Source organism: Hypanus sabinus, chromosome 3, assembly GCF_030144855.1.
Source record: "Hypanus sabinus isolate sHypSab1 chromosome 3, sHypSab1.hap1, whole genome shotgun sequence".
Classification (NCBI taxonomy): domain Eukaryota; kingdom Metazoa; phylum Chordata; class Chondrichthyes; order Myliobatiformes; family Dasyatidae; genus Hypanus; species Hypanus sabinus.
The window spans coordinates 79,197,947-79,486,304 of NC_082708.1; the positions used below are offsets into that span (position 1 = coordinate 79,197,947).

At 40.0% G+C, this 288,358-nt stretch overlaps 2 protein-coding genes across 2 annotated transcripts; both read right to left on the reverse strand.

Moving 5' to 3' along the window:
• Positions 1-48,209: 48,209 nt before the first annotated feature.
• On the reverse strand, positions 48,210-204,940 carry LOC132391479 (protocadherin-17-like). Its single transcript, XM_059964737.1, is given in 5 exon segments — positions 48,210-51,864; positions 181,405-181,577; positions 181,696-181,754; positions 201,444-203,950; positions 203,953-204,940. Coding segments are annotated over 5 exon segments (3,501 nt in total). The 5' UTR covers positions 204,023-204,940; the 3' UTR covers positions 48,210-51,172.
• A 57,853-nt stretch (positions 204,941-262,793) lies between these two features.
• On the reverse strand, positions 262,794-269,110 carry LOC132390782 (intermembrane lipid transfer protein VPS13A-like). The gene is made up of 3 exons (XM_059963331.1): positions 269,067-269,110; positions 268,205-268,341; positions 262,794-262,988 (listed from the first exon to the last, which is right to left on the reverse strand). Exons 1-3 carry the CDS (start codon positions 269,101-269,103, stop codon positions 262,827-262,829), a joined length of 336 nt encoding a protein of 111 aa, XP_059819314.1. The 5' UTR covers positions 269,104-269,110; the 3' UTR covers positions 262,794-262,826.
• Between the last annotated feature and the right edge of the window lie 19,248 nt (positions 269,111-288,358).

Below are 288,358 nucleotides of genomic sequence, written 5' to 3' on the forward strand. Positions count from 1 at the left end.
AGACACCCCACACTGTTCCCCACAGACATCACACACTGTTCCCCACAGTGGTAGGATCTGCAGAGGGAAGCTGTCTCAAGCGACTCTCACATGACATCATCTGCAAAGACAGGTGAAGAATTCTCTGCTGGCCAGGAAACAGGCACAGAGAGGATATAACATTAAAACCTTCATTTTAGGCAATAAAACAAGAATGGCACAGGCTGAGTAATTTTGCTGAAAAATGTTAGGTTATGTCTTTTTATACTTGTAAATGGCTTTTCTGTTACAAAGTACTGTGAACAAGGTAAAGTGGTTCAAATGTTTCCCAGTTACGGGCAACCACTATCTTTCCAAGTGGAGTATAGTCACTGGGGTGCTGTCTGCAGGCTCTGTCCTGTCTCACTTTGAAACTTTGCTGTCTCTGTTGCCAATGCAATCACTAATCAAGCACTCTCTGTTATTTGTCAGCAATTGAACACTGATAAAATGCAGTTGCTTTTACTTTAATCACACTTGGTCAACTTTCAAAGGTGTCTGAGTAGCTTGCAAACAATTCTGTAGTTGTCTTTTCCGAATGTTTTTTTAAAATTTGGCACACAGGCATGAAATCAGTACGATTGAAGCAAAAAATGATAAATACTGGAAAACTGAAACAAAAACATAAAATGACAGATACTGTACATGAATCAGGTCAGGCAACATCCATGAAGAGTGAAACAGATAATGGATTGGATCTATCTGAACTGAGGAGGACTACACTTGCAGATATTAACTTCTGTATAATGTCCAGTGTATGTTACTCAAAATGGCTTTTTTGGTTTGTTAAGAGTAAGAATGCTTCTTTGTTTGATAAGTGTTTCTCTCGCAGTTGGTTAGCTTTAGACTTGCTGATATGGGGATTTTATTCATTTGTTAACCAATGGGGAATGTTATTTTGTCTTGTGAGGCTGGGAACTTGGGGGCGGGGGGGGGTTTCAGGAGAGTCTGGAAGAAGATGCCGAGGAAGGTGGACGTGCGCTGCACTGCTTGGTTGACCACCTGGGTGGTCCCAGGTGTGAAGATGTGGTGGTCGGAGGAGAGGGGTTGAATGGTTCGATGTTTGAGCTCCAATGATGTGCACTAAACTGACTGAACTTTGATAAGTTGGAGCCTTTTGCTTTTTCTTTTCTTCCATATGTATTGTATTGCCTAGTACGCTTTTAGTTTTATTAAACTCTTTAAAGTGTATTTCATAACGGTATCTGGCGTGAATTAGATACTGTGTGCGTGTGCAAGGCATAAACTTGATTTCCACAGCACCTGCGTGTACGGGAGGTGGGGTTGGTGAGTGGCTGGATCTCATTTTCCCCTAGACATATACCAGCCTGTGGGGTGAGTGTTACACTTCCAAGAAGGGTGAAGAGTGATGAAGAGAAGAAAGGGGCAGTCTGAAGTAAGGTGCAGACCAAGGTTGTTAAGTTAATCATTACTTTCAATTCTGGAGGTAGAAACTATAGAGAAAAGATACAAAGGAAAAAAGTTGAAAATGGAATATCCAGCAACATCTTCAGAAATGAACAATACTTGTTAAAATCAATATTGAGTCACAAACTCTGTAACAAAACAAGATGGAGACTCTTCCTGAAGAAGAGTCTTGGCCCGAAACATCAACCCTTTTTTTCATTTTCAGAGATGCTGCCTAACTGCCTAAATGTTCATCCAACATTTTGCCTGTGTTGCTTTGGAAGAAAAGTTATTGTTCCTTGCATTTAAAGTGTCATTGGATGAGTGTAGGAGACAAAGACAGAGGCCAGAGTGGGATTGTCATGGAGAATGAAAGCGACAAGAAGCTCAGGGTCATCGTAGCAGCTGCAAAGCAGTTACCAGTTGGTATGGGCTATCTGCATTAACAAGGGCACCATATTGTGCTAATTGAAAACAAGGCACTAAACTAGAAGTGCAAGTGAAGGGTAGGAAGAGATGAGCTAAGAAGACAGGTGTTCCTGGTGGTTGGATCCTATGGGAGGTGGCAGAAATTATAGTGCATTATTTGTTAAATGTGAAGGCTGGTTGGGATGAGGGAAACCCTATAATGGTGGCTGAGAGGAGAGGCAATGACAGCAGAAATAGAGTGAGTAGTCACGTGACTGAGATCACTGCCATCAGTGGTGGAGGAGCAGTCATGAGACATCTGAAAAGTGTTTAAAATTCTTTTTGATAGACTCAGAGAAACTGGGAGTATGAAATAGACTCCTTATTGGAAACAGGTTTGGAGGAAATGTAGGTGAGATAGCTGTGGGAATTAAAGACCATAAGATATAGGAGCAGAACTGGGCCATTTGGCCCATCGAGTCTGCTCCATCATTCAGTCATGAGCTGATCCAATTCCTCCAGTCATCCCCACTCCCCTGCTTTCACCCCATACCCCTTGATGCCCTAGCTAATCAAGAACCTATCTATCGCTGCCTTAAATACACCCAATGACTTGGCCTCCACAGCTGCTCATGGCAACAAATTCCACAGATTTACCATCCTCTGACTAAAGTAATTTCTCCGCAACTCTGTTCTAAATGGACGGCCTTCAATACTGAAGTCATGCCCTCTTGTCCTAGACTCCCCTACCATGGGAAATAATTTTGCCATATCTAATCTGTTCAGTCTTTTTAACATTCGAAATGTTTCTATGAGATCCCCATTCTCCTGAACTCCAGGGAATACAGCCCAAGAGTTGCCAAACATTCCTCGTACGGTAACCCTTTCATTTCTGGAATCATTCTCATGAATCTTCTCTGAATCCTCTACAACGTCAGTATATCCTTTCAATAAGGAGCCCAGAGCTGCACACAATATTCCAAGTGTGGTCTCATGAGTGCCTTATAGAATCTCAACATCACATCCCTGCTCTTATATTCTATACCTTTAGAAATGAATCCCACCATTGCATTCACCTTCTTCACAATTGACTCAACCTGGAGGTTAGCTTTTAGGGTATCTTGCACAAGGACTCCCAAGTCCTTTTGCATGTCTGTATTTTGAATTCTCTCCCCATCTAAATAATAATCTGACCATTTATTTCTTCCACCAAAGTATGAGGGGTGATTGATAAATTTGTGGCCTAAGGAAGAAGGACTCAATTTTAGAAAGCCTAGCACATTTATTTTTCAACATAGTCCCCTCCTACGTTTATACACTTAGTCCAGCAGTCGTGGCGCATATGGATCTTGGACCGTGTCCACAGATGAGTGATGATAAGTTTGTGGCCTAAGGTATAGTGAGATGAGTTATACAGCTCTCGTTACATGCACATGCGGTTCAAATCTTTGAATGATTATGCAGAAAGTTTGAAGTTAATAACTCATCTTCCAACTTATCAATCACCTCTGATGAGTTATTAACTTCAAACTTTCTGCATTATCACTCAAAGAGTGAACTGCATATGCACATAATTGTTACAGTCCGGTCTGAAGTCCACGTTCCGATTCTTGATCCGGTCCGCGGACTCTGGACTCTGGGTCCTTCGACCGCCTCTCGTTTCATCTTGAACTCAAATAGAAACACCTGAGGATCATCTTAGCTTGGTTGGGCTCAAGGAGGCGCTCCTGATACCTATCGGTTGGCTGTGAATATAAGGGGCTCTGGGAGTGAGCATAGTTGGGGGGGGGGTCGGGTCGGGTCGGGTCGGGTCGGGTCGGGTCAGGTCAGGTCAGGTCAGGTCAGGTCAGGTCATCCTATCCTATCCTGGCTTGGAGTAACACTGTTAATGGTGAGCTCTGTGAGTGAGTTATGCACTGGGCTGCTCTGTAGCCCACTCAAGTTTTCTGGCTGCAGTGAGTCTTGAAGTCACCCTGGACCGAGCTCCATTCTTACCCGCTGCCTCTGTTGGGTAAGCCAGACCAGATTGTTGTTACCTGGTGGAGGGCTCTGCCCCTCCCTATCCCTTGCCTCTGTCAGGTAAGCCAGGCTGGATTGATGTTGCCCGGTGGGGGGCTCTGCCCCTTCATATCCCTCATCTCTGATGGGTTGTGCCCTGTGACCTGCCCAGGAGCCCCTCGACCTGCCCAGGCCCCTGTGTCCTGCCTGGGAGGTCCAGACCCTGCTCAGGAGTTCTGTGGCCTGCCCAAAGGACTCTGCCCCTTCATATCCCTCATCTCTGATGGGTTGTGCCCTGTGACCTGCCCAGGAGCCCCTCGACCTGCCCAGGCCCCTGTGTCCTGCCTGGGAGGTCCAGACCCTGCTCAGGAGTTCTGTGGCTCGCTAGAGGACTCTGCCCCTTCCTATCCCTCATCTCTGATAGGTTGTGTCCTGTGACCTGCCCAGGCCCCTGTGTCCTGCCTGGGAGGTCCGGGCCCCATCCAGGAGTTCTGCAGCCTGCCCAGGGGGCTGTACTCCCAGCAATCCTAGTCCCAAGAACCCTTCCTCAAGTCAAGACTCAAGACCCCCAAGATCTTCTCTGACCTCTGAGATCTCCACGAACACCATGGTCTCCACACCTTTTCCTATCCTTTAGCTTGTCCTGTCCTGCCCCCAAGTACTTAGGTGCCTGCGTCCTGCATTTGGGTCCAGTCTCACGTCCCCTTCCGACAATTAAGAGAGCTATATAACTCATCTCCTTCTACCTTGGGCCACAGACTTATCAATCACCCCTGCAGTGGACACTTTCTGGAGATCCAAGATCCGTATGCTCTATGACCGCTGGACTAAGTGTGTAAGCGTAGGAGGGGACTATATTGAAAAATAAATGTGCTAGGTTTTCTGAAATTGACTCCTTCTACCTTAGGCCACAAACTTGTCAATCACCTTTTGTACATGACCACACACTTTTCAACATTGTATTTCATTTCCCACTTCTTTGCCCATTCCCCTAAACTATCTGAGTCTCTGTTTCCTCAACGCTACCTGCTTCTCCACCCATCTTTGTATCATCTGCAAATTTAGCCACAAATCCATTAATACTGTAGTCTAAATCATTGATGTACTTTGTAAAAAGCAGCGGTCCCAACATCGACCTCTGTGGAACTCCACTGGTAACTGGCAGCCAGCTGGAATAGGATCCCTTTATTCCCACTCTCTGTTTTCTGCCAGTCAGCCAATGTTCCACCCACGCTAGTAACTTCTCCATAATTCTATGGCCTCTTATCTTGTTAAGCAGCCTTGAGTGCAGCACCTTGTCAAAGGCCTTGGGAAAATCCAAGTACACCATGTCTACTGCATCTCCTTTGTCTACCCTGCTTGTAATTTCCTCTAAGAATTGCAATAGGTTTGTCAGGCAGGGTTTTCCTTTCAGGAGACCGTGCTGGCTTTGGCCTATCTTGTCATGTGCCTCCAGGTGCTCCATAATCTCATCCCTAACAATCGATTCCAACAGCTTCCTAACCACTGATGTCAGGCTAATGGGTCTATGGTTTCCTTTCTGCTACCTTCCACCCTTCTTAAATACTGGAGTAACATTTGTTGGATTTATAATGAGTAACGATTACTAGCCTATCCTCCGTGATGGATGTAGACGTGTCAAGAAAATGCAGGGAAAAGTTTATTGATCACATGAGATTGAGAACAGTGTGGAAACTGGCAGCAACTGCGACAGTTAATGTCATGTCAGAAGCTGAGAGAGGCTAAGAAAGCGGAGGGCAAATGTTATGAAACTGGAAAAGGAGTCTGTAGCCTGTGGTGGGGACTTACAGTGAAATAAATAGGCATGGAAATAAAGATAGCAGAAGAGGAGTTCAGTTTGAGAATTAATTAAGATGGGGCTGTAGGGGTTGAAGCTGAGACCTCTGAGAGGTAGTCAGAACGGCAAAGAAGGGATCAACAAGTTCATTAGAAAACACGAAGGGGAGTGGTTGGAGAAAATTAAAGTGGTGGAAGTGATGGTGTCACATAAGAAGAAGATCCCAAGGAGCGTTGGAATTCAAGTGTAATTGAAGTTTGCAATTTTTGTATCTGAGAGATAGGAAGGAAGTTTTTTGTTGAAATGCTAAACGCAGTGAAAGGTAAAATGCAAAGGCAGACTGTTCCAGGGAGAGGTCTGGATTTTGATCTGAAATGTTGACTCTGTTTTTTTCTCTGCGGTTACTGCCCGACCTGCTGAGTGCCACCGGTGTTCTCCATTTTTGATAACATTATGTATCCCAGTTCTACAGTGCATGATCAATGAAGTTTGTTAATTGTATGTGAAACGTACAATTTACATCCTTTAGTGAGGAAAGGTCTCATCTGCATCGAATAATGCCTTAAAGTGTTCAGATGCTGATGTCCTTAGCAACGGTGAGGTGAATTTCAAAAAGGACAATTTCATCAGAAATACCTTTTATTTCCCTGTGTGAAATAACCTTTATATATAATTTGCTCATGGAATACAACAGCTAATGCATCAAGCTTTGAGGCTGCATTTGCTATAAACATCATCCCCGTTGCCCTCTCTCACTACTCCTATTGTTTTATCTTCCCTCATTCTCTCACCTGCTTTGATTCTCTGGCTCTGCTCCATTTTGGTTAACTACATTTAAAACACAGTCAGTGCTCCTACACACATTACACAATGCCATTTGTCTTCTATACATCTTCTGATATTCAGTTCCATTGACATTCCCAAGACTCGTGGGAAGTCGGCCAGATCCACAAGTCCAGGTGCTCACTCATTCTGATTTATTGCTGGTGGTAGGGTTTGCAAGGTGGTAGGCAGCCCAGCAGGAATTTGCGTCACCTCCTGGGAAGTTCAGCATATATCTCCAATGCAGCCATTAAAGGTTATGGAGGCAAAAATGTTGAGGTAATGATCAATTCATCAGTCACTAGCATTACCTGACAGCTTGCAGGTCTTCTTCTGGGAGGCTGCTAATGTCTAATTTAAGACAGCATAATTAATGAATTTGATTTAATGTGATACCATAAAGCATTAAAGTGCAGAATATTTTTTCTAAATTATACAGAGAACCATCTCAATAAAAGGCATTGTGAACAAATGCACTCCCTATTAACAGGCAAGGAAACAGTACTAAATACTGACCACTGTATTGCCGTTTTGGCCTGAGTTTGCTTCAGCCACTAAAATTGCCTTTGTGTAATTTCTTGTTTCCACTAGTGATTTCATGAAGGCTGAAAAATGTATAGATCTGGTATTGATGTTCATGTTAATATCATCCTAACTGAGCCATTAGCAACAAATAAGAGAAAATCTGCAGATGCTGGAAATGTTGAGCCATTAGTACATCTTCCTTGGGAAAATTCAAACCATTGCAGTTGGACTGGGTTGATTAACCAACAATTGCTGCTGAGTGTTTTTGTTAACTAAATTTTGGGAAGAATAAAGGCCTGAATTTCAGAGTAAATAAGTGTGAGAGTTTAGGTGTGGGAGAAGGGTTAAAAAAAAGTTGCTTTGAGACTTTCACGACATCACATCATCCGTTTAGCCTTTATTTGGCCTTTGTCAGGTTCTTTCACATATTATGGGCTGCCTCAGGCAACGGTCAGATATTCTGGCTGTTTCCATTCTTGAAACATGTCCAAGCCGTGTTTTTCTTGTTCCCCGACACAAGTTCTGTTCTTAATAAAACATTCACATTTCTGTAATTGTCCCAGGATTCCTCCTATCCCTTTTTTCAACATCTTATAACTTCAAGTGAACTTACCTGGGTTGGCCTTAGTGTATTTCTTATGAAGAGGATGACTGTCACTAATGAGAGCTTTGAGTGAAGTCACGATGAGCAAACATGACTTCTTTCATGCTGCTTTAAGCTGCCTATATGATTAAAGCAGCTTGCCAAGTGTAACAGTGATTAAGATTGTTCCAAATAGTAGATGTCTTGGGTAAGAGGTAGATTCTCAATTTAGATTCACTTTAGTAATATAATAGCAGGTCATACAATTTGCTGTTTACTTTAAAAAAAGATAGCCGAGAGAAGAGTGTTTGTGATGTAAAGAATGATTATATTGGTGAAAATCTATCTTCCAGTACCTGCCCAATTTGTATTGCATGCTGTTTGTAACAACAGTGGAAGAGTAAGTTGAAATTTTACATTCTATCTGTCGCTGTATAGTCCAATCAGTTAATCTCTTAAATAAATTGTGATACTGTGGTGACCCACTTCCCAGTGCACTCGAACCGGGTCACAAAGTGGCACGCGCCGGCATTGAGGCCAGTCCCAAAAAGGGCGCCAAGTCTGCTTCCCCAGCAAGGGGAAAAGCCCGCGTGCGGGACGGGACTGTGAATACGGGACAGTATTCCCGCCCGAGGAGGGCGGGATCAGAAAGGCTTGAAAGCGAGGCCATGAGGTTTGAATAAATCTCTTTTGTAACTGCAGCTCATCGACTACGTGTCGTTATTTCAGCGCTGCTTGTAGCACACCGCTACAATTGGTGACCCCGATGGCCCAAACGATATTTGGGCTGAAGATGAACGACGCCGCATCTGTTCATGCGGTTTCGTTGAAACTGCCAAACTTCTGGATGCTGCGACCTCACCTATGGTTCCAGCAAGCCGAAGCCCAATTCCACGCTCGGCAGATAACCTCGGAGGACACACGTTACTACTACGTGGTGAGCTCCCTCAACCAGGAGACAGCCGCCCAGGTTGAGGAGTTCATACAGTCTCCCCCAGCGGACGGCAAATACACGGAATTCAAAGCCTTGCTCATAAGGACTATCAGGCTCTCAAGGCACGAGCGAGCTGCCCGCTTACTGCACCTGGACAGGCCACCATCGGCTTTGATGAACGAGATGCTCTCCCTGGCCGGAGGTCACAAGCCCTGCCTCATGTTTGAGCAGGCATTCCTGGAGCAGCTGCCCGAGGACATACACCTGCTGCTGTTCGATGTGGATTTCAGTGACCCCCGGAAGGTGGTAGCCCAGGCGGACTTGCTGTGGAACGCCAAGAAGGAGAGTGGGGCGTCCGTCGCACAAATCACCCAGCCACGCTCCCAGCAGCAGACCAGACCAGGCCCGGCCACAGAGCCCGTTAACCCCAGAGGCAGGGGTGAGGAGACCAATGAACCATGGTGCTTCTAACACCAGCGGTGGGGCGCAGAAGCCCGCCACTGTAGCCCGCCCTGCAAGTTCCCGGGAAACGCCAGGGCCAGCTGCCGCTGATGGCTATGGCGGCTGGCCATCGGGATAGCCTCCTGTATGTGTGGGACAAGCGGTCGGGACACCGCTTTTTGGTCGACACCAGAGCCGAGATCAGTGTCTTACCTCCGACGAGTTACGACACCCGCAACAGGGCACCGGGTCCCACCCTGAGGGCCATGAACAACAGCACAGTAAGGACCTATGGCCGTCATACGGTGCGGCTTCAGTTTGGCTCCAGCCAGTTCACGTGGGACTTCACACTGGCCGCCGTAGCCCAACCGCTCCTGGGCGCGGATTTTTTGCGAGCTCACAGCCTACTGGTTGACCTGCCCAGGAAGAGACTGGTCCACGCCGAGACCTTTCAGATGTTCTCCCTGGGTGAAGCCCAGTTGCCGGCCCCACACCTAGACTCCATCACGCTGTCCGACAAGAACTTCACCAGGGTCCTGGCGGATTTCCCATCGGTTCTGGCACTGCAGTTCACGGCAGCCATGCCCAGATACGGCGTACAGCACCACATCCCGCCACAGGGACCACCCCTCCATGCCCGTGCTCGAAGGCTTCCCCCGAACAAGCTCCAACTGGCAAAGGAGGAGTTCAAGAGGATGGAGGAATTGGGGATCATCCGGCGGTCCGACAGCCCATGGGCCTCCCCCCTGCACGGTGCCCAAAGCAACAAGGGGCTGGAGACCGTGCGGCGACTACCGCAGGCTGAACGAGGCTACGACACCGGACTGCTACCCTGTGCTGCACATTCAGGACTTTGCAACAAACCTGCACGGTGCACGGATCTTCTCCAAGGTGGACCTCATCCAGGGATACCATCAAATCCCGATGCATCCGGACGACGTCCCCAAAACAGCTCTCATCACCCCATTCGGCCTTTTCGAGTTCCTCTGCATGCCGTTCGGCCTGATGTTTCAGCGATTAATGGACACGATGGGACGCGACCTGGACTTCGCTTTCATCTATTTGGACGACATCCTCATAGCCAGCAGCAGTTGTCAGGAGCATCTGTCCCACCTCCGTCAACTCTACACCCGACTGAGTGAATAGGGCCTGACAATCAACCCGGCCAAATGCCAGTTCGGGCTCAATACCATCGACTTCCTGGGCCACAGGATTACTAAAGACCGGGCAACCTCTCTGCCCGCCAAGGTAGATGCGGTCCGCCACTTCCCCCGACCCAACCCAATCAAAGGCCTTCAGGAATTTGTGGGTATGGTAAATTTCTACCACTGCTTCCTTCCATCAGCTGCCCGAATCACGCGCCCCCTGTTCGCCCTGATGTCGGGTAAGGGCAAGGACATTACCTGGGACGAGGAGTCCGCCGCCGCTTTCATTAAATAGAAAGAAGCCTTGGCAAACGCCACGATGCTAGTGCACCCCAGAATGGACGTCCCTACCGCCCTCACAGTGGACGCATCTAACACGGCAGTCGGTGGGGTGCTGGAACAACTCATCGAGGGTCGCTAGCAACTCCTGGCGTTTTTCAGCAAACGCCTGCGACCACCCAAGCTCAAGTACAGTGCTTTCAACCGGGAACTGTTGGCGCTCTACCTGGCAATCCGGCATTTCAGGTACTTCTTTGAAGGCAGATCCTTCACCACGTTCATGGACCACAAACCGCTTACCTTTGCGTTCACGAAGGCATCCAACCCCTGGTCGTCCCGCCAGCAGTGACAACTGTCCTACATCTCCAAATACACGACGGATGTCCGGCATGTCTCGGGAAAGGACAATGTCGTGGCGGACGCCCTCTCCCGCCCTAACATCCTAGCCCTGTCTGGTTTGCAGCTCCAGAACCTCCCTTAGGCCCAGGTGAGAGGACCCTACTCTGTGATGTCGCCACTGGCCAACCCTGGCCCATCATGCCAGCAGCCTGGCGGCGACGTGTTTTCAACTCCATTCACAACTTAGCGCACCCCTCCATCAGGACAACCGTCCGGATGGTCTCCAGCAGGTTCGTTTGGCACGGACTCCGCAAGCAGGTCAGTGAATGGGCCAAAACGTGCATGCCTGCCAAACTGCCAAGGTGCAGCGGCACACCAAAGCCCCACCGCAGCAGTTCCATCCCACCCACCGGCGTTTCAACCACATTCATGTGGATATCGTGGGCCCCCTGCCAGTGTCATGCGGAGCGCGGCACCTCCGACTATCGTGGACCAGTTCACCAGATGGCCAGAGATTATCTCGCTCACCGACACCACCTCCGAATCTTGCGCCTGGGTACTGATTGCAACCTGGGTATCTCGCTTTGGTGTACCAGCCCACATTACCTCCGACAGAGGTGCCCATTTCACCTCCAGCCTGTGGTCAGCTATGGCCAGCCTTTTGGGGACACAGCTACACCACACAACTGCCTACCACCCACAGTCGAACGGACTGGTAGAGTTTTTCCACCGTCACCTGAAGTCGGCTCTCATGGCCCACCTCAAAGGGCCTAACTGGGTGGACGAGCTTCCCTGGGTTCTGCTCGGAATCCGCACGGCGCCCAAAGAAGATCTGCTCACCTCATCGGCCGAGTTGGTGTACGGCGCACCCCTGGTCGTCCCCGGGGAGTTCATACCAGCCCCAAGGGGGGAAGAGGAAGAACCCACAGCAGTCCTGGGCAGACTACGCGAGAGGCTCGGTAACCTGGCCCCCATACACACTTCACAGCATGGGCAGAACCCGACCTGCGTACCCAAAGACCAGCTAAACTGTAAGTTTGTTTTTGTATGACGGGGTGGACAGGCACCGCTACAGCGGCCCTACGAGGGTCCGTTTACGGTGATTGGAAACAACGGGTCCACATTCGTACTGAACATTGGAGGGAAAGAGGAGGTTTTCATGTTGGACCGACTCAAACTGGCCCATGTGGTCATGGCGCTGCCAGTCGAGATTCCGGCACCGCAGCGCAGAGGCAGACCTCCCAAACAGAGTCCGGCCCAGACTGTGGACATTGGGGGGTGTATCACTGATTCTGGGGGGTGTGTTATGTAGTGACCCACTTCCCAGCGCACTCGAACCTGCTCACAAATCGGTGTACGCCGGCATTGAGGCCAGTCCCAAAGAGGGCACCAAGCCTGCTTCACCAGCAGGACGGGACTGTGAATACACGCCCCCTACAGCATCCCCGCCCGGGGTGGGCGGGATCAGGAAGGCTTTAAAGTGAGGCCGCGAAGTTCGAATAAATCTCCTTTGCAACTGCAGCTCATCAATTACGTGTCATTATTTCAGCACTGTGTGTAGCACACCGCAACAATATATTAATTACATTTATACTTTGTGTCATTGTCACATTTGAATATGTGGCTCTTTTCATCACCTAAGCAATATATGAATCTGTGTAATTAGGAACAAAATGTAAATACTTTTGGATCATCACCTGTTACATCCTCTCAGTTTGTTTATTTTATCACTTTCCGCTGATTACTGGCACTTAGCCTATTTGTCTCAAATGCAAATGAGCTTCAAGATTAAGCAACAGTCTCCTCTGAGGGGCATTATCAAACATTTTCTGCAAGTTCACATAAATAAAATCCATGGACCCTGTCCATCTGCACAAAAAGTTCAATCTGGTTCACTGGGCACGACCCAGCATTTATAAATCAATGCTTGCTCTCCCTGACAAATTAACATTTTCATGGGTCTTCTGTCACTCTCTGCTTTATTACACACTCCAGTAATTTCTTGGCAGTAGCTGTTGTTCTAATTGGTCTACAAAACCCTGATTTCTGTTCTTTACCCAGGAAAGTACCGTGAAAGAATGGCTCCACAATCAAGAGATGTTTGTAATTGTAGGGATAGGGCAATAATCGTCCTTTCAAAATCATGGGATTTCAGCTGACTGGTCCTTAGGGTTAATCTCTCCTCTGCCTTTATGCTCTTTACTAAAACAAATTTGCTTATGCTTATTTGCTGAGTCCTGTTCATAATTCAATATTAACTGTGATATACCTGATACCTTATTTGCTTCCTCCTCCATAAGTATTAATGGGAAATAATTATTGAATTGTTGAAAAAGGGCAATGTTATAATGGTCATGGGACTTTTCAATATGCAGGTAGATGAGAAAATCAGGATGGATCCCAAGGAACTTGTAGAATGCCTATGAGATGTTTTTTTAGAGGAGGTTGTGGTTGCTGGGAAAAAAAACAATTCTGGGTTGAGCAACACGTACAACATGCTGGAGGAACTCAGCAGGTCGGGCAGCATCCGTAGAAACGAGCAGTCAACGTTTCGGGCTGAGACCCTTTGTCAGGATATTCTGGATTGGGTTTTGTGTAATGATCCAAATTTGATTAGGGAGCTTTACATTAAGGAAGCCTTAGGAGAGGGTGTTCAAAATATGATAAAATTCATATTCAACAACAGGGAGAAGCTAAAATCTGAATTATCAGTATTACAGTGGAGTAAAAAGAACAACAGAGGCATGAGAGAGATGCTGGTCTAAGTTGTTTGGGAGGGGACACTAGAAGGGATAATGGCAGAATAGCAATGGCTGGAGTTTCTGGGAGCAATTTGGAAGGCACAGGATAGATCTATCCCCAAGAAAAGGAAATGTTCTAAAGGGAGAATAAAGTAACTGTGGCTGACAAGGGATATCAAAGACAGCATAAAAGCAAAAGAGAGAGCAAAAATTAGTGGGAGGTTAGAGGATTGGGAAGCTTTTTAACACTAACAGAAGGCAACTGAAAAGCCATAAGGAGAGAAAAGGTGAAATATAAAGGTAAGTTAGCCAATAATACAAAAGGTGATACTAAAAGCTTTTTTTTAAGATTTAAAAAGAGCAAAAGAAAGGTGAGAGTAGATATTAGACCTCTGGAAAATGATGCTGGAGTGGTAGTAATGGGGAGCGAAGAAATGGCAGATGAACTTAATAAGTATTTTGTGCCAGTTTTTATTGTGGAAGACACTAGCATTATGCTAAAAATTCATGAGTATTGGGGGCAGAAATGAATGAAGTTGTTATTTCTAAGGAGAATGTGCTTGGGAAGCTGAAAAGTCTGAAGGTAGATAGGTCACATGGACCAGAAGGACTACACCCAAAGGTTCTGAATGAGGTAACTGAAGAGATCATGGAGGCATTAGTAATGATTTTTCAAGGATTTCTAGATTCTGGAACAGTTCAACTCTTTAAGAAGGCAAAAGGCAGGAAATTATAGACCAATTAGCCTGATTTCAGTGGTTGGGAAGATGTCGGAGTCCATTATTAAGGATGAGTTTTCAGAGTACTTCAAAGCACATGATAAAGTAGCCCGAAGTCAGCCTGGTTTCCTTAAGCCAAATTCTTGCCTAACAAGTCCTTTGGAATTCTTTGAGGAAATAAGAGGCACGATGGACAAGGGACAGTCAGAGAATGTTGTTTACATGGATTTTTGGAGCTTGTCTTGAGGCTGCTTAACAAAATAAGAGGCCTTGGTATTGAAGGAAAGATCTAGCATGGACAGAAGATAAGCTATCTGGCAGAAGGCAAAGAGTAGGAATAAAGGGAGCCTTTTCTGGTTGGCTGTCAGTGACTAGTGGTGTTCCACAGGGGTCTGTGTTGGGACCACTTCTTTTCACATTATATATCAATCATTTGAAAGATGCACTTGATGGCTTTGTAATCAAGCTTGCGAACGATACAAAGATAGGTGGAGGGGAAGGTAGTGTTGAGGAAGCAGGGACTCTGCAGATGGACTTAGATTAGGAGAATAAGCAAAAAAATGGCAGATAGAATACAGGGCAGGGAAGTAAATGGTCATGCATTTCGGTAGAAGGAATAACGCAAGGAAGATCATTTGTATAGCACTTTTCAAGCACAAGGCAGTTCAAACTGCTTTACATAGATCAAGATATAAAAATCAAACATCAAATTTCAGACAATATATAGGAGAATAAAATCACACAAACAATGATATGATAAATAAGAGTTACCATGCAGGAGATTCTAATTAAAAGCTACAGCGAAAAGAAAAGTTTTAAGACTCAATATAAAAGAGCTTAAAGTTGGCTTAGACTTCAGATCCTCTAGCAAGTTATTCCAGCCCTGTGGAGCATAGTAACTAAACGCAGCTTCACCATGTTTAGTTTTAACCCTGGGGACGGTAAGCAGACCTGCCCTTAGATGACCTGAGAGCTCCGGAAGGTTCATAATACAGCAAGAGATCGGAGATGTATTTTGCCCCTAGAACATTCAGTGCTTTATAAAACAGCAGTAATATTTTAAAGTCAATCCTCTGGAAGCCAGTGTAGCAACCTAAGAACTGGAGTGATATGTTCCACTTTCTTGGACCTAGTGAGGACTCTAGGCATAGACTATTTTCTAAACCGGGAGCAAATTCAGAAATCAGAGGTTCAAAGGGACTTGGGAGTCCTCGTACAGGATTCCTTAAATTTCCTAACTTGCAGGTTGAGTTGGAGGTATGTAAGAAGGCAAATGCAATATTAGCATTCATTTCAATATAAGGTATTGTGAGCAGTTTTGGGCCCCTTATCTAAGAACGGATGTGTCATCGCTGAGGAGTCCAGATGAGGTTCAAGAGAATTATCCTGGAAATGAAAGGGTTAACGTGTGAGGAGCACTTGAAGTCTGTGGACCTGTACTTGCTGGAATTTAGAAGAATGAGGGGGAATCTAATTGAAACCTGTCAAACATGTGAAGGCTCAGAGAGAGTGAATGTGGAGAGGATAGCCTTGGACTAGAAGGGAGTCCCTTTAGAACAGAGACGAGGAGGAATTTCTACCCTTTGAGTGGCCAGTTGGTGGTTAATCTTTGGAACTCATTGTCATAGATGGTGGCGGGGGGGGGTGGTTGATGGTCAAGTTATTGGGTATATTTAAAGCAGAAGTTGATCGGTTCTTGACAGAGGATAAGGGGCAGAGGGAGGAGAATGGGGTTGAGAGTGTTAATAAAGCAGCCATGTTGGAACAGTGGAGTGGACTTGATGGGCTGAATGGCCTAATTCTTCTCCTGTGTCTCATGGGCTACATCTGACATGTGTTTTTATTTTTGTTTTTTAATTCCTGACCACTCACTGATTTCGAATGTAACTGTTTTTTATCATTTCCCATGTTGTGATTTAGAAAGAGAAGAACAGTGTAGCTAAGGGATAAGATTAAGGGTGAGAGAGAAAGATGTCAAAGGAAAGTGCTTTAAAAATTCTCAAGCAATAAAGCTCTCTAGAGCAGGACTCTCCTTTAGCAATTAGAAATTTTCAGTATTGTGAGATTATCTGATGACAGAGAAGTCCTGCTGCATTATTAAAAGGTTGCTCACATTTCAGTGAGTCCTAATATTTTTATCATCTAATCAGCAAATACAATAATGTCACAATCTAGAATTAGTTAATGAGAGGTTGCACAGTGAAATACAGGTGCAGCAGAGTAGAGCAACTTAGAGAGCAGCTTCCCGATGTTTCTCCGTGATAACCTCACCATTATTAATACCACAAACTCTGGGAGAGAACTTTTTGTTGTAGCTGCATCTTATAAAGGTACTTGCACTTTTATTTAAGATTTTTAGGACACACAGCAATTTTGGTTTAGTTGTAGTAATTCAAAAGTACAAACTGACAATTTAGAGAATTAATACTAAAAACATTCAGGAGAAATATTTGTGGAGGCCATCGATTGCAAAAATATTGTTGGAAGGAAAACGTAAAAGTCTCTGCAAACCCATGATTTACGACAATAGCAAAGGAACAAGATCACAATTCAATATAGATGAAGTGAATTTGGAATGCCAGCAGCTGATTTATTTTATGGAATGAAGCAGTTTTGCAGTATAAATGCGATACAAGGCTCTAAACATTCACCCTTGCCTGCAATGTCAAGACTGAAATAGCAGACCATTGTTTATTCCAAATTGCAGCATTTTTTATTTGAGTTGGAGAAAAATATTGCTCTTCCCATACAAAAGAAAAATAAATAGTGTTCCTTTTGTATTATACCTGGCTGCTTGATGGCAGCTGGCTTGCCACATTGTCTCTGCGCTCTGCCATACCAGCTGTTGGTTGAGAGCAGAACTGACTTGAATCCTTAATTATGATTTTCAGCAATATTTCTGTGGTACATTTAAAGTAAGGTGCTATGCTGGAAACAATCAGCATAAAATCTATCCTACTTTAATGCCGTTCCATTTATCACTGAGTATTTTCTTAATGTTGAATACCTTTAGTAGGTGATGTTTATCTTAACTCCTGCACTGCTAGTGAAGGTTAATTTATATGAAATACAACAATGATAGAAATACAACATTTATATTCCAAAGAAAAGAACCCTACAATATGAGAAGTTAATTGATTCAAATACCCAGGGGCGCAATTAACTGCAATGATGAGTTTCCTTTAACGACATAGAAATTTGGCTAAAGGAAGATGACTTTTTTTGCCTTAAGGTAAAGCAGGAAAATGCTGGAAGTGCTTCATTCTGATAAAAGATCATGGACCTAAAATATCTATTTCCTGCTCCATAAATGCTGTCTGTCCAGCTGAGTATTTTCAATATTGTCTGTTCTTATTTCAGATTTCCAATTGTTCTGCTTTTCAACTGATTTTTCATCTTTTTTTGTTATTCATTCCCATGATATACATGTCACAAAGCAAGGCCAATATTTATTGCCTCTTCCCAGTTGCCCTGGAGATGGTGCTGAGAGGGTACCTGCTTAAACTGCAGCAGTCGATGTGCCAAAGACTGTTCTGCCATGTTCTTAGTGGGTATTCCAGGATTTTGATGCACTGGCAATGAAGCAATGGCAGTATATCTTCATGTCAGAGCCATGCATGATATGGTATGGAGGGGAACATTGGAGGCATCACTACCCTTATCATTTTAAGTGATGAAGTCATGGGTTTAAGAAGCGTAGATGATGCACACTGCAGCTATAGTTGCCTGATGGTAGAAAGGCTGGATATTTAAACTGATAGCTGGGGTTTTGATCATATTAGAAGAGCCTGTCATTTCACTTACCACATTTACTTAGAGTTGAGATGTGTTCTAATAACCAAAAATAATAGTGTAGTTGTGATTAACACTGCTCAGTTTTGTGTGAGTTTATCAAATCATCATAAAATGGTGTAAAAACTCGACAATAGAATTCTGATAATCTGAACTTGAAACTAATGGCTCTTTACCAGCAGATTTTCCAGAGTATAGGTTGACCTATTACCCAACACACTTTTAATTAACTATATTCTGATGCTGTTCATTAGTATAATAAACCTTCCAGTGAACCTGAAGGGCTTACAGGAATGTAAGAATCAGAAAATTGATGAAAGCCTAGCTGGAGCTCACAATATAAATACCCCTGAAATGTTCTTTCAAGTTCACCTGTTTGAAATGTGATTTTATAATGCAGCATGTAAAACACCCTCCAACTTTATCATCTCATATAATACATTCTGTACTTTGCTAGATTAAGGAGACCTTATATGACGACTGGTGATGAGATTTCATAAATTAAACCCTTCATCTCAAGGTGAAGGTTATATTGAAAATGTTAGTCAAAGAGATTATACAGTGATGCTTGTGACTTGAATGAAATTCGAGAACATGTGTGGATTGCAAAGCTCATGATTTTCATTCGTTCCTCTGTTTGGCTAATGCACTACTGCACTGTGAAGTCTGACAATCATGTTGTGCCCAACGAGCAAAGGCAAAACAACGGTTTTATTTATATTTCCCAATTGCCCTTTGCAGAGAGCTATAATTTAGCACATTTCATTTTGAAATCCAGTAGAATGCTCTAACTGTGAGTATGTTATACATTTGATGGTGTGTTGACAGTCACATGTCTAGGTAGCTGAGTGATCACAAGAATTCAGAAAATAATGATACCTTAGAATTGGCAGAAACTTAACCTTTTCATTGACCATTACGCTACAATATTGATGGCAAAGTCCAGAATTACACCTGTATTAAGCATAAGTGAATGGTTGGAGAAGTTGGTGAATATTTTTGAATATTTCAATAAAAGATTAAGCTTCCCTTACTCAATTCAAGGTAAGTTATTGAATCAGAACATGAAGGCTCCTGCAGAGATACATTTAAAGTAGATGACAATCAGAGAAGGAAGATCAAAAGTAAGTGACTGTACAAGCAACTTGAAAAGAGGTTGCTTGAAAGATTCTAAGAAGGGGAACAAGAAGCGAAAATAATTTGGTAATGAAATGAACAAAGCTAAGTATTGAAAATGAACAGAAAAAGGGCTAAGAACATGGTTTTAAAGCTAGCTACACCTACAACCATTCAAGAAAGGGTTTTTGCATTTAATGAACCAAGGAGAGGAGGGAGAGAGAGTAATTGTGGGGCCACTGAATTTCTAATAGTGAAATGGGAAATCGGTAAGTTGAGCTGATGGGTCCTTCGCAAGGGTTCCCAACCTTTTCCATGCCATGGACCCTCACCATTAACTGAACAGTCCATGGAGCCCAGGTTGGTTTACAGAAAAACTGATCACATGTGGATTACATGTCATTTATGACCTGGAATATCTTTTGCAAAATCCATCGCATGCTTCCTGTACTGTGTGATTACTAATATATATTTGGCCCCTTTAGCCATGGTACCTCTACCCAGCATCCACACCAACCTTTTGCCAAAGGGCCTGCACTACCTCCATCAATAACATCCTTTCTTAACCTCTCTGTCAAACTTCAGCCCTGTCCACTACGTGGACCAGCTGTCCAAATCTCTCCAGTAATGATCCATCCCAACTATTCTTCCAGCCAGCCGCTGCAAATCCTCTTCCTTGCTTTTACCTCAATTCCTCTATAAACCCGAGAATCTGAGGGAGTTCTGCTTCACTGAGAAGGTGGGGCCATGAGTGCAGTGAGGAATGAGCCGCCAATGGATTAAACTGTAACATTTAAGAGAAGGTCCATGGATGAGAGGGGTCAGGGGGCTTTGGCCCTGGTGCATGCTCAAAGTTCAAGGTATACATTATACAACTTTGAGATTCATCACCCTACGGGCAGCCATGAAACAAAGAGACCTTGAAAGAACCCATTTAAAAAAGATTGTCAAATGCCCAGTGTGCAAGGAGAGAAAAGTAAACGAATCATGCAAACAATAGAAGTAAGCAAATTGCTTCAGAACTGGATTTACAAAGGACACGAAGCCAGGTGTAACTTCAGTCAGAGCAGGCCACAGTCTCAGTTCTTCCAAACCCAGTAAGCATTACGAGACCACAGACATGAAACCAGGTGTCACTGCAGCTGGAGCAGGCCACAGCCTCAGTTCAGCACAGAGCTGAGTAAATGCCACAGATCGGCGAGAACTAGCCCTCAACTCTCCTCTGGCCCTGACATCCTGATCTTTTCATTCTGGCCCAGTGTTTCAGTTGTCCAAGCATTGGGCTGTTCCCCATTCTCTGCCAGCTCTGAGGCCTGAGCCCTGCAGCCACGATTCGGCCTGTACTCGGCCTTTCCAATTTGGCTGGGCACGTTAATCAATCAGACATTGGGACTTCCCTCGCTCTTGGGGATGCCTTGACTCTGCTTCGACCCCACCTCCAGCTTTTCTTGTCTTGACCAGTCCCTCCCTGCGCCTCTGCCCCTGCCTCCACTCATCTCCTCTTCCTTCAGCCATTTCTGACCTGCGCCCCTGCTTGTCTCTCCATTGCTAGCATTGATCGTTATTAATAAAATGTTATTAATAAGGTATTTAGTTTTGTTTTGCTTTATGCTGGCAGTAAGTAGTCACTGGGTATCACCAGCATCATCTCAAATTGGATAGCTTTAAAGTTGATGGGACGAGGCAGAAGATTAGGCTAGCATGGACTGGATGGACCAAAGGGCCTGATTCTGTTCTGTAGTGTAGTGAGACTCTATGACTCATCTGAGACACCTAGATACAAACACATTCTCCCAAATCTACCTTCCTGATCATTAATGCCTCTTCCTGAACTCACATATCTATCCTCTTCCTTCCAAAATCTTTCCTGTCGTCAAACCTTCCACACACTCCATCCTCAAGATGAACCTTCCAACCAATCTCACACTTTCCCTCAGCTCTTCTGGCCATATGAATGCCTTCGTTTCTACTCCTACCTAAAAATAAATGTACGAATGTAGAGACCAAGACAGGGGTAGGGAAATAAACTTTTCTGCTTTCTGGCTGCAACCTAGGAGCATAAACTGTCCCATCTAATAGCCTCCCAGTCTGGAAGCTGAGACACAAACACAAAGTTATAAACACAAAATGAACTGATGAGAACTTGTTTTTTCTCATATACAAATTGTAGCCATCTCCCATGCTCACAAGCTTCTGATGATATTAGGGCCAGCAAGAGTGAATGCAGATGTCCTCAGTATTTTTAGGTAGAGCAAACTCTTAATTCTTTCACTAAACTCTATATTATTTCTCTAGACATTGTACTAAGTGTTTTTCACAACGGTGCTCAACTGCAAAAAAGTAAAAAAAATGTTACATTTACAGAATGTAACAAAAAGCTGGTTTCCAGTTTTGCTTTAGTGGTAACAATCTCACATTTAACTTTGAAGACTGGGATTTCAACCCAGGTCCATTTCCTACCGCTGCCTGTAAGGAGTTTGTATGTTCTCCCCATGACCGTATAGATTTCCTCTGGGTGCTCCGGTTTCCTCTTTCAGTCCAAAGGGCTGCTGACTGGGAGGTTAATTGGTCATTGTAAATTGTCCCGTGATTACGATTAAATCCAGGGATTGCTGGGCTTAGAGGCCTCGAAGGGTCAGAAGGGCTAAATTGGTGCTGATTCTCAATCAATCAATAAATAAATAATCCTGTTTCATAGATTTGAGTGCATAATCTAGGTAGCCATCTGGTGCAGTGCTTAGTAACACTAGTAATGTCAATGTGTCATTTCTCAAATAGCATACTAAAGCCAAGTGCTGTGTGGTCTTTCATCTCAAAGTAAAGGATCACAAAACACCCTTTCAAAAAAGAGCAGCAGAACTCTCCAGTCAAAAGGCATCTAAGGTGAAAACTGCTGAACTGTTGCGTGTTTACATAATTCTTGTACCGGAAAAATGAATGGCGTTCTTCTACTAGTTGGTGATGAGGATCAAAGATGACCAATGGTGACAATCACAGGAGTTAACGTTGCTTACCCTTTGTGAGGTTTGTGGTATTTTCTCTGCTGGAGCTGTGGAGTCACATGGTTTGCTGATTTTTGAGTTGGGTTTCACCAACTCTATCTTCTGCACCAGAATTGTACAAGTCCAGATAACCACAGATTCTTTCAGTTGTACATTGGGATCACAAATTGAGAGTTGCCGATATGTCAATGGATTTTGCAGGTCCAGCCGAAGGGAAAAAAGATAATGAAAACAGTAAACATACACTTAATGTGGATAGAGGTAGTTCCCACTGACACATGTACACTGCAAGTGATAATTTTAAAGTTGAAAAATACTTACACACTATATTATCTTCAGAGAATTTCTTATGATAGATAATGGAAGCAATCTGTCACTGAATGGCCAAGTCCCTTGGAAAGAACATAGTCCAACACATGTGCTTGGCTCCATCCCTCCCAGCCACAAGTAGATCAGGTCAGATAGAAAGAAAAAAACGATTACAAGAAGTGAAATTGGGATCAGTATTCAAGCAAAACACACAAAATGCTGGTGGAACACAGCAGGCCAGGCAGCATCTATAGGCAGAAGCACTGTCAACGTTTTGGGCTGAGACCCTTCGTCCGGGCTAATTGAAAGAAAAGATAGAGATTTGAAAGTAGGAGGGGGAAATGTGAAATGATAGGAGAAGACTGGAGGGGGAGGGTGAAGCTAAGAGCTGGAAAGGTGATTGGCAAAAGAGATACAGAGCTGGAGAAGAGAAAGGATCATGGGATGGGAGGCCTAGGAAGAAAGAAAGGGGGAGGGAGGAAAAATAAATAAATCAGAGATGGGGTAAGGAGAGGAGGATGGGCATTAACGGAAGTTAGAGAAGTCAATACTCATGCCAACAGGTTGGAGGCTACCCAGCCGGTATATAAGGTGTTGTTCCTCCAAGCTGAGTTTGGAGGACCAATATTCCACAGTTTTTATTTCACTGTTAGAAGAGACCACATACAACTAAGGGGTGTTACTGACAGACGGACATATTGCAGTGCACTTGGATTTGGATTTGGTGAAGTCGGAGCTCAGCATCACAATTCCAAGCAAGCGATGTAGAAGAGCAACATGAACAGGGTTAGTGACCACCATTTGGAAGCAGGCCAGCGTGTGTTTGGATGAGATAACACAGAAGGAAACTGGTCATTGGAATGCACTGCTGATTGCACAGGACGTGTTTCATTCAGGTGACAGTCACATGATGAAGCTTCGACAAGATTATAGCAACTATTGCAAGTGCAGTTGTGTGAACTAGATGAGGATTTTCTGGGGCCTGGGGGTTTCTCACTTCCTATTAATGGAGGGAAAACCGCAGAACAAAATAGATGTTATTACCCACCAGTAATAAGTTGCATTGTTCACAAGCTTCCAGACAGAAGTATGGAAATATAATTATGTGTGTTTTTTGTAGTATCATGCTTTTTACTAAATTTCACATCTGCCTTCAGCCACATTTCGGGGGAAGTGATGCGGCAGGGCTTATTGAGAGATTTTCTTTAACTGGTGTTGCGATATTATTGTTATCAACTCCCTCTAGTGGCTGGATGCTGAATAAGAACAAATATCAAACTGCTGGAGAAACTCAGGGGTCACGTGGAATCTGTGAAGGCAAAGAGATAGTCGATGTTTTGGGTTGAAACCCTGCATCAGGACTCAGTCATCCAGACCTGCCATCGTTCGCCAGCTATGGGTGGTTTGCTTCTAATTCCAGCATCTGCAGTCTCTCGTATCTCCATGAAACAAAATGGTTTCTTACAAATGAAGCTCATGCTAAAACTCCTTAATTACGAATGTAATTTTTACTCAATTTCTGCATACATTGCATAATGTCACTTGGATAAAGAAACAGAAAATGTTTCTACTTGTAGATGAGTCTAAAACTAGCAAGCAGATTACATAGGAAAATCACCAAAAAATTCAAAAGGAATTTAAAGGAAGCATTGTATTTAGAGAGTTTGTCCGTTTGTCCATTATGGAGCTTATAAGCATAGCTGAGGAAAACGGCATAAATCCCCTTGTAGAAAAACTTGATAACTGGGCAGGAGAGAAAGAACATTGTACATAATGTTCAGTACTAAGGAAGGCAAATGCAATATTAACATTCATTTTAAGCAAGTATTTAATGCTGAAACTTTATAAGGCATTGGTCAGACTGCATTTGGTGTACTATGAGCAGTTTTGGGCCCCACACTTAAGAAAGCATGTGCTAGCATGATCCAGAGGATATTTACAAGAATAATCCTAGGAAGGAAAGGGTTAATGTATGAGGAGGGCTTGATGGTTCGGGAGTTTAGGCGAGCAACAGGGCATCCCATTGAAACCTACTGAACTGTAAAAGGCCTCGATAGAGTGGACACAGAGAGAATGCTTCAAAGGGTAGGGAAGTCTAGGACCAGAGGACACAGCTTCAGAATAGAGGGATGCCCTTTTAGTAAAAAAGATCTAGTGGAATTTCTTTATCCAGGGTATGGTGAATTGATGGAATACCTACATAGCAGTAAAAATTTTAACCAGGGTGTTACACTCTTCTCCCACCAAAAATAGTCATGTCTTCAAGGCTTTGAAATTTATCAACCCAACATTAATAACAGTTTTCAAAGGAAATTTGTGATGTCAGGACTTCCAATCCATTTGTAAATGGTAGTGACATATCTCACTAGGAAGACAGCTGCAACATCCTGTTCCCCTGTTGCATCATAGGCCAGCCTATCTGGGGGTTTCCTGACTCTTATTTAAGACCTCCTTACCCCATTTTTGGCTCCTCCAATTTCAACCACCCCTTCTGACCCTTCCTGTCTACTGGAGGGTTCCTCCCCGTCTATCACCTGTGTCTTCTGGCAGCTCAGGCCCCCTACTCCATGACTGAACTTAACTTCCTTCAGGTTAAACAAGTACTATCAGACATCTTCAGTCTGCGCTGCTGCTAACTGGCAAGACCTCTCTCAGAAAGGGGTGTCCTTGGTTGCTCTAATAGTGTGGAAAGTACTCCTAGAATAACCAAGATCAGATTCATCAGTAGAAAATGCATCTTCACATCCCAACATCTTCTCAGTTAATCTCCTTTTCCATTCCTCAGACATTCCAGAAAATTTGGGGTTTCCTGTCACTTGAGCTACTTTTCCAGGACATAACCTGACAGGTTTAGACTTTGTGGGTGTACGATACAGTTCCTTGACATCATCCTGAGGACCTCGTACCTTCTCAAAAGCAGCTCTGAACACAGGGCAAATGGACAAAGTTTTCAAAAAGTTCTCTCCATATCTCTCCTTGCATGCTCCCACAAGCCTTCTCACAACAGCAGTATTTGTTCCCACAAGAATGGAAGCTCCAACCTTTGAAACTGGATCCAGACAGAGCAATGCTGGTGTGTCAATAGTCTCAGTTACGCCAACATCTGCTTCATCAAACTCCAACTTTAATGGCAAGTAACCATCATAGGGGTACTCATCAGTACTAAGCCCCCAAATCTCAAGAACACTGAATGGAGTTAATGGTAAGTGTGTCAGTTGTAAAAGGATCTACAAAGCAAAGTATGTGTCAAGTATGGTTCTGGCACAAACACCTTCAATCCATATGGATACATGGGAGCTTGGTCCCACTAAACCTTCAGGAAGGGTGTTTTGTACGTCAGTATTTCCCTTGATACACTGATAGGAACATATTCTCTCCGAAACACCAGCCCGTTCCTTTACCAGGTCCCTCCATTGTTTCACCTTTTGTCTTCGCTGGTTGATTAACCACTGATTTACTTTCCGAAGACTTTCCTGTCCTTCTCACTCCTGCTTGGAATGTCCATCTTCTCTACAGTTGAAAGAGAAAATTTCGGTCAAGGGACCTCATTCAGTAGCAGCCTTCACTTGATACGTCCCACCAGTGGGTCCAGCTTCCTATCGGCCTTGTCATGCTTGGTGGCAATACCAACCCATATCATCCAAAATACCTCAGTTCCTCAGATCTTTCACAACACCCTGCAAAACCCCTGTTGTGTGGCATAAGGAGTTGCTTTAGTAACAGAGGCTACTACCAAGGACTGTGCCCTGCTGATGGAGGCCTCCCACTCCTCTGTCACGTTTTCCACCTCTCTAATTTCTCTGAGTAACTTGGTAAAAGATGGAGGAGGGGCACATCTTGTGGGTTTCTAATACATAGAACAATCACGCCATGTCACAGCACCTCCTTGACAACTTGCTCCATCTTCAAACGATTTCTCTCAGGCAGTCAATGCCCCCTTCATGGCCCAAACAGTGTGGCAGCTTCTCCAACCTGAAAATGTAGGCAGACAACTCCTCGCTCTCCTCCTGAAAATGTAGGCAGACAACTCCTCGCTCTCCTCCTGAAAATGTAGGCAGACATCTCCTCGCTTTCCTCCTGAAAATGTAGGCAGACATCTCCTCGCTTTCCTCCTGAAAATGTAGGCAGACAACTCCTTGCTTTCCTCCTGAAAATGTAGGCAGACAACTCCTTGCTTTCCTCCTGAAATATGCAACTAAACCTTATCCTCAGGTCGGCTGTACTGCCAGTAGTACCAAAAGCATCTTCCAGAGCTTGCAAGTTATTAGCTAATGTGGCTAATTGGTTTTGTGCCTTGAAGAACCTCACTATATCAGCTGCCGGGCCCATTAAGCTCTCTACCAGTCTCTGTTTTTTCATATTATCGGAGCACTGCCATTCATCCAGTAACTGAGATGTCTGCTCAGCCCAAGCCCCATGTTCTTCTACCCCATCGGTTGTGGGCTTGAACCCCAGAGAACACTCCCAGCCTACGATAGCTTTGGTTCTTCACAGATGTACCTCTGCATTTATCAACCAGTGATGTAATAACCAAAAAGAGATCAGAATTTAAATTAACCACTGAAGGACTCACCAGACTTTCCACATCAGATATCTCCTTGCCCTCACCTCGCAGAAATGAGAGCAAATTGTCTTTTAAATCTCCACCCTCAGCTAAGCGAAACTTGTCTCCCAATTCTTCACCCTCGCCTACACTCCCCTTTTCTCTGGAAGTATGGACAGTCCATGGCCCTGCCTCTCCAGGTACACAATTGTACAGGCAGATCCACTCCCGTCATATCCTTGCTGATCTGGACTAACACAACATCCTAACACACTCTTCAAAGACAGTAACTTTCACTAATACTTTAATGGGACTTCAACCCCAAACAACAATTTGCCTGAGCTGCAGATATTCACCCCACCCAGAACACAAACATTAGTTGTGGATAATTTATTTGCATCACACCAAAGCCTAGTCTCTGCAGTGTACAAAATCAAGTATCTTAATCTCTTTCCCGGACGCTAGTTTAAACAGAGGCTTAAACAAACCAACTAGTTAATCAATTCTTACTGCAAATACACAGTATTTAGGGAATCAAATCCCAGACGAGCCCCAACAATGGAACCCTTTGTATTGAGCATCTCTAGAGATGCAGCTCGTTAGCTCCTCACTAACAGCAACTGCACTCAGCGATGAGAAAACCACCTTTCTCGAACGCCCTATGTCTAGGGTTGATATGACTTGGGTCCCACCAAACCCGGGAATTTGGGCAGTCTCAACTACCTGAACCCTGATCCATGTGAATAACGTGTAAATGCTGCTATTTCCAAATGTCAGCTTTATCGAACAGTTAATAGGAAAAAAGAGGAAAAATGTAAAGAGTCATTACAGTTAACATAGCCCAAACGTGCACGTAAGTTGAAGCTCATCTTGAAGCTGCCTTTAACTCCCGTGCTGAACTCACGGTCTACATGAAAGCACACACCACATTCCGAATGTCACTCAAAATCCCTCTCGAACAAATGGGCACCCCCACAGGGAGTATTGGCCTTTCCTCCTTGAAGCCGTTCATCTGCACAAAGCACCTTGTGCAACCAGGACGGCATCCTTCCCCATCTTCCCTCCTGTCTTCTCCCAGCTTCTGCCAAAAAGACCTCAACTCACACGTGTCCATCACAAAAACCTCTCCACCCAGCATTCTCCCAATTCCACCATCCCGACTGGGTGACACAACATTCCCAAGTTGAACAACATAGCTCCTTAACTTTAGCTCACACCCAAACATGCTGATAGCAGAACAGGCTGCTCGTACAGTACAGGTAAAGTGAAATACCTACAGCATAACAGTGAAAATCTTAAACAGGGCGTTATATTTAAACCAGAGATTGATAGATCTTTGTTTAGTAAGGGTGCCTTAAGTTACTGGGAAAAGGCAGGAGAATGAGGATAAGAGGCAAAAATAAATCATCTATAAATGAATAGCAGAACAAAATCGATGTGCTGAAAGGCCCATATCTTACGTTCTTATGGTTTTATAACGAGATGGTAGGAGGAAGAACTTATAGATTGCATACAACAGCAAAGAGCATATGGGCAGAGTAGCCTATATTGCAATGTAAAGTCCACTCAATAATTGCACCTACATCCATTTCTATCTCTCTGCAGTAAGCATTTGACAATATGACAAGAACTGCCAAATGTTCCTCTGTGTCACCAGACAATATTGAGAATATTCCAGCTTCTCTGAAAACAAGGACAACAGGTTTAGCTATTAATGTGAAAATGATGAACACTTTCTGGCTCAATATATTAACATGGCTAAGTAGTCATTTTAGAGCTGGAGAAATAAATGATTATCAGACCACAGGATAACTTAATACAACTCACTTAGGATTGTGTAGGTCGGTGATATTAAATAATTTATTTTCTGTAAACTACCAGGTCCTGATAACTACCAGCTCTATTTTTTCATATAATTGTTTCTGACTGGCATTGTTTATAACTAGTTGTTGTTAGAGGAGTGTCCAGAGTGAACAGTTAAAACCTCAAGAGCCGTTCACCACCATTAGTGCCGAGAGATTTATAAGATGTGGTTTTAATAGTTAAGCTGACTGAGATTATAACCCATTTGTTCATGATATTGGTATTCAATGAGACTCCAGTGTTATATTAATTTAACAGGGTATAAGCAACTCCATGGTATGACCTTAAAAGTTAATAGGCACAACACCACAGAATCTTCTTAAAGCCAAATAGTTATACAGTAGTGTTATCCGAACTCTTCTAAAGCAGTTTCCATTGGAACCTGTCAGCTGCTTTTTCCACATTGGCCCATAAATTATATCCTTTCAAGTACACAAACAAACCCCTCTCAGCCTGGTTCCATCAGCTTTTCTGACAATACAGTCTAGAACTTTGGTGACAGCTTCAGACTCCATGGCAGCAGAGGAGGTGAATTTGATTCCCTCTGCTAAAGCAACCCTCAGCTCCTTGGAGAAAGCCTGGTTAGGTCTGTACCACTTGAGAACTTCTAACTGTTCCAGAGAATTTGATCCAAGAAGTATGAAATCAAAATGCATGAAATGTTGCACTCTGTTTAAATTCATTGTGCCTGCTCAGCTTTGAGCACATCTAAATGGAACTTTGCCATAGGAAAGCAGCAACAATCACCAAAGACCTTCACTACCCAGTCCATGCTCTTTCCTTGCTGCAACCATCAGGTAAAAGATACAGGTGCCTCAGGACTCACACCACCAGGTTTAAGAACAGTTACTTTCCTTCAACCATCAGGCTCTTGAACAAAAGGGGATAACTACACTCATTCTATTTCTGCAGTCCCACAACCGTAAGTCTCACTTTAAGGACACTTTATCTTATTATTTCATGCTTTCGTTATTTATTGCTATTTATTTATATTTGAATTTGCATAGTTTGTTGTTCATTGATCCTGTCTACAGTTACTGTTCAATAGATTTGCTAAGTATGCTGTCAGGAAAAGAATCGTAGGGTTGTATGTGGTGACATGTATGTAGACTGATAACAAATTTTACTTTGAACTCTGTACAAGTGCATTATAAGCAGAGAGGATCCAGGTCAAATACCTGGAAACTACTGTTGCTACATGTAGTGTTTTTAATATTTCAGTAATATATTGTTTCAGTAAATATATTGTTTGATTAAGTGTTTTGGTTTACATTATTAATTACAGGTTACATGTAAAAGTATGTAAATTGCATACACCATTACTCCACTATGTCATATTTGAGTACCCCTCAAAATAAAAATTAAGTTATTCCAGATTCCCATATATTTCTTTTGATTAATTTCTGGAGTTACAAAGCATAGCAGTGGTGACAAAGAAGTTTTAAAATGAAACGGAGTTAACTACCTATCTGTTGAAACACAGCACATTTTCTTCAGAAGGGTAGAGATACATCCAAGTTTTTAAAAAAGGCAGAAAATGGACAAAATTCACTAGTTCATAAACAGTGAGTACTGGGTGATATAATACATTTTAAAAAAGCAAAAATGGTTAAGTACATCAAAAAGATAGACATGTTTGATTGCGCAACAGATAACTGGATGTTGCATACTGAACAAATTGATCAGTATTTTAAAGCAAATGGAATAGTCAATAAGAAATGAGTGCCAGTGTGGCTGAGTGTAATAAGTGTAAAAGCATTCAGTTTGCTTAGGTGTTTAATTGCTCCAACCAAACAAGCAGAAACAAGTTTTGCTGATATCGTGAACACAATGCAGGAATATTTAGAACTACAACCTTTGCTTGTTGAGGAATGCTTTAGGTTTCACAGTGAACTGAAAAGGAAGGGGAGTCCATCTCAGCTTACATGGCTGAATTGAAGAAATTGTCTGAACGTTGTCAGTTCAGTGATGGGCTTAATGAGGCACTGAGAGATCATTTAGTTTGTGGAATCTTAGAAGAAAACATGCAAAAATAGCTTATAACTAGAGCACTACTCACATTTAAGAGAGCTGATGAAATTGCTGTATCAATGGAAACAGCAGCCATTTCCACAATTGAGTTGTGGTCAGCAATAAAAGCAAGCATGAACAAAACTGCAACATCTACACAGAAACCTGCCTGGACAAACAAATCATGTTACCATCATGGCAGGGGCTCACATACACCAGGCCAATGTAAGCTTAAAGGTGAAACTTGCAGAAAATGCAACAAAGTAGAGCACGTTCAAAGAGCATGTCGGTCAGACAAAAAAAATGTGGAATGCACGGGGAAGAGATAAAAATAAAAAGTCAGGTTGCAGTTTCGAAACGAGCACCAAATTAACCAAGACACCAGGATCAGATGGGTATACAGCAGAGTGGTACAAAGAATTTAAAAATGAGTTAATTCTCTTTTACTCCCCACACTGAACTGGACTCTAAAGAAGGCACAAATGCAACCCAGTTGGAAGGAAACAATAATCTCAGCTATACAGAAAGAAGGCAAGGATTAAATGGAATGCGGGTCATTTAGACCAATATCCGTTCTTAATGTAGATTATAGATTATTTACCTCCATCATGGCCAAATGATTAAAGGAGTTTCTACCCATATGTAATGATCATACAGGTTTTATATGACAATGCCAAACACAAGACAATATATGAAGGGCACTTCACATTATGGATCATATACAAAAAAAATCGAAACAATAGTGACGTGTGGGCACTGAAAAGGCATTTGATTCAGTTAATTGGAATTTTCTTTACAGAGTTTTACATAGATTTGATTTCCAAAACACAATTATTAAAACTATACAGACACTATATGACAACCCTACTGCTAGGATTAAAATCAATGGATATTTATCAAATATTCTTACCCTAGAAAGGGGCATGAGACAGGGTTGCACATGGTCACCGCTACTCTTCGCATTATATCTGGAACCATTAGCTCAATACATCAGACAAAATGAAGATATTAGGGGAATTACTATTAAAGGGACAGAGTATAAATTGGCTTGCTACGCGGATGACATCTTGATCTATCTAGGGCAACCAACATACTCTTTACCTAAATTGATGCAATCCTTTGAACAATATGGTCAATTATCAGGATACAAGATCGACATAGATAAAACCCAATTACTTTCATGTAACTATAGCCCACCAAGAGAAATTGAAAGTAGATATCCCTGGGCATGGCAAACAGTCTTTCAAATATTTGGGCATCATTATGCCAAAAGATTTGGCAAAATTATCAGAATGTAATTATCAACCTTTATATAAAAAAATTAAGGAAGATATGGCAAGATAGAACCTGATTCCTTTTTTCAGTCTCAGTTCAGGGATTGAGTCTACTGAAATGAATATACTGCCCAGACTGTTATATCTCTTTCAGACCCTACCAATAGAGATTAACCAAAATCAATTCAATGAATGGAACAAGATGCTATCAAGGTATATTTGGCCTAGAGTTCACCTCAAAACTTTGCAATTAGCAAAGGAAAAGAGGGGATGGGGCCTACCTTCTCTAAGAGATTATTATTTTGCAGCACAGTTGAGAGCTGTGATATGTTGGTGTAACCCATCATATGTCGCTCAATGGAAAAACATTGAGGAGCGGGTACATCCCATCCCCATACAAGCAATGTCAGCTGATAACAAACTGCAAAGGTACTTAAATACTATTGATAACCCAAGGGTGAAATTGACTCTTAAAATATGGAAAACTACTATAAAAGAATATAAGCTAGAGGGAGATATTGCAATTCTTAAATGGTGTGCATATGACTCAGATTTTACACCAAGTAAACTGGATGCTAGATTTAAGGACTGGACAGCTAAAGGAATAACAGTTCTTTGCAACATAATGAATGAAGGAACACTGTTCAGTTTTGAAATGCTTAAAGAGAAACACTTATTAGAAAAACAAGATTTTTATCGGTACTTACAGATGTGACAATATGTTAATAGGACACTTAAAATGTAACGAAGGCAAGTACATGCTTGATAGAGCTATTTAGAAAAGTATATAATTCAGTTAACGGTAGTAGAATCATTTCAAGCACGTATAAGGGTTTTTAAAATCTTAAAACGCACTCAATTTCATACATTAAAACAAAATGGGAGAAGGAAGGAGGGATAATTATATCTGAGGAAGAATGGACAGTAATATGGAGGTGTCAATGGAAGTGTACCAGTTCACAGAAATGGAGGGAATTTGGATGGAAAAACTTGATAAAATATTTTATTAAACACCCTCTCAGAAATCCCATTATGATTTGTTTGCTGTTTGCTGGAGAAAATGTGAAAATAAAAATGCAAATCATTATCATATTTTCTGGGAATGCCCTGTTATCAAAGACCATTGGAGTGGGATACACAATGCGCTACAGGAAATCTTTAAATGTGAAATACCCTCGGAGAGTAAGACCATATATTTTGCATATATACCTCAAGAATGGTTGAAAAGAGATAAATATTTAATGAATATACTGTTGGTGGCTGGTAAAAAGACTCTTACTAGGAAATGGTTATCACAGGAGAGCCCAACTTTAAATACATGGATGTATTACAATGGACATTTACAAAATGGAGAAGATAACAGCATCTGTTAATCATAAGCTGCAACAACTTGATTCATACTGGGAAAAATGGCTTAACTACATAATGCCTCACAGGCCTGATTTTATTCTCACAAATCAATGAATCTGTTGTTAAAAAAAAGATCACTCTCTACTTCTACATCGTTTTTTCCTTTTGCTTGTTTTTTCTTTCCACTCTTTTCTATAAGTGTATACCTCAGATAAATACTTTGTGGAGATTTGAGACATATATGATTATATGATATATATGTACAATGTCTGAAATACATCTTATGTAAATGTTTATTTGATGATGAACTTCAATTAAAAAAATTACAAAAAAAATCTGATGATGATGAGAGTGACACAGGACTGCGTAGGCTTGAGAATTATAATGTAAAAACTAACAAGAGATGAGCAATATAGCTTACCCCAAAAGTGAACAGTAAATTAATTAAAATGGAATTGGACACTTGTTCCAATCATTCCACAAAATGAGTTTGAATGGCATTTGAAAGATACTGAACTGAAGCCTGCATATATCCAACTAGGAATTTATACTGGAGAGAAGCTAAATTCTGTGGGAATGACATTCGCAACAGTGAAATACAACAGCCAACAAACCACATCGGGCTTGTATGTGGTAAAAACAGGAGGGCCAGCATTATGGGGCAGTGATTAGTTTAGACAATATAAATTGACTGGAGATCCATCCACTATTTGCATGCCACAGAGTCAACTGAAAGCAAATTAAGACAGGTACTGGATGATTCCACGGCAGTGTTCAAGCATGGCATTGGAAAACTAAAACACATCAAGGATAAAATAGTGTTAATTGAAAATTCCACTAGGTTTTACAAAGCCCATGCTATTCCTTATGCCGTCTGTGACAAAGTAGCCAGTGTGCTAGATTGCATGGAAGCTGAAGGAGTTCCTTCCAAGGTTGAGTGGAGCCCATGGGCAAAGCCAGTGGACCCAGAGGCCAAGAAGGATCTGTGGTAATTTTAAGGTCACCATCAAACCAATGGTCTGCCCAGCATAGAGGAAATCTTTGTTAAGCTTCCTGGAGGGAAACACTTCAGCAAAGTGGACTTAGCTGAGGCCTACCTACAGATGGAGATGGAAGAAAAGTCCAAAGTGTTTCTCACCACAAACACTCGCAAAGGGCTTTATTGCTATAATAATCTTATTTTTGGAGAGGCATCTGCACCTGCACTCTGTCAGAAAGCGATGGACCAGGTGATGCAAGGCTGCCCAGGCACTCAGTGTTACCTGGATGACATTATTGTTACCGATGAGGATGACCAGGAACATCAAAATCTCAAGACAATGTTAAAAAGATTAGAAGATTATGGACTCAGAGCACAACACAACAAATTCTTTAACCCAAGCATCACTCAGTGTGGTCACACCATGGACACACAAGATTTACACAAGTGTGCTGAGAAAATTCAAGTTGTGGTGGATGCCCCAAGGCCAAAGGACTGTCACAGTTGTGGTTCCTTTTTGGAGTTGTCAATTACTATAACAGGTTCCTGCCAAAACTGGCTACTGTGCTTCACCCTTTGAACTCATATAAAGTGGCAGAGTTTGTTCCTGAGCTTTCTCCTGCAGCTGACATGCTGTAAAAATCATGTTAGATGTTCCTCTGGCTGGATGGAAGCCACACTGAGACTCACCCAGATCTTCTGTGAAAGCCGGTCACATAAAATTTGGGTGAGTACTTTTCGTGTTGTTCAGAGGGAGATGCCTCTATAGATTTTGCAGCCTTTGTCCATCATTGGAGTGAAGGAAGTTTACACCACGATGGTTTGGGCCATATACTGCCTTGGTAGCAAAAAAGAAATCTCTGATATCATCAGAGTCAGCTGTATTTCCATGGCCCTCACAGTCCACCACTGATTCCTTATTTCCCTTATTCTATGCTGGACTACGGCCTGAGCTTTGGAGTGGGCCTCTCTTTTTGCCTTGCAGTTGATGTCCTGCCAGGCTCAGAAAGTTTTCCTTTTGTTATTGATCAGCTCTTCAATTTCATTGTCATTTTTGCCAAATCAGTCTTTGCTTTTCCTGGTCTTGTATCCAATGATGTTTTTACAAGTATCAAGAATGGTGATCTTCAGGATGGTCCAGTGTGTTTCAATGTCCTCTGGATATAGCTTTGGGAGTCTTTCAGAAAAGGCAGCCTAGAGATGCTGTACTTCCGCTGTGTCTTTTTGGCTTTTGATGTTGAACCTGAGACAGCTCAGCTTCTTTTGCACTCTATTCTTCTGTATGATTTTGATGGTCATTTGTCAATGAATAAGCCGATGGTCTGTCCAGCCATCATCAGCACTGATAATTGCTCTTGTATTCTTTACATCTCTGCGATCCCTCCTCTGAACAATGGCATAAGGTGTCCAGTCTTTGAACAGGGATGCATCCATGAAGATTTCACCTTACTTCTCTGGCAGAACAGGGGTGCTGGTGATGGTCAGGTCATGTTCAGCACACTTGGAGAGTAAGTGTACTCCCCTGGAGCTGATGTTGTCAACACCTTCCTTCCCAATTGTGCCTTTCCAGGAGTTGATGTTGCTGCCATCTCTAGCATTGGAGTCTCCAATAAGAATGGCCCTTTCTTCCTTAGAATATCTGATAGTATGTGGTGCAGGTTGGTGTAGAAGATCTCCTTACCATTGTCTGGTGAATATAGCATTGGAGCATAGGCACTCATAGCTGTAGCCATTTGGTTATTAGTGAGCTTATGGTCGTGAGGTGTTCATTGATGCCAACTGGCAATTCAGAGAGGTGACATGATGCCATTCTTTATGGCGAATCCAACTCCATGATTTTGGATTTATTTGCTGAAATACCCTTCTAGGAAAAGGTGTATCTACTCTTGTCCTCATTCAATTGTCCCTCTTTGGCCAATTCCATTTCAGAGAAGGTAGCAAGGTCAATTTGGAATCTTCTCAGCTTTCTTATCAGTACGTCTTTCAGGACGATTGCTGGTTTCGCTGTCCATACGTGTCTGCACATCTCAGGCTCCAAAATTCATATGCTTTTGTTTCAGTTTGGTAATCTCATTGGAGGTGGTAACCCAGACAGGAGTGAGGAGCCAGGCTGTTGTGGCTGGGAGCTCCCAGAATTCACTGTCCTGCTCCTGATCACCACAGGGCTTTGTCCAAGTTGGTTGATCAGATTACCAAACCAGGAGAAGTGCTTGTGCCTGAGGTCTTTTAATGAGGGGAGACTGATGCACAAGCAGCCACCACATGGTCTTTGACAGAGAAGGAACGAGAATCTCATGGCATTGAGACCCTCTACAGCTGTAGCCTTCTTCCTCCTTTGCAGCTGGTCCTCATAGTTCCCACATTCTGGAGACTCTGATTTACCACCGTCTTCCAGCTGCTCCTCTGTTGAGGTGTTGGTTAGACTGCAATTTGTCTGGTTCTTCCCCCTTCACCTCATTGTCATGGGTGATCCTACCAGGCACTAAGCCCCAGATGGCATCACTGTCCAGGTGTCTAGGTGTCCTTGTGCATCAGTCACTGAAAGTAAGCATGCAGGTACAGCAGACAGTGAAGAAAGCTAATGGCATGTTGGCCTTCATAACAAGGGGAGTTGAGTATAGGAGTGAAGAGTTCCTTCTGCAGTTGCACAGGGCCCTGGTGAGACCACACTTGGAATATTGTGTGCAGTTTAAGTCTTCAAATTTGAGGAAGGGCATTCTTACTATTGAGGGAGTGCAGCATAAGTTCACGAGGTTAATTCCCGGGATGGCAGGACTGTCATATGTTGAAAGATTGGAGCGACTGGGCTTGTACACACTGGAATTTAGAAGGATAAGAGGGGATCTGATTGAAATATATAAGATTATTAAGGGATTGGACACACTAGAGGCAGGAAACATGTTCCCGATATTGGGGGAGTCCAGAACCACAGGCCACAGTTTAAGAATAAGGGGTAGGCCATTTAGAACGGAGTTGAGGAAAAACATCTTCACCCAGAGAGTTGTGAATCTGTGGAATGCTCTGCCTCAGAAGGCAGTGGAGGCCAGTTCTCTGGATGCTTTCAAGAGAGAGATAGATAGAGCTCTTAAAGATAGTGGAGTCAAGGGATATGGGGAGAAGGCAGGAACTGGGTACTGATTGTGGATGACCAGCCATAATCACAGTAAATGGCGGTGCTGGCTTGAAGGGCTGAATGGCCTACTCTTGCGCCTATTGTCTATTGTCTCTCAGGTTCTCAGGATCACACAAGCCTCTGCACCACAGCAGATCAAATAGCTTGTCATACACTGTTCAGGATGCCAACATGTCCAGGAAATGCCAAGAGTAGCACCTCTCCATCCCTGGGAATGGCCTGCATTGTCCCAGAAGGCGATCCCTGTGGATTTTGCCAGACCATTGACGAGCACAGATTTCTTGGTAGTAGTGGATGCAGTTACAAGTTTTCCCAATAGCTCCCACTACAACCCCGCACACTGCTGATGTGTTGAGAAGCTTCTTCGTAAGGACTGGTGTTTCAGAACACTTTGTCAGTGACAATGGACCACAGTTTGTTGCAGAACAGTTTAAATCATTCCTAAAAATGAATGGAGTAAGAAGTACAGCTGCAAATGGCTTGGTGGAAAGGTTTGTCCACAGTCTTAAGAACGCACAGCAAGCAGTTTCTGCAGAACACACTGATACTGAATCAGAAGCTCATCAATCTCCTCCTTGGATATCGCAATGCAGTGCACTCAACGACCACAGCTCACCAGCAATCCTGTTCCTGGGCCGTCCCTTACGCTCATGGTTGGATCTCTTCAAATCTGCTCTCGGAAGAAGTATGTGAGGATAAGCCGCTGTGACAAATGGAGTGCTCCTGAACTCAAACAAGGTGCTTTAATGTTTCACTCCTGATGAGGGGCTACAGGGGAGATCATTAGAGGTTACTTGGAAGGTTTAAAGACAGAACTGGATCACTCTCCTTCACAGTGGAAATAGCGTATGATGCCATGTGGAAACAACACGTCGATCAGTAGAGGAGAGCAGAGGCAATTGTTAGAGGGAGGAAAAGGTGCCTGAGCCATCTGGACTACTTCCTGCAGTCCCAGGACCCCCAGAACCTGAGCGACCACCTTGTCAGGAAAGCAGTGATGCACCATCAATAACTCTCGGAGACAGGAAGTGAACGATAGGCTTTTATTAGCAGCAAAAAGGGAGCACAACATCTCGGAGACTGAGGGAGGAGCAGTGCCCCAATTGCTTTTGTGGGTCTGTGGGAGGAGCCACAGGAGCAGTCAGCAGAGGGGCATGTTCAGGCAGGTATACATAGTTTACCACAAGCAGTTATCCCACAAGAGTAAGAAATACTCCCCAACAATTAAACGTTTAGGCCTGAAGGGGACAATTTAAAATTTACCATGCTGTGAATGTCTATGTAGTAGTTATATTATATAAAAGATGACTAGAGGTCAACAAGTTGCATATTTGAGTTGAGATGCATTCTATATTGTTGGAGTTTATAGCTAAGCAGCAAGTACAGTGTATTTAATATTCAGTAATATTTGAGTAATGTTATAATATTGTTTATTTAAGCATTCTTTGTTTACATAATTCATTAGGGGTTATATGTTGAAGTACACGAATGACAGATGTCATTACACAATCTCATGATATTTGAGGACCTCACTAAAGGAAATCTAAGTAGACAAGTTACCTGAGCTCTTGTATTTTTCTTTCGATTAATTTCTGGAGTTACAAAACATAACACACACTACAGTCTTAACTGTCTACCAATTGGGTTTTAGGTAAAATCCTCTTGTGTGATACTTCAATTTATGGAATTGATTTTTGACATTTTATTTTTATGGTCTTGTCCTGTCACTTTCAAAGATTTGTTCAAGTTTATGTTTATTGTCATGGGCATACATTAGTATATGCCGTATAAACCTTAGGGACTCCTTAAAAATTGCACTAGAAGTTTATATTGGCTTGAGAAAATAAGCAGAGATTACTTTGTAAGGAAGGATACATAAAAGAAAAAAAAATCTATTCTCTTAACTGTCATGAGAATCTGGTTATCAGGAAAGCTTAGAAATCCTGATTCAAATGAACATCCTGGTTACCACCCAACTCCTCCTTCCACTCCTGTGACTGTTGTCAATAATGCTGGGAATCTGCTGACTGAGCCAATACCAACACCGAGCACATCTCCAAGTCCATTCAGGAATGGTTACAATAGAAAGAGGTAAGTTAAGGTGTTTTTAAATGAATGGAATTAAATTAATTCTTATATTTGTTTTATAATTATTCCAGTTTTTCTTCAGTTGAGTCATTACAATTTAATCAAATAGTTAATTTTAAATAGTATTTTAATATTTGTAAATGTCAGAGATATTCATACATATTCAAACTTTTTGACAGTATTGACAGCTCCTCATCCGTTAATCCTTTCATTCCCATGATCTTTCTCCTGAAACTTCTACAGTAAATCTGAGCCTTGTGGAAGTGTTTATGAACTCACTTCTTGAGGCCTGCAGTCCATCTGATGGTGTTACTCCCATGTTTACTGGGGAGGAAATTCTCACATTTAGGGACTGACTATGATAGGCTTTGTGACTTATCTCTAGGTGAGGACAGTGGCTGACTTGGGAATGGAGTAACAGAGAATATTCCTGCAATCAGTGGTGTACCTGCTCTCTTTGTCTTTCTTGGTGGTAGTGGTTTCAAATTTGGGAGATGCTCTCAGAGTAACCAAGACAAATAATTGAGGTGCATTTTGCAGAAGCTACACTCTGCAACCATGGTGTGTTGATAGTGAAAGGAGCAGTTTGTAGAGTGAATAGGGTCTCAATTAAACAGGTTGTATTGTCTTGAAAGGCAGTGAGTTTCTACAGTGTTGTTTAAAGTGCTCTCATCCAGACAAGTGAAAAGTCTTCTACAGCAATCTTGACTCATGCATTGAGGACCTCTGGGGTGTCAGAAAGTAAGTCATTTGCTTCAGATATCAGCCTCTGATATTTTCATGTAGCCAAGGCATTTATGAGGCTGGTCTAGTTAAGTTTCTGTTTGAGCAGGACCACCAGGACTTTGATGATGGGCTGTTTGCAATAATAATGTCATTAAACTTCAAAGGGAATGTAAACTGGACATTTTCTTGCGTCATTACCTGACATTTTTGTGTTGTGAATGTCACTCTCCACCTACTAGCTCATTCCTGAGTCAGATAAAGGGTCTAGGTCACAAATACCGACTGTCCATTTCCTTCTACAAAAACTACCAGTCCTGCTGAGTTTCTCTAGAACTATGCTGCTTGTTCCAGATTCCAGCATCTGCACTCATTTCTGTTTAGGTTTGTGACATGTAGGCATGGATTGAATCATTCGCTGAGGAGTTGCAAACTCAGGTAAGCATTGAACAATTTTCATTGACCCATGAATAAAGCATTAACAGTGTTTGGACCTCGGACATTGCCCTGAGCAACTCCTGTATGTCCTGAAGCTATGATGATTGACCTCCAGCAACCATCACCATTGTGGAGAGTAAGCACCAAGTGAGAGGGCCCAGATGACCTACAGATCATTCGGGAGAATGAGGGGTTCATAGATAACAGCTATAGGGAGGTAGTCGTGGCTAAGTTGCAGGAGGCATGTAGCTGGATGACTGTTAGGAGAGGGAAAGGGAAAAGGCATATGCTGTATATTATTGGGGTGGATGACCTACCAGGGGAAAGCCATAGCAACCGGGTCTCTGGCACTGAGTCTGGCTCTGTACCTTAGAAGGGAAGAGGGGTAAAGAGGAGACCAGTGATGGTAGGGGATTTGATAGATAGGGGCTGGATGGGACATACCTAGATTAGTCCTCACTGACTGGAGGGTAACATGCTCTTCCTTTCTTCAAGAAAGGTAATAGGGATAATCCTGGGAATTATAGACCAGTGAGTCTTTTGTTAGTAGTGGGCAAACTTTTGGAGAGGATTCTTAGAGACAGGACTTATGAGCACTTGGAGAAGCATAGACTGATTAGGGATGATCAGTGAGGGCTTAGTGAGGGTCAGGTCATGCCTCATGAACTTGATTGATTTATTGAGGCAGTAACAAAACAAATTGATGAAATCAGAGCAGTGAATGTGATGAATATGTATTTTGGTAAGTCATTTGACTGACTTTCCTGTGGTAGGGTTATTCAGAAAGTCAGGAGTCAAGGGATCCAAGGGAACATGGCTGAAGCTTGTATTCAGAATTGGCTTACCCATAGAAGGCAAGAGGTGGTAGCAGGTGGAAGGTATTCTGCCTGGACACTGGTGATCAATGGAGTTCCACAGGGATCTGCTCAGGGTCGCTTGCTCTTTTGTGATTCTGATAAATGATTTGGATGAAGAATTAGGTGGATTCGTAAGGCCGCAGATGACTTGAAGGTTGGTGTTATTGTGGATAGTGTAGAACATTGTTGTAGGTTACAAAGGAACATTGATAGAATGTAGAGCTGGGCTGAGAAGTGGCAAATGCAGTTCAGTCGTAAAAGTGATAAGCTTTTGAAGGTTGAATGTGAAGGTAGAGTACAGGGCTAAATAGCAGGATTCTTAGCAATGTGGAGGAACAAAAGGATATTGGGATGTGTATCTATAGATCCCTGAAGCTTGCCGTGCAAGATGATAGAGTGGTTAAGAAAGTGTATGCATGTTGGCCTTCATTTGTCAGCGGATTGAGCTCAAGGGCCATGACATAATGTTGTAGCACCATAAAAGTCTTGTTAGACCACACTTGGAAAATTGTGATCAGCTCATTATAGGAAAGATGTACAAATTCAAGTTCAGTTTATTGCCATTCAATTGTACACATGTATACTGCCAAACAAAACAATGTTCCTCTAGGCTAGTTACAAACAAGAAGAGATCTGCAGATGCTGGAAGTCTGAGCAACACGCACAAAATGTTGGAGGAACTCAGCAGGCCAGGCGGCATTATGGAAAAGAGTAAACAGTCGATGTTTTGGGCTGAGACCAATTAGTGCCATTCCTGATGAAGGGTCTCAGCCTGAAAGGTTGACTGCTTACTCTTTTCCACAGATGTTGCCTGGCCTGCTGAGTTCCTCCAGCATTTTGTGTGTCCCTTGAGACAAAGTGCACAACACAGTATTTTCAATTGACACATACAATGTTCAAAGGACAACAAACTTCAAATACAAAAGAAAAAAGAAATAATAATGAATGAATGAATGAATGAATGAGCAATAAATATTGAGAATATGAAATGAAGAGTCCATGAAAATGAGTCCACAGGTTGTGAGAACAGTTCAGTGATTAGCTTAGTGAAGCAATTCCCACTGATTCAGCAGCCCGATGGTTGAGGGGGAATGGCTGCTCCTGAACCTAATGGTGTAGCTCCTGAGGCTCCTGTACCCACTTCCTGACGGCAGCAGCAAGAGGAATGCATGGCCTGAGTGGTGGGGTCCCTGACAATGGATGCTGCTTTCCTGCGACTGTACCCTGTGTAGATGTGCTCAGTGTTGGGGAGGCTTTACCCGTGATGGACTTATGGAGTTGTTGTGCTCAAACGATCCTACCTGCTGCTCTACCTGGCCTCTGTACGCCATCTTGTCATCGTGGCTGATGAGACCAACCACTGTAGTTTCATCAGCAAACTTGATGATTTGGTTTGAAATGGTTCTAGCAGTGCAGTCATACGTCAGTGTGCTGAGCACTTAGCTTTGGGGAGTGCTGATGGAGCTACAGATGCTTTGGCTGACATGTTCTGAACATGGCCTTTCTGTCAAGAAGTCCAAGGTACAGTTACAGAGAGTGGTGTCGTGACCCATTGAGGACACTTTACCCACCAGTTTCCAAGGGATGATTATATCAAATGCCAAGCTGGCTAATAAACAGTGTTCTGGAATATGAGGAACCATTTTCCAGGTGGGACAGGACAGAGTGGAATGCAGACTTTATAGCATCGTCAGTGGACCAATTTGAGCGTTACATGAACTGGAAAGGTTTCGATGTAGCAGGAAGATGGGACTTAATGCAATCCATAACCAGCTGCTCAAAGCACTTCATTATTGTTGAAGTCAGTACCACTGGATAGTTATCATTAAGGCATGTTACCACACCCTTTTTGGACACTGGGATGATGATGGCTGCCTTGAAGCCTGATGGGATGATGGACAATTCCAGAGCTAATGAAAATGTCTATTAGAACCTGTTAACTGAGCTGCTACGCAACCGACCTGATACATTATCAGGCCCCAAAGCTTTACCTAACTAGGGCCTTCCTCACATCAGCTGCGCCCAGACAGAGATCCTGCTCCTCGGGAGGAAGAGGGGCAAGTACATCATTCCATGCAAACAACCAAGCATAAAAGACCTGCATCCTATCAGGTGGAGGAGCATGACTGTTGTTGATGCTCAGATGGGACTTGTAGTCTATTATGGTCTGAAGGCCTGTCACACGCACCTCATATCTCTCGTGTCACAGAAATGGCCGTATACTCCCTGTGAATAATCTTGTTTTGCCTTCCTGATGGTGCGGGAAGGTGCAGCTCTTGCTGACCTGACAACGGACTTATCCCTCGATCTGCAGGCAGCATCCAGCTCTCTCAGCCGTACCCTGACCTCTGCTGTCAACCATGGCTTCTCATATATAATGCCTATAAAAAGTATTCACCCCCCCTTTGAGGTTTTCATATTTTATTGCTTTACAACATTGAATAGATTTAGTTTGGCTTTTTTTGATACTGATCAACAGAAAAAGACCCGTTCATGTCAAAGTGAAAACAGATTTCTACAAAGTGAACTAACTTAATTACAAATATAAAAGTAGATTACTGAAGTATTCACCCCCTTCAAGTCAGTATTTACAAATGCACCTTTGGCAGAAATTACAGCCTTGAGTCTGTGTGGATAAGTCTCTATCAGTTTTGCACGTCTGGTCACTGCAATTTTTGCTCATTCCTTTTCACAATACTGCTCAAGCTCTGTCAGATTGCATGGGTATAATGAGTGAACAGCCCTTTTCAAGTCCAGCCACAAATTCTCAATTGGATTGAGGTCTGGACTTTGACTTGGGCACTTCAGGACATTCACTTTGTTGCTTTTAAGCCATTCCTGTGTAGCTTTGGCTTTATGCTTGGGGTCATTGTCTTGCTGGAAAACAAATCTCCCAAGTCACAGTTCTCTTGCAGATGCATCAGGTTTTCCTCCAGGATTCCCCTGTATTTTGCTGCATTCATTTTACCCTCTATCTTCACAAGCCTTTCCGGGTCTGCTGTAGTGAAGCATCCCCACAGCATGATGCAGCCACCATCATGCCTCATGGTAGGGATGGTGTGTTTTTGATGATGTGCAGTGTTTGGCTTATGCCAAGCATAATGCTTAGTTTGATGGCCAAAAAGCTCAATTTTGGTTTTGCCAGACCATAGAACCTTCTTCCAGCTGACTTCAGAATCTCCTACATGCCTTCTGGCAAACTCGAGCTGATATTTCATGTGAGTTTTTTTCAACAGTGGCTTGCTCTTTGCCATTCCACCATAAATCTGCAACTGGTGAATCAGCAACACAACAGCTGTTGTATGTCCAGTCTCTCCCATCTCAGCCTCTGGAGCTTGTAACTCCTCCAGACTTGTCATAGGTCTCTCGGTGGCCTCCCTCACAAGTCCCCTTCTTGCACGGCCACTCAGTTTTTGAGGCCAACCTGCTCTAGGCAGATTTAGAGTTGTTCCATATTCTTTCCATTTCTTGATGATTGGCTTAAACATACTCCAAGGGATATTCAGTGACATGGAAATTTTCTTTTATCCATCTCTTGACTTGTGCTTTTCAATAACCTTTTTGTGGTGCTGCTTTGAGTGTTCTTTTGTCTTCATGGTATAGCTTTTGCCAGGATACTGACTCACCAGCAGTCAGATAGAGGTGTATTTTTACTGCAATCAATTGAAACACCTTGTCTGCACACAGATCTCCAAAAACAGATCTCCATTTAACTAAAGTAAATTGGCTGCACCAGTGATGATATGGTGTCATTTTAAAGGGGGGGGGGGTGAATACTTTGCAATCAATTATTTTCTATTATATATATAACTAATTTAGATCACGTTGTAGAGTTGTTTTCACTTTGACACAAAATAGCTTTTTTTCTGTTGATCAGTGTCAAAAAAGCCAAATTAAATCCACTGTGATACAATGCCGTGAAACAATAAAACACAAAAACTTTCAAGCTGAGTGAATACATCTTATAGGCTCTGTAGGTGTGCTTAATAACAATGATGTCCTCACTGCATTTATCTAAACAGCCAGTCACAGATCTGTTTATTCATCAATGTTAATGTTATGGTCATAGGTAGCCACCTTCCTGAACATTGTTTTCAAAACTGTCCTGCAATGTTGAGGTCACTCCTTCTGGTCAGGTCTTGATCTCCCTTTGAACTGGTTTGAGTTGTTTAATCAGAGGTTGATATGCAGTAGTTTGTAGTTTGTAGTGGTCAGAGAATCTGAGGTGAGTGTGGGGTGCAGCTATGTATGTACCAGAGATGTTTGGAAAACCAGGTCTAATGTGCTCTCACCTCTGATAGCAAAGTCAATGTGCTGATCAAATTTAGACAGGACTGATTTTAAGTTAGCAATGGTTGAAGTCATTCACAAAAATAAAGAAACCATCGAGGTGTGCAGGTTGCAGGTCACTGATGGTACCGCAGAACTCACACAGTACTTCCCCAGCATTAGCATTGGTTGAAGAGGGGTGGGGGGGGGGGCATATATACAGTCATCATCATAACAGTGAACTCTCTTGGTAAATAGAAGGGACTGCACTTCACCATTAAGAACTCTACCAGGGGTAAACAGTGGGTTCTCATTGCCAAAGTGTTCACACACCAGTTCTTATTAACGTAGATATGTATATATATATATATATATACACCTTTCCAATCATGAAAACAAAGCATGCTGCATGGAAATGCAATCTTATGTCATGAGATGTGTCCCTGCTTTAATTGACTTTGAGCTGATCTGAGAGAAATTTTGCCTTAGAAGTGGATGGGCTATTGTACAGCTGAAGTATTTTAATAATGATACTAATCCTGGTGAGACCATCATTTGGATGAAATGTTCACAGTACTTTAAGAATCTTTTGGATGAGGATATTTAATAAATATAGGAATCTGCTTAGAAGTAGAAGTTTATAGCAAGTGTTTAAGTGCCAGTCATTATTATGCAGCTTTAGCAAATTTCTTTGCATTTTATTTGGTAATATAATGAACATCAGTTTCCTATTGTCACTAATAAATATTTCTGTTTTCTTAATCCATACATTGCATGTATTGTACCTCAAGTTGGTTAATGGCACTTCACAATCTTTCTTTCATTGCATATCCAATGCCAGACTCTTAAGCTGAAGGTACTAATTCCTGTTCAATTTAGGGAATTCATATTTGTAAACTATATTTGTGAGACCTTTCTCCATGAACCTTATTGTTTCTCCAGGTGTTTTGGTCAAATCACTTGACCCCATGTACCTGTGTCCTAATAAGGCCATTGCAACTCTTACTGTAAGGGCCACTTTATCCAGGTGGTGGCCAATATTTTTCTCCTAAAGTTTGTGGACTTTGGTACTTGTTTAAAGTGCAATACTCTGATGTTTTACTATTTTTTTATTCAGGGAAGGACTGGTTCTTGCCAGAATGGCATTAGTATGCACCACAATGTACAAAACATCAAGATGCATGCTATCTTCTACACAGCTTATTTTGGCATTCTGAAGGTTTCTGACACTTTAGAAGAAATATTTATAGTTTTATTGATAATTGCTGAAGGCCAGTTTATATGAGCATTCTCTTTAGGGACCAATGACTAACCAAGGTTGAATACAGAGAAGCAAGCACTTATTGCTTAAGTATTCCACTTCAGACTGATTGTACCACCATTTATTGGGGATGGCCTGAATTTAAATGCATTGTGTACCTCATAGCATGTTACTGCCACTCCACATATTGTTCAGGATGAGTTCGTAGTGGCTAAAAAACCATAAAATAAGGTTTCAAATTTTAATGCTGGTTTATTGATGGAAACTATCCCTTTTTCAAACTCTGCTTCCAGTCCTCCAAACCAGTACAAAAACAGGCTCCCCAGCCACGTTTGACATATTAAAGGTATTGTATATCTTTCAGTGTTGTATGTTAGTAAACAAGTTTAAACAGGCAGGACTCCATCCAGACAACGCCAAAGAAGTTTGCATATACCTCATGTCAGCCAAGCAGAAATATGCTAATTTCTGTTTTGCTTGGAGAATATAGTGAAGCAAATGTTTTGATAACCAACAGAATTTAGTTCTATGAAGTCAGCTATAAATGATTTGTTTTACAGAGACAGATATATTGTGTCTCTGGGAGCCTTTTGATCTTTACAGCACTTAAAATCATACAACTTTAGGGTAAATGTTCTGTGTACTGGTGGGTCTGTTTATACCCACATTTTAGTTGCAGTGTACTTTAACCCTTTAACCTCTTATTTCACACCTTCACCATTTCTGAGCTCTAGATTCTGTAGCTTCAGTTAAAATTGATATATATTGTACATCAGTTATCATGTTTGCTTCTCCCTGGGCATTCCCAAATAGAAAATTATGGATTTTTCTCTTTCTGAAGCAATTCTTTGTATTTTTCTTTGCTGTTAACCTCTAATTTAGTTTAGGCAATAAACACTTCGAAATTCCATTAGAATCAGATTACAGAACTATTTCTTTGGCCCTATTTCATTATTTGTTAGCCATCTGACCATTGAAAGCTTTTAGGAAAAAAAATCATCTTTGAAAGTTCCTTCATTCCTTGATTTTTTTTAGGCCTTGCGAATTTTTGAACATTACTGTACAATAAATTGTAACTTGTTTTGTAGTATTCAGATTCAGATATGTCAACTTGGAAGCTCTATTTCATGAGAATGTGTGCGTAGTTCCAAGAATTATTTTCTGGTCCACCATAAAGTAACCATGTCTTTGAAAAGTAGTTTGCTGTTGGATGCTTTTGAGTGATATCAATTGGCATGGAGCACACAGTTGACACCATTTTCTGTCATTTCCAAGCTTTGAATAAAGGAACAGTAAACAATAGTGGAGACCTGAGTTAATGAGAGTTGTTGAAGAGCCAAGCTGTAAAGATATCCCTTCATTCAAGAACTTTCTGAGACAATTTTCTGTTTTATTTCAGGGTTAAGGGAAAGGAGTTGGGAGGGGAATTGAGAACTATTGGCTGTTTTGTAATCATGTGACATCAGTGAATGCAATTTTTTGATCTTAATATTCTGTAATATAATCAATTGCATGACTGACATTACAAAGTTTTTCATTTTTTATGAGATGTGGGTTTATTCACTGATTTAGATCATACACAGGACTCCAAGATAACATCTAGTTATTAGCAATATACACAGTCTGCTCAGCAAGTGTAGAATTTAATCATTTTTGGAACATATATTTTAAGCTTTTTTTCATCAAAAACAGGGACACCAGTTTAATATTTAATCATGATTCCAGCATTTTTTTTCAGTTGAGATACTTTCAGTAAGAATATATTTTTATCTGATCTGCTAAACAAGGGCTGCAATTTGTTGGCAACCAGATAACCGATTTTGACAGTTGTAATACCTCACACTTCTCACTGGAGCCACTTGTGTAATTACAACGAGGTGTCCCGTGATACAGACAGCTCACTATATTTCTGTGGCTTTAATGAGTGCAAAAGCTAGTAGCATTGATGTTAGTAATTGGTTTAATTCTTTGTCCTTGTTTTCCAGATAGATCACATTAAAACACATCCATTTAACAATAGCAGTTGAGTTATTCCATACAACATATGCTTTTCTCACCAATTGCCCAGTGTAGCTCAGAGCCCTATGGGATGACAAGGACTTATAAACGGAGAGCATCAGCTCAAGGACCGGGAGGGGGGGGGGGGGGGTTGCTGCTGGGGAAGTCAGGACCTCTTTCAGGCTTCATTCAATTACATTCCAAGTCAACAAACCTTGATAGCAAACTCCCTCTCGACTACTTCTCTGATTAATGTTGCTTGATGCCAAAATAATGTAATTAGGTAATAATGAGTGGGTGTATGTTATGTTGACTATCAGGACTAGCTGTCGACCTTAGCGACTTCTACTCAAATTAGAAAAGAAATAGCTTGAAAGTATGTCTTAATGATGCGGTGAAAATACATAACTTTTAAAAAAAAAATTGTTTTTAATTATAAAATGTTTTATTAAGCTGATATAGGTTTAATGGGAAGCTCTTCAGAGAAAATAGATGTTCAAATAATTAAGTAATGAATAAGCAGCAAAGTGACTAAACAGTGTCACCGATGAGCTTTTAGCTCCAGTTGGTTCTCTTAAGTCATATCTAACGCGAGTGTTAATAAGCAGGGTTATTGTTCTTTTTAGCTATCAAGTTGGGTTAACTTCACATTGTTCAATCTTAAAGAAAACTGCAGCGCACACAAAAAAACTCAACAATGTAGAAACATTTCAAGATATGGAGACAATTTAAAAATAAAACTGATAAGTACACATTTGTTCTTTAGTCACCATAATTTGAACAGTTGATATACTTGAAGGGTTACTTTGATGTATACATTACAGGCTTGTTAAACAGAATCTGCTTGTGTACACTGCTTCCCACATTCCAAAGGGAAAAAGGGGAAAATAGTGAAATTAAACTCATAGAGTTCGACAGCTACTAAGGCAACATTTGCCAAATACAGTATAAGCCCAAATATTTTGCAACACAACTATATATTAATTTAATAAAATACACAATATAGCTCTTAGTACAATGAACAAATTTGGCTCATATGCACTGATATTGCAATAAATCAATTGAAAAGCTAGATTCGGTGTAAACACTCCATGATTTTTACATTTGCACACTGATGTTTTGTTTTATTAGTATTTTACTGGTATTCCCTTTAACGAGTCATTTTAGTGTCCATTTTGAATGCAACATAAATATCTACAAACATGGAATAGTGTTTCTTCTTACACAACATATTTATTGTCGGACAATAATATGTCAACATTATGACAGCTAAAATGCAGAGGAGGAATTCAAATAGCTGGACACTAAAATGTCACTCTTTGGTAGTACTGCTTGGGGAATACCCTTCTGTACTTGTTTTATATTAGGTTTGAGAGTATGGGGCAAACTTTTTCCCTCTGCAGGACCCATTTTTGAGAAATGTTTCAAAGTGGGTTTGTACAAATGACTTGTATGTGCATTGAGGATAATGATCCATAATGTAATGCTGAATGAGGTGACAATCAATGACGCACTGTTCACTGCAGATAAATCTAGTTCATAAGGACACCTACATCAGCCAACAATAACTGTACACGCTGAATTAGACTCAATGTTTTCTGCAAAGCTGATACCTGCTTTTTATCAATGCTGCCCTTGATTATTTTCTGTTGAACAATGATATTTCCTTATGTAGAGCTGTACTGACTGGTTAGCTCACCAGCACGTCCATTCTCCACTTTAGTCTAAGGAAGGGCACATTTTGAGATTGTCAAAATTCAATTCAGTGAATGAAACACATCAATTATCATAATTATCCTGGTGAAAACACAAGTAGTCTGCTTCCTAAGACACACAAAAATAACAATGGTAAGTGCACAATGGGCACTTTGAATGCTAGCTCACAGAATTAACAGCATATTTCCTTGTATTCTGCCAATTAATTCTTCATTTGAAAAAAACATTGCTGCCTTAAAACTTGTGTTTGTCCTGTAGAAGAAAGGTAATCAACTGTCATTGAATAAGCTGAATTTATTTCCTCACAGTTGAAGGGTCACTTCCTCGACAATCTTGTAAAAGCTTGTCGATTTCTCGAACTACTTGCTCAGCATCCACTCCGTCCCGTCCTTGGTCCCGTGTTGAGGGTTCGTACTGATCCAATACAGTGTCCACCTCATTGAATTCCCGGCCAACTCTGGAATGCACATCTGCAAAGACTGTAGCCACTGCTTCAGGTGTAATAAAATGGCTGTCACGTCGTTTATCAGGTGATGGGTAGTGGCTGTCAGATGTTAAGTATTGGCTGCTTGACTCTGCTGATGTGTCGGCCATTTTTGGCTTCACCTCAAATCCACCCAGGGATTGTTTACTTGATCTGTTACTGCCTGCAACTGAAGTCTTGTCTGGACTGCTTGCAGCCGATGAGACCTCTTGCAAGAGAGGACTAAGAGCACGTTTAGCTTTTAAATAGGGTTTTACATTTGCAACAAGAATAGTGTGCTCTCGCTTGTCTTTCCCAAAAGTACAAAAAGTTTTTTTCCCCGCAGGAATTGTGTTTTCTTGAGATTCAGATTCAACTGCAGTCTCTACTGCTGGTACAAAAAGATTCCGGCGATAATCTGAACATTCACCTTGATTTGGAGCAGGGAACTGAGGCATCCAACACTTATCTGAATGACCCAAGACACGGCATTCATCTGTACAATTGACACAGTCCTCCTTCTCTGTAATAAAAACAAAACTGTTTACACCTTAAGAACAAATTACTTTAGCCAGCAGAACACTCACATTAACAATCAAAGCCTATAATTAGAGTCCAATTAGCTGTTCTAGGTAGCAGCAATCAGGAACAGTGAGGATAGAGAAAGTGTCTCTTCCAAACAATCAGAAGGCAAAGGCTATAATAACTCAGATGTAAATTATATTAATTATAAGGGGTGAATGTTTCTTTCATGTGCACATACTTAATACCTGTTGTTCAATATCTCCTTTGGCTGAGTAAAGATCAATTTAAGCATCAAATATAAACATATCTACTACAATACACTATATTAAAATCATTTCCAACATATGCAAATTTATTAGAAAATAACTTTCAAATTAACATTCATTTGCAGTACTTTTTCTATTTTGTTTTAAAATCATTTTCATTTTCATTATTCTCCCCAGTTTTTATAAGTTCATTGCTTTATTGTTTAATGACTTATTCTTTAATGAATTATAAAAGCTATATTGAGGGACAAATACCTAAATCTTTATATATTATTCAATAGAGTTGTTAATATTCTACTATGATGTCAAACTTTATTACTACTGCATTAGAGAGAATTAACTTGCATTTATATAAGATCTTACATGAGATCAGGATATTCCAAAGGGATTCATGGATATTCTTCAAAGGGATATTAACTGTGCCATGCAGTAAATTGTAACATAAGAAATGCAGCAAACAATGTGGACACAGAATGATTCCGTAAAGATGGATAAATAACCAAACAATATTTAACTGTACATTAATGCAAATAAATTTGATCTGCTAGACTTGAGCTACATTCAGTCCAAATACCAGTTAGATCACCTAATAAAACGTGGCCAAAAAAATTAAGCAAGTACAATTATATGCTAATATGATTTTTGTTGGGATTACACATCAAATGCATAGTTGTTGCTTCAGCACAGCACTGAACAGTGGCTAGTGGGTCCCCATTTAAACACTTCAACACTGTAACAGTCAGGATAGCTGCCATGGAAGTGAAGGCAAATACAGAGGAGGTTATTTGTTTCTGGACATCACTACATGACTGACTAGTTCAAACAACTTCCATGCTGTAAATGAACCAAAGCGATAATGAGATGTGGACTGAGCAAATGGCCGGTGATTACCTTATACAAAAGACTCATACAGAGGCTGTAATCAGTGAACTCATTCATTTTTCACAATGCTGACCAGAAAACTAGGCTACATCCACACTAGATCGGATAATTTTGAAAACGCCGGTTTCGCGTAAAAATGATAGGCATCCACACTATGTGTTTTTAAAAATATCTCTGTCCACATTGAAATGGATATTTCAGCAAATCTCCTCCTACTGTGCATATGCAGGACACATCTACCGAAAACAAATGACATGTTTGATGTTGAATCTCGTCGTGAAAGACTGGGTGTGCATTTGTCCAGTTACAGACTAGAAAAACTTAAACGATGGACAGCTGTTGGCTCTTGTGCAGGAGGACTTAAAAGTAAAAGAACAAATACTGAAGCATATGGAGGCAAGCGACAGGGAGTTCATAGACAGTATGACCTGGCTGATGATGATCATTGAAAAACTGACTCATTCTGTTGCATTAATAAAGCACCTTGTTAAATGTGTAAACCAAGTCTGCATCGGTATTATCTTGTATTTCCATACAACGTTACATTAGACTGTTACACATCTATTGTCAGAGATGTACCTGCATAAACAGGTAAACCACCTTCATACAAGCAAGGACAGAAAACAGGGCAAAGTGAGTATACTTATTTGTTCAGTAAGTTATGGGTCAAAGTATTTGGTGAGTACATTTCTAACTTTTCTGGCTTCAGTCTTGTTGCTGTCTGTTCTGAAATTGTTGGGCTGCGTACAAGAAAACAATGAAATGGCGCGCTGCCGTCTGACAGTGTTTTCAGATTTCTCCAGTTACCCCGTCCACACTGATCTGCCCGAGCAGCGTTTTCAAAATTACACACCCTCGAAAGCATTTCTGAAAAGCTCGTTTCAGGGGATCAAAAAGCCATTTTAGTGTGGACTGAGGGTAAAAATGAAGAGAAAAAGCTTCGGTTACGGATTTATCCGGTGTAGTGTGGACGTAGCCTTGAGGCTGTCAGCTGAGGTCAGCAGGAGACGCTCATGGAGTGAGCACTGTTTCAGATTCGCTCCATAACCTTTGCTTTTTTTAACCTATGATCACCCTTATTTAACTTATTTTTACCTACACCAAAAGATTCTTGCTACTTTTTTGGACTTATCTTTAAAAGTTTATTGTGAATTTTTGAAGAAATGGCTCTTAGATCTAAAGGGCGAGAACCTGGGAAGAATCCTAACGGGAACGAGAAGAAGCAGACTGATCCTCAGCGCACTGAATTGACTTATGAAATGTTATTGGAGGTTTTAAATGAAAAATTTGAAGAACAACAACAAATTTTTAAACAAGATATAAAGGCTTTTCAAGATTATATGGATAAGACGGATTAAGTAGTTAACCAGCAGCGAGTTCTAATCGCAACTGTATTCCCAGACAGTCCTCCGTTACTCGATCACACTCACAGAATTATGCGTGGATCACCAAGTGCTTCAGCTAAACCACCGGTTTTAATTGTCCGATTTCACTATGTGCATGTTAAAGAGGAACTTATTTGTGTGGCTCGGTGTGTAGGGATGGTCAAATTTCAAGATCACAATTTTCGTTTAGTAGAAGATTTTAGTCCAGAAGTAATGAAGGAAAGGCTTCTTTTTAAACCTCTGAATGTTATGAGAAAAATCTAAAACCTGCGCTCTTATACCCTGCGAAGCTCAGAATATCGCCTCCGAATGCACCACGGTGGGGTTTTTTTTCACATCTGAAGCGAGAAGCTTTCTGAATGAGAATTTCCCTACTGCTACAGATTCTCATCTCTAATAAATGAGTGATTTTGATCGTGCAAGATGGTTTTTATTTCCAAAACCAGATTTTGTTTCCAAAACCAGATTGGTGTAGGTTTACTCTATATTTTATACTCTAGCTAAAGTTTTATTTGACATACTAATCTTGTTATTTTACTTATTTCAACCACTGTACTTTAGCTTTGGTTATTATTATTAATCCTTCGAAGATGAATTTTTTTTACTAAGATGGTGGTTTCTTCTCTAAAATATTTCTGTTTTTTTTGATTTCGCCATTTTTTTCTCTCGTCTTCTTCCTATAATGCATCTCTAATCACAGTTTAAATTTTTTTTGGTTTGTTTGGGTTTTTAACCCGATTTATAAGTTACTACTGATTATATTCTTTTTGTTTTTTTTACGACTAATTATATTAATAAGTTTTGTTTTAGTATAGTGATTATTATTTCTTTAGAGTTTGGGTGTATCTTTTTTTTTATCCTTTATATACGGAGTTGCCTTCTGCTGATATGGGGGTAGATTTAGTTTCATCTTTCCCTTTTCTCAGCCTATCCCTGGCTGGGGTGCTCTTTTTTTTTCCTCTTGGGTGGGGGGGGGGCGGTGGGAGGTCTTTTTCTAAATCTTATGTTTCTTATACCAGTTTTTTTTAGTTTTTTCATTTGGGCTGATTTTAAACTACAAAAATGTCCACTATTTTGTCACTTCCGGGCCCGCCCCTTATTTCTGTTCTTCTTCCGGGTGCATGAGTTCATAATTTGGTTAACTCTTTATATACCGAAGGGTTGATTTCAGAAATATGGCTCAGACCATTAATCTTGTCTCTTGGATTAAACGGAAAAAGATTTTCAAAGTATTCCAAAGACTTAATGCTCATATTATTTTTGTACAAGAAACTCATGTGAGGAAAGAGGATAATGATCGCTTTTTAGGTTTTGGAAGGGTCAACAGTACCATTCGAATTCGAATGCCAAGGTAAAGGGAGTTTCAATTTTTATTGACTCCTCTATTGCATTTGTCCAACACGATATCTTTTCGGATCCGAATGGTAGATTTTTGTTAATTACGGGTTTACTTTGTAATAAAAAGGTTGCTATGGTTAATGTTTATGCTCCAAATGTGGATTGTCCTGATTTTTTTAAGTCCTTATTTACTCCTCTATTGCATTTGTCCAATATGATATTTTTTCGGATCTGAATGGTATATTTTTGTTAATTACTGGCTTACTTTTTAACAAAAAGGTTGCTATGGTTAATGTTTATGTTCCAAATGTGGATTGTCCCGATTTTTTTAAGTCCTTATTTACTTTTCTACCTAATCTAAATGAATATAAGTTAATAATGGGTGTTGACTTTAATTGTTGTTTAAGTCCTTTGATGGACAAATCCATATCTACTCAGACTTTACCTAATAAGTCGGCCACTTGTATTAACTCTTTTTTGACTGATAATGGAATTTTTGATATTTGGAGATTTCGACATTCTGACAGAGTTTTCATTTTTCTCACATGTTTATCATTCCTACTCAAGAATTGATTATTTTTTTTATCGACCCTTGTTTTATTCCATCGGTATTTGGTTGTAATTATGATATTATAGCCATTACTGACCATGCTCCATTAAAACTTTCTATTAAATTTACGGATACAGCTTCTAGTGCTAGACAATGGCGATTTGATTCTACCTTACTGCAAGATTCGGACTTTATTAAATTTATGAAGGAACAGATCAATTTCTTCTTTTCAACTAATTCCACGGATGATATTTCTCGCGGAACACTTTGGGACACTTTTAAAGCATATATACGTGGACAGATTATCTCCTACTCTGTTGGTCTGAGAAAATGCATTAAGAAGGAAACTCTTTTATTGGTTGATAAAATTAAAGAGATTGACAAGAAATATTCGATTACTCCTAGCAAGAAGCTTTACAAACAAAGGGTTGAACTTCAAACGGAACATAGTTTATTACTTACATCTTCGATTGAAAATCAATTAATGAAAACCAGATCTGATTTTTATATACATAGTGATAAATCAGGTAAACTGTTAGCTAGTCAATTGAAGAATGCTTTGGTTAAACGTCAAATTACTAAGATCCGTCAGCGGAATGGGGATCTGACAGTTAACCATGATGAGATAAATAAATCATTTCAAGATTTTTATACCTCCCTGTATCATTCCGAATTCCCTCATGATCGTAATACCATGTGTGATTTTCTTGGGAAATTGAATTTTCCAAAATTATCATCAGATGATCTTTCAATATTAGAAACTCCTATTATGGATGCAGAAATTAAAGGGGTTATTTCCTCAATGAATTCTGGGAAAGCACCAGGTCCAGATGGGTATAACCATATAACCATATAACAATCACAGCACGGAAACAGGCCATCTTGGCCCTCCTAGTCCGTGCCGAACTCTTAATCTCACCTAGTCCCACCTACCCGCACTCAGCCCATAACCCTCCACTCCTTTCCTGTCCATATACCTATCCAATTTTACCTTAAATGACACAACTGAACTGACTACTACTTCTACAGGAAGCTCATTCCACACAGCTATCACTCTCTGAGTAAAGAAATACCCCCTCGTGTTTCCCTTAAACTTCTGCCCCCTAACTCTCAAATCATGTCCTCTCGTTTGAATCTCCCCTACTCTCAATGGAAACAGCCTATTCACGTCAACTCTATCTATCCCTCTCAAAATTTTAAATACCTCGATCAAATCCCCCCTCAACCTTCTACGCTCCAATGAATAGAGACCTAACTTGTTCAACCTTTCTCTGTAACTTAAGTGCTGAAACCCAGGTAACATCCTAGTAAATCATCTCTGCACTCTCTCTAATTTATTGATATCTTTCCTATAATTCGGTGACCAGAACTGCACACAATATTCCAAATTTGGCCTTACCAATGCCTTGTACAATTTTAACATTACATCCCAACTTCTGTACTCAATGCTTTGATTTATAAAGGCCAGCGTTCCAAAAGCCTTCTTCACCACCCTATCTACATGAGACTCCACCTTCAGGGAACTATGCACTGTTATTCCTAGATCTCTCTGTTCCACTGCATTCCTCAATGCCCTACCATTTACCCTGTATGTTCTATTTGGATTATTCCTGCCAAAATGTAGAACCTCACACTTCTCAGCATTAAACTCCATCTGCTAACGTTCAGCCCATTCTTCTAACCGGCATAAATCTCCCTGCAAGCTTTGAAAACCCACCTCATTATCCACAACACCTCCTACCTTAGTATCATCAGCATACTTACTAATCCAATTTACCACCCCATCATCCAGATCATTTATGTATATAACAAACAACATTGGGCCCAAAACAGATCCCTGAGGCACCCCGCTAGTTACCAGACTCCATCCCGATAAACAATTATCCACCACTACTCTCTGGCGTCTCCCATCTAGCCACTGTTGAATCCATTTTATTACTCCAGCATTAATACCTAACGACTGAACCTTCTTAACTAACCTTCCATGTGGAACTTTGTCAAAGGCCTTGCTGAAGTCCATATAGACTACATCCACTGCCTTACCCTCATCAACATACCTCGTAACTTCTTCGAAAAATTCAATAAGGTTTGTCAAACATGACCTTCCATGCACAAATCCATGCTGGCTACTCCTAATCAGATCCTGTCTATCCAGATAATTATAAATACTATCTCTAAGAATACTTTCCATTAATTTACCCACCACTGATGTCAAACTGACAGGTCTATAATTGCTAGGCTTACTTCTAGAACCCTTTTTAAACAATGGAACCACATGAGCAATACGTCAATCCTCCGGCACAATCCCTGTTTCTAATGACATCTGAAAGATCTCCATCAGAGCTCCTGCTATCTCTACACAAACTTCCCTCAAGGTCCTGGGGAATATCCTGTCAGGACCCGGAGATTTATCCACTTTTAAATTTCTTAAAAGTGCCAGTACTTCCACCTCTTTAATTGTCATAGGTTCCATAACTTCCTTACTTGTTTCCCACACCTTACACAATTCAATATCCTTCTCCTTAGTGAATACCGAAGAGAAGAAATCGTTCAAAATCTCTCCCATCTCCTTCGGCTCCACACATAGCTGACCACCCTGATTCTCTAAGGGCCCAATTTTATCACTCACCATCCTCTTGCTTTTAATATAACTGTAGAAACCTTTCGGATTTACTTTCACCTTATTTGCCAAACCAACCTTGTATCTTCTTTTAGCTTTTCTAATCTCTTTCTTAAGATTCCTTTTACATTCTTTATATTCCTCGAGCAATTCCTTTACTCCAAGCTGCCTATATCTATTGTAGACATCCCTCTTTTTCCAAACCAAGTTTCTAATATCCCTTGAAAACCATGGTGCTTTCAAACCTTTAACCTTTCCTTTCAATCTAACAGGAACATAAAGATTCTGTACCCTCATAATTTCACCCTTAAATGACCTCCATTTCTCTATTACATCCTTCCCATAAAACAACTTGACCCAATCCACTCTCTCTAAATCCCTTCGCATCTCCTCAAAGTTAGCCTTTCTCCAATCAAAAATCTCAACTCTAGGTCCAGTCCTGTCCTTCTCCATAATTATATTGAAGCTAATGCTATTGTGATCACTGGACCCGAAGTGCTCCCCAACACATACTTCTGTCAGCTGACCTATCGCATTCCCTAACAGGAGATCCAACACTGCCCCATCTCTAGTCGGTACTTCTACGTATTGTTGCAAAAAACTATCCTGCACACATTTCACAAACTCTAAACCATCCAGCCCTTTTACAGATTGAGCTTCCCAATCTACGTGTGGAAAATTAAAATCTCCCACAATCACCACCTTGTGTTTACTACAAATATCTGCTATCTCCTTACACATTTGCCCTTCCAACTCACGCGCCCCATTAGGTGGCCTATAATATACTCCTATCGGTGTTACTACACCTTTCCCATTCCTCAATTCCATTCAAATAGCCTCCCTAGAGGAGCTCCCTAATCTATCCTTCCAAAGCACCGCCATAAGATTTTCTCGGACAAGCAATGCAACACCTCCTCCTCTGGCCCCTCCTACTCTATCACACCTGAAGCAACTAAATCCAGGAATATTTAGTTGCCAATCATACCCTTCCTGAAACCATGTTTCACTAATAGCTACAACATCATAATTCCAGGTATCAATCCACGCTTTAAACTCATTCACCTTTCTTACAATGCTCCTAGCATTAAAATAGATACATTTAAGATACTCTCCACCTCCTCCTCTCTTTTCATCCCTAACAATGCATTCAGATTTATTATCCTTTTCTTTCTTCTCCCCTACATCTTTGGGCTGAGCGCATCCCTTCTCCATCACCTGCCTTTCCTCCCTCACACACTGTCTACTTACTTGCTCTACTGGTGAACTAACCTCCTCTCCCATAGTTTCCTCAAATTGATTCCCACCCCCCCATCTTACTAGTTTAAAGTCTGCCCTGTAGCACTAGCAAACCTCCCCGCTAGGATATTGGTCCCCCCAGGATTCAAGTGTAACCCATCCTTCTTGAACAGGTCACGCCTGCCCCAGAAGAGGTCCCAATGATCCAGAAACTTGAATCCCTGCCCCCTGCTCCAATCCCACAGCCACGCATTCATCCTCCACCTAATTCCATTCCTACTCTCACTGTCACGTGGCACAGGCAATAATCCCGAGATTACTACCTTTGCTGTCCTTCTTCTTAACTGCCTTCCTAACTCCCTATACTCTCATTTCAGGACCTCTTCCCCTTTCCTACCTATGTCATTGGTACCTACATGTACCACGACCTCTGGCTCCTCACCCTCCTACTTCAGGATATCTTGGACGCGATCAGAAACGTCCCGAACCCTGGCACCAGGGAGGCAAACTACCAGCTGTGTCTCCCGATCACCTCCACAGAACCGCCTGTCTGAACCCCTGACTATCGAGTCCCCTATTACTATGGTCCTCTTTCTTCTATCCCTACCCTTCTGAGCTACAGGGCCGTCCTCTGTGCCGGAGGCCTGGCCACTGTCACTTCCTCCAGGTAGGCTGTCCCCCCCAACAGTACTCAAACATGAGAACTTATTGTCAAGGGGTACAGCCACTGGGGTACTCTCTAGTACCTGCCTCTTCCCCTTCCTGACCATGACCCACCTATCTGCCTCCCATGGCCCCGGAGTGACCACCTGCCTGTAACTCCTCTCTATCACCTCCTCACTCTCCCTGACCAGGCGAAGGTCATCGAGCTGCAGTTCGGCGCACCTGGCGCAGATGTGGACGTCCGGGAGGCTCGGAGACTCCAGGATCTCCCACATCCGACACCGAGAACAACAAGCTGCCCTCACACTCATACCTCCCAAATAACTGAAAATACAAGAACTAAAAGATAAGCCTACTGTGCCCTCTTCCACCTAAGCCCTCTGAGCCCAAGCCCTACACTCTGCTCCCGGCGCACTCTGCTGCCCGCAAACGAATCTGCCCGCTTCTTAAGGCTGCGTTCTTTTTATACCTTCCCTCCTTCCCAGGCCTCCTTCACGCACCTGCGCAGTCCCGCCTCTCAGAACTCCGATCTGAGAAGCAATTTGAAAATGGCTGCCGTCGCACTTCCTCTCAATGCCTCGCTGTCTTCTTCCAAAAGAGAACTACCTCACTCTTTCTCTCTTTTTTATACCTTCCCTCCTTCCCAGGCCTCCTTCACGTGCCTGCGCAGTCCCGCCTCTCAGAACTCCGATCTGAGATGCAATTTGAAAATGGCCGCTGCCGCACTTCTTCTCAATGCCTCGCTGTCTTCTTCCAAAAGAGAACTACCTCACTCTTTCTCTCCAGTACTCTATACAGTAGAATTTTTTAAATGTTTTTCCACTACTCTTTCTCCTTGGTTATGCAGGGTTTTTGAAGAAGCAATTAGATTGGGCAATCTGTCACAATCTTTTTATTGAGCTTCCATTTCTTTAATACTGAAGAAAGATAAAGACCCTACTGACTGTGCATCCTATAGACCAATATCTTTATTGAATGTAGATTCCAAGATCTTTTCCAAGTTACTGGCATCGAGGCTGGAGAAGGTATTACCCCAAATTATTTCGGAAGATCAAACCGGTTTTATTAAAAATCATTATTCTTTTTTCAATGTTAGGAGATTATTGAATATTGTTTATACTCCTTCGCACAGCACTTCAGAATGTGTTATTTCATTAGATGCGGAGAAAGCATTTGATAGAGTTGAATGGCCATACTTATTTTATGTGCTTGAGAAGTTTAATTTTAGTCCGACATTAATTTCCTGGATTAAACTGATATATCATACTCCAGTAGCCTCGGTGCTTACTAACAATCTAAGATCTCCCTTTTTTCGTTTATTTCAGGGTACTAGACAAGGCGGTCCACTTAGTCCATTATTGTTTGATATTGCTTTAGAACCCTTGGCAATTGCTATCAGAGAATCACAGAACATTTTTGGCATTAACCGTGGGACAGATATACATAAGTTATCATTATATGCAGATGATTTATTATTATTTATTTCTGATCCTGAGAAATCCAACCCTGCAGTTTTATCATTGTTGGTTCAATTTAGTGATTTTTCTGGGTATAAATTAAATCTTAATAAGAGTGAATTGTTTCCTTTAAATAGACAGGTTCAAATTTATGGAAATTTACCTTTTAAATTAGTTTATGACTCTTTTATTTACTTAGGGATTAAAATCACAAAAAAACTATAAAGACATTTAAGGTTAATTTTTTTACCCTTAATTGATCAAACTAAATGTTTGTTTACTAAATTTTCACCACTATCTTTATCTCTGATAGGTCTGATTAATGCTATTAAGATGGTTATTTTACCCAAGTTTTTATATATATTTTAAGCGGTACCAATTTTTATTCCGAAATCTTTTTTTGCTAATGTTGATTCATAAATTTCCTCATATATATGGCAGAATAAAAATCCTAGGTTAGGTAAAATATATTTACAGAAGGCAAAGAAGGAAGGTGGATTGGCATTGCCTAATTTTAGATTTTATTATTGGGCAGTTAATATCCCGATATTTGATATGTTGGTTAAAGGATTGGGATATATCTTTTAGCCCTCATTGGGTGAACCTGGAAATTAAATCTGTACAAGGATTTGCATTGGGTTCTATTTTAGGGACTTCTCTTCCCTTTGCTCTTTCTAAATTGCCGAAACGAATTGACAACCCGATAGTTAAACATACTTTACGTATATGGTTTCAATTTCGGAAATTTTTTGGGTTGACTCAGTTTCTTTTAAATATTCCTATTGTATCCAATCGCTTTTGTTATCCTTCTATTATAGACCAAGCTTATTCAGCTTGGAAGATTAAAGGATTATTACGATTTTACGATTTATTTTTGGATAATTGTTTTATGTCTTTTGAACAATTATCTAATAAATATAGTTTGCCTAGATTTCATTTTTTTAGATATTTACAGATTAGGAATTTCTTAAATACTGTACTTCCTACTTTTCCAAATTTTGTGTCTTCAGGTATTTTGGAGAATTTGTTTGAACTATAACCATATAGCCATATAACAATCACAGCACGGAAACAGGCCATCTCGGCCCTCCTAGTCCGTGCCGAGCTCTTAATCTCATCTAGTCCCACCTACCCGCAACTCAGCCCATAACCCTCCACTCCTTTCCTGTCCATATACCTATCCAATTTTACCTTAAATAACACAACTGAACTGGCCTCTACTACTTCTACAGGAAGCTCATTCTACACAGCTATCACTCTCTGACTAAAGAAATACCCCCTTGTGTTTCCCTTAAACTTCTGCCCCCAACTCTCAAATCATGTCCTCTCGTTTGAATCTCCCCTACTCTCAATGGAAACAGCCTATTCACGTCAACTCTATCTATCCCTCTCAAAATTTTAAATACCTCGATCAAATCCCCCCTCAACCTTCTACGCTCCAATGAATAGAGACTTAACTTGTTCAACCTTTCTCTGTAACTTAAGTGCTGAAACCCAGGTAACATCCTAGTAAATCGTCTCTGCACTCTCTCTAATTTATTGATATCTTTCCTATAATTCAGTGACCAGAACTGCACACAATATTCCAAATTTGGCCTTGTACAATTTTAACATTACATCACTAGATCCTTTTCAGAAAGGGCTAATATCAAAACTTTACAATATAATTATGAAGATACGTTCAGAGCCCTTTTATAAGACTAAAAATGATTGGGAAAGAGAACTTAACCTTACTATCCCTATTGAGAATTGGGATAAAATTCTTCAATTAGTTAATACATCATCTATATGTGCTAAACATTCATTAATACAGTTTAAAGTTGTGCACAGGGCTCATATGTCAAAGGATAAATTGGCTCATTTTTATTCCTATATAAATCCTATTTGTGACAGATGTCATTCTGAGATAGCGTCTTTAACTCATATGTTTTGGTCGTGTCCTATTTTGAAAAAATATTGGAAAGATATTTTTGACATTATTTCTGAGGTATTGAATATTGATTTACAACCTCATCCTATTACTGCAATTTTTGGTTTACCAATGATGGACTCACTTCATTTATCTTCTTCCGCCTGTTGATTGATTGCATTTCTTACACTAATGGCTAGAAGATCCATTTTGTTGAATTGGAAAGAAATTAATCCTCCTACCATATTTCATTGTTTTTCTCAAACTATGTTATGTTTAAATTTAGAGAAAATTAGAAGTGTTGTATTTGATACTTCTATTAAATTTGAAAAGATATGGAGACCATTCATTCAATATTTTCATATGATGTAATATGACCCTGTTCCAAGCCTATTTGTTTTTCCAGTTTCGATTTTATATATGTTGAGAGGATCGGAGTTGACGACACTGATGATTTTGTATATTTGTGAGATATTATAAACAGCCCTTTTTTTCCATTTTTTCTTTTTCTCTTTTTTTCTTTATTAGTTATTAGATTCATTTTTTAATTTTTTTTTCTTTTCTTTTTTCTGTTTTTTTAATATATATTATGATATACCTAGGTTTGCCTTGTTTATTTGTATATTGTATCATTCATGATTTGGGAATACTCATTTATACTGTAATCATTGCTTATGTATTCTTTTATGTTCAGTTGAAATGTGTATGTTTGTAATCCCATTATCTATGTATCAATTTTATTTTATTAATAACAATAATAAAAAGATTGAAAAAGAAAGAAAGAGGCTGTCAGATGTCGCAAGTAGTGATGAGACAATAGAGATTCTTTATTAATTGTTATCTCATTTTCAACTCCTGCACATGCTCCTAGTATTATTTTCTCTGTGAGTTCTTGGTGTTAAGAGCGCAATTTGGGGTTAGTGCATATAGCAAATCACTTCAGCAACTGACTTCAGCCAGCTGTCTTTAGATCTAACATAAACTGTGGATTAAATCTAAAATGTAGCACTGAACAATGGGATCCTAAGAACTCTACACCATGGTTAATTGCAAGACCAGACAATGCTGATATAAATTAATTTAGATGTCTGGTGGTGCAAAGCAGGAGGTGTGAAGGTTGTGTGTAGATCAAAGGAAGCATTGTGGATGCATTGTAAATATGGAATTATCCTTTGATCTTTAGCACATACAATGTCATGTACTGTTGGGTCAGGCAGACTTTCTTCCTCTGAAAGGGCCTCCATATGACACCTGCTCTATCTCATTTTGTTGAATAAAGAGACTGTCTCACATCTACCAGTACTTCTCCCCAGTGACTTTGTTCAGGAGACAACAGTTGATCACAATCAAAAGCTCTAATTACTGATCACAGTGTGTAAATGAGAGCTGTTTGACTTGTGAGGCCACTAAGTACACCACTCTGAAGAGCAAACATCAGCTGTGGCAAAGTGGATTACCTGAACCAAATTTATGATGATTATGGAAGTGATTCCTAGTACAATGTACCCCAGATAAAACTATATTTACATGCAATTAGTCTATAAGAATGTATACATGTCTAGTTTTGATGTTTAAGATATCCAGTAGGAAATGGTTCTTCTGTAAGTATTATAGGATTTCCTATTTTATCTTTTGGTCTGTCATGCTATGAAGTAGACTCTTCACTTTAGGGATACCAAGAACTATAGGGAAAGAGCTGTAGCTCTGCTGGCTGAGCACAACCAGCAGAAGAATTTGCCATATTTTCAGGTCACAGTGGGCTGCAATGAGATTGTTGATCTCAGTATGTAAACTCCACTTAGAGAGAAGGATGCAAAGGCTGGAGCTAAAGAAGCAAAAGGTCCAAAGCACCAACAGCTTCAGTTTTGCAGAACAGCACCTGCCATGTTGTGGGCCAGCTAATTTTGCAAATGTGCAATTGGTGTAGTAGTATATTCAACAAAGGGCCTTACAGGTATTACATGAAGAAAAGAGAGTTTTTTTTTTTATGAGCACTGTAAAAGAATAAAGAACGGGATCTCTCCTGTTCTGGAATCGATAATTTCTGGGATTGCTCCAATTCAAGAGTCTGAGCACATCATTAACATTTTAGTGCAGTAGTAGGGAGTGCAGTAGTGTTGGAGTTACCTTCTTTCAATAAATTTCAGGTTAGTAATAATAATGCCCCGAGTTGCAGTATCAACATATCAAATTGACAGTGGCAGCAGGGCTTGTAATATGGCTCAGGGGCAGGATACTGATCCTTACGTACTCTGCTAGTAGCTATGTGACCATATGGAAGAAAGACAAGTAGAAGTAGAGTAAAAACCTGGAAGCGATATATTCCAGACTATTTGCGGCACATATTTGAAATATTTACTTAGAAATTTCTGTGTTCTTGTGCTGAGTAACGAGTGAGGAAATGCCAGCAGGTACAAGAGGAAAGGAAAGAGAAACATAACTTTAAAGTACAAGTGCTAATGACTTAAATAGAGAGCAAATTATTTTTTCCATACAAAGTATCCAGCCTGTGAGATTAAGTTTATCAGTTCTTTTATTAATGTAACTAAATTCCCTTTCCAGCAGGTTTTCAATAGGGTTTCACTTAATCTCCCCCTTTAATGACATAGATAAGTAGCTTTAGTAACTAATGAGGAGAATTTGGTCAAGTCTGATGTTCACCTCCTCAATCTTTGTTGAAGTGTTCCTCACTCACACTTTTTTAAAATCCTTGTTATTACTTTGTGACTGCACTATCCACAGAAGAAAGAACTTGCAGCAAAGAAAGGGACACTCACTTTCACTGATTTAACAGGGGGATGTTCTTCTAGTCTTCACCTACCATCCCATGAGCCTCTGCATTCAAAACAGCATTCTTTGCAACTGCCGCCATCTTCAGCAGTACCCTACCAACAAACTCATCTTTACTGCCTCCCAATTTTCTGCTTTATTTATATTATTTATTTATTGAAACTCAGCACAACCCAGCAACCCTCTGATTTAATCGTAGCCTCATCAGGGGGCAATTTACAATGACCAATTAACCTATCAACCAGTATGTCTTTGAACTGTGGGAGGAAACTGCATCACCCAGAGAAACTGGGGAGAACGTACAAACTCTTTACAGGCAGCGGCGTGAATTGAACCTGATCGCCTGTACTGTAAAGCGTTGTACACTACTGGACCACACCAAGAATGAGTAAAGGAAGTCAACGAGCCAAGCATTGCTCTCTGTGATTCCCTTTTCCATTCATCCCTCCCCACTAATCTCTCTCCTGGCACATACTACTGTAAGCAACTTGAAAGCTACACTTGACCATTCACCTGCAAATCTGTTGAGGTCATCTACTGTATTCGGTGCTCCCAATATGGACTCATTTGTAATGGCAAAACCCCTACATAAATAGGGGGACTACTTTATTGAGTTCCATCTCCCAAGAGCAAAACTTCCCAGTGGCCAACCATTTTATTCCCATTCCCATTCCAACATATTGGTCCAATGGCTTCCTTCTTCTCCCCACAACCTTTCTATTCTGGAGTTTTCTCCCTTCCTTTACAGACCTGATGAAAGATCTCAGCACAAAACATTGACTGTTTGTTCATTTCTACACGGGCTGCCTGACCTGCTATGTTTCTCCAGTATTTTGTGAGTGTGTCTCACTGTAGATGCCACTAACTGCATCTCAAAAGTAAGCACATGATCACGAATCACTAAGGAACAAGTGATGATTTATGAAATCTGGCCACTAACTCTTTTTAATTTCCACATATAAATATGTAAACTTTAAGGTGCCCTAATACTTGACGTTATTAATTTTAAGAGCAGTCATATTTAAAGTACTTGTACTTTGTCTTCCTTTCCCTCAGGGGCCAGTTTCATAGAAGAATTTCAGTGATATCAATCATGCACAAAAATATCCAAGTTACAAAGAATAAACAAAATAAAAAATGTTCCCAAAAATAGACTGGCTCAACCAGTAAGTTGCAGGGATACCCCAGAGACATCCTATTATGAGATATCACTGCTCTACAGCGGTAATGCAGGGTAACCAGAAACAGGACCTCACCTTTAAATTTGTAAATTGTTTTACATTGGCCCAATGAATCTTTTGCCTGGGGGCCTGTCATGGGAAATTCAATCACATACAAGGCCCCAGAAATCAAAGCTACTGAACATGCCTTGCTTGAAAAGGAAACTTGATAGGTCCAAGGAGTCCTGGGACAGTAAGATAGTTCAGGATTAGTAGAAGGGCTGGACTGGAGGTTGTTAGCTGGTGACTGCTGGAGTATTTTGGGTGAGGAGCTGGGAGCAGTCAGGATGGGGAAACATTGACTGGTGGAGATTGGGATTGGTGGTCAGGAATATGGAAATGGAAACAGGCATCAGAGTAACAAGTAGTACGCTTTGTGAGAAGGGATATGTTTTATTTGGGGAGACAAGATGTATGTTAATGAGATTAGCAGATCAGTAGATAATGAGATATGGGGTTTAGTTAGGAGATCAAGATACTGCTGGGGCCACTTTTAACAGAATGTGTTGGGGGATTAGGGTTCACTGAGGCATGTCCTCTTTGAGAAACAACGAACTAGGCCTCATGACAACGTGAAGGCCTGCTTCTGTACTGTGGGCACCTTGCAAGTAGGAAAAGTATCATAACAGGTTATTCAGAACAGTGAAGTAGCAATGCTCTGGGGAAGCAGTAATACCTATAATAGAATACATTAGTTAATTTTCACCTAATGCAAACCCTTAATCCCAGAGGTGTCAGTGTTTCATAGACGGACTTATTAAGTGTACTACATGTTGTAAAGAATGAAACAAGATAATCAATCTTTGGAAATCTGGCCAGAAATTACAAGGCAGTAATTCAATGAAGCACTTCTCATAATGTCATAAACTGCAAGGACAGTTTAAGGAGAACCCCAAGAAATGGATTAGTGCTTAACCTTGTTGCCATATATCAATCAAAGGAGGACAGATTTGTGCAGCCTGTGTGTATTGAACAGTGCTCCTCTGCGGTAGTACATGCAACAGAGGCGGTACTGTAGCGGTAGCAGGACAAAAACATATAGCTGAAAGCCTAGGCACCTTATTGATGCTGTATTAATGCCAAATTTTCTCCAGCAGTATATTGGAACATTACCTACACACTACAGAAATAGATAAATAAGAATTTAAAACTGTTTTCTTTAATCTTCTTCACAGTGACTTCTTCATTGATAGGGGAAAAAACGAAATTCAAGGGAAATTTACTCCTTTTAATGGTAGGTAAAATTTTAAAATCATAAACCACAGAAGGACATTTGTTCCATTGTGGTTGTGCCAGCTCTTTGAAAGAGCAATCCAATTAATCTCACACTGCTGCAGCAACCCTCATACCCTTTAGTTGTCCTCCCATCAAGTACAATTAAGGAAATGGAGTTTAATGAATTAAAGTTGACTCTCTTGCAACTGTATTGAGTCACACTGTGACTTGCTAATTACTTCAAAGTCTGTATCAGGAGTTGTATTTCACTTTTGACTCTCTGACTTTTGCAAACCTTAAAGCAATCTGCACCTCTGAAATTATGATGTCTGTCTCCTGTGGTGTTACATACAGACCACTATCTATTGCCCAAACTGATCTGAAGTAAACTGTAAACAAGAGAAAATCTGCCAATGCTGGAAAATGCTGCCTGGCCTGCTGAGTTCCTCCAGCATTTTATGTGTATTGAAGTAAATTGCTTCTCCAATAGAGTACTGAGGGGCTGGGGGAACTGATGAGAATATGAGGAAAGTAAGTGAAAATCGGTTATTGGTGGTCAACACAGACTGAGTGGGCTGAAGGAACTGTTTCATCTGACTTTATGACTCTGAATATAAGCCCTGAAATGCTGATAAATGAAGAAGAAATGTAATAGACTTCACTATCCAGCAAGCAGCACTAGAATAAACTGTGGCAGTTTATTAGTATAGTATTAATGTAACTGACTTAAAATTTCACACTAATTACAACTCACAAGTCAACTGGTGGTGTAGTGGGATCAGCGCCGGACTCGAGAACAGAGGTCCCTGAGTTCGATCCAGTGACAGACCGTTCCTGAGTACGCTCGCCATCTGTGCCGGGTTGATGTCGAGCTCGCAACTCAACCTCGTAAAGAAAAACACTGCCACCTCCAGTTTAAATTCCCACGTGGAATATTGTGGAGGATCAAATACCCAAACCCAAACCCACAAGCTCATGAAACTTACACTTCTTCATTTTATCAACCTTGGCAGGGACTTCCATTGCATCTCTGACAAAAGTAATATTGAAATCCATGAATTTCTAAGAGACTTCCTTTCCAGTCTTCCCTCTAGTGAACTTTGGTTTCACCTATTATAAAGTTTATTTACTGTGCTCAGTTCGGGTCGCCTCACTCCAGGAAGGATGTGGAAGCTATAGAAAGGGTGAAAAATGGTTTAACTACAGGACACCTCATAAGCCTGATTTTATTCTCATAAGTCAATGAATATATTGTAAAAAAAAGATCACTCCCTACTTTGTACATAGTTTTCTTATTTTGATTGTTGTTTCTCTCCTCTCCTCTCTATAAGTGTATACGTCAGATAATTATTATGTGGAGATTTGCGACAAATACAATTATATGATATATATGTACAGTATGAAATACATCTTATGGAAATGTCTGCTTGATGATAAACTTCAATAAAAAATAAATTACAAAAAAAAGAAAGAGGAGATTTACAAGGATGTTGCCTGGATTGGGGAGCATGCCTTATGAAAACAGGTTGAGTGAACTTGGCCATTTCTCCTTGGAGTGACGAAGGATGACAGGTGACCTACCTGATAGAGGTGTATAAGATGATGAGAGGCATTGATCGTGTGGCTAGTCAGCGAGGCTTTTTTCCCCAGGGCTGAAATGGTTGCCACAAGAGGACACAGGGTTAAGGTGCTGGGGAGTAGGTACAGAGGAGATGTCTAGGGTAAGTTTTTTACTCCGAGAATGGTAAGTGTGTGGAATGGGCTGCTGGCAATGGTGGTGGAGGCGGATACGATAGGGTCTTTTAAGAGACTTTTGGATAGGTACACGGAGTTTAGAAAAATAGAAGGCTATAGGTAAGCCTAGCAATTTCTAAGGTAGGGACATGTTCGGCACAACTTTGTGGGTCGAAGGGCCTGTATCGTGCTGTAGGTTTTCTATGTTTCTATGTCTATGTAATATTTAGCTATCACCTAAATACCAGTGTCATGCTGAAGAAGACACAATCACAGTTGCAGGTTATTCAATATAATCATGAGTGATCATCTATCTCAATACTACTTCACCAGAACAGTTAATGAATTTTGTGTCTAGAAATTTAGCCAGCTTCTTAAAATTTCAGCAACTTCTCTACAGCTCCCTGTTTTCATGAATTCCATAGCTTCATCATTCTTTGTGAAGAAATTCTCCTCTCAATCCTATATTTCTTGTCCTGTATCCTGAGAGACCCCAGGTAAGGGAAACATCTACCTGCACGCAGTGTGTCACAATTTTTTAAGTTTCAATTAAATCAATCTCATTTTTCAAACAGGCTGGTGATTTTCTTCAAAGTGTTTGCAGTGGAGTACATTCCATCCCCTCTACAGGAAGATTTCCTGCATGCATGTTTTGAGACTGGAAGTACATTTTATCAAGAGTTATGGCCATATATATTGTAAATTTATACCACAATGACTTAACATTTCCTAGTTTTGTCTACTTTGAATAAAAAAGTATGATTTGCTGAAGAATGAGGGTTTTACTTACAGCTGTAACTTTCACCTATACATTGTTCTTAATATATAATAAAAAATCTGTGTTTCTTCACAGAATCATGATCAAACAAAAAGCGAAGCAGTTTCAAAAGAAGGTGTTAAAGAAAGGTGACCAAAAGCGTGGATGAAAAGATTGGTTTCAAAGAAGATCTTAAAATATGAAAAAGGGGTGAAGGAGTCAAGAAGCCAAAGTGCAGACCTTAGCAATTGAAGAATAGTTGTCAATGGTGTAGTGATTCAAAGCCAGGGTAACCAAAGGCCTGAATTCGAGTAGAAATATCTCAGAGGATTATTGGGCCAGTGGAGATTATAGAGAATGCATCCTAGCTTCTTGTGTAATCAAGATGCCTAGGTGGACAATTACTGATTTGTTGAGTAACTGAAATATCATCTTTTATGTGACAATAACTAAAAACACATAACAGCTTCAAGCCATTAATTTGCCTTTGAAATTGCAATGAGTGGGGGATGTAAACATGATCAACAAGGATGGCTCCTTCCTTACGATTGATGTGACAGCTAAACAGCCTTCTCTGTAATTGGTCAATAAATTCTAAGATAGATTGCATAAGCAAAGGGTTCAAAAAACTACCCACAGGAACTGCAGTATAAGAAAAACAAATTCAGCATGCCACAGAAAGAGAGTACCAGTAACAACATCTAGTACTCTAGAATAATCCAACATTGTGGTAATGTCTAGCACTTTAGTATCTCAACCTAGAATACAGGTGGGTGTTATGCTGTCAATTTGATGAAGACAACAGTCTTCTTGCTCCAGGCTTGCTTGCTACTGCAGTTACAAGGAGGGTGCTGATCTGGAGGAGTTAGACACAAAGCTCTGACAACCTACCTGGATCAACTAGCAAGGGAGGTTGTGTGTACTGGCAATCAAAGGCATAGTTATGTCATTTTTAAATACATTCTCTACCATAATTATTAAAATTGTGGGTATATCATTGCTATTTTCATTAGCATATAGGCCACAGGTATTGCTTTTCTGTTACTATTATTGTCTTCTTGTATGTAGACTGCATTATTCATTGATAAATAAAGCTTTAAGTACTGCATTTGTTTGACTGAAATGTTACCTTCATGGTTCTTGTGCTTTAGCTAATCAAAATGAAGAAAATATTGCAACACCAGAATCCAGTTAGTGGCTCACTAGACTCAGCAGGCAATCAACAATGTTAAGAAATCACAGTGCCCAAGATGCCAAATGTTCCCCAGTGAAACCAGAGTAGATTAAATTTCTTCATAATTACTGGATGACCTTTCTGATCAAGACAAACCAAAAAAAAATTGTAAGATACGGTATAGATATGCTGCTGACACTTCGAATGATCCTGCAGTGCAATTGAGAGAAATGTGATCCGAGCCTCAATGGAGAGAGCAGTCCAGAAACAAGGGAATTTGGAAGACCTTCCCATAGCATTTCACATATCTTTGTGATTAAGCTCTGGGAATACCTGAGCCAGTCAATATGTTGTTCAATGAGGTCCAAGTTGAATGTGGTGTTCTGGAAGTAGGTTCTTTGCACACAGGCACATCTGTGCCTCTAGCCCTGAAATCCCAACGCATCTCAAGTGCCTAGCTATGGCCAACATTATGCCACCAAGCCACGGCCATAATGATGCATCTAATAACATGTATTGTCAATGTTACAGAGGTATCCATTCTATAAAGGTGCTGAGTAATTTGGAGATGGGTCACCAAAAGTTAGCAGAGCTCATTTTTAAATATTGCTTTACAAAAAAATGAACTATGTTCTCCTATATCAACAGAGAATGAAACACTTTGATCACAGGTCTCTGCCACCAGAAAAATGTTTATCTGTATGGTGTCTTACATGGCAACTCAAATAGGTACTCAAGTGGATCAGACAGCATTTATGGAGAGAAACGGACAGTCAACATTTTGAGTCGAGACCGTTCATCAACTACATACCTAGGGCCAGTTCAATATTGCAGTAGGTGTTATTTGAGTTCACCATATGTAGTGACAGCCTGTTACGGTTGCCGGCTTACAGAAATTTACCCTTACAGAATTAACACATCACTACTCAAAGTGTTCAGATATAATATAAAATTCATTTTCTCGGAATCTGTATGAAAAAAGTAAATAAAACAGAAAAACAACATGCATTCTTTTTCAACTAATGTTTCTTGATGCCTGCATAGATAATGGGGTTTTGCTTTGAAAAATCACAATGTAACCTGATTACTGAGGCGACAAACCTGTGGTAATGTAGTGGTCACCTGCAGGTACTAATTGGTCTGACTTCTAGGCTTATATAACAATGGCCATCTGTCATTTAAACAAACCAAAGGACAGGAATTAAATTACCAGTACTATTCCAGTCACAAGTAAATTAAGTTATAAGCATAATGGTTAACACAGACAGCTTACAATTATGTGACAAAAAATCTGTTTCAGTGATGAAGTTTCAACAGTAAAGAATAAGAAAATTAATGTTGATGGTATCAAGGGCTCCATAAGGATAGCTTTAACAGATACTACCTCATAACAATTTGATTACTCCTATCCAATGGGAAATGCAGTGTCCAGTATCCAGAATAGTTCTGAAGTGCATCACAATTAACACCTGCGAACAAACTCTTAGCTTCTCTATCAAATAAAAAAACCTGATTTATGACAATGACCATGAGAAAATTAAAAACAAGCAAAAGCATTCTTGTGAATAAAACTCCATCAGGCCTCAGGGAGTAAAAGGATCTACAGGTAGCTGAAGACACCCAACAAAATAAACTGCAGACCGAAAGAGCAAGAGCATATGGTGTGTGGAAAGGGTGTAAGTGATCACTCAATAATAACACATCAGAATCAGATTTAGTATCACTGGCATATGTTGTGAAATTTGTTGATTTTGCAGTAGTAGTACAATGCAATACATAATAGAAAAAATATACATATATTACATATATATATGTTAAATTAAGTAAGTAGTGCAAGAATAGAATTTAAAAAGTAGTGAGGTAGTGTTTGTGAGTTCAATGTCCATTCAAAATAGGATGGAAGAGTGGAAGAAGCTGTTCCTGACTCATTGTGTGTGTGCCTTCAGGCTTCTGTAGCTCCTCCCTGATGGTAGAAATGAGAACAAGGCAAGACCTGGGTAATGAGGATACTTAATGATGGATGCCACTTTTTTAAGGCATCATTCCTTGAAGACGTCCTGGATACTAAGGAGGCTAGTGTCCATGACGGAGCTGATTAAATTTATAACTCTCTGCAGCTATTTTCGATCCTGTGCAGTATGACATGACATGCAATAACTCTTCAGCATTGTCAATACCATCAATGGGCGAACACTCACATCTCATCCTAATGAAAGCCAAGAAAGAGAATTTATCAAAGACAGAGAGGCAATCAGTGAAACAAGCATTGCAGAAATCCTCCACCAAGGCTCTGTCCTAAATGTGAGTGCCTCAAATCCTCCCATAAAGCACCTCTGATTCAATTTCATTGTCACCCTATACCAAGGGAAGAATGAGAAGGTCCTACAGCAAATGGGGGAAAAGACTCTGAAATGGTTATTAAATTTGTTGGAAAGGAATTTCACAAATTCACAGCTACATCTCCCACAAATGGGAAGTGAAGGACATAATTAGGAACCTCAGAAATGCCTGTGATGACCATCTTCAAAAAAGGTGAAATATGATTGTAGAAATGGTAAACAGGTCTCTCCATTGTCTGTCACAGAGAAATTAATTTCAAAAACAGCCTTAACTGCCTCCTGTTAGTGACAAGAGGACTGTTCCCAAAGTTGCATCACAGATTCTAACCATTAAGAGGCAAATTGAACATGATCATTACTGTGTAAGAATTCTACAAGAAATTCAAGGAACAGATCAACCACTATACATGGCACTTTCAAACCTTTCAAAAAGCTTTGACTTTCTCCTCTGAGAGGAAGTGTGGAGAACTCTTAACATCTATGAGATACTCAAACCTCCTCGGCTGCACTCAGACATTGCAAACCATGACTCTAACCATAAGGTCCAATGCAAGTCCATTCTAATGCAGAATACGGTCAAGCAAGGATGTGCAATTAGTCCAATGCTTTATTCAATTCTTCCCACTGAAGAATTACATCTTCCACAGGAGTGGAAATAATCTATCAAAGGAATAGGAAATGATTCAGTTATGTTGCCTCAAATCCATTGCACAGTCACTCCAGCTTTTATCCTCAAGATGCAAAATGCAAAGTACCATGCACACTGTGGCCACATTATTAGGTACACCTTTGCTCATTAATGCAAATATCTAATCAGCCAATCATCTGACAGCAATTCAATACATAAAAACATACAGCATAGTCAAGAGGTCCAGTTGTTCAGACCAAACATCAGAATGGAGAAGAAATGAGATCGAGTGATGTTGACTGTTGGTGCCAGATGGGATGGCTTAAGTGTCTCAGAAACTGCAAATCTCCTGGAATTTTCACACACAACAGTCTCCAGAGTTTACAGAGAATGGTATGAGAAACAAATAAAAACATCCAGTGAGTGGCAGTTCTGTGGGGAAAAGTGCCTTGTTAATGAGAGAAGTCAGAGGAGAATGGCCAGACTGGTTTAATCTGACCAAGGCAACTGCAACTTGAATGACCATGTACTACAACAATGATATGCAGAAGAGCATCTCTGAACATGTGTCGAACCTTGAACTGGACAGCAGCACAGAACTACAAACATACACACAGAAGACAACTATTAAAGTGACCATTCAGTATGTGTACACACATATTAAGATGCAAGACTCTTAAGTCATTTGTTCATTCAGAAAAATTGACTTATACTTAAACATCAGTGAAACATGAGTCCTTTACTAATCTGCCATACCATAGTGACATTTGATTTTAGTCAGGACAATGGTGTTTTATATTCGCAATCTCACCAAAGAACCCCTGGCCCTTAAAAATTCAGCTGCTGTCTTTCTCTTTTTCATAAAATAATAGACAGAATAGACAGCTGACAGGTTCTGGTTCTGGGCAAGGAAGTAGCTGAAGAAAATGATGATGAGTGTTGCTAGAGTGAGGAAGTGCTGGAAGATGGGGAAGAAAAATACAGGAGGAGCAGAATGGATGATTGGTAGGTGCAATTTTGGTAGTAATGAGGCACTGTAAAGGAATTACAAAACTTACAAATGGGGGTGGAGGTTGTTGAGTAATGTGGGAAACTTGAGGACTGGTGGAGTCAGGGCACTAAGGTAGGGGTAGAAGATTCTGAGAGAGAGAATGGATTATTGGACAGAGGACTGTTGATACTCAGGTGGGGTGAATATTTCATTAAGGATGCTATTGGCACCAGCAAAATAGTTAGGGGTGGGGATAAGTTAATATTGAATAGCTGGAAACCTTGGCAAGAATTGTTAGAAATGAAGAGGATGGGTAAGAGTTGGTACATGAGGGCAAATGTTGAATTGACGACAAATACTACGCAGAAGGTGTAGGAATTTGAAGTGAATAAATTCTGGGGTAGGTGGGAGTTGTTTTTATGGGCTGAATAATTTTTGAGTGGCCAGAACACTGTAGGGTAATAGAAGATCAATGTGGAGCACTGGGTACTAGGGTGGGAGGGGTTGGTAGCCAGGCATCTATGAAAAACAGATATAAATCTCCTCTCTACCCATTTTTCGATCCTCTAGGTCCCCCATCACCCTGCTATCCGACTTTCTCTGAACACCCCAGCCTCCCATCATCCTCCAATCCAACTTTCTCTGAACACTCCAACCCTCCCAACTTCTCTGACCCTTCCAACTCTCTATCCTTCATTATGCCAACTCCACTCCGTAATGTTTTCGCCATGCCCTCTGACCTTTACTTATCTGAGGCGTAACTTTCTGCCCTCATCAAGGGCCTTGCCTTTGACACCCTGTGCCTGTACCTCAGTGACTTCTGCACCTGCCATGACGCTGAGCTTTCTTATGCCTTCTCTGTCTCCAAACTTGTTTCTTTCGCAAGTGTTCACCACCCCCGCCGATGACTCCTTCTCCTATCTTCAACCCACCTCTTCTTGGACACCCCATTCTGGCCTTCAGCCAACCTTTCATTTTTAACTGCTGATGATGAGATACATCAACTGTTCCAACTCCAGCATTCCTCTCTCCTATTCAAACCTCACACTCTCTGAACGCACTGCCTTCCACTCTCTTCGTAACCCCAATCTCACCATCAAACCCAAGATAACGGGGGCGCTTCTGCAGTTTGGTGGACGGACCTCTATTTTGCTGAGGCCAGTTTGCAACTTTCAGACACCTCCTCCTAGTTACCCCTTGAACAAGATCCCATTAAAAAGTATAAAGCCATTGTCTCCCTCAGTATCACCAACCTCATTGAATCTGGAGATCTCCCATCCACTGTCACCAACCTTGTAGTTCCTTACCTTACACTGCTTATTTCTACTTCTTACCCAAGATCCACAAACCTGACTCTCCCTGTAGGCCCACCGTTTCTGCCTGCTCCTGCCCTACTCAATTCCTGTCCATATACCTCAGCATTTTGCCCCCTTGGTTCAGTCCTTTTCTAGCTACATCTATGACACCTCACACACTCTTGATCACTTCAAAACACCTCAAGTTCCCTGGCCCTGATCACCTCATTTTCACTATGTATATCCATTCCCAATACACTTCTATCCCTCATCAGGAAGGTTGTAAAGCTCTCCACTTTTTACTGGAAAACTGTTCCCCTCCACCACCACCCTCCTCTGTTTGTCTGGCAGGACAGGTTCTCAACCTAAACAAATTCACTTTCAGCTCCTCCCAATTTCTCCAAACACAAGATGTAGCCATGGTCATCTGCATGGGCCCCAGCTACGCCTACCTTTTTGCCAGCTATGTGGAACAGTCCATGTTCCAAACCAGCATTAGTAATACTTCCCAATTCTTTTTACACTACATTGATGACTGCACTGGCACCACTTCATGTGCCCATACTATGCTTGTCAACTGTGCCTCCAACTTCCACCATGCTCGCAAGTTCACTTGATCCATCTCTGACACCTCCCTTCCCTTTCTCAATCTTTCTATCTCCGTCTCTGGACACAGACTATCTATGGATATTTTATAAACCTACCGATTCTCACTTGTAAAAATGCTATTCCCTTTTCTCAGTTCCTCTATTTCCACCACATCTGTTCTTAGGATGAGGCTTTCCATTGTAGAACATCTGATATGAGCTCCTTCTTAAAAGAACAGGGCTTCCCCTCCATAACCATTGATGCTGCCCTCAGCCACATCTCCTCCATTTTCCTCAGAGTTCAAGGTACAGAGTTCCCCTTGTACTTATCAACACGCCATGAGCCTCTGCCTCCATCACATCATTCTCTGTAACTTCCGTCATCTACAATGGGATTTTACCCCGCCCCCCCGGAGGGATCGACCTCTGCATGACACCCTTGTACACTCACTACTGACCATCATGGCACTTATCACTGCAGGTAGGACAAATGTGAGTCTCTGGTCTTTCACCTCCCCATGAAAGTCCTTCCTCACCACCATTCAGGGCCCTAAACAGTTCTTCCAGCTGAGGTGGCACTTCACCTGCGAGTCTGTCAGGATCATTAACTGTATCCAGTGCTCCTGGTGCAGCCACCACTATGCTGATGAGACCCGAGGTAGACAAGAGAACAGTTTCATCAAATAAGGTGGGATTTCCCAGTGGTCACACACTTCAAATCCGACATATCAGTCTTTGGCCTCCTTTACTGCCACAGTGAGGTCATACCCAGAATGGAGGAGTAAAAGCTCATATTCCATCTGAATAGCCTCCAACCTGATGGCATGAACATCAATTTCTCTAACATCTGGTTATTCCTCCCCCCGCCGCCCCCATTTCTCTACTTTTCCATTCCTGTTCTGATTCCCCTCATACACCTTCTCCCCCTCATCTGGCCATCACCTCCTCTCCACTTTTCCTTTTTCCCATGATCCACTTTCCTCTCCTATCAGATTCTTTTGTCTTCAGATCTTTACTTCTCCCACCTATTAACCCTCATCTTCTCACTCATCTCCCTTCTTCCACCCACATTCCCACTCCGCTGGTTTCACCTGCCAGCTTGTACTCCCTCCCCCCCCACCGCCACCTTCTTATTTCTGGCTTCTGCCCACTTCCTTTCCTGTCCTGATGAAGTGTCTCAGCCCAAAATGCCAACTGTTTACTCCTCTCCATTGATGCTGCCTGACCTGCTGAGTTCCTTCAGCTTTTTGTGTGGTTTGTCTGTTCAAGATTACCAACATCTGCAGAATCTCTTGCGTTTATTAATCAATTCATCAAAAATTATGCACAGCTCCCTTGATTAAGTGCAGGCTCACCTGAACTAATCATCAGCACCATCAGTGACTCAACCACCACACAGGTGGCTTGTCAATGAGATTTGAATGAGGTCCTTTGTCACACAAGTGGTAAATGCAATCTGTAACACTCTCCATGACAATAGAACAAAAATTGAGTAAATGCACAAAAGAGCCTCGATCTAATTTAATCTTTAATACCCGCTGTTTTCTTATTGTATTTTATTTATTTGGAGATTCAGCACGGTAACAGGTCCTTCTGGCTAAACGTTCCTGTGGTACCCAATTACACCATGTGACCAATTAACCTTCTAAACTGGATGTCTTTGGAACGTAGGTGAAAGCCAGAGCACCCGGAGGAAGCCCACGTGGCGACGGGGAAAACGTACCGCACAAACTCCTTACTGGCAGCGGCAGGAACTGAACCCAAGACGTTGGTGCTGTAAACGTGCTGTGCTAACTGCTATGCTACTGCGCTGCCCTGTTCTGGAACTAAAGTAGTGTGACACAAACTGACCCTATATTTGTTGTTTTGTAACTGGCCAAAAACAAAGTCATGGTTAGTCAAGTAGGGAGCTAAACTAAAAGGATAGAAATAAGTAAAAAATTGGCAAAATAAGTAGATTTTTTAAGAGATCCTGTCAAAAGGGGGGAAAAGGTGAAGGGTGACAAAACAGATAGTAAGAGTTACAAATAGGGAGTTACAAAAAAGTGATTTATAAGATATAGCAAAACCAAAACAAGAAAGCTTCATTCTTTAGGAAAAACGTAATTATAAGTTCCAGTGAAACCTGAAGTGTGTACTAGAATGGTGTTGGTCCAAAGAGAAAGCAAGGATTGAGGACAATCTCTGTTTTATCAGCAGAGCCAGCAATGCAGCACCATTGTGCAGGCTGGGAAGGGAAATGTGAATTGGCCATGGAAGAGTATAAGGATTCTAGGAATCTGAGGGGTGTTGGGGATTAGATTTAATATAGGAAAATGGACAATGACTTTAGTTGGTATTTCACTTACCTCCAAGATCAATATTAACAGGAGTGACAGGGTATAAATTTCCCTGCAGTCCTTCATAAGAGGTATCGCACAGATAATGGAATTACTCTATGTGTTCAGATGGGGGAATTACATTATGGTTTGACAGGTTGCTCACAACAAGAAGTGCCTGGTCAAAGTTATGCACTGTGCAAAAATGGTTGAGAAACAGTCATTATCCTGTTTTGCAATCACCTTTTAATCACAAAACATTGGCACATTTCTAGACAAGGAGCCCTGTGACCCCTTAAAAATCATTGATATTACAAGTAAGATATGGAAATACAGTCATATTGAATAACTATTTTAGATTAGAATTTGCTACAGGGAATAATGATAGGATTCCAGGTGATCCAAGGAAGATAATATTTAATTTAATTTGGGGCAAGCTCTCACCAAGTTCAAGTTCAGGTTTGTTGTCATCTGTCTGTACATATATACAGCCATATGCAACAACATTCCTTCAGACCATGGTGCATTCACTAAATATTTATCACAGACAAAATAAGACAATAAATAATATAATAAAATTCAAAATGCATGCAGTGTGCAGCACAGGTAAATAGTAAACAGTTCTCTGTCCTAGAGAAGAGACATTGGTGGTGGATGGGTAGTCTCACAGCCTGAGTAAATAATAGCAAATGAGTACAAACTGGCAGGTGAGAGCAACATATTCCCAGATCAAATATCTGCAATGTGGTCTAACTTCTTTTGCTGCAGGAAGTCTTCAGATTGTAATATTGCATAAACTATTCCACTATTTGGGAAAGTTAAATGAGGGAAACAATCAGATTGTTTTTGGGAGATAACCAAATCCAGAAATTCTATTGGGTGGTGCAACCATTTTGTACACTATGCAAAAGCATTGCACAAGTCCTTTTAATGCATGAATTGCTTATGCACGGAGACCTCTGACATAAAATTTCACACAATAAATATTTTGATGTCACTCATACAAAATTTATTTGTGCCTTTATTGTCTGCTTATGGTGGAGGCCCACACAAATAGGTGAGGGCTACCTCTGCATGCTTTAAGGGAGGCAAGTATGACTTGGTTATGATGGTCAGTCATACACATGAATGTTCCTAATGGGGCCCTTTATGATTTATAAATTATGTGGTCCCAATGCATCTTGCTCACACTGAGTCTGGATCACAAGTCTTTGGCCTGATCAGCTCTTCAACTATTATGTATCTTAACTCTTTTCTTGGAGCTTCTCTCAATGCACCATCCTAGTCAGTAACCTAACTGTTCACCTGCACTACATTTTTACAAAATGTTAGACAGCAAGCACTGAAGCACCCATACTGATTCAACATCTCCATCACTGCAGATTAGCTTTAACTTGCATTTTGAAGCATGGAACAATTTCTAGTCCTGAATTTATTAGTAAGCATACAACGGATGGAAATGTTCATATAATTATAGAGATCAAACATGAATTATTAATGGATATGTACTGCTTGATTTAATAAATTAGTTTCTTGAAGAGGCGAATAGAGTAATGGAGCTCCAAAGAAACTTTGGTATCCCAGTAAACAGACAACAAACATGTTACAGGCAGATGAAGAGACTAATCAAAAATGCAAATAGAACAAAAATAGAACCAGAAGATGCAAATTGAATGGATACATGTAAAAGCCAGATCAGAAAATAAGTTTTCTACAATTTTGATTTAACCACAATTAGGACCATGAGCAGTTCAGTTGTGGCCATCACAGGTTATAAAGGTTAAGAATTTGAAACTCAAAAGGGATGAAATCAGAACTTCAAGGGTTAAATTGTAAAAAAAGGACAAAACTAAAGTGACATTCTATGCAATTTAGAAGGACAATTGTATTGAAGTCTTCAAGATATATGTGAAAAGTGAAAGGGAAGAGGGATAGCAATTGTTCAGAAATCGTGGAACAGAATGCACAATCTAAATGGGTGCATAATAGTTCTCTAAACCATAGATATGCATGAAGGGACAACACTGCAACAAAGCCTTAATAGAATACTGCATTACTTCTACACAGTATAGCCAAAGAAAGATTTATGGATATGCTTTTGTTTTATTCATCAGACAACTCATAATTCACTTAATAGTACATGAAGAAAATACTGCAAAGGTGTTAACTTGAAGCCAACACCAGTTATAGGTGATTCATTATAATAGATAATTGAACCTTAACGAGGTGCAAAATACTCACTGAACAGCTGCTTCTGCCCAAAACAGCTGGCACACATAACTTGCTGGTAGCAGTGGCTTTGTAATTGACAATAATCGTGACGGAAATTACTTGTCGAATTCATTGGAATTAAATGATTTCTCAATTTAAAGGTGGAAAGTTTAAGTAGTGGGGATTTCAATAATTATTTTGCTCTTTTGAATAAATATTGCAATGGATGAATCACAAAGTCTTATTGAGCAGGAGCTGCTGATTGCAGAAAGAACTAAACTGAAAAGCTAACGCTTTTTTAGGTTGTGAGCTGCTCCAGACATGAATACACTGCTCCAGCTGCAGTATGGAGGAGAGTTGCACTGATGTGCATACCATCTTTACATCACACATAAAGTTGAGGCCCTGCCTGCCTTTTCAAGAATTTATAACTGATCTTCTAACACTATTTTCAAGCCGTACATGCCACATTTTGTGACTGTCTCAGATTACGCATGTACCAGATAGCAAAATGATATTTTCTTAAATAAAACCATTTAATTGTACATGCAAACAAATTACATCAACCACTTCCGGTACTTCCCTGTCCCACAGATCAACCATCCACTCACTAAAACTGTTTCCACCCTTTAATTTTGAAAATTCCTCAGTTCCAGCAACTTGCCATTACCTACGTCATACAGTACATCTCAAAATCCTGAAAACACATCCAAACCTACTCTTATCCTATGCCAATTTACATAATCAAATTACTCAGAGGCAGCCATCTGCCTAACACTGTTGCTGTTTAAAAAATGCATCACAATCCTTGCAAGAAATAAACTTAAAATATTAATTTCACCAATAAACACACCTACTTGAATTTTGTAAATTTGTTGTATACCAGCAGATTATTTGTATTTTATGTATCAGTAAACATAAATTTGCTCGTGGTTTAAGATTTCTGGAGTTGATAAGTAGATCATGAACTACTCTGATGTTTCCTGAATGTCCTTCTAAGTTATTACCTTCTATTGGCAATTTTCTTATGAAGCCAATCCTGTTTGATCTTTATCTCACAGAATGGATAGGGACCTCAGGATGCAAATTCATTAGAATTGCCAAAGCTGAAAGTTTGAAATAAAAACAGAAACTTAGCAGGTCAGACAGGTTCTTATGAAGGATCTGAAACCTAATATGTTCTTTCTGTTCTCCTTTCCACAGAAACTGTCTAACTTGCTGAGCTTTTCCAACAATGACAAGGTTGGATAGATCTTTGTATAGTAGAGGAATTAAGGGTTATGGAGAAATAGCAGGTAGGTGGAGATGAGTCCATGGTCAGATCAGCCATGATCTTATTGAATGGTGGAGCAGGCTTGATGGGCCAGATGGCCTACTCCTGCTCATTTTTATGGTCTCATGACCGTTTTTGCTTTAGTAATTTTAGGATGTTCACCAATTTGTCCTGTGTGAAGCCTCTATTCATGCATCCCTTGCACAGCCAAAAATAGTGGACTGCAGTTAATTGGGCTATTGGTTCAGGGCAGCTGCATATTTGGAACAGCTCCTAAAGTGTGAAAAGTAATTGAGTAAATAGTTGGAATTTCCTTTAGTTATTTGGGACACTATGCCACTTAACTAGGGCAGGAGACTTGCTGAACAGTTTCAAACTAGTGTCTTCATGTGAACTTTTGTGTTTGTTAGAGATTACATCATGCTTAGATTAAACAATTTTTAAATAGTTTCAGTTGTGTGTGTGTTCAAAAAGTAGATTTTTGTCACTAATAGTTGGTGAAAAATAAGTAGTAAGACAATTCAGAATGGTATACTTCACTGCAGTTTGAATCATTTATGCTTAGAGATGTCAAAGATAGCCAGGAGAGAAAATAAAATGATTTCACTAAGAAGAACTTGAAGGCATTGACAATCAACTTGAGTGTTACAATAAAAGTCAAAATTTGGAGGATGCAATTATCAACAGCACTGTATGAAGGCAATCCACTATTTGCACTAGGTGTGTGTGCTGATTTTGTTCAGTTACAGTCAATCAAAAGAACATAGCAGCATAAATTCTCCATCGCTAACTATAGGGAACTAATACATAGTTTTATAGAACTGTATAAAAATGTGCACTGTACTATAAAACTGCAACTGTGATGGAGAGAGTCAACAATTTTAATTTCCTTGGTGTTTTTATTTCAGAGGACCTGCCCTGGGCCTACCATGTAAGTGCAATTACAAAGAAAGCTTGGCAATGCTTCTACTTCCTTAGGAGTTTGCAAAGACATGGAGTAACATTTAAAACTTAGACAACCTTCTATAGGTGTGTAGTGAAGAGTATATTGACTGGGTGCATCACAGCCTGGTATGGAAACACCAATGCCCTTGAATGGAAAATCCTACAAAAAGTAATGTAAATAGCCCAGTCCATCATGGGTAAAGACCTCCCCACCACTGAGCACATCTACGTGGAGCATTGTTGCAGGAAAGCAGCATCCATCATCAGGGACCCCCATCGCCCAAGCCAGGCTCTCCTTTCGTGCTTTCATCATGTAGAAGGTACAAGAGTATCAGGACTCACACCATCAGGTTTAAGAACAGTTATTATCTCTCAACCATCAGGCTCTTGAACCAGTGGAGATAACTTCACTCAACTCCGCACCCCATCACTGAACTGTTCCCAAAACTTCTGGACTCACTTTCAAGGGCTCTTCATCTCATGTTCTCAATATCTATTGCTTATTTATTTATTAATTATGAGTATTTATTTTCTTTTCTTTTGTATTGCACAGTTGTTGTTTGCACATTGGTTGGGTGTGGTCTTTCATTGATTCTTTTCTGGTTATTGGACTTAGTGAGTATGCCTGCAAGAAAACCAGAGAGTTGTGGATCTACGGAATGCTCTGCCTCCGAAGGCAGTGGAGGCCAATTCTCTGGATGCTTTCGAGAAAGAGTTAGATAGAGCTCTTAAGGATAGCGGAGTCAAGGGATATGGGGAGAAGGCAGGAATGGGGTACTGATTGGATGATCAGCCATGATCGCATTGAATGGCGTTGCTGGCTCGAAGGGCTGAATGGCCTATTCCTGCACCTATTGTCTATAAAATGAATTTCAGGGTTGTATATGGTGACATATATGTACTTTAATAATACATTTACTTCGAACTTTGGACATACCTGGTCAATTTTCCATAGTTTCAGATGGATACTTTTGACGTAACTGTACTACAAAAGCTTGGTTAGGAGTGGAGTTTGCGCGTTTGGTACTGCTGCAAAGATGTGATCTAGTTCTAAAGACTTTGCTGTACCCATTTACTATGTTTTGAGATGACAGACCGAAATGAATCAGCTGAAACCTGCCGTCTCTGGTATTAGATATCTCAGAAGTTGGGATGGATTATCTGTTCACTACTTCTGCTTGAACATGGTTGTGAATTCTGAACTTGACTTTAGTGCAGACCTGCCGGATGTCATAATTAAAGATGAGAATACTTTTGTAGCCTCCTCTTCCCACTGCACGTTTATTTGCCCAACACCATGCACAATTAGGAGTGCAGGGTTTCAATCTGATTTGTTATCAATTAATGAAAACAGATTACGAATAAAGAGCCAAAAGAGAATTTCTTTGTGAATGCAAGCTCAGATTCCTTGTTAATTCTTCCTAGCTCTCCAGGTTGAGCTACTTGGCAGTCAGGGCCTTTGTGCTTGTACTTTTTTCTTGGGTAATCTCTTGAAATCAAGAATACCCCAGGCCATAGGGATCAGAGGTCTGTGTGAGTCCGGAAGCTGAGGCCTAAGGCACTCTGCGGTTGAGGATCAACAACCCCTGAGGTTGGGTGTTCAGGGCCCAATGGGCAAACTCATGACTAGCAAGTCCTGGGGTCAAGGCCCAAAGGTCAAACACATTCTTGGTGAGTCCTGGGGTCAAGGTCTCAATACCCACAGGCCCGAAAACTCTGGGGGTGGGAAGCCAAAAATTGAAGTCCAGAGTTTGTCAAGTGCAGGGTTAGAAGGTCTGAAAGGTTGAAGACCAAAGTCAGTAAGTCAGGAGGCAGAGGACAAGGCTGGCCCAGAGGCTAGGAGTTTGAGGCCTGATGTCTGAGACTCCAGCCCAGACACTGGAGATTGGTTGCCTGATGTCTGTGAGCTTAATGGTCCAGGACCAAGGACTGGCTGACCCCATCAAATCTTTGGGTATGTTGGTTCTTAATGCAAACAATACATTGCAGAATCAGAATCTACCATTCATTCTTTTCTGGTTCTATGGTTTCTGAAGTGGCTGACGGTGCGAATGCATAAACCAGTGACTTTTCCACAGATAGGACATGGTGCTTCTGCTGGGGCAGGTGGGAAATTACTTTCTGAGCTAGTACCGTCCTACTGCTGCTAACATTGCACGGTCTCAGGTTCTACAATACCAAACTGAATACCAATTCCCCTCTTGAGGTAGATAGGAGCATAATGTTCCACCATTATTGAAAATGCCTCCCTTAGCATACAACTACACTGCAGATCTGCCAGTGTTTTAATTAAAAAGACTAATTTGTTTAAGTCATACCCTTGAAGGAACCTGCACTAATTCCTTAATTGAGTACAACAGTAATCAAACTGTATCCTGGCATGTTGAGTGTTTGCAATGTGGTGGTGCTTATATATAATAATTAGTCAACAAAATCCAAAAGTAAATGTGGCTCCAAATGTGGCCACAGGCACATGACTTTAAAAGATCAGACATAAAATTTTACTCAAATAATACTGGGAATTATTTGGCTACGTTAACCTATAAAACACAATGAGATACATATTCACTCAAATCCACATTCATCTCAAAATGAACTGATGATTAAGTCAATAAGAAACAATCCCTTTGAGAAAATAAGCGGATACATGGTGTGACATATCTAAACATGAGTTTTACACAGTAATGGGATAAAAGAAGGATTAGCACTACATGGATTAGCAGATTATATGAATTTAGATCATCATGGTAAATTGACATCTTAACACACCGTGTTTTATTACTGCAGTTGATGTCTGGTCTGTATCTGTACACATATCTGTTATTGCATTTCCAAATATTATATTTCACTTTAATATTTTTGTTTCTTTAGATTTATTGAAAGGTTAGATTTCATAATACTTCTTCTGGGAAAATATATGCCACTGCAGGTTGATGAATGTTAGATCAGAATGTGGATGCACTGAAGTACAAAAGAATTTTAAGAGACTTCATTTGATAATCCCCAACATTCCATGACTGTAAGTGTGTTTCAGTTTAGTTCAGTTCAGTTACTAATTATCTCCTCAACATAAATTACTTTTAAGCAAATAGACTGAACACTCTCTAGGTTATGATCTGTACAAACCTGTTAACTCCCTGTGTAAATAGAGGGACATAGCATCTTCTGATAATTCAAAATCTATTAATCAGGTAAAAGCCATATTAGAGAATTACTGTTATCTACTTCTTGCTTAAATTTCAAGGATCCATTGTTGTTAATGGCTTTTCAGATAGCTAGTGCAAGTAAATTCTTAATATATATTGTTTTACATCTTTATTAAAATTATGGATAAACTGTATTGTTTGTGTTGTGAAACTATTCATTTCTACTGTAAAGGGAAAAAGCCAGTTTGTCAATTAAATGAGAAAATTGCTAGAAAATCTCTTCAGGCATTAATTTGCACCAAAACCTTAACCAGTCTGTTCTTCTTCTGCTAAATCTCCTAAATGTCTTAATAGTTTTCAACTGCTTGCTTCAGATTTCCATCATTTTGATGTTTTATTGATGTTGACAATTAAAGATTATATTCTAAATTATGATTAATAATCACAAAGAATTAGAATGTAGATTTCATTCAAATTATAGTGAAATGAAATTCTCATGGAATTTCAGCAGCTGTAAGGAAGCTGAGAGGAAATTTCCCCCAGTTATTCCAACACCTTCATATAATCTCAAATGAACCAAGGTACCTTTTATTTTACTGTTTGACTTCAAAGGATGTTGTCAAAATAAATCTCTTCAGTAAAAATACGTGATTACACACAGGCAGGTAAACATTCTGAACTAGGTTGCGAACAATGTAGGGAAATATAATTACTACTGAATAAAATTACATTAAGCTCAATCAACATGACTGACACTTAAAAGAACCTATTCTCAACCTGCTAAAAGCAAATTTAAAAAAAAATCCTTTCACCTTTTCCGTCGCACTGCAGACAGTACTGTTAGCTCATTTTCTTAATAAAATGTTTAAAGTAAGCTTGGAATCACAAGCCTAAAAATTCAATCACGTAATGAGGCTCCAATGCACTACAAGATTGAACTGTGAAGGAAAACTACTAATTGTGATTTGTTCCTTATAATACACACAGCATATTGATGCTTTAGACGGTACGCTTCTCTGCCTGTGACATGCATAACAGAAATGCTGGCCACAGTAATTCAATCTCTGTTCATTGGAACCAATTCTAGTCTCTCTCGTAAGATGTGACTGGAAACAGGCACAATGCATGAACTACTTGTACAAAGAACCTAAATGCTTTCTTCGGGTTACTGCTCAACTGCAATGCATATACCACAATGCCATGAATATGAAAACAGATGGTAACACTTGAGAATCAATCCTACTCCTGTGCTGCTTATAGGATCACAATTTGCATCATACTTGGATAAGTCGCTATGCTAATTTTATTGGTGTCTTAGTTCAGTTATGGAACACCGATAATTATTATTCAATATTTTTTAGAAACATTCTAAAAAATCTCTCCCAGATCCCCACCATTGGTACCACAATCTCCCATGATATGCCCACTCCTTTACTTGTCTTGACTCTCTTCAACTTTGGAATCCATGCATGTCTCATCAAATTTAATATAGTTAATATGTACAACTACAAAAATCTAAACCATGCCATCTTAAAGTTCAAAGACTTCAGCAGATCATACCAATGAAGATATTTCTTCAACAGTTCAGGAACAAGCAAGAAGAGGTCTCCCATGCAGTTCCATTTTAATGCTAGTTTTCATATGATCATGAATCTGTGTGCAATCTCACAACAGAGGAGACTGAAATATCCCTTTATTGATAAGACAGATTGCTGAAAGTGCTGTTCAGTCAGGCTCATCTACCTATGGTTTCCACATACCCTATCTTTTAAAACAGATATGCAATTCATATTGAACTACAGAATGTACTTCAACTAGTGTATACCAGATCATAATAACTTAGTGCTCAAAACAGCCTTGTTTTGAACAATTATCTTTTTTCATCATCTATGCCAGTTATTTTATAGAACAGAAACATATGCCACAATAATACCCATGATTTAAATCTATTTGTAATCTTACTCTTAGTCTCCTCGAAGGATTGATCTTCAGTTTTTTTTATAAGTACAAGGTGTTTCTGTGAGCAGCCACCATGCAGATACTAATGAACTATTTGCTTTAAAGCTCAAAATACTTCCACTAACTTAAATGTTTAACTGCAAAAACAAAATGTCACAAGTTTCCATACAAATGTTTACATAAATATTAATTTGGCTTGAAGCAATTATTACTAATTTTTATACTTTGAAGTTGCATATATGTAATCTTAATTTAAAAATTGCATTATATTATAATAGTGTACAATGCAATTATCATTACACTATTTGCAAAGTTATATGATTATCACTTATTTTATATTCCCTGCCTTATATTTTATTGTGCATCAAGTCCTCATTAAACTTCTTTTTCAAATTGTTAAAACATCCTTCAACCCCAGAAGCCTTCATGGAGATTACCCTGAGGCTGAAATTCTTCCAAAGTAGAAATTGGCAATGCCAGCATTTTAAATTACTTAACCACCTTCCAAACAAATTTGTGCAGATGATTCTTGTGATTCTGGCTAACACTCTTCTCTAACTTGAACACAGAAGAGTACAACACAGGAATAGGCCCTTTGGCTCACAATGTTGTGCTGAACCAACTAAACGGTAACTAAACATCTAACTAAACTAACCCTTGTGGCTACACAACACTATATTCTTCCATTCTCTGGCTCATCTTTGTGCCAATGTAAGTTGCTTTTAATTGCCTCCACTACTACCCCTAGTAGCAGATTCCAGGCGTCCACAACTCACTGAGAGGAAAGGTTAACCCACTCATCTCCTTTGAACTTAGCCCCTCTCATGTTAAATGTATATTAGTACTGGTCATTTTGACCCCAGGAAAAAGAAACTAGCTGTAACTCTATGCTACTCATAATCTTTTCTTTCTTTCTTTTCTTTTTCAATCTTTTTATTATTATTAATAACATGAACAAAATACAATTGATATATTGGTAATGGGAATACAAACATACACATTTCCATTGCACATGAAAGAATACATAAGCAATGATTACAGTATAAATGAGTATTCCCAAATCATGAACGATACAGTATATATATGAACAAGGTAAATCTAGGTATATCATAATATATAATATAAAAAAACAGAAAAAAGAAAAAAAATTATGCGAAAAAAACTAAACTAAAAATCTAATAGCTAATAAAGAAAAAAAAGCAAAAAAAGAAAAAGAGAGAAAGAAAAACTGGAAAAAGAGAAAAAAAGGGCTGTTTATAATATCTCACAAGAATACATAATCATCAGTGTCGTCAACTCTGATCCTCTCAACATATATAAGATTAAAGCTGGCAGACTCGAGGGGCCGAATGGTCTACTTCTGCACCTATTGTCTATTGTCTATTGAAAATCAAATAGGCCTGAAACAGGGTCATATTACATCATATGAAAATATTAAATAAATGGTCTCCATATCTTTTCAAATTTAATAGGTGTCAAATACACCACTTCTAATTTTTTCTAAATTTAAACATAACATAGTTTGAGAAAACCAATGAAATACAGTGGGAGGATTAATTTCCTTCCAATTCAGCAAAATAGATCTTCTAGCCATTAGAGTAAGAAATGCAATCATTCGACAGGCGGAAGAAGATAAATGAAGTGAGTCCATCATTGGTAAACCAAAAATTGCGGTAATAGGATGGGGTTGTAAATCGATGTTCAATACTGCAGAGATAATATCAAAAATGTCTTTCCAATATTTTCTCAAAAGCGGACATGACCAGAACATATCAGTTAAAGACGCTATTTCAGATTGACATCTATCACAAATAGGATTTATATAAGAATAAAAATGAGCTAACTTATCCTTGGACATATGGGCCCTATGTACAACCTTAAATTGTATTAATGAATGTTTGGCACATATAGATGATGTATTAACTAATTGAAGAATTCTATCCCAATTCTCAATAGGAATAATAAGATTAAGCTCTCTTTCCCAATCATTTTTTGTCTTATAAAGGAGCTCTGAATGTATCTTCATAATTATATTATTAAGTTTTGAAATAAGCCCTTTTTGAAAAGGGTTTAATTCAAACAAACTCTCCAAAATATCTGAAGACACAAAATTTGGAAAAGTAGGAAGTACAGTACTTAAAAAATGCCTAATCTGTAAATATCTAAAAAAATGAAATCTAGGCAAATTATATTTATTAGATAATTGCTCAAAAGACATAAAACAATTGTCCAAAAATAAATCAGAAAATCTTAGTAATCCCTTAGTTTTCCAAGCCGAATAAGCTTGAAGGGTGGAAAAAACAATTAGATACAATAGGAATATTTAAAACAAACTGAGTCAACCCGAAAAATTTCTGAAATTGAAACCATATATGTAAAGTATGTTTAACTATCGGGTTGTCAATTCGTTTCGGCAATTTAGAAAGAGCAAAAGGGAGAGAAGTCCCTAAAATAGAACCCAGAGCATAACCTGGTACCAATTTAATTTCAAAACTCACCCAATGAGGGCTAAAAGATCCATCCCAGTCTTTCAACCAACATAACAAATATCTAATATTAACTGCCCAATAATAAAATCTGAAATTAGATAATGCTAACCCACCTTCCTTCTTTGCCTTCTGTAAGTATATTTTACCTAACCTGGGATTTTTATTCCGCCATATATATGAGGAAATTTTTGAATCAACATTAGTAAAAAAAGATTTCGGAATAAAAATTGGTACCGCTTGAAAAATATATAAAAACTTAGGTAAAATAACCATCTTAATAGCATTAATCCTACCTATCAGAGATAAAGATAACGGTGACCACTTAGTAAACAAGCATTTAATCTGATCAATTAAGGGTAGAATATTAACCCTAAATAAGTCTTTATGGTTTTTTGTGATTTTAATCCCTAAGTAAATAAAAGAGTCATTAACTAATTTAAAAGGTAAATTTCCATAAATTGGGACCTGTCTATTCAAAGGAAACAATTCACTCTTATTAAGATTTAACTTATACCCAGAAAACTCACTAAATTGAGCCAACAATGATAGAACTGCTGGAATAGATTTCTCAGGGTTAGAAATTAATAATAATAAATCATCTGCATACAAAGATAACTTATGAATATCTGTCCTACGATTAATACCCGAAATATCATGTGATTCTCTGATGGCAATTGCCAAAGGTTCTAAAGCAATATTAAATAATAATGGGCTAAGAGGACAGCCCTGTCTAGTGCCCCGAAATAAACGAAAAAAGGGAAATCTTTGATTATTAGTAAACACCGAGGCTACTGGAGTGTGATAAATCAGTTTAATCCAGGAAATAAATGTTGGACTAAAATTAAGCTTCTCCAACACATTAAATAAGTAAGGCCATTCAACTCTATCAAATGCTTTCTCCGCATCTAATGAAATAACACATTCTGAAGTGCTATGTGAAGGAGTATAAACAATATTCAATAATCTCCTAACATTGAAAAAAGAACAGTGATTTTTAATAAAACCGGTTTGATCTTCCGAAATAATTTGGGGTAATACCTTCTCCAACCTGGATGCCAGTAACTTGGAAAAGCTCTTGGAATCTACATTCAATAAAGATATTGGTCTATAGGATGCACAGTCAGTAGGGTCTTTATCTTTCTTCAGTATTAAAGAAATGGAAGCTCTATAAAAAGATTGTGGCAAATTCCCCAATCTAATTGCTTCTTCAAAACCCCTGCATAACCAAGGAGAAAGAGTAGCGGAAAAACATTAAAAAAATTCTACTGTATACCCATCTGGACCAGGTGCTTTCCCAGAATTCATTGAGGAAATAACCCCTTTAATTTCTGCAACAGTAATAGGAGTATCTAATATTGAAAGATCATCTGATGATAATTTTGGAAAATTCAATTTCCCAAGAAAATCACACATGGTATTACGATCCTGAGGGAATTCAGAATGATACAGGGAGGTATAAAAATCTTGAAATGATTTATTTATCTCATCATGGTTAACTGTTAAATCCCCATTCTGCTGACGGATCTTAGTGATTTGACGTTTAACCAAAGCATTCTTCAACTGACTAGCTAACAGTTTACCTGATTTATCACTATGTAAATAAAAATCAGATCTGGTTTTCATTAATTGATTTTCAATCGGAAATATAAGTAATAAACTATGTTCCGTTTGAAGTTCAACCCTTTGTTTCTAAAGCTCCTTACTAGGAGTGATCGAATATTTCTTGTCAATCTCTTTAATTTTATCAACCAATAAAAGAGTTTCCTTCTTAATGCGTTTTCTCAGACCAACAGAGTAAGAGATAATCTGTCCACATATATATACTTTAAAAGTGTCCCAAAGTGTTCCACAAGAAATATCATCCATGGAATTAGTTGAAAAGAAGAAATTGATCTGTTCCTTCATAAATTTAATAAAATCCAGATCTTGCAGTAAGGTAGAATCAAATCGCCATTGTCTAGCATTAGAAGCTGTATCCGTAAATTTAATAGAAAGTTTTAATGGAGCATGGTCAGAGATGGCTATAATATCATAATTACAACCAATGACTGATGGAATAAAACAAGAGTCAATAAAAAAAATCAATTCTCGAATAAGAATGATAAACATGTGAGAAAAAAGAAAACTCTTTGTCCTTAGAATGCCGAAATCTCCAAATATCAAAAACTCCATTATCAGTCAAAAAAGAGTTAATACAAGTGGCCGACTTATTAGGTAAAGTCTGAGTAGATATAGATTTGTCCATCAAAGGACTTAAACAACAATTAAAGTCACCACCCATTATTAACTTATATTCGTTTAGATTAGGTAAAGAAGTAAATAAGGACTTAAAAAAATCAGGACAATCCACATTTGGAGCATAAACATTAACCATAGCAACCTTTTTATTACAAAGTAAACCCGTAATTAACAAAAATCTACCATTCGGATCCGAAAAGATATCGTGTTGGACAAATGCAATAGAGGAGTCAATAAAAATTGAAACTCCCTTTACTTTGGCATTTGAATTCGAGTGATACTGTTGACCCTGCCAAGACCTAAAAAAGTGATAGTTGTCCTCTTTCCTCACATGAGTTTCTTGTACAAAAATGATATGAGCATTAAGTCTTTGGAATACTTTGAAAATATTCTTTTGTTTAATTGGATGGTTTAAACCATTAGTATTCCAAGACACAAAATTGATGGTCTGAGCCATATTTCTAAAATTAACCCTTTGGTATAAAAAGGGTTAACCAAATTATAAACTCATGCACCCGGAAGAGGAACAAAAATAGAGAGTGGATCCGGAAGTGACGACATTGTAGACATACTTGTAGTTCAGAAACAGCCCAAATGAAAAAACTAAAACAAACTGGTAAAAGAAAAATAAAATTAGAAAACACCATCCCCCACCCTCACAAGAAAAAGAAAAGAAAAAGCCAAAATATGGCTAGAAAAAGGAAAAAAAGAGACTAACTCTACCCCCATTTCAGCGGAAGACCACTCCGTATATAAAGGATATATATAAAAAAAATCACCCAGACTTTAAAAATTATAATCACTATACTAAAACCACACTTCTTAATATACTTGGTGTAAAAAAAACAAAAAGAATATAATCACTAAAAGCTTATAAATCAGGTTCTAACCCAAACAAATCAAAAAATATTTAAACTGTGATAAGCGATGCATTGTAGGAAGAATACGAGAAAAAAAAACGCCATCTTAAACAAAACCAAGAATATTTTTCCAAAAAACCATCTTAATAAAAAAGAATTCACCTTCGAAGGGTTAAAAATACACCTTCAAAGGAACAAAAATAATAGTCATGAATATAGTATAATGGTTAAAGTGTATAAAACAGAGTGATTAATATGACGAAAACACACTTTAACTTAAATATAAAGTATAGGATAAACCTACACACCAATAGCCAGAAACTAAATCTGGTTTGAGGAATCGAAAACCATCTTACACGATCAGAATCACTCATTTATTAGAGATGAGTGTCTGTAGCAGTCAGGAAGTTCTCCTTCAGAAAACTTCTCGCTTCAGATGTAGAAAGGAAAATCTGGCATGGAGCATTCGGCGGAGAGATTCTAAGCTTTGCAGGGTATAAGAGCGCAGGTTTTAGATTTTTCTCTTAACATTCAGACATCAGAGGTTTAAAAAGAATCCTTTCCTTCATTACTTCAGGACTAAAATCTTCAACCAAACAGAAATAGTAATCCTGAAATTTAACCATTCCTACCCACCGAGCCACATGAATAAGTTGTTCTTTGTCGTGTACGGAATGAAACCAGACAATTACAACCGAAGGTTTAGCTGGAGCACTCAATGATCGATGCCTAATTCTTGTGCGCGATCGAGTAACGGAGGGTTATCTGGAAATACCAATGGGTACGCATCTTTTAAAAGTTGAGCAAAATATTTCGAAGGGTCGTCTTTTTCTATGCCGTCTGGGAGACCAAGTATACGTAGGTTCTGTCTTCTGGATCGATTCTCAAAGTCGACACTCTTGGCTTTAAGTGTTTCCACCAGTTTAGTGGTCAAAATTAAATCAATTTTTCAATTATCAAATCCCATTTCTGAACGTCTTCTTGCAGAGATGTGATAAGAACTTGCTGCTGGTTAATTACTGAATCCGTCTTAACCATATAATCTTGAAAAGCCTTTATATCTTGTTTAAAAATTTGTTGTTGTTCAAGAAACTTTTTATCCAAAACTTCCAATAACAATTCATAAGTTAATTCACTGCGTTGCGGATGAGCTTGCTTCTTTCCGTTACCATTCGGGTTCCACCCAGGTTGCCATTCTTTAGATCTAAGAGACATTTCTGATTGCATATCCTCAAAAATTCACAATAAACTCTTATCGATAAGTCCAAAAAAAATAGCAAGAGTCTTTTGGTGTAGGTAAAAATAAGTTGAATAAGGGTGATCAAAGGTTAAAAAAAGTAAAGGTTATGGAGCGAATCTGAAACAGTACTCACTCCATGAGCGTCACCCGCTGACCTTCTCCCTCATAATCTTATAAACGTCTATTGGGTCTCTTCTTAGCCTTCACCACTCTGGAGAAAACAACCCTAGTTTAACCAATCTCTCCTTAGAACACAATCCCTTTAATCCATTCAGCATCTGGTAAACCTCTTCTACACCTACTCTTGAGCCTCCACATCCTTCCTATAATAGGGCAACCAGAAATGAATGCAGTAGTACAGATGCAACCTAGCCAGAGTTTTACAAAGCTACAACATGACTTCCTGACTCTTGACCTCAGTGCCTCGACTAACAAAGGCAAGCATGCAACATACCTCCATTACCATTCTACTTTTAGAGAGCTATGGACCTGACCCCAAGAACCCACTGTACATCAACACCATCAGAGGTCATGTCATTAACTTTGTACTTCCCCTTTGGATCTGATCTCCATCTACCATATCTCTACCCATTTTTGCAACTTATCTATATCTCACTGTAACCTTTGGCAATATTCCGCACTTTCCAGCTTGCCACCAATCTCAGTATTGTTTGCAAACTTACTAACTCTCTCAGCCAAGTTTACATCTAAGTCATTTATATACGTATATCTCAGACAGCAGAGTTCCCAGTATGGAATCCTGGAGAACTACTCATGGACCTCCAGCCAGAATAAGACTCATTGACTCCATAGGGAAGCCAGTTCTGAATCCAAACAGTCAAGACACCGTGGATCTCATGCATTTTGTTGCATTATTAATGTTTAGGATTTATCACATAAAACTCTCCTCGGGCTTCCAGCTAGATATAACTGTTGAGTTTAACCTCAGAAGGAAGGCTGAACAACGAAGAAGCCTTGCCTTCTCTACACAACGATTCAGAGTGATGAATGTTGTGGTGAACCTCCTCCCTGCAGGGGTAAGTGAAAAAGGATCTAATGCTTTCTTGGGATTTGTGTCTTCCTGTTAAAAATACATTACATTGACCTCAAATTAATTTCCTCATAATTTACTCTCTCTCACATTTACTCTATATAGCCAATTAATGAGCCTGTCTTCCGGATGTGGGATGAAATGCACACAAGCAAATGTGCAAACTTTGCCTGGGCAGAACCACAGCTCAGGATCATCGTTAGAGTTATGAGACAGCAGCGTTACCTGTTGTGGCACTATACCAGTCAATGTCCCTATACACACACCACATGCACCTTGAAATCTTTATGGAGGACATGGAAAAGTGGGCATCCTCAAGTAGTGACCCGTCTAGAACAATGAAAATCACCATCTCTCTTTCAAAAACTAGACTCACACAAAGAAAATGATATTTTGTCCCATCAGATACCAAAACAACTATCCTTTCCTCAAAAAGCCAATCACTCAAAGTAGAGGGTGTTCTCCCAAACAGTACCTTATGATCTTCATCATCCATCTTGTTCTGTCATATAATGAAATGCCATGCTTGTATGTATTTGCAGTGTGTTGGACTGTGTCTATCATTTCCCCATTCACTCAGAGTAGGCATGCTCATCTTTGTGTTTCATTGTAAGCTCTTTGGACAGATACAGACACACAAGCCCTAACCTACCTCCATAATGCTATTATTAGTTGCAAATTAGGAAATACTGAAATACTGCTGCAATAAATCAGAAGCTAGGGAATCTAGGGCTGCGTTTACTTTAACTGTCATGATACAGCAGTACAGGTCTGTAAGAGACCACACATCTGTGTCGCTACTGACTAATGAAATCATCACATTCTGAGGCATATTTTTTCAAAGATGTTGTGATAGGAACATGGATCCAAGGACATTCTCGCTATAAATGATCGCTTGCTGCCATCCTCTGCAGCCCTGAGCTTATTGGCCTTTCCTTGATACCCTTCATGCAGTCTCAACTCATGCTACTACCTCTCCAAGATTACGATTCACGAGAAGGCTGTAGGCGCAGTAATGACAGTGTATCATATCTGAAGTCAGGTTGCAGAATAAGTGGTCAGCATCCTGAGTGTTCTGTAGAAGAAGCAGATAGTTGAGTAAATTGCGTGAATTACCCTTTAAACCGTTTATTTGAGATGGATTTTGAGTGCCATTCAGAAGGTGAGTGTGCTTTCACAAAACTGTGGGTCCAGCACGTGAGTTAAAGGCAACTTCGAGATGAGCTAACACGAGGAAATCTGCAGATGCTGGAAATTCAAACAACAACACACACAAAATCCTGGTGGAACACAGCAGGCCAAGCAGCATCTATAGGGAGAAGTGCTGTCGACATTTTGGGCCGAGACCCTTCGTTAGGACTAACTGAAAGGAAAGGTAGTAAGAGATTTGAAAGTAGTGGGGGTGGGGGAATGCAAAATGATAGAAGACCGGAGGGGGTGGGATGAAGTTAAGAGCTGGAAAGGTGATTGGTGAAAGTGATACAGAGCTGGAGAAGGGAAAGGATCATGGGACAGGAGGCCTCAGGAGAAAGAAAGGAGGGGGGAGCACCAGAGGGAGATGGAGAACAGGCAAACAACTAAATATGTCAGGGATGGGGTAAGAAGGGGAGGAGGGGCATTAATGGGAGTTAGAGAAGTCAATGTTCATGCCATCAGGTTGGAGGCTACCCAGACGGTATATAAGGTGTTGTTCCTCCAACCTGAGTTTGGATTCATTTTGACAATAGAGGAGGCTATGGATAGACATATCAGAATGGGAATGGGACGTGGAATTAAAATGTGTGGCCACTGAGCTCCAACCTTTGTGCACATTTGGACTGGGTTAACTCTATGAGGCCTTTTTTTCTTTTTCCTATTCTTACTAACTATTCAATAAAGCTGAAATTTGTAAATACACTTTTTTATAAATCATACCGACCTTAGACGTACAGAATTTGAGAAAGGTGCTTTTCTCACCGCTGAGTCCAGTGGCAAGGGGTTAACTAGCCGCATCATTGGAGATGCCCGGTAAAAAGGGGGTTTCAATCTAAAGATTTAGCACTGTAATGCCAGGCTAGGTTTTGTTCTGGACTTTCTGTTATATGACATGAAACCAAATATTTGATATTTGAATAAGGCTGATTATTGTAAAATTCTGCAGAGTATCAAATTAACACGCAAATTGAAATTGAAATCAAATGATAATATGTTAAGAATATCAGTCACCCACACAATTTCAGAATAGAAATTTATGTTTGATATTCTGTACTAATTTGCCTCTTCTTTTCTTGTTTGTTTCTTCTCTGCTTCTACATATAAACTTTTCACATTTCATTATCCTGTGTTGGTGTTAACATTCACAAATCACATGATATACAGATCAAGTGGCTGTATTCAGTTGTGATCTGAGAAAGCAAATGCTGTTTTTCAGCATGAAAGCAAAGTAGCTGACTCTAACCCCATTTCTACACTACAAACACACATTGGCCCCTCATCCTTATAAAAATGAGGACATCAGTAAGTAAAGCTCTTTGCATTAAAAAGGTAAAATAGACTTGTCTTGTTGTGATAGTCAATTAGCAGTAGCCAGGCAACTGGAGTTCATTCATAATCCCTTAAAATCTACTTATCCAAATCTCAAAACAAGGATCAACCCAATCACCATGCTTGCATACTTAAAATACGATAAACATGTTGTGAGGGATGTAACCAGCTTCACTTGGCTTAGTCAAAGTAAGGTAGAAATGAATATTGCTTTATTTTAAACAAATCAAACCTGCAGAAAGATGGGCAAGTAATTCCACCTCACAATTTATGGATAGTCAACACAGACTATACTATGTACAAAGACGATATAGGTAAGAGGTGTCCGGCAATTGAGGCATGGAGTCCATTATTATTTTTTGCCAACAGTTCCTCCTGGGATCATTTTTACAGTTGAGAAGGGGGCCAGATTATAGCTGATTTTAAGAGCAGAACATTCTACACTACTTAAAGGATTGAGTTTTTTAGTTATCAAAAGCCCGTATAATCATAGATTGAAAGGGAACTTAATCAATTACACCCCACCAACAGTAATTTCAAATTTCTTTGCTATGTATTTTAGTACTGATAAGAAAGATTCTATTTCAATGCAGAGCTCATCTCTAGTTTGCTCAAAGTCCCTTGAAGGAAGAAGCTGGGAATGGGATGGGATGGAATACTTTCAATTTGCCCAAATGGATGCACCAATAAAACCTATTGGCAGCCTATCCACCACCTTAATTATCACTTAGTCCACCATCAGTGCACAATGTTTTCACCAAAATTCAAAATAAATTGATTGTCGAAGTACATATATGTCACCAAATACAACCCTGTGATTTGTTTTCTTGCTTCCATACAGAACTCAAAAAGTCCAATAACCAGAATACAGGCAATCCCCCGGTTACGAACAAGTTCCGTTCCTGAGTCCGTCTTTAAATCCGATTTGTATTTAGTATTTAGCGTCATTCAAACGTTTGTCTTAGTATATATTTTACCTTTCTATGCATATAAAACACTTAAGAAACATATGGATTTCAATAATTAAACCACTGCGTTGCTTAATAATAATTGTAGCTTTCATCAGGGCAGGGCCTTTCAAATGCTCCATTATTCTCACTTTATCCTTTACTTGTATCCTTTAAAATTGTTCCGAGCATTGACCGACTGTAGCCTAATGCTTTTCCAATGACCGATGGCATTTCACCTCTTTCCGAACGCTTTATTATTTCTACTTCATTTTCAATCGCGATCATTTTCCATCAATGGAACAGAAAACTGCAGATTCAGCAGCAGCCGTGGGTCCTCTGCTACTCCGGGTCCTAAAGTCCACCCGCTCTGTGACAGGTTAAATGGGACAAGTGGGGGCAGTGCTGACTGGAAAAGGGGGGGGAGGGGTCAGGGTGAATCTCACTAAGAAATATTTAAGCCAAATACAAAGTTACACACTCAACACAGTGTTAACAGCAACAACTTAAAATGGCGGATGGTGTTGTGATCCGACTTAAAATGGTGGACAGCGTTCTCCTCTCTCCATTAGTAAGTATGAGTTGTTCGTAAGTCGGATGTTTGTAACTCGGGGACTGCCTGTACAATCAATGAAAGACCACACCCAACAGGAGCGACAAACAAGCAATGTGCAAGAAATTGTGCAAATACAAAGGAAAAAATATTAATATGTCCCTGTATCCTGTTGTATTTGTCTCAAGTTCCATTACTTGGTAGTATACACACATTATGAATGTATTTACTTCTAATGACCATTTCACGCAAGTCTTTCTTTTAACTGCTTGAGTGGTCTCAGTTGTAAGTGGACAGCTCCCCTGAGAAATGCCTGCACCAGTTGCAGCCTGTGATGTTAGTGGGCTATTTTGAATGCTGGCTTTATCTTTCCCGGGTTTCCCTGTGCCTGCCCGTCTATTCAGCAGTGTGCCACTAATGGCAGAGTCAGAATACCACAAATTATATTATGACTGATCAGTTATTACAGATAGAACAATCCATAATAACTGTCTGGATATAATAAGACAGGAGACACAAGCAAGAACGACTTATTTAATCGATAAAGCCATTCCAAACACACGCAATTTACAGAAATCAGTAAGTGAAAAACACCAGAAATATGCTGAATGAAATGAGGAAACTGAAAGACTGTGGAACATGAACATTGTCCCGAAGGTAATGTCTACAACTAGTGTCATCCCAATACACCACACAGTAGCATTAAACAATTAGGGCTTATATTTTTAACAATTAAGTAATATCTGTGTAAATCTTCAGAAAGACACAATACCAAACACCACTAGAATAGTCCAAAAGTTCCTAGCAATTGACAAATGCGCGTGCTTGACTATGCTTATACTTCAGGTTTGACCAGTTTGAGCTGAGAAAGAAGTAATAATAATAATAAACAAGTAAGCAATAAATATCAAAAACATAAGATGAAGAGTCCTTGAAAGTGAGTCCATTGGTTGTGGTAACAGTTCAGTACAGGGTGAGTGAAGTTATGAGCCCTGAGGGTCCTGTACCTTCTTCCTGATGGCAGCAGTGAGAAGAGAGTCTGTCCTAGGTAGTGGGGATCCTTGATGATAGAATACATCATTTCCACAGGATGATCAGGATTTAGTTGATTTTCAGCACAGATGATTCCCACAAATGAAGGACAATCAAATACGTATTTGCTAATCAGTCTGGTTAAACTTTTTTTGGACTTTAATAGCCAGCAACAAATTTGTCAGACTTTCTTTCTGGTGACCAGCTGTGAGTACATTAGGGTAAGTGATGCAGGAGATGATGAAAGCGACTCACTTCACCTGAAAGAACTTAGAAAGGATTTTCAAAGACAAATCCAGAAACAGTAGTGTTCATTCCGAACAGATCATGGAAAATAACTTATTTTTATGAAGTAGAATGAAAGATCCCAAGGCACACCATGGGGGATACATTGTTTTGCATCGTATCATCTGATACTCAGAATATTATTCTTATTTTTTCTTTTCTCAATGCAGGTTACCCTTTAGGTAAGTGGACTAGAAGAAACAACATGTCAGAAAGGTAACAGGCCAGCAAGGGTGTAGAAAAGCATTACTGAACTGGTCAAATGGGTAAAAAATGTGGTAAATGGAAATCAAACTAGTTATGTGTGATGTAGTAATTTGTTAAGGGCAAAGAAGCTTTGGAAATATGTAACAAATTGTAGAATATAGGACCGTCAAGAGTAGTAAATTGAAGTGCACGTCCTTGGACCACGGAAGGTGGTAGAGTAGGTAAGTACCATATGCAGCATACAGAATACATAATTGTAAAAATACAGAAAATCATCTCAGAAGGTCAGGCTACCATGACTCTAGTGCACAGAAGTTCCCATTCCCTAAACTATGCCATCCACACTCACTTCAGTTGGATATGGTTATCAAGCTTAGAGCATTTTATGGTAGATAATGCACCAGTTAGTATATTTCTTGAGAAGAGTGAGTGGAGAAGTCAACCAAATACCTAGTGAGGGAGGGATTACCAAGGTCATTTGGGTGAATGAGTTGGTAGGAATAACAGAACAGAAACTGGTGAGGGGGGGGGGGGGAACAGACAGGAAATTTCTGGTGTTCTGTGTCTGTTGAATGTTAAGAGGGGTATGATGATTTAATTAAGCTTATCACTTGACTATCAGTTTCTTGTCCACACTGACCATATTAAGTAGTGTGGTAGACCTTCCTCAGTGGTACCTTGCATTTGCTCCAGTCTGCCTATTGTCACAACAAGTCAACAGCAGATACGATTTCTCTGGCTCTTCACTCTGCTCATGAACCATTCAGACAACAGGAAGTCGTATGTTAAAGCTGTTGTTCATCAACTACACTTCAACGTTCAACACAATTATCCCATCGTCCAGCTTGAAGACCATAAGACAAAGGAGCAGAAGTCGGCCATTTGGCCCATCGAGTCTGCTCTGCCATTTCATCATGAGCAGATCAAATCTCCTCTTTAGTCCCATTCCCCCCACCTTCTCACCATAACCTTTGATGCCCTGACTACTCAGATACCTATCAATCGCTGCCTTAAATACACCCAATGACTTGGCCTCCACTGCCACCCATGGCAACAAATTCCATAGATTCACCACCCTCTGGCTAAAAAACTTTTTCGCATCTCTGTTCTGAATGGGCGCCCTGCAATCTTCGAGTCATGTCCTCTTGTACTAGACTCCCCCACCATGGGAACCAACTTTGCCACATCCACTCTGTCCATTCCTTTCAACATTCAAAATGTTTCTGTGAGGTCCCTCTTCATTCTTCTAAACTCCAAGGAGTACAGTCCAAGAGCGGTCAAATGTTCCTCAAATGTTAACCCTCTCATTCCCAGAATCATTCTAGTGAATCTTCTCTGAACCCTCTCCAATGTCAACACATCCTTTCTTAAATAAAGAGCCCAAAACTGCACACAGTATTCCAAGTGAGGTCTTACCAGTGCCTTATAGAGCATCAACATCACATCCCTGCTCCTATACTCTATTCCTCTAGAAATGAATGCCAACATTGCATTCGCCTTCTTCACCACTGACTCAACCTGGAGGTTAACCTTAAGGGTATCCTGCACTGGGACTCCCAAGTCCCGTTGCATCTCAGAACTTTGAATTCTCTCCCCATTCAAATAATAGTCTTCCCATTTATCTCGTCTACCAAAGTGCATGACCGTACACTTTCCGACATTGTAATTCATTTGCCACTTCTTTGTACATTCCCCCAATCTATCCAAGTCTCTCTGCAGACTCTCTGTTTCTTCAGCACTACCGGCCCCTCCACCTATCTTTGTATCATCAGCAAACTTAGCCACAAAGCCATCTATTCCATAATCCAAATCGTTGATATACAACGTAATAAGAAGTGGCCCCAACACGGATCCCTGTGGAACACCACTGGTAACCGGCAGCCAACCAGAATGGGATCCCTTTAGTCCCACTCTCTGTTTTTTGCCAATTAACCAACGCTCTATCCACGTACGTAACTTTCCTGTAATTCCATGGGCTCTTATCTTGTTTAGCAGCCTCATATGTGGCACCTTGTGAAAAGGCCTTCTGAAAATCCAAATACACAACATTCACTGCATCTCCCTGGTCTAGCCTACTTGTAATTTCCTAAAAAAATTGCACTAGGATGGTCAGGCAGAATTTTCCTTTAAGGAAACCATGCTGAGTTCTGCCTATCTTGTCATATGCCTCCAGGTACTCCATAACCTCATCCTTGACAATCGACTCCATCAACTTCCCAACCACCAATGTCAAGCTAACAGGTATATAATTTCCTTTTTGTTTCCTTGCCCCCTTCTTAAATAGCAGAGTGATATTTGCAATCTTCCAGTCCTCCGGAACCAGGCCAGAATCTATCAACTTTTGAAAGACCATTGCTAATGCCTCCGCAATCCCCACTGCTACTTCCTTCAGAACATGAGGGTGCATACCATCTGGTCCAGATTTATCTACTCTTAGACTATTCAGCTTGCTGAGTACTTTCTCTGTTGTAATTGTGACTGTGCATATTTCTCTTCCTCAGTGAAGACTGATGCAAAATATGCATTCAGTTCCTCCGCCATCTCCTCATCTCCCATTACAATTTCTCCAGCGTCATTTTCTACTGGTCCTATATCTACTCTCACCTGTCTTTTACTCTTTATATACTTGAAAAAGCTTTTAGTATCCTCTTTGATATTATTTGCTAGCTTCCTTTCATAGTTCATCTTTTCCCTCTTAATGACCTTCTTAGTTTCCTTTTGTAAGCTTTTAAAAACTTCCCAATCCTCTATCTTCCCACTAATTTTTGCTTCCTTGTATGCCCTTTGCTTTTACTTTAGCTTTGACTTCTCTTGTCAGCCATGGTTGCATCCTTTTTCCATTCGAAAATTTCTTCTTCTTTGGAATATATCTGTCTTGCACCTTCCTCACTTCTCGCATAAACTCCAGCCACTGCTGCTCTGCCATCCTTCACGCTAGTGTCCCTTTCCAGTCAACCTTGGCCAGTTCCTCTCTCATGCCACTGTAATTTCCTTTACTCCACTGAAATGCCGACACATTGGATTTCGGCTTCTCTGTCTCAAATTTCACAGTGAGCTCAATCATGTTGTGATCACTGCCTCCTAAGGGTTCCTTCATTTCCATTTCTCTAATCACCTCTGGTTCATTACACAATACCCAATCCAGTACAGCCGATCCCCTAGTGGGCTCAACAACAAGCTGTTCTAAAAAGCCATCTCGTAGACATTCTACAAATTCTCTCTCTTGAGATCCAGTGCCGACCTGATTTTCCCAATCCACTCGCATGTTAAAATCCCCCACAATTATCATAACACTGCCCTTCTGGCAAACCTTTTCATATTTCCTGTTGTAGTCCACATCACTGCAGCTGTTTGGAGGCCTGTAGATAGCTGCCATCAGGGTCCATTTACCCCTGCGGTTTCTTAGCTCAACCCATAAAGATTCTGTACCTTCCAATCCCATGTCAACTCTTTCTAATGATTTAATATCGTTTCTTACCATTAAATCCACGTCACCCCCCCACCTGCCTGCCTATCCTTCTGATACACTGTGTATCCTTGGATGTTCAGCTCCCAGAGACATGCATCCTTTAGCCACGTCTCAGTGATGGTCACAATATCATAACTGCCAATCTGTAACTGTACAACAAGATCATCCACCTTATACCTTATGCTGCGTGCATTTAAGTATAACACCTTAAGTTCAGTATTTGGTACTTTTTGCATTGATTGCACTGCAACTCATCCCAATGGCTGCAAATTTGCTCCAACACCTGCCTGTCCTTCCTGACATCCTTACTGCTCACTACCTTAGACCTATTTCTGTTTTCCCTCTCCTCTGCTCCATCATTCCGGTTCCCATCCCCCTGCCAAATTAGTTTAAACCCTCCCTAACAGCTCTATTAAACCTTCCCGCCAGGATATTGGTCCCCCTAGGATTCAAGTGTAACCTGTCCTTTTTGTAATACCTTTGCGGTCCTTCTTCTCAACTCCCTATATTCTCCTTTCAGGACCTCTTCCCTTTTTCTACCTATGTCATTGGTACCTATATGTACCACGATCTCTGGCTCCTCACCCTCCCACTTCAGGATATCTTGGATGCATCAGAAACATCCCGGACTCTGGCACCAGGGAGGCAAACTACCATCTGGGTCTCCTGATTACGTCCACAGAATCGCTTATCTGATCCCAAAACTATTGAGTCCCCTATTTCTACTGCCTTCCTCTTCCTTTCCCTACCCTTCTGAGCTACAGGGCCAGACTCTGTGCTGGAGGCATGGCTACTGTTGCTTCCCCCAGGTAGGCTGTCCCCTCCAACAGTACTCATACAGGAGTACTTATTGTCAAGGGGTACAACCACAGGGGTACTCTCTAGTACCTGACTCTTCCCCTTCCCTCTCCTAACCGTGACCCACCTGTCTGCCTCCCGTGGCCCCGGTGTGACCACCTGCCTGTAACTCCTCTCTATCAACTCCTCACTCACCCTGGCCAGACGAATGTCATTGAGCTGCAGCTCCAGTTCCCTAACATGGTCCCTTAGGAGCTGCAGCTCGGTGCACCTGGTGCAGATGTGGGCATCCGGGAGGCTAGGAGACTCCAGGACCTCCCATATCCGACACCGAGAACAACAAGCTGCCCTCACACTCATACTTCCCCTTTCCTCAAAAAAGAGGAAAAACTGAAACCTAAACCTACCTTGCCTGGCCTGATTCCGCCTAAGCCCATTGAGGCAAAGCCCTTAAGCCTACACTCTGCTCCCGGCTCACTCCGCTGCCTGCAAACAACGCTGCCCACTGTTTAAGGCTGTGTTCTTTTTTAAATCTTCCCCGCTTCACTGCCCATCATCACACGCCTGCGCAGTCCCGCCTCTCTTAACTCCGATGAGAATAAAAAAAAAATCAAAATGGCTCCCGCCGCACTCCCATTCTGAACCTCCAATTCCCTTCTCCTCTGCAATTGGAGTTTCTCATGGGCAGACCTGAATCAAGGAGGAACATTAATTCTCACAAGCGCATCCTCAAGGCTGCATGTTTAACCCGTTTTACTCTGTATACACAACTGCCTGTGCGGCTAAGCACAGCTCTAATACCATCTTCAAATTCACCTATGAGCCTATTATTGCTGGACCAATCACAGGAGGTAATGAGTCAGCTTACCAGAGTGAGATTGGTTGAGGAGTGCTGCAAAAACAACAAAACTAAAGACATTAGGAAGGGGAAGGAGGGCAAACATACAGCACCCTACTTTGGCAGATCAATGGTGCGGTCAGTAGCTTTAAATTCCTGGGCATTAACATATCAGGTGACCTGTTTTGGGCCCAGCACATAGATGGAATCATAAGGAAAGTGCAATGTACATAAAGTGCTGGAGGAACTCAGCAAGTCAGGCAGCATCTGTACAGGAAAATAAACAGTTAATGTTTTGGGCTGAGACCTTTCATCAGGACTGGAAAGGAATGGGGAAGAAAGCAGAATAAGAAAGTGGGGGGAGGGAGAGGAGTACAAGATAGCAGGTGATAGGTAAAACCAGTTGAGGGGGAAGGGGAATAAAGGAAGAAGCTGGCAGGTGATAGGTGGAAGAGGTGAAGGGTTTTAAGAAGAGGGAATCTGATTGGAGAGGGCAGTAGATCATGGGTAAAAGGGAAATCAGAAGAGCACCAGAGGGAAGTGATAGGCAGGTGAGGAGGAACCAGAATGGGAAATGGAAAAAGAGAGAAAGGAGAGTTGTAATTACCAGAATTTAGAGCAATTAATGCCATCATGTTGGAGGCTAACTGTGGAGAACTACATATACCTGTCTGGACACGCCCCCCCGCTGACTGCTCCTGTGGCTCCTCCCACAGACCCCGGTATAAAGGCGTTTGGAGGCACAGCCTCTTGCTCAGTCTCCAGGATGCAGTGTGGTGGTCACTTGCTGCTTGTTCTTTCTTCCAGCCAATAAAGCCTATATCTCGCCTCACATCTCCGAGAGTTATTGATGGTGCATCACTAACCAAACTGAATATGAGGTGTTGCCTCCCCAACCAGAGACTAGCCTTATTGTGGCAGTAGAAGAGAGCATGGACCAACACGTCAGAATGGGAATGGGAAATAATGTTCAAGATTAAGAGTAGAGATTAAATTTATAAAAAGTTCAATGTAATCATTTACAGATTTCCAAAGATTTTGTGCTCAGGTCTACACCAAACGAAGTGGTGTTCCTTTAAGAAAATTATGAAGGTCAGGTGCAAGGGCAGAGCTTGTCACTGGAGTCATTAATAAATGGACCCTTTTTTCTGGATCATGTATGTTGTTCCCTCCTATGCTTCCAGCTCAGAAATTTGCACACCAAGCATTTTAGCAATTCAGTAATTTCCCACATTTCTTTTTAAATTAAAATTAACACAATTATCTAGTCTCTTTAATATGGTAAAACAACCCAAGTGCCTCTTTGAAGTCAAATCATTGGCCAGTGAGTAACTAAGTCTTTTTAAAAATAGAACTGCTGGTTTTGGCAATTCTTTGAATGAGTGGGAGCGTTGTAAATAGTTATATTATAACCATTAAGTGGTACTGGTTTAGCATTGAGTGTAAGTTTATAGAATGTCTATTGCCTTTTTTAAGCAGTTTTTCATCCAGGATATTCACAATTTTCACAGCTTTTTACCTATCACTTCCTGCTACTTTCTCACTTTCACACTGTTCTTGCTGCAATTGCCTCATTTTGTTTTCACTAAAAAATCTTTTACTGACGCAGTCCTCTCCATTATCATGCTCAGCACAAAGGCAAAGCTATCTGCAGTTCCATAAAACTAGTTTTTCCACTCAGTTTTTTAATTTCCTTTTTCTTCGTGTACTTCCATTGATCACACCAACTCTTTTATTTCAGCTAAACTGATGTTTCTGTTTCAGCTCACTGAAGGAATGCATAAAACCACATTCTCATAGTCTCTCATAAGAAGTATTTATAAACCAATATATCGCAAGATATATAAACATTTAAATAAACTTAAAACAAACTGCCGTATCTTGGCACATAGAAATTATATGTACTGTCAATTCCTTTTCCCTTTGAACGTTGCCATTAGATTTGAAACAGTCAAATAACTGACATCCCTGTACAAAAGGTACATCTGCAAAGGGTACTTTGTTATATTGTATTGAATGCCATTGTACTATAAGTGAATTTACATACACAGTACAATACTGGCAGTGATCCAACAAATCCTTAATAGAGTCCTATAATTATTAATTACTTTTTCTCCTTAAGGTTTACTTATGATTAAAATAACTTTACTGTCTGCAGAACCTCCAAAAGACACTGGGATGCAAAGCAGCTACAGAAGTAAAAATGTCACAACCTCTGAACTTCTAAATACTCATTAGTTATGATTGTGCTGCATTCTGATAATAGCCATTTTATTGTTCTTGTTCATACTGGATGGAGATAATCATTGAGCAAAGCACTTCCATTGTTTTACATCTACACAAGTGGACTTCACCTGAAATTCAGTACCTTTCAGAATGCACAGTTCCCTCAATAATACACTGAAGAGTGAATTATGTACTCAGTCTTTGGATTTGGTCTTGAATCAAAGCTTTTCAGCTAAATGGTAGTAACAATGAGATGTTCCTTCATAACAAATAACCATATAACACTTAATAATACTTAATTAATTTGCATGATAATAAATTTATCCTAAAACTGTTATCATCACCCTGAGTAGCAGAAAGCAGTAAGAGCTCCCATTCCTAATCCCAATGAAGCAGCTTCTACTAAAAGTGCATAAGTATGGACACTGGGTGTGCTATACTCTGCCATCTTGCTGATGGCACTGCTATTAGCCTCAACGGTGGAATTCTCCACTCCAAACTAAAACACTGTGCAAACTGAAGTTCGACTGAAGAACACATAACTTAAGTTGACACAAATGTAATTTAAATGCTTTTGGCTGAAAAGATGAACAGACTCCTCTCCACTTTCTCAGAGGGTTGCAAGATGTTATGGCTCCGCTTTGTGGAGTTCTCCAGGGTCAACATTTAATTATAATCTAACATCAGAAAAGCAGATTATATGACCTTTATCATACTTTCGTGCTTCCTTGCTGAGTACAAGTTGTCCAGCACATTGCTCTGATTATAACAGAGACTGCATGTCAAAATGACAGTTGCTCGGGAATGTCTTGAGGCATGAAAATATACTTTGAGATAATATCTGATTCTGGCTGTCTGGGAAGAGGAGACTGGCTGCTGCATTCTTGAGGAACATGTGAAGCTACTTCATGCTGAATTAAATTGAATCATCTGGCAATTCAATAAACAGGTGTGAAACACCTGTAAGTCTGAACAGCTTGCAGATAAAGTCGATGTAATTAACATTGTAGAATCGATTTCAACTATTTGATTTATGTTTTAATCAACTGCTAATGATATTGTGAAGCTGCTGGAAAAGTTTATAACAACGCATACATCTGTCATATTCATCAGTCTGCTTCTGTCCTGAATTTTAAAATTGCTCCCTACTCACGCTTCTGATATTTGGATAGCCCAGTAAATGAAGATACAGGGTTTATTGATGAACTGTGACCAGCTTTCTCACATAGTCCTGTTGAATGGTTTTGGCTCGAAACATTGACTGTATTTTTTCCATAGATGCTGCCTGGCCTGCTGAGTTCCCTCAGCATTTTGTGTGTGTTGCTCGGATTTCCAGCATCTGCAGATTTTCTCTTGTTTGTGTTTTTTGACATAGTGTCTAATTTTACAGATATAATATTGCAGCACTTAAATTATGTCACCAAAAATGGATCATGGACTATAGGAGGCAAGGTTTTCATGCTTCTCCTTCAGTTTATAGATGGAAGATCCATTATGCTTTAAGTTCTCCAAGAGAATGAGGCTCTCCAATAAGTCTGGGTATAAATTAAATTAATGCGCTGAACACTTCCTCTGGTGGATTTGAAAGATCTTTTGACATTATTTTGAAGAATCAACATAATAAAAGTGTTAATTTAATCACCTTCACATTACTCTTGTCAAGAAATTTCTGTTATAAGTAAACTAGCTGGCATGTTTCCAATGTCATAGTGTGGTGATTAGTGCAACACTATTATAGCTCAGGATGTCAGAGTTTGGAGTTCAATCCTGGCATCCTCTGTAAGGAGTCTCTGTACATGCTTCCCATGGAATGTGTGGGTTTTCTCTGGTTCCTACAATTTCCTCCCACCGTTCAAAGATGTACCAGGTAGATGCAATGGTCATCATAAATTGTCCCATGATTAGATTAATGTTAAATTGGGGTAGTCGGGGGCTGCAGGCAGTGCAGCTCCAAGGGCCAGAGTAAAAATAAATAAAATAAACCACTTCAAGATTACTTTCTGCCCTCACAGCACAGTCATATTCCAAGGGCATGAAAGGAACTATAGGAATACAATTTTATTTTTTATTCAAAAACTGATGCTAGTCTCAACTCTACACCAACAGTATTATAAGTGCATTAGGCACTGCAGGATCTTTACTACATTAAAGGAAATAGAGCAAACCACAGCAAAGTAATGGTAATGTAAAGTGTCTTTTTTACAATTCAGGTGATAAATCAGCTTGTCTTTTAGTTTCTACTACAATTTTGTCTGTTAAGAGGCAACAGTTTTGGTTTATTGACAACAGCCTTGCCTCTGAATGAGAAGGATGAAGGATGTAAGCTTCATCCATTCCAGCACTTAAGCTAGTCCTGAGAGCTACATAATTCATGGATGTTCTTGTGTGTGCCCCCTTTCCCCAGTCAACGTCGCCTCTAAGTTTTTCTTAACAGCTGTGCAGGCCAACTGTTGCTCTGAGTAGGAAATTTTTGCACACCTGAAAACTGCGCAGCAATTTAATAAAACATTCTATGAAAGAAAACTCCAGCTGCGTGGCAACAAAGGTTATGTGTGCAGGAGCATTTCAGCTACTGCATGGTTGTGCACCTGCGCAAATAAAGGTAAGAGGAGTGGCTGTAGTTTTTGCTGAACCAGCGGTAGAGTTGGAGAAGCCCAAGGTGTGCTATAGCTGCTTGAGGGTGTGGTTGGGGCCATTCAACAATGGTGTGCACTTCCTCTGGGTCCATGGTTATGGCTTGGGGTGAAAGGATATAACCCAGAGAGCATATAACATGACACGGGTGTGGAACTGGCGTTTTTCTAACTTGCAGCCTGTGTAGAGCCGTTTTCCCAGTTAGCAGTGGACCAGGTCAGAGCTCGCCCAGTCAAGAGATGACAAAGGTAATCTTGGGAGCTCAAAGAGTAATACGTACTGGGACAGGAAGTTCTGGCATTGGGTTGGGGATCCATCAAAGGGTTTGGGCAGTGCAATTCCAGGTTCAGATAGTGGAGGCTGACTGTTGCAGGGCTGCTGTATGGCGACGAAGAGTTGGACAAGAGTGGTGAGCAGACAGTCAATGCTGCCTCTGGATTGTGTGCTCGTGTCAATGAATGACTTCTCTGAAGTGAGCATTTTCTGCTGGGCCAATTGATGGTTCACTCATCCCACCAAGAAATGCTGAGGAGGCAGAGCAGCAGAGATGATTCAGTGATAAGTGAAATCTTTAATAATAGATTCCAAAAATAACAAGACACAAGTGGCCACAAAATGAAAGAGAATACCACAGGAAACAAGGGAACTGAAGACTAAGAGCAACTAGTTGCAGCTGGCTGCTTAATGAGTGAATAATGATTGTGGATGAGAGCTGGGTGATAGACTACAGGTGATGAGTTGGAAATATGTGGCAGGTGACTCCTGTTAGCTGTGAGGAGACTGGAGGAGCCTGCATGTGCACGCCTGACAATATGGTATATGTAAAATAGAAATTCCTATTTCGAGATGCTAAACAATAAGTGAAGTGAGATCTTCTATGGTTTTACTCTGGAAGAAAAATGCTTTCTTCTATGACATGTAAGAAATGCCTATCTGTTAGTGCAGGGAATAAAAAGCCATAAGAATTTGAAATGTTTCTCTACACCCTCAGCAGCTAATGAAAAATAAAAATAAAAAGAGGTAAACTGAAATTATTCCCATTATTTAGAGAAACCTAGACTGATTTAACTCAAGCAAGATGACATCACAAAGAGATATTGAGTTTGTTAGGTGAAACACTCTTAACTATTATCTTACAATTTAAACAAAGAAGAATAACGAGTTGAAGGAGTTTGTTTAATATAAGAAGGTTCAGTCATCTAAGGAGTGTGCTGGTGGAAGAGAATGGCTATGTCTCTATTCAAGAAAAAAGGAAAGGTGTCTCAGTCTATTCTGCTATGGATGAATGATTTACAGGGATTGGATAATATAGCGATGAAAAAAAAGTTATTTGCTACATTTGCTACAGCTGGATCAGGAAACCAGAAACGGTCAAAGTGGTGGAGAACATCAAAGGTGTAAGTGAATTGAGCCAAGATAGGAAATAACATGGTCTTTGGGGCAAGAGAAGGATGAAACATGGTTCTACCAGGACAGTTTTGCTTGCAGATCTTGGTGAAGAAATGACAGAGGACTGTGCAAGTCTGGAAAACGATGATGTTGCAGATGGAAGTGAGATCTCCAGAGCAAATTAGATCGGTGATTCTCTGGGAGCCGAAGGCCTGCTTTTTTAGTGTTGGGGTGATGGTCCACTGTCATGTATGAAAAGGTGCCTGAGAACTGCCATTTGACTTTTGCAAGGTAGAGGTTGATTAACAAAACCACAACAATGTGCTTGTCAGCAAATTTGTATTTATTGACTTTTTGAATCAATGCAGAGTCAGCCCTTCCAGCCACACCGCCCCAGCACCCCCTGACAAACCTGATTAACCCTAACCTAATCATGGGACATTTTACAATGACCAATTAACCTACCCGGTATGTCTTTGTACTATGGGAGGAAACTGGAGGACCTGGGGAAGACCTACGCATTTCATGGGGAGAACATATATAGACTCCTTACAGTGCTAGAATTGAACTCCAAACTCCAAGATGCCCCAGGCTGTAACAGTGTCACTCTAATTGCTACGCTATCGCGCTGCCCCATTATGACAATGTTGACTTGGTCCTCTGTGAGTGGAATGCCATATGTTCAAAGAAAGGTAGATTTAGAATGAGGAAGCACAGAATGGAAAATTGTGGTGATCAATGTCATGTTAGTAAATAGATCTAGAGAGGGTACCAGGCCTTGAGAACTTGGATCTGCACACTATCACAGACATTCCCTCTATTCTCTATGCTCTTCCTTTTTCAAGCAATTTCACATGCTTGTCTTCTCACTTTTCCAATTCAGATGAAGGGTCCAAGACCTAAAAATATCCTCAAATTCTCTCCACACATATGCTGCTTTGCCTGTTCAGTGTTTCCAGAATTAACTGTTGTTCTGTCACTTACGTTGTCTTGTACTTCAAAAGTGAAAACAGATTAATTTGTATTAAAAGTTGCCATACTGATACTGCAGTAAAACACAAATATGTTAACAGATAATGTTTTGTAGCTCCTTAATTTACTATAGAGAAATGTAGAACAGAAGGAAAATGGGTTCATGAGAAGAAATGTCAATGAATAAAGCGCAGCATTAGGAAGTTTACAGAAGGAATGAAGGGGAAGGCTTAACCTGCTCATAGATTTTGGTTAGACTCTACAAATAGTTTGTCGATGTAAATAGAAAATTTAGAGAGAGGAATAAATTAGAAAAGGGGCAAGGAGCCTCTTTGGGTCAGGATGGATTTAATGCTGTCTCTTATAATCATATTGAAAAGGATAATGTAGCAAATAATTTAAAAGGAACTTGGAGTTAATATGATAAAGATTATTCTGGTTGATGGCAATGCTCATGGTGAACAAACTGATGAGGAACAATGACAGGATAGTTCTTTGGTTCGGGGAAAGGTGCATAAGCCATATGGTCAGTAACAAACCAACACATTTTCTGAAAAAGGCTGCTACATTGTGGGTATGGTGCTGGTGCAGTGGTTATGTTACCAGATTAGTAATCCAGAGATTTTGATTAATAATCCAATGACCCTAGTTGAAATCAGACAAAAATAAATTTAAATTAATATTTTGGAATTTGTGAGCAAAATAAAAACATACCAACTCATTTAAGTAATGACAACCATGAAAAATACTGGACTGTCATCAAAATTCAAGTGTGCTAACACCATTCAAGGAGGAAATCTGCCATCCTTACTCCATCTGCTTTAGAAGTCCCCTGAAATGTCCCACAAAACTGTACCAGTGAAACTACATTTCAATAGAAGGAATAAAATCGGCAGTGACTGACAGACCAAGTGCTCTAGTCTCCTTACAGTCCCAAATGACGTGTATGTGGTACCGTACCTTGTAAAAGTATTTAGCCCCCAACCCCTTGTTCACATAAATGACTATTAAATTGATTTTGATCAATTTATCTGAGAATTTTTATTTGTGAATCATAAGCCCCCTTTTTCACAGTACAGACCAAAAAACAGGAAATATAGAGCATGGAAAACTGAAGATTCAAAACCTGAAATGTCAGCAGTTCAATATTCATTCTCTTGGTTCAGTACTTAGTTGAACCACCTCTTGCAGGTATTACTGCCAGTGATCTTACGTAAGAACATAAGAGATAGGAGCAGGAGTAGGCCAATCGGCCCCTCAAGCCTGCTCCGCCATTCAACAAGATCATGGCTGATCCAATCTTAACTCTAGTTTTCACCGAATCCCACAAGGCAACAGTGCCAACCAACAGGGTACCATGCCGCCCATTTTATTTTATTATTCATCCCGCCCAAACCCATGTGATCACCCGGGGAAAAAAAAACACGATTTGCCAATTGAGGAGAAAAAATCTGGAAAATTCCTTCTTGGATAAGTCTCTATCAGCTTTGCACAATGTAATGGAGCAGGATTTGCCCATTCCTCCTTGCAAAATTACTCAAACGGGGCCAGGGTCTTTGGGAGCGGCAGTGGACAGCAAGATTGAGGTCTTGCCAGAGATGTTCAACTGGGTTACGTCAGGACTCTGACTGGGCCACTCAAAGACATCAATTTTCTTCATTTGTTGCCATTTGGCAGCTTTGAATCACTGGCCTGATGGACTTCCTCCTCAGTTTAAGCTTTCTGGCAGAGGCAAGCAAGCTTTTATCCATGATCTCTCTGTCATCAAGAACTTAGTGTGAGTACCAGTATATGGCCTTAGTAGTAGACAATGGTGAAAAACAGGTTTATGTGGAAAAGTACAAGTGTAAAAGTAATGTTAGGTTTTTGAAGGGATGATGAAAGGTATATAAAAAAAAAAGGGACAATTTCTTTATAAAATGGAGAATCTTCTCTTAGGCTGGGTCATGACTAATGCTAATTGGAGATAGAGACAAGGACACGGAGAGGGGAGAGGGGGAGAGTGGAAATCTGTGGTTCCCTCCAGCAGCATATTGTGTGCAATGGCTTACTGATTGTTTGATCAGTATTTGTCCCTTTTACTAATTTATTAAATATTTTCTATCTTTTTGTATTTTATTCTTTATATAATCTAAAGTAACTCCTTATAACTTTAATACATCTACTGTGCCTCCATTGCTTGTAGATACCTCTTGCTGCTGAATGAGAAAAGAACAAGGAACAAATATTAAAATATTTTTTGTTAACCATTCCACCTGAAAAAGTCCTTCTCATAAATAGTTGGGTTATTGTTGTTGAGTGCCGTCGAGTCTCCTTCGACTCACTGTGACCCTATGTGTGCTTGTGTATGCCAGGCCTTCCTTCCCCACAGATACCACTACCAGTGTGTAAATTGGGAGAACTGATCAAGCAATAGGTTTGCCTATATGAGCACAATGGTATCAGGCTATGCTTGATACAAGGTATCAGATTATCCATTATAATCACAGTTGCCATGTACATCCTGTCCCTCAGGCAGACTCAGTAGAGCAATTACTCAACATTGACTACAGACTCCAATAAGTCTCATGGCATCAGATCAAACATGCACAAAGAAACCTTCTCCTATTTACCACCTGCTATTCTCCCTCAGCTGATGAATCAGTGTTCCTTTACTCAGAAGAAGCACCAAAAATAGCAAAGGCAGAGAATATACAACTGAATGTTCATCACCAGGAGGGGTTTGGGAGATTCACCATTGACTGATATAGCTGAGTGCTAATGGACAAAGCTGCCAGATTAGGTCTAAGGCAAGTACTGAGTGAACCAAAATGAAAGATAAACATATTTAACCTAATCCTCATCAATGGCTGACACAGGGCAGCACAGTAGTGTAATGGTTAGCACAATGCTTTACAGTATTAGCAACTCAGGTTCAAAGCCAGTCGCTACCTGCATGGAGTCTATCCATTTTCCCTGTGACTGCGTGGGTTTCCTCCGGGTCTTCCAGTTTCCTCCCAGTCCAAAGGCGTACCGGTTGGTAGGTTAATTGGTTATTGTAAATTGTCCCATGATCCCAGGCTAGCGTTAAATTGGGGACAGCTGGGCAGCGTGGCTCAAAGGGAAGGAAGTACCTAGAAGTCTTGTATCTCAATAAATAATAAATTAATACTAAATTGTCCAGAGACTTTTGATCATCAGCTGCAACAAAAGCATGTAGAATCATAATATATAAACTCATGACCCAACATTAAGGCAGGCAATCAAGCCTGGTTTAATGAGGGGTGGAGAAGACAGGCAGGAGCAGCATCAGGAGAACCTAAAAATGATGAGTTGCCAGCCAATGAGTTGCAATACAGGATGAGATGAGTGCAACAGACAAAGATAAGCTAGTTCAGATCAAAGCTCCGTAGTTCCATGTTCAGTCATGAATAGTTGTAGACAATTAAACAGCTAATGAAAGGAGCATTTAAGATCATTCCAACCCCCAACAACAGTGGGTCGCAGCAAATGAATGCTAAAGAAGAAAATGAAATATTCACAATGTTCATCTACAAGAGCCAAGTGGATGATCTACCTAGGTTTCCTCCTGAGATACTTTTCATCACAGTCTAGTCTCCAGCTAGTTCTATTAACTAGAGTACTGGATGCAGCAAAGAGTATCGGCTGTGGGATCAGACAACATTCTGAAGAATGTTGCTCCAGAGTGTGATGTGCCTCTAGCTACTTTGCTCCAGTAAAGTTACAACATCAGGTTCTACCCAACTAGGTGGAAAATTTCCCAGGTATACCAATTCACAAGGGAAAAACCACCTGAACGTGGCTATTAATGCATCTCAATCTACCCCTCAATCATTAGTAAAGTTCTGGAAATTGGCATTAAGAGTACTTAGCAGCTACTCTGTGATGAGTTAGAGTTTTGCTAAGGCCATTTAGGTCTAGACCTCATCAAACATCTAAAATTTGGAAATGAAATGAGAGTAACTACCCTTGAGTGGCATCAAAGTTCACTGGTAAAACTGAAATCAATGGGTGTCAAAGAGAAAACATTTCAGCAGTTTGAGTCATAGCTCATACAAACACAGATGGTTCTGGTCATGTTGCAAACAATGATTTACGAAATAAATTTCTGCACATTTATCACTGGTGAGTCTAACTGCTGGAACTCCCTACCCAATAGCACTGACTGTCTTCAACACAAGGAATGAGAGGTTTAAAAAGGCAACTCGGTGCAGCCTTCTCAAGCCTAATTATAGATGGATAATAATACACTGGTGTTACCTGCATTGCTCAGATCTAAGCACCAAACAAAACAAACATTATATGCTTAACATGAGGAAATCTTCAGATGCTGGGAATTCAAGCAACTCACCCAAAATGCTGGTCGAATGCAGCAGGCCAGGCAGCATCTATAGGAAGAAGTACAGTCGACATTTCGGGTCAAGACCCTTCATCAGGACAGAAGCTCTCGGCCCGAAACGTCGACTGTACTTCTCCCTATAGATGCTGCCTGGTCTGCTGCGTTCCACCAGCATTTTGTGTATTATATTCTTAATGTGCTCAATGGCTTTTCCTCGGCCTGGTTGAGGACTGAGGACTAAGTGGGAAAAACAGCATGACTACTAGGGAGGTGGAGAGAAGGCGATGAAGAAAGATGAAGCTGAAGAATGAGAGCCTCAAGGGTTTGGTCAACGCATTGGTATTTTGGTGGGGACATCACGATCAGCTTTAGTTGTTAGGATTAGGGTTGGAACTGATGGGAGATCTGGGTGACAGCCCCAAAAGAGTGAAGTTTTTTTTAATTTAAACATCATCTAGATGCAGCTTCTTGTCAGTGCAATCAGTTGGGGCCAAGTCAGAAAGTAAACTAAGTTTTGTCATAGAAGGTTTGACATGTTTGTGAAGGCCCACTGCTGGATGAGTGCCATAAATTACTGTTGGGCTAATTGAGTACAAGTTAATTTGAGGAGGTTCCACCAAGATATCACATCAAGGCACTTACTGCATGATTGAAGGATAAGTTCATACTCAACTGTGACTTTACTGTACTAACTTCCAATCCCAAATTGCTCATATTGTGCTAAGTAACTGATTTTCTTCAGACTGTAAACAAATAGGAGACAAAGACCCAATGTCAAGCATGATTATCACTAACCATCCTCCCATTGACTGCAAAGGAGTCAATTCTGTGAAAGAAAATTCCATCAGATAGGGTAACTAGTAACCCAACCTTAATTTTGAGCAATAGGGCAGATACATTGTATTTAGTTTCAAATAAAAAAGGCTACTAACATTTAAAATAATTGATATTACAGACAAAATTATTACTTAGATAATTCAATTTAATGTTTACAACAAAATGAAAATTTCTGACCTCAGAGCAGTAAGATTACAGGCCTGTATAGTTGAAATCAGAAAAGGGAGAATGAATTGTAAGGATTTTTTTAGAAAGAGGAAATCAGAAATAAAACCAGGCAGCAATGAATGCAGCTGTTGCGGCGTAATATTTACAGATAGGCATGCTTCGCTACATGCAATTAGCATTTAAAATCAGCAACATCAGAAGTACCTAATACTGAGCACATGAATTTCAAGAGCGCCAATGAATGATACAACACGCCATAAATAAAATGGAAATGTGTTTGGGGAAAGGTTCTACTCCTACACTGACTTCTATGACCTAAGACATAGAAAGCATTTTATAAAATCCAAACTATTTAAATACAGTTACAGTTGTGGGTTATGGAGCTTAGCAAGCTCACAAATTACAATGAGGTAAATAACTAGTAACAGTCTGGAAGTATGTATGTTTCTATGTTGATTCTCCTTCTGAAGTTGGATGCAATTATGATAATTTTCAGTTTCTGTTCCATTACAGTGGAATAAAAGCAATAATGGCTAGAAACACTAAACAGTCCAGGTAGCATCTGTAGAAAGAGAAATGAAGTCAACATTTCAAGTTTGAGCTTTAATATCACAATTCCTTTTCCACAGATACCATAAGACACAGGAGCAGAATTAGAACATTTGTCCTATCGAGTCTACTCCACCATTTTATCATGGCTGATCCATTTCCCTTTTGACTCCATTCTCCTGCCTTCTCTGTGTAACCTTTCATGCTCTGACTAATTATGAACCTATCAATCTCTGCCTTAAACACAGTTACCTGGCCTCCACACCAGCCTGTGGATATGAATTCCACAGATTCACCACTCTCTGGCTAAAGAAATTCTTTCTCATCTCCGTTCTAAATATATGTCCCTCCATTATGAGGCTGTGCCTTCTCGTTCTAGACTCCCCTACCACAGGAAACATCCTCTATACATCCACTCTATGTAGGCCTTTCAATATTCGATTTGAAGTGAGTAAAGGCCCAAGTCCATCAATCACTCCTCATACAATAAGCCTTTCATTCCTGGAATCATCCTCATGAACCTCCTCTGAACTGTATCCAGTGTCAGGATATTTTTTCTTAAATAAGGGGCCCAAAACTATTCATGATACTCCATGTGAGGCCTCACCAGTGCCTAATAAAGCCTCAGTGTTACATCCTTGCTTTTATATTCTAGTCCTCTTGAAATGAATGCTTTGTATTTACCTTCCTCACCACCAACTCGGCCTGCAATTCAACCATTAGGGAATCCTGCAAGAGGATTCCCAAGCCCCTTTGCACCTCGGACTTCTCATCATTTAGGAAGCAATCTATACTTTTATTCCTTCTACCAAAGTGTATGTCCATATATTTCCTGACCTCTACCTGGCCGAGGCACAGCGACAACTCTGATACCTCCTCTTATTTACCCCTTGATCATGACCCCACTAAGGAGCACCAGGCCACTGTTTCCTATACCATCACCAACCTTATCAGCTCTGGGGATCTCCCATCCACTGCCACCAACCTCATAGTTCCCATACCCCGCACTTCCCGTTTCTACCTCCTACCCAAGATCCACAAACCTGCCTGTCCAGGTAGACCCATTGTCTCAGCTTGCTCCTGCCCCACTGAACTCATTTCTGCATACCTTGACACTGTCTTATCCCCCCTTGTTCAATCTCTTCCCACCTATGTTCGTGACATTTCTCATGCTTTGAACTTTTTCAATGATTTTAAGTTCCCTGGCCCCCACCATCTTATTTTCACCATGGATGTCCAGTCCCTATATATCTCCATCTCCCACCGAGAAGGTCTTGAAGCTCTTCGCTTTTTTTGGATTCCAGACCTAACCAATTTCCCTCTACCACCACTCTCCTCCGTCTAGCGGAATTAGTTCTTACTCTCAATAATTTCTCCTTTGGCTCCACCCACTTCCTCCAAACCAAGGGTGTAGTCATGGGCACCCATATGGGTCCCAGTTATGCCTGCCTTTTTGTTGGCTTTGTGGAACAGTCCATGTTTCAAGTCTATACTGGTATCCATCCCCCTCCTTTCCTTTGCTACATTGACGACTGCATTGGCACTGCCTCTTGCACGCATGCTGAGCTCGTTGACTTCATTAACTTTGTCTCCAACTTTCACCCTGCCCTCAAATTTACCTGGTCCATTTCCAACACCTCCCTCCCCTTTCTTGATCTTTCTGTCTGCATCTCTGGAGATGGCCTATCTACTGATATCTACTATAAACCTACAGACTCTCACAGCTACCTGGACTATTCCTCTTCCCACCCTGTCTCTTGCAAAAAGGCTATCCCCTTCTCCTCTCCGTCTCCGCCGCATCTGCTCTCAGGATGAGGCTTTTCATTCCAGGACAAAGGAGATGTCTTCCTTTTTTAAACAAAGGGGCTTCCCTTCATCCACCATCAACTCTGCTCTCAAACGCATCTCTCCCATTTCCCGCACATCTGCCCTCACCCCATCTACCTGCCACTCCTCTCGGGATAGGGTTCCCCTTGTCCTTACCTACCATCCCACCAGCCTCCAGGTCCAACGTATAATTCTCTGTAAATTCCGCCACCTCCAACGGGATCCCACTACCAAACACATATTTCTCTCCGCCCCCCCCCCCCCTTCTGCTTTTCACAGGGATCGCTCCCTACGCGACTCCCTTGTCCACTCGTCCCCCCCCATCCCTTCCCACCGATCTCCCTCCTGGCACTTATCCTTGTAAATGGAACAAGTGCTACTACCTGCCCTTACACTTCCTCCCTCACCACCATTCAGGGTCCCAGACAGTCCTTCCAGGTGAGGCGACACTCTACTTTTGAGTTGGCTGGTGTGGTATACTGCGTCCGGTGCTCCTGGTGTGGCCTTTTATATATTGGTGAGACCCGACGCAGACTGGGAGACCGTTTCACTGAACACCTACGCTCGGTCCGCCAGAGAAAGCAGGATCTCCCAGTAGCCACATATTTTAATTCCACGTCCCATTCCCATTCTGATATGTCTATCCGTGGTCTCCTCTATTGTGAAAATGAATCCAAACTCATGTTGGAGGAACAACACCTTATATACCGGATGGGTAGCCTCCAACCTGATGGCGTGAACATTGACTTCTCTTACTTCTGTTAATGCCCCTCCTTCCCTTCTTACCCCATCCCTGACATATTTAGTTGTTTAACTGTTCTCCATCTCCCTCTGGTGCTTCCCCCCCACCTCCTTACTTTCTCCTGAGGCCTCCTGTCCCATGATCCTTTCCCTTCTCCAGCTCTGTACCACTTTCGCCAATCAGCTTTCCAGCTCTTAGCTTCATCCCACCCCCTCCGGTCTTCTCCTATCATTTTGCATTTCCCCCTCCCCCACTACTTTCAAATCTCTTACTATCTTTCCTTTCAGTTAGTCCTGACGAAGGGTCTCGGCCCGAAACATCGACAGCGCTTCTCCCTATAGATGCTGCCTGGCCTGTTGTGTTCTACCAGCATTTTGTGTGTTGTTGCATATATTTCCTGACACTGTTTGCCACTTCATTGCCTATTCTCCCAATCTGTCCAAGTTCTTCTGCAGCCTCCCTGCTTTCTCAACGCTACCTGCCCCTCCACCCATCTCTGTATCATCCGCAAACTTGGACACAAAGCCATCAATTTCATCATCCAAATCACTGACCTAAAACAGTGGTCCCAACACTGATCCCTACGGAACACTAATAGTCACCAGCAGCCAATCATAAGAGATCCCTTTATTTCCACTCTTTGCTTCCTGCCAATCAGCCAATGCCCCATCCATGCTAGTATCTTTCTTGAAATACCATGGACTCTTGTTAAGCAGCCTCATGTGTGGCACCTTGTCAAAGACCTTCTGAAATTCCAAGTCACAACATCCACCAATTCTCCTTTGTCTATCCTGTTTGTTATTTCCTCAAAAAATTCTAACAGATTTGTCAGGTAAGATTTCCCCTTAAGGAAACAATGCTATCTTTAGCTTATATTATCATGTGTCTCCAAGTGCCCTGAAATCACATCCTTAGCAATCAACTCCAACATCATCCCAACCACTGAGGTCAGGCTATCTGGCCCATGATTTATTTTCTTCTGTCTCTCTCCCTTCTCAAAGAGGGGAGTGACATTTGCAATATTCCAGTCCTCCAGAACCATTCCAGACTCTAGAGATTCTTGAAAGATCATTACAAATGCCTTCACAATCTCTTCAGCCACCTGTTTCAGAACTCTGGAGTGCAGTCCATCTGGTCCATCTCACCTACCTGCGTTCAGATCTTTCATTTTCCCAAGCACCTTTTCCCCAGTAACAGGAACTGCACTTACTTCTGCCCCCTGACTGTCTTGAATATCCGGCATACTAGTAATGCTTTCTACATGAAGACTGATGCAAAATATATATTCAGTTCATCCGCAATATCCTTGTCCCCCATCACTACCTCTCCAGCATCATTTTCCAGCCATTCAATATCTACCCTCCCTTTTATTTTACCCTTAATATATCTGAAAAAACTTTTGGTATCCTCTTTGATACTGTTCGCTAACTTACTTACAAATTTCATCTCCCCATCCCCAATGGCTTTTTTGTTGCCTTCTATTGGTTTTCAAAAACTTCTCAATCCTCTAACTTCCTACTAATTTTTGCTCTACTAAATTTTTCTGTTTGCTTTGACTTACCTTGTCAGCAACAGTTGCTTACTCCTCCCTTTAGTATACTTCCACTTCTTTGGGATGTATCTATCCTGTGCCTTCCAAATTGTTCCCAGAAACTCTAGCTATTGCTGTTCTGCTGTCATCCTTGCTTTTGTCTCTTTCCAATCAACTTTGGCCAGCTTTTCTCTCATGCTTCTGTAATTGCCTTTGCTCCACTGTAATACTGATACATCTGACTTTAGTTTCTCTCTCTCTCTCTCTCTCTCTCAAATTGCATGATAAATTCTATCATATTATGATCACTTACTCCTAAGGATACCTTTACTTAATCAAATCTGGCTCATTACAACAGCACCCTATCCAGAATAGCTGATCCCCTAGTAGGCTTAACTACAAGCTGTTTTTTTTAAAAAAAGCCATCTTGTAGGCATTCTACAATTTCTCTCTCTCTTGGGATCCAGCACCAACCTGACCTTCCTAACAATTATTGAAATTAGCCCCATGACTATCATAACATTGCCTTTTTGACATGCCTTTTCTATCTCCCAGTGTATTTTGTAGCCTACATCCTGGCTACAGTTCGGAGGCCTGTATATAACTCTTATCAGGGTCTTTTTATCCTTGCAATTTCTTAACTCTACTCACAAGTATTCCACATCTTCCAACCCTATGTCACCTATTTTTAAGGTTTTGATACTGCTTGAACTGCTGAGTTCTTCAAAATGTTCAGGATTTTTTGGACACATTTCCAGCACCTGCAGTTTTAAAAAAATTCTCTGTCATAACTGCAGTAAAAGTGCTTATTTTTATGGCACTTTCAATGTAATCTGACTGGGCATTTCTGGTTTCAAATCACACTTATGCTTGGACTAGCTTTCCACATCAGATGTGCTCATAATGATATCAGACTCCAAAGTTGCAGTGTATCAAGATTTATTGCAAAATTTAGTGCATACTCTGAGTGGTGCCTATCCTTGGCCACGCTCAGTAAAGAAACATAATGCAATAACCCTGCTTGATCAGCACTAGTGTAATTTATTTATTTAGAGATACAGTACAGAACATGCACTTCCAGCCCAACTAACTGTAACACCCAGTAACCTACATATCTGATCACAGGACAACTTACTGTACAACAACCAATTAACCTATCAACTGGTATGTCTTTGGAATGTACGAGGAAAACTAAGCACCTAGATGAAACCCATGTGGCCACAGGGAGAATGCAGAAACTCTTTGCAGACAGTGCCAGAATTGAACTTCAAACTCTGACACCCCAAGATGTTACCACTACACCACTATGGCACCCCAAAGGGCACTCCCTTGGCAGGTTTCAATCTGACTCAAGAACAGCCCTTTTTAATTTCTTAATTTCACTACTTAAGAACATATCACCCTACTCTAGATATCAATTCTTGAGAAACGTACTTCTGCTCAGAAAAATCCTCCAATGTCATGCCCCTATCCTCTGATCCCAGACACCAGTGACGAATTGATATCCAGTGGCTGGAACACTTCCCAGTGCAATTACATTAAACTCAGCTCCACTCATGAACTATATCGGTATTTTTCTTAGAATAATTTGTAACAGCACAGCATGCAATGTAAAGTCGTGATGGCTACGCGATGTCTTGGGCAACAGATGCAGCTGTATTGTTAAGTTGCAGACCCGCTGACAACAAAATATTCCTTGCAATGCCAGTCAGTATCAAGTTACTACTCTTCTTCTGGAACCATAAAATTGCAAAAGCAGATATGAATAATATGTTTTGGTCCAGACATTACAAACACCACAGGAACACCAGAAGGCCATTCAGTTTTCTTGAGCCTATTCTCCAATTCATATCTGTCACCTAACTCTATAACATATTTTTGTAAAAGTAATCTATCAACTTTTAAAATTTATTCATTTACAGGAGTTCAGTATTGTTAGCAAGGGAGAAATATTGATCATCTATATCCAAGTGATCTGGAGAATCAATATCAGTTTTAGAGCAAACATCTCACCAAGAATCCAATGCTACTTGAAGAAAACATCTTCAAATGTACTTTGTTTTACACACGTGGAAATGTTTCCTGATACTGCTCCTAATATCCCCAAGTCAAATTTTGTGTATGCTCTAACTCATAAGACTAATTACATTATACATATTCTATGTTCTCCTTGTTACATTTAGTATGTTCAATGAAAATACTCCTAAACTTTTTGATTTGTGGTAATATGCTAATTTGTGTAATTCTTTTTTGTAACTTAACTAGGGAGTCCAGATAATATATTTGCATTATATTCCAATGCAAAAGTATAGTTTTTAAGCTAAAGAGCCCTAAAGGTTCTTCATGTACTTTGATTAGCTCTTTGCTTTGCTGTAGCATAACTTTATCTCTCTTACACAGGTCCTCACCCTCCACAATGTTCCTTTTGGCTCCTCCCATTTTATCCAGACTTGAGGGGTAGCCATGGGCATATGTATGGGCCCCAACTATGCCTGTCTCTTCTTTGGCCATAAAGAACAGTCCACGTTCCAAGCCTTCCCCAATAATGCTCCCAAACTCTTCCTCCGCTACACTGATGAGTGCATTCATGCCGCTTCATGCACCCATGCTGAACTTGCCAATGTCATCAGATTTGCTTCTGACTTCCACCCAGTCCTTAAATTCACTTGGTCCATTTCTGACACCTCCCTCTCCTTTCTCCATCTAATTACATTTTCAGAGACAAACTGTCAACCAAAATCTTTTATAAACCTACCGATTCCCGATTATCTTGACTATACCTCTTCGCACTCTGTCTCCTGTAGATTCTATTCCCTTTTCTCAGTTCTTTTGTCTCCACTGCATCTGTTCTCAGGACGCAGCTTTCCTTTCCAGGACATCAGAGATGTCCTCCATCTTCAAAGAACAGGGTTTGCCTTCCTCCACCATTGTTGCTGTCCTCATCTGCATCTCCCCCATTTCCTGAACATCCATGCTCACCCCATCTTATCAGGGATAGAGTTCCTCGTGTTCTTACCTACCACCCCATGATCCTCCATTTCCAACACCGATGCTGCCTGACCTGCTGAGTTGCTCCAGCATTTTGTGTGTGTTGCTTTGGATTTTCAGCAGCAGTAGACTTCCTTGTGTTTACCTCTCAAGTTTTACTTTTCTGGATATAAAAACTTGCAATCTATTCAGCTTTCAAATAAGTTTCATGATCGCTGCATGCAGACCATTAAGTTGCCTTACATCCCTGCTTTTTTGGCATTTATCAAACACTTTAATCCAACCTATTTAGGGCAAATTCACATTGGCCTACAATGAAAGAATTGTTGAAATTTTGCTCATCACTTAATTTATTGATAATATAATTGTAATCTGATGCTTCCATTTTCAGAACTTGCAATGCATACCTTTATATCACTGGGATGTGGACACACTACCCAAGATATTATCAAATGCATTAAATTGCTGTGGCCTCAATACTAATTCTGGTGGCTGTTGGCCACCACAAATCACAGTTGGTGTAAAAGCCAATTTCACAATATGTTTCCATGGAAGTGTTGACATACACTTGACAAGCAGGTAGGACCTCAGTTTAATATTTGTATAACTGTTGAACATTAGTGTAGCATTGAATTGAGTGGAATTAAATCAAATATGATGGCAGAATATAGAATTAGTGGTAAGACTCTTGGCAGTGTGGAGGATCAGAGGGATCTCAGGCTCTGAGTCCATAGGACGCTCAAAGACGCTGTGCAGGTTGTCTCAGTGGTTAAGAAGGCATATGGTGTATTGGCCTTTATTAATCTTGGAATTGAATTTAGGAGCCGAGAGATAATGTTGCAGCTATATAGGATCCCTGGTCAGACCCCACTTGGAGTACTGTGCTCAGTTCTGGTTGCCTCACTACAGGAAGGATGTGGAAGCCATAGAAAGGGTGCAGAGGAGATTTACAAAGATGTTGCCTGGATTGGGGAGCATGCCTTATGAGAATAGGTTGAGTGAGCTCGGCCTTTTCAACTTGGAGCGATAAAGGATGAGAGGTGACCTGATAGAGGTGTATAAATGATGAGGGGTTTTGATCGTGTGGATAGTCAGAGGCTTTTTCCCAGGGCTGAAATGGTTGCCACAAGAGGACACAGGTTTAAGGTGCTGGGGAGTAGGTACAGAGGAGATGGCAGGGTTAAGTTTTTATTCAGAGAGTGGTGAGTGCGTGAAATGGGCTGCCAGCAACGGTGGTGGAAGCGGATACGATAGGGTCTTTTAAGAGACCTTTGGATAGGTACACGGAGCTTAGGAAAATACAGGGTTATAGGGAAGTCTAGTAATTCCTAAGGTAGGGACATGTTCGGCACAAGTTTGTGGGCTAAAGGGCCTGTATTGTGCTGTAGGTTTTCTATGTTTCTAATAACATGATGATTCAAATAACAGCACTCCTGCTGAGCCAAAGGCAAGGAAAACACAGGTCAAAGTAAGAATTTATTATTAGAGTACTGTACAAACCTGAGATTCTTTTACAGCGGGCATACTTAGCAAATCTATAGAACAGTAACTGTAAACAATGGTCAACAAACTGCAAACGCAAATATAAATAAAAAATTAGCATGAAATAACAAGATAAAAGAGTCCTTAAATGAATGTAGTTATTCTCCTTTTGTTCAAGAGCCTGGTGGTTGAGGGGTAGTAACTGTTCTTGAAACTGGTGGTGCGAGTCCTGAGGCACCTGTACCTTCTACCTAATGGCAACAGTGAGAAAAGAGCATGACCTGGGTAGTGAGGATCTTTGATGATGGATGCTGCTTTCCTACAGCATTGTTTCACGTAGATGTGCTCAATGGCTGTGAGGGTTTTACCTGTGATATACTGGGCTGAATCCAGTACACTATTCCACTCAAAGGCATTAGTGTTCCCATACCAGGCCATAATGCAGCCAGTCAGCTCATTTTCCATCACACATCTATAGAAGTTTGCCAAAGTTTTTGATAAAATGCCGAATCTCCACAGATGCCTGAGAAAGTAGACGCACTGTCACAATTATATTTAATACGATGAGTCCAGGACTGGTTTTTTTTTCAAAAGTTTGCTCTTGGACGTAATGGGAAAGAAGCGACGCAACCCAGTGGAAGTGAAAATTTGATTTTTGCGTAAGTTTCGCCAGGGAAGACATAAAATTGGCCAATAGAAATCAGAAAGATAGCTCAATATAAAAGGCAGCCATGAATGACTGAAAATGGGATAAGAACAGGGAAGTTGAAAAACAGATGGCATTGCCCTTACAAGGAAGAACCTTCTTCACCTCTGAGAAATGAGCTAAAATCCAATCCAATCTGACGGAATCAAAGCCTTATCCTCTCAAAGCTGTCAATGTCATCTATATTGCTAATAAGTACGAGCTAAGAACTCTGAAGAGCAGCTCATTTGCCACTGATTATTTACTTTGGCGATGAGTTGTCCATTTTAGTTAGTAGCCAGTTGTAATAAATGAACATGTTAAACAGTGGCATAGTGAGGAGATGTACTTCTGACTTTAGAATTTCAGTATGTTGTTGGAACAGTGAATAAGAAACTTTGTTTAGCTCAGAATGATCCTTTCACAAGCTCAGTGATATTTACCTCAATAAATTGACAATGCCAGCAGGCATCATAGTCACCTTTGTCAAAAGGGAATTAAAGTATTGGAAAAGTAAATGACATTTAACACCAGGAAGATGGTTATGATTAAAAAAGTTACATTTATTTTGCACCTTTTTCAATATTCCTAAATGGTTTTCAACTAATCTTTATATACTGTAACAATAGAACATAGAATAGTACAGCACATTACAGGCCCTTCAGCCCACAATGTTGTGCTGACCCTCAAACCTTGCCTCCCATATAACCCCCCTCCACCTTAAATTCCTCCATATACCTGTCTAGTAGTCTCTTAAACTTCACTAGTGTGTCTGCCTCCACCACTGACTCAGGCAGTGCATTCCACGCACCAACCACTCTCTGAGTGAGAAACCTTCCTCTAATATCCCCCTTGAACTTCCCTCCCCTTACCTTAAAGCCATGTCCTCTTGTATTGAGCAGTGGTGCCCTGGGGAAGAGGTGCAGGCTGTCCACTCTGTCTATTCCTCTTAATATCTTGTACACCTCTGTCATGTCTCCTCTCATCCTCCTTCTCTCCAAAGAGTAAAGCCCTAGCTCCCTTAATCTCTGATCATAATCCATACTCTCTAAACCAGGCAGCATCCTGGTAAATCTCCTCTGTACCCTTTCCAATGCTTCCAGTCAGGCGGAGTCTATAGGTTTTGAAATGGTGAAACTATGTCAGATAATAAAACAATAAAATTCAAACTGTTGGAGGCAAGCCAGAGTCCATGGAGGAAACATACAGTTAATGTTTCAGGAAAAGGCCTTTTCTCTGGGCTGAAAGATGGAGAGAATATAACCTGTAGAAAAGTGATGAAGGGAATGAATGGAGCACAAGCTGAGAAACAATAGGTGGATCTAAGTGAAGGGGAGGGATACACACATCGAGGAAGGATTAGAGGGAGGAGTGTATAGATTCTGAGCAGATGAAATGTGTAGATAACGGGAGAAAGAGGTGGTTGGGGCAGTGGGTGGATGTAGGAAGAATTCGGTAGAACATGAGCAGGGCAAAAAGGGATAGAGAGCAACCAGGTTACCTGAAATTGGAGAGTTCAGTATTGCTGTTGTCAAATTGTAGACTATCCAGGCAGAATACAAGATGCTGTGCCTCATAATATATTGAGATAATCTGGTTTAGATGTTAGCAAAGGGATAAATATTGTTCAGGGTGTCAGGAGGAGTCTATAGGTTTTGAAATGGTGACATGGCATCTTTTAGTGCACCTGAAGGGTCAGAGAAAACTTATTGTTGCTCAAATCAAGCTATGGGACCCAAAATTACGTTGATTAATGTTTCATGTAAAAAATTTCTTAAATGTCACTTCATTTTATTCTCATATCTCTTAAGAAGAATATGCATCAATCAGAAGCTAGAGTGCTTCTAATGAGTAGAGATGACACATGAAAAGCAGGAGGTATCCCAATGCATATTAAAACAGTCAGTTATAAGCAAAAAATTAAAGATGCCAGGTAAATGCAAGACCTTTCTTTCAAAAAGAGGTATCAAGTAAATCAATTCTGAGATCAAATTTAGTTAAAAACACAATTCAAAAAAATCCTCTAGATATTGATAGTCACAGGACCAATTTATTTGGTGAAAAATACTGTAAAGCCCAAGATTTAAAGAAATCCCAATAATCAATGTTCGAAATGTACTGCATAATGCACATGAACAAGAACTGTTAAAATCACCAAAGCTGAGAAATTACATTTGAAAACTTTTCTATATTTGTTCTTTGACAAACCTTGACTTGGAAATGTGTAGTGTTATATTGCAGATGGTTAACACATTTCGTAAAGGATTTCACAGGAAATGTAGAACAGCATATTAGATGAATGCCCAGTAAAGATATGAGAGGAATTACTGTAAACACAAGGGATTCTGCAGGTGCTGGAAATGTAGAGCAACAAACACAAAATGCTGGAGGAACTCAGCAGGCCAGACAGCATCTATGGAAATGAATAAATAGTCAAGGTTTCAAGCAGAAACCTTTCTTCGGGACTGGAAAGGAAGGGAGAAGTTGCCAGAATAAGAAGATGGAGTGAGGGGAAGGAGGACTAACTAGAAGGTAGGGAGAAGCTGGAATTACTGTAATCTCACGAGAAACACTGTCTATCTGTGCTAAACCCAATTCCCACTAATATAGCAACAAAGAGAATTCAACTCCAAGCAACTTCTTCACATTTTTAAATCCTGCTACATCATACTAGACACAAAGCCTTTTCATCCACTGAGAACACTAGTGAAATTTACAATTTTGCACCTGTGATAACCTACTTACACTACTTATTTCACCCTATCTTCTAGAGAAATTCCAGATAATTCTGTGCTAATGCATTTACCTTTCTATTGCTGATTATAGATAAGGAAAGCCTTGCAGTATTATCTCCTCCACCAGTATCATCTCCTCCCTCTTTCCCATCTGCTTGAAGTAAACCAAGAAATTGTCACCCATAATGAGGAAGAACAGGTTCAAAGAAAGGAATAAATTTATCCCTAGGAATGGGAATTCAAGATCCAGAGCTGCAGAGGCAGATATGATAGGGTCTTTTAAGAGACTTTTGGATAGGTACATGGACCTTAGAAAAATAGAGGGCTATGGGTAAGCCTAGTAATTTCTAAGGTAGGGACACGTTCGGCACAACTTTGTGGGCCGAAGGGCCTGTATTGTGCTGTAGGTTTTCTATGTTTAAGCTAGTCCTTGAAGCCCCTGTGCCAAATATCAGAACCCTACCCCACTAAACAAAACATCAGACCAGGATGTTCAGTCAGCTTACTTGAAAAATGTAAAGTTATAACCTAGGACAGTTACAGATAACTTAACATCATATCTCATCCCACAGAGTGTGCTATCTTTCCTCAGATGGTTCCATTGTCCTCATTTTGCATTCATTCTCCTTTAACCACTCCTATTACTGTTCATCTGCTAGATTCCCCACTCTCTCAATCCATTCCTTTGTTATATTTATCCGCTTCTCTTATCCCCAACTGGGACCCATTAACCCACTGTGTAAATTAGTTTTGATTCTAGCCCCTTGCTCTCATCAAGGTGTGAAGCATATAAGTTAACATCTGCACCAGAACAGAAAACAGCAGATGGAATAATAACATAGAAATCTGTTTAAGCATTCATTAGGTATTGCCAATTCTAATTTAAGGATTAAATTACTGATTAGGTTTATCAAATTGAAAGCTTTTTAATTGCTTCCTTATGGAAGATGTGAATTGCTGGAGTTCATTTAGCCATGAGGATGGAGGGATGGTATCACTAAACCATAAAGAAAGTACTAAGTTAGAAAGACAAAAGAGTAAACCTATTTAAGAAACTGAAGACAGTTAAGACTATGAACCCCTGATATCATCAGTTCAGGGGTACTTTAAAATAAAGAAAGAATTAGGAGATTCCTGCACAATTGTCTCCTAAGGATACACCTGATGTGAAACAGGTGGTTAATGGGGTGCAAATTTTAAGGGAGACCAGAAATATGATTTCTTATATTTGTGTAAATACAAATTACAGGCTGGTAAAATGAATTGATCATCAGACCAACGACAGTACAGAAACTCAGGAACATTGTTCTGTCAAAACTATTGCTGAGTTGATATTAATTTATGCTTTATAGATTTAGTATCGTTCAGTCAAGAACCAGATTAATAATGAATGACCTGCATATTTTAATTAAATCTATGTTGACAATAAGAGCAACAGGACATGGAAATCAAGGAACTGCAAATGCTGGAAATCTGAAATTAAAAGAGGAAATAGGTAACTAGTTAGCCAGCATCTGTAGAAAGAGAAACAGATTTAAGATTTCAGGTTGAAGACTCTTTATCAGATTAGCAAGGTAATGGAATCATACTGAAAAGAATTAAATGTAACAAATCCCAGGCAATGAAAAACACATAAAATGGCTTATTATAAGGATTCATTGAATTAAACAATCCAGCAACTAATATCAACCTTGTTTCTTTGAAGGTGACAGACTATAAAGCATTGAATTGTCATGCATTACAGATTTGTTGTGCAGGATTTGCTCATTGTCAAAGGAGAATTTGTTCAAATTGGGATTTAATTATAACCAGCCAGCCTTTTGGAAATCTGCAGGATTGATCACTTCTATTTAACATCCAATCTGATTTTTACATTCAACTGAGGTTCTTAGAAATTATTATTATATTGGATATTGAATGGGGCCAGGGAATAGGTAGAAATTGAGCAATAAGTGGCAGACAATACAATTCTGGCAGTTTCCCACAGGAAGGACGTTAAAATTACATTCCTCATTAAAAAATTCCTACTAATGTACAACAGCATGTAATCTTAAGTGAGAAGAAATGGCATACAAGGTTCATTTAGTACTTTGCACTGTCATAATCTTGCTTATACAGGTTGAGTACCCCTTAGCTTAAAAGCTTCGAGCTGCAAGTGTTTCAGATTTCAATTTTTTTCAGAGTTTGTTAAATGTAATCAGATAGCTTGGGATCGCTATCATTTCCGACTGAATATAGGTAAGAAGTCTTTGCCTCACACACCCTTCCAACAGAAGGTACTACCTGAATGATTCTGGCCTATGGAACAAGTACATGGAGCCTGAAAGTGTGATCCCTTGGCACATCAGGTTATTCACCACCCTGCTGGTGATCAGTGCTGTTGAAATCATTATTTGTGTTGCATTCATCATTAATACTCTATTTGGAATATTCTGCAGAGATAAAAATTGTTTCTAGGTAAGCCCAGCAGGAACCTTTAAACTGAAGGCAAACTTTCTTAAGAGCCTTAAGTATCATGTATTGGCCATGTAATGGCATCCTCAACACTAGAATAATGACTTAAGCCTGGCCAACTCATCACTTCATTCACAGCACATCAAAGCTGAGCAATTACAGGTTCAAGTGCCTCACTGGGAGATATGGACTTTCAACTGCAATACTAAGGGAGTGTGTGTCACTGTCATAAGTCTTGTCTTTCAGATCAGTTATTTACCCAGATAGATGTATATATTCCCATAGTGATACATTGAGGAACAAGCTCCCAGACAATATTAATCCCTCAAAACAACATTACTAAAATACATTATGTTGAGAAATGTGTTCCTAGAGAGTAGTGCTAAGTGTTCAGAGAATCGTACCCTGTCTCTGATATTCATTCCAAAAGGTTCAAGCATTAGATGAAGGGTTCACAGAGAGTTTTTGGGGAAGAGTCCTAGAAAAGGCCATTCTGAAGCCCACCCAAGAGCATGCTATGCTGGAACAGAAAAAGCTGGAAGTGCGTAACAAGTTAGGGAGCATCTTCAGGGAGAGTGACAGATCATTTCAAATCAGGTACATCTGGAAAATCGAGAAGATATGTATGAACGCTAGACCTGAAATTGTGCAATAAGATCAATCAAAGATCTCACCATGAGGACACACTAAGACAGTAGCAGTCAGAACAAGGCTGAATGTTATATTCAGATTGTGGGTGAGGAGAATGAATTCAAGCTGTCCTTGAGTCTGGTGGCATGTGAATTCAGACTTTTGAAGCTTCTGCCAAACGATAGGGGGAAGAAGACAGAATTTCCAAGGAGGATGGGTCTTTGATTATGTGGGCTGCTTCATTTAGGCATTGAGAAATGTACACTGAGCCCGTGGAGGGAACGTGGTTTCCACTATGTTCTGAGCTTTGTCCATGACTCTCTATACTTTTGTGCCGTCTTGAGCAAAGCAGTTGCATACCAAGATGTGAAGCATCCAGATACGATGCTTTCTTTACTGCATTGACAAAGATCGGTGAGGATCAAAGGGAACATACCAAATTCCTCTAGCCTCCTGCGGAAAGAGGAGCTGGTGTGCTTACAAGATAGTCAGGAAGGAGTTTAAGAGTAAACTCAGAAGAGCTTGAAAGGGACATGAGATGGTCTTGATGAGTAGGATTAAGGAAGACCCCAAGACATTCTATACACACTTGAAGAACAGGAGGATGACTAAAGTGAGTGTAGGACTGATCAGGGATAAAAGAGGAAACGTGAGCCTGGAGTTGGAGGAGTTAGGACAGGTCCTTAATAAATATCCTGCTTCACTATTGTCCAGTAGATAAATGTAAGGACAGAATAAAACAGGCTAATATGATGAAACATGTCGACATTGTGAAAGAGGACTTGCTGTAAGTTTTGAAAAACATTTTAAGTACATGGGGACTATTTAGATATACTCCAAGTTGGTTCAGGTGGCAAGGGAAGAAATTGTTGCATCTTCCAAGTTGCCAGATGATTAGTTAGGGTAGTTAAGGAGGTGTGTGATATGCTGCCATTTATTGGTCAGGGGACAGATTTAAAGAGCCAGGATTTAATGTGGCAGCCCTGGTTAGACCACTTTTGGAGTATTGTATACAGTTCTGGTCCCCTCATTCTAGGAAGGATGTAGAAGCTTTAGGAAAGGTGCAGATGAGATTTACCAGGATGCTGTTTGGAATACAGAGCTTGCTTTATCAAGATTGGTTGAGCATCTAGGGCTTTTCTCTTTGCAGCAAAGGAGGATGAGATGACTTTATAGAGGTGTACAAGATGATAAAATACACAAATGGAGTGGACAGCCAAAGACTTCTCCCAGGGTAGAAATAGCTAATATGAGGGGGCATAATTTACAAGGCGATTGGAAAAATGTATAGGGAGGTTGCCAGGGGTAGGTTTTTATTTTACATCTACATGAGTGGTGATGTGTGGAATGTGTCGTCAGGGATGCTGGCAGAGGCAGATATAATTATGAGACTCTTAGCTAGGCACATGGATGAAAGAACATGCCTTACGTTTTGTGGTTTAAAAACAAAAGGCTATATGGGAAGGAAGCATTAGAATGATCTTAGAGTTGATTAAAACATCAGCATAATATCGCGGGCCAAACAGCCTGTAATGTGCTGCACTGTTCTCTTAAACAATATAAACTACATAAGTTTAAATGTGAATATGGAGGGGAGGAGCAACTCAGTAAAATTATGCTTGCTTTAGGCAGTAGAAGTCAGTAAATTGTTGGAGTGGTAGGCGTAGATGTCTGCAGTTGTTAAATGATTTGGAAGAGGGTATCTAAAGCATCATTGCTAAATTTTCTATATTCAAACTTACCAAATATTGAAAGGCCTAGATAGTGTAGATGGGAAGAGGATGTTTCCTATAGTGAAGGAGTCTAGGACAAGAAGGTACAAGTTAAAACAAGGCTAAAAATTAAGAATCTCTGTGAGCTTAACCCCTTCAGGCAGACTGGTTCTAGCAAAAGTCGAGAGCTGCACCTCTGCCTTCATCACATGGCAGATCTCTGTGACCACATCTCTGCATAGCTCACTCTCAGTCCCAATTGCTTCTTAGAAAATGACATAAAATAAGCTGTCCTGGGAAGAAACCTTCCCCATTCCTCATTTCCTCTTCTGGGAGCTTAGACCTTCTCCTCCATATCCTTCTTTTCAGCCTGCCTTCCTGAAAACCCAGTACGATCATTCAGCAAAAAGGACAAATTGATCCCTAGCCAGTGATTGAAGTTTGAATGAAATTGGCACTTAAGATGAAAAATAAATTGCCCTCTTTTGATCAATTCTGCAAGCATAGTTTTCAGGCTCTCCATGCATCTGTCCTCTTCATAATCACAAGTCCTATTACAATCTAATGATTGGATCTATGCACAGAATTACTACGTTAGTCAAGGATAATATCTTGTACGGGTTTGGTAAATGCATTACAGATGCACCTATTGTTCAGTTTTCAACAGCCTTGGCAGCTGAGCTAAAAGCTGGCAAATAGTGTTTAAACAGACTGACACAAATCGATTCATGAAGACTTGAATAATGTTAAATTTAGATACATGATGAAGAGTTGTTGAAGGATCTATAGTTAGAGAAAATATCTATGAGTAGATGTTGCTCAGCTTGTTAAAATGTCCCTGCAATCTAAAAAAAAGTGATGAACAATGTGAGGAGAATGTTGTAGCCAAGGTGGAACCAGTAAGTTCATGGTTTTAGTTTCAATACAGTTTCAGAGACTATTACATGACAGTCCTAGGAAAATTGATATATAGAAAAGCAACAGAGATGCTTTTCACAACTCAAATATTGTTTCAAGGTAATAGGCTAACAACTATTTCTATGGTGCACACAAAAATATGGTGATTTCTTAGAGGATTGAATATAGTACAACCAAACAAGCATTCTTCAAAGAGAGTTATCAGACTAGTTTTCAGCAATACTGTAGTGAAGACTGATTCAAACAGAAGCCTGCATGAACATTGGCAAGGCTGCCAATCCCTTCATACATCTTTGTGTTGTAAGCTTCCGCTTAACATGTATAAAAGATAGCAGGACAGATTTGTGGTACAGGGTCCACCAGTAAATAATAATGCAGGGGACTGTGATTAATGTACCATTTCACACTCAAATGGGCTGCTTTTAATGTTAGATTTTTAGTATGAGAATAATCTTAAGTATAATGTGATGTATCTGCATCTATTCCATGCAAGAGGGAACAAACAAAAACCCATAAGACAAAATATTTATATAGAGTGTTATTGATGCCATTACTTTTTACAATGGGTTTGTGTTACTGTCACTTTCAACTACTGTCAGTAAAATGATAAGAAGCATCATGTGACAATAACAATGCATCTCTTGGTAATATTTAGGTAATAAGTAAATGCTATTTATCTACGTAGTATTAAAATATTTGTAAAGTAGCTCACTCACACACTTACAGTAATTTTTGTAGATATTTTATCTTGGCTTACATTCTTTGGTAGTTTTGAACCTTAGCATCTGAACAAGGTGACAATGAAATTATAGATACTACCTGTGTATTTATAAGTTTTCCATCAGCAAAAATGCCAGAAGTTAAGAATGAAATAGCATGGGGTGTAGATTTTTTTAATAGTAAAATTAACCATACTAGTGTATTACATTAATCAATTTATTTTATTTAATTGATTATTGATATGGGATACCATGATTGTATGCATTTTGTGCTATCTTATTTTGATTTATAATAAGTATCCTTATGAACTTTGTATTTGTGTATACACAATTTAATAAATATATTGGAAAAAGAAAGAAAGAATGAAATAGCATTAATTAATTAAGGTCATTTTGGTTAATAAACCTAAATCACAAAACTACCACAGCCTCATTTCAGTAAGTCTGATTGAGTGTCTAGCAGTGGGTTTAGCAGAAGGTTAGGGGGAAGGCAGCAATGAGGTAGGGTGGTACCAGAGACTAGCATTTTTGGAGGGTTAAGTAACTGGAAAAGGCATATTCTTGTAATAGTGCAGAAAGGCTTGGTATAATCAGAGGCCAAGAATTCATGTGAGGTATATGGGAGTAAGGTTGGGTTGAGGAGACGTGGAGGGGGGTGGTGGGGAGGTGATCCTGGTGGTAGAAATCTCACAGATGTATACAAGTTCATCATTTATCTTGTACATCTCCCAGCCTAAGATGTGAAGACAATGTGTCTTGGGGAGTATCTCCAATTATGGGCATCCTCACCATAGCGTGATCCATGTTCCTAAGTTCCCTGCAAAACTCCAAATGAATGATATCAACATGGTACCTTGATGTATGTGTTACATTAGGCTTAAAAGGATGACCACTGATAGGAAAGCATAGCTGAAGTTTCCAAGTGATCTAGAAATAGCTGTCACCATATTTGACAGTGCAGTCCATTATGAAAAACTGGAAAAGTTATGAGACCACAGCTATACTGCCTAGGTCAGGACGCCTCTGTAAACATAGTCACCAGAGAAATATGGCTTCTGCGATGTTAGCAGTCACTCTGAGTGAACTGCAGAAGTCAGTGGCTACAACTAGAGATGAAGTTTATGGCTCCACAATGTCTAAGGCCTTGCACAGAAAGACTATTTATGAAAGAGTGGCAAGGAAGTAAAAGCATTTCCTTGCCCATAAGGAATTTGCAAAACATCACTTAGAAGATACTGTACAGATGTGGGACAAGGCCTCATGGCTGTATGAGATTGAAGTGGAACTTCTTGGCCTTAACACTAAGCGATATGTGTGGCATAATTCTAGCACTGAGCATCAGCCAGTAACACCATCCCTACTGTAAAGTATGGTGGAGGTAGCATCATACTACCAGGATGCTTTGTAATAAATCTGGTCAGGATTGATGGGAAGATGAATGCTGTTAAATACAGAGAGATCCTGGATAAAAAACTGCTAGCCTCTGCTAGAAAGCTTAAAATGGGGTGGAAGTGCATCTTTCAGCAGGACAATGACCCGAAGCACTGCCAGAACAACCATGGAGCGGTTTCAAATGAAGAAAATTGATGTCCTTGAGTGGTAAAGTCAGAGTCCTGATCTTAAACCAATTGTACATCTCCGGCAAGACCTCAAGATTACTGTCCAGCGCCGCTCCCCAACTAACCTGGCACAGCTGGAGCAATTTTGCAAAGGGGAATGGGGAAATCTTGCTCCATCGTTTTGTGCAATGCTAATAAAGACATCAAAAAAGACTAGTTTCTGTAATAGCTGCGAGAGGTCATTAAACTAAGTACTGAGCAAAGGGGGATGAATACTTTTGAACTGCAGACATTTCAGTTTTTAAATTAGATTTTCATGCTTTACTATTGTTCCTGATTTTGGCTCTGCTGCAAAAAAGGAGCATGTTATTCCAAAATAAAAAATCTCAGTTAAATTGATCAAAATCCCTGGTTGTAGTACTGATTTATGTCAACAAAGGTTTGGTACTGAATACTTTTACAAGGCACTGTAGTACTCTAGATGTGACCTCATCAATGCCATGTATAAAGGAAGCAGACTACTTTTGTAATCAATTCCCTTAGCTGACATTTTGTTAGCTTTCCTAATTGCTGGCAGTACCTGCATATTAAACTTGTGGAAATCATGCAGTGGAACTCCCAAATCTCTTTGTACTTGAGAGCTCTGTAAACATGGTGCCATTTAGATAATATGTCTCATTACTTTTCCTATTTTTTCACATCATACTCCATTTGCCTGATCCTTGTCTATCCACTAACCTGAACTGTATTACTTTATAGCCTTATGTCCACTTCAGCTTTCTTACAGTTAGGGTTAGTTTATGTCAGTGACATGGATGAAAGCATTGCTGTTTGCAAAATTTGTGTCTTGCAAACAACAATGGTTTCATCTATGTCACTGACATAAAGTATAAAAAAGGTGAAGCCTTAGCACTGATCCCTGTGAGACATCTTGCTAACCAGTGACAAAGCTGTTCAACACAAAATTGGGCTCTTCAGCACACCATATCCAACCACTCTCATCCTATCTGCCTGCATTACAACCATATCTTTCTGTGCCTCGCCTACTTCTGACTTTCTCAATATCTCTTAAACATAGTTATTTGTATTTGATTTCACCATCTCCTCTGGCATGACTTTCAGATACCAACCATTGTCATACAAAAATACTTAACCATCAAGTGGCCTTCAGAACCCTTCCTCTCACTTTAAATATATTCCCCACTGTTTTTGATACCACTACCATGGGAAAAGTATTCCATCTACCCTGTCAATGCCTCTTTTAACCAGGGTTTTAGAAATTTTAACATAAAATCCTTTGCTTTTATATTCCATGCCCTGATGACATTTGAAGGCAAACATACCAGATGCCTTCATTACCCAATCCTATCAACCCAATAACCTCTTCCAATAACTTTACCGCAACTGATACACACCGACTGGCCTGTAGTTCCTTGGCTTATCCCTCCTGCATTTCTTAGATAAAGGTATAACATGATCTATCCTCCAGTCTGCTGGTACCTCATCAGTGGCTAACAAAGACACAAAGTTTCTTGTTAAGACCCTAATAGTCTCTTACTTTACATGACGTTAGTTTACACCTGGTCAGGCACTTGAATTTATCGATCTTTATGGATTTCCTGACCTCCTTTGTAGATATGTTCTGTTTCCTTCCCAAACTCATTCAACTCCATGGGTTCTTCTCCATAGTAAATACGGAAGTTTTCATTTAAGACATTGCCCATTTCCTGTGGTTCTACACATCGATTATTACATTGATCTCTAAAGTATTCTCTCCCCAGCTATACTTTTTCTCTTTATATGCATATGGAATTCTTTTAGGAATCTCTTTTATATTGTCTGCCAGGAATATCTCATGATTCTTTTTTGCCCTCCTAATTTCTCTTGTTGACCTGCTCTATATTCTTTATGCTCCTCAGGGGATTTGATCCAGCTGCATATACTTGACTCTTTTCTCAACAACCATAATTCTCAGATCCTCACACCTAAATCTTACCAGCCTTTCCCTTCACTCTAACAGAACCATGCTGGCCTTGGACTCTTCCTATCCCAGTTTTGAAAACCTCCCTTATCAGATGTCCCTTTACATGCAAAGAGCTCTCTCAATCAACTTTTGCAAATTTCTGTCAGCTGCCACTGAAATTAGCCTTCGCACAATTTACAAGTTTGACCTGAGGATCAGTCCTATCATAGCCATATAAAATAGACTTCAATAAAGATGTTCTGAATGATTAAAGCATTGCATTGTTAAATCAAAGAGACAATCAAAAATTCAAGCTCTGGCTTGTGCTGGATTAGCTGATCTGTATTGGGTAGTGATGAAATTGTTATTTTTAGTTTGAGTATTTCCAGGGAAGGAGGAGAAAGCAAATTAACTTTAGCAGCACTAATCACCATCCACAATCGCTGCACAAAGTGTAAAACCAGCTGTGATGAAAAAAAGATACAAGCAAAGATGTCTCCAAATGATTTTATAGCTTTTGCTCTTTAACTCATACATGAAGAATGGGCAAGATACAAGGTGATGACATTAAGAAAATACAGTCTTAGGAGACTATGGAAGAAATAGCTGAGAAAACATTCTGAAAGTATGTTCACTTTCACTTACACAGTCAGAGACTTAAGAACAGCATAGTTAACATGCAAAGCTGGTTGTAGTTAGAATTATTCTGCTCATGTTTTAGTAAGGTGATTTAACCACAGAGGACTCCTAACATCAGTTCTTTTTATTACTAGCTGTAGAATAGATACAGAAAAGAGCAACCAGTATGATTATCAAGATAGAAGGACTGAATTATGAGCAGCAGTTATTCAAACTGGTCACATTCACATGATAATATCACTGCTATTTTTAGAATTCTAAAAGGGATAGATTGCATCAACCATGACCAGTTGCATTCAAAACAGTGAAACTAAGGAACTAAGGAACTACGCCACGCTTGAAAATGGGTGAATTTATATCTAACCTACAAAAATAATATTTTGGTGACAGAATAGTTAATTCACAGAATGGCTGGCTCAGAATCATTTACATTCATCAATTTAAATGCTAAAAGATAGATTAAATTTGCAAAATAATATCTTGGAAATCTGCATTTGAGTAATTTGAGGAATGACATTAGTGTAAGTGCAGCATGCTTGGAAAAAAGGAGTGACCTATTATCTATTTCTCAAAACTGTATTCTAGAAGGCTCTACGTGCTTGATATCTATCTCTGTTGTAGAGGTAGCTGACCAGGGATTGATTGCTCTGTTTATCAGACAATTCAATTATCATGAAGTCATTTGACTATCTGATCGGCTAAAGCTGGATCTCATAGACTATGGGTTTCTTTCAAAAAAGAACTATGTATATTTAAATCAGTAAAAATATTTAGTGTTGCTGAAAAATAAAGCTGCTTTTAAGGATGTGTTATACGTTTTTGAAAAGTTGTTCATCAAGCTAAGACAGAACTACATACAGAAGATTCAGGCAGTGGAACAAACACACCAACACTTAAGAAACAATGGGATATCTTGGGGGATATTGTGGTTCTACAGTAATTGCCTGAGTCTACCCACACTGAAAAATGAGAATTGTTGGGTTCCATTGAGACTCTGACCATTTGATGTTTTGATATAAGCTTGATATTGATCTGATATGTATGTAGATGCAAATTCAGGAATGCCCTCCTTATAAAGTCCTGAACTTAGGTTCATTGAGCTTTTTTAATGGTAGAAAGGGCAGATAGGCAGGCTTAATTGCTCTTAGTATATTTATTTGTTGAGTTCAAACTAATGTTGTTGTACTTTATGCTCAGAACCATACCAGGCTTTATTTCATTACATGATAAGGTAGGTATTGGCTTTGTGTGGGAGCATGAAGCAGGTGAAAGGAAGTTATAAGGATCATTTGACATTTTCCTATTATTTTAATACTTTTTAGTCTTAAGCACAATTCCTGGCTTAAGTCCAGGATGCAGCTGAGGAGAGTTGCGGGGGGTGGATTTCACTTTCACTCTGGCATCCTCTATCAATAAGTTTCAATAAGATCCCCTTCATTCTAATTCCAGCGAGTACAGGTCCAATGTCATCAAATGCTCTTCATACGTTAATGCTTTCATTTCTGAAATCATTCACATGAGCCTCCTCTGGACCCTCTCCAATGCCAGCAGGTCTTTTCTTAAATAAGGGGCCCAAAACTGATCACAGTACTCCAAGTGTGTTCTGACCAATTCCTTATAAAAACTCAGCATTATATCCTTGGTCTTATATTCTAGTCCTCTGGAAATGAATGAAAACATTGCATTTGCCTTCCTTACTACTGACTCAACCTTCAAGTGAACTCGGCCTTGGCCTTTTCTCCTTGGAGCGATGGAGGATGAGAGGTGACCTAATAGAGGTGTATAAGATGATGAGAGGATGATCAGGTGGGTAGACAGAGGCTTTTTCCAAGGGCTGAAATGGCTAACACGAGAGGGCACAATTTTAAGGTGCTTGGAAGTAGGTACAGAGGAGATGTTAGGGGTAAATTTTTTTACACAGAGAGTGGTAAGTGTGTGGAATGGGCTGCCAGTGGTGGAGGTGGATACGATAGGGTTTTTTAAGAAAGTCCTGGATAGGTACATGGAGCTTAGAAAAATAGAGGGCTATGGTTAACCGTAGGTAATTTCTAAAGCAAGTACCTGTTTAGCACAACATTGTGAGCCAAAGGGCCTGTATTGTGCTGTAGGCTTTCCATGTTTTTATGTTAACCTTTAGGGAATCCTGCACAAGGATTCCCATGTCCTTTTGCACTTAAGATTTTTGAATTTTCTCCCCATTTAGAAAATAGTCTATACCATTATTCCTTCTACCAAAGTGCAAGATCACACATTTCCTGACACTATTTCATCTGCCATTTCTTTGCCCATTCTCCCAATCTGCCTAAGTCCTTCTGTAGCCTCCCTGCCCCTCCACCTATCTTTGTACCATTCACAAATTTGGCCAAAACCCATTAATTTTGTCATACAAATCACTGACATATAGTGTAAAAAGCACCGGTGCCAAAACAGATTCCTGCAGAAAACCACTAGTCAGCAGTAGCCAACCAGAAAAGGTCCCCTTTATTCTCACTCTTTGTCTCCTAGCAGTCAGCCAATGTTATAAAAATGCTGTTATCTTTACAGTAATACTACTGGCTCTTATCTTATTAAGCAGCCTCATGTGCGGCACCTTGTTAAATGCCCTCTGAAAATCCAAGTCAGCAACATCTACTGACTTACTTTTGTTTATCTTGCCTGTTATTTCCTCAAAGAATTCCAACAGATTTGTCTTGCAAAATTTCTCTTTAAGGAAACCATGCTAACTTTGGCCTATTATGTGTCTCCATGTACACCAAAACCTTTCTCTTAATAATGGACTCCTGAAGTCAAGCTAACTGGCCTAAAATTTCCTTTCTTCTGCCTCTCTCACTTCTTAGAGCGAAGTGACATATGCAAATTCCCAGTCTTCTGGTTCCATTCCAGAATCCAGTAATTCATGAAAGATGGTTATTAATGCCTCCACGAGCTGTTCAGCTACCTCTTTCAGAACCCCGGGGTCACTGTTCTCTCTAAGCTGCATGGGAGTGTAGCCACGCAATAAACAAAAAACTCCCGCACACATAGTGTTTGTTGTCACACAGTTTTCAGGATGTGTCAAAATTGCCTGCTTAGAGCAATGAGTGGTCTGTGCAGCTGTGAAAAAAAAATAATTAAAGGGAATGGGACCTGGGGTGTAAACCATCTGGTCCAGGTGACTTATCGGCCTTCAGACCTTTCAGCTTCCCAAGCACTTTCTCCTTAGTTATAGCCACTACAATCACTTCTGCCCAACACTCAAATTTCTAGCATATTGCTAGTGTCCTCCACAGTGAAGACTGATGCAAAATACTTATTAAGTTCCTCCACCATTTCTTTGTCCTCCATTACTACCACTCCAGTGTAATTTTCCAGCAGTCCAATATACGCTTGTCTCTTTTACTCTTTAGACAACATATTTGAAAAAATTTTTGGTATCCTCTTTTATGTTATTTGTTAGCTTACCTTCATATTTCATCTTTTCTCTCCTTATAGATATTTACTTGCCTTCTGAAAGCGTCCCAATACTAACTTCTCACTAATTTTTGCTATAATTATATGCCCTCTCTTTGCTCCCTAATCAAATCTTGTTCATTACACAACTGCAAATCCAGAATTGCCTTTCCCCTATGTGGCTCAACCACAAGCTGTTTTAAAAAGTCATCTCATAGGCATTCTATAAACTCCTTCTCTTGGGGTCCAGCACTAACCTGATATTCCCCACCTACTTGCATACTGAAATCCTCCAACACTATCGTAACGATTCCCTTTTTACCTACCTTTTCTAACTCCTATTGTAATTTGTATCCCACATCCTAGTTACTATTTCTGGGCCTGTATTTAACTCCCATCAGGGTCTTTTTACTCTTGCAGTTTCTGAACTCTACCAACAAGGATTCTACATCTTCCAATCCTATGTCACCTCCTTCTAAGGATTTGATTTCATTTTTTGAGCCATCCCTGCCTGTCCTTTCAATAACCTTAGATGCTAAGCTCCCAAATATGATTTTCTTTCAGCAATGACTGAGTGATGCCCACAACCTCATACCTGGCAATACAAGAATTTGGAAACAGGCTATCAGAACTTTCATAGATAGAGGTAGAAGAAGAGGCAGATGGGGAAAGAACAGGAATATATGATTTCTAAGGAACAAGGCTAGGTTTAAATGATAGACTTCCCAAGACCATTCTGCTCTTGTATCTTGGGAAAGTGAATGCATGTGATGATCCAGCTTGCGGAAGGAAGATGCAAAAGCAGAACACAGAACATCTGCATATTCACATCTTTATTCCCATCATTCAGGAAGGCAAGTAATCCTTTCAGGTGAGGTATCAGTTTATTTGTTCAACTTTTGGATTAGTCCAATGTATTTCATGCTCACAATGTGGTCTCCTTTGCAGTGCAAATCAAAATGCAGAGTGGAGAATTTTTGGCAGAACTTGTTCATTCAGTCTATAAAAATGTGCCTGAGGTTCCAACTGCCTGTTACTTTATTCTAACCTGTCTTTGCCCTCCTGCACTTAAGAAGTAGCACATCTAACTTTGCACATCAGAGCCTTCTAGGCAACACACACAAAATGCTGGAGGAACTCAGCAGACCAGACAACATCTAAGGACAGCTGAAGGGTTTCTGCCCGAAAAGTTCACTGTACTTTATTTCCATAGATGCTGCCGGGCCTGCTGACTTCCTCCAGCATTTTGTGTGTGTTGTTTGAATTTCCAGCTCTGCAGATTTTCTCTTGGTTGTGATTAGAGCCTTCTAGGTTCAAATTTTAATTCGGTAATTTCAGATCATCAGCCATTCTTATCTTGTATCTCAAATTTCCAACATTCAATTATTTTTCTTCCCCTTGGTTTTTCATATTTCATGAATTTATTCTAATTTACACCGCATACTGATATAGTGTTTCTCACTATTTTTCTGTCTCATTCAACACTTATATCATTTCCTTGTCTCTGCTCTTATCACATATTTTACTTTCCGTTATTTCCAACTGTCCTTCTCACTTTTTCCAGCACTGGATCTCTTGCTATAGATGCAGCCTGACCTGCCAGCTGTTTCAGGCATTATTATTTCAGATTCATTGCATCTACAGAACTTTCGTTTGGAATGCAACTGTCTTGTTAAGTACTGTGTCATGTGACTGATGGCTCTGAGTGCTCAATTGGTAACAGCAATTGTCTGCCGAATCAGTCTGAACAACACTCTGGAATAAATGCTCTTGCTATGTTGAGCTCTGCAGTCTTTTAATGTGTTTAGTAAGATTACAAACTGAATCCCAATACATACACAATAATATGCTTTCTTAAATAATGCATTTTTAATTTTTAAAATAGAGGACTCCAAAAAACATTGAGAACATGGCCAATATCCAAAACTTTTGAGAAGAGATCTCGAATATTTTCACTTCTAAGTAACACATATATCATTAATATTAGTCTTTCACGTACAACAAAGAACACACATGTATAATAGTTTTCTCAATTTTAGGGCATCAATAAGCACTTCACAATCATAGAAGTTAAATTAGATTACCCACTGAGAAATACTGCAGCAAATGTGTACAGTGCAAGATTCCATGAACAGCAAAACGATAACAACCAAATAGAAGAACATATTGTGAATCTAGTGCATGTTGTGATGTTTGCGGAAATAAATAATGGACTTTAACACCCAACAAAATATTCTGGGTGTTTAAACTGTGTTGTAAGTGTAGGTCTGTCACTGTAATAGAGGGGACAATTGTCAGATAGATATATCACACAATAATAAAAGAAGTACGCTACAGGCATATCACTGTGTATAGTTGAATAATGTCTAAGCATTAGTGTTTCAATTAGTGTCTAAGTATAGAGTGTGTTTCAATTAATGATTAACAGATGATTAGACGGAATAGTTGAACTGGTACAGTACTATGCGTTTCACATTGTTTAATCTACAATTTCCAAATACAAAATGCACATTTCATAGCCAATTCAATCTAGGATATCAGAAGCCAAATAAACATAAACATGTTTTGAAATTTCATTTTGAATCTTGAACTAATATTTAAAATGTTTTGACTACACTTCCTTAAATACTGAATTCATAATTTAAACTACAAGCTCTAGGCATTACTTAGAAGACCTGGCAGTTCCACAGTTGAGAACGCTCATTGCTGTAGGTCCTGATTCCCTCAGCTTTCAATTATATTTGTTAACTCCAATATTTAACTGGAATATTACAAGTTCAGTTTCTGGCATGCTCCATCATCATATGAAACTATCAGTTGAAAAGATATTCAGTTTAAATGTTCTGAAAGATGTATTCCAGTTCACTCCCCAACTTTTAATTAGTTCCATTATAAATAATATACTAATGAATTAATAGATTATCAGTTGAAGCTAGGTGACATTAATGTGAAAGGACTACATTTGTTTCTCTCAAATGTACTTGAGGGGAATCTGTAATGATAGGCAAAAAATTACAAAATGGTCCAAACTGTAATGTGAAACATCATTATTTCTTCCTGCAATTTCAACTCTATTGCACTTAATTGAACAACAAAGAATCATGGGCATTCTCATCAGGATTGACCCAAATTCTACAGGTAATGAGAAGTTAATCTATCAAGCAAAACATAGTTTTTAATTATTCCAAATAGCAAGGATTTCTGCTTCAAACGTTTGATGGAAAATGATACATGCAGTTTTATTGATGTTGATATACTGTACAGCATGTAAGCAAAGTACAAGGGCCCAATCAGATGCTCTGTCCTTTTTTTTTATTGCAAGGCTCAAGAATAGTCTTCATGGACTTGATAAAGGCTTTGAGAATCTAAGTTCAGATTTTTTTGGTGGCCAGGAAGTAATGGTTTGGAAATGGGGTGACGAAAATCTAGAAAGGATGATACAGGAAAAGGTCTGTTTTTATACTGAGTTACAAATACAAGTTTTTGAGAAGCAAGTTTCTATGCAAAATATCATACCCATTCTCAGTTTTGGTTATGCAGCATGTAAAAATCCTTGGACAGGTCTAATTCTAATAAATTTTCCATGCAGATCTGATTTGATTATTTTGCATAAAAGTAATCAATGTATAATTATAAGTACAGTGGATTCTAGTTAATTGGGCCATCTGTTAAGCAGGGCAGCCACTTATTTGGGACAGCTCTCAAAACTAATGAAGAAAACAGTCAGGATTCCCTTTGTTTATTTGGGACACTATGGCACTTAAATTAGGACAGGAGACTGTTGTTGAGCAATTCCTAACTAGCGTCAGTCACATGCATGAGTGTGGCCATTAGACACTACACTGTGCTTAGAACAAACACTTTTTATATAGTATCAGCTGTGTGTGTTTGTGTTCAAAGGGCACTGATAGTTGGAAAGAAATAAACAGTAAGACAATTCAGAACTGTTTTACTTACTGTGGTTTCAAACATTTGAACTTATAGATACAAGAAACAGCCAGAAGTAAAAATGAAATGATTTCACTTTCAACAAGACCTACGAAGTGTTTAAATGTATAAACTAACATCTTGAATGTTACAATGAAAATGAAGACCTGGCGGATGCAATTGTCAAAAGCATTGTTTGAAGGCAGTTCATTATCTGAACTAGGGTCTGTGCTGATTTTGTTCATTTACGGTCAATCAAAAGAACACAGCAGCATACACTAGATGAGTTCCTCTGTTAGTAACTATTAGGAACTAATACAGAGTTTTATAATACTGTAGTAGTATTAGTCATGTTCTGCATTTAAAGAAATAATTTGTTACCCAGTTAAATGGTGGTTTGTCCTTTTTAATTTCTTTTTAACTAATTCCATAAAACCAGCTAATTGAGGCAGCTGCTTAATTGGGCCAAAATGTACAGGTCCTAATGTGTCTCAATTAACTGAAATTCACTGTATATATAACTTTTGTGTTTTGATACAAGACACAAATCACTAATGTATATTTCACAGAGAAAAAATCAGTTCTCAGAAGTTTGAATATCCAAGTCAGTACAAATGTAAAATATTTCTTTGCTTTTTTCCTTCTTTCCCTTCAAGTTTTTTTTTCTGTCATTTTTTTGTCTCATTTTCAATTTATTTTCCTTCTTCCTGGGACACAAGAAGATTGATTCACTATGTTATGTTTATTGTGCAATTGAGATGCATTATCTACTCAGGAAAGTTTTTTTCTTCCCACTTCTTACAATGTTGTCATAATTACTCATTTTCATAGATAAGTTGATAAAAATCTTATTTTACATCAAACTGTATTTAACAGATTTTATTGTCTTTTTAAAATAAATTATTTTCTTTATATAATTATATTTTAAATATATTTATTGTAATTCTCTTAATATAACATAAAAATAGGCACCAGATGCCAATATTTATTTTCCACAGCACTCACTTTCAAGCAAGCATTATAACAGATGGTAAAACAAAATTCCAGTCTAGTCCTACTTTGCTTAGACCACTGCTACCAAATTCTGATTGCTGATTTCCAGGAGAAACCAATGGTTATCTGGGTCCTTGATGCTGATGCTTCCTCTTAGGATATCCCTAATCAGATAGAAATGTTTGGATCTGGGCTTAAAAATTATATTTATGTTAGGTTATGGATCATGGATACAAAAAAATTATTTCCTATTTCAGTTTCATCCTTATAGCAAAAAAGCAGTTCTATATTTAATAGGAACCAGTTTTTAACAGCTAAGCTCAACTCAGCAGCAGATATTTAAACAATTCATAACTGCTAGATTATTGACCTGATAACAGTGTAATAGTTTTGATTTATTCCACCATTTCTTTGTTAAACTCGTAATTGCTTCATTTTTCTTTCATATTAGTTAATCTACCTCACACTTTGCTATGAAACAAATAAATCACATACATCATCCACTTTAACATTCAGTCTTAATATTTTGGTTTATTATTATCTTGTTCTTTTAAAGAGCCATTTCTTTTTTATTATATAAACTTGCATAAGCCTGGTTTTCTGTCAGATCCCATTGTTATCTTGAAGCAGTACATGTAGTTTCTACACTCATAAATACTATACATAAGAAATGCTTTGTTTTGCTCTGAAGAGGAAAAGCAGTCAAGACAGTTGTTAAGCCATTACAGAAATGTCTAGATGTACATTGTTCATTTTAAAGAGAGTACATATTTTGTAACAGATGCTGTAAATTGGCATTCAAGCATGCATGGAAAATTATGAATCTTATTCCAGCTCACATACAGTATATGGTTAGTTGAAATAATATTACTAAATGTGACTATATAACCAAAAAAACAGTGGTGCTCTCAGTACAATTACGTACATTATCAAACCAATGCTGCTGTCAACATCACTAATCTCGAAGTGATTGTGGATTCTTTGTACGATCCAATTTGTTTAAACAGGAAAGGGAAGTCAAATGTGTTGTAATAAACATATTTTTATTAATAAATCTGAAAATCCTAAAAAGCGCATTTTAACGTTACACAAACAAATTATCACTGTTGCTATTAACAACATAGAAGCACTGGTGCTTCAAAGATCATTACTGGAGCACGAGTTCAGATAAAGATCTCTAGAATGAGAAATTCTAACCAAAACAAAATATTTCTTAATCATGGCATTGTGCTCATTTGCCACAGAGATGTTCTCAATAGCTCTTCTGAGAATAATGACATTTAAGAGTATTAACAAGAGAATAATGGCATCTAAATAAGAGGGAACAAATAATTTAATGCTATACAGGTTACCATAATGAAGAATTCCACATATACAAACGTGCTTTATAATGCAAGTAAACTGGAAATTGTGAACCTTTGTTTTCAAGTAGATTAATCTCTCACACTTCATAAAAAGGTTATGAAATTGTTTTGGCAGGCAAGGTTAAAGATAATCCCAAGAGGTTTTTCAGTTACATTAACAATAGAATAGAGAGGGTCTAGGTCCTCTTAAATACTATCATGGCTGCCCTTCTGCGTAGCTGCAGGGGAGGGCTGAGGTTTTTTAATGTCTGTTTCTCCTTGATGATTACTAAGAAGAATATCATTAATGCTAAAGGAATAAAGGTAATAAGTATTGAGGTTCTTTATTATATGCATATTATGAGAAGGAAGGTATTTATAGCCTTATAGCATATTAAGGTGTGCAAATCCTTAGGATATGACCAAATGCACCCTCAGACCTTATGGGAGGCCAGGGAAAAGATTGTGGAGGTATTTTAGAAATATTTGCTTTGATGCTAGCCATTGAAGAAATTCCAGAAAACTGGAGGCTGGACAATGTTCCTTTGTTCAAAAACGCTAGCGACGACAGGCAGAGAATTGCACGCTGGTGAGTCTGACATCTGTTGTAAGGAAGTTACTGGAGGGAATTTTGAGGGGCAAGATCTACCATCACTTGGATATTCAAGTTCTGATCAGGAATAGTCAGCATGGTTTTGTGTGTGGGAGGTCATATCTTGTTGACAGTGAAACAGGTTGTGATGAATTACAAAGAGATCTCGAACAGTTAGGGAGATGGGATGAGAAATGGCAAATGGGTTTCAGTTTAGATAAGTGAGAAGATGGGCATTTTGAACAGTCAAACCAGGGTAGGACCTATACAGTAAATGGCAGGGCACTGACAAGTGCTGTGGAACAGAGAAACCTGGAAGTACAAGTGCACAGTTTGCTGAAAGTGCCAGCACAAGTAGTCAGGGTGGTGAAGAAGGCATTTAGCCAGCTATCCCTCATCAGTCAGGGTAATTAGTATAGTATTAGGGACATAATGTTGCAGTAGTATGTCATTAGCGAGGCTGCACTTGATGTATTGTGAACAGTTTTGGCCACCCTGTTACAGGAAAGACATTGCAAAGCTGGGGAGGATACAGAAGATTTTAAGAGGATACTGCCTGGACAAGAGAGCCAGAGTTATTAGGATAAGTTGATCACACTGGATCTTTATTCCTGGAGTGTGAGAGAATGAGAGGTGACCTCATAAAAGTTTACAAAACCATGAGGGGTATAGATAAGGTTGATCTTCTATACTCCTCATGCCATTTGTGCATCACCTGCTTCCATTAACTCAGTAATTTAAAATAGCTCAAAAGGTCAACTATTAATGGAAGAGTGAGTGAGTGTGTGTGTGTGTGTGTAAAAGGAAGAGTGGGGGGTGGTGGGAGAAATGGGTGTAATAGAGGGAATGTCTGTGATAAGGTGTAATAATATAGCCTTTAAATGGGACTGAAAATCTTTGTCTGGGTACACAAGAGACTGCACATGTTGCTATCTGGACAAAAACTAGAGGAACTCAGTGGGTTAGGCAGCACTCGTATAGGGAAATGGACAGTTGCCTTTTTGGATTGTGACCCTTAATCTGGACAGTGCAGATAAATGATCCTGACCTCCAAGGCTGACTGTCTGTTTCCATCCAGAGATGCTGACTGACCTCCAGCTGTTTAGATTTTGCTTCTTTATCTGGGTAACGTATTGCTAAACTGTGAAGTCAAGGTAATGCAAAGTCTGTCCTGATGGGATATGCCAAGCAGCTCAGAATACATAAAGGAAAGGAAAAGGCTGAGATGAATAGTTGACACATATGGTCAGTCCTGATACAAACAGAAAGAAAAAAATATAAATGATTTAAAGTTGAACAATTCAATTTTTTCTGTCTTCAGTATCTGTCTTGTTTGATTTACATTCCTTGACCCACTGATGCACCCACGCTTTCAAAATGCAGTCTAATTCCTTAACTGTTTCCCCCTTTCACCTTTCCCCATTATGCCACGGAACTTGAAGCACAGAAACAGAACACCTGTTGAGCTCACAACTCCTCCACCTAATTTCTTTAATCAGCTTTCACCATTTAACCTCTTCTGAATTCTTTTCCAACATTATTGTCCCCCTATCCCTATGCTCAAAGCTTGATTTATTACTTTCTGATGATGGATCATTCACCTGCAACATTACTTTTGTTTCTTCAGCCAATCATGCTCCCTTAGTATTTTCAGCATGTTCTGCTTTTTTTTCCCCCACAGATTATTAGTACCTGCATTATCTTGCTCTTTTTATACAGGTGATCCCAGGATTAGGATTCCCCACAAATAGAAGATATCAGAATTAGAATCAAGTTTATTATCACTGATATATGTCATGTAATTTGTTGTTTTGTTATAGTAGTAGTGTGCAAGACATAAAAAAAAACTTACTGTAAGTTACAATAAGATATATATAGAAACATACACACTCAGTGCCCACTTTATTACGTAGGGCCTCCTGGTCTTTGCTGCTGTGGGCCATTCACTTCAAGGTTCAACACGTTGTGCATTCAGAGATGCTTTTCAGCACACCAATGTTGTAATGCATGGTTATTTGAGTTACTGTCACCTTTCTGTCAGCTTGAACCAGTCTTGCCACTCTCCTCTGAACTCTCTAATTTACAAGCTGCTTTTGCCCACAGAACTGCTCCACACTGGATGGATTTTGCTTTTCACTTCATTCTCTGTAAAGTTTAGAGTCTGTTGTGCACGAAAATCTCAGGATGTCAGCAGTTTCTGAGATACTCAAACCACCCCATCTGGCACCAACAATCATTCCACAGTCAAAGTCACTTAGTTCACTTTTCTTCCCCATTCTGATGTTTGGTCTGAATGACAACTGAATCTTTTGACTATGTCTGGATGTTTTTTATGTATTGAGTTGCTGATTAGATATTTGCATTAATGAGCAGATGTATGGATGTACCTAATAAAGTGGCCACCGAGTCTACATAGAAACAGAGAAAAACACATAAGATGAGGCAGATTAATACAGTATGCCAAAAATAAAGATTGCCTTCAGAAATCAAATATTGTCATTTGATTTCAATCTCAATTTGTGTGTTAATTTGACACTGCAGATTTCTACAATAAGCAGCCTTATTCAAATAGCAAGCAGTTGGTTTCATGGCATATAACAGAAAGTCAAGAAACACTTACTGGCATTCCAATGTTAAATCATTAGAGGTCCTGTCTTTAGATGAAGTGCTAACCTGTCCATCGGTTTATGATCTGTTCAGAAATCTGATGGTAGAGGGGAAGAAGCTGATCCTAAAATGTTGGGTGTGGGTTACTTGTCAGCCTTGCCTTTTAAACCTACTTCCAATGTGGCTTCATAACAGCTGGACTAATAATATTTTCTTTGACCAACTTCTATTTAACTGCTGTTGTCAAGCAACTTTTAGCATTACTACACTGACCACAGAATACCGTGCAGTATAGGCACTTTGGTCCATGATGCTATGCCGACCCTTTAACATACTCTAAGATCAATTGAACCCTACTCTCCCACATAATCATCCATTCTTCTTTCACCTACGTGCCTATCTAAGAATTTCTTAAATGTCTCCAATTTATCTACCTCTACCACCACCCCAGGCAGAGGGTTCCCCTGGAACCATGAAGTGGTTGGCCCACAGCAGCTGTGTAAAATATAGAGTAGGTAAAATACCTACATCTGACATCTCCCCTATACTTTCCGCCAATCATTTTAAAGTTATGCCCCTTCGTATTAGCCATTTCTATCCTCAGATAAAGTCTCTGGCTGTCCACTTATGCCTCTTATTATCTTGTATACCTCTATCAGGTCACTTCTCACTCCCCTTCTCTACAAGGAGAAAAGCCAAACTTGTTCAAGTAATCCTCAGAAGATCTGCTCTCTAATTCAGGGAGCACCCTGGTAAATCTCCTCAGCACTGTCTGAAGCTTCCACATCTTTTCTATTATGAGGCAAACATAAGTGAACACAATATTCCAAGTGTGGTGTAACCAGTTTGATAGGGCTGCAACAATACCTTATGGCTCCTGAATCTGACTAATAAAGGCAAACATACCATACTTAACCTCCCTATCACTTGCACGGTGACATTGAGGGATCTATGGACGTGAACATTAAGTTCCCACTGTTTTTCCACACTGTTAAGAATCTTGCCATTAACCTGTAAGAATTCTGCCTTCAAGTTCGATCTTTCAAAGTGAATCAATTCACTTTCCTGCCACTAATTGACCTCGGGGGAGGAAACCGGATGCCCATGAGCCAGTCCCCATTAAAGATCCGAGGTGGAGAGTCAGCAACTTTGAATTTCTCAGTGTTATTGTTTCAGAGGATCCAACTCATTACTGCCTTTATAAAGAAGGCACTACTGCACTTCTACTTTCTTAGAAGTTTGCACAGATTTGAGCATGTCATCTAAAACTTTGACAAACCTCAATGCCTCATGGAGAATACACTGACTGGCTACATCATGGCCTGGTATGGGAGCAACAATGCCCTCGAGTGGAAAAACCTACAGATATAGCCCAGACCACTACAGGTAAAGCTCTCCCCACCATTAAGCACATTTACATGGAGCACTGTCACAGGAAAGCATAATCCATCATCGAGGACCCCCACCATCCAGGCCATGCTCTCTTTTCATTGCTGTCATCAGAAAGGAGATACAGGAGACTCAAGTCCTACACCACCAACATCAGAAACAGCTATTACCCCTCAATCATCGGGCTTTTGAATCAGAGGAGATAACTGCATTCACCCTAATACTGAACTGATTCCACAACCTATGGACTCACTTCTAAGAACTCCTCAACTTGTGTTCCGAATATTTATAGCTTGTTTATCATTGTATTTTTTCTTTTTGTATTTGCAGTTTGTTGTGTTTTGCAGATTGATCATTTGCCCATCTCTGATGTGTGCAGTTTTTCATTGATTCTATTGTGTTCCTTTGTAACTACTTTGAGTCCCTGCAAGAAAGTGAACTCAGGGTAGTATACAGTGACATATACATATTTTGATAAGAAGTTTACTTTGAACTTCTCAGCCCAGTTCTGCATCCAATCAATGTCACTCTGTAATCTACAACAACCTAATACACTATCTACACCACCACCAGCCCTTGTGTCACCTGCAAGCTTATTAACCCACTTACAGAACACCACTAGTCACTGACTTCCAGGCAGAATACACTCCATCCACTACCACACTTTGCTTTCTGTGGGCAAACCAATTCTTAATCTATATGGCCATGGTTCCCTGAATCCTATGCATTCTGTCTTTCTGAATGAGCCTATTATAGGGAAACCAGTCAAATGCCTTACTAAAATTCATATGCACCACATCCACTGCTCTATCTTCATCAACATGAAAAAATCAGCTAATGCTGGAAATCCAAAGCAACACACCCAAAATGCTGAAAATAGCAATTCTGGACAGTATTTATGGAAAAGAGTAAACAGTCAAAGTTTTGGGCCAAAACCCTTCATCAGGGCTGGAAAGAAAGGGGAGAAGTGACTTCATGCATGTGTATATTTTTATTAATATGTTCAGTCATTTTCTCAAAAAATTCAATCAGGCTCGCAGGCACAATCCACCCCGCACAAAGCCATATTGACCATCCCTCATCAGACTATACTTCCTCAAATCTTCATATATCTTATCTCTAAGTATCATTTCTAATAGATTTCCCACCATTGACATAACAGACACTGGCCCATATCTCCCAGGATTATCCCTACTATCTTTCTGGAACCCAGGAATAACATCTGCACCCTCTAAACCTCTGGCCTGTGGCCAGTGAGAACACACAAATCATTGCCAATGATGCAATTATCTCTCCCCTCATTTTCCGTTATGACTTGATGTATATTCCAGCTGGCCCTGGTGACTTATCTATCCTAAGATTTTGCAAAAGTTCCAGCACATCCTTTTTCTTAACGTCAACAGTTCTACATTGACCTCACATTCATCAAGGTCCCTCTCACTAGTGAATACTGCAGCAAAATATTTAGTAAGAACACCCCCCCCACCTTCTCCAACTCCAGGCACATTTCCTCTTTTATCCCTGATCTGTCCTACCCTCACTCTTGTCATCTTCCTATTCTTCACATACATGTACAACTCCTTGCAGCCCTTCTCATGTCCTCTTCCAACTGTCCTAAGTCCATTCATAAACTCCTTCCTTGTTACCTTGTAACTCTCAAGAGCACTGTCTGATCCTTGCTTCTTGAACCTTAAGTATGCTTCTTTCTCCTTCTTCACTAGATCTCTTATCAACCACGGTTCCTCATCCTACCATCCTTTCTCTCCCTCAATAGGACAAAACTATCTAAAATCCAGTAAGTGCTCCCTAACCAGCCATCACATTTCTGTTGTGCATTTTGCAGAGTACATCCATTCCCAATTTATGCTCCTAAATTCCTGCCCTTTCTCAATTAAATACTTTCCCATACCATCCACTCCTATCCCTGTTCAAGGCTATGGTAAAGGTCAGGGAATTGTGGCCACTTTCTTCAAAATGCTCACCCACATTGAAAGATTAGTTTGCTTTATTTCTCAAACTTTAAAATTCTCCTCAATGTAGAATTATCCTCCTGGATGTAAGTGGTTAAATGGAGAAATAAAACTGAGGAGGAAGTACAGAATATGATCTTGAATTGCATGCCGTATTTTGAAAGGGTGCTAACAACTCAGGCTCATGTGATTAGATAACAATGAAGAGACAAGCTACAGATGGTACATCTTGTAATCAAAAACCAAAAGACTGGTGTTTTGATGGTCAATCAGGCAGCTAATGGCACATGATAGCAGTGGAGAATGAGGATAAAAAGGGGGAGGCATGAACAATCAGCACTGCAACTACAGTTGGAGGCAGGCAAGCAGTATCCTGGAGCAGGGAGCTACAGTCAAAGGATGGAATCAATCAAATCCATCAAGACTAGGAAATTAGTTTTCGAATCTACTTTCAGCTATTTGGGGGTCTGAGATGCTAGTTACTTCTACAATTGAAAGGAGAATTGTACAAGTGATTTTGAAGTAATTGATCTAATTCCTAACAGTGCTAAAAGCATTGATAGTATCTGTACAATGTACTATACATAATCTTAACAACGCTTTAAAGTTAAAGGTATGGCCGTTTTGTTATAAATTATAAACTTCAATCAAAAAGTTCATTTTGAGAAGAGGGTCTGGTAAAACTTGGTCAATATATTAACACTAAAATATCAGGATCCATGTTTTCAAAGGCAACACAAGTGAATCTGCAGATGCTGGAAATAAATAAAAACACAAAATGCTGGCAGAACTCAGCAGGACAGACAGCATCTATGGGAGGAGGTAATGACAACGTTTCGGGCCAAAACCTTTCATTAGGGTTTTGGCCCGAAACATCGCCACTACCTCCTCCCATAGATGCTGTCTGGCCTGCTGAGTTCTGCCAGCAGTTTGTTTTTAGGATCCATGTTTTGTTTGTTTTATCATTAAAATGATGCTTACCAATTAAAGATCATTCACTGCATTTATATTATTTATCCATGAATTTGTATTTATAATCTTCATTTTCATTGTAACATTCAAGATGATTGTCAGTACCTTCAAATTCTTCATAGTTCTGAACTTGTTGAAATAGTGAAATACATTCATTTTCACTTCTAGCCATTTCTGGCATCTCCAAGACAGAATGCATGAAACCATAGTGAGCAAAACAGTTCTGAATTGTCTTATTGCATACAGTCGGCCCTCCTTATCCGCGGATTCCATATGTATGGGTTTAACCAACCGCGGATTGGAAAAACCCGGAAGTTCTCTCTCCAGCACTCATTGTTTAAGCATGTACAGACTATTTTTTCTTGTCATATTCCCTAAACAATACAGTATAACAACTATTTACATAGCATTTACATTGTATTAGATATTGTAAGTAATCTAGAAATGACTTAAAAGTACAGGCAGTCACCGGGCTATGAATCAGTTCCGTTCCTGAGTCCGTCTTTAAGTTAGATTTGAAGTTGGAACAGGTACATCCGGTATTATTTAGCGTCAGTTAGTCAAACTTTTTTCTTAGTATATAGTACATATTTTACCTTTCTATGCATATAAAACAGTTAAGAAACATACGTATTTCAAACTTAACCACTGCGTTGCTTAGTAATAACTGTAGCTTTCATCGGGGCAGGGACTTTCAAATGCTCCATTAAAATTGTTCCAATCATTGACCAACTGTAGCCTAACGCTTTTCCAATGACCGATAGCACTTCACCTCTTTCCGATCGCGTTATTACTTCCACCTTATTTTCAATTGCAATCGTGATTATTTTCGTGAACAGAAACACTGCGGATTCAGAGCTGCGCCGCCAGGTCCTATTGTCCAGCGCACGGAGACACGTTAAATAAAGTCCGGAGTTCCACTGGGTCGTAAAGACCACCGCACTGATACATATTAAATAAGGGACTTGAGCATCCGCGAATTTTGGTATCCGCGGGGGGTCCTGGAACCAATCCCCCTCAGATAAGGAGGGCCAACTGTATATCTCACCAATTATCAATGACAAACCATACTGTCTGTACTGCTTTTTGAATCGACATCCACCAGCCCAAATAGATAACATGAGCATATGCAACTGATGCTATTTAACAACCGTTCACTCTCAGCGCAGTGTAGTGTCTAATGGTCACACAAGTGCACAAGACTGATACCAGTTAAAGAATACTGGCTATTTTCTTGTTTAGTTTTGTTAAGAGTTGCTCCAAATAAGCGGCCTCCCCAATTAACCGATTATCCAATCAACCGGAACCCACTGATGTTTTTGGGAAATATTCTTAAGGCCCATCAGAAACACCATACTAATTAAGTTCATCCTCTCAATGCTGTAAACTTTGGATGAATATCTGATTCCATCACTAATAATATGTAACTTGCATAATCATAATATCATGTATATGTCCCCCTCAGTTTAACTGCTATTGATACCTTCATTTGTTTGTTATGTTCAGGCTTAATCATGGTAACAATCTCTGATGTAAGGAGCCAAAGTCCTAAGATGTTCCAAATGTGTGTTATCAGATAGAGATCATCAAGCCAAAGAGGTTATGAAACATGACAACAATCTTGGTTGAAGAATTAGATCTTAAAGGCTGTCTTAGAGGAGGCAAGGAAGATGGATGGAGAAGATTTTTAGCTGAGGCTAGGGATTTAATGGACTATCCAGGGAGCAGCAAGGCATATTTGATGCGGTTGCAAGGATCACAAATTAGTGGGTATAAAGAGACACTGGACGGTTAAGAAAAGGAGACAGTGATAAAGCATAGCAGGACTAAGATAATTAATGATTTTAAAACAAGGATAAGTATTTTAAAATCTGTTATACTTGGGAAGTGAGAAACAATGCTGGGCATGAGATATGATAACTAAGTTTAAATTTTGATGTTGAGCAAGATGCAGACATTTTTGGTTTATGGATATTGGAGAATGAAAAGCAGGTCAGATTATAAGCATGATTAAGTCTGAAAATAATGCATGCTCTTGTGTGGCTGTTACTCACTATGCCGTACTACAAGTGAACAGTTTTTAAATAGCGCCAGTTGCACATGCTTGTATTACGTTATCCATTTGGGCTGATGGGTGGGGATTCAAAAAGCAGTATAGACAATCCAGTTCATCACTGATATTTAGTGTAAAGTATGTAGTAAGATAATTCAGAACGGTCTTGCTCACTTCAGTTTCAAGCATTCAGGATTGGAGATACCAGAAACGCCTGGGAATGAAAATGAAACGATTTCACTATTTCAACAAGTTAGGAACTATGAACAATTTGAAGGTATTGACAATCATCTTGAATGTTACAATGAAAAGTTAAGATTATTCATTATCTGCACTAGGTACTTGCACTGATTTTGTCATTGATAGTCACAACAGCGTATACTGGAAGAATTCCTCTGTCAATAAATAGGAATACATATTTTATAGTACTGTCATAGTTTGGTAGGGTTCTAATTTGTTCTTTATTTCATTTAAATACATAATTTCCTACTCAGTTAAATGGCATTTTTAACTTTTATATACCTTTTTATCTATTTCAATGATACTTTGGCTAATCGGGGCAGTCACTTAATTGGGCCAAAATGCACTGATCCCAATATGTCCCAATTGATTGGAATATAGTTGTTTCTGCAACACTTTTTCTCAGCATTGTGCAAGTGATAATTTTTTTCAGCATGAAAAGGAACAACAAGCCTTCCTGTTGTTGCGTGTCACTCCGGTGATTACCCCAGTCATTACTGGGATGAACCAATAAGCAACCAGGACGCAAATTTCACATGGGGAATGCAACTTCTCTGCAAGGATAACTTGGTCTAGTAACATCCAGCCTCAGACAGCCCTACTGGGTATCTCCTATCCATGTAGTACACCAAAGAGTGAGACACAATGCTGCCTCTGCTAGAGCTCAATCCTGATCTTTGGTGCTATATGTATGGAATTTAGCTGGTCTCCACATCCCCTGGAGGCTTTAGTTCCCATCCAACCATATCCCAAAGATTTTCAGTTTGGCTACTGTAGATTACCAGTTGTGTAGGTAGGTAGAAGGAAAACTAGGATAAGTTGATACATTTGCAGAAGGGAATAGGTAACGAGGAAACAATTAGGAAGTGGGACTTTGGGACTGTTCTGAAAGTTGGTACAGACTCACGGAGCAGAATGCCCATCACCTGTGTTGAAGAAATATGTGAAATATCTTCTCTACTAACCACTTCAAATTCCGGCATTCCTCCTCTTCTGCCACCAACTACGGAGCTCTGATCTACCCACTGAAATTGCTGATCTCCCAATTCCCTTCAGACATATCAGTCCCTGTTGAATGCTTCTCCAAATCCCCCATTTCTCCCAGTTTAACCACCAATCCTGTTATCAACCATCCTCACTTAATATTCAATACTACAGAATATTAAGTGAAAGGTTAGGAACATCAACAAGGAGGAGGATGAGAGGTGACTTGATGAAAGGAAGATGAGAGGTGATTTGATAGAGCTGTATAAGATGATGAGCGGCATAGATCAGCGGCGGCAGCAGCAGATTTTTCCTAGGGCAGAAATGTCTAATATGAGAGGCCTTAATATCAGGTGGTTGGAGGAAAGTATAAGAGGGAATGTCAGGGTAAGATTTATTTATTTATTTTTACACAGAATGGTAAATGCATGGAAAGCTCTGCAAGGGGTAGTTGACGGTGAAGGTGGATACCCTAAGGAGATTTAAGACACTCTTAGATAGGTACACAGATGAAAGAAACATGGTGGGGTATACGGGAGGAAAGCATTAGATTAGTTTTGGAGTAGGTTAGGTTAGCTGAACATTGTGGGCTGAAGGGCCTGTACTGTGCTGTACTGTTTTATGTTCTAAATGTAAATTCTGATAACTCCACACCTTCATGCAGCAGAAGTTAGACAATATTCAACTGGTTGATACTGGTTGATACTCAACTGGTCCAATCACATAAAATCCTGAAGTTGTAACAACAGGCGTGTGGCTAGGTTTGCTGTGGTGAGAGGCATCTCCTGGCATCCCAAAACAGATCAATCCTCTTAAACACATGTATGGAATGTGAAGGAGTACTCTCCACTTGCCCAAGTGAATGTAGTTCCATTCAGTAAAAATGGTCTTCTTGATTGGCAGCCCAGCCACAGTTCACTCCATAAGACCATGATACAATGGAACAGAATTAGGCTGTTTGGCCCATCAAGTCTGCTCTGCCATTCCATCATGCTGATTTATTCCTTTCAACCCATTCTTCTTCTGCCTTTTCCTCAAGACCTTTGACACCCTTACTCATCAAGAACCTATCAATCTCCGCTTTAAATACTCCCAATGACTTGGCCTCCACAGCAATGAATTCCACAGATACAACACCCCCGGCTAAACAATTTCCTTTTCATCTCTGTTCTAAAGAGATGTCCTTGTATTCTGAGGCTGTGCCCTGTGGTCTTAAACTCCTCCACTATAAGAAACATTGTCTCCACATTCACTCTATCTAAGCTTTTCAAATATTTGATAGGTTACAATGAGATCACTCCTCATTCTTCTAAATTCCAGTGAGTACAAGCCCAAAGCCACAAAATGCTTTCATACATTAACCCTTCATTCTTGTAAACCTTGTCTGGACCTTCTCCAATGCCAGCACATGCCTTTCTATGATAAGGGCACCAAAGCTGCTTACAATACTTCAAATGTGGTATGATCAATGCCTTATAAAGGCTCAGCATTACTCCCTCCATGATTAGCATATTGTGGCTACAATCTGAACCATCTGCACCATAGTTTCTCACTAGACACTGTAACAGAACAACTCAAACTGACAACCACTACAACCAAGGATAAGAACAATAAATGCACGAGAACACCACCGACCTCAAACTGCAGCAGTGCAGCCATTCCAATGGGAATGCATCATCACAGAGTCTGTCTAGATCCAGGAGCTCTTGACCCAACAACTCAGTGAGAATATCTTTCCAATAAAAACCGTGGCAGTTCAAGAAAAACGGGCCTTGTTGGCGATACACATCTTGTAAATGAATTTAAAAAAAAGATCTCTGATCCATTACACTAACCCTTTTCAACTGCTAACCCAATTTAACTTTCGTAACTATCAATGCTCCTTCCTGGCCATATCACAGACATATTCGGATCTGTATCCTCTAACCATATCCTCACTTCCATGCCTAGATTCCTTCCTCAGAAAGAAGTGTAAAAAGGCAAATTTCCTGCTGCAGGCTCTGACACAAATTTAATTTTCAGCCTAGGGCCAATAACTAAAATAAAAGCAGTAGAATTTATGACTTGTTGGTTAACTTCTAATAAATGGTTATTAACTTAAAATGTTAACTCTGTTTCTTTCTTCATCAATGCAGGGTGACATGACAAATACGTACTTCCAGCATTAAATCAACATTGACAAAACTGCATCAAATGTGCCCTCCTTACTTCTTTCTAAGAAAGTCATGAGATTGAATTCCTCTTTTGCCGAACAGACTTTCTCCTTTTACCTCAGATGAGCCTGATTGATTTTATCTCTCAAGTTCAATTCCCAGAATATGGGTTCTTGAATATAATTTCAAAATCACTCTTCCCCTGGCCATCCTAGATATTTGCCCATTACCTAACTCTTTTTATTGCTTGGCTTCTTGGTTTCCTTTTCTTTCTACTTATAAAGCCCTTTTTCCCATCATAATTTTGCTATGACATTCATATTCAAATCAACTGCTGTGCAGAAATCTTCAAATTCATAAATTAATATAATTTCCAGCCAACTCCATCCAATAAGTCAAGATAGTGACTGTACTTCATTAGGAATTTTAAGACTTTTGGTAGGTCAACAAAAACACTATAAAAAAACAAAAAAACTTCTATAAATGTACCGTGGCGAGCATTCTGACAGGCTGCGTCACTGTCTGGTATGGGGGGCGGGGGCTATTGCACTGACTGAAAGAAGCTGCAGAGGGTTCTAAATTTGTCGGCTCTATCTTGAGTACTAGCCTACAAAGTACCCAAGACATCCTCAAGGAGCAGTGTCTCAGAAAGGCAGTATCCATTATTAAGGACCCCTAGCACCCAGGGCATGCCCTTTTCACACACTCAGCGATTCAGGAACAGCTTCTTTCCCTCTGCCATCCAATTCCTAAATGGACATTGAACCTGTGAACACTACCTCACTTTTTCAATATATATTATTCCTGTTTTTGTATGATTTTTAATCTCCACTAAACAAATACTGTGATTGATTTATTTATTTATTTTTCTTCTGTGCTGTGCCTGGCAATGAACTGCTGCTGCTACGTTAACAAATTTCATGACACATGCCAGTGATAATAAACCTGATTCTGATTCTGAAGTCCCACTCTCTTTCCAATATAAATTTTTAAGATTATATATAATTCTCTTCCAAATCACCTTTTCCATTACTTATATTACATATTATTTCACTGATGCATGCCAAATCTCAGCTTTACTGGGTTCTTTTTTTGATTCCTGGGTAAAGCTGCCAGAGTTTAAGAATGTGAAAAAAAGAAAACATTTCTAACAGCCTTTCTTCTAAAGTGGATATGATATAGAATCCAGTTCTTTTGAAAGGTGGTGCATCTGAAGTGTCGGTCTCAATAATAATGTGAAAAACTGAAAAGTGATGCACTAATAAAATCAGGATTTCCTTCAGATGCTGTCAAAATTAATGCTTGAAACTTTTGGTATTTATTTCCCCACAGTAGGCAAATTAAACAGTCTTATACAGTACTGTGCAAAGGTCTTAGGCAAATGTAAAAAAAAAATTCTGTAAAGCGAAGATGCTTTAAAAAGTAATGAAAAGTTTCAAAGTATCAGTAGAGAGTAAAAATAAACTAAATCTTATTTCAAGAATAAGCTTTTAAAACTGCATCCATTTTCTTAGGTACACCTTTGTGCAGTTTTATAAGGAAGCCGCTGGTAGGTTGTTCTAACCATCTTGGGGAATTTGCTACAGTTTTTCTGCAGACTTTGTCTGCCTCGCTTATGTTTGTCTTTCCAGATAATCCCAGACAGCCTCAATGATGTTGAGATCAAGGCTTCGTGGAGGTCATACCATCTGAAACTACATGAAGAATCTCAGGTGCCTAAGACTTCTGCACTATTCTGTAGATTTTATGCAAATATGACGGCTACATTATAGATAAAGCTTAGAGGAAGGGACAGACTTAGGATCAGGTGGCGGTATCCATTAGGAAGGTGGTGGAAGTGGGTTGATTTGTACCATCAATGACTAATTCTGGAGGTGGAGTTTCAAGATGGCGACATAGACATCTGCCTTTTAGGCGCTCTTCATTTTTTAAGCTATAATCACCCTTTAATCAAATCTTTTCGTACTTAATCATATGGGTTGATATTTATGATTTATTTCTCTTTTTAAAAAATAACACTGGATTTAATTTTTTCAAACTTAAAATGTCTGTATCTAAGAAATCGTCTAAAGACCCTATAACTCTTGATGCAATCTCCGATCTTCTGGATACTAAACTTGCAAGTCTGGAAAAAAAACTTACTGCGAAAATATCGGAGCTTGAAGAAGTCGTTAAATCATTTGATATCAAACTTCAATCGCAGGCAGCAGTTATTGAACGTCATGAAGAAAAGTTTGCGGCTCTTGACAAGATAATTTGTGAAAAAATACGTACAATCGAAACTTTGGAGGAGAAGGTACGATCGACCGCTAAAATAGTGGAGCAGTATAAGTTTAAAATCACCGATCTTGAAAACCGGTCTTGCAGACAGAATTTGCGTATTATTGGATTTCCCGAAAATCTCGAGTCTGGTGACTTAACTGAATATTTCTCTAATTTATTGTGGGAAATTTTTGGCGAGGACGCTTTGCGGGTTAAACCTACTATTGATCATGCCCACAGAATTATGAGATTTTCGGCTGCGAAAGACAAGCCACGAGCTGTGATTGTCCGTTTCCATTATCCTCGGGAGAAAGAGCTTTTAATTCGATTAGCTCATCAGAAAGGTATGATTTCTCACAAAAACAACAAGTTTCGTATTGTGGAGGACTATTCATTCGAAGTAATGAGGGCGAGAATTGCTTTTAAACCAGTGATGGCGGAGGTTCATTCGATTGGACTTAAACAAGCTTTAAGATATCCAGCGAATCTCAGAATTACGTTGAGCGACAACAGTCAACTTTTCTTTAATACTCCGGAAGAAGCGAAGAAATTCGTTGAAGAATATCGTTCTTCTTGTACAACTTGAACTATGTGTTATGTGGAAGAACTTTTGGAGAGAAGACGCCATTCCGTTTTAGGCTTTAACTTATGAAGCTGCGGTATAGCTTTTTATTTTGGTCTGTAGACCTGTTTTTTTTATTATTATTATTATCATGATTTACAGATGCTTTTTTAACCTTACTATAAGGTCTTTTTTCTTAATTAATTTTTTTCCCCTCTGGATTAGATATACATGTTAAGACTTTATAATAATGATTTATTTTTTAAGATGTCGTTTCTTCTTCCCATAAGACTTTGCTTTCCGTAAGCGTTTATTTGCCTGTATTTGAGAATGGGACGAATGTATTGAATTTTTGAACTTTTTTTATATATATAGTAGTGGTTATTGAACCCTTTTTTAATTCTATTTTGATAACCTTTTTTTAAAAAAAATAAGATTGGTGAATTTACATCTATATTTCGTAATATGGTCTTTTCAAAATGTCGTTTCTTCTTCCCATAAGTCTTTGTTTTTGAAACGTCATTTTCTTATATTTGAATATGGAATTTTTTTCTTAAAGGCATACTACACTATTTTAAACTTCAAAGGTTATCCTTTTTTTATTAATGATTTTTTGCTTTTTTATATTATTTTTTCATTTTGATTGATATATATTCTTTTTGTTTACAACCCTGTATTTATATCTGGGTGTTATATAGTTTCTCTTTTCTTTCTTTTCATGAAGTCGCCATCTTGAAAATGGGGCTAATATTAGTGTTAGTTTGTGCGCCTGCCGCTTGGCTTTTTTCCGTGGGGTTGGGGGAGGGGGTAGGGATCTTCTTTCACGCTTTTGCTTTTTATTTTTTTGCTTTTAGTTTATGGGCCAACTTTAAATTATTAATATTGTTGAGGTGTCATGTTCTCCGGTTGCTCCTGAATCATTTTTCCTTCTTCCTGATTTATGGGTTATGTGGTTTTTTAACCTTTTATGATATACACAATTAGTATTGACATGATGGATAAGTCTGTTAACTTTATCTCTTGGAATACTAATGGTTTAAATCATCCGATTAAATGTAAAAAAATATTTAAAGTATTCCATAGACTAAATGCTAATATTATTTTTGCACAGGAGACCCATATTAGGAGGGAGGATAATCAATGCTTTTTTTAGGTTCTGGAAAGATCAACAATTCCATTCGAATTCTACCGCCAAAATTAGGGGTGTGTCTATTTTTATAGACCCTTCAATTTCATTTACACATCATGAAATTATTTCTGATCCACAGGGCAGATTTTTGTTGATAACTGGTTCACTTTTTAATCGAAAAGTGGTTTTACTTAATATTTATGCTCCAAACTTTGACTGCCCTGAATTTTTTAAACGTTTATTTACTTCCCTTCCTAATCTAAATGAATATATGTTGATAATGGGTGGAGATTTCAATTGTTGTTTGAATCCTTCAAAGGATAGATCTAAACCTATTCGAATTCTTCCGAATAGATCAGCCTCACTTATTAATTCTTTTATGGTTGATTCGGGAATCACTGAAATATGGCGGTTTTTGAACCCTAAAGATAAAGAATTTTTGTTTTTTTCACGTTTATCACAGTTATTCTAGAATTGATTATTTTCTTATTGATCATCGTTTATTAACAGATGTTATTGATTGTAAATATGATTCTATTGCTATTTCGGATCATGCACCTTTGAAGTTATCTATCAAGATTTCGGACTTTTCGAATAATACTAGATCTTGGAGACTTAACGCTACTTTGCTTCAAGATCCAGAATTCATCACCTATATAAAACAGCAAATTGACTTGTTTTTTTCAACAAACCATACAGAAGAGATTGACAGAGGACTACTTTGGGATTCTTTTAAGGCTTTTATCCGTGGACAAATTATCTCATATTCTGTCGGTAAAAGAAAACAAAGATATTTAGATATTGCTTTATTAGTGGTTAAAATTAAAGAAATTGATAAGATTTATTCCGTGACTCCTACCAAAGAACTTTATAAGAAAAGAGTTGAGCTTCAAATGGAGCAGAGCTTATTATTATCTTCTTCAATTGAGAATCAATTAATTAGGACCAGGGCGCAATTTTATATCCATAGTGATCAAACTGGTAAATTATTAGCTAACCAATTAAAAGTTATTTCGACTAAACGACAAATTATTAAAATTCGTAAACAAGACGGAAATCTGACTACTGATCATAAAGAAATCAATAATACTTTTCAAGATTTTTATAAATCTTTATATCAATCAGAATTTGACGGCGATCTGTCCATGATGGATAACTTTTTTAACAATTTGAATATTCCCAAACTGACAGATGAAGATCGTAGCTTGTTTGATGCTCCTATCTCTCTGGCCGAAATAGGAGAGGCCATCTCATCAATGAACTCAGGGAAAGCTCCTGGTCCTGATGGTTTTATTATAGAATTTTTAAAAACTTTTTCTTCTTTGCTTTCCCCTTGGCTATGTGAAATTTTTAATGATGCATTTGTTAAGAAGAGATTACCTCAGTCTTTTTATGAAGCTACTATCTCTCTAATTCTTAAAAAAGATAAGGATCCCACTCTATGTGCATCTTATCGCCCTATATCACTATTAAATGTAGATTCTAAGATTCTTACAAAAATTTTAGCTATTAGGTTAGAAAAGGTATTATCACAGATTATTTCAGAAGATCAAACTGGTTTTATTAGGAATCGGTATTCCTTTTTTAATATTAGAAAATTGATTAATATAATTTACACTTCATCACCCACAATTCCAGAATGTGTTATTTCACTAGATGCTGAAAAAGCCTTTGATAGAGTTGAATGGGTATATTTATTTAACACTTTGAGATATTTTAATTTTAGTCCTAATTTTATATCATGGATTAAACTAATATATTATAAACCTGTTGCTTCTGTTCTTACAAATAATTATAGATCTTCCTTTTTTCAATTATCTCGTGGTACGATTCAAGGTTGTCCCTTAAGTCCTTTATTGTTTAATATTGCATTAGAACCTTTAGCCATTGCTATTCCTGAATCTCCTAATATTTTTGGTATCACCCGTAATGAAAAATTATACAAGTTATCACTCTATGCTGATGACTTGTTGTTATATATTTCTGATCCTGACAGGTCTATTCCCGCTATTTTATCCTTGTTGGCTCAATTTAGTAGTTTTTCTGGTTACAAACTAAACTTGGATAAGAGTGATTTATTCCCTTTAAACGCGCAAACTTTATTGAATGAAAGGACACCATTTAAAGTTGTTGATGATAACTTCATCTGTTTAGGTATAAAAATTACTAAGAAATATAAAGATCTATTTACATTGAATTTTCTACCTATGCTTTATCAAATTCAACAACTTACTACAAGATGGTCTCCCTTATCCTTATCATTAGTTGGTCGGATTAATGCTATTAAAATGATGATTCTACCAAAATTTTTATATTTATTTCAAGCTTTACCAATTTTTATTCCTAAATCTTTTTTTGATAACATTGATTCAAAAATTTCTTCATTTGTGTGGCAAAATAAAAATCCTTGGTTAAGTAAAAGGCAATTACAAAAATCTAAAAAAGATGGTGGTTTAGCTCTACCTAACCTTAGATTTTACTATTGGGCGAATAATATTCGTAACTTAATGTATTGGAAATCAGATTTGGATTCACCATTGTGCCCACAGTGGGTAAATTTAGAATGCAATGAGGCACAGGGATATTCTCTATTCTCCGTTCTAGGTTCTTCTCTTTCTGCTGATTTAGTTAAATTTAATAAACAGATATCCAACCCTGTTGTCAAACATACATTACCAATTTGGTTTCAATTTCATAAATTTTTTACTCTGAAAAACTTTGTTCTTGATAGCCCTATTTTACTTAATTTTTTTTTCAAACCTTCTTTGACAGATCAAGCCTTTAGCATATGGAAAAGGAAAGGTATAAAATGTTTTCGTGATCTTTTCTTTGAAGGTAGTTTGATGTCTTTCGACTAACTTTCCAACAAATTTGAGTTACCTAAATCTAACTTTTTTAGATATCTACAAATTAGAAATTTTTTACATAAAATTCTACCATCCTTCCCCAATTCAACTTCAATGGACTTTTTAGGTATGATTTTTACCTTAAATCCCTATCAGAAGGGATTAGTGGCTTTTATTTATAATATGATTATGAAGATACAACCAGAAATATCAGGTGGAATTAAACAAGAATGGGAAAAAGAACTTCAATATAATATATCAATAGAAAAATGGGAAAAAATTTACAAATGGTTAATTCTTCTTCTAAATGTGCTAAACATGCTTTAATACAATTTAAAATTGTACATAGAGCTCATATGTCTAAAGATAAGCTTGCTTGATTCTATTCTCATATTAACCCTCAATGTGACAGATGTCATTCAGATGTGGCTTCATTGACCCACATGCTTTGGTCATGTCCCGCTTTACATAACTATTGGAAGGACATATTTGCTACCATTTCCTCAGTTTGGAATATCGATTTACAACCTCATTTTATTACTGCAATTTTTGGTATACCAAATGAGGATGATAATCAGTTTTCCCCTTCAATTAGACAAATGATTGCTTTTGTAACATTAATGGCCAGAAGGTCTATATTACAAAATTGGAAAGAAGTAAATCCTCCTACCACGTTTCAGTGGTTCTCTCAAACTATTTCTTTTCTGAGCTTGGAAAAAATTAGAAGCACTATTTTTGACTCATCAACTAAATCTGAAGAAACTTGGGGACCGTTCATTCGACATTTTCATATGAATTAATTTGGCCTCTTCTAGACCTTCTCTTTACTTATCCTTGTTCAGGTATGGAGTTCCGGAGTTTTTGGCACTACCATATACAAATAAACTGTTATTATTGCCCATGTTAGTTTAGTTTAGTATTTTTTTCATATTTTTTGCCTGTATTTTTTAATTTTTTCTTTTTCTTTTGATGATTATTTTTATTTTTTTCATATAATTATTATAGACTTGATTGATAATGTACTATGTTTCTATGTTGATATTTTAATAGGATATTGTTATCCTACTACTAATTCAATTTCAAGTCTTATGTATTTATAACCTATTTATTATTATATTATGTTTCTTTTATGTATGAAATTCAATAAAAAGATTGAAAAAGAAAAAAAAAGACTAATTCTGAGAGGTCAGGTCAGCTCAAATAACTAAACATAAGAAGAACTTGATAAAGTCCCTCGAGCCTCCGTGAATCCTTGTTTACTGAGCATTGCCTATAGAGATTACTGGCAAGTAATATCTGAATTCTAGAGTACCAAGCAATTGAGAAGTTGGGATGAAGAGGGGCAGAAAATGGATTAGGGAGAAGAAATGCATGCACGTGTGAGAGCTGAGTTAAGGCACGTATTGGAAATGAGAAGCAAATGATGGCTGGCACTGGATTGTGTTGTTAATGTAGATTTGGGGGAAGCATTCCAAAACCAATTATGTTTTAATTTTATCATTTTGCCACTGACCTTCATAGATCTAGTTATGTCACCAGTAAAGGGCCTAGCATCTGTCTCGTAACTGAGCTGGGCAATACCCTGTTTGATGACTGTGTTAATTAGCTGCAAAGTATTTTCAGCTTTGTCCCTTTACACCTGCCAGCTTGGGTCACATTTTACTTCTTTAAAATAACCATAATGCAATTTCTTCTGTATCTCTTCCCCTCCCCCCCAGCCACCACCCAGGTAACAACATGCCCCCTCTCTCCAGTTCATCAACAGTGTGCTGAAAGTATTTATTAGGTATCTCCTTTCTCATAGACAGTTTGGCAATGACATCAGATGGAAATCATGGGGAAATTCAGATACATTTACAATATGCCAAGCTTACGTACCCTGATTTTATTTATTTTACTGCTTTTTCTAGCAGGCTGTTGAATCTTTGAATGTTGTTATTTTCAAATAACCCCTGTAGTCCTTTAAATAAGAAAATTTTAAAAAGGCTGTATGAGAAGTGTAATTGAATCCATTATTTTTCTTTGCCTGATTTTGAACAGATGCCCATCCTCAGATTTTTTTTTATATACTAATGTCAAGGAGAGTAATTTTCAAATTGAATAATGGAAAGAAAAATCACACTGGAACAGACACCTGACCTGCAATGCCAATTATATTCTTCAGCCGTTCAGGCTTTTATTTTGAAATATAGCCCTGCTGACTTTTATTCTGATTGTGTTCCAATTGTAATTCAGATGGCCCTGCCACCTTTAAATTTGAAATTCAGTTTGACTACATAAAAAGAACAGCCATCTTGTTCTGGTAGGGTTTTTCAGTCAAACTGAAGCATATTTACACAAAATTGTGTTGTCTTTCCTTTGTTTTCACCATCACACATCATCATGTTATATCATCTATAAGTATTGGTTCAGTTCGTAAAAAAGAATGCAATCTGAGCATTATTTTGTGTTAATATTAACATTTTTCCCTATTATTAATATAGTGTTTGACCAACCTTGGTAATTCAATACTGTAAATGCTTACATGATATTAATCTTCTTCCATACTTTAAAAAATTTGTGAAAAATTTTGGATATTTTACATGTAAGTGTAGCTTTAAATATTCCTAATTTCTTTTGAATATGTAACTTAATTCATCATTAGTCTGCTGCATTAAGTACTTAAGGTATTTTTTGGGTTCGTTCTCAGTTTTACTCTTACTCAATTGTAATGAGAGTGCTGCTCCTATAATGTACCCAGAGCTTGGGCGCTATTCCTGACTCCCATATTCAGATAAGTAGAGTTTGGCCTACTGCTGAGTTGTGTACTCTCTGCTTCACACATTAGGAGAGCAGTATGTCAGCCATTGCTTAAACACAACCCTCTTGAGTAGTTATAAGACAGTCTTCCGTCCCCTCTACTAAAAAGGGGCAATCATTCCCATTTTCCACAAACTCTCACAATAATTTTACAAGACTCTGATAATATGTCATTTCCATTTACTAAATTCTTCAGCTATTTTATGGATTTGCACTCTGAATTTACAACACTTTGTCATCAAATGAATGGACAAATCAGAAGACAGGAAGTGATGAAGGAACAGGGGTATCAATCTTGCTTGTTAAGACATTGGCTAACATGGCAGAACAAAATGCTCAATTAAAATCCTTAAAGATCATGTGACACACTCCATTTTAGACTAGAAGAGTTCAAGGTGAAAGTAAATACAGTAATATGTCTTGAAACAAATTACATACACTTCACACATGCAGAGACATTGCCTCAACATTGCTGAGAGGATTTGAAAGAGTTTTGCGTAACATGAGATATATCTGATATTCTTGTGTTCTAAGATTACAGTCCTGTAGTGCTTTTTATATTCAGAATCACACTGATTGACCACCAAATTAATAGCTGGCAATAATTTGTCAACTGCCAAAATACTCAATAGAGCTTTGAAGAAACAATATCTCACAAATTTGACTGCAATTTTTGAAGAGGTGACCAAGATAAATGATGCGAGAGGTATAGTAGGTGTTGTCAACAAGGGCTTTACCAAGACTTTTGACAAAGTCCAGCAGGGTAGGATAGATTGGATGAGCTAGCCAATTTTAAATGCAGGAATGATTACAATTTGTAAAAGATATTTGGGTGGCTACAGGGATAGGAAACATTTAGAGGGATATGGGTCAAATGCAAGCAAATGGGACTGGATCAGGAAGGCACACTAGTCAGCATGGACTCATGTCTCTTCACAAAAAAGAGAAAAAATTAATTAAAAAGGCTCATAGACTGCTGAAGCTGAGGAGCAAATCCTTGCCTCATCATTTGACAACCATATGCTGAGAATTATAATAAAAAAGTGACAATTTTGCCCAATCAAAGTTCCACTATTTCCTATCCCAGTGAAGTGAAAATTTCAACAGTTATTGCAGGGAATAGTCTATTTTGAACCATAAACAAGTGGTGTTCTTTCCTGGTATACCAGCTTCTTCAAAGTCAAATATCGATTCCAAGCCTTATAAATTGTAGTCATTAAGGAAACATCACATTGGGAGCTATATTCCATTTTGGTGTGTTTATTTTTGTAAAACAAGTGGCAGGTGACTCAACAAAATAACTACACACATCCTCATTATCCATACCAGTAAGCCACTATTACCAATACAATTTTTAATCTCAACCTGAAATTTAACTCTTTTTGTCTTTCCACTATGCTACCTCACTTGCTAAGTGCTTCACGCTTTATGCTTTCATATACACTACAATTTTGTTGGTACATCTATTAATGCAGTTTATTGGCGATACTTGGAATGTATTACTGCTCTTCAAAATTTGAGCAAAATTCACATACTGGACCAATATAATTATGATCTGATTGTTAAGTTAATTGAACAGGAACAAAAAGGTGCAAAATGTTTGTAGATCCTAATCCTAAATCCTTACAAAGTTGATAAATGTGATTGTTTCAGTCCACTAGTTACGACATAGAACTGTGGTAGAAATAAATTCAAACATAAAACAAACTAGATTCATTTAAAAACTGAAGAGCACCACATGACTTTCTATTTCTCATACTCAAATATTATGAGACAATGATAAGATCATACAGTGAATATAAATTATACTGGAACCGTACCTAAAACCCCACTGATGACTGCAATGCGTTGAAAGTAGAGCTATCATGAGGATTTCAAAAGCTTCTCCATTAAAATCTTTCATTGAAATCTATAGAAATGATCTTGGGTGACTGTACAGCAAGCTGTAAAATGTCCATCATCTCTAATGCACTGTACTATGTTACAAATCAGATAAAGAACTCAAGGAAATTTTTAAGATTAAATCTATCAAAAGGAAATTCAAATTACACTGCATTTGAAATTCTAGTCGCCTCAGTTGAAGGAACATTTTATCTTTAAGTTTTTTTTATTAGTTCACAATGAAGGTTCCTTCTAGAATGCATTTCCTAGACTTTGAAATGTGTACAAACACTATAAGAAGTTCAATCACATTCTACTTCACTGAAAGTAAATTTGTTTATACTCTTCCTAACCTGTACTAATTAAACTGTATTAGTTATTAATTATGTTTCTCTTAATTTTATTTTCTTCAAACATTGGGGAGTCTTCACTGAGAACTGCAGCTACCCAGGTAAACAAGAATGAGTGTTTTTTTAAAGTTATGATTTTAAAGAGTTTGGAAAACATTATCATATTTTGAACAATATCACTGTGTCAAATGAAACTTCTAGAAATTTCAGAAACAACGATGGAAATTAGATATGAAAGGTGGGCATTAGATATGCTTCCTGGGCATTCTGGTAGTTACTTTAATTGCACAGCACTTTAAATAATGAGTTAAATTGATATGCAAGTTTGTGAATGTCCTAGATTTGTAATTTTTTTATAAAAATTCTACTGAGGGTAATAGTGTAAAGGTTTTTATAGAATTCAGAGTTAGTTGCATATTTGTTATTCAATGAATAATACTTACCAAGTTCCATTGAAAGAACGTTTACTAGAAATCTGCTTTCACTCTTCAACTGCTTGCATTTTAGGTTGCACACTTTAAAGCCTTGGGTGCAAATGATGCCAGCCGAGAAATTCTCACAGTGGATCATTGAATATATATATAAAAAATGCTCTCTGCAGAACATTTAATGGAAAGTACAAGTTTTGTTTCCAAACACACACTGACTTTTCCCATTGTCTTTGGTATACTTTCCTAAAAAAATGACAGTGGCATAAAGCATTCTTTCTTGCCTATTTCAAAAGTAGATGCCAAATTACTTCCTTCACGAGGCTCAGGGAAATAAAATGACATCCTTGCTGCATCACAACATCCAAGCAATAAAGCTTGATTCGACAAAATAAAATGCTCAAAAATGGTTTGCTGGATAAGCACTGGTTTGGAATCTGGGGTCTAAAGGAAACAGCTAAAGCCCAAGTCTCCTGACAAAATTATCCTTGTGATTAAACTGAATAATTTTGAATAATAGCAGATGCTTCTTTGCTGTCCAGACCTAGTTTGCAGGATTTCTAAATATAAAAATGAGTTGGCTTGAATGCTAAACCTCAGGTAAGTTTTGTGGGAGCTGCACACAGGTTAATGGGTAATAGATAAGTATGAATTGGTTGTGGCCAATCACACTATTGTGGAGCAGAGTAGCAAACATCTAAGTAACTAAAGTGAACTTAACTCCTTGCTCATGGGCCTTTAATAACTGTTAATGAAGCTGAACTGCAAAAATACTTCTAGCGATCCCGAATCAGGTGTCCCTTAGTCATACGAACAAGGAGTCTATGGTTTCTTTAGCTAATTAGTGGGTATATGTGAATAACATCTGAGCAACCTAGAACTGGACCTACTCACCCACTCAGTGAGCTTGAGGTTGGCTCATAAAATAAGACTGCAAACATACTTTCAGGAACAAAATTAAACTTGCACCATGGAGCAATTTTTAGTTTATCTCTCAATTGTATGCAAGAAATATTTTAAAAACATATTTATTTAAAACTAATTTATCAACATGACAGTCAGGGTAGAGTTTACAAATCCGATCATCACAGCTCTGAAATATGGGAATGTACCTCAATTATTGGGTGTAGCAAGGTCAGCACATTCAGCAGCGTTTCCCACTCATTGTCCATGGAAAATATTATCTAAACTCTGTGACTGATTTCCTCGTCATCCTCCATCACAAAAACTCCAAAAATAAGTTATGTATTTTCAAATTCTACTCTCCAGCTCTTCTAGCCAAGGAACTTTCATCTGGTTCCAATGGAATAAAATTAACTGATTACTGGGACCATAAGTTATTAACAAAAATCTATTCAGCATTATTTTATTCAATGATCTCTCTCCATCACTAACTGTAAAATAATCCATCTCTACATTGTTTTACTGGGAAACAAAACATCAAATTTCCTCTGCAAAGATGTTCAGTGAGCTTATAGCTTTTCAATTTTGAGTCATTACAGCTTTAACTAACCTTGTTCAGGGACTGGGGGTTTAGCTGTCGTAGATTTTATCTTGAGAGCATCTTTGGCAGACATGTCACAGCAGGAGCCTTTATTAGTGTCTTGATCGCTGTCGGCTTGGTCACTATCTCCATGTCCACTGTCCCTCAAACTCACCCTCTCTGGATCTTTAAATGTGGAATTACTGGAACAAAAGACACCACTATTCTTCACCACATCAATTTTGAGTAATTTGGTCTGACTGAACAATACAGACAGGAATGCAAATAGAGTAAGTAAGACAGATATTTAATAGGACTTACCTTTGAACGAACTGCTGCCTGCTGCCCATGTAATTGGGCTCTGCGGGAAAATTGTCTGTCTGTGAAGAACAGATGAAGAAATTTAAGTGTATTGATACATATTAAAATATCCTAGAGCGAAGCAAAATTTCCTACAGGCAAATGATTAATAATTCAAAAAGTCCATTTTATCTTTTGATTTATACACTATAATTGTCTCTAAAAGACCCTAGTTCTATAATTGCACATCCTAAATAAACAGATTACTACAGGGCAAGAATTTTACTGGGTTAAACAATGCAACTTTGTTCTCTGGAATTTGAATTAGAGCCAGTATGAAGATAGCTTCTTAATCATCACCAAACAAAGCGGGGATGGAAATTTCAATTAATTACTTTTAACTTTAACACAATTGACAAAAATGTCTTGTAAAATAGAAAATTATCACTTTTCACTTTAGAATATCTTCATTGTTCCATTAGTTTCAGATGTAATTATATACTTTACAGAATTGGAATGACAGTTTTCATCTGCAAACCACACAGGGGCTAATACATGCAAAATTCTTGTCTTCAGTTTGGCATAGGAAAAAGATCAAGAAGATCAATTTCTTTCATGTAAAATACAAATGCAGTACATTAAATATAATACCATTTTAAAGCATTAATACAACACTCCCTCATTCTTCCTCGGAATATTTGTTTAACTGTATAAAATAGGCTTTGTAAGAAGCCTATAATTAAATATCTGATATAACTTATTTATGTTTTATATACACCCCATAACTTGAAGAGTTTAGCCATTTAATACACTGACATTTGGTTGTTGTATTTTAATAATTAGATAGTCTTGTAACTAGATACCCTGGTGCACATTTTGCAGAAATGCAATTTGGCATATAGACCGAATTTGCAGGTTATTAGCAACCACAAATAGCCTGAACAGAGAGGATAAAAATTACATTTTTAAGTGGCAGGTGTCTCACAAGTCAATAATTCAGCCTTGGTCACTAAAGCCAGCTGGTTCAGCTAATTATTAGCTATAAGTTATACCCTGTTCAATTCCTTTTATTTTTATTAGAATGGTGTTAATTGTAGAATAGTATTTGACACATAGCTGTTATCCTTTCAATTTTGGATATTGCTGCCTGGACTAACTTTCCAGTACTGAAATTAAGAATGCCAGTTCAACCTTATATTCTAGTGTTGGCCTAGACAGCTTTATGGCCAGCTGAACTACCACCCTGTTATGGCTGTCCATGTGAAGGTCACACAAGCATTAACCGATTTTGCCTTGGGTTCATTACAGATTAAGGGAATTTTTAGCACTAATTAGCTATGCATGTCACAATGTGTTCTCAGGTGACAGATCCTCATGGCATACAAGGTCTCTTCAACTAGAAGCCAAACAAAAGTGGCAGCCTTCCAAATGCCCTGGAGTTATTTGGATGTCTTCTTCTCAGAGAGAGGGTCACTAACATGCCAGGAAAATGCATGTGATCTGTGACTCCATACTAAAATTATATTAACAATCATCTTTATGCCCAGCAGTCAATTCTTCCTAGGAAAGCATCAATTTCTCTTCAGCCTCCACAAAAATAGAAAGGGTACTAACTTTACATTTTCATAACTACTATCAGTCTTAGGTACACATTGTTTCTACCCATAAGTGAAATTCCATTACTGAATTTTCTGGGGTATACACAAATATGTACAGTATGTGCTCGGACTGTTCCAGCTTACATGACCAAAACATGAACATTTATCTCATCAAAATATCATGGCATATGTAAAAGCATGAACCTTTGAGACATGCATCAGCTTTTTTCCCCTCTTTTTCACTACTTATTTAAATATATGTATAATACAGATAGACATTTATTATAACTCAGTATTTATTATTAGGCATTGCTTTGTATTGCTGCCACATAGCAAAAAATTTACAACATATGTCAGTGATACTAAACCCGATTCTGAGATTCTGAATTGTAACCTAACAACTCTTTGTGTTCGCTTATTTCTACATTCAACCAAAGTTCTGCTAAACTACATAAATGTACCCATTCAGTTTTCCAGCCTTTCCATTATTTCTCCTTCATAAATTGTTTATATTGTATGTTTCAGGTTCCTGTTTGCGACTTGTAAGCAGGGTCTTGTTCTAAACTAGCCCTGATGAGCCAGTTCATGGTCCTGTTCACCATTCAGAACATCTCAGTTGAAAAGAGAGGAATAGAAAGGTAATTTCCTGATTTCAATAGTTCACCTTCCTTTGGCCTTTATAATGAAAGCTTCCACAGAGCACATGAACCCGATGGGTTGGAACAAAGGACTTTTATTGCTCATTAATTCTCCTACCCATTAGTTAATCTTTTCAGAAAAGCCATGTACATTTCAGCAAAATGTTATCACTGTTGTCATCAATACCAATTATATCTTTGGAAACATTCTCAAAAGCTGTGAGAGCCAGATATATAAAACAGAGTAAGTTTATCCATTATTTTACATGGAACACAAAGTTCTACAAAATATGAGTTCAGATTTGGGGGAAATGAGAAAAACTGAAATTGTTAAACTACTATACTACTGCCAATGTGCTTTGTATGCAGTAAGGTTTAAATAATTCAAGATTAAATAAGTTAAAAAGAGTTTTACACATTGAAGTCTAAACCACTTAGAAGTTTACTGAACAATAAGTGTTGTCAGAAATACACAGTGGTGGAGAATCATTTTATGTTGTCTTTACCCATTTGGAACATGGAATATGTCAAATTGTATTACAATATTGGAGTGGTTGTTGACAATTTTATTATTGCACTTTCTGAACATGACATGGCTTTTTATACATGTCAGTTCATTCTTCCATTACACGACCCAACAGCACCATAAAACACAGCCAGCTTGACTTTATTGTGGTATTCAGTGTATTTACATCATTCAACAAAGATAAATACTTAGCAGTAGGTATACTGTCAATGAAAGGCATGTTAAAATCCTATTGAAAGGGCTGCCCTGTCAATTACAGCACATGAGCGATACAATTGCCAGAATATTTCTGTCCATTTAATACAGTAGGTCATATCAACAGCACTGTCTTGTCAATAAAACAGCACTGAATCCTATTAATGGTGCAATCCCGTCAATATCATCTGACTTCTTATGTCTTAACCTCTCCAATATCAGAAAAGCCGACAGAATGGGATTATAGGGTTACTATCTGTCAGATATATAGCATAAAACTTTATCAGAAATATGATATTTTATCGGAGCCCTGTCTGCTAAATTGAAAGAATTCCTCAATGTGTACATATGAGTAAGCTTGAAATAAGAGACAACCATCTTGAATATCAAATGAAGGAATATCATACAAAAACAGAATGAAACAAAACTAGCCCTGATGAGCCAGTTCATGGTTGGTATATTTGAGTACCAACTTTCACAACTTTTTAAGATAGTAACTAATGAAGTACATTTTTATTTTATATGCAATCACTGCTGTAATGACGACAATAGCTTGCCAACAATGGGACTCTACTGAAAGCATTTTGCCAAGAACTATGTAGAAATAAAAGATCTGGATTAGGCAATTAAACTGAAGGTTATTGCAACGTTTAATAAGATCATCGCTCATACATGGTTTAACACCACTGCCTTGCTTTACTCCCATATCCTTTAAGACCATTATGTGTCAGAAATCTGTTATTATTAAAATTATAACTGGCTAAGGATTAATTGCTTTTGGCAGGATACTATTCCAAATTTTTATCATCTTATGCATGTGGTAATATTTCCTAACTTCACTTCTAAAGGACCTGGTCAATTTTTTAAACTACACTCCTACTTCTTTATTTCCCAATAAACAAAACTAAATTCTATCTATCTTTTTCATTCCTTTAATATTTGAAAACAGCCATATCACTGACACCACTGATAAGCTGGTCTTTTGAAAATGGCCTTTTGAAAAATGGCTTTTGAGTAACAACAGTTTTTAAAGCATAAAACCATAGGGTCATTTACAACCACCTGAGGAACGAGACAGAGCCTATTTGAAAAACAGTGCATTCAACACTATTGGTCTCCAGTTCTGCACTGGATGTCAGTCTAGATTTTGTGCATAAGCTCCTGGAATAGGAGTTGAATGTGAAATTTTCTGTCACAATGGTAGTGCTACCAGCTGAGCCAGTAAATGGGCTAACTCAGCTGCGCATTTGAAGAGTCTACTATTTGGGCAAAATGGAAAGTGTCAGCTATTTTCATAACAAAGAAAGGGTGACAGGCCTACATGAATCTGGTATCAGATAAAACAGATATTGTATCTACCAGAACAAACAAGATGAAGGGTTGCAAGCAAGACCATGCATTCAAAGGAAATAAAAGTAAAAGCTGTGTGTATCAATCACCTTTTACAATCTGGGACATTGAAACAGCAATGAAATAACAAAACTGCCACTGAATATGCTTTAGTGATTGACACTGAGGGATCAACGGTGGTTGGCAACTAGAAAGATGTCCTGACTTTACCGAAGTAAAGCTCTAAGTGTTGACTAATTTATCCTTGACCTGTGATATTGAAAGTGCTTGTGACAGTAAATGTGCTTTTGATATACAATGTCATTGAATTGTCAGCAGTGAAATACAATGCATAGCTGCTGGTACAGAGTGTTCAGGCAGTGTGTATCTTTATTACCTACATGAGAGACTTTCATTTTAACATCCCAGGTGCAAGACAGCTTCTGCAACAAAGTAACACTCCCTCATAACTAGACTGAAGTGACAGCCTGCTAACACTTGCAAAGTTCAAAGTATGTTTATTATCAAAGTATATACATGTCACCATATAACAACCCTGAGATTCCGTTTATTCCATGCATACTCAATAAATCTAATAACTATAGTAGAATAAATGAAAGACCACACCAACAGGGTGGACAACCAATGTGCAAAAGACAACCAACTGTGCACATACAAAAGAAGGAAAACAAAATAATAATAAACAAACAATAAATATCAAGAGCATGAGATGAAGAGTCCTGGAAAATGAATCCAGATTTTGGGAAAAGTTCAGTGATGGGGCGAGTGAAGTTATCCCCTCTGGTTCAAGACCCTGATAATTGAGAGATAATAACTGTCACTAAACCTGATGGTGTTGAATCCTGAGGCTCTTGTACCTTCTTCCTAATGGCTAGTGATGCTTGTCATTTAAAGGTTTTATGTAGTGAAATTTAAAACCATGGTCAGTAAGACCAATATTATTGAGATAAGATTGACAGTTTAAAGTCCAGAGATGCACTGTTACAAATTTACATTACTCTGTTTGTTCATTAAAAAGGAACAAGATGCTAAGGAGCAACACTACCAAAACAAGAAATCCCATTTCATAAAAACAGATATTTTTGCAAACAACCTCAGTAAAAGTGTGTATTATTTATCTATGGATGCTACATTTACGACGAGCAAAATTGGAGAAATTTGTTTCAATTGTCAGTGTTTTCTACCATTTCATTTCAGATTTCCAGCATTCAGCTCATCTTCTTCTAGCTTCCAAAATAAATTCAATTTACTTCCTTTAAATTACAATACATGCAAAGAATCTGCACATATTGCAGTGTATTTTAATCTTTTCAATAAAGCACTATCTAAATCAAATGTAAAGTAAACCCCATTTAAATAACAAGCCTTAAAAACTCTGAAAGATATTCACAAGCCACCATCTTACTGAAATAATAAAAGTTGCACAGATTTTATTTCACTAAGATGGTCTGCAATTTATATTATAGCGGCAAAACAATTAGGTGTTTTACAATTCTGCAGCAGACTCTCAGTATTTGACTGAAATCAATTATAATTGATTAATTTGAACTGTTTTCAAATAAATTTTTTCTTAAGTGTTTGTTGATAGAGAAGATTTTCAAGAGGTTGTTTAATGTACAAATCAAAATGAAGAAGGAAGCACAAACAGACAAAGGTCTTGGCCTGAAACGTCAATTGTTTATTCCCCTTCACAGACTTGCTGAGTTCCTCCAGCATTTTGTGTGTGTCATTTGCTCTAAGACTTTTCTTCATTTCATAGATGTAGAGACTTCCATACACTTATCAAACAGTAGTGACACCACCAACAAACACACCTACCCCCTTCTACCTTCCCAGTATTCTGAAAGGATCATTCTTTCATTTCTGCTAATACCTACTCCTATGCTGCAGTACTTTCTCAAGTTACTCCAGAAGGGGCAACACCACCCATTTAACAGCTTCTATCCCTATACCAATGGTCCAAAATGCTTTGTGCTAAAAGCAATTTATTTATTCTCCTTTCAACTTAATGCTCTGTACGATGTGGTCTCCTGAACAGTAGGAAGATCAAAAGCAAATTTGAATAATGCTCAGTGGAACACCTCCTCACATCTGTGGATGGCATGCCTGGCTACTGGTAGCCTGCTGATATAAAAATCTGTCTCAGTTCCATTCTGACCTCTTGGTCCTTGACGTCCCACACTGTCATAAGGAAGCTCAATACAAATTCAAGCAATAGCCATTAGATACTCTCTAGTACTTTCTGGACTCAAGATGAATTCAACAATTTGAAATAATCAACATTTCCTGCTTTTTCATTTCAGATTTCCAGTGTTCAACCTATCTTCTTCTAGTAACTTCTAGTCCCCAAGTTGTTTCATGTCATTTGTCATTTCATTTCTCCCAAGATCTTTTTGTTCTTTTTTCTTTTCTTCTCTCCCTACCCCACCCCTTTCACTGGACCTCAAAACTAGTTTTGTGCATTTCAGACTGGAGGACATCAACCTGAAGTACTAACTCTATCTCTCTGCTACTTACTGCAGTTTCAAATATATTTTTATTAACAAGAACACAAAAATAACACAAAGAAACACCAAGGAAAAAATTTTAAAAACTTATTTTGATCTAACTGACTGACCATTTGGCAACATGATTTTTCACTAAAATGCAAGGAATTATTTCAGAGTTTTGTATATTTCCTGACTCCATTTAATGTACTCATCTTAAACCAATATTCTACATGTTAGGATGTGTCTGAAACCATCTATGGCTTGAAGCTGTATTCTTCATTTGATACAGTAAAAGCTCAAGTATTTAATCCATTTCAAAGGGTATTAAATATAATTAGTAAAGTAAAAGATGGTCTTTTAAATTCTTAAATATTTAAACTTACTTTTTTTTTTACTTTGGCATAAGTCTGGAAATGCCAGATCTGATGACAAAACTATTTTTCTCATAAGCACTTTAAATATGAAATCATGAACATTCATTATACCCATACAATTAACTAATCCCCCAACCAAACACAGAATTGTGAAAAACTAAAACTAAAAATGTTAGTAAACACAGTTAGAAGAAGGGTCTCAGCACAAAACATCACCTATCTATTTATTTCCATAGATGCCACCTGACCTGCTGAGTTCCTCCAGTATTTTGTATGTGTTGCTTTGGATTTCCGGCATCTGCTGACTTTCTCATGATTATAGTTAGAACAGGTTTGTTTAAATGTGCAGTGGGCTGATGATACAGGGAATTAACAATGTATTCTGTCACCATTGAGAAAGGGATCAAAATCTAAAGCTTGTTGATCAAATGCAAGTTCTTCTATTGATCCTAATATGCCATTGTAATCAATATCAAAATAGTGGCACAACGGTATAGCAATGGTGCTTTTCTATCATATTTCCAATAACCAGGGCACATTCGCCCTGAAGCTGCTAGTTCCTCTCACATCCTAAAAACGTACTAGTTTATAAGCTGATTAATAACTGTAAATCCCCTGCAGTGGAGATGGAAGGTAGGAGTATCAGAGGCGTTGATGGGCTCATAAGAGAGAATAAATTATTGGAAAATAGGGAAATTAAACAGTTAGGATTGTTCTGACAGCCAACAAAGATCTGATGGGCTAAAAGGCCTCCTTCTAAGTCAAATGTTCATGGGAGAAATACAAAATCATTTGATTACTCACAACACACATCACAAAGGACCAAGTTCAAAATCATGGAACTGTCAATGAATTTGCAATAAATTACTGATCTGAATTTTACACCTGGTGTTTTTAAATGTGTTCTTTATACTATTTTAATAGAGGAGATTGCAGTTTTCCACGAGACTTTCAAAACATCCTTGAAGCATTTTCTCCAGTCTTGCTGGAAAACTTTGATGTTGCAGGGATTTGGAGTAAAATCCTAAACACGAGGAAGCCTACGGATGCTGGAAATTTAAAGTAACACACACAAAATGCTGGAAGAACTCAGAAGGTCAGGCAGCATCTACAGAAATGAATAAACAGTCAACATTTCGGGCTGAGACCCTTCTTCAGGACTGAACAGGAAGGAGGAAGATGCTGGAATAAAAATGTAGGGGGAGGGGAAGGAGCCTAGCTAGAAGGCGACAGGTAAAGCCAGGTGGGTTGGAAAGATAAAGGTCTGGAGAAGAAGGAATTTTATAGGAGAGAGTAGACCATAGGAGAAAGGGAAGGAGGAGGGAACTTAGAGGGAAGTGATAGGTAGGTGAGAAGAGATAAAAGGCCAATGAGAAATAGAAGGGAAGGGGAAGGAAAAATGCTTTACCGGAAGGAGAAATCAATATTCATGCCATCAGGTTACAAGCTACCCAGATAGAATACGAAGTGTTGCTCTTCCACCTTGAGGGTGGTTTCATCTTGGAACAAGAGGACGCCATGACAGACACGGCGATACAGGAATGGGAAATGGAAAAAAAGCGTTTGACCACTGGGAATTTCCGTTTTTGGCAGATAGAGAGAAGGTAATCGACAAAGCGGTCCCCTAATTTATGACAGGTCTCACCAATTTAGAGGAGGCGACATCAGGAGAACTGGGCACAATAGATGACCCCAGCAGATTCGTAGATGAGGTGCTGTCTCACCTGGAAAGACTGTCTGGGACACTGAATGGAGGTCAGGGAGGAGATGAATAGGCACGTGTAGCACCTCGGTCACTTGCAAGGATGTGACAGGAGGTAGAATAGTGGGGAGGTACGAATGGACAAGGGAATCACAGAGGAAGCCAGGGGTGGAGGGGGGAGGGAAAGATGTTTACTGGTAGGATCCCTTTGGAATAGCAGAAATTGTGGAGAATGAGGTGTTGGATTCGATGGCTCAGGAGAAACTCAATTACTGATAAGGCGGTGGAAAGATAGGGTGAGCACAGGTGTACAGGAAATGAAGGATATGCAGGTGAGTGCAACATCGACAATGGAGGAAGGGAAACGCTATTGTTTGAACAAAGACATCTCTGACGTCCAGGAGAAGAAAGCCACATCCTGAGAACAGAAGCAGTGCAGCTGAAGGAACTGAGAAAAGGGAATAGCATTTTTACAGCAGATAGGGTGGGAAGAGGTATGGTCAAGATAACCACGAGAATCAGTACATTTATAAAATATGTCAGTTGGCAGTTTGTCTCCAGAGATGGAGATGGGGGATGTGAAAGGGGACAGAGTTGTCAGAAATGAACCAAATGAATTTAAGGGCATGGTGGAAGTTAGAGGCAAATTTAAAAAACTGATGAACTGAGTGCATGAAGCAGCACTAATGCAGTCATCAATGTAGCAGAGGAAGAGTTGGAAGTATGACCAGGGAAGGCTTGGAACACACACAGCTCTATGAAGCCACTTATTCTGGGGATCCAAGAGTCAGGCATCTCCTGTAGGCCAAAGTTTGATCAGAGTATTGTTCCTAGGGATGATAGCCTAGCATGTATAACAATAATGTGTTTTATGAAGTGTCATTCATATTGAAATGGTTTACAATACACTTCACAAAAACATTCGAGGAATGTCTGGAAATGATGGAACAAAGAAGATTAAGAATAAACGAGAACATGCAAGCCTGTAAAATAATTGGCTTATTTTGTCTAATTTATGTAGCTACAGTATGTTTGATTAAGTTTGTTTAGTTATACATTGGACTATATCTGGCTGCAAAGTCCACTCTACCTGCTGGGACAGAACTTTCATTAATGTGAACAGAAATAGTTGATTTATCTCTACAAACATACTTGGTCACTAGATCATTAGCTAATCTTAACTGGTCATTAACAATGTTGGCCTGTGTTTACTATTTACCTATTTTGTTCAATCTTCATTGATTGAATTGTTTATTGGAGTATCAGTCTTGAAACTTCTTAGTGCTCTAAAATACATAATCTATTAAGGAAAGCATTCCAGACATTAACTCTCTTTTTTAAGGAGGGTTTTCTTGATTCTTGGGTGGCAGGGTGGAGATACATTTTTATCAAAGGAGGTGTAAGGTGCTCCTTCCCTCCGCTAGGCTGCAGGTCACCCTGGGGCAAGATATAGCACCTGCTTAGCCCCTGATCAGGGTCACGTGAAGCCATGGGAGCAGGTGGTGGATGGTCGTATGAGCAGCTGGTGCACAATCACAGGTCCTAGTTATGCGACCACTGACGCCAGGTAGGCAATCTCTGAAAAGTATTGATAATGTTTGCGGGAGCCCGTCTTGTCACACTGCCTAGAAGGAGGCAATGGCAAACCACTTCTGTAGGAAAATTTAGCAAATACAATCATTATCATGGAGGCCATGATCGCCCACATCATACGACTCGGCACATAATGATGGCGATGATTTCTTGATTTGGCTTCATTGATAGCCAAGCTTCAGTTTTATAGATAAGTTCGCTTGACTTACCCACAAAAGTAAATGCTTTCTCTGTAATGATGCTATAAAATATTTCTAACATCTTAAATACCCCAATCAAATTGAAGTTCTAAACATATCTATTAATGGAACACTACAAAAAACCAGCTAGTTTAGGCCATTTGTCCTCAATGATGCTGTATGATTCAATTACACAAGGTCAATCATCCACCTTAGGCTGGAGATCATGTGGTGGTTAGATTACATTTTAATTGCCTTTTCTAAATTAAAAGTACAGCGGAGAAGTTTAGTTCCATGTGTTGTGCAACTTCTAGCACGTGGGACATCTGAGATACTTGTTATGCTTCAGATAATCAAGTCTGCAAGAAGTGCTTCAAGACTGATCAGCTTGAGTAACAGATCTTGGAGCTTAAGAAACAACTGAAGGTACTACTATGCATCTGAAAGGCTAAGAGTTACACCGATATTATGCTTTAGCGAGCTGGTCTCCCTGCAGCTTAACGAGTTCAAAAAAGAAATGGGTGGCTACTAGGCAGAAAAAGAGCGATGGGGAAGTAGTCATGGAAACTTCAGAGTATATCCCATTGAAAACCTTTTTTTTTGTCTGCAAATGGTAGAAATAAATGTATCCGTGGGATGTCTAGCTAGAATCCAGATTATGGTAGTGTTGGTGTGCTTTCAGAGGCATGGTTGAAAGCAGAACAGACTGGCAACTCAACATTGTAAACAAATTGTATGAAATGAACGAACAATGAAATACTACGAAAATTACCATTAAAAAGGAGGTACAGTACCTTGAAAAAGTATTCAGCCCCCATAGCTATTTTCAAACTTTACAGTCTCATTTTATAAATTTAAAATATACCGAAGTAGGATTTTTTTGAACTAATAACATTATACATCATGTCAAATCAACAGAAAAATTCCAAAACCAGTCAACAATGTACTAAAAATTAAAAACCAAAATTGTGAGGCTGAAAATATATTAAATCCCTTTGTAATTATTATACTAACTTTCCTGAGGTGCAATACACTCTATTACTTAACCAATTCCCCCAATTTGTTGATGTAAAAAATTGGAGGATCACCTGAAAAAACACCCCCTCTCTGTAAGGGCCAACAATATGGTAAATTTTTAACAGATCAAACCAAAATGAAGATTAAAAAAGCATTCAAGACAAGTCGTGAAAATGATAATAGAGAAGTACAAATCTGGAGAAGGGTACAAGTCCATTTCAAAGGGCAAATATATCTTGGAAGAATGGCACTTGTAAGAGAGGCTACCATTGTGCCAACAGATATTTGAGTGAGCCGCAGAATTCAGCTGCTACAAGTGGAGATGAAGTTCATGGTTGCACAAAAAGGGTGTTTATAGAAGAGTAGCAAGAAAGAAGCCCTGGCTGAAAATAAGCATATCCTTGCCTGTAAAGACTTTGTAAAGCACTAATTAGAACAGGGGTTCCCTATCTTTTTTTATGTCATAGACCTCTACCATTAATCAAGGGGTCAAAGGACCTCAGGTTGGGAACCCCTGACTTAGAAGATACTGTAAAAATGTGGAAGTAGTTCTTGTCATCAGAAGAGAGTAAATTGGAACATTTTGATCTCAACAGTAAGCAGTATGTGAGGTGTGAATCTAATTCTAAGTATCAGCCATGTTACACCATCCCTATTATAAAGTATGGTGGAGGTAGCATCGTGCTATGGGGAAGCTTTTCAACAGAAGGGACTGGAAATACGGTTGGGATTGATAGTTCAAAGGTCAATGGGAAGATGAATGCTGCTTAATACAGAGAGATCCTGGATAAAAGCCTGCTAGCCTCTGCCACAAAGCTGAACCTGGGAAGGAAGTTCATCAATCAGAAGGACAATGACCCAAAGCACACAGCCAGAGCAATCGTGGAGTGGCTTCAAATGAAGAAATTGATGTCCTTGAGTGGCCCAGTCAGAGTCTTGACCTTAACCTGATCGAACATCTCTGGCAAGACCTCAAGATTATGTCCAGTGCCGCTCCCCAACTAACCCGGCACAGCAAGGAGGAATAACGAAATCATGCTCCAACATGTTGTGCAAAAATAACACAGACTTATGTAATAGCTGCGAAAGGTGGTTCAACTAAGTACTGAGCAAAGGGGGATGAATACTTCTGAACTAATGATATTTCAGTGTTTGAATTTTCAGTTTTCCATGCTTTATAATTTTCCCTGTTTTATTTTGGCTCTACTGTGAAAAAAAGGAGCGTGTGATTCACAAATAAAAATTCTCAGTTAGATTGATCAAAATCCCTGATTGTAATACTTACTTAAGTGAACAAAGGGTTGGGCTCTGAATATTTTTATGAGGCACTGTATTTCAACCCTTCCTGTGATTAAAGGTGCCTAATACCCACAGCCAGCTGAAATAGATTCTAGATTGCCTGAACAGGCAAGTGAAGAGACTCTTGCACACCAACAGTTTTCAGTTTTTATCAGAGCCTGGTGATGTATAAAATGAGTGGTGTACAACACATTTGGTGGAAAGGCATGGATTGATCAGTGTTAGTCAGTATTAATTTGTTAAGAGGTAATTCTGATTCAATTTTTCAAAAAAGTAAATACAGTATATAGACCAGTTACACGCGTCATATTTCCAAACATGTAGAAACATAGAAAATCTACAGCACAATACAGGCCTTTCAGCCCATAAAGTTGTGCTGATAATGTCCCTACCTTAGAAATTACTAGGCTTGTCTATAGCCCTCTATTTTACTAAGCGCCATGTACCTATCTAAAAGTCTCTTAAAAGACCCTATCACATCCGCCTCCACCACCATTGCTGGCAGCTCATTCCATGAATTCACCACTCTCTGAGTAAAAAAACTTACTCCTGACATCTCCTCTGTACCTATTCCCCAGCACCTTAAATCTGTGTCCTCTTTTGGCAACCATTTCAGCCCCAGGAAAAAGCCTCTGACTATCCACATGATCAATGCCTCTCATCATCTTATCATCTATCAGGTCACCTCTCATCGTCTGTTGCTCCAAAGAGGAAAGGCCGAGCTCACTCAACCTATTCTCATAAGGCATGTTCCCCAATCCAGGCAACATCCTTGAAAATCTCCTCTGCACCCTTTCTATGGCTTCCACATCCTTCCTGTACTGTGGCAACCAGAACTGAGCACAGTACTCCAAGTGGGGTCTGGCCAGGGCCTATATAGCTGCATCATTACCTCTCGGCTCCTAAGTTCAATTCCATGATTGGTGAAGGCCAATACACCGATGCCTTCTTAACCACAGAGTCAACCTGCGCAGCTGCTTGTGAGCATCCTATGGACTCAGACCCCAAAATCCCTCTGATCCTCCACACTGCCAAGAGTCTTACCATTAATACTATATTCTGCCATCATATTTGACCTAGCAAAATGAACCACTTCACACTTATCTGGGTTGAACTCCATCTGCCACTTCTCAGCCAAGTTTTGCATCCTATCAATATCCCGCTGTAATCTCTGACAGCACTCCACACTATCCCCAACACCTCCAACCTTTCAAACTATCAAATCCATGCTGGATCAGAGCAATTACTTCATCATTAATTTTCCTTCTACCTTTTATCTCTAAATTCTGAGCAACTTCCCCAGATTCTACAGGCAATTTGCAATGGCCAGTTAACTTGCCAACACATACCTCTTTATCACAGGAAACTAGAGCAGCAGAGGAAAATCATATGGTCACAGAGAGCATGTGTAATAAGAATTGAACCCAGATTAGTGGAGCTATGAGGAAGCAGCTTTATTCACTGCACAACTGTGCCACCTGACTTTGTAAAAGTCAGGTGGCACAGTTTTACTTGCTGTGGCTCCCATGAGCTCTAACTTTTGAGCAGACTACCCAGAAAGGTTAGACATCATGGATCTACGGCAAGTCAGCACATTGGATCCATGACAGGTTAGGAAATAGAAGGCAGAAGGTGAAGGTGGAAGACCGTTTTTGCGATTGCAAGCCTATGACCAATCATGAATTATGACCTTTTCAGAATGGCAGGCAGTGACTAGTGGGGTACCGCAAGGCTCAGTGCTGGGACCCCAGTTGTTTACAATATATATTAATGATTTAGACAAGGGAATTAAATGCAGCATCTCCAAGTTTGCGGATGACACGAAGCTGGGTGGCGGTGTTAACTGTGAGGAGGATGCTAAGAGGATGCAGGGTGATTTGGATAGGTTAGGTGAGTGGGCAAATTCATGGCAGATGCAATTTAATGTGGATAAATGTGAGGTTATCCACTTTGGTTGCAAGAACAGGAAAACAGATTATTATCTGAACAGTGGCCGAATAGGAAAAGGGGAGATGCAATGAGAACTGGGTGTCATTGTACACTAGTCATTGAAGGTGGGCATGCAGGTACAGCAGGAGGTGAAAAAGGCAAATGGTGTGTTGGCATTCATAGCAAAAGGATTTGAGTACAGGAGCAGGGAGGTTCTACTGCAGTTGTACAAGGCCTTGGTGAGACCGCACCTAGAATATTGTGAGCAGTTTTGGTCCCCTAATCTGAGGAAAGGCATTCTTGCCATAGAGGGAGTACAGATAAGGTTCACCAGATTGATTCCTGGGATGGCAGGACTTCATATGAAGAAGAACTGGATCGACTAGGCTTATACTCACTGGAATTTAGAAGATTGAGGGGGGATCTTATTGAAACGTATAAAATTCTAAAGGGATTGGACAGGCTAGATGGAGGAAGATTGTTTATGATGTTGGGGAAGTTCAGAACGAAGGGTCACAGTTTAAGGATAAAGGGGAAGCCTTTTAGGACTGAGATGAGGAAAAACTTCTTCACACAGAGAGTGGTGAATCTGTGGAATTCTCTGCCACAGGAAACAGTTGAGGCCGGTTCATTGGCTATATTTAAGAGGAAGTTAGATATGGCCCTTGTGGCTAAAGGGATCAGGGGGTATGGAGAGAAAGCAGGTACAGGGTTCTGAGTTGAATGATCAGCCATGATCATACTGAATGGCGGTGCAGGCTCAAAGTGCCGAATGGCCTACTCCTGCACCTATTTTCTATGTTTCTATGGATCACAAGGATCAGTGCTGGTGGGGCCCTTACTGTTTAATATGCATATTAACAATTTGGATGTGAATGTGGAAAAATTGTTAGTTATTTCACAGTTGACAGAATAATTGGTAATGTTCTTGATGAAGGATAGGATAATCATTGGTTATCAAATTATATTGACAAATTGGGAAAATGTGCTATGCAATAGTAGATGGGAGTTAATCCTAATAAGTGAGAGGTGTGAGTATTGGAAGGATTGATATGGCTCGGATATACACGATTAATAGCATAGCTGTAGGAATACTGCGGAACACAGAGACCTCAGCACTCAAGTCAAAGGATCTCTGAAAGTGCCAGTGCAGATTGGTAATCTCGTTAAGAAGCCATCTGACATACTTGCTTTCATTATCCAGGACAAAGAACGTAAGGTATGGGGTTACTTAGAACCATATAAAACATTGGTTAGACCATAGCTGGAATACTGGCTGCAGTTCTAGTCAGCACACTCGGAAGGGTGTGATTGCATGGAGACTCTACAGAGAATTTTGCTAAGAGAAAAGAGTTTTTTCAGCCAGAGGGTGTTTGGAATATGAATGTATTCCCAAAAGTATGACTGAGACAGAGATGGTCACAACACTTAAAAAGAATCTTGACAAGCACCTGAATCATCAAGGCCAAGTGGTGGAAATCAGAATTGTGCTATATCACTAGATGGGCTGAAGGCCTGTATCAGTGCTGTGTATGCTACGTTTTTGACATTTAAAAACTAATATCCCATGTTCAGTTACATGATTTTTTCATCTGCATAGTATATAAGGTAAAAACAGATACACTACATTGCCACATTAAAGACTGCGATCAAATAAAGGAATTGTGATCGAATGTTATACTGCAAATTGAGCCTTACTTAAAAATGTTAAACATGGAATGAAAATATTGTTAAATGTGATATAAAATTCAATAAACAATGCTGAACTTATTTCAATGCTTATTTATCAACTATCAATTTACACGATTTAAGAGTTTTCCTTTCTGTGTTTCCAATTTTGTCAATTATATTGAGAAGAAAATAACTAGACTTTGCAACCAATGCCTATTTTCTGATTGAAGGGGATAGTGCATCCATTTTCTTCTTAGCAGGCATCTGCACCTGAAAGTGGACGAGCTGCTGAAATATTTTTGTAAAAGTTATAGTAAGGAACCATGATGCCCGTTAAACTGTCTCTATAAATGTACCTACACTGAAAATGTTACTAATGAATCCTGACAAGATTTACTGTTCTGGTTATCTCTGAGCATATTAAATATATAGCAGAAACAAGATGTTAGTCTGGCAGAATTTCACTTTGCGTGACTATAGGCTTATCGAAAAATAATGATAAAAGTAAGAAATTTACATAGGTGGTTGAAACTCCTTTGATCATTTTGCTTTGCAACAACCAAATACTGAAGGGTGCTACAATCTGCCATGCTTACTAACTGGCTATAACTGTCGGTCGTGATAATATTCTGCACCTATCCCCTTGAGTAGGTGGTCGCGTAGTACTTATTTTGAAGCAGCTAGGTAAATTTCCAGCTTTTTTGAGAAGTTTATACTTTCTAGATTACTGGTTATTATTTTATCATGTGAATGCTATAATATTGATACTTATGTGATTCTGACGTGTGTAAATTTGCTGCAGCTTTCTCTATAAAAGAACAGTGACCACAGTTCAAACAGTACTTCCCTCACGATGAGGTACTTTGTCATGTCCTGAGAATGTTATGAACGCTATAAATGCAAGTTATTTTTATAAGAAGTGCTTGGTGGATATATACATCTTTAGGGATGAAGGGAGGCAGAATCGTAGCTAGCTAACCAATAAATTTCTGTGAATAACAAAGGTTAACAGTTGTTGATGTTTATTCTGTCAGCAAAACAAGTAAACCCAGTTTCATCTGTGGCTGCGCCCACTCTTGGATCAGAAGTTTGTAAGTTGAGTCACACTTCAAAGCCAAACTACAACATTAGTGTAATTCTAGATGAGATACTAAACTCAAGATCCATCTGCCCTCTCAATGGATGTAAAAGATTTCCTGACAATATTTCAAAAATGTTCTGTATAATTTTTCTTGATCTACAGGAAAATTTTATTTTTCTAAAAACAGTACTAATACACATTATCTAACTTTTTAAAAATCTTATTATTTGATGGGATTATTAGATGTGACTGGTTGTCACATTTCCCACATTACAACAGCAAGTACTTTTCTAGTTGTTTATTGGTTGCAAACTTCTTTGGCAAATATTGTGAAAAGGCCAAATATAATTCTTTCTGCAATACATGCGCTTTCAAGATACACTAAGAAAGTGAATTGCCACTTTCGATGACCCTTATAGAAGCCTTCCACAAATCATCTTTGTGAGTAGTAAAATTTAAAAAAACACTTATTCAGTTTGTACTGGCTATATTTTGACATGAGTTATGCCTTTATTATTCACTTTAAAAATGGTGTGGGCAATCATAAGGTAACAAATTGAATTATCACTGCGAGATAAAAATACTTAAAAAAAAATCCAATTTGATCATGAACTCTCCAAATGCTTTAATCAGCTAAGGATGAAGTTCATGAATTTACATTTGTCTCTGTTCTAAGAAAGGGTGTAAGTACAATTTTATTGTATATACTTATTGGACAAACGGTACAAAGACTCTATATGTGACTATATTCAATTAATAATGATTTATACTGTTATTTTAAATATTGCGATGATGAAAACACATAAGCTAGTAAGCAATAGTGAACAGGTACTTCAGTGATGGTAAGAATTGATTTAGAGAAGGCATTTTACAATTGAAGAATAATGTTCCTAAACGATCATTTCAAAGAATTAGACTGATTTATTCTTATTCATCTCATTGTTCCAAAAGATAATTTTAAAAGACGCTCAACTTAAGATGGGTCATTTGCATCAAATTACCATATCCACATGACTGTAGCTCACCTAATGATAGAGCCAATGTTACTGCAACCTAAATTTATATTATCAGTTGACAAAAAAAACACTGAAAATGAGTTACGTAATTTAGATAGAACTGCTGCACTTATGGGGTCTGTCCTAAATGTGATTTCAGTCTCACACCAATTAGACTGACTTCCAACTATTCTTAACGGCTAACTAGCTTGCCAATTATTAACAATACACCATACTACAGAAATTTAGATTTTTTTTCTTCCAAAAATGGACTTTCTTACTGTTATAAAACTAAATTAACTTCAATGCCCCAAAAGTCACAAGTCTGGGCATGTTTTCTCAATGTTCAAGTGTTTCTCTTACCAATTAAGAGCTATGTTGTGATAATCAAGCATAATTTCTTCACTAGAAGCCATAGTTTAAATATTAAAGCTGAATGCTAATGGTGTTAGAAAAATAAAACTGTTATTTTAATGATAACGAATACCTCTAATGTTAATAAAATTATCTCTAAAGAAATCATTGGCATATCAACGAGCACTTATAAAATGTATGCATCTATCATTTGATATTATTACCCCTCATTCTTTCAGTGAAACCATTATGTCTTCCAGATCCATTAAATTGAACAACTACCGATATATTTCTTTCAAATACCGATGTGATTTGAAGCCAACTAATAAATATAAAAAATGAATTTCAAACAGGTTTGTGGAAGTATGCCTTGTTGATTAAGGTTAAATCTGAATAATCTGGTGAGAAAGCATTGATCTTTTAAAAAAAGGAAGAAGAAAAGCAAACAATTTCTCGATCCCTGTTAAAAGTTCAACTGGTGCTTTTATGGACGCCTTATAACGGCCTTTATCAAGTACATATGCTATAGTGGCTGATATTAGTCATTGATCTCTCGTCTATGCGGATCAATAACGGAGTCAATGCATTTCACAGGAAGGAACACATTCTATAATAGAAATATTGACTTATCATAGATATTATGTACACGGGGCACATTGGCCAAAACTCGTTGTGACACCAAGCACTAAGTGGTCAACAACTTTCTGAAAGCAACAGGTACTAGTTGAGATCAATAACAAGACAGTGTTTGGGCGCGTGTGCTTGCGAATTTGCTTTACCTGAATCAGTGACATTCTCGCCGAGGTCACTTCGGCTGGATTTGAGCCCTGTCCGGAGAAAGTGTGACAGACCCCATGGCCCTGGGGGACGGTGAGCTTGTTAGAGCTGGGCTTCAAGTACATGACTTCTGAGCGGGGGGAGCTGAGTGGCAGGCGCGTCTGGTAATCGAAATAAACGGGAGAAGAGGCCAGGGAGGGGCTGCTCACCACGTTCATGACATCCCTCTCTTCCACCTCGCTCTGGACCAACATAATGTCGTTCTTGTTGATCTTCTTCTTCTTGCCACCCTTGCCCAGGTGCGGGTGCGAGTACTCGGCGATCCTGCAGTTGTAGGTCCGGATCTCCTTGTTCTCCCTCCTGCACTTGACGGCGATGGTGACCATGGAGGTCAGCAGGATGACCGAAATGGAGCTAAGGGTGACGATGAGGGGCAGCGACATGTCCCAGTGACCCTCCTCCTGCGGCACCCGCTGCTGCTCGTCCTTCGGCGCCGCGCCCGCGTACGCCACGATCAGCAGGCGCGCCACGGCCGAGAGCGGCGGCTTGCCGTGGTCCGACACCTTGACCACCAGCTCGGCGGCGGCGGCGCCCTGCGACCACAGCGGCCTGGCGGTGCGCAGCTCGCCGCTCGCCGCGTCCATGTCGAACAGGTGCTGCTCGTTGCCCTCGGCGATCTGGTAGGAAAGGCGGCCGCTGTCGCCGTGGTCGCTGTCGACGGCGCGCACGGTGGCCACCAGGTAGCCGAGGCCGGCGTTGCGCGGCACCTGCACCTCGGCCGTGTCGTTGTGCAGCGCGGGCATCACGATGACCGGCGCGTTGTCGTTCACGTCGAGCACGGTGACCCGCACCGTGCAGTTGGTGGAGAGCGGCGGCGAGCCCGAGTCTTTGGCCAGCACCTTGAACTCGAAGGCCTTGGTCTGCTCGTAGTTGAAGGAGCGCAGCGCGTAGATGGCCCCTTTGGACGGGTTGACCGACACGAAGGTGTAGACTGAGACGTCGGCCACTCGCGCGGGCAGGATGGAGTAGGCCACCGTGCCATTCGGGCCGAGGTCGGGATCGTGCGCCAGCACCGAGCCCAGGTACTCGCCGGGAATGTTGTTCTCGGGCACCTGCAGCACATACACGGGCTTGGTGAAGCGCGGCGCGTTGTCGTTCTCGTCGGCCACACGTACCGTGAACGAGCGGCTGGCGTTGAGCGGCGGCGAGCCGTTGTCGCGGGCCACGATGGTCAGGTTGTATTCGTCGGCGGCTTCGCGGTCGAAGGGCCGCTCGCTCAGCACCGTGTAGAAGTTGTCGTAGTTCTCCTCCAGGCGGAAGGGCCCGTTGCCCAGGACCCGGCACTGCAGCTGCCCGTTGCGACCCGAGTCGCGGTCGGTGGCCTTGACCAAAGCGAGCACGGTGCCGGGCGGCGCGGCCTCGCTCACCGGGCCCTGGTGCACGGACACCAGGCTGAGGGTGGGCGCGTTGTCGTTCACGTCGAGCACCCGCACCGACACCTTGCAGTGGGCTGGGATGGAGTTCGGCCCCAGGTCCTTGGCCTGCACGTCGATGTCGTAGATGCTGCTCTCCTCGTAGTCGAGAGCGGCGCGCAAGCGGATGACCCCGGAGCGGGGCTCGATGGAGAAGAGCTGTCCGATGCGCTCGCTGGCGTACGGGCTGAAAGAGTAGACGACCTCGCCGTTGGTGCCCTGGTCCGGGTCCGTGGCGTTCACGTCGATGAGGAAGGTGCCAGCCGGCGTGTTCTCCGCCACCTCCACGCTCAGGCTGGGCTCGGCGAAGGCCGGGCTGTTGTCGTTGGTGTCCACCACCTCGACCCGCAGGCGCACCGCGCTCGACTTGGGCGGCTCGCCGCCGTCCAGCGCCGTCACCAGCAGCTCGTGTCTCGGCTGCTGCTCCCGATCCAGCGGTCTCTGGATAATCAGCTCGGGGAACTTGGTGCCGTCGCCCCGCGACTTCACCTCCAGACCGAAAAGCCGGCTCGGACTGCTCAGCTGGTAGGTCTGCAGGCCAAACTGTCCGGTGTCGGGGTCGTGCGCGCTTGTCAGGGGGATGCGCGTCCCCGGCGCCGCGTTCTCGGGGATCTCGACATCGATCTGCTCGGTGGAGAAACTTGGCGCATTGTCATTGATGTCCAGGATCTCCACTTTAATCATGCACAGTTCCTTGTCGTTGGCAAAGACTTCCAGCGACACCACGCACTTGGCAGTCCGTTTGCAGACGGTCTCCCGGTCGATGCGCTGCTTGGTATAAAGTAATCCGCTCTCCCGGTCCACATCCAGCAAATGGGGGGCGGAATTTTCCAAAACCCGAAAGTTAGGCTTCCTCGGCTCGGCACTCGTCGCCAGGCGAGCATCTTTCGCGATGTTGCCGATTACCGTCCCGGGTCCCTGCTCTTCCAGGATCGTATATTTCAAATTCTTCAAGGTCAGAACGCTAGTCCAGAGTAACAGGAGAATCAGAACCTGCAGGTACATTCCCAGCGCTTGTTTTTTCTTTCCCTCTCCCTTCTTTTTGTTGGTGTTAAACCTGTTGATTTACAGCTTGGAAAACAGACGAACCGGCAGCGGTGTGAAAGCATCGATGCATCTTACAATAATCATTTCCAAACCTTACTGAGTTTGACGACAAAAGAAAAAGTCTCTCGTCACCATCTTGCGTTGTAAATCCTTATTGAGGGTGGGGGTGGATTCGGAAAACAGCGATTCTGCCAATTACTTACTCCCCCTATTCCCCAAACCACTCAAACCTTTTGCACGGTTGGTAAGAACTACCTCGGTGAAGATGCGAAATCTGGCGTCCTTCTCCCAAGTGAAATCCAAGCGCTTGCAAAATGCGGCGCAGCCGATGTACCAGTTTCAAGGCTTGCGGTCTGTTTCTTCCAATTTCATGAGATGCAGCTGCCGAAAATTTTGCATGCTGCACACACACACACACTCACACCGACTGGATGAATATCTGTCTCTGTGTGTGCGCGCCTATCTCCACTCAAAAAAGCGGCCACAGCTGCTGTCAGTGACTCGGACGAGGCAGCAAATAAAATTGACTGAATTTCTTCGACACACTCGAGCAGAAGCAGTTTTAAATCTGAAAGCTCTCACTGGCACGTCTCGCTTTTCCATGAAAGTCCCCCATCACACGGTCGGTAGAAACACAAACCTTTAGTGACACTTAGTGAAGGCAAAATGAATCAAACCAGTCTCTTGCTATCTGCAGCAGCCAAAGCTTTCGGTGACACACACACGCACGCTACTTTCCCTGTTAATTCTTCCCACTCGCGATGAGCAACAGTCTTGAGTCCGGCTTGTTCTGCAAGAGAGCGGGATGTGGGTGACACTCAGAGGCTTGGATGCGCTCTTTGCCTCTGCTTTTTTTTTGGTGTGTGCAGTTGCTTTTTTTGGGAGGGAGTTGAATTTTTGTTGGTTGCTCTTTGTGTTGCTTGCAGTCGATAGGCGGATTTTGGGTATGAACCTCTCGCCGACACGCTCCGGGTCTCTGCCTCCTCCTTCTGCGCGCTTCGTTAAAACATAGAGCGCTCACAAAACCCAAAGCTTCTCCGGCCAATGGAGTGTCCGCGTCCTTTGGCACCGCCCAATCCGATCACTCCAGGTTCGGCCAATGGAGCGGGGAAGTCTGGCGTCGGAGCCGAGCGGTTGACGGTGGGAAGTAAGGAACGATGAACTGGGATTGGGAGGGGGGTGATGGAGGTGTCCGCCAGGGAGCGAGCTTGCATTGCGCGGTCCCGGTGCTCGCTGGGGGAGCCTGGGCACGTACTCTTGTAATTTCACCCGCAATTCTTTATGAATGAATCGGTCTCCGGTTGCGTATGATTGAAGATAAAACAAAACTGTTACCAGAACTTTTATTTTCATTTATTTTCCATCGGAAATATTAGTGACAAGAAGTAATTTGAAGGCTGACAGCACAGCTTTTAGGTAGCGACAACAGAATTGGATGTAACGTGTGAATGCTAACTCCCAACAGCGTTTAGTGTGCGTCAATGCTGACGGCTGGGGGGTGGGGGGGAGCGAGGAATGGATACAATTTAACTAGAAAATATTTTCCTTTAAATGATTGTCACGGGGCAAAATCTTGCTACAATTTGTTTTCCTTTAAATAATCCGCAGATATGTAGTAATGATGTAAACAAGGTAGGAGAATGTTATCCGAGTGCGGACCGGGGGAGAGATGACAATGGGAAAAGTAAATGTCTCATTTATCATCGTTCTTGTACGTGCTTTAACGGCCAAGTTACTATTGATGCTGGACGTAGCTATTACTATTTAAAGCAGTTTTGCTTTGTTCTTAATCGATTGGAAAAGTTTTATGTTCGGGTGGAAATTTACAGTTTGGCCTGCTGAGTGTAAATGACTAACATTTGCATTAACCTAAGCTCGAAAAATTGTTTCAATAAAAGGTCTGCGAGTACTCGAGAAGTTTAGTAGTCTATGCTAGATCTTCATAGCGAGCTCGCGAATTCAAAAAGAATATGCAATCACAAGAGTTATCCTAAAAATAGACGGTGATGGATATCATCTATAATCCTTTGCAAACGCTTTAAGCAACCAAAAAAGTATACTTCCAGCTGTCAATAACTAACGGTATTCTACTTAGATTTTAATATTAAAACCGCAATACCTTAGGCGGGTTGTGCAATTAATCCGGTATCTGGGTACTGAAGCTAAAGAACTACATCTGCAAAAAGAACTGCATTTTCACAAACGATCGCGCGGCCCTAATATAAAACAAATCAACTTTTAACCAGCCGAAACAGCCGTAGCATTTTCGGGAATAAAGAAATTGCAATGTTGTGTTCGGCTGATTTAACTTGGTGAATGAGACGAGATCTGAAAATATTTGCAGACGTGATACAAGGCAATAAGCGATGAAGCAATTTTCGTGGTATGCGTACTTCAGGGCATCAATTTCATCACGTTCCTGGTGACAGATTTTACTTTCGCAGTTGGAACGTATAGTGGAGAGCGACAAATCAACCATAATTAAATTGCACAGTAGTTTGAACAGAACGACTATTGCCCTTTGTCATTCGAACTGCTGAGATCTTGAATTTTATTTCACAGATATTACAAGGAAACATCACACCTTGAGTATATTACGTAGAGAATAACAAACAACCGTGAGCGGTTGGTGGATTTTTGGTCAGTTTGTTTTGGATGCCTCTTGTTGACTATCGAAGTGAGAGTTGATTGTTTTACAAACTAACTCATCTAGCCAGCGTGTTATCGCAAAGTTTAGTTTAACTTGTAGAACTCAGAGTTTCGAAATTCCACATATTCTTTGAAAACATTAACAAAACATGCCACAACAAAGATTAAAAACACACATATTCCCGCCAGAAATTTATCATAAATTCAAATGTTTTGTCTTTTAGAATTTACAATTTCTGCAGGAATTCGCGGTCAGGGGATTTCTAGTGTCAGAAAAGAAACTAAATATACTGTGCGCTAAGTTCATTTTTTCGCAATTTTAATGCTGCTCGTGCATTGTGAAAGTTCCACAGCTTTTAACGATGTAATTAATCAATTAATGGCGCATTAATATTGATGTTCCCTGATTTATAAGGGCGATATAGGAATTAAGCGGCAATACTGTAACAATCGAAAAGACAGAGCAGGTCGCTACTCTCTACCTTCCAAGAGAACACTGAGATATTACCTGACAGAAGTCTGAAAAAAACATAAAGGGGTTCTAGAGGGTAGGTATGCTGACGATGATTCCACATGTGGAAAAATCTTTAACTGGGGACAAATATTCAAGATAGTGGCCAATAAATACAATACATTGTTTAGCAGAAAATGTTTTCCCTGTGTAGTGAGAAGGATGAACACAGAACTTGAGCCACAACTGCATATTAGGGAAATTTACAAATTTAGAAATCATATCTAATAAAGTGCAGAGAGGATTTTCTAGAGCACAACTGCATTTATGTTGGGGTGAATAACCATCTTATATCATTTACTTTGAAATGTCTACTTTTAACAATAATTAACCTAAATTTTTGGTCCTTATACTTTCAGAAGGCACTTGTTGATTTTTTTGGAAGCCCATTGTATTTTATCAGTGGAAGCTATGGGTGGCAGTCTGCATACATTGGAGGATCTGCTCTTGGAATCAGTGCTTGATGGTTTGTGTCAGCAGTGGCTCAGTGCTGGTGGTCTAGCTGCTCATTCACATTCTGGAGAAATAGAAAAATTACGAAGATGGCTTGGATTTGTAGACCACTCTGATGAAGGGTCGTGGCCCAAAACGTCAATTGTTTACCTTTTTCCATACAGGTTGCCCGGCCTGCTAAGTTCCTCCAGCATTTTGTGTGTGTTGTTTGGATTTGTAGAGTAGTTTTCACATCATCAATATATTCTCAATTGCTATGCAGCTAGTGAAATGTTTTTGAAGTGTTGTGAATTTTGTAATGAAAACAGATTCAGGACAGCAAGTTTCCAACAAGCAGCAATATATAAGACAAGTGCAAACTTTTTTGTCATCATTTTGTGTGGAATATACTGTAGATCCTTTGGTGGGGTGCACACTCTGACATTCTGGCTGCTGTGTACCATTCAATAAATAGATTATTACATTGGTACCACATTGTTTATGGTGTATCCTAAATTAAATGCAGTGCATTCAGTTCAAACTGTCTATAACTTGTCGTATATTTTGTTAGGTAGTGCCTTCATGGCATTAACATATTCATTTGCTGGCAGCCCTGAACTTCAGTAAAAGCTCCTCAATTGGAATACAGAGTATGGCAATGAGGAATTTGGATCTTGCAAAAGGGTATCATAAGGAGTATGATTTTCTTGTGTTATTTGGAGTGCTGAAATATCAGACAATCACAAGAACTTGCAGAGCTATACCTGTCAAAAGTGCTTAAAGGTAGAATTCCTTTATTAATCACTCTCCACTGAAGTAATAGGAAATGATGTCTGGAGCTGGCTCACACATGTGAGTTGTGAAGATCTGACTTTAAATATTACTGAAGCTTGAGGCAGTGGTGGGAGAGAAAGATGTAGAAATGCCCACTTGCAACTGGCAGAAGATGCCTATAGTTCCCCCCCCCCCCCCAGCTGCTGAAAATCCACTTGTGCACATTTTGCCAGTCTAAGTGTATGGGTGATACCTAAGCTGGGTGTTTACAACCTGGAGAAGACCTGTTATCCTGGGGCTGTGGAGTCTGTTCATTTGTTAAGTGAAATTGAAGAAGCCGTGGCAGGTTGCTCCAGCCCACCCTCACAATAAAAAAATGAAGAAATGGCAACCAAGTTGCAGACTGCTTTGGATTAACATTTTAAGTAGTGGAAAAAGATGCAGCATCCTGAAGAAATCAAAATTAAATTCAACAAGATCCCTTTCAAATCAAAATAAGTAAAATAACAAAAATCAAGCAGCACACAAGAGTTGCTGGAAATTCAGAGTAATGCACACAAAATGCTGAAGGAACTCAGCATGTGAAGCAACATCTATGGAAATGAATAAAGAGTGAATGTTTTGGGCCGAGTCCCTTCATCAAGGCTGGAAAGGACGGGGGAAGAAGCCAGAATGAGAAGGTGGGGGAAGAGAAGTTGTACAAGTTAGAAGGTGGTAGGTGAAGCCAGGAGGGTGCGTGAGGGTGAGGGAGGATGAAGTAAGCAGCTGGAAGGTGATAGGTGGAAAATGTAGAAAATTACATGTTCTCACCATTTTGACGTCTTAGACTTGTGGCATTTAACTGTGCTCTTCCCTACATGTGGAATAATTATTGATCCACTTTATAAAAACTCTTGAAAAATTTAAAGGCCTCTATTATGTTACTTTTCATTTTTCTTCTCAGGAGCAAAGTGACTCATTCTGTTCATCCTTTCCTATTGTGTTTACCCTTATATATCTCGGTATAATTCTTGTATATTTTCTGTGCCCTCCTCTCCAGTGCTTCTACATCCTTTTTGATGACCACCAGAACTATATTCAATAATCTTAAGTGTTGTCTAACCAGGTGTGATTATAGTTTTAGCATAACTTTTTTTAGTTGTCTTCCTCTTGGAATAAACTCAATTTGATTTGTTCTTTTAAATGGTTTTGCTGACTTGGTATATCTGTACTTTGTTCCCTAACACCATCCACACTCACACCTTCAGAGCAATGTGACACTCCTAAGTTTTTACTGCCAAAATGTATCACTTCACATTTATCTATGTTGAACTTCATTTGCCAATAAATCCCCATTCTGAAGTCATTATATGCAATTACATCCCATCAAAATTTATCACAATCTCTCTTGGTATTAACTGTCCTTTCTAATTTGGTTTCATCTGTAAATGTAGCAATTTTATTTTTGATTATTAAGAAAGCCATATGTTCAAGTTTTAAATGATGCAATAAGTTAGAATTGATGGTAACATCGAAGCATTAAATTAGAAAAATATAAATAGATGAAATATATTTCATCTGTTAATAGATCAAACTGGCAAATTAATTACACAAAAGGCACAAAAGAGATTTTTCTTATTTGGTCAAAAAAGGATGAAGGATTTTACTTTTTATCTGGTATAATAATAGAGGGAATGGAGGTACAGAAAGTTAGGCATACATTTTTATAGATCATTGAACCTTAAGGCTGCATTCAGATACAAAAAGCCAGTAGAATTGTGGTCTTTCCACACTGGGATCTAAAATATAGGGAGCTGAAGGTTATGTAACACCTAAACTCATTTCTGACACTGCAACTTACAGAGAATATGTTAATGAAATGCACCGTAGAATCCAACAATTAACTTACTAGAAAATTAGAAACTGGTGTTGCATTCTTTGGAATTTACAACATTAAGAAGTGATATTAAGGGGAACTGATAAAGTTTGGAACTCTATTATATTTACTGCAAAAGTTCCAAATGACAAATTCTGGTAAAATGGATAAACTGGAGAAGTTGAGGTTATCTTATTCTATATTCAACATAGATGCAGAATTGGGCCATTTGGCCCATTGAGTCTGCTCCACCATTTGATCATGGCTGATATATTTTCCTTCTCAACCCCATTCTTCTGCCTTCTCTCCTTGTAACATTCGATGCCCTACAAATCAAGATCCTATTACCTCCAATTTAGGTATACCCAATGAATTTGCCTCCACAGCCATATGTAGCAATGAATTCCACAGATTCGCTATCTTCTGGTTTAAGAAATTCCACCTCATCTCTGTTCTAAAGGGTTGTTTTCATATTCTGAAGCTGTGCCGTCTAGTCCTAGAGTCTCCCACTATTGGAAACATTCTCTCCACATCTATTCTATCCAGGCCTTGCAATATTCAGTAGGTTCCAACAAAGCCCCTTCAGTCTTCTGAACTCCAACAAGTGCAGTCCCAGAACTATCAATGTTTTTCATAAGTTAATCCTTTCATTCCTGGGACCATTCTCGTAAACCTCCTTCCCAATGCTAGTATATAATTTCTTAGATATGAGGCCAAAAATGGCACACAATACACCAGATGTGGTCTGACCAAACACTTATAAAATCTCGGCATTGCATCCTTGCTTTTATATATTCGTCTTCTGGAAATGAATACTAAAAGTGCATTTGCCTTCCTTACTACTGACTCAACCCATAAGTTAACTTTTAGGGAATCCTGCATTTGGACTAGCAAGACCTTTTGCACCTTCCATTTCTGAATCTTCCTTATAACTGCAAGGACAAGTAGATATTTTATAAAATATTTAAATTTGTGTGATTTCTTGGAAAAAAACAAACATGTTTTCCTATTGGTAGAGTAGTTAATAATCAATATGTACAGAATTAAGTGATTATTGACAGAACCAAAGGCTCAAAGAGGGAAAATTATTTATGTATGAAGCAAAGAGTTATATACAAATGCATTACCTGGAGGGGTGGTCGAAGCATTCTCAAACAAGACTTTCAAAAAGGAATCGAGTGAGGAAAACAAAAACAGGATTGTGGAAGACCCAGGTAATGGGGCTAAGTGGATTACACCTACAAAATGTCAGAATGGCACTGATAGGTCGGATGGTCTCAATGTTTGACAATTCTTTGATTCTATTTTACAATTTCAAACAATAAAATGTAATTGATATATAGACCTGTACAAAATTATATTATTGAACAGGGCCTAAAGATTGAATATCAGGAACTGCCTTATTTCCATTTAAATAATTCCTATTTAATTATAAGAGTGCCACTGAATGAATATGTTAACATAGTGTTATTGGTATTAACAATGAGATCAGGGTATTTATTATATTGAAGAGAACACTACTGAATTCTTTTGTTTCCTTAATGGCAGAAGTTTATATTTTAGGTGATGGATAGAACAACAGTCAAGAGGAATGCTTTGCCTTGGATAAGGTTGAGTGGTTTAAGAGAGTTGAAGCTGTTCAGAGGAGAATATTCCATTGTGATCCTTACGTGTGACTGTAGATGGTAGTAAGGCTTTGAGGAACCAGATCTCACTTTCTGAAGAATATTCAGCCATTGATGTTAGCTTGTAGACAACACTGTTACTGGTTGATCCCATTGTTTTGCTCTAAAATGTTGACAGCAATGCTACTGCAGGTCAAGATGTAGTGGATATTTTCTGTCCTGCCAGAAATTGTCCTTGTGTAGCACAAATGTTAACTTGCCATTTACCAGCTTAAAAACCTGGAAGGCATCCAGTTTATCTTGGAAGAGGACTTATGTACTGCTTCATTTTCTGTTCAGCTGTGAATAAAATAAAGCTTGCACAATCATCAATGAACATCCATTCTTAATCTTTTAATGGAGAGAGAACTGTTAATGATGCATCTGAAAATTATTGCCTTTGGGCACTACACTGGGGAACTCCTGTAGTGATAATCCTGGGTAAAATAATAGTTTTCCAAAAACTACTAACATATTCCCTTGTAACATCTATGATACCAGCAATTGGAATGTACTCCCATGATTCCCATTCTCAACTGTGCTGGCACAGCCTGAAAAGTTATTCATGTAGCACAATATTTTTTGTGTGCTGTGCAAAAAGCATGAGACTACATTGCATATAATGGCTGTTCTGAAATCATTCATGCAAAATTGCAATGTATAGATGAGCCCTGTCCCAAGGCAGAGATTGACTGGGAAGTTGAAGTTGGCATATTTTAAAAGTTTACCATTGCCTGGGCCATAGACAGGGAATAAAAAGTGTCTGTCCATCTCCTTCAAGACAAATTCTCCTTAAAGTTAGCACTGGTAGTGCTTGGTTGTATTTCCTTCCACATTACTGTCAATTTTCCAGATACTGATATACCCAAGTACCCCTGAAATCTTATTATTAATAATTCAATCCAACATCTTCCAACTACTAAAATCAGGCTAACTGACTTTTCACTGTTCCATTGCTGGGTCAATTTAAACGCCAGCCTGCATAGACTGAAAAGACCGGGTGCCAGTCAGGACCAGAGCCACGATGCTCGTCTCCATTGTGCTGAGGGTGTGAAGACTGCCCGGGCTGCTGTGTTCCATGCCCGCTGATAGATGAACTGATAAGCAAGGCTTTGTGCACACTCCAGGCTGCTCCGTGGTTCAGATCTGAGGGCCCAGTTTTGGTTTGGGATGCTGCTATTCACTTCAGTTGTTTGCATGATTTGTATTTTGTTCTACATATTCAGTGTTGGTCTTTATTTTTTTTATTTTTTGCTTTTTATTGGGTTCTTTCGGGTCTCTTGCTCTGTGGCTACTCATGAGCAAGCCAATCTCGTTGTATAATTTATACATTCTTTGATAATAACTTAATTTGAATCTTGGATTTCCTGCCTCTCTTGCTTCTTAAAGAGTGGAGTGACATTTGCAATTTTCCTGTCCTTTAGAATCACTCCAGGATCTAGTGATTCTTGAAAATTTGTTACTGATGCCTTTACAGTTTCTTCAGCAATCTCTTTCAGAAACCTGAGGTGTAGTCCATCTGGTCCAGGTGGCTTATCCACCTTCAGACCTTTCAGCTTCCCAAGCACCTTCTGCTCGATATTAGTAACCACATTCACTTCTGCCCACTGCCACTCATGAATTTCTTCATACTGCTAGCGTCTTCAACAGTGAAGACTGACACAAAATACTTATTCAATTAATCCACCTTTTCTTTGTCACCCATTACGACCTCTCCAGTGTCATTTTTGTGGTCCAATATCCACTTTCACCTCTCTTTTACTCTTTATGTATCTGAAAATAACATTTGCTATCCTCTTTTATGTTATTAGCTAGCTTACCTTCATATTTCATCTTTTCTGTCCTTAGATTTTTAGTTGCCTTCTGTTGGTTTTTAAAAGTTTCCCAATCTTCTAACATCCCATTATTTTTGTTCTGTTATATGCCTTTTCTTTTCTTTTTATGCTGTCTGACTTCCCTTGTCAACCACAGTTGCCTCATGCTCCCTTTAGGATACTTCCTCATCTTTGGGATGAACAGTATCTATCCTCTGCTTTCCTAATTCCCCCCAGAAACACCAGCCATTACTGTTCTGCCATCATCCCTGTTCATGTCCCCTTCCAATCTACTTTGGCCAGCTCCTCTCTCATGCCTCTGTAATTTCCTTTACTCCAGTATAATACTGATATATATGACTTTATCTCTTCCCTCTCAAAATGCATGGTGAACTCTATCATATCATCATATTATAACTGTCTCCTAAGGGCTCCTTTACCTTAAGACCCCAATCAAATCTGATTCATTGTACAACACTGAATCCAGAATTCCACTTCCCTTCATGGACTCAACAACATGTTGTTCTAAAAAGCCATCTTATAGGCAATGTATAAATTCCCTTTCTTGGGATCCAGCACCAACCTGATTTTCCCAATCTACTTGCATATTGAAATCCTCATGACTAGTGTAACAATGCACTTTTTACAGCATTTTCTATCTCTTCCTGTAATTTATATTCTAAAAACATGGCTACTGTTCAGAGGCCTCTACGTAACTCCCATCAGGGTCTTTTTACCCTTGCAGCTCCTTGACTCTGCCCACATTTTCTTATCCCATGTCACCTCTTTCTAAGGATTTGATTTCATTTATCACCATTGAACTATTCCACTCTTTCTGACCAGCTGCCTTTCCTTTCGATACAAGGTGTTTTCGGATGTTAGGCTCCCAACTATTGTATGATCTTCCAGCCATGACTCAGTGTTGCCCAAAACGTCATACCTGCTGATCTCTAACTGCACTACAAGATCACCTACCTTATTCTGTATACTGTATGCATTCAAATATAACACTTTAAGTCCTGTATTCATTACTCTTTTCAATTTTGCCCCCGTGTTACATGTTACACTTCAACTCATCCCCCTGACCTATCATCTGCCTGTCCTACTTCAGTCTCATTATGCTCTGCATCTCCTTGTATACCAATTGTCCTCCCTCAGTCCTATCAGTTCAGTTCCCACCCCTCTGCCAATGTAGTTTAAACTCTTCCCAACAGCTCTAGCAAATCTTCCATCAATGCACTTTATAAAACTTTGGTCAGAAATACTTATCCACTGAATAGAGCTGTTATTGAACAATAGCATGTTTATTTATGTTTGCAAGTCTCTAGCACTGATTAGACTCAGATTAGAGAGGTAGCAGCCTAACAATACGCTTTAGCTTATCCATGACTTAATGTGAGTCAAGCAGTCAAATGGAACTGCAACAGTCATGGTAATGGTGTGGAATCTGAAACATCATTACACACTTAAAACTGCTGAATGGAGTAGCTTAACTTTCACTAGTATTAACAAAAAAGGATTACAGAGCAGAAAGAAATTAAAACAAAGATGAATGAATAGTGGGTCAGGTACATGTATTACAGGAAAAAAGATGAAATTTAAGGGTCACAGTTTTCCCTATCATGCTTACTGATGAATCTGTTGATGCCTTTTAACATTGTTGCATGGAATACAATAGGTGTTGCAATTGGATAAAATATTTTGAAATGAGAAGTTCTGCTACATCTGAAAAGTTATTTAAAACATAGATTCCAAAGAAGGTTGGGTATTGGGTAACATGGACCCGTTGGGCCAGAAGGGCTTGTAACCATGCTGTGTCTCTAAAAATTAAAAAAATGTATATAAAAATATTTTGACTTGAGGGTAAAAAAAATAATTTATTGATGATTGCTCAATAAGCTTCCGGATGTGTGTGAGGTTACTGAACCATAGCTAAACATTAATAAGTGAACTCTCCATATGTTTAGGGAAATTTGGGTGTGGAGAATAATTAGCTATCCTGAAACTCAGTGAAAGTAAGTTCAAATTGAAGTGAAATAAATGGCAGTATTATGAACAGAAGTCTCAATGTTGTTAAACTTCAATCTAATGTGAGTGTCAGGAACGCTGTTAGTCTTTATAGCTTATCTCTAAACTGATACAACTGAAGGCAACTTCAGCAGGTTGTTATGAGTTAGCTATATTGGTGTGGGATTGGAACTACACAGAGGCCAGGCTGGTTAAAGATGCCTGTTATCCATTCATAAAGGATACAAATACACCAATTGACTTCATGAATATGTAGCCTTCAGTTTATAAGGTACAGTTTAGAAGCCTATCTTACAGCCATTAGTAAAGGAAATTATTTTCCCAATTGAATCATATGAAAAAGTAGAATAAAACATAAAATAATTTCTTTCTAACAGGTTAATAACATGTAAATGTCAAGATATAACAACTTGCACAGCTGTTTGAAATTTAGTTCCTCTCAGGCAGTACATAACTTGGATTCCTGATGAGTTATCTCCAATTCCAGAAGCATGGAGCTAAATTATAATTATATGAAGAAATGGTAGAATCATGTATCACATAAGGAAACCATTCAGCCATTGTGACTATCTTGGTTCCACAAAATATGGATTCAACAGACACAGACTCTTATTGGTATACACATTCTATAAACACAGTGATATGTGAGACCCATTGCCTGAGATTTTCATAATAGTTTTTTAGATTTTTTTTACATATCTACTTTTCTAACACCACCTAAGGAAGTGGATTCAATGTTTTAAAACTTAACATAGAAAATAAATTTTAATCTCTCCCTAGTTCTTTCATCAATTATAACATCTGGAAGAAGAATGTACTGACCCGCCTGCCAGATCACTTTTGGGCTCACCTGGGAAGGGCTGCCATGGATGTGGACTGGCACACGTAAAGAGTTTTCAGCTTTAATGGCCAAATTATTATCAGGTTCCTGAAACAGAGTCCTGGTGATCCTGATTGTACTTTTGTACCAATTAGTCATGTAAATCATGTTGAGGATAAAACTATTCACACGACTATGTTGAAAATTGTAAAATAAATGAAAAGGAGAATACCACAAGTAACAAACATAACAGATTAAGTTGTATTCATGAAGAGAGAAGTAGAATTAAGATTACAGGCCATAGAGAATTCCTTAGAACCTGAAGATGTGAGACTTCTTGTTTAATAAAATCTTGCAAAGAGCTCTAAACCCATAGACTCTGTTGAAATGAATAATAGCTGAAAAGCGATGGTGAACAGAAGCAATTATCAAATTTATTTCTACCGAAGAAACATATATTTCAACACCCTTTTGAACATTTTCTGTCAGTAGCTGTACAGTATGAATGTTTGTACTAGTTCCTTAGGAAACTGCATCTTATCAGAAAAGGAACTTAGAATCAGAACCAGAATCAGGTTTATTATCACTGACATATGTTGTGGTTCATTGTTTTATGGCAGAAGTACAGAAGACAAGAATTACTATAATTACTAAATTAAATAAATAGTGCAAATGAGGAAAAACAAGGTGGTTTTCATGGGTTCCTTGACCATTCAGAAACCTGATGGCAGAGGAGAAGAAGCTGTTCCTAAGATATTGATTGTGGGTTTTCAAGCTCCTGTACCTCCTCTCCAATAGTAGAAATGAGAAGAGGGCATGTCCTGGGTGGTGAGGATAGTGAGGGTCCTTAACGATGGATGCTGCCTTCTTGAGACACTGTCCTTTAAGGATGTCCTCCATCATAGGGAGCATTGTGCTGGCCAAGTCTATAAACTTCTGCAGTCTTCTTCAATCCTGCAGACTGGAGCCTTCATTCCAGGCAGTGATGCAACCAGTCAGAAAGCACTACATTCTACACCCTAAAAATCTGCAAGGTTTTGGTGACATATCAAAAATCAGAAAAGTATTTCTTCTGATGTGTTCGAACAATTTTCTAAAGAAGTTTGAAGCTATCATATAGACACCTAAGTCAAACCTTATCATAAACAAGAGAAAATCTGCAGATGCTGGAAATCCAAGCAACAGACACAAAATGCTGGAGGAACACAACAGACCAGGCAGCATTGATGGAAAAGAGTACAGACAATGTTTCGGGCCGAGACCCTTCAGTAGGACTGCGAGAAAAATGGGGGGGGGGAATAGAGTTTAAAGGGGGAAGGGGAGGGAGAAACACAAGGTGATGGGTGAAATTAGGAGGGGAAAGGGGGGAGTAAAGAACTGGGAAATTGATTAGTGAAAGAGATACAGGGCTCGAGAAGGGGAGTTTGATAGGAGAGGACAGAAGGCCATGAAAGAAAGGAAAGAGGGAGGAGCACCAAAGGGAGGCAGTGGACAGGCAAAGGGAAAGATGAGACCGGGAACAGGGGATGAGGAATGGTGAAGATAGAGGGATGTGGGCTATTACCGGAAGTTCGAGAACTCAATGTGCATGTCATCAGGTTGGAGGTTACCCAAATGGAATTTAAGATGTTGTTCCTCCAACCTGAGTATGGCTTCATTGTGATAGTGGAGGAAACCATGGATACGCATATCAGAATGGGAATGGGAAATGGAATTAAAATGGATGGCCACTGGGAGATCCTGCTTTTTTTGGGCAAACAGAGCATAGATACTCATTTAAGCAGTCTCCCAATCTACGTCTGGTCTCATCAATATACAGGAGGCCACACCAGGAGCACCGTACACAGTATATGATCCCAACAGACTCACAGGTGAACAGTCACCTCACCTGAAGGACCCACCACTAAGCACACCTTTCCCTCCCCCCCCACCCATTTTCAGCTTTGCACTGTGATCGCCTATGTGACTCCCTTGTTCATTCATCCCTCCTCACTGATTTCTCTCCAGTCACTTAGCCTTGCAAGCAGAACAAGTACTACACCTGCCCATACACCTCCTCTCACACTACCTTTCAGGGTCTCAAACAGTCCTTTCAGGTGAAGCGACACTTCACCTGTGAGGCTGTTGGGGTGATCTACTGTGTCTGGTGCTCCCAGTGTGGCCTCTACCCCTCAACTTTTTTCTCTATTGCTGCTGAAGGATCTCAGGCTGAAAGGTCAACTGTACTCTTTTAAATAGAATGCGCCTGGCCTGCTGAGTTCCTCCAGCATTTTGAGTTGGTGCTTAAATCAAATTTTGAATGTTTATATATTGCATGTCTTAAGTATATTGAAGGTGAATGTGGATTTGTTGACTGCAACAGCTGATGTGCTTAGAAGATTAAGTGTTAAAATAACATCAGTTAGAAACCCAGCACAAAGGTAATGAGTGAAGTTGAAAGATTAAGCACTGAACATTCAGTTCTAAGATACAGGGCTGTGAAAGATATATCACAGCATAATCTAAGAGTATCATTGAGAAAAACACAACTTGAGGCATATTCCCTAAGAACGCTTGCCCATATGGAAAGGCACACAATGTGAAGGAAAGGCTTTGGGTTTCAGTTTGAGTACTGTATTTTTGATTGAAGGTACCCATTCTCCCTGTACTTCTTATTCCAAGATGTTGGAAAATAGCTGGTAATTGAAATTAACCAAGAACACTTTACTAAATAGCAGATAAGCTTAGTGCCAAGATATCTTTCCAACTGTGGCTTTCTCTAGAGACAGACAGACTCATTGGCATATTCTGCACAAAACTATGTTGCACGAGTAGACTACAAATAACACAAAGACTACAAGCATAAGCATTTAGCGGGATAACAAATGGGTTCCATTTTTACAGTCGTTCATACATTGATTTTGTACATATGTTGGAAAAAACATAAACATAAATTGTTTAATTTGATAACTACAGTGCTGTAATTAAATGCATCAAAGCACATAAGCATGTTGATTTGAAATAACAAATACTCGAACAGAGAGAGAGAGAACTAGCTCTGCCAATATTAGAATGAACATTTGTACTGTATGTGCATCAGAATTTTGAACTTAATAATGTTATGGAAATTCATTCATACATATGAGTGTCCATAGTCAGGTGTTCTTATCCTGGGGTCAGCCTGTATTAAGGAATGTACCATACATGTTGTAACAAAATGTATTGCTGAAGTACAAAAGATCCTTGTGTAATTATACAACGATTAGGAATAAAATTATAAAGAAGTTAGTATAAAATTAAGTGTGAAGAATAGTGGAGCTCCCAGACATTGAGAGAGAAAGAAGTGTAAGGGAATCTTAATAAAATTGTAAGAATTACAGAAGGGGTCATGAGAAAATAGAAGTGAGGGATACCAAGGAAAATACAAATTTGGCACTTATGTATTGAGAAAGTGTGTGGCCAGTGGTAATGTGAACTCTTAATAACAGACATAGGTGATATTGTAATGGACGGAATGAAAGTAACACAATTGCTAAATAATTACTTTATAAAGGAGATGATGCTCCAGATTCTTTAGTTATAATGTTTTGCTTTAAGAATTATCCTCTTGGCCAAGAGGGTGTTGAGAAAATAAAAAGGGATTGATAAGTAATTTCAAATAATAGAATATATGTTGGAGTGAACATAATATTTCAATGTCTGTGATCTAGAAAGCGATGCTCTTAAGAGCCATGCACGGCTGTTCAAGGGTGGCAGCAAGAAGCAGTTTTTTTCACACAACTTGGAAATTTGGAATTAACTTACATCGCAGAACTTGGTTAGATTTGTTATTGAAACCTTTTTTGGAAAAAAAAACTAGATTAGTCGTTAAGTAAGTGTTATAAAGGTGCATTAAATGGGTTTGAAATCTAGATCAACAATCAGCTGCTTGAAGGGTTAACACATGCTTGTCACATGTGTAACCAACAACAGTCGAGAAGTAAAACCACAGACAGTGTTAATTTAAAGCCACTCTTAATTTAATGTCACTGAAGAATTTGAGAATAAGTAATGTTCATCCTTGGTGCTCAGTGGATGATCCATCTGTTTCCTCACTCTTTGGAAATAATAGAGAAGCAAGTCTTCAGCTAATATGGTTGATTCCACACAACATCACAAAATGGCTGAGTGCGTTGACTATGGCAGAGGCAAAGGGAGTAGACATCATCTTGTCTGTACCACTAAAGATACGTTCCTATGGCCCAGCTACTTAGGTGCTAGTATCTACTTAACAAGGTGGGAATTCACTGTTAAATGCTGGAAAAACTCGCAGACCAGGTAACCATATAACCATATAACAATCACAGCACGGAAACAGGCCATCTTGGCCCTCCTAGTCCGTGCCGAACCCTTAATCTCACCTAGTCCCACCTACCCGCACTCAGCCCATAACCCTCCACTCCTTTCCTGTCCATATACCTATCCAATTTTACCTTAAATGACACAACTGAACTGGCCTCTACTACTTCTACAGGAAGCTCATTCCACACAGCTATCACTCTTTGAGTAAAGAAATACCCCCTCGTGTTTCCCTTAAACTTCTGCCCCCTAACTCTCAAATCATGTCCTCTAGTTTGAATCTCCCCTACTCTCAATGGAAACAGCCTGTTCATGTCAACTCTATCTATCCCTCTCAAAATGTTAAATACCTCGATCAAATCCCCCCTCAACCTTCTACGCTCCAATGAATAGAGACCTAACTTGTTCAACCTTTCTCTGTAACTTAATTGCTGAAACTCAGGTAACATCCTAGTAAATCGTCTCTGCACTCTCTCTAATTTATTGATATCTTTCCTATAATTCGGTGACCAGAACTGCACACAATATTCCAAATTTGGCCTTACCAATGCCTTGTACAACTTTAGCATTACATCCCAACTTCTGTACTCATCACTGGAATTCAGTACAGTTGACCTTTCGGGCCGAGACCCTTCAGCAGGTCTCTGCCCGAAACATTGACTACACTCCTTTCCACAGATGCTGCCTGGCCTGCTGAGTTCCTCCAGCATTTTGTGTGTGGTTCTTGGATTTCCAATCTGCAGGTTTTTTCTTGTTTGTGAATTCACTATTACAGTATTTCTGGTTTTTAAAGAAAGGGGCAAATCCAGTTCAGCTAATTTGGTTTGCTCAGTCATCTGGAATGTGACAGCAGATGCTGTTACCAGTGCTATAAAGTTACACTTACCTACCAATAACTTGCAAGGGTGGCACAATAGTGCAGTAGTTAGAGCATTGTCTGGCAGCTTCAAGGATATAGGCCTGATCCTGAATTTGAGTACTATCTGCGCAGAGTGCACACCTTTGACCACTGGTCCAGTTTCCCCTCACATCCCAAAGGTATGCAAGTATAGAGTAAGTTAATTACCTACTGTAAGTGTCGAAACAATGTCAAGGGAGATGATGTGCATATGAGAGACAGTAATCTACAGGGAGTGGAGGATGAAGGAATGGGACTAGTGTGAGTGTTCGGCTACTGAGCTTATATGGATTTGATGGGCCAAATGGCCTTATTCTGTGTAAAGTCCTAGTGTAAAGATTGGAGTTCGGAATGGAATTCCAGTGATGAGTTGACAGAGACAAGGTGACATTTCTCTGAATGTGTCACCAAAGATTTCTAGTAAAATTGATGTTCATAGTCATGGGGGGGGGGGGGAAGGGGAAGCACTCCGCTGACTTGAGCCACACCAAGGATGATGTACAAAGGAAGATGGCTGTGGTTAGAGGTCGATCATCTCAGCCACAGTACACCACAGCAGAAGTTCCTCAGGTTTATATCCTAGGCCCAACCATCATCAGCAGTTTTACCATAATGTTTCTTCCATTACGAATGTGAGATGCACACCAATGAATACATAGTGTTCACTTTCATTGCACTCTATAAGAAAGTGAAATAGTCCATGCATCAAAATCTAGACAGCCCTGAAATTGCCTGAGAAAAGTGCCAGACAACGTTTACCCCAACAACAGACAGCCTAACTACTTATTATTGGCATTCAGTGGCTTTGCCATCACTGAATTCCCCCACTTTCAATATCTTTGAGGTCAATGTGGACCCAAAACTCAACTAGACCAACAACATAAATGGTGTGTCTATAAGAGTAGGTCAGAAGCCAGGTGTTCTTTGGTAGCTGATTTACCCTTCAATATCCAAAGTCATTCCACCATCTGGAAATGTAATAAAATACTCTGCACTTGCCTAGATAATTTCAGTTTCTTGATCAAGAACCTCAACACCATCTAGGATAAAGTAATCCTATTGATTTCCTGCACTCCATAGATTCATAGAATAGTACAGCACAGTATAGGCCCTTCAGCCCATGATGTCATGCTGACCTTTGATAATTCATTTAATCCAGCACCAGTGTTTGCATTGCAATTGCTCACCTAGTGCACGCTTATGTATCTCCGTAGCTTGCAGCCTGTAGTATCAAAAAGGACAAGCACTGCAGGCCTTATGAGAATACCTGAAAATACCTAACCAAATAACACTGGCCTGACATGCAGGCTTATCACTATTCCCTCATTGTCACTGGGTCTACATCCTATAATTTCCCACACAAGAGCCTTGTGCAAGTACCCTTATCAGGAGGACTGCAACTGTTGACGAAGTGGCTCACCATAATTTTTTCAAGGGAAGCTAGAAATATATGTTGTTTTGGTCTTGTCAGGAACACCTACATCCAAAAAAACAAGTAAAACAATAATGTCTATTCATTTATTAACTTACTGTGTGGGATCTTGTTGTAGAGAAATAATTTGCTGTTTCTTCTATAGTGCAAGCATAGCCACAGTTGACAAGTACTTCAGTTGTCATTGATACTACAAGAATTCCACTCTCTTCAGGATTATAATTCCTGTAATGGGATTAATCCAAAAGACTATTATTATCCCATAAAACTATAGGACAAATGATGCAGTAAATATTGTCACACAATGTTTCAATTGAAAGCATTACTCATAAAGTGCTAGAAGAATTCAGCAGGTCAGGCAGCAGCTATTGAAAAAAGTTAATGGTGGACGTTTTGGTCTGATACCCTTCTTCAAGACTCAACTGAAAGATGCTTGATAAGCAGAGTACAATGAATTTTGAAAGCTAAGTCTGTACTCTGTGAGAAAATTGGTAAATTCTACCATAACAGGCTTTATAACTCAAATTGTTCGAGAGTCAACATTAATTAATGATCAACCTTCTGGATGTTGCTCTGAACAATCTTGGAAAGACTTGAGGAGGTATTATAAATGTATAACTTCATTTATTTGGTTCTATTGGAGATGGTTAGGAACCACCTAGTTACATATTAAAATAAAAGGGTGGCAGAATTGATACAGGAGTAGGCTGAGCAGAATTATTAGATCAGGAACAAGATAGCGCCAGTGCACAATGCTCCCTTGGTCAACATCTCCCAGATAGCTCATGAAAATATCTTTTTTACTTCTTTTACATCTGGTTTTCACCTTAAATGTATTTCTGGAACTGTTAGAACCGGCGATTTACAGTTCGGAAGCACAAATAGTTTGAGTCCTGCTGAAGGGTCTCGGCCCAAAACGTTGACTGTACTTTTTTCCACAGATGCTGCCTGTCCTTCTGAGTTCCTCCAGCATGTTATTTACAATTTGGAGATTGTTTGAGTGATCCAGGATTGCTGTCTCCAAGGAGATTCTGGGAAGCTAACATGTAGTTGGACGTCCTTGATGCGAAGAAACTTCAAAGTAGGCCGCGAGCTGATATTTGACTCCATATCAATGGTTAAAACGTTCATTAATCGCACATTAAAGCTTCGAGAAAGATTGAGACAACGTGGTGAATGCGGAAGGCAAGTGAGAGTTGAGTGCTGACTGCCTTCCTTTTAATCACTGCCGGAGAAGAATCTGTGAGCTGTGTGGCTTGCCCTGTCAGGCGGGTAGTTCCTCTCTTTTGATGAACGCCGGTGATATCATAGGATGGTATTGTGATTCTGTGTTTATGGATTAGACTATTGCACTTGTTGACTGTGGACATTTTCATATTTATGGTTTTTCTGTTCTTATATTTTTTTATCACCTGTTCCTTTTCCATTTTGTTGTGCGTGGGAGGGTGTTTGGGGATTGATGTTCTGTTGTATTTTGTTAGCTTTTTGTGGGGGGTGGTAGCTTTTTGGGTGTCAATAGTACTGTTCTGCTTTATGCTGGGAGTGGGGGTGTATGTGGGTTTGATGTTTCTATCTGAATGACTTTCATGTTCTTTCTTTCTTTGGTGACTATTTGGAGAAGACAAATTTAAGAGTTGTATAAAGATACATGCTTTGGCAATAAATGAACTTTTGAAACTTTGACCTTTGGATCTTTGATGTTTTCTCTTGGAAATGCCCAACCAAGTTCAGAAATCAGAAAATAAGTAATCTCATTTGTTTAAAAGTCAGGAAAACTCAGTCAGGATCTACTAAACCTCAGGAGAATGGATCATATTATGGAACAAATCCTGTGAGAGGGATTTAACCTCCACTAAAGTTGAAGGACTATGCTTTATAAATGAATCATTACAGAAGGGCTCTAAAAGAGCTATTTAAAAGATAGGAAACCAACCAAATGCTTTAATGTTGTTTTTTTTTGAAAGAACAGAGATGTAATGATATTGATACAATTAGCAGACAGACAGGCACCTGAAACCATTATGTTCTCAAGTAGCTGGAATGTAACTAGGTCATCCAAGTGCTTATTAAGTTCTCAGACTAACTTGGTCTCTTTCCATCAGTAAGGCCTGACATAGTGCAGCTTTCTTTTTCAAGAGTTCTTGATAAATAGACCAGCAAAAAATAGCCTACTGAGTGAGAAGCTAATCAAAGGTGTAATTCATAGTATTTATTGGAGCAATCTTGGGATTCTTAATGGGATTTTATTTTGGCAAGTTCAGTTGGGCACATGCTTGGCTTGAATGAGCTGCACACCATAGATTGTATTGGTAAGCCACATTTGGACCATAGTTCCCCCGAGTGAAGCTAACTATACACAGTACCTCAGGGTCCATTTGTTGAAATTTCAATTTGTATCAATGCCTATTTTAGTGTAATGTCTTCTGAATATGACTAACATGATAATGGAATCAAATAGAGTGAAAATCCCCTGAGGAGGGATTTCATTTATTTTGCCTTAGAGTTAGTTTACAGCTTCATATGCAATTTACACACAGAAGTCCAACATTGGTACAAAGCACTTTTTGGATTTGTATCAATGCTGCTTATTTTTTGGCTTGTGAATGCATAAAATAAAGGAGAAACTTTAACTCTTGTCTATATTCAAGAAGATTTTATGTATTTTGATATTTCAACTGAACATTAATCTCTCCTCCCTTCTAGGATAAAATGCTGTAGTTTTAAAGACCAGTATTATCTTTTGGATTTTCTCCTACTGAATATTTAATCTGTATACAAAATAATCTTCAATATTTTCCCTTTTCTATTCTCTCCTCTTCATCTTTTTATCTTCATTTAGCTACAAACATAATTTTTCTTATTGACGTCATTAATACTGCTTTGTCTTGCCATATGGTTTGATATCAAATGTCTGGAAGAAGTAGTTTTACAAGATTATAATGGCAGACTGTTGATGTAATTGCATTAACTAATTGGAAGAATGCTTTACTGGGAAATAAATATTGTTTAATTTGTTTAAAATTGTATGTTTGAGTATTTTATACTAATTATTATTGTATCAGTTACCCAAATGAAATGTATTGCTTTACATTTGTTATAGAAAATTCTGAAACAGTGGCTGGTAAATGACATAGGAAGGTATACTAAGAAACTGAAGTGATCAAACTAAGAAAGTGCTTTTCAATTATTGAGCTAGATTGGACATTTTATAGCGCATGTTTAGACATGTTCCTTCTTCTTGTCATAGAACTAAACTATTAAACTAAAAAGTTCTTCATTTTATCTTTGTTCAGCCAAGTCCACAAGTGTTGCACAAGGTGGCAGTTTATTCCACAAACTGAGACTGAAATATTTATCGTTCAATAACTGAATTGTTGTTTCCTCTAATTTACAATTCTTCTCTTACCAACCTGACAATCCAAAAAAAAGTTCAAATCTTCATCTATCCTCATTTTTCTTTCATTCATTTAATAATCTGGATTGAGAACCCCTAAGTATTTTTACATAAATAGGAGCAGATTTAGGTTGATCAGCCACTCCTCATAGTACATTGACTTAAATAGAAACAGCAACCTTTGCTCCGAATTTGAATATTTTCCAAAAAAATTGTTTTTTCAGATCTTGAAGACAATTCTCTTAATATGAAATGATCAATGCTGAATATAAAATGTTGGTGTATTCTCAGTTGTGTCTGTAAGAACCTAAAAATGTTTGGTTTTCTTCACATTTAAGGTATCACCATTTGTATCTCTACTGCTGTGAAAAGACTCGATTTCAGTAAGTATAATCCATAATTTCTAAATTATGTCTCTGGAGGTATTATTAAGATGTATAGTTAATCTGCCATATCTTTCTATCACCACATTTCCAGAACTCTTCCCTTCCCTTTGCCTGTTCCTTTCTATACCCATTTAATTTTGGTCTTGGTATGCAAAACGGATGAAATAAGAAACAAACTGGCATTAAAATACAAAATGTATGAAATTGATTGAGATGAAGCAGCGATTGTCTTAAAAATGAACAACTGAGTGTTCTCACTGGAAAAGAAAAGTTCAGAGGCGACAGCATTTTTCGTTAGCGTTCTAAAAAAGCCCAGTTTAAAAAAAAACCTGTCAAGCTGTATCACCTGGTTGACCAGGAGAAACAGAGAACATTGGTTGCAAACATGAGGAAATCTGCAGATGCTGAAAATTCAAGCAATGCACACTAAATGCTGGTGGAACACATCAGGCCAGGCAGCATCTATAGGAAGATGTACAGTCGATGTTTCGGGCTGAGACCCTTCGTCAGGACTAACTAAAAGAAAAGATAGTAAGAGATTTGGAAGTAGGAGGGGGAGGGATGAAGCTAAGAGCTGGAAAGGTGATTGGCAAAAGGGATACAGAGCTGGAGAAGGGAAAGGATCATGGGACAGGAGGCCTAGGGAGAAAGAAAGGGGGAGGGGAGCACCAGAGGGAGAACAGGCAGAGTGATGGGTAGAGAGAGGATAAAAGGAGGGGGGAATAAATAAGTAAGGGATGTGGTAAGAAGAAGAGGAGGGGCATTAATGCAAGTTAGAGAAATCAATGTTCATGCCATCAGGTTGGAGGCTACCCAGACGGTATATATGGTGTTGTTCCCCCAACCTGAGTGTGGCTTCACCTTGACAGTAGAGGAGGCCATGGATAGACATATCAGAATTGGAATGGGACGTGGAATTAAAATGTGTGGCCACTGGGAGATCCTGCTTTCTCTGGCGGACCGAGCATAGGTGTTCAGCGAAATGGTCTCCCATTCTGCGTCGGGTCTCACCAATATATAAAACGCCACACCGGGAACACCGGGCGCAGTATACCACACCAGCCGACTAACAGGTGAAGTGTCACCTCACCTGGAAGGACTGTCTGGGCCCTGAATGGTGGTGAGGGAGGAAGCGTAAGGGCAGGTGTAGCACTTGTTCCATTTACAAGGATAAGTGCCAGGAGGGTTGCATTTGGGAGAGGGAAAATTCAAAAGCAATCTGGAAATATGAGAATAATTGTAATCCATCTGCTTTGGCCTGAATCTCACAGAATTACTAGGAATGCCAGTTTTAAATTCCACCAAAAATTAAAGTGAATTCTACACTTCAATGAGGAGTAGAACTAGTCAGGGAAAAATATCAGTGTAACATCTATGTCAACCAGTTTCCTGATGGCTAGATTAGGTTAAATTTGCCACCAATTTTTCATTAAACAAATGCTTGATGAGTAAAACATTTTCACAAGGAAAACAGTCTTTGCAGTTTGGATTAATTTATTATACTAGATTAGATCAATTTTATTTGAAAAATAATGTCCCAGGATATGGCACACAAGCAGTGTGAGGCATGAATACCATCTGTGGCTTGCATGGGGCAATAAGTGATCTAAGAACTGAAAACTGTATTTCAATTGGAACTGGATGCTAAATGGTGCCCCACAGGGGACCTGTTCTAGTTTGTTTTGCGGCTATGAGAGGCAATGTTCATTTGAACATACTTGCAAGGAGTTGTGAATGTAAGTGACGCATTTCAGTGTGGGTAATTTCAATAGTTACATACGCGTAGCAAGGTTTGAGCTTTGTAGGGCTCTTACAACCATAGAGTTCAATGGAAATTACAATGGATTTAGCTGGGCTTTACCAGTTACTTGAACCAGAAGTGGCAGATCAGAGACAGGAACAGGTACACACTCTCTGCTGGGAAATTGGGAAACATAGTAACATGGGTTGGAGGTTGGGGAAAGATTGTTTGAGGTCAGGCTTTCCAGTTCCTCCACTGGCAAAGAAAGAAGGGCTTATGTAATTATGGAGGCATTTAGTTGCTCGGTGAGGATGGTTTCAGTAGAGGATTTTAACTTCACATCGAAGTTCACATAAAATATGAGCCCTTATCTTATTTTTAACAGGCCTTCAAAGACTGCTTTTTTCAGTCAAGGACTTCATTCACTCTCTACTTTTACCTCAGTTGCATCACCAATGTCACATACCCTGACAGATTGGTGATACCCAGAAGCCTTTATACACCATACAATGTGTGTGTGAAAGTTTGTAATTCAATTACCCAGTTATGTGAATGAAAATCATGCAATACTCAGGAAGTAACTTTCAGACAATGTATCAGACTCTGTCCTGACAACCCGGGTACATCTTGTCCCACTGGCAAGGCAGGTCTACTAGAGAGGGCAAAGCATTGGTGGAGTGAAGTAGCCCTCAGATTCCTCAGCAATTGCTCCAATCCTATTAAATCACATGTCCTCATGTATTCCACCTTAAGTAACTTGTGACAACAGGACTGGTAGTTGTAGAGTGTACACTGTCAAATTTCAATCTCCATTCCCAAAAGTGACATGGTAGCACCATCAATGGCTGAGTCCTCCAAGACCTAAATAAGGTGAATGCAAGTAATAATAAAAAGCAATATGAGGGAAAAACTTCCTGGACTTCATCCTTAAATCATTTATGTCTATGGAAGAGTTGTTAGGACTAATCTCCAGAGTCCTTGTGGAGTAAGAAACACAGACAGACAGAGGTCATACACTATCATGCAATTTGCTTATAGTGACACAGATAATCCAATTGGTGAATTAAATCCCATCTGTCCTGCTTCCCCTCTCCATCCTTCCCTATATCCCCACAGCTTATTCTCTCTTGTGTGCCCCTCACATTCCATGTGATTTGTTTGCCACCCACACAAAGGGATAAACTACAGTAGTCACAGCGTACCTCTGAGATGTGGGAAGAAACTGGAGTACTTGAAGAGAGCTAACTCAGTCACAGAAGAAGGCGTAAACTCCAAACAGACAGCACTGGTGACCAGAATGGCGTCTTGGTCTGCTGCAGCTGAGAAGCAGCAGCATTAACTACTTGGAACTGAATGTGTGATATGACCATCATGCAAAATGAGTTAGATTCACAACTGACCTAGCAAATTAATGTTAAATATCCCAGAGAAATCATGGACCATCTGCAGCAGCAGAAATGTATACTACCACAACAGGTAAACTTATGTTGCTTATTCTGTCCATAGAATTGAGCCAGGAGATAGTCCAAATTCAATAATAACATGCTGGGAGTCAGCACCAAGCAAACTTTAATATGATGCATCAGCTTGGTGATGCTACAACATAGGACCTGATGTGTAGCAAACATCTTAAGTACCAAGCAGGAGGCATACCCACCCAATGACTATGATCATTGGTCATACAGTCATGGTGACAGATAGCACAGAAGCAGGCCCTAGGCAAACTAGGTTCTGCAGATCAGCAACTATTTTACACCATTTACCCTAATCCTACTTAAATTCCATTCTACATCTTCACCAGCCATCTTCCCAGATTGTACCAATTATTAATACACTAGAGGCAGCAGACCATCACCAATGAACTATAAAAATCATTTTATAAAACCATAAGACACAGGAGTAGGATTAGGCCATTTGGCCCATTAGGTCTGCTCTGCCATTCAATCAAGGCTGATTTATTACCCCCTTCAACACGATCCTACTGCCTTCTCCCCATAACCTTTGATACCCTTATTAATTAAGAACCTATCAACCCAATATACCCAATGACTTCGCCTCCACAGCCATCTGTGGCAATGAATTCCACAGATTCACCAGCCTCTGAGTAAAGATATTCCTTGTCAGCTCTGTTCAAAAAGGGATCTTCATTCCCTGAATCATTCTCATAAACCTCTTCTGGACCCTCTCCAATGCCAACACATCTTTACTTAGTTAAGTGGCCCAAAACTATTCACAATACCCCAAGTACGGTCTCACCAACTCTTTATAAAGTGTCAGAATTACAGCCTGTTTTTATGTTCTAGTCTTCTCGAAATGAATGCTAGTATTGCATTTCCCTTCTTTACCACTAACTCAATCCTGCACGAGGACTCCCAAGTCTCTTTTGAATCCCTGATGTCTGAGGTTTTTTCCTGTTTAGAAAATAGTCTATGCCTTTATTCCTTTTACCAAAGTGCATAGCCGTACACTTTCCTACATGATCTTCCATTTGCCACTTCTTTATCCATTCTCCAAATCTGTCTCAGACTCCCTGCCTTCTCAACACTATCTGCCACTCCATCTATCTTTGTATCGATCGCAAACTTGGCCACAAAGCCATCAATCCCATCAACCACACCCTTGATATATAGCGTGAAAAGAAGCAGTCCCAACACTGACCCCTGTGGATCACCACAAGTTATGGCAGCCAACCAGATAAGGCCCCCTTTATTCCCATTCTTTGCCTCCTGCCAGTCAGCCAATCTTCTATCAATGCTAGTATTGTTCTATAATACCACCGGCTATTATCTTGTTTAAGATCCTCATATGCTGCATCTTGTCAAAAGCCTTCTGAAAACACAAGTAAACAACATCCACTGACTCTCCTTTGTCATATTGTGTCTGTTATTTCCTGAAAGATTTCCAACAGATTTGTTAGATGAGATTTCCTCTTAAGGAGATCGTGCTGACTTAGGCCTATTTTATCATGAGCCTCCAAGTACTCTGAACCTCATGTTTAATAATGGACTCCAACATCTTCCAAGCCACTGAAATCAGGCTAACTAGCTGCTAATTTCCTTTGTTTTGCATCCTATCCTGATGCATTAGACCTTGGTACCATGTCTGCTTTGCCCAAGACCACAAGAAATTGCAGACAACACACACAAAATGCTGGTGGTCAGGCCAAAGGGTCTCGGCCCGAAACGCCAACTGTACTTCTTCCTGTAGATGCTGCCTGGCCTGCTGCATTCCACCAGCATTTTGTGTATTTTGCTTTAATTTCCAGCATCTGCAGATTTCCTTGTGTTTGTGAAGAATTTGCAGAGATGTGACCACAGTCAAAGTCATCACACAAACGAGCCTCCCTTCCATTGATTGTGTCTACACTTTGCTTCTCTCATCAATGACCCCTCCTATTTGGTCATTCCTTCTTTTCCTACTTCCCATCAGGCAGAAGATATAAAAGCTTGAGAACACATACACCAGAGTCAGGGACAGCTTCTTTCTTTTTCAATCTTTTTATTAGATTTCAAATTAATGAACATATCAATATTGATAATGATACATTGAGATCGGGATTACATTGATAACATTAACATGTAAAAACACTTATTTCAAGTAATAAATAGAGTTTAGCCTCCCAATATTGTAGTAATTAATCATGAAAAAGATAATTATAAAACAGAAAAAAGAAAACTAATAAAAACTAAACTAAAACAGAACAAACAAAAAAACAAACTGATTGGGCTGCCATGTTTCATTGGTTGAAATTATAATTTGTCGTTAACTCCACTCCCTCTCCACATGAACAAAAAATTACTAAACAAAGGATTCAGAAAGGGTCAACTTATTTCATATGAAAATATTGAATAAATGGCCTCCAAGTTTCTTCAAATTTAACTGAAGAGTTCATAGTACCACTCCTAATTTTTTCCAAGTTTAAACATGCTATTGTTTGGGAAAAACATTGAATTGTGGTAGGGGGATTGGAATCTTTCCATTTAAGTAAAGTGGATCTTCTGGCTATTAATGTCACAAATGCAATTAGATGACAAGCTGATGAGGATAAATGACTGGAGTCTATCACTGGTAGTCCAAAAATTGCCATAATAGGATGAGGTTGTAAATCAACATGCAGAACTACTGAAATAATATTAAAAATATCTTTCCAATATTTTCCTAGAAGAGGACAAGACCAGAACAGGTCAAGGAAGCTACTTCAGAATTACATCTATCACAAACAGGACAGCTTCTATCTTACAGTTATAAGACTTTTGAAAGGACTTCTAAACACTAAAGCTGAACACTTGATATCTCAATCTGTCTTATTGTGGTATGCAAACAAAACCATTTCACTTTATCTCGGTACATATGGCACTGATAAACAGATTATCAAATATCACTTATTGGAAGAGCTTGGCTGGAGGGGCAGCTACTTCTGGTGTGTAGATCACCAGCTGTGTTGTTGTCTTTCTCCATAGCTTTTGCCGAATACAGTGCCTTCAACTGATCTTTGATATTGGCTTGAGAGTGATGCCAGGCATCTCAGGATGGAATTGGGGGAAGATCATCCTCTTCTTTGACACTCACATACGGGTCCTGCCGTCACTGTGGTTGGAGACAGGGATTCTGGAGAGGGCCAGCCACCTCAGAGATGGCAGTGAGGGATGGAAATGTCCCTTTGATCCAGACGCAGCACTCCACCAAAGAAACTGCAGCAGCAGATCCTGGCGAATCACAAAGGCATCAGGAGTCCTGTTCCCGTAACACAAGCAAATTAGCGCTATGTTCTAATGCTATTGATTGTAAACTAAGTACTTGACAATGCAAACGATCTCATGAGAAATGTTCAGAAACAAGTGCCCTGGGATATTTTATATCAAGCTACATTAAAACACAGGGTCGTGGTTTTATCCTTACTCCCTCAATGCCACACAGTAATGATTATGGAAATGTTGCAATGGAGTACGAAAATTATGAAGAGCCAACAGAGAACAAATTGGGAAGCTATTTCCCTGAAGCGAAGGATCAAAAGCCAGAGGTCAGAGATCTTAAATAATTGAATGAAAGGGAAAAGTTGAGAGTAGAAACACTAAATGAAAACCTTAGAGCATGGTAGGGCAGAACTCGCTGCATGAAAGGGGCAAGAATTATCACTACCTTTCAAAAGTGTCTTAAACATAGTGACCTGCAGGGAATTAGAGTGCATAAATCTTCCATAATCACAGTGGTCTCCTTCTGTTCTGTAAATATTCTATGATTTAATCAGAAGATTCTGCCAGATCAGTTTGCCAGATCAGATCAGATCAGATCAGTTGATAAAACGGGAATAGACACAAAGAAGCTTAATTCAAGGAGGGTGTACATGCAAATCCCTTAGGCTCTACATCAGCACACCTGGTAAAGCCAGGCCTCAGCTCTCCAGTTTGTGAATGAGTGATTCCAGGAAATCTGAAGGAATCAAAGGGTATGGATTGATACAGGGAAATGGTGCTGAATTGAAAGAACAGTTGTTGCATGCAAAAGCAAGTTTGAGAAGCTGAATTACTCTTGCTTCAATTGCTCACATTGTTCATGCAATTTGAATGCATCAAATCATTTGGGGCTGTTGGCTGTATAAATACGATTGTGCACCTGTGGATCTTGCAGACATCTGTAGAAGTGTGCTTATGAGATGTGCATAAAACATTGCAAACATGAAGGAGTTCCTAACTCTTTTGCCTAGGTTATGCTTTTGGTTCTGAACTTAATACCTGTGGTTTTGAATTCTATACCAATGTATCTAAGCTACAATTTGGTGTAGCGTTGTAGGCATGCCTTGCTGGAGGTGTTGACTTCCAATGAGTTTTTAAACTGAGAACCTGTCTGCCATATCAGGTGGTCAGAAGTTTCCACATCACTGTTTTAGAGAAGAACAAGGGAATTCTCCAAGTTGTTCTGGTCAACATTCCCCTCTCAAGCAGTGCCAGAAACAGGTAATATGGTAATTCTTTCATTGCTTTTTATGGGAGCTTTGCAGCTAGAAATTGCATAATTTTTTTGCTGTGTTTCATTGTCTTCCAAATGCGACTATATTTCCATAGTACTCTATTGGCAATAAAGCACCTTGAGATATCTTCAGTATTTTCATTCTTTCAGACTGCTCTCTTTTGATAACATTCTGGTTTCCTTTTATCTCGTCTTCTGTTCTGCAGAGTTATTTTTCTTTCTACTACATTTCTGCCATTTAATTTTGCTGTAGTGGGAACAGCAGCTCAGTGTTTTTCAGTGCTGTTCAGCTCAGCCAGAGAATAATATTACCAATCAATTCATAGAAAATTACACAGCAAAGTGGAAGTAGTTGCTGTATGTTGTAATTTGTGTGCAGCACCCAAAAACAGATAGACAAGACAATGCAGAATGCATGCTGCTTACTTGGCCTAATGGTCTTCCAACATTGAATACATAGAGCTTGAAACTTGTAATGTTTTCAAAAAGCAGTGCTTTCCCAGTGTAGATGACATATAAACTCTTCTTGGGTTTCCAGCCAAGTGCACGTGTCGATTTTAACCGACATTTCAACAACAATCTCCATCATCTTCTTCAGGGATTCCTAGTGAAGATGGCAGAGCTCGTCATCGAAACATTGGTTAAAATCAGTGGCTGACAGAAGAGGGCACAGTTTTAAGGTGCTTGGAAGTAGGTACAGAGGAAATGTCAGGGGTAAGCAGAGAGTGGTGAGTGGGTGGAATGGGCTGCCAGCGACGGTGGTGGAGGCGGACATTATATGGTCTTTTAAAAATCTCCTGGACAGGTACATGGAGCTTAGAAAAATAGAGGGCTATGGGTAACCCTAGGTAATTTCTGAAGTAAGTACATGTTTGGCACAACATTGTGGGCTGAAGGCCCTGTATTGTGCTGTAGGGTTTCTATGTTTCTAAAATCACCACCTGTACCCAGCTAGAAGACCAAGAAGAGTTCATACCTTATAATGTTTTGGTTCTACAGCTATGTTGATTGCATTTCAAACAGGAAAGGCTGTGATTCGCAAAAGTTCCACTAAGGTATGGAATACGTTATCTTCTGAAACACCACCGATCTAAATAGGAATGTGAGAATTAGGGAGGAAGAAACAGCATAAATATCTCTGATAAACTCATGAATATTGACATTGACACAAATTGTTCTTTACCCACGAACAATGATATTTGCATAGCACTATCAAAATATGAAGCTATGATTAGAGAGTTGATTGTAAATCATGACCATCAGTAAAATAGGATAAGGTTGCTGTAGAAAAGTTAACATTAAGTATTTCTGAGAATTTCAAGCCAATTTTTGTACTGCAAGCTTTGAATAAGTTTGCAACTCAAATTAGACAATGCAATTGACGCAATAAAATTTGATGTTGGTGTTTAATATTCAATCAGAAGATTATTTGAATTGAAAGACCTTGAATTATAATAGCTATATTATTAAGGAATATGTGTTAGGGATTTGTTTTTAGTGAAGTGCGACTTCAAAACTTTATAGAGATAAGGTGCAAAAGGTGATGCAGCTTTATTTAATCATTTTTTATTGCGCAACAGTTCTGCTTTCTTTTGGAGTCACATCAGGATTTCTCAAGATTGTTCAATAACTCATCAGAAAGGGGCACGATTAAAGCAAGAACAGAAAGTTTTATAAAAGTGAAATACTAGGAATGATCAGGAGGTCAAGCAATATACCCAGAGACAAAACTTTTATAAAATGCTTGAAATGAAAGTATTAAAGGCTAGAAACACTCAGCAGTTCAGGCAGCACGTATACAAGGGCTGGGAATAGGAAATAGGGAAAAAAAAAAGTTAGTTTTCAATAGGAGAGAAGCTGAAGGATCTTGTGTAATGTGTTGTAAATAGCACAACTCTGGGACATATGTTGCAGACTATACTATGCAAAGGGAATAAGAAAACTGAACTGCAATGACAACTGGCAGAAATGTCCAGTTCTAATACAGACAGAAAGACATGGGGTATATTGTGAGGCTGCAGAATTTAATACTGTGTCTGACAGGAGAGCAATAAAAGAAAAGCCAGTGTGGGAGTGAGGTGGTGAGCTAAAGTGGTTGGTTATTGGAAGCTCAGAGTCACTCTTGTGGATGGAATGCATGTTCTCTGCAAGGCGAGTACGAAGTCTGTCTTTGGTTTTTCACTGCGAGCTCCAAATACTAAAGTAGAATAAGGGCAAATGAACTGTTTTATTTGGCTGTCTGGATGGCATGAAGGGAAGAGGTGAAAGGGAAGGTAATGCATCTCCCAGAAGACTTCCATAAGATGCCAATATGTTGAGGAAGCAAGCATGGCTCGGGGTGTAATGAACTTAGTAAGTCCTTCCAAATGGAGAGAAGGGAGGGGAGGGAACTATGTGTCTGAGGTGGAATCTTGCTAGAGCTGAAACAATGAAGATTATCTGTTAAATGGGATGCAAAGGGAAGGCTAAGGGATTTCAGGTCAATGAATTTAGATTAGATTTGGAAGACTTTAGAGTGAACAGTTTTTAACTGAGGAGGTATTGAAAAAAGTGGAACGCAGATTTGTTAAAGCGGTCCTGGTAATCCAACTGACATCATGTGTAAAGTTTGTTCCAAGAATTGAACATTTCACAGCTGAATAAACTGCCACACTCTAAAAATGCTCTTTAAAGGCTTGTAAATTTGTTGGTGATTGATTTGGACCAAAGTTGGTTGTTGACATATTTTCTTGTGTCATTGTTGGAATGTGTTGAAGTTTCATAAATGATGAGCGAGTGTTGTCATACTCAGAACAGATCAGAGCAGCCTGACTATTGCCAAACAAAATATCAGTGTATTGAATATTTTTACCACTGTCTGTTTCTAGACTGATAATGGAAGCATGTTGCGACTCCCAATATATAATTTACTGTAAAGCAGGTTATAGTGTTTTCTCTGCTCCAGGACATATAAATTCAGTTCGTCTCCTTCTCTGTGTGTAGAGAACAGCAGGCAGGGGAAGAATCAGATTTCCCCAGGGGCTAACAGATTTGTTAATGGCAGAAAAGTCATCGACAGTAACCACACAGCAATGTGGGCTCTTTAGCAAATGCAAACCCCAATTCTATGTCAGTGCAGCTTGCATGTGACCATGATTAGAGATGGGATTGGGTTAACATACATTCCCTGGTGTACAAACATCTCACTCTCAAAATCTGACAATTTACTGTGTCATTTTTCTCAATGGAGTCAAGGAATATCTCAATAACTTCTGTTTTCTCACACCTGTCCAAAACCAAGTTACAAGTGGAGAACAAGGATATAATAGGAACCAAATAGCCACCACAGTGCCACTGAGCAATGGAGCAGATTTCTGAAGAAATCATTTCAATGCCTGCTCAGAAGGTCCCATTTCATGGATGTTATTTGTGAACTCCCTCCATACTATGGCAATTATGTGGTGTTTGTTGTAGTAATTGTTATGGAGCAGAAGGAAGAAGAAGATGAATAAGAAGGAATGAGGTGACATCAGAAGTTATTTTCCTGCTGTGCAGACAGGGGCAAACTGATACTCTTTCAATAAAGGGAAGTCTGAATGGATTTGATATTCATAGAAAATAGAACCTAGAACAACAAATCACAGCAAGGGTCCACAATGTTGTGCTGACTAACGTAAAACCACTCCATGATCAATCTGATCTTTCTCTAACCCGACATTGGCCATAACCCTCCATTTTTCTTATGTACACATTTCTCTCTAAGACACTTTTAAATATCCCTGTTGTATCAGCCTTTACCATCATTCCTGGCAGTGTGTTACAGGCATCCACCACACTCCATGTGAAAAAAAACTTCCTCTGTCATTTGTCCACTCATCTTAAATGTCCTCTGGATTGGCCATTTCTATCCTATGGGAAAGGTGATGGCTGTCCACTCTTCCTATTCTTCTCATAATCTATGAAGTCAGTTGTCATTCTCTGTTGCTCCAAAAAATAGCCCAAATTGCCTAAGCTTTCTTTATAAGCTCTTGAACTCAATCCCCCAACTAATGAAGGCAGCACACCTTACACGTTCTTAACTTTTTCAAACATCATATCCCCAGAGTCTTCTGCACTGTTTATTTTTGTCATACTGTATGTCTTGCACTATACTGTCCCAAAACAACAAATTTCATGACATATCTCAGTGAAAGTAAACCAGATCCTGATTCTGAATAACTATGACCTGGGTAACATTTAGATAAGAGCTGAAAAGTGGTGATCGAGATTGGCCTGCACCGGAAGGTCCATCTCCAACAAGTGAGAATGGAGTCATGTTCATTTGACATTCAATTGAAATACTTTTGCTGAATTCCCACCATCAACATTCTAAAGGTTGTAATAGACAAAAATAAAACTTAATTAGACCAATTACACTGTTCCTGTGATTATAGGAGGCAGAATATGAGATACTGAAGAACATAATTTTGATATCTCAGAGTCTTCTCAATCTTTACAAAATACATGTCAAGAGTCCATGACTGAGAGAACAGGAAGAATCTAACCAAAGATGTTGGACAATCAGAAATCTGACTGAACAACCTTACACTCAACATCAATAACACCAAGGAATTGATAGTGAACTTCAGGTAGGGGAAGTTGAGGGAACACACACCCTTCCTCACTGAGGGATCAGCAATGGAAAGGGTGAGCAGTTTCAAGTTCCTGGGTGCCAACATCTTCAAAAATCTATCCTGGGCCCAACAAATTGATGCACTTACAAAGAATACACGACTGTGGCTATATTTCATTGGGAGTTTGATGAGACTTGGTTTGTTACCAAGAACACTCACAAATTTCTACAGGTGTACCGTGGAGAGCATTCTCACTGGTTGCATCACCATCTGGTATGAAGGGGCCACTGCACAGAATCGGCAAAAGCTGCAGAAAGTTGTAAACAGCCAGCTCCGTCATGGGCTCTGCCCTCCCAGCATTGAGGATACCATCAAAAGGTGATGCCTCAAAAAGGCAGCATCCATCATTAAGGAGCCCCCATCACCCAGGCAATGCCCTCTTCTTATTGGAAACATCAAAGAGGAGGCTGAAGGCACACATTCATTGTTTCAGGAACAGTTTCATCCCTCCACCATCAGAGTTCTGAATGGACGATGAACCCATGAACACTACCTCACATTTTTTGCTCTTTTTTTGCACTATTTATTTGATTTTTTATATAAGCTTCTTTCTTATTGCAATTTTTATTTACTATTATTATGTACTGCATTGTACTGCTTTCGCAAAACAATGACTTTTACAATACACGCCAGTGTTATTAAACTGGATTCTGATTTGCTAAGAAAACATTTCAGGTACTTTGACTGATTTGGAACTGTCCTTCAATTTTCATTAGCCCGACACTCCTGATGGTCAGTGATGTACACAACTTAGTATGGCAATAACACTGGAGCACAGAACCTATTCAGACATTGAGAGAGGAAGAGGAGCTTGAAATGGAAGAGGAGAAGGAAAAAGAGGCCACATAAAAGGATTAAAATGAAAAGCTGTGCGATTCACAGTTATGGTTAGTTCATTTCAGTTTAATTCACCCAGATGTTAACCAGGTACCAATCCCTTGTTTCTCCTTTACCTTTTGCCTTTACAAATCAATTTTGCAAATGGACATGCATATCTTTCTAAGTCACCACTTAGCATCTATCCATAGCCTGCTATTCAACATTTCTTGCAGCTCCCTGACCAAAACCACAATGCACTATTAACAGAGAACTTTTCTGTGACTTCAAAATCCTGAAAATGAGCGTGGTAAAGTTATGCAAAGCTTCTATTAGTGTGCCTGTGCAACAGTAAGTCCTGTTTATTTCTCTCACCAGGATTTCCAGCTGGTGAATCTCTGTGGCTTCAGCAGAGTTCAGGGGAAAGCTGCTCAACTCCTATCTTTAATGGTTGACAGGATCTTGGCCATTGGACTCCATGACTTGGACATTAGAATTCCTCACCTATAGACTGCTCCACCTGTGGCGCTACTAGAATATGAGGCAGTATGTAAGATATTGAGTAAGGTGGGACATTGGAATCTCTTTGGAAGGAGTTCCCCCTTTCATATTTCTTGTCACCAATGTCCGTTTCATAACTATCACCAATTTCCCTGCTGGAAGTGAGTTGCTGAGCTCTTTGCTGCAAAATAATGAGGTGATTATATTGCAAAGCAAGCATAGCATTTCCTATTCAATGTAGTATTTGTGGAATAGTAACAAGATTCAAAGTGTATTTATTATCAAAGAATATCTAAATTATACAACCTTGAGATTTGTTTGCTTACAGGCAGTCATAGAGCAAGAAGCTTGAAAGAACCCAGTTTAAAAAAAAAATAAGACCAGTCCTCAGTGCCCACAGAGAAAAAAAACACAAAACAAATCTTGCAAACAATTGAAGTGAGCAACAACAACAGTATCTCAAACCAAATGGAGTCCTTAGTTCCAAATCCTCGGAGTAGGCCCAAAGCCTTGATATTCAGTTCATCATATTAGTGGGGCAAGTCACTGCAAAGTCCACTGACATGAAGCACAGCAGCTGGGTGCAGACTTACGGCCATAGTGTTGCGGAGAAATGAGTCCCCAGACTATCTGGGCTGGCGTTTAAATTGTCCGAATCTCGCACTAGGATCTGGCCCCACTGCGGCGAATCACTCGGAGCCTAGAATAGGCCGTTCAGTGTTCTGCCTCAGACCTGCCGAAGTAGGCATTCTTGACCTCTCCAAATCGGCTCAGCACTTAGTGATCCACCCTCACACATGGGCCAGCTGGACAGGCATCAGAACTCCTCTGTCCTGCTTTCTCCCTTTTGAACCATTCATTTCCAACCAGTACGGTTCCAACTCCAAGTGCATTGACCCTACAGTGCACCAGCAGGGCTCATCTCACGAATTCGCTTTGCCTTCACTCACCTCTCCATAGTTTGTGGTGATAGGTTGCAACAATCTACTTCAAAAACATGTTATTAGTAGTAGTTTAAATCAAATTCCTTTTTTGAACTGCCAATAAGTAGTTGTGTGTCTTCGGTAGCACCATGTTAAACCAGAAGTCAAGTTAAACAGTGCTGGTGAGAACTAGATTTGGTTGATGAGTTTCATAATGCATTCAGTGGTACCCCTTTCTAATATCACACATACCTGCCACATTCTGTGACTCATATTTGACATATTTCTTATTTTCCCTCATGAGTTTATGGAATGCTCTGCCACAGACTGCAGTGGATGATGTTCATGGGTCCATTTAAAATGGACGTTGATGGTTTCCTGATCGGTCAGGGTATCAAAAGATATGGTGAGAAGGCAGGTGTATGTGGTTGAGTGGGATCTGGGAATGGTGAAGCATTCTCAATGGATGAATGGCCTAATTCTGCTCCTTCATCTTATGATCTTATGGAGTCTATCATCTTTCAGCGTAAACCCATCAATCTTATTCCCTTCCTTCTTTTCCTGTAGCCCATTCTCACTCAGTTTTCCTTTACCTCCCATCACCAATTCTCCTACTGGGGCAATTTTATGTAGCCAATTATCCTACCAATCACTCCATCTTTTGGATGTGACAGGAACTCAAATCACAATGCGAAAGCCTACGTAGTCCCATGGATAACATGTATACCTTAGACATTAGACATACTCCATTTGCAACTGGGTCCTTAACTTCCTGACCAACAGACTGTAATTAGTAAGGATGGACAACAATGCACCCACAACAATTATTCTCAATACTGGTGCCTCATACGGATGTATCCTCAGCCTCCTACTCTACTCTCTGTATACTCATGACTGCATGACCAGATTCAGTTCGAACTCTACCTTCACACGTGTTCTCATGCTTCAGTATTTCCAGGAGTGGCTTGGAAGATGTGCTGCTCTATGAATATCTTGATTCCCTGCCAATGTCGCCGACTGAAATGCCGTGGGGGAGCTTGAATAAGCGACGCTGTAGATTGTAATATTGAAGCAGCGAGAGCTGTTGGCCTCCCCCCTCACGGTGGCAGGAGCAATATATATCTCTGTCCCTCATTAGTGCAAGAGGGGGCCTGTTGAGATGCCGAAGTGCCAGGATGGACAGTAGTTTTTGATAGACTCTAGATTGTTGTCTCTGGGGCTTGCTATTGCTTGCATGGTGGGGGGAGGGGTGATGCTTCTGCTGAAGCAAGTGGGGATGGGGAAGAAGGAGGCTCTTCTCTTACTGCTGCTTGAGTGTGGGAGGGGTGGAGGGTTAGGGTTCTAACCTGTTCTGTCATTTATTCTTTGAGGTTTTTCCTCTGTTTCATGGATATCAAGAGTAAGGATTTCACTTTGTATACTGTATACATTCTCTGGAATTAAATTGAACCATTGGATCTTTGAATTCTATCTGCAGGTTTGTAGATGACACCACTGTAGTGGGCTGTTCCTCATTTAACAACAAGTTTGAGTACAGGAAGGAGATAGCATGCCTTATGACCTGGTGTCATTACAGTAACCATTCCATCGATGTCCGTGAAACAAAAGAGCTGGTGATTGACTTGAGGAAGGGAAGTGTGTACATGAGCTTATTTATGGTAACAATGCTGATGTCAAGTTAAGTTTCAAGAACATCACCAGTGGCCTGTCCTGGGGCAACTACAATAACACCATGGCCAAGAAAGATCACCAGTGTCTCTGCTTCCTCAGGAGGCTAAAGTAATTTGCCATGTCCCCTTTGAACTTCACCAATTTTTATTGTTGCAGCGTACAAAGCATCCTATCCAGGTTCATCATGGCTTGGCATAGCAGATGCTTTGTCTGAGTGTGGACACAGCTCAGCAGCTCTCCTCCCCATTGACTCTGTTTACACTTCTCACTACCTCAGTAAAGCAGAACTTATTAGCAAGATAAGACCTACCCTAGGTTTTCTGTCTCTTCCCCTCTCTTATCAGTCAGAAGATACAAAAGTCCACCAGACTCTGGGCCAGTTTCTGTCCTACTGTCATAAGGCTATTGAACGGTTCCCTTGCATGATTGGATGGACTCTTGGTCTCACTGTGTACTTCATTGTGACTTTGGACCTTATTCTTTCCATGCTCTGCACTTTCTGTGTCACAGACAAGAGAAAATCTGCAAATGATGCAAATCCAAGCAACACAAAATGCTGGAGCAACTCAGCATCTATAGAAAAGAGTAAACAGTAGATATTTCAGGCGGAGACCCTTCATCAGGACTGTTATTGTACTATCTCAATGCACTGTGTAATGATTTGATCTGTATGGATAGTAGGCAGGACAAGTTTTTCACTGTACCTCAGTACATGTGACAATATTAAATCAATTTACCAATTGACCAAATTCCATTTGGAGATCATCGGAACTAAATCAAAGTCAAAGATTCAAAGTACATTCATTATTAAAGTATGTATGCTAAATACGACTCCAAGATTCACAGGCAAATTCACGTATACAAATGACATGGAGTGGCTATAAGGGCATCACTATCACCATAGCTAGTCACATGCTGAACTAAACTCTTGAGGAAATGAGGAAATATTTTATCACTGGAAATTGTGTCGCAGGCTATCTAAACCGCTAGCCACAGTATTTTTTTTTTACTTCTGAAGTTACTGTACAGAAGCCGAACTTCAGAAAGTGGCATCTATTGAGTCTGGATTATTCTGTCATCATCAAGGAATGCTTGTGGAAGAATAAGATAAAGGTGAAGAAGCAAGTAAGTCTTCTGCAGAAGCTCATCAGAAGTGCATGGGGTGCAGAAGTATTGTATGATCTCTTTGGCCTTGGTATACTCCATTATGTTCCTTTGCAGAGTGACTGTTGCCATGCAGTAACTAAACAAAACCCGATGTATCATGAACCAGAGGTTTGATGTTCACTGGCTCCCGTCTCCCAAGAACATTGCTCTCTCTGATCTAAAAGTAATGTCTCCATCATCCACTTCAACAGCTTACTCTTGTGATCCAACTAGGATGAATGTTTTCTAGAACAGAGGATCAAGTCAAGGAAACTATGTGAGGAAAGTTCCAATGATTCAACTCATTTTATAATGATGAGCAACTGGGGTTTTAATAGACTCACAATCTCTCTGTACAATATACTGATGTACCCAAACCTGGACTAAACTTTCTGCACAAGTATGGGTAGCCCTATTCTGGATGACGAATAAGAGCTTCTAGTTTACCCCATTATCCCTCTGGCTATAGGAAACCTAACTCAACAATATCATTTATTGCAAAGGGATTGGAATACAATGGTGAGGTCATGCTCCACTTACAAAAGGTGTTGGTGAGAAGACGTCTGAAATAATGCTTACGGGGAATGAAAATATAAAAAAAAACTGCTGATGCTGAAAATGTCAAATAAAAACAGAACATTCTGGAAACATACAGTGGAAGAGTCATGGTCCTAAAATATTAACTCTGCTCAAGATGGTTCTCTGTAGTTAAGAACAAATGTACATACATTGGACATGTTGTTGAGAAGGTTTACCAGACTAGACATATTCCTGGGCTGGGCAGGTTTTCTTGTGAGGAATATCAGATGGTTGGTCTGGTCTCTGCTGGAGTTTATATCAAAGGGAGGAGGTTTGATCTTGAAAGTTCCTGACAGGGTGGATTGGAAGAGGATATTTCCTTTTATTCGAGAATTTAGAACTATGGTTTACAGCATAAAAATAAGGCAAAAGTGAGAATTTTTTTCTGTCAGAGATTGTAGAGTGTTTGAAGCTGTCTTCCTCACAGGGTAATGGAAGTAGAATTTTAGCATATTTTTAAGGAAGAGTTCGAAAATTCCCAGATAGCAAGGCATTGTGAAAGGTGGTGAGAATGAATAATTGAGGTTACAGGCAAATCCATCAAAAATAGAGCAGACTTGAATGGCTAACTGACCTACTCTTGCTCCTGGTGAGCACATTTACATATTTGTATATAATCCAAAACCGTGTTTCAATTGCAGAAAAGAAAGTAAAACATTAAGTATAAAGTTTCCAACCTCATATAATAAGATCATAAAGATAAATGTCTGTGATAGTTTGACAGATGAGGGAGGATAGATAACAGAGGATGTGTTGAAATAGATGTATGAGGGTAAACGTAGGGTGTTGGAGTCATAGGCACATCAGAGCGCATTTGAATATGCCACTGTCCTAATCTCATTTATCGTGATCTGTTGAGATTATTAATTCACTTTCAAAGGCAAACTGAGGAACAGGAAACATTCTGCATGTGCTTATTTCCAATTACACCTTGTATTCTCCATCAGCAAATAATTTAATTGTTGACTATCATCAACCGATCTAGGTTAGGCAATTCACTACACATCCCTTAATAAATCAAACCCTGCACTTTATTGTTCCTGCACAAATATCAACATAACTATGTTGACCCCAGGCCAACAATTTAAAAACATGAGTTCTACAGTTCCCTCTGTACTGTTATGATCCCAGCCCCCTCCTTTGTGAGAATCACAAGAGCACCCGTTGAGGGGGGGGGGGGGTGGTCAGTAGACCCAGGAAGTGAGAGAGAGAGAAATGTGCCAAATTGCACGTCCCACCCGGGATACAGAATAAGACGACAGCGACTATTGTCTCATGGAGACCACGTGAAAAGCCCTTGGGCAAGGTGGGCTGATTGAGAGAGAGATTGCATCATCCCAACCTGACTGACTCCTGCGACCCCGTGAGGAAGTATAAAGGAGAGTCTCAGGGGGACAGCCCCCTCAGACACACCAAGAAGACATGAGAGTGTTCCCGCAGCAGCTGGAAGCCATTCTGAAGGAAGCCACGTGCGTTAGATTCCGGGATTGGAATTTGTGGCTGGAATCACAGAAAACCGCTTTTAATTAGCATCGGGGCGAGGAAACCAACGCTCCCCCGATTTCACGGAAGATTCATCAAGACTCGGCAAGTTCTTTCTCTTCTCCCCCAATCTCTCTCTCTCGGTCACCCCACGTGAAACCCAGCGATTTTCAAAGGGCTGAGGCCTGCAGACTTTCTGAGTGACTTTTATATTTCCAACGGACAATCTATTAACCCCTAGACATCAGCAGAGCTCACTTCTTAATGATGATTATTACTATACCCGTGCTTTAGATTGAGTGTTGACGATGTGCATTATCTGAATGTATGTATTAACCCTACTTTTGTGTCCCTTTATAAATAAAACGTTTGAAAATAGTGACATCAGACTTCAACGGACCTCTCTATCTTTGCTGGTAAGTTATCCAGTTACGGGATTCATCACAGTACCAATACTCACTAAGACCACTTCTCCAATTTGTAACACTGGAATAGGGGAGCTCCCGATGGCTAAATGATTGATCCTTCTTCTCCCAGCCCCTGGCATGGAGGTCTTCCTTGCAATATTTAGTCTCCAGAGTTGCTTTGCATTCAAAGCCCATCAATCTTATACTCTTCCCTTATCAGTTCAAATATTGTGTTTTGATCTCATTGTCTCTGTCTTTACTGGCTAACGTGTCAGCTTCCCATTGGTTCTGGTGCAAGCCAACATCATTTTATTGCCCTTTTCGCAAGTAACAACTTACAATTAGTGTCTCTTCATCCTGAATTGGAGCGGACCAACTAGTTCTGAGGCTCAAGTTACTCAGATCAGATAAAAAATTCCCTATCCATAAACCTGCATGTTCTGCCTCACAAATGACTTCCGACTTGGAAACTATCTCCAGTTCAGCAGATTATTAGGGGCATCTTTGTGCCCACTTTAACTCATTTTGATACAGCTATTCCTGAGCAAAGCCAGTTCTTAAGACAGTGATGCATCATCAATAACTCTCTGAGATGTGAGGCGAGATATAGGCTTTTATTGGCTGGAAGAAAGAACAAGCAGCAATTGACCACCACACTGCATCCTGGAGACTGAGGCCAGGGCGGAGTTCCCAATCGCCTTTATACCGGGGTCTATGGGAGGAGCCACAGGACCAATCAGCAGGGAGGGCGTGTCCAGACAGGTATATGTAGTTCACCACAGACAGCTCACAAAATGGAGGCTACAGAGTAGCCTCACAAAATGACAGCCTCCATTTCTTCAAGCACGTGCTAAGAACAAAGACATTTGTTTTATCCATTTCCACTGTCCTTCACTCATTCGAGTTAGCTGTTTGCTTCCAGAATTTAATTCCTTCATGACTATGTAATGTCCTGCTTGTGCTAATAAAACCATAATATATAGGAGCAGAATCAAGTCAATTGGCCCATCGAGTCTGCTCCACCATTTCATCATGGCTGATCCAATTTTCCTCTCAGCCTCAATTTCCTTCCTTCTCCCCATATTCCTTCATGCCTTAACCAGTCAAGAATATATCAACCTTTGCCTTACCTATACGTACAGACTTGGACTTCAAAGCCGCCTTGGGCAAAGAATTCCGCAGATTCACGACTCTTTGGATAAAGAAATTCCTCCTCATCTCCATTCTAAAAGGACACTCCTCTATTCTGAGGCAGTATCCTTTGGTCTTGCACTCTCCCACCATAGGAAACACCCTCTCCATATCCACTCTATCAAGGCCTTTCACCATTTGATAGGTTTCAATCAGGTCTCCCCTCATTCTTCTGAATTCCAGTGAATACAGGCCCAGAGCCATTTATGCATTTCATATGACAAGCCATTCAATCCTATAATCATTTGCAGGAACCTCCTTTGAATCCTCTCCAGTTTCAGCACATCCTTTCCAAGATAAGGGGCCCAAACCTCTCACAATTCTCCAAGTGAGTCCTCACCAGTTCTATAAAGTTTCAACAATATATCCTTGCTTTTATATTCTAGTCCTCTTGAAATGAATGCTAACATTGCATTTGCCTTCCTCACCACAGACTCAGCCTGCAAATTAACCTGTAGGGAATCCTGCACAAGGACTCCCAAGTCCTTTTGCATCTCAGTTTTCTGTATTTTCTCTCTATTTTGAAAATAGTCAAGCCGTTTATTTCTTCTAACATACATTTTGCTACACAGTATTCCATCTGCCATTTCTTTGCCCGTTCTCCTGCCCCTCCACCTATCTTTAAATTGTAAACTTTGCAATAGAGTTATCAATTCCATCATCCAAAAAACTGACATATAACATAAAAAGAATCAGACCCTACACAGACCCCTGTGGAACATCACTAATCACTGGCAACCAGCCAGAAAAGGCTCCCTGTATTTCCACTCTTTGCCTCCTGCCAAACAGCCATTGCTTTATCCATGCTAGAATCCTTCCTGCAATAACATGGGCTCATGGGTTATTAGTAGCCTCACGTATGGCACCTTGTCAAGTGCTTTCTGAAAATCCAAGTACACAACATCAACAGATTCTCCTTTGTCTATCCTGCTTGTTACATCTTCAAATAATTCCAACAGATTTATCAGGCAAGATTTTCCCTTGAGGAAACCTTCCTGACTACAGCCTATTATCATGTGCGTCCAAGTACCCTGAAACTACATCCTTAATAATTGACTCCAACATCTTCCCAACCACTGAGGTCAGAATAACTAGCCTTTAGGTTCCTTTTTTCTGCCTCTCCCACTTATTGAAAAGTGGAGTGACATTTGAAATTTTCCAGTCTTCCAAAACTATTCTAGAAGCTAGTGATGTTTGAAAGATCATTACTAATGCCTCAATAATCTCGTCAGTCATCACTTTCAGAACTATAGGAGGTACACCATCTGGTCCAGGTGACTTATCTACCCACAGACCTTTCAGTTTCCCAAAAACCTCTCTCTAGTAATGGTAACTTCACACACTCCGCACCTCCTGACACTTGAACTGATACACCATCAATAACTCTCGGAGATGTGAGGCGCGATATAGGCTTTTATTGGCTGGAAGAAAGAACAAGCAGCAAGTGACCACCACACAACATCCTGGAGACTGAGGGAGGAGCAGTGCCTCCAATCGCCTTTATACCGGGGTCTGTGGGAGGAGCCACAGAAGCAGTCAGCGGGGGGTGGGGGGCGTGTCCAGACAGGTATATGTAGCTCACCACAGGAACTTCCATCATACTGCTAATATCTTCCACAGTGAAGACTGATGCAAAATACTTATTCAGTTCATCTGCTATTTCATTGTCCCCCATTACTACTCTTCAGAATCATTTCCAAGCAGTCCAATATCCATTCTCACCTCTCCTTTATATTTTATGTATAAATTTTATGTATTTTTTGGTATCCCCTTAATATTTTTGACTGGCTTACTTTTATATTCCATCTTTACCTTCTTTATGACTTTTTTAGTTGCCTTCTGTTGGTTTTTAAAAGCTTCCCAATCCCCTAACTTCCCACTATTCATTGCTCTATTATATTTCCTGTCCTTGGCTTTTATATTGACTTTGACTTCTCTTGTTAGCCATGATTGTGTCATCTTTCCTTTAGAATTCTTCTTCCTCTTTGGGATGTATATATCCCGTGCCTTTTGAATTGCTTCCAGAAATTCTAGCTATTGCTCTCTGCTGTCATCCCTGCCAGTGTTTTTTCCCAAACAATTCTGGCTAACTCCCCTCTCATGCCTCTGTACTTCACTGTAATCCTGTTGCATCTGACTTTAGCTTCTCCTTCTCAAATTTCAGGGTGAATTTGATCATATTATGATCACTTTCCCCAAGGGTTCATTTACCTTAAGCTCTCTGATCAATTCTGGTTCATTGCACAACACCCAATCCAAATTAGCTGATCCTCTTGCTCAAGCATGAGGTGCTGTAAGAAGCCATCTTGTAGTCACTCAAAAAATCCCACCTCCTGTAATCCAACACCAACCTGATTTTTCCAGTCTAACTGCATATTGAAGTCTACATGACCATTGTAATATTATACTTTTGGTATTAATTTTCTATCTCCCATTGTAATTTGTAGGCCACATCCTTACTACTGTTTGGGGATCTGCATACAACTTCCATCAGGGTCTTTTTACCCTTGCAATTTCTTAGCTTTATCTACAATGATTCAACACCTTCTAACCCTGTATCACTTTTTTCTAATGATTTGATTTCAATTTTCACCAACAGAGCAATGCAGCCCCACTCTGCCTTTCTGCCTATCCTTTCAATACAATGTGCAACCTTGAACATTATGCTCTCAGATATCATCTTCTTTCAGCCATGATTCCATGATGCCTACAACATCATACCTGCCAATATGCAACTGTGCTGCTAGTTCATCTACCTTATTCCAAATACTGTGTGCATTCATCAATCCTGTATTCATCCTTTGTGATTTTGTTGTACCATGTTCAACCTTTTTAACTTTGTTTGAGGTCTTACCTACATCTGCCTCCACAACCTCTCTACTAACTGTTGCGGCACTCTGGTTCCCATCCCCCTGCAACTTTAGTTTTAACCCCACCATGCGGCATTAACAAACCTTCCTGCTGGAATATTAGCCCCGTCCAGTTCAGGTGCAAATGGTCTTTTGTGTACAGGTCCCACCTTACCTGGAAAACAGTCCAATGATCCCAAAATCTTATGCCCTCCCTCCTCCCTCCTACACCAACTCCTTAGCCACATATTAAACTGTATAATTTTCCTAGTTCTGACCTCACTAGCACATAGGACAGGTAGCATTCCTGAGATCACAACCCTGGAGGTCCAGCTCTTTAACTTAGCACCTAACTCCCTATGCAGAACCTCGTCATTCGGCCTACCCATGTCATCGGTACCTACATGGACCATGACCTCAGGCTGTTCACTCTCACACTGAAGAATGCTGAAGACTCGTTCCAAGATGTCCCAGACTCTGGTACCCAGGAGGCAACATGCCATCCAGGAATCTCGTTCTCACCCACAGAACCTCCTGTTCATTCCCCTCTCTAATGAATCCCCTATCACCACAGGGTGCCTCTTCTTCTCCTGTCCCATCTGAGTCACAGAGGCAGACTCAGTGCCAGAGATCTGATAAACTCACTTAGTTGGTGCCATATTTGCAACAAACTCTGCAGATCAACTTTCCTTGCAGTTTCCTTCCAGTGGTCCAACTGGTCCTTGCACGCTCTACAGCAAAGTGTTCATGAATATTTTGTCGGTTTTGGTGTCTCTCTCAAACCCTGTGTTTGGTAGATAATACCAGTTTGTAACATGATTTTAAATAATGAAGCAGGGATTGATTCTTGCATGTTTTATGATACTCATACATTCTGCTTGTTCAGGAGATTCAGGAATGATAGGTCAATGCAAAAGCTTTGCAAAAAATAGCAAATCCATTATGACTTTTTGTGTTCACTTTGGTATTTGGTCCTTCCACCTAGCTTGCAGTGGCTAGGCAGTTAAAATTCAGCCTTCAACATTTGGTCTTGACCCTGCAAGTCTGATTGTGTCTGGCCTTGTATAAGTGATATGGACGTTGCCTTCCTCTCCTTTATACCCAGAAATAACTTTACTTCCAGCTCTTCAACTGAAACCAGTGAGCATCAGTGATAGACAGCTATGGGACTTACATTCACGACTTTCATCATTTCAAACAACTGAACCAGGGCAATTCCAAACATTTAATTTGAAAGTTTCAAATGAATTAAGAATACAGATGCTGTGAAGAACTGTTAAGCTAATATGTGCACCTAAATATTGATTGTTGTGGTATTGCAAGCAAACCAATATTGTAAATTCCATTTTATTCTATATATCTTAAATAACAAGTTCTGTGTTTCTGCTAAATATTCATAAGGAAGTTTGACACATTTAGAGCTTTGTGAAGTTTAAGTGCACAAATCTGGATTTTCTCTTCTGGCATCTGACACTTTGGAGTTGGAGCTATTTACAGAACACAACAGATGTCTAAATCCTAACAGGCACAGTTGTGAAATTAAATTGTTCTTAATGTGGAATAAATGGAGATTTCACAATGTGACTCTTGTCCTTGTAATTACTAGTTTAGGGTTTTCTGTTCTTTGCACATATGCCTCTAAATGAGAAAAAGGTACTGCCTCCTTTTGAAACAAATTTCTGAAACCCCTTGTGTTTGCCTTATTAAAGATATTACTGCAATTGTTTGCTCACAAACAATTTGAGAAATTGGCTGAAAATACATTTTGCCAAAATATTCCACTGAAGGCAGCCAATTGTTGTCAAGTGTGAATCATGTTTAAACATTTCTAACCTGAAGTACCAAGATGAGAGTTGATTTGGATATAAATTTAGATAATCTCTAGCAATGAACCAAGAACAGGATAAATCCAGTTTTACACTTTAGCTGGCACCATGATGAACCAGGCTTTCATAATCAATGATATGGAGTAACTCAACTATCCTTCTGTGGTAAACACCAATCTCTATGATTCTGTTTGTTCTTCTCTTCCATATGGTGAGATATGTGAAAATATGTCCAATTCCTTTTTTTTGTGAAACTGCACTTTTACCTATTGATCCAGCTGGTGAAAATTTATTTTGTGAAGCAATTACTTTCCATCTACAAACAGTTTTGGTGATGCATTTGCTAACTTACATTCTCCAAATGGTCCTTCCTGATTCTCTTGGCCATAAATAGAATAGTTCACGAGAAGAGAGATCTGTAGTCTAATAGAAGACATATAGGAGGCTTTTTAAAGACTTGTAAAATAAGGTACAATTTGAGCTTACTCTAACAAGCAAAATGCAATTGGACATATATGTGAATAATATGCAGATCCAGCTCTAAGGCTACAGGAGTATGAATGGGACTAATCTATTCCATTGTTTTTGAAGAGCCTTAACAGGCATGTTGGGAAAATGATTGTAAGAGGTTAGTAAAGATCATTGTGTTCCACCTCACTATTTCCATTATATCTACACATTGCCTAGTCGTTTATGTCATTGTCTTTTCTCATTTTCTATTAGATTACTTGTGCTCTACAGTATATAAGAACATTTACTATACTAATAATAATCACATTCTTTGTAATAGTATCAGAAGGCAAGTAAACGATTGATCAAGTATAATTGACAGACAGAACACAATTCAGATCAATACTGACATTATGTAACAGACATGCTTTTTCTTTGCGGAATTGTGTTCCATTTTTAGTTGGTTTGTGCTGCTGTCAGTGTGGACCATGTCCTTGATGTGTAATAACAGAAGGGTTTTAATACTCTGTGACAGCAACACCAGGTTTCATTTCACTGTTCTTTGCCAGGGTTCAATAAGCTTGGGATACATTAGAATTAACGTACTGACTTCTGTTTAATAATTACTTTTTTGGCTGAATTTTCTATTTATCAAAGTGATGAATGTTACTGTTGGGACATGAAGCATTTTCATATTCTGCGGCTCTGTACCAAGCTTCTGCAAGTCAGGTGCAGGCATGATATAATACTTTATAAATTTCCCATTACTGTGACAGTGACTGATTTTAGTCTGACTTCACTTGAATGTCTCTGTTACACCATTGGGATCTGTTATCTATGGCTCATTGGCAGCAATCTTGCCTCTGATTCAGGTGTTTGTGGGCTTAAAACCCGTTCAGTAGCCTTGAATACATAGCAGTGGGATATGCTATCTTCAGGTCAGATGTTAAATGGAGGTTATGGCCTCCTCGGAGACAAACTTCATAAATATTAGTGTAGATATCCAAACGTTTGCACATAGAGGTGAGCTGTGAGATAAAATCATAAGGGAGATGGTTTTACTGATTTAAGGACAGAGTTTCAGAGGTTAAGTACATTCAATAAGTTACATGTTTGGAGGAATGGAGAGATCTTGTAAGATCTTGCACAGAGTGAGATTTTAGAAATAGAATCAGAATCAAGTTTAATATCACTGGCGTATGTCATGAAATTTGTTAACACTACAGCAGCAGATAGATATAGAAAAAAACCCTGAATTACAGTAGTTATATATATGTACATTAAATAGTTAAGCTAAAATAAGTAATGCAAAAACAAATCAATAAAAAATGTAGTGAGGTTGTATTCATGGGTTCAATGACCATTTAGAAATTGGATAGCAGAGGGGAAGAAGCTGTTCCTGAGTCACTGAGTATGTACCTTCAGGCTCCTGTACCTCCTTCTTGACAGTGACAATGAGAAGAGGGCATGTCCTGGGTAGTGAGGGTCCCTAATGATGGACGTCACCTTCCTGAGCCATTGATCCTTGAAGATGTCTTGGATACTATGGAGGTTAGTCATGATGGAACTGACTAATTTTACAACTTTCTGCAACATACTTTGATCCTGTGCAGTAGCCCCACCCAGCATGCACCCCCACCCCCAAACCAGATGGTGATGCAAGTCAGAATACTCTCCACGGTACATCTGTAAAAGATTTTGATTGTTTTAGGTGACAAACCAAATCTCCTCAAATTCCCAATGAAATGTAGCTGCTGTCTTGTTTATAGCTGCATCAATCCGTTGGGACCAGGTTAGGTCTTCAGAGATATTGGCACCCCGGAACTTGAAATTGCTCACTCTCTCCACTTCTGATGCCTCTGAGGTTTGGACCAAATTGAGAGGATCAATTTGGGAGAGGAATTAGAAAATAAGGAGGGACATATTAATCACAAACATGAGGAAGTCTGCAGATTCAGGAAAGCTACACACACAAAACAATAGACAATAGGTGCAGAAGTAGACCATTCGGCCCTTCGAGCCTGCACCACCATTTTGAGATCATGGCTGATCAACTACTATCAATACCCGGTTCCTGCCTTGTCCCCATATCCCTTGATTCCCTTATCCATAAGATACCTATCTAGCTCCTTCTTGAAAGCATCCAGAGAGTTGGCCTCCACTGCCTTCTGAGGCAGTGCATTCCAGACCCACACAACTCTGTGGGAGAAGAAGTTCTTCCTTAACTCTGTCCTAAATGACCTACCCCTTATTCTCAAACCATGCCCTCTGGTACTGGACTCTCCCAGCATCTGGAACATATTTATCTTGATGGCATCTATCTTGTCCAATCCCTTAATAATCTTAAATGTTGCAATCAGATCCCCTCTCAATCTCCTTAATTCCAGCTTGTACAAGCTCAGTCTCTCTAACCTCTCTGCGTAAGACAGTCCGGACATCCCAGGAATTAACCTCGTGGATCTACGCCGCACTCCCTCTATAGCCAGGATGCCCTTCCTTAACCCTGGAGACCAAAACTGTACACAATACTCCAGTTGTGATCTCACCAGGCCCTGTACAAATGCAAAAGAATTTCCTTGCTCTTGTACTCAATTCCCTTTGTAATAAAGGCCAACATTCCACTAGCCTTCTTCACTGCCCGCTGCACTTGCTCATTCACCTTCAGCGACTGATGAACCTAGATCTCTTTGTATTTCTCCCTTACCTAACTCTACATCGTTCAGATAATAATCTGCCTTCCTGTTCTTACTCCCAAAGTGGATAACCTCACGCTTATTCACATTAAACATCATCTGCCAAGTATCTGCCCACTCACTCAGCCTATCCAAGTCACACTGAATTCTCCTAACATCCTCATCACATGTCACACTGCCACCCAGCTTAGTATCATGAGCAAACTTGCTGATGTTATTCTCAATGCCTTCATGTAAATCATTTATGTAAATCGTAAACAGTTGTGGTCCCAATACCGAGCCCTGTAGCACCCCACTAGTCACCACCTGCCATTCTGAGAAACACCCATTCACCGTTACCCTTTGCTTTCTATCTGCCAACCAGTTTTCTATCCATGTCAATATCTTCCCCCCAATGCCATGAGCTCTGATTTTACCCACCTATCTCATATGTGGGACCTTATCAAATGCCTTCTGAAAATCGAGGTACACTACATCCGCTTGATCTCCCTTGTCTAACTTCCTGGTTACATCCTCGAAAAACTCCAATAGATTAGTCAAGCATGATTTGCCCTTGGTAAATCCATGCTGGCTCGGCCCAATCCTATCACTGCTATCTAGATATGCCACTATTTCATCTTTAATAATGGACTCTAGCATCTTCCCCACTACTGATGTTAGGCTGACAGGATGATTGTTTTCTCCCTCCCTCCTTTCTTAAAAAGTGGGATAACATTAGCCATTCTCCAATCCTCAGGAACTGATCCTGTATCTAAGGAACATTGGAAAATGATTACCAATGCATCCGCAATTTCCAGGGCCACCTCCTTTAGTACCCTAGGATGCAGACCATCTGGATCTGGGGATTTGTCAGCCTTCAGTTGCATCAGTCTACTCAACACTGTTTCCTTCCTAATGTCAATCTGTTTCATTTCCTCTGTTACTCTATGTCCTTGGCCCATCCATACATCTGGGAGATTGCTTGTGTCTTCCCTAGTGAAGACAGATCTAAAGTACTTATTAAATTCTTCTGCAATTTCTCTGTTTCCCATAACAATTTCACCCAACTCATTCTTCAAGGGCCCAACATTGTTCTTAACTATCTTCTTTCTCTTCACATACCTAAAAAAGCTTTTGCTATCCTCCTTTATATTCCTGGCTAGCTTGCGTTCGTACCTCATTTTTTCTCCCCATATTGCCTTTTTAGTTAAGTTCTGTTGTTCCTTAAAAATTTCCCAATCATCTGTCCTCCCACTCAACTTAGCTCTGTCATACTTCCTTTTTTTTAATGCTATGCAATCTCTGACTTCCTTTGTCAACCACTGTGGCCCCTTTTCCCCATTTGAATCCTTCTTTCTCCGGGGGATGAACTGATTTTGCACCTTGTGCATTATTCCCAAGAATACCTGCCATTGCTGTTCCACTGTCTTTTCTGCTAGGATATCCGCCCAGTTTACTTTGGCCAGCTCCTCCCTCATGGCTCCATAGTCTCCCCTGTTCAACTGCAACACTGACACCTCCGATCTGCCCTTATCCTTCTCAAATTGCAGATAAAAACTTATCATATCATGGTCACTACCTCCTCATGGCTCCTTTACTTCAAGATCGCTTATCAAATCCTGTTCATTACACAAGACTAAATACAGAATAGCCTTGTCCCTGGTCGGCTCTCGTACAAGCTGTTCCAAGAATCCCATAGGCACTCTACAAACTCCCTATCCTGGGGTCCAGCACCAACCTGATTCTCCCAGTTCACCTTCTTGTTGAAATCCCCCATAACTACTGCAACATTACCTTTGCCACATGCCATTGTTAACTCCCTATTCAACTTGCACCCAATTGAACTCAACAGGTTAGGTAGCATCTATGGAAAGAAAAAAACAGTGGCATTTTGGGCTGAGACCCTTCTTCAGGAAGGTCAAGGGCTGGGGAAGGGAAAATATGGTAGGAGAGGAGAGTGGACCATAGGAGAAAGGAGATATTAATGTTAGGATGTTGTTGGACTGAGTGTCAAACTATGAGTAAGTACAGGAATGTTGGGTGAGCAAGGCTTGGTACTCATTAGGATATGATAGCAAGTTTTAGAATGTCCGCAAGTTTATAATATGCTTAACATGGAAGTTTAGCCAATATTACTGGAGTTGGCTTGAAGTTGCTGGTGTTCAGTCTGATTCTAAGTTAGGCATAGCTAGAGAGGGGGAAGAAGTCAGCACCATGGGAAAGAGATCTGAGATAATGGCTACAGGGAAATATTTACCAACATCTTCGAAAAGCAGAATGTTATCTGAATTTAATTTTTCAAGTGTTCTTTAATTTGGTATAAGTGTCATCTTCTTTTAAATATCTCTTATGAGATCTCTTATCAAGTACATTGGAGAATCCAGATACGTCATGTCAACTGCACCTGCATGTCTGCTATTGCACTGACATCTGAGCAAAATAACATCATCAGTTTGTAAAGCATAAGTCATATTGCATAACCTCCCCTTTCCAAATCTGCACTGCCTGTCATTGATCATGTTCAATTTAGATAAATGACCTTGAATTGTTTCCCTCATAATAGGCTATGACATTTTGCACAGAATTGAAATCAAGCTAACAAGCCTGCCGATCAGAAAACACATGATTCTGGCCTTTTTTGAAAAGTGGTGTTGCATTAACTATCATGTAGTTTGTTGGTACTGCCCCTACATTTAATGAAGTGCAGAAGGTCTGTGCCAAAGTTCCCTACTGCATCTTCTTTCAATTGCTTTAATATTTTCAGATTCATGCTTCCTTGGTATGATGGCATGTCTGCTTTTAGCTTTGCCTAATTACATTTCATTTTGCACTTTAACTGAATACTGAGTTTCAAAATAAAAGCACGGATATAAGTTTCAATGTATTTTAGGGTCAGTATCAGAATCAAGTTTATTATCACTGTCATATAAGAAATATATAAAATATAAATAAATGGTGTAAAAACAGAGCAAAATAGTGAGGTAACAATCAGGGGTTCATGGACCATTCAGAAATCTGATGGCAAAGGGGAAAAAGCTGTTCTTAAAATATTGAGTGTGCATCTTCATACTTCTGGACCTCATTCCCGATGGTGGTAATCTGAATACTTTTATAGTTATGTGCTTATAAATTCACAAGGGAAAACATTTTGAGATTATTAGCAACAGGTTTGTCATTTAACTCTGTATTTTTCTTCAGTTTTAGACCCTGAGACCTAAGCTATAGGAGCAGAATTAGGCTTCTGTGACCTTCTGGCTAATGTAATTCCTCCTAATCTCCGCTCTAAAAGGATACCCCTCGATTCTGAGGCGGTGTCCTTTGGTCTTAGACTCCCACACCATTGGAAACATCCTCTCCACATCTACTGTATCAAGGCTTTTCACTATTCAATATGTTTCAATGAGATTACCCCTCATTCTTCTGAATTCTATTGAATACAGGCCCAGAGCCATCAGATGCTCTTCATATGACAAGCAATTCAATCCAGAAATCATTTTTGTGAACCACCTTTGAAGCCTTTCCAGTTTCAGCACATCCTTTCTAAGATAAAGGGCCCAAACCTGTTCATAATACTCCAAGTGAAGCCTTTATAAAGTTTCAACATTATATCCTTGCTTTATATTCTAGTCCTCTTGAAATGAATGGTAACATTGCATTTGCCTTCCTCACCACAGACTCAATCTGCAAATTAACCTTTCAGGAATCCTATACATGGACTCCTAAGTTCATCTGCATCTCAGTTTTTTGCATTTTCCCTCTATTTAGAAAATAGTCAACCCTTTCATTTCTTCTAACAAAGTGCATGACTATACACTTCCTAACATTTAATTCCATCTGGCATTTCTTTGCCCATTCTCCCAATCCAAGTCATGTTGTCTCTCTATTTCCTCAAAACTATCTGCACCTACCCTTACTTTCATATCATCTGTGAACTTTGCAACAAAGCCATCTATTCCATCATCCAAATAATTGACATATAATGTAAAAAAAATCCATCCAAATTCAGACCCTTGTGGAACATCACTAGTCACCGGCAGCCAACCACAAAAGGCTCCCCTGATTCCCACTCTTTGCCTCCTGCCAATCAGCCACTGCTTTATCCATGCTAGAATCTTTCCTGTGACCGTGGGCTTGTAGTTTGTTAAGCAGCCTCATGTGTGGCATCTTGTCAAAAGCCTTCTGAAACTCCAAGTACACAACATCAACCAATTCTCCTTTGTCTATCCTGCTTATTATTTCTTCAGAGAATTCCAACAGATTTATCAGGGATTTAATTCCTAATAATTGACTCCAGCATCATCCCAATCACAGAGGTCAGATGAACTGGCCTATAGTTTCCTTTCTTCTGTCTTTTTCCCTTCTTGAAGAGTGGAGTAACATTTGCAATTTTCTAGTATTCCAGAATCTAGTGATTCCTGAAAGATCATCGCTAATGCCTCTGTGATCTCTTCACCCACCTCTTTCAGAATCATGGGATGTACACCATCTGGTCCAGATGCTTTATCTACCTTCAGATCTTTCAGTTTCCCAAGAACCTTCTCTCTCGTTATAGTAACTTCACACACTTCATGCCCCCACCACCTGGAAATTCCACCATACTGCCATTGTCTTCCATAGTGTAGATCAACATAAAATACATATTCAGTTTATCTGCCATTTCGTTGTCCCCAATTACTCCCTCTCCAGCATCGTTTTCCAGTGGTCTAATATCTACTTTAGCCTCACTTGTTACACTTTATGTATCTGAAGAAACTTTTGGTATCTATCCCCTTTAATATTATTAGCTAGCTTACTTTTGTATTCCATCTTTACCTTCTTAATGACTTTTTTATTGCCTTCTGGTAGTTTTCAGAAGCTTTCAAATCTTTTAACTTCCCATTAATTTTTGCTCTATTATATCATCTCTCTACTTTTATGTTGGCCTTGTTAGCCACGGTTGTGTCAACTTTCTTTTAGAATACTATTTCATTGGGATGTATATATCATGTGCCTTTTGAATTACTTCCAGAATTTCCAGCCATTGCTGCTCTGCCTTCATCCAACTAATTCCGGCTAACAATCCTCTCATATAACCATCTAACAATTAGAGCACGGAAACAGCCCATCTCGGCCCTTCTACTCTGTGCCGGACGCTTACTCTCACCTAGTCCCACCTACCTGCACTCAGCCCATAATCCTCCATTCCTCTTGTTTGAATCTCCCCTACTCTCAATGGAAAAAGCCTATCCACGTCAACTCTGTCTATCCCCCTCATAATTTTAAATACCTCTACCAAGTCCCCCCTCAACCTTCTATGCTCCAAAGAATAAAGACCTTACTTCTTTAACCTTTCTCTGTAACTTAGGTGCTGAAACCCAGGTAACATTCTAGTAAATCACCTCTGTACTCTCTCTATTTTGTTGATATCTTTCCTATAATTCAGTGACCAGAACTGTACACAATACTACAAATTTGGCTTCACCAATGCCTTGTACAATTTTAACATTACATGCCAACTCCTATACTCAATCCTCTGATTTATAAAGGCCAGCATACCAAAAGCTTTCTTCACCACCCTATCCACATGAGATTCCACCTTCAGGGAACTATGCACCATTATTCCTAGATCACTCTGTTCTACTGCATTCTTCAATGCCTCACCATTTACCATGTATTTTCTATTTGGATTATTCCTACCAAAATGTAGCACCTCACACTTATCAGTATTAAAATCCATCTGCCATTGTTCAGCCCTATCTTCTAACTGGCCTAAATCTCTCTGCAAGCTTTGAAAAACTACTTCATTATCGACAATGCCACCTACCTTAGTATCATCTGTATATTTACTAATCCAATTTACCACCCTATCATCCAGATCATTAATGTACATGACAAACAACATTGGACCCAGTACAGATCCCTGAGGCACACCATTAGTCACCGGCCACCAACCTGACTAACAGTTATCCACCACTACTCTCTGACATCTCCCATCCAGCCACTGTTGAATCCATTTTACTACTTCAATATTAATACCTAACGATTGCTTAACTAACCTTCCATGTGGAACCTTGTCAAAGGCCTTACTGAAGTCCATCTAGACAACATCCACTGCTTTACCCTCGGCAACTTTCCTAGTAACCTCTTCAAAAAATTCAATAAGATTTGTCAAACATGACCTTCCACGCACAAATCCATGCTGACTGTTCTTAATCAGACCCTGTCTATCCAGATAATATCATATACCATCTCTAAGAATACTTTCCATTAATTTACCCACCACTGACATCAAACTGACAGGCCAAAAATTGCTAGGTTTACTCTTAGAACCCTTTTTAAACAATGGAACCACATGAGCAATACACCAATCCTCCAGCACCATCCCCGTTTCTAATGACATTTGAAGTATTTCTGTCAGAGCTCCTGCTATTTCTACACTAACTTCCCTCAAGGTCCTATGGAACATTCTGTCAGGATCTGAAGACTTATCCACTTTTATATTCTTTAAAAGCGCCAGTACTTCCTCTTCTTTAATCATCATAGTTTCTATAACTACCCTACTTGTTTCCCTTACCCTACACAATTCAATATCCTTCTCCTTAGTGAATACCAAAGAAAAGAAATTGTTCAAAATCTCCCCCATCTCTTTCGGCTCCACACATAGCTGTCCACTCTGATTCTCTAAGGGACCAATTTTATCCCTCACTATCCTTTTGCTTTTAATGTAACTGCAGAAACCCTTTGGATTTATTTTTAGCTTATTTGCCAAAGCAAGCTCATATCTTCTTTTAGCTTTTCTAATTTCTTTCTCAAGATTCTTTTTACATTCTTTATATTCCCCAAGCACCTCATTTACTCCATGCTGCCTATATTTATTGTAGATATCTTTTTCCGAACCACATTTCCAATATTTCTTGAAAACCATGGCTCTCTCAAACGAATGAATAAACTATGGTAGCTAATTATCACTCAACATAAGTAACAAGTTCATAAATATATCCCTTAGTTACAAAAATAATTAGATAACAATTTTGCAGTCTTTATCCAGTACATTTAAGCAAATACATACCTGGTGCAGCATAGAGAAGTTGAACACTACTCAGCTGTACATCAAAACAGTCATAGGCTCTGGCCATGATATCCTCCAATGTGCTTTCTCCAGCTGTGATTTGTGGCATATTTGCACGACTTTTACTGACCATCTGAGAAAGATGAAAATTATGATTGCATTTTTAGCAACATAAAGAATTATCCTATCTGGATATAGAAGGGGAAAAAACCAAATCATAATAAAATGCACAGCCAAGTAAACTCAAATGAAACTGCTTAAATATGTAAATCTGTATGAAATAAGGTCGCAACTTTAATTGGCACTGAATTTGCAGCTGGAACTGATGCGACAATGCTCATTCACATCAGGCCCTGAATCTCTCCAAAACTATTTACTCATTTTGATGGCAAGAACTGACTTTCATCCAAGTCTAGCTGTTACTTCAAATGGATACCTGCCTTCAGCAAATGAATGTCCATTGAGCAGTCAGTCGAAACAGAATACTCAGAACTGAAAGATGTGTTATGAGTGATGAACAGACCTGATGGACAATGGGGTGCCGTGTTAACCATTCCCAACCCCCCTCCTGAGAACTACGAACTATTGCTGCTGTTATGCTGCTCATGAGAGAGAGATAAAGCCCAGGCAAGAACATTTGCTACAGATAAGAGGGGGAGAGAGACTGTTGATTTACTGTATTATGACTCTTCCTGGATTATTTACTCTCTACTACAAGGACTGTACTTTGCTCGTTAACATTCCTCAGGAGATAGCAGGAGTGGCCTGATTTGATGGACACGGTTGTTCAGAGTTGATGGATAGCTGAGACCCTGTGAGTGGGCATAAAAGACAGGTCTGGAGAGACACCCTTCAGACACACCCATGGACACTGACTCAGTGTTGGGAACCCACAGAAAGGTGGGGGCTTCAAAGACCGAACCAGGTGATCAGTCAGTAAAGCTCAGTGTTACAGCAGGGCCGGTGGGGACTTGTGTGTGTGTATCCACTCATGCCAGAGTGACGAGTCCACCACAGAAGAATGGTCTAGCTGAAGACCAGAGGGGTCATAACTGAATGACCACAACAATACGACGGATTAAGAAAGCAAAGGAAGGTTTGGCTGCAGTAGCTGTTACCTCTCGCTCGCTCTCTCTCCAATGATTACAACACAACAACCATAATTACCTCAGCACGCATGAACTGAACTGGACTTTATACTTTTCTATGACATTTCATTTACCCCTAGACATCGATAGAGCTTGTTTATTATTGATTATTATTATTCCTACACTTTTAGGTTTATTACTGCTAACTTGTTTTATATGTATTTTTACATTTTTGATATTGTATTGTGTAGTTTACTAATACTCCTTTAGTTTGGTACCAACAGACTCCAACGGATTCTTCTTTCTCTGCTGGTCAGACACCCAGTTACAGAGTACATAACAGATGAAAGATGGAAAAGCACAATTTTTGATGAACATTTTAAATCTTAAGACTGCTAAGGACCAGACTATCCATATATGATTCAGACTGAAACTGAAAAAAAATCACAAATATTCCAAATAAAGACCCTTAGCCTAATCATTATAATATATTTAGAAAGTAGGGTCATGAAGGTACCATGATAAAAGGTACTAGAGCAACAAGAGGAAAGTCACCAGAATTGTTATAATTTTTGCTGATCACACCTCTGTCATTGGCTGAATCAAAGGTGGTTTTGAATCAGCATATTAAAAGGGAGATTGAAATCTGGCTGAGTGGTGCCACAACCACCACCTCTTACTCAATGTCAGCAAGACCAAGGAGCTGATAAATGACTTCAGGAGTATGAAACTGAAGGTCCATTAAGTCAATTGCCATCAGGGGATCAGAGGTGTGGGGCGGGGTCCTTCAACTTTAAATTCCTCAGTATTATCTCAGAGGATCAGCCCTGAGATGTTAAGTGCTATTACAAAGAAAGCAAGACAGAACCTTTAGTTTCTTTGAAGTTTATAAGATTTGATATGTCTAAAACATTGACAAATGTCTATAGATGTGCAATGGAAAGTATACTGACTGGTTGAATCACAGCCTGGCATGGAAATACCAATGCCCTTGAATAGAAAAGCCTGCAAAAAGTAGTGGATATAGAACAGTTCAACACAAATGAAGCCCTCCTCACCATCGAGCATAGCTATACAGAGTACCATCGCAGGAAAACAGCATCCATCATCAAATACCCCCACAATGCAAGTCATCCTCTCTTCTCGCTGCTGCTGTCAGGAAGGTACACGAGCCTCAGGACCCACACCACAGGTTCAAAGACTGTTATTACCCCTCAACCAGCAGGCTCTTAAACCAGAGGGGATATCTTCACTCACCCAAACACTAAACTGTTCCCACAACCTACAGTATGGACTCACTTTCAAGGACTCTTGACTTTTCCGAAGTAGTATCGAAGAAACAATGAGTCTGCAGGAGGACTTACGACAGATAGGTAACGGACAAAGTTGTTGCAGATGGAACGTAGCATAGGGAAGGGTATGATCATGATTTTTTTTTAAAAGAGAGATTAAAATTGTAGACCATTTTCTAAATGGGGAGAAAATTCAAAAATCAGAGGTGGAAGGAATTTGGGAGTCCTTGCACAGGACTCCTTAAAGATTAACATGCAGGTTTTGTTGGTGGGAAGGAAGACAAATGCAATGTTCACATTTATTTCAAGAGTACTAGAACATAAGAGGAAGGATGTGATGCTGAGGCTCTATGAGGCATCAGTCAGACCTTCCTTGAGGCATTGTGAATAGTTTCAAGAACCTTATCTAAGAAAAGGTGTGTCAGTGGAGAGGGTCCAGAGGAGGTACACGTGAATTATTTCAGTAATGAAAGGGTTAACATAAGAAATTTTTGATGGTTCAGGGCCAGTACTTGCTGAAGTTAGAAAATGGGGGTGGGGGGGGGGAGTGAGATATCTCAATGAAACCTATTGAATACTGAAAGGCCTAGACAGAGTAGATGTGCAGAGGATATTTCCTTTCAAGGGCAAGTCCAGGACCACAGGACACAGCCTCAGAATAGAAGGATGTCCATTTAGAACAGAGATGAGAGGAATTCCTTTAGCCATGTGGTTCTAAAAATTCATTGCTATGGACAGTTGTGGGGGCCAAGTTATGGAGTATATTTAAAGCAGGGGTTGATAGGTTCTTAGTCAGGGCATCAAAAGTTACAGGAAGAATGCCAGAAGTTACAGGAAGAATGCAGGAGAATGGGGTTGAGAGGGTTAATAAATCATTTTCACTCAGTTGAACTGCATGTAACGAGAGCTGCATAACTCATCGCCTTCTACCTTAGGCCACGAACTTATCAATCACCCCTGCTGTGGACCACTTCTACAAAGAACGGATCCGTATGCTCCATGACCGCTGGACTAAGTGTGTACAAGTTGGAGGGAGCTATGTTGAAAAATAAATGTGCTAGGTTTTCTAAAATTAACTCCTTCTACCTTCGGCCACAAACTTATCAATCAACCCTTGTATGTAATTTGATAATAAATTTACTTCGAACTTTAATATAGCAAGTGAATTCCCAGAATCTGATGTCAGGCTACTCAATATTGAAGCATGGTCTATGAGGGAAAAAGGAGTTGAAAATTTGAAAAAGTTGTAAGATTTTTGAAATATACAGCAAGACCACTATCAACTATCATAAGAAACATGATTATACTTAAAGGAGATAATTCTGGACACACTTCTAGTATCCTCAACTTACAACAAAGCAGCTCGCTAGAAATAGTGCAATATTAACTGGATACAGTATGATTATAAAGAGTAGATGGGCAGGGCACCATTCATACAAATACTAGTCAAGCAAGGACAACTTTCAAGTCACTCTTCAATCCACAAACAGTTTATCTCTTTCAGTTGTTGGAAACCTTAACCAACTTTCAAATTCTCATGTTCTCAATATTAATTACTTATATATCTATTATCATTATTTCTTTCATTTTCTTTTGTACTTGCACCGTTTTTTGGCTTTTGCCCTTTAAGGCGCAATTTTTCATTGATTCTATCACAGTTATTGGATTTATTGAGTATACCCACAAGAAAACAAATTTCAAGGTTGTATATGGTGATATCTATGCACTTTCATAATAAATTTACTTTGAACTTTTAAGTATGGATATGAAATAATCCCACTGATGTGTTACAGCAATTGAGAAACTGCATTATGACTTTGCACACTTCTGTAAATATAATTTAACAACAAACAGAATCTGAGTCACAAGTAGTTAACCAGTTTCCTTTGAAAATCTATATGTACTAAAGGTTAAACATTCATCAATAGTCCTACTGTCTATGATATCTATAAACAGACCCATTACTGAAGCAAACATTTTAATGAAACCTGTTAGGAAAAGTTTATAATATAACTGAAGTATTCCTTTAAGCTAGGGGTTCCCAACCTGGGATCCATGGGCCCTTCGGTTTATGGTTCGGATCCATGGCATTAAAGAAAATGTTGGGAACCCCCGCTTTAAACAATCAAACTGGTTACCTGATGAGAAGAAAAATACATATTTAAAATTATTTAATTTTTGACCAGTGTGTTATGAATTTGCAGTCAATGTCATGCAGTATTGCCATGGATCCCTACCATTAACCAAGGGGTCTGTGGACCCCAGGTTGGGAACCCCTGACCTATTGAAATAGGATCCACAGACTGAAAGCCATATTTTAGCCTCTACTAGAGGAAAGCCTTCTCTTCTGTTCCTGACATATGTAGTGCCCAAAAAGCCTCTGATATTCCTCTTCCTACCACAATGCCTGATTGACCAATTATTGCTAAGTTCCTTAACCATCCAAGGAAAATGATACAAATGTGATGAATTTATCACCCTATGATAAAATTACATTATTTTTATCCCATAGTGCCTCAGGTCTCTATGCAGTTTTGCTCAATATTTTCCTAATCTTGCATGGAGACAGGTTTTGATAAATAAATATTGTAGAGCCACTGCCTTACTATGCTAGAAATCAATATTTTCCTTGTGACTGCATGGAATTCCTCTGGATGCTCCAGTTCTTCCCTATATCCCAAAAATGTGCAGGTTGGTAGATTAAATGACCACTGTAAATTGTCTCTAGTGAGTGGGTGAGTGGTAGAATCTGCATAACTTCATGAAAATTTGTGAAGAACAAAATGGGATTGGCATAGGATTGATGCAAATGAGTGTGTGACAGTACAAATGGAATGGGCCAATGGGCACGCTTTCATGCTGTTCTGCACCTTTCCAATTGTCCCTGCAGTTATTAAAATATAAAAAAAAATTCTAGTGATTTTAATTTGATGACATTGACAAAAATGTTTCCAGTTTTACAAACTTACCTTTAAATTACCAAGATCAAGAACTAGTAAGTTGGCAAATTTGTCATAAAAACCATTTTGTGGAACAATAATATAAGAAGCCATAAGGTTAACTTTCAAGTCCAGGACCTTCTGTGTCTCAATAATGTACATCAAACCTAAAAACAATAGAAAATGAAGACCAGCAAAAAAAATTATGAATTCTTTATTGAGAGGCTCCTTTACTACATTCTAGTAAGTACCATACTCTATACACAAGAATTCTAATTCAGTATGTATATGCATTCTTATGTGATGTGAAATTTCATGTTATCTTGAACGTGCAACACTTAATCCCATTAACCCCAAAATTGAGATAAATGATTTTAAACTATTGAATGAATTCCAATGATTTTAAGTTGAGAATAACTTCAACCTTTTGAAACAACAATTCACATGTCATGTGTGGGTGCCCATTTCATCTGCTTTTTTACCCTCATGAATTTATTTATCTTATTTCTAGCTTTGTGCATTTGCAGTGTCTAAAATTATGATATGCATACCAAAGTCCAGATCAAAGCACCGAACAATAGCTCCCCAACTCGAGTGAATCTGAAGATGCTGGAAATAAATAAAAACACAAATTGGTGGCAGAACGTATGGGAGGAGGTAGTGAGATGTCGTCACTACCTCCCCCCCATAGATGCTGTCTGGCCTGCTGAGTTCTGCCAGCAATTTGTGTTTTTATAGCTCCCCAACTCCTGTTTTATCCCCCATTTTCTGTGCAATGCTCCAAATTTTGTATTTTTTGTGATTACAGGTATTTCCTTTTTGCACATCAACTCTTTTTAAAAAATGTCTTCATCAAAGTGTAAGCCAAGTGAATGTGATTATTAACATCTACCTGTTGCAGTTTTATCACGGAATTCCTCAAGTTTCATCAAAGTTGCTGACCTTAGCTCTTCCAGCTGCACATCACTGGGTGGTCGAAAAAAATCCACTAAACTGTTCACAGTTCTCTGTTTGAATGAATATATTAATTGCAGGTATCCAAAGACTTCCAGCTAATGAAGTAGCTTAAATACAGCTTATTTTGTTTTTCATGATGCACATTTAAGTTTAAACAAATAGTTCTTGAGATACATTTAGTATTCACAGAGGATTTCTTATTTATAAAAGATTTAAAAAATAAAATTTTGGAAACATGGACAATTTTTATGAAGTAAATAAAACATATCAACGAGTTTCAGACCAACAAGTCAACCATTGTAGAAATCAAGGGCTGATGAATGAATTATAATTCTTCTTTTTGTCACCTCATCTTTATGCCATTTTCCTTTTCTCCTTGTAATTCCAAGCAGTCTCCAGTGCTTCCTAGTATTTATACAATCTCATGGTCACTTCACTTTGCAAACCTTTTCTCTTAGTGACCAGTCCTGGGGTTATTTTAACTTCAGACAGATTATTACTTGCAATTTACATTAAGAACTAAAAACTGAAGTTGAGCAAGGAATACTCGTTGGAAGTTTAACTTTGTCACAAATAGCTCTGCCAGTTTGGGAAGGCCATTTTGCTGCAGCAGAAAGCTAAGGTTGGTAATAAGTCTCTTGGGCCCTGGAAAGTGAACATCTATCACAGATTCACCAGAATATTGTCTGGGATGGAAAGTTTCAGTTATGAAGAGAGACTGGATAATTTTGCTTTTCTTTGGTGAGAGAAACAGCTGAGTGGGGTCCTAATAGAAAGGTATAACACTATGAAGGGTCTAGATAGGGTAGAGAATATGAAACTTCTCTTGTTGACGGAGATGCTTATAACCAGAGAGTATAGGTATAAAGTAAGGGATATGGGATTTGAGGAAGGAGTTTTCAGCTGGAAGGTGGTTAAGGGTCTGGTGGAGCTAAGTATTCATGCAGCATTTAAAAGGAATTAGATGAGCCCATGAAACACTATGGTGTAGAAGGCTGTATTCTAAGTGCTAAACATGGGATCAGTATCCTGGTTGGCATGAGCAGCGTATTCCGAGAGGCTTCTTCATGTGTTGTAGGACTCTGTGACTCTATAAGTGCTGGCCAGATGCACTTGCACAACTCCCTATGCCAAAGTAGTTTTCTGCATTTCATAATGCTTACTAATCTTACGAATGCCACAGAGATCAGAAGGTTTGGAATGCCTCTTAGTGATCCATTTCTCAAATGAGCTGAAGACACTCATGACTGTTCCTCAGAATGGAAAAAGATTTACAATTATAAACTATTCATAGTATTGAAACATCGATCAATTTACTGCTAGAGAATACTTTTGAAGTATAGCTACTGCAGAAAGATGGGAGACATTTGAACACTCCAGTGAAATAAATTATTGTTCTTTTGTTTTACAGATGTTTGAAGAATAAATCTTGGCCAGGACACAGAGACCAAATCTACTTTTGATCTTTTATCTTTGTTTGAAAAGAAAGACGTGGTGCAGCATTGACTCCCAATAGATGGTGTCTCCATCTGTGCTACATTCACTCAGTCTTCCTTTGGTGCAGAGATAAAAGGCATATACCAAACTCTAAATGACGTCTCATTCATGTAGTAATCCCTGTAGAATTACAGAAAGGCTGTCTTAAGGCATGGTTATCTTTGACAATAAAGACCAAAACAGACTTACCTTCCTAATTATTTGCTGTGCATGAGTAAAATACAGAATAGCTATCTGTGAAGAGTTCAAAGTTCAAAATTCAAAGTAAGTTTATTAGCAAGGTATATATATGTCACCATATAGAACCCTGAGATTTGTTTTCTTGTGAGCATACAGTACTCACAAATCCAATAACCTGAAGAGTGTCAATGAAAGACCTATCCAACAGGGTGGACAAGCAACCAATGTGCAAAAGACAAAAAATCCATGAAAATACAAAAGAGAAATACAATAATAATAATAATAATAATAATAATAATAATAGTAAACAACACATATTGAGAACATGAGATGAAGAGTCCTCATAAGTGAGTCCATAGGTTGTGGGAACATTTCAGTGATGGAACAAACGAAGTTGAGTGAAGTTATCCCTTCTGGTTCAATAGATGGTTGAGGGGTAATGACTGTTCCCCAACCTGGTATATGAATGGTAAGGCTCCTGTACCCTCTTCCTGAAGGCAGCAGCAAGAAGAGGGCATGAACTGGGTGGTGGGGTCACCAATGATGGCTGCTGCATTGTGTTCAGTGGTGGGGAGGGCTTTTCCCATGATGGACTGGGCCATATCCACTACTTTTTGTAAGATTTTCTGTTCAAGGGCATTGGTGTTTCCGTACCAGGCTATGATGCAGCCAGTCTACTCTCCACTACAATATCAGTAGAAGTTTGTCAAAGTATTAGATGTCATGCTGAATCTTCACAAACCCCTAAGGATGTGGAAGGTCTGCTGTGCATTATTTGTAATTGCACCTCTATGCTGGGCCCAGGACAGGTACACTGAAATCATGTCACTGAGGAATTCCAATTTATTGACCCTTTCAACCTTTGATCCCCTGATGAGGACTGGCTCATGGACCTGGAGTTTCTTTGAATGGGTGAACTCTCTTCCTTTTGTACAGACCATATCTTCACGGATCAGAATCATTTACAGATCTGAGACTCTGTCCCCTACACAAATTCCTCAGCACACAATTGCCTACCAAATTATCCTATTTTTACCTTCACTGGCATGTGTAAAGGCAACTATTCAGAGAATACTACCCTTGAGGTCCTGCTTTACAGCTTCCTATCTAATTCCCTATATTCTCTCTTCTGGACTTCTTACATTTTACTACCTGTGTCATTGGTACCAATTCGATCTGAGATGTCCCTGACCCTGGAACCTGGGAGGCAACATACCACCTGGGAGTCTTCTTCATGCCTGTTGTCTTTACCTCTCCTGTCAGACTCCCAGCTACCTGCCTTCTGCACTTCTGGTGTAACTACCTTTCTGTACCTCTTACCTATCACTATAGAAGTATCAGCATAGTTGTACTCCAGAATGCCTGCTCCTGTATTCTGTGCCCTGGCTTACAAAGACAAATACCATGCACTACACTATCTATCTGCTGCTGCCTTCAGGGTCTTTGGATATATTCATCCTAGCATCTTCTGCTTTGTTTCAGATTTCCAATATATGCAGTTTATTTCTTGATTGTCTTTTACTTGTTTTACATCCATGTTTACTTGCTGTGCTTCATGAAGCATCATACTCAGATATTGCTGCACATTAATATTTACCATTCTCCAGTAATGGCCTCTTCACTTGGTTCAATGGGTGACATCAAGTTTAAGTTCAAGTTCATTGTCATCTGACTGTACATATGTACAACCCAATAAAACAACACTCCTCCAGACCACAGTGCCCCTGCAAAAGGGATATGGCAAATGACGCCTAGGTACGCAATGCTCATGCATCAGTCACTTTATGGAAGGGGTATGGTGTGTACTATCCCTCCCCAGGCAAGAGCAATCAATTGTGTGCTGAAGATTGAATGCCAGCCCTTACAAGTTGATGGCAGATTCAGTGCTCAATACTATAAAAGAATACCTTGCATACAGTTTCTCAAATTTTTCAACTGAACACATTTGCATGTTTTTCAAGTAATATCCCTTTTCTTTTCTCAACATGAAATGATAGTCACATAAAATAAATTATTTTAACTCTTTAAAAAATTGAACAATTATTTGTAACTAAATTGAACAGATTTCAACCTTGTCACATACGCCCCCTCAAAAGTAGATGTTGTCCCAGCATCTCCTCCTAGTGTTAGACTTACAATCACAGCTTTCCTTGTATGGAACATTCCTTTGGTTTCTAGTAAGCACATGTAGTTGATGTAGGAACTGAGGCACAGGTAGCCATGAGGTAGTTGACATTACACAATTATAAGGCAAGGCCTGACACTGATGTGGTCTACAGTTTGTATGTTGTGACATGTGAGGACCCCAACCCTATCGCAAGTAAAGCATTTTGGTGGTTGTCATTCTCTCTGAGGAAACTTCTTGCTCTTTTGTCTTTATTCCATCTGGTAGTCTGGCTCATCATTCGCTGGAATAAATACAGGAGCTGGTATTAGTTCACAGGCAGGCAAGCTCATCAACTGTTCATTCTCAGGCAATTGTCACTGGAAGTATTGTGGATCCTCAACCCTCATTTGCTGCTCAGCAGGCTCTATTTCAAAAACATTGCAGTCCTTGCTACTGTGAGGTTGGGACATTTGACTTTGCAGTAATATTCATCCTCACTGTTGCTGGCTGGTTCACTCTTCTCTTTCTTTCAGTGGATGAGCCGGTTTGGCAGACACCCTTGCTTTGTTACAGTATCCACTTGTGGTTCAGCATCCAAAGGCAGGTATTCACGTGGCATGAGAGGATTGCGATTTAGCACTCTGGATCTTCCTTCTCCTTGTTCAGGTTTTACTTCATAGATTGGCACATCCTCCCGAACATTTCGTACAACAATATGGATGCAGTCCTCCTAATAGTTTTGAAGCTTTCCCAGGCCTCTGCGGGGTGACAGGTTCTTTACTAGGACACAATTCTCAGGTTGTAGCTCTGTAAATCTCACTCTGGTCTCGTAATTTCTCTTATTTCTCCACGAGACTATTTGCCTATACTCCCAGGCAATCTGATGGGCTTCTTGGATCTTTCCAACTTTCCAAGTATTCACTGTGGGTTGCAGGACTCTTGTCAGTGTTCAGGCCAAAGAATATATCTACGAGCAACCTTGGCAATCTAATGAAGAGAAGGTAGAACAGAAAGAATCCTATTACTTCTGACCTTGTACAGTAGTAAGCATAAACCATTTTATTCAGTAACTCTGCAATTTTCTTTTTGTCTTTCTGTTAGTGTTTTCAACATTTGTGGAAGAGTCTGTTTGAACTTCTTAACTTGTCCATTTCCTGGGGGTGGCACAGTATAGTTATTGTCCATTTCCCTGTGGGTGGTACAGTGTAGTTTTTGTCCATTTCCTGGGGGTGGAATCGTGTATTTCCTGTACATTTCCTGGGAGTGGTACCGTGTTGTTCTTGTCCACTTCCTTGGGGGTGGTACGGTGTTGTTCTTGTCCATTTCCTGTGGGGTGGCATGGTGTAATTCTTGTCCATTTCCTTGCGGGTTGTACAGTGTAGTTCTTGTCCACTTCCTGGGGGTGGCACAATGTAGTTCTTGCCCATTTCCCTGTGGGTTGTACAGTGTAGTTCTTGTCCATTTCTCTGTGGGTGCTACGGTGTAGTTCTTGTCCATTTCCTGGGGGTGGCACGGTGTAGTTCTTGTCCATTTCCTGGGGCTGGTACAGTGTAGTTCTTGTCCATTTCCTGGGGGTGGTATCGTGTATTGCTTGTACATTTCCTTGGGGCTGGTATGGTGTAGTTCTTGTCCATTTCCTTGTGGGTTGTACGGTTTAGTTCTTGTCCATTTTCTGGGGGTGGCACGGTGTATTTCTTGTTCGTTACTCTGTGGGTGGTACAGTGTAGTTTTTGTCCATTTACTGGCGGTGGTATCGTGTATTTCTTGTCCATTTCCTTGGGTGTGGTACGGTGTAGTTCTTGTCCATTTCCTTCGGGGTGGGGGTGGGTGGTACATTGTAGTTCCTGTCCAGTTCCTGGGAATGGTACAGTGTAGTTACTGTCCATTTCCCTGTGGGTGCTACGGTGTAGTACTTGTCCATTTTCTGAGGGTGGCACGGTGTAGTTCTTGCCCATTTCCCTGTGGGTTGTACAGTGTAGTTCTTGTGCGTTTCCCTGGGGGTGGGAGAGTGTAGTTCATGTCCATTTCCTTGTGGGTTGTACAGTGTTGTTCTTGTCCATTTCCTAGGGGTTGTATAGTGTAGTTCTTGTACATTTCCTTGGGGCTGGTACGGTGTAGTTCTTGTCCATTTCCATGTGGGTTGTACGGTGTAGTTCTTGACCATTTCTCTGTGGGTGTTACGATGTAGTTCTTGTCCATTTCCTGGGGGTGGCATGGTGTAGTTCTTGTACATTTCCTGGGGCTGGTAGAGTGTAGTTCTTGTCCATTTCCTGGGGGTGGTATCGTGTATTTCTCGTCCACTTCCTGGGGGTGGCACGGTGTAGTTCTTGCCCATTTCCCTGTGGGTTGTACGGTGTAGTTCTTGTCCAATTTCTGGGGCTGGTACGGTGTAGTTCTTATCCAATTTCTGGGGGTGGTATCGTGTATTTCTTGTCCATTTCCTTGGGTGTGGCATGGTGTAATTCTTGTCCATTTCCTGGGGCTGGTACGGTGTAGTTCTTGTCCATTTCCTGGGGCTGGTACGGTGTAGTTCTTGTCCATTTCTCTGTGGGTGCTATGGTGTAGTTCTTGTCCATTTCCTGGGGTGGCACAGTGTAATTCTTGTTCATTTCCCTGTGTGTTGTACGGTGTAGTTCTTATCCAATTTCTGGGGGTGGTATCGTGTATTTCTTGTCCATTTCCTTGGGTGTGGCATGGTGTAATTCTTGTCCATTTTCTTCGGGGGGGGGGGTTACGTTGTAGTTCCTGTCCATTTCCTGTAGGAGATACGGTGTTGTTCATGTCCATTTCCTAGGGGTTGTATAGTGTGGTTCTTGTACATTTCCCTGGGGCTGGTATGGTGTAGTTCTTGCCCATTTCCCTGTGGGTTGTACGGTGTAGTTCTTGTCCATTTCTCTGTGGGTGCTACGGTGTAGTTTTTGTCCATTTCCTGGGGGTGGCACAGTGTAGTTCTTGTCCATTTCCTGGGGCTGGTACGGTGTAGTTCTTGTCCATTTCCTGGGGGTGGTACAGTGTAGTTTTTGTCCATTTGCTGTGGGTGGTACAGTGTAGTTTTTGTTCATTTCCTGGGTGTGGAATCGTGTATTTCCTGTACATTTCCTGGGAGTGGTACCGTGTTGTTCTTGTCCACTTCCTTGGGGGTGGTACGGTGTTGTTCTTGTCCATTTCCTGTGGGGTGGCATGGTGTAATTCTTGTCCATTTCATGGGGGTGGCACAGTGTAGTTCTTGTCCATTTCCTGGGGCTGGTACGGTGTAGTTCTTGTCCATTTCCTGTGGCTGGTACGGTGTAGTTCTTGTCCATTTCTCTGTGGGTGCTATGGTGTAGTTCTTGTCCATTTCCTGGGGTGGCACAGTGTAATTCTTGTTCATTTCTCTGTGGGTGGTACAGTGTAGTTTCCGTCCATTTACTGTGGGTGGTACGATGTTGTTCATGTCCATTTCCTAAGGGTTGTATAGTGTCATTCTTGTCCATTTCCTTGCGGGTTCTACAGTGTAGTTCTTGCCCATTTCCCTGTGGGTTGTACGGTGTAGTTCTTGTCCATTTCTCTGTGGGTGCTACGGTGTAGTTCTTGTCCATTTCCTGGGTGTGGTATCGTGTATTTCTTGTCCATTTCCTGGGATTGGTACAGTGTATTTCTTGTCCATTTCCCTGTGCGTTGTACGGTGTCATTCTTGCCCATTTCCTTGGCGGTTTTATGATGTTGTTTTTGCCCATTTCCTTGGGGGTGGTATGGTGTTGTCCTTGTCCATTTCCTAGGGGTTGTATAGAGTAGTTCCTGTCCATTTCCCTGTGGGTGCTACGGTTTAGTACTTGTCCATTTTCTGGGGGTGGCACGGTGTAGTTCTTGCCCATTTCCCTGTGGGTTGTACAGTGTAGTTCTTGTTCATTTCCCTGGGGGTGGGACAGTGTAGTTCATGTCCATTTCCCTGTGGGTTGTACGGTGTAGTTCTTGTCCATTTCCTGGGGGTGGCACGGTGTAGTTCTTGTTCATTACTCTGTGGGTGGTACAGTGTAGTTTTTGTCCATTTACTGGTGGTGGTATGATGTTGTTCTTGTCCTTTTCCTTGGGGGTGGTACGTTGTAGTTCCTGTCCATTTCCTGTAGGAGATACGGTGTTGTTCTTGTCCATTTCTTAGGGGTTGTATAGTGTGGTTCTTGTACATTTCCTTGGGGCTGGTATGGTGTAGTTCTTGTCCATTTCCTTGTGGGTTGTACGGTTTAGTTCTTGTCCATTTTCTGGGGGTGGCACGGTGTATTTCTTGTTCATTACTCTGTGGGTGGTACAGTGTAGTTTTTGTCCATTTACTGGCGGTGGTATCGTGTATTTCTTGTCCATTTCCTTGGGTGTGGTACGGTGTAGTTCTTGTCCATTTCCTTCGGGGTGGGGGTGGGTGGTACATTGTAGTTCCTGTCCAGTTCCTGGGAATGGTACAGTGTAGTTACTGTCCATTTCCCTGTGGGTGCTACGGTGTAGTACTTGTCCATTTTCTGAGGGTGGCACGGTGTAGTTCTTGCCCATTTCCCTGTGGGTTGTACAGTGTAGTTCTTGTGCATTTCCCTGGGGGTGGGAGAGTGTAGTTCATGTCCATTTCCTTGTGGGTTGTACGGTGTTGTTCTTGTCCATTTCCTAGGGGTTGTATAGTGTAGTTCTTGTACATTTCCTTGGGGCTGGTACGGTGTAGTTCTTGTCCATTTCCATGTGGGTTGTACGGTGTAGTTCTTGACCATTTCCTGGGGGTGGCATGGTGTAGTTCTTGTACATTTCCTGGGGCTGGTAGAGTGTAGTTCTTGTCCATTTCCTGGGGGTGGTATCGTGTATTTCTCGTCCACTTCCTGGGGGTGGCACGGTGTAGTTCTTGCCCATTTCCCTGTGGGTTGTACGGTGTAGTTCTTGTCCAATTTCTGGGGCTGGTACGGTGTAGTTCTTATCCAATTTCTGGGGGTGGTATCGTGTATTTCTTGTCCATTTCCTTGGGTGTGGCATGGTGTAATTCTTGTCCATTTCCTGGGGCTGGTACGGTGTAGTTCTTGTCCATTTCCTGGGGCTGGTACGGTGTAGTTCTTGTCCATTTCTCTGTGGGTGCTATGGTGTAGTTCTTGTCCATTTCCTGGGGTGGCACAGTGTAATTCTTGTTCATTTCCCTGTGGGTTGTACGGTGTAGTTCTTATCCAATTTCTGGGGGTGGTATCGTGTATTTCTTGTCCATTTCCTTGGGTGTGGCATGGTGTAATTCTTGTCCATTTTCTTCGGGGGGGGGGGGTACGTTGTAGTTCCTGTCCATTTCCTGTAGGAGATACGGTGTTGTTCATGTCCATTTCCTATGGGTTGTATAGTGTGGTTCTTGTACATTTCCCTGGGGCTGGTATGGTGTAGTTCTTGCCCATTTCCCTGTGGGTTGTACGGTGTAGTTCTTGTCCATTTCTCTGTGGGTGCTACGGTGTAGTTTTTGTCCATTTTCTGAGGGTGGCACGGTGTAGTTCTTGCCCATTTCCCTGTGGGTTGTACAGTGTAGTTCTTGTGCGTTTCCCTGGGGGTGGGAGAGTGTAGTTCATGTCCATTTCCTTGTGGGTTGTACAGTGTTGTTCTTGTCCATTTCCTAGGGGTTGTATAGTGTAGTTCTTGTACATTTCCTTGGGGCTGGTACGGTGTAGTTCTTGTCCATTTCCATGTGGGTTGTACGGTGTAGTTCTTGACCATTTCTCTGTGGGTGTTACGATGTAGTTCTTGTCCATTTCCTGGGGGTGGCATGGTGTAGTTCTTGTACATTTCCTGGGGCTGGTAGAGTGTAGTTCTTGTCCATTTCCTGGGGGTGGTATCGTGTATTTCTCGTCCACTTCCTGGGGGTGGCACGGTGTAGTTCTTGCCCATTTCCCTGTGGGTTGTACGGTGTAGTTCTTGTCCAATTTCTGGGGCTGGTACGGTGTAGTTCTTATCCAATTTCTGGGGGTGGTATCGTGTATTTCTTGTCCATTTCCTTGGGTGTGGCATGGTGTAATTCTTGTCCATTTCCTATGGCTGGTACGGTGTAGTTCTTGTCCATTTCCTGGGGCTGGTACGGTGTAGTTCTTGTCCATTTCTCTGTGGGTGCTATGGTGTAGTTCTTGTCCATTTCCTGGGGTGGCACAGTGTAATTCTTGTTCATTTCCCTGTGGGTTGTACGGTGTAGTTCTTATCCAATTTCTGGGGGTGGTATCGTGTATTTCTTGTCCATTTCCTTGGGTGTGGCATGGTGTAATTCTTGTCCATTTTCTTCGGGGGAGGGGGGGTACGTTGTAGTTCCTGTCCATTTCCTGTAGGAGATACGGTGTTGTTCTTGTCCATTTCCTAGGGGTTGTATAGTGTGGTTCTTGTACATTTCCCTGGGGCTGGTATGGTGTAGTTGTTGCCCATTTCCCTGTGGGTTGTACGGTGTAGTTCTTGTCCATTTCTCTGTGGGTGCTACGGTGTAGTTTTTGTCCATTTCCTGGGGCTGGTACGGTGTAGTTCTTGTCCATTTCCTGGGGGTGGTACAGTGTAGTTTTTGTCCATTTGCTGTGGGTGGTACAGTGTAGTTTTTGTTCATTTCCTGGGTGTGGAATCGTGTATTTCCTGTACATTTCCTGGGAGTGGTACCGTGTTGTTCTTGTCCACTTCCTTGGGGGTGGTACGGTGTTGTTCTTGTCCATTTCCTGTGGGGTGGCATGGTGTAATTCTTGTCCATTTCATGGGGGTGGCACAGTGTAGTTCTTGTCCATTTCCTGGGGCTGGTACGGTGTAGTTCTTGTCCATTTCCTGGGGCTGGTACGGTGTAGTTCTTGTCCATTTCTCTGTGGGTGCTATGGTGTAGTTCTTGTCCATTTCCTGGGGTGGCACAGTGTAATTCTTGTTCATTTCTCTGTGGGTGGTACAGTGTAGTTTCCGTCCATTTACTGTGGGTGGTACGATGTTGTTCTTGTCCATTTCCTAAGGGTTGTATAGTGTCATTCTTCTCCATTTCCTTGCGGGTTCTACAGTGTAGTTCTTGCCCATTTCCCTGTGGGTTGTACGGTGTAGTTCTTGTCCATTTCTCTGTGGGTGCTACAGTGTAGTTCTTGTCCATTTCCTGGGTGTGGTATCGTGTATTTCTTGTCCATTTCCTGGGATTGGTACAGTGTATTTCTTGTCCATTTCCCTGTGCGTTGTACGGTGTCGTTCTTGCCCATTTCCTTGGCGGTTTTATGATGTTGTTTTTGCCCATTTCCTTGGGGGTGGTATGGTGTTGTCCTTGTCCATTTCCTAGGGGTTGTATAGAGTAGTTCCTGTCCATTTCCCTGTGGGTGCTACGGTTTAGTACTTGTCCATTTTCTGGGGGTGGCACGGTGTAGTTCTTGCCCATTTCCCTGTGGGTTGTACAGTGTAGTTCTTGTTCATTTCCCTGGGGGTGGGACAGTGTAGTTCATGTCCATTTCCCTGTGGGTTGTACGGTGTAGTTCTTGTCCATTTCCTGGGGGTGGCACGGTGTAGTTCTTGTTCATTACTCTGTGGGTGGTACAGTGTAGTTTTTGTCCATTTACTGGTGGTGGTATGATGTTGTTCTTGTCCTTTTCCTTGGGGGTGGTACGTTGTAGTTCCTGTCCATTTCCTGTAGGAGATACGGTGTTGTTCTTGTCCATTTCTTAGGGGTTGTATAGTGTGGTTCTTGTACATTTCCTTGGGGCTGGTATGGTGTAGTTCTTGTCCATTTCCTTGTGGGTGGTACGGTGTAGTTCCTGTCCATTTCGCTGTGGGTGCTACGGTGTAGTTCTTGTCCATTTCCTGGGGGTGGTATAGTTCTTGTCCATTTCCTGGGGCTGGTACGGTGTAGTTCTTATCCATTTTCTGGGGGTGGTATCGTGTATTTCTTGTCCATTTCCTTCGGGGTGGGGGCAGGTGGTATGTTGTAGTTCCTGTTCAGTTCCTGGGAATGGTACAGTGTAGTTACTGTCCATTTCCTTGTGGGTTGTACGGTGTCATTTTTGCCCATTTCCTTGGCGGTGGTATGATGTTGTTCTTGCCCATTTCCTTGGGGGTGGTACGAGGTTGTTCTTGTCCATTTCTTTGGGGGTGGTATGGTGTAGTTCTTGTCCATTTCCTTGGGGGTGAGATGGTGTAGTTCCTGTCCATTTCCCTGTGGGTGGATCGATGTTGTTCTTGTCCATTTCCATGAGGGTTGTACGGTGTAGTTCTTGTCCATTTCCTTGTGGGTTGTACGGTGTAGTTCTTGTCCATTTCCTGGGGGTGGTATAGTTCTTGTCCATTTCCTGGGGCTGGTACGGTGTAGTTCTTATCCATTTTCTGGGGGTGGTATCGTGTATTTCTTGTCCATTTCCTTCGGGGTGGGGGCAGGTGGTATGTTGTAGTTCCTGTCCAGTTCCTGGGAATGGTACAGTGTAGTTACTGTCCATTTCCTTGTGGGTTGTACGGTGTCATTTTTGCCCATTTCCTTGGCGGTGGTATGATGTTGTTCTTGCCCATTTCCTTGGGGGTGGTACGAGGTTGTTCTTGTCCATTTCTTTGGGGGTGGTATGGTGTAGTTCTTGTCCATTTCCTTGGGGGTGAGATGGTGTAGTTCCTGTCCATTTCCCTGTGGGTGGATCGATGTTGTTCTTGTCCATTTCCATGAGGGTTGTACGGTGTAGTTCTTGTCCATTTCCTTGTGGGTTGTACGGTGTAGTTCTTGTCCATTTCCTGGGGGTGGTATAGTTCTTGTCCATTTCCTGGGGCTTGTACAGTGTAGTTCTTGTCCATTTCCTGGGGGTTGTATCGTGTATTTCTTGTACATTTCCTTGGGGCTGGTACGGTGTCGTTCTTGTCCATTTCCTTGTGGGTTGTACGGTGTAGTTCTTGTCCATTTCCTTCGAGGTGGGGGCGGGTGGTACGTTGTAGTTCCTGTCCAGTTCCTGGGAATGGTACAGTGTAGTTCCTGTCCATTTCCCTGTGGGTTGTACGGTGTAGTTCTTGTTCATTTCCCTGGGGGTGGGACAGTGCAGTTCATGTCCATTTCCCTGTGGGTTGTACGGTGTTGTTCTTGTCCATTTCCTAGGGGTTGTATAGTGTAGTTCTTGTACATTTCCTTGGGGCTGGTACGGTGTAGTTCTTGTCCATTTCCATGTGGGTTGTACGGTGTAGTTCTTGACCATTTCTTTGCGGGTCTTACGATGTAGTTCTTGTCCATTTCCTGGGGGTAGCATGGTGTAGTTCTTGTCCATTTCCTGGGGCTGGTAGAGTGTAGTTCTTGTCCATTTCCTGGGGGTGGTATTGTGTATTTCTTGTCCATTTCCTGGGGGTGGCACAGTGTAGTTCTTGTCCAATTCCTGGGGCTGGTACGGTGTAGTTCTTATCCATTATCTAGGGGTGGTATCGTGTATTTCTTGTCCATTTCCTTGGGTGTGGCATGGTGTAATTCTTGTCCATTTTCTTCGGTGGGGGGGGGGGGGTGGTACGTTGTAGTTCCTGTCCATTTCCTTTAGGAGATACGGTGTTGTTCTTGTCCATTTCCTAGGGGTTGTATAGTGTGGTTCTTGTACATTTCCTTGGGGCTGGTATGGTGTAGTTCTTGTCCATTTCCTTGTGGGTTGTACGGTGTAGTTCTTGTCCATTTCACTGTGGGTGCTACGGTGTAGTTCTTGTCCATTTCCTGGGGGTGGTATAATTCTTGTCCATTTCCTGGGGCTGGTACAGTGTAGTTCTTGTCCATTTCCTGGGGGTTGTATCATGTATTTCTTGTATATTTCCTTGGGGCTGGTACGGTGTCGTTCTTGTCCATTTCCTTGTGGGTTTTACGGTGTAGTTCTTGTCCATTTCTCTGTGGGTGCTACGGCGTAGTTTTTGTCCGTTTCCTGGGGGTGGCACGGTGTAGTTCTTGTCCATTTCCTGGGGCTGGTACGGTGTAGTTCTTGTCCATTTCCTGGGGGTGGTATAGTTCTTGTCCATTTCCTGGGGGTGGCACGGTGTAGTTCTTGTCCATTTCCTGGGGGTGGTACAGTGTAGTTTTTGTCCATTTCCTGGGTGTGGAATCGTGTATTTCCTGTACATTTCCTGGGAGTGGTACCGTGTTGTTCTTGTCCACTTCCTTGGGGGTGGTACGGTGTTGTTCTTGTCCATTTCCTGTGGGGTGGCATGGTGTAATTCTTGTCCATTTCATGGGGGTGGCACGGTGAAGTTCTTGTCCATTTCCTGGGGCTGGTACGGTGTAGTTCTTGTCCATTTCTCTGTGGGTGCTATGGTGTAGTTCTTGTCCATTTCCTGGGGGTGGCACGGTGTAATTCTTGTTCATTTCTCTGTGGGTGGTACAGTGTAGTTTCCGTCCATTTACTGTGGGTGGTACGATGTTGTTCTTGTCCATTTCCTAAGGGTTGTATAGTGTCCTTCTTGTCCATTTCCTTGCGGGTTGTACTGTGTAGTTCTCGTCCACTTCCTGGGAATGGTACAGTGTAGTTACTGTCCATTTCCTTGTGGGTTGTACGGTGTCATTTTTGCCCATTTCCTTGGCGGTGGTATGATGTTGTTCTTGCCCATTTCCTTGGGGGTGGTACGAGGTTGTTCTTGCCCATTTCTTTGGGGGTGGTATGGTGTAGTTCTTGTCCATTTCCTTGGGGGTGAGATGGTGTAGTTCCTGTCCATTTCCCTGTGGGTGGTTCGATGTTGTTATTGTCCATTTCCTAGGGGTTGTATAGTGTAGTTCTTCTCCATTTCCTGGGGGTGGCACAGTGTAATTCTTGTTCATTACTCTGTGGGTGGTACAGTGTAGTTTTTGTCCATTTCCTGGGTGTGGTATCGTGTATTTCTTGTCCATTTCCTGGGATTGGTACAGTGTAGTTCTTGTCCTTTTCCTTGAGTGTGGTACAGTGTATTTCTTGTCCATCTCCCTGTGCGTTGTACGGTGTCGTTCTTGCCCATTTCCTTGGCGGTTTTAAGATGTTGTTCTTGCCCATTTCCTTGGGGGTGGTACGGTGTTGTCCTTGTCCATTTCGTAGGGTTTGTATAGTGTAGTTCCTGTCCATTTCCCTGTGGGTGCTACGGTGTAGTACTTGTCCATTTCCTGGGGGTGTCACGGTGTAGTTCTTGTCCATTTCCTGGGGGTGGTATCGTGTATTTCTTGTCCATTTCCTTGGGGCTGGTAAGGTGTAGTTCTTGTCCATTTCCTTGTGGGTTGTACGGTTTAGTTCTTGTCCATTTCCTGGGGGTGGCACGGTGTAATTCTTGTTCATTACTCTGTGGGTGGTACAGTGTAGTTTTTGTCCATTTACTGGCGGTGGTATGATGTTGTTCTTTTCCTTTTCCTTGGGGGTGGTACGGTGTTGTTCTTATCTACTTCCTTGGGGGTGGCAGTGTAGTTCTTGTCCATTTACTGGGGGTGATACAGTGTAGTTCTTGTCCATTTCCTTCAGGGTGGGGGCAGGTAGCACATTGTAGTTCCTGTCCAGTTCCTGGGAATGGTACAGTGTAGTTACTGTCCATTTCCCTGTGGGTGCTACGGTGTAGTACTTGTCCATTTCCTGGGGGCTGGTACGGTGTAGTTCTTGCCCATTTCCCTGTGGGTTGTACAGTGTAGTTCTTGTTCATTTCCCTGGGGGTGGGAGAGTGTAGTTCATGTCCATTTCCTTGTGGGTTGTACGGTGTTGTTCTTGTCCATTTCCTAGGGGTTGTATAGTGTAGTTCTTGTACATTTCCTTGGGGCTGGTACGGTGTAGTTCTTGTCCATTTCCATGTGGGTTGTACGGTGTAGTTCTTGACCATTTCTCTGTGGGTGTTACGATGTAGTTCTTGTCCATTTCCTGGGGGTAGCATGGTGTAGTTCTTGTCCATTTCCTGGTGGTGGCACAGTGTAGTTCGTATCCATTATCTAGGGGTGGTATCGTGTACTTCTTGTCCATCTCCTTGGGTGTGGCATGGTGTAATTCTTGTCCATTTTCTTTGGGGGGGGGGGGTGGTGGTACGTTGTAGTTCCTGTCCGTTTTCTTTAGGAGATACGGTGTTGTTCTTGTACATTTCCTAGGGGTTGTATTGTGTGGTTCTTGTACATTTCCTTGGGGCTGGTATGGTGTAGTTCTTGTCCATTTCCTTGTGGGTTGTACGGTGTAGTTCTTGTCCATTTCGCTGTGGGTGCTACGGTGTAGTTCTTGTCCATTTCCTGGGGCTGGTATAATTCTTGTCCATTTCCTGGGGCTGGTACAGTGTAGTTCTTGTCCATTTCCATGTGGGTTGTACGGTGTAGTTCTTGTCCATTTCGCTGTGGGTGGAATAATTCTTGTCCATTTCCTGGGGCTGCTACAGTGTAGTTCTTGTCCATTTCCTGGGGGTTGTATCGTGTATTTCTTGTACATTTCCTTGGGGCTGGTACAGTGTAGTTCTTGTCCATTTCCTTGTGGGTTGTATGGTGTAGTTCTTGTCCATTTCTCTGTGGGTGCTATGGTGTAGTTTTTGTCCATTTCCTGGGGCTGGCACGGTGTAGTTCTTGTCCATTTCGTGGGGCTGGTACGGTGTAGTTCTTGTCCATTTCCTGGGGGTGGCACAGTGTAATTCTTGTTCATTTCTCTGTGGGTGGTACAGTGTAGTTTCCGTCCATTTACTGTGGGTGGTACGATGTTGTTCTTGTCCATTTCCTAAGGGTTGTATAGTGTCATTCTTGTCCAATTCCTTGCGGGTTCTACAGTGTAGTTCTTGTCCACTTCCTGGGGGTGGCACAGTGTAGTTCTTGCCCATTTCCCTGTGGGTTGTACGGTGTAGTTCTTGTCCATTTCTCTGTGGGTGGTACGGTGTAGTTCTTGTCCATTTGCTGGGAGTGGTATAGTTCTTGTCCATTTCCTGGGATTGGTACAGTGTAGTTCTTGTCCTTTTCCTTGAGTGTGGTACAGTGTATTTCTTGTCCATTTCCCTGTGCGTTGTACGGTGTCGTTCTTGCCCATTTCCTTGGCGGTTTTATGATGTTGTTTTTGCCCATTTCCTTGGGGGTGGTATGGTGTTGTCCTTGTCCATTTCCTAGGGGTTGTATAGAGTAGTTCCCGTCCATTTCCCTGTGGGTGCTACGGTTTAGTACTTGTCCATTTTCTGGGGGTGACACGGTGTAGTTCTTGCCCATTTTCCTGTGGGTTGTACAGTGTAGTTCTTGTCCATTTCCTGGGGGTGGCACGGTGTAGTTCTTGTCCATTTCCTGGTGGTGGCACAGTGTAGTTCGTATCCATTATCTAGGGGTGGTATCGTGTACTTCTTGTCCATCTCCTTGGGTGTGGCATGGTGTAATTCTTGTCCATTTTCTTTGGGGGGGGGGGTGGTGGTACGTTGTAGTTCCTGTCCATTTTCTTTAGGAGATACCGTGTTGTTCTTGTACATTTCCTAGGGGTTGTATTGTGTGGTTCTTGTACATTTCCTTGGGGCTGGTATGGTGTAGTTCTTGTCCATTTCCTTGTGGGTTGTACGGTGTAGTTCTTGTCCATTTCGCTGTGGGTGCTACGGTGTAGTTCTTGTCCATTTCCTGGGGGTGGTATAATTCTTGTCCATTTCCTGGGGCTGGTATAATTCTTGTCCATTTCCTGGGGCTGGTACAGTGTAGTTCTTGTCCATTTCCATGTGGGTTGTACGGTGTAGTTCTTGTCCATTTCGCTGTGGGTGGAATAATTCTTGTCCATTTCCTGGGGCTGCTACAGTGTAGTTCTTGTCCATTTCCTGGGGGTTGTATCGTGTATTTCTTGTACATTTCCTTGGGGCTGGTACAGTGTAGTTCTTGTCCATTTCCTTGTGGGTTGTATGGTGTAGTTCTTGTCCATTTCTCTGTGGGTGCTATGGTGTAGTTTTTGTCCATTTCCTGGGGCTGGCACGGTGTAGTTCTTGTCCATTTCGTGGGGCTGGTACGGTGTAGTTCTTGTCCATTTCCTGGGGGGTGGCACAGTGTAATTCTTGTTCATTTCTCTGTGGGTGGTACAGTGTAGTTTCCGTCCATTTACTGTGGGTGGTACAATGTTGTTCTTGTCCATTTCCTAAGGGTTGTATAGTGTCATTCTTGTCCATTTCCTTGCTGGTTCTACAGTGTAGTTCTTGTCCACTTCCTGGGGGTGGCACAGTGTAGTTCTTGCCCATTTCCCTGTGGGTTGTACGGTGTAGTTCTTGTCCGTTTCTCTGTGGGTGCTACGGTGTAGTTCTTGTCCATTTCCTGGGATTGGTACAGTGTAGTTCTTGTCCTTTTCCTTGAGTGTGGTACAATGTATTTCTTGTCCATTTCCCTGTGCATTGTACGGTGTCGTTCTTGCCCATTTCCTTGGCGGTTTTATGATGTTGTTTTTGCCCATTTCCTTGGGGGTGGTATGGTGTTGTCCTTGTCCATTTCCTTGGGGTTGTATAGAGTAGTTCCTGTCCATTTCCCTGTGGGTGCTACGGTTTAGTACTTGTCCATTTTCTGGGGGTGGCACGGTGTAGTTCTTGCCCATTTCCCTGTGGGTTGTACAGTGTAGTTCTTGTTCATTTCCCTGGGGGTGGGACAGTGTAGTTCATGTCCATTTCCCTGTGGGTTGTACGGTGTAGTTCTTGTCCATTTCCTGGGGCTGGTATGGTGTAGTTCTTGTCCATTTCCTTGTGGGTTGAACGTTGTAGTTCTTGTCCTTTTCGCTGTGGGTGCTACGGTGTAGTTCTTGTCCATTTTCTGGGGGTGGTATAATTCTTGTCCATTTCCTGGGGCTGGTACAGTGTAGTTCTTGTCCATTTCCATGTGGGTTGTACGGTGTAGTTCTTGTCCATTTCGCTGTGGGTGGTATAATTCTTGTCCATTTACTGGGGCTGGTACAGTGTAGTTCTTGTCCATTTCCTGGGGGTTGTATCGTGTATTTCTTGTACATTTCCTTGGGGCTGGTACGGTGTCGTTCTTGTCCATTTCCTTGTGGGTTGTATGGTGTAGTTCTTGTCCATTTCGCTGTGGGTGCTACGGTGTAGTTCTTGTCCATTTCTCTGTGGGTGCTATGGTGTACTTTTTGTCCATTTCCTGGGGCTGGCACGGTGTAGTTCTTGTCCATTTCCTGGGGCTGGTACGGTGTAGTTCTTGTCCATTTCCTGGGGGTGGCACAGTGTAATTCTTGTTCATTTCTCTGTGGGTGGTACAGTGTAGTTTCCGTCCATTTACTGTGGGTGGTACGATGTTGTTCTTGTCCATTTCCTAAGGGTTGTATGGTGTCATTCTTGTCCATTTCCTTGCGGGTTCTACAGTGTAGTTCTTGTCCACTTCCTGGGGGTGGCACAGTGTAGTTCTTGCCCATTTCCCTGTGGGTTGTACGGTGTAGTTCTTGTCCATTTCTCTGTGGGTGGTACGGTGTAGTTCTTGTCCATTTGCTGGGAGTGGTATAGTTCTTGTCCATTTCCTGGGATTGGTACAGTGTAGTTCTTGTCCTTTTCCTTGAGTGTGGTACAGTGTATTTCTTGTCCATTTCCCTGTGCGTTGTACGGTGTCGTTCTTGCCC

Coding starts and splice junctions, on each gene's coding strand:
- LOC132390782 (XM_059963331.1), bottom strand. CDS start 269,103: ATGAAACTTGAGGAATTCCGTGATAAAACTGCAACAG. Junction 268,342..269,066: donor CCGTGATAAAACTGCAACAG/GTAGATGTTAAT, acceptor TATTGTTTTTAG/GTTTGATGTACATTATTGAG. Junction 262,989..268,204: donor TTGATCTTGGTAATTTAAAG/GTAAGTTTGTAA, acceptor CATCTTTCTCAG/ATGGTCAGTAAAAGTCGTGC.